The 288,358-nt window shown below is 39.6% G+C and overlaps 1 protein-coding gene and 1 long non-coding RNA gene across 2 annotated transcripts; one reads left to right on the top strand and one right to left on the bottom strand.

Annotated features, from left to right (window-relative positions):
- Positions 1-47,095: 47,095 nt before the first annotated feature.
- Positions 47,096-90,445, bottom strand: Gypc (glycophorin C (Gerbich blood group)). The gene is made up of 3 exons (XM_026388775.2): positions 89,986-90,445; positions 49,404-49,454; positions 47,096-47,803 (listed from the first exon to the last, which is right to left on the bottom strand). The coding sequence occupies exons 1-3, from the start codon at positions 90,023-90,025 to the stop codon at positions 47,607-47,609; spliced, it is 288 nt and encodes a 95-aa protein (XP_026244560.1). The 5' UTR covers positions 90,026-90,445; the 3' UTR covers positions 47,096-47,606.
- LOC113182751 (uncharacterized) lies at positions 89,413-266,334 on the top strand. The gene is made up of 5 exons (XR_003300790.2): positions 89,413-89,989; positions 97,680-97,794; positions 257,797-257,947; positions 262,535-262,783; positions 266,199-266,334. It is a non-coding gene; the product is annotated as an uncharacterized LOC113182751 (long non-coding RNA).
- The last annotated feature ends 22,024 nt before the right edge of the window (positions 266,335-288,358 follow it).

Below are 288,358 nucleotides of genomic sequence, written 5' to 3'. Positions count from 1 at the left end.
CCCACATCCCTCCCAGACTCCCCAGCTCTGAGCCCTGGTTCTGGGTGGTCTTGACATGCTGCGGGTCTTCTCTCTATTCTGAATCCCTCCATATGAGGCTTATATTGCAGGCCGTCCCTCCCTACAGTGTTTCCCACTATATGTGCCCATTACTAAGAGAGGAAGTCGTGAGGGGGCTTTGCTCTGGCAGGTGACGTGGCTTCCAGGCCTTATCAGGAGGTTCCTGCTTTGGGCCTCTGGTCTTCCCAGCCACCAGTATAATTCAGCCCGGAGTTGTACAGTTTCATGGAAGTTTCTGTACTTGCTGGAAACATTTATACCTGTGCAGAACTCTTGAAATGTTGGTAGTAGGACTGAGCCACAGTGAAATCTAGTAGGATGTCCGTAGCTATCTGAGGCTGGTGACGACTCTGTTGGACAATGCAGACCCAGACTTATACCCTATTAGCTATGGTGGTAGACCTGGAGTGCTGGTGCAGTAGGAGGTTTGCAGCTCCAGTTCTCACCCCTGCCAAGGGCTCCCCACCCAGTGAGGGTCAAATTATTGGAACACACAAACACACATATCCCTCTATAATAAGCACTAATCCTCAGAGAGGTTTCAGTAGAGGCCCCTAAGATGGAAGGCTGCCACCGCCACATGAAGCCACAACTCAGCATTCATCTACTGATTCTCTCTGCTGCCCTTACTGAGTCCTACTGCAAAATGGGAATATGTCTTCTTAATGATGAGGTAGCTCTTAATGAATGAGCCCACAGATGCTTAGAGGCATAGCTTTGGTTGCATTTCAGAATGTAATGGTGGGCTGGTTAGTGTCACAGAGTAGCATAGTTTGGAGGTAGGACAAAGAAGATTGATAAGAGCCAGAGAGAACCAATCCAGGAACAGAACTCCAAATGCAAGTCTCACTGGTTTTGCACAGGTTTGACTGCCTGAGGTTGAGGTGTTCTATGAAGAGAGACCTGAGCAGTTGCATGAGGGGCAGGGTTGCCCAATAGTGAGCAGCACAAGCTCAAGCACAAGCCTGGAAGGGATGAGACACCAGCTGTAATGAACACCCTGTGCTCAGACCTTGGGTTCTAAATTCTATGTCAACTGGATGAAACCAAGGCTGCTGGGGGAAATGTGGTCTGGATCTTTTGTGCAGAATAGAGAGTGCTCCCAGAGTTTTAAGAATCAAGGAAAGAGAAGGAGATGCCAGTTGGCCATACCTGGGATGATTTAAGTATCAAAACAAATAATAGTGCTGGGTTGCAGTGGTGCACGCCTGTAATTCCAGCAGCTTGGGAGGCTGAGACAGGAGGATCTTGAGTTCAAAGCCAGCCTCAGCAAAAGTAAGGCACTAAGCAACTCAGTGATACCCTGTCTCTAAATAAAATACAAAAAGGGGATGGGGATGTGGCTCAGTGGTCGAATGCCCCTGAATTCAATCCCCAGTAACAAAATAAATAAATAATAGTGATAGATGATAACAGATGAAAAAATTAAGGATCCATGGGCCCTACTGATAGTAAATAAGGAGGAAGAGAACACCCACTAATAAACACAGAAGTAATGACAGAGCTGGAAGCTACTTGTACCCCGCTGGGGCACCGCTAGATTCAGGTCAGAAGCATCAAGGGATGCTAAGGCTGTGGTTGAAAGTTTGATGACAACAGATGATTTACATCCTTTCAAAGTATCTCTCCACAGATTTGTTAATTACAGAGGGAGGAAAAGTAACTGTATTGTGGAGAAAACAGAGCCATGTGATCAAAGTTTATATCAGTAGAAATGGAACAAATTAACATCATGAGCCTCCTGAAATAATGTTTGGAGAACATATCACTTCTGGGTATTCCAATCCAAAAGGCACAATCTAAATCTAGTTATGAGAAAACATCAAAGAAATTGAGAAATTCTGAAAAAAATAAAAAGACAAAGCTCTGCACTCTTAAAATTTCAATGCAATAAAAAAAGGCCAAAAAACTAACCCATATTAAAGGAGGCACAAAACATTTTTTTAAAGAGAGAGAGAGAAAGAAAGAGAGAATATGAATGAATCTTTTTTGTAGATGGACGAAACACAATGCCTTTATTTTTATGTGGTGCTGAGAATCAAACCCGGGTCCCATCTGTCCTAGGCGAGTACTCTACAGCTGAGCCACAATTCTAGCCCCACAAAACATTTTGCATCCCAAAAAATAGTAGCTAAGAAAAACATCATTAAGAAAGAGGTAAATAATATTATTCTATCAAGGTTAAATTTCCTGATTCATGTAATTGCAATTTGGATGTGGAAATAAATGTAATTTTTCTTAGGATTTCCATGCTGCACCATTTGGAGGTAAAAGGACATGTGAGTAACATTTTCAAATATTCAAATAGCTGTCAGAGATGGAGAATGATAATCAAAAATTGGTAAAATGTTAATTATTTTATAGAGGTCCTTGGCAACAATGTTTTCAGCTTTTCTATAAACTTGACATTATTAAAAATAATCTTAGCTTTAAGTGCAGACTGCCTGGAATGGAATTCAATACTGCCACTTAGTAGCTGTGTGTCTGTGGATAAATACTTAATCTCTCTAGTCAAGGGAGGCCTTAGCTTCTCCATCTGTAACGTGACAATAAAGTATCTTCTCAGAGTTACAATGAGATCAAAGTGTTAATACCCACAGACTCTCAAGAGTGGCAAGCATACTAGATGGTCGCTGATGGCATTTGGGTCTAAGAAGCAAAATCATGGCCACCAGGCAAATGAGCACAGGGTTTCTCCTGGAGAAACTCAGAGAGAGGTCACCATGTGAGAACATAAGCGATGCTCTGGAGGGCACATGACCCTGGCACAACTCTAAGCTGGTTGTGGTGTGTGAGAGTGGAGGAGATCAGGGTCCCACTTCCTGTTTTTCTGATGGGGACTTGTGTGTATTTTAGAAGTCCAAGAAGGAGGGTGGCCTGGCTGGTGGAACCTTGTGCTAGGAGGCTCCTTCTCTGCCCCAGCTGCAGCATGCTGTGTGTGTGCCCTGGGTTGGTTTCTTGGCCGTGCCTAAGCAGCAGCTGATGTGATTGACAGTGAAGATGAGGCTGCTTGTTGCCTTTGGTTCTGTCTCTAGCAAGTTGGTGACTTTCAGCTCATTAATTGACTTTTCTAAGCTTCAAATGCACCATTAGGATAATAATATTCACCTCCAGCTATCCACTGTAGCAAAAAACACACAGGGAAGATTTATGGGGTAGGTTTAAGGTGGCAGGTAGTTTTCAGGGATTCTGACTTATCATGACACAGGTTGTGAGGCAGGTACTATCATGCTCTCTCTTCTAGATGTGGAACATCGAGGCTTGGAGAATTTAGATTGCCCAAGGTCACACAGTGAGTAAGTGGTGAACAGCTTTGTCCCAGCCTGTGGGGGTGACAACTCTGCTCTGATTACTGATGGCAGCCCTTTTCTTGGTCCTGGGTATTTTTAAAGTCATAGAATGTGTAAGTTTCCCACTAGCTGTGTCTCAGTCTTGGGTCTACTTGGACAATCCTGCAGGGGCCAGGAAGGTGTGTCCTCTGACTTGGCCCGCATGTGGGCTGGACACTATTTTCTCCATTGCCTATTCCTATGCAGCTTGACACTTGCAAGGCAGGCAACAGGTTGAGGCAGATAACCTGGAGGTCTTCAGAAAAGCCTGAAACCACCACTTTCTGCAGAGAAATCCTTTCTGCCTAGCATGACACCTTCCCGGTGTCCAGGTGAAAGGTAGGGCTAATACCTTCAGGGTTTACTCATTCACCTGAAAGGCATTAGCGAGCCTGATTCTTTGCTCCCCAATCCAGGGCAAGTGGCTTCATCAGAATTTAACAGATCCTCCATCCTCCAGAACAGGGAAGGATGCTGACTCCATGCTGTGGGACCCTTATCCTTCTTTCTCTAGTCTGCAGCCAGTGCGATTGCTCCAAAATGTGAGACTGTCAATAAGTCTCCCTGGTATAACATATTGGCATGACTTTCCATCATTCTTAAAATAAAGTCTCTTAACTTGACTCTAAAACTTGCGTGGTCTGCACCCTTCTGCCCAGTCTCACTTTCCCCCATGTTCCTCATTCCTCTGCACTGGTCTGCAAGACAACTGGATCTGGTGCTGTCCTACCTACCAGAGGGCCTTGGCACGTGCTTCAACCCTCATCTCCAGATTATCCTCTTCCCCCTGCGCTGCTTCCTTTTCTCAGAGTTAAGTTCTACTCAACTGTTTGCTCAAGCACTGCTTCCCAAGGAAGTCTTTCTTGATGCCCCCTCCCATCCCACTCCATACTGAAGAGTGCTCAAGTCCTATTATAATTGCACACTGTTTATATGGCTATTCCTTTACCCAGTGTCTGCGTTCTGCCAGGTGGTGAGCTCTCTGAGAGCAGGTGCCATGTCTGCTTTGTGCACCATCTATTTCCAGCACCAGGAAAGTCTGGTTGCCCCCAAACATAACTACTGAATAAATGATCTGGTTGTTATGGTTTCAATACCAGGTGCCCTGCAAAAAACTCAGGTGTGAGACAATGTAAGAAAGTTCAGAGTTGAAATAGATTATGAGAGGTATAACCTAATCAGTGGATTAATCCACTTGAATGAATTAACTGTGTGGTGACTGCAGTAGGTAGGATGTGGCTGCAGGAAGTAGGTCACTGGAGTCCTGCCTTGTGGGTTTATATTTTGTTCCTGGGGAGCAGAGTTTTCTCTCTGCTCCTTGGCTATCATGTCCTGAGCTGCTTTCCTCTGCCACAGTATTCTGCTTCATCTTGGGCCCAGAGCAATAGAGTGGGCCATCACAGACCGAGGCCTCTGAACCTGTGAGCCAAAACATACTTTTCCTCCTCTAAGTTGTTCTTTCCAGGTATTGTGGCAGTAGCAATGCAAAATCTGTAGATCCTCAAGGAGGACTGGCCTGCCCTTGCTCACTAGGTACCTAAGACCTACTTCCAGCTTTAAGTGGAAGGTTGTCCAGGATCCAATAGGTGGCTTCCTTTTGTGATGGATGAAGGGTCCTGCACCTGGGCGCGTCCTCCTTTGGAAACAACTCCCATCTCTCCTGCAAGGTCAGGATTTGTGACCTGCAGAAGCAGGGTTCCAGACAGGAGGGGAGGGCTCCTATCAGGAGCTAGGTCATGCCTCTTCAGACTGCACAGCTTTAAGTGGCTGTGGGTGCCCATGAAAGAGGTATTAACTGAACTCAGCCAGGCTTCCCTCTTGCCCTGACGACCTTCCGTATTTGTGCAATCCTGCATACATTTGTTTCATGATCCTCATTTCAATCCATCTTGAGCATCAATTAGATGATCAGGAGGGAAGGGGCATGACCTTTGAGACAACTGCTCTATTCACCCAAACAATAGTTTACCCTTTCGGAAGATGATTCAATATTCAGCTGTAAAGTGAAACCAAAAAATCTTGCTAAATTAGGTCTTGCTTCTGCTTATGAATTGACACCTGACATCTGGTGGGCGGAATTGTGATCTCACTAGGTACCCAAGACCTAAGGCTGACCCTGGCATTCCTGTTCTAATGCAGCTAAATATTTCATGTGTGTCTAGTTCACATAATCTCCTCAGCCCTAAGTTAGTTTATCTCCTATCAATATCTAATACCAACCTTCATTTATCAAAGGAACTTTCTCCAGAGCAGAATAATTGGGGGGATTAAGTAATACGGAACAGTGCTTCTCCACCCTGTCAGAACCAATACCCTTTGTATAAAATATTTTATAACATTTTCTTTACTACATTGAAAAGACACTTAGGGGTAGCATCACTTATTTATACACATGATTTTTTATAAAGACAATGAGGCTTTGGTCATAATACAGTGAAAAGGGAGAAACAAAAGGAAAGTAATCTAAAGTAAAATGCTATTTGTCATAACATGCAAATGTTCATTCAGGTCTGACTTTATTAAAAAAACATAATGAAGTAATCAGATGTTTGCATCCACTTAAAATGAATAAGTGTGGATGGAGAGAAAGAAGGCAGTAATTTTGTTGAAGACTTTTCTTTGATATTTTGAAGTAAGAGTGCAGAGCTATACTTACACATGCAGAAGTTATTTATTCAGGGGAGTCACGTGGAAATCACAGGTGCAGATGTGCCCGGGGGGTTTGGGCTGAAGATGATTCACACCCGTGGAAGGGCACTGGTGTTGAAATGGGATTTTCCCAGAAGAGCAATGCTTGGTAAAGAAGCCAATCTTCCTCTGAGTCTCACAATTATTGCAGTTTGAATTGTATAAGAAACTGGGGAAATACACTTTGTGTTTATGTGACATGATGTTTAAATCATAAACAGGTCTATCACCAATGTGAGTGAATGTCTGGTAGCATATTCAAAGTAGAGTTGGAAGCCTTCTGTGTATTGCAGAAGTGTCCCCCATCATGCTGATAATAACCCCCAATGTCTCACAAAGTTCCAAAGCTCCTCCTGTGGGTCAAGCATCTGCTGAACCATTGATGGAGAGCCAGGGAGATCAGCATGGCCCAGAGGAAGAGATACTGAGTGAGGATTCTGCAAGACCACACAGGTAATAGCAGAGATGAGATTCTGAGTACTCACACACCATCTGCTGGCCACTCTGGCAGCCACTCCACCTATATGACTAACTCTCAGGTTGGAGTTAATGATTCCATTTTAAAGATGGAGACACTGAGACCCTTATGTTGAATAGCTTGCTTTACTTGTTAATTCTTTACCTTTCTAGTTGATTCAAAGAGGAAAATAAGCTTTATGTACTTTTAATAGAGGAAGAAAAGACATTGCAATGGGAAATCTCTGTGTAGATTAATCTATCTAAGCACAAAATAATTATAGAATAATTCCTCATTGTGTGCAGCCAGAGGAGACATTCAGCTCAACAGAAAAGCAAACATTTTTATTGTAAGTTAGACTGTCCTTACTGTCTGCTGCCTCTAACCTCAGTGTACAGTGCTTTCAGGAGAGGACTGAGTGAGGAGAGAAGAAAGCAGGAGTTCTAAAATGAGGCTACAGGTGAACCCTACATCCATCAGGTGCATTTGGGCAGGGAGCCCCTGGGGCTGAGGATATCCTGAATGAAAGAATGTCCCTTCACAGCCTCAGGAGCTACCTCTGTGATCTGAGCGAATGTGCAATCCAGACTATACTGGCAGCAGCAAAGTTCTGCATCTGTTTGCATTCAAGAAGACTTGGGGAAGCCCTAGGACATCAGGATGAGCCTCCAGGTTCTGGCTCCAGGGTTGAAGTATGAAAACGCTTAGGCTTTGACTTTTGTATGAGAATGAGCATTTTTGGACCTCAATGGAGACTTCTGGAGGTGGTGGCCATGGAGAAGATGTCCGTTTTCTAAATGAGCTACTTCCTAAATGCCAGGAAAGCCATATGGTGTGGAGTGACATTCACAGAGCCTGATTGGAAAACCAGGATAAAGCAATTGCATAGGGTAAATTCTGCATAATTTTCATGTTATGTACAGGCTTAATAATTCACAGTTCTCATTGTTATCCTAATAAAATGTTAAAGTAAAGAGCCCTTGCAGGGGTTGTTATAGACTCATAATCTGGGCTGCGGGGACCCTATATTTATCTTTGAATTAAACCTCAGAGCCCCAACAGATGTCTTCATATGCCTGAGCTGGTCTAGGGGCCTGTGCTGTAAGTATCATTCATCCTTAGTCAGTGCTTAAAAGTCGACAGTGAGAGGAAGAGATCGCCAGAGTCCCTCTTGCATCCCTGCAAAAGCCCTTGATGAAATTCTCATTGACTTGAAGGGCACTCTTCATTTCTGCTCTTAGGGGAGATAGCCCCAAATCTCCAGTTGGGAAGCCAATTCCTTTTTGAGAGAAGTCAGAGGGGAAAAGCTTCTCAGACCTAGGTAGTTCATGATAGGGCAATGAGGCATGCAAACAAAATAAATGGCAGATAAGAAGAAGTAAAGGATGAGTTTAGCAAATATGTAGGATACAAGAACAAAACTGAATTGCACGGCTATCGGCTGGCAATGAACAGTCAAAACTGAAATAAAATATCTTTGAATTATAGGAAATCAAGTGCTTTGAGACAAATATGATAAGAAATGCTAGACCTGTACCCTGACAACTATAAGACATTGCTAAGGGAAACTGAAAATCTAAATATGTGCAGAGATGTATATTGTATATGGGTGAGAACATTCAAAAGTACCATAGTAGTTCTCTTCAAGCTGCTCCATAAATTCAGTGCAATCCGTATCAAAATTCCAGCAAGCCTACTAGTTTTATTTGCTTCAGTTATTTACATTAGTATTTTATAGAACTGGATACACTATTGTCTAGGGCTCACTGGGGTTAAATTACTAAGCTAGGATTCATAATGACAGACAGGAAGAATCACAGGGCTTTTGAACAGGAGGGACTTTCAGAAGGAACCAATTTAACTTTCACAGAGTGGAAATGAGAGAAGTAAGGTCAGGAGAGAGGAAGCGGCTCTCTGCAGGGTCTCTCTGCAGTTAACATAGCCCTCCACTCTTAGGTATACATTGTATTCATTCCAAAGCAGAGGCAGACAGGCTGAGAAGCCTCTGAATAACCAGTCATTTTTACTTCTCTGAAGAAAAAGATTTATGCCTAAAAATGAATGTTGCTTACTATGGTTTGAGCATGTAGCTCAATAGTTAATGTGCTGGAAGCCTGTTCCCTAGTGTGGCAATGTCAAGGTGGTGAAACATGTAAGAAGTGGAACCTAGTTGATATGGTTCTAGTGAGACACTGTTTAGTTCCTGAAAGAGCAAATTGATATAAAAAAAATTGTATGGCCTCTGAATCTCTCTGACTTTCTGTCTCAGCATGTGCTATATCTCCCTCTTGTGCCTTATGCCATCATGATGTGATATGGCCAATGGGGCCCTCACCAGAGGCCAAATTAATGGGGCCACCTGATCTTGGACTTTCAGCCTCACAAACTGTGTGTTAAACAAATCTTTTTTTTTTCTTTATAAAATACCAAGCCTCAGGTATTTTGTATAACAATGGAAAACAAACTAATATTCCCTTGGTACTTTATTTTTCCCTAGGTGAGAAATTGGTACAATGTAAGAAAATTGTATTCTTCCTTTATGTCTCCCAGTTCAAATGTGAATATGGTGTGAGTTGTCACTCTGGCTGAGATGAACAGTATTAAGCTGTAATATTGAACTCTATTAAAATACTTGGATCTGAAAAAAATAAATAAATCTTGAGCCCAGGCTAATCCTCAAGCATAGGAAAAAGTATTAAATCAGGTAACTTGAGAAAAATTGTGGCCACATCAAATATAATAGTATAATAGGTGGTGAGTCATAGGAGGCTTCTTACAGTTCCTGGAGACCCTATTAGTAATGAGATCCACTTGGTTTTCAAGGCAGGAGAGATGGTAACCAGGTCATCTCTCTTCAGTTTCTCAACAGCATCTAGGGTGGGGGTCATTAAAGATGGGAAGAGGGATTTTTTTTAAATGTAATTTTTAATTTTAAGATAATTATAGATTCACATGCAACTTAAGAAACAATATATAGAGAATATTGACTCTTTACCCAATTTAAAGTAACATCTTTAACCAGGACATTGATATGATATAACCTACAGGTCTTATTTGTATTTTCCATTTTACTTCTACTTGTGCATGTTTGTGTGTGTATATGCATGTAGGTGTGTGTATGTGTGCGTGTGTGTGTGTGTGAACATGTGCATGTAGGTGTGTGTGTATGTGTGTGTGTGTGTATGTGTGTACATGTTGTATACAATGTTAGCTCAAGTATAAGTCCAGGTATCCAACACCATACTCAAGACACCAAACAATTATATCAGCATAAGAATCTTTTGTGTTGACCTTTAAAAATGATTTATTGAGGTGAAATTCACATAAAATAAAATGAAATCATTTGAAAATGATATTTTGACAGGTCCTCATTATTGTGGGTTTTTTTGGGGGGGTGCATTTTCATACTTTCTAGCCCTATAATTTTTTTTTTTTTTTTTTTTTTTTTTTTTTTAGGCATCATAGGATGTTTCTGTCCCTGTCCTAGACTCTGCCTGTTGTTTTTAGAAGTCCTACTGTCTCTTATTGGAGAATGGTGTCAGAAACCAAGATCTGGGTAGGACCAAGATCTGTGTTCATTGCTCCTGGGGATCATAGCTCCTCATACCTCTAGATAGACAGAACAGGGAAACACGTGTATACTAAGCTGTGTATATGCACATACCTAGACATATTCCTGTATGTAACATGTGTATCTATATTAAGCTAAACAAAAATCCATATTGATTCTTTAGCTCTAATCCATTATCTCATGATCATCTTAGCCTCCTTCCCTGGCACATCTGTAAACTCTCACTCCAACAGTGAGAAACCTGACTCCCTGCATTCCCCATCCTTTTACTTTGATCAGTTTCAATGTATATGTACAGCAATAACAGAATTATTAACCTGCACCTCCTGGGGGAAAAACTTTATTAGTCAGTATTTTTATACATTTCTTTTGCCTTTAGATTCTACTGATTTCCAAAATTGCTTAGATCAGCATTTTTATCCTACCCTTTTTAGCAAAGTTGTTTTATGTGTTTAAAAGATAGTGAAGTGTTGAGAGTCACAGCGGCCCCAGCAACATCTAACTGATTGGCTCCTCTGCGGTGATGCTCATTGGGCTGTTTCTCTGCCCTTTCAGACTGCCAGCTGATGATTGGCTCACAGCAGCCCCAGCAACATCTAGCTGATTGGCTCCTCTGCGGTGATGCTCATTGGGCTGTTTCCCTGCCCTTTCAGACCACAGAGCTGCTCATTGGGGGACTATTTTGGCTCCGCCCACACGTCCCAGCCAATCGGCCTCAAGAGCAGGAGGATTGGGAGGTGGAGAGGCTTGTGGTTGGGAGAGAGGCTTGTGGGAAGCCCGTGGTGGCAGTTGGGCTCTGAAGGTTTTCCTGAGGAGCTGTTTTGTTTGGTGTGTGTGGTTCTAAAAATAAAGTTAGTTTCTTTTGACAAGTGGCACAATAGATAGTAAAGTGTCTTTTGTCATGGTCTGCATTTGTATCCTGAGACCCCTTAACCTCTTAAATCATTATTTTTTAAAAAATGTGCATACATTAAGATTTCACTCTTCAAGTGTGAAGTCCTTTGGGTTTTGACAACTGCTTAATGTTATGAATCTACCATTTCAGTTATCATATAACATATTCCTGTTACAGTCTGGATATGGATTGTCCTCCACAATCCTCGTGTGTTGAAAGCATTGTCCCCAATGCAGCAAGGTTTGGGGGTGGGACTTTGGGGCAATGATTGGATCATAAGGGCTCTGGCTTTATCAGTGGATTAATCCATTGATAGCTAAATGGACTATTGGAAGGAGGGATCTGGTGGAGGAAGTATGTTATGGGGGGAGCATCCTGGAAGGGTTCATCATGTCCCTGACCCTTTCCTCTCAATCTCTCTTCCTCTCTTTCTCTCCTTCCCAAACAGAGCATCTGTCCTCCACCATACCTGTCCACCATCATGTTCTTCCTTACCTCAGGCTTGCAGAAATACGGAGCTGGCTGACCATGGACTCAATCTTCTGAAAACATGAGCCAAAGTATATTGTTTCTCCTTTTTTTTGTAAGGGATTCGGTCTCAGGAATGAAAAATGGAGTAACATATTTCACGACTCTGAGTAAATACATCCTCTCTCCTCCCAAATTCTTGGAAAACAACTTTTTTTGTTATTACTATAAATTTTTCCTTTTCATAATGTCATGTTAGAATGATTTAGTGTGAAATTTTTTCAGAACTGGCTTCTTACATTTATCAATATGTACATAAGAGTCAATCGTGTCTTTCATGGCTTAATATTTAATTTCTTTTGCTATTTTTGACTAATCTTCTGTTGCATAGATATAACGTACTTTATCCATGAACTTATTAAAGAATATCTTGGTTATTTTTAGTTTCCAGTCATAATGAATAAAGCTGTTATGAAATTCTTGTACAGATTTTTATGTTGTCATAAGTTTTCAATTCAGTTGGTAAATACCTGTAAGTATAATTTCTAGATTGTGTGGTAAAACTCTGCTGAACTTTCTGAAAAACTGTCCAATTGTTTTCCAAAGCAATTCTACTATTCTGCTTTCTCACAGCAATGAATAAGAATTGTTAGGTTTTTTGAATTTTAGCTATTCTAAGTGGTGTTTAGTGATATCTCATTGTGTTAAATTGCATTTCCCAGTGAAAAAATTAAATTGACCATCTCTTTCATAGGCTTGTTTATCATCCATGTATGTTCTTCAATGAGATAGGTGTTCGGATTTTTTTGTCTATTTTTTTGCACTTTTAAAATTGTGTTGTATTTTAGGCATTCTTTGTATGTTTCGGGTATGAGTCTTTTATACAATATGTGATTTGCAAATATTCTCTCACAATCTTTTGATTCTCTTAATAATGTTATTTGTTAAATAAAAGTTTTTCTATTTAATAAAGTCAAAATTTTCACTCTTTTATTTCATTGTGTTTTGGGTATGTATTTAAAAATTCATCATCAAACCCAAAGTCATCTGGATTTTGCTATGCAAAAAATTAAAGTTTTAGTTCTTGTTTGTTTTCACATGGTCCTTATTTGACTTTTAAGTGGCATTTTTGACAAAGTGGGTTAGATAATATATTTTCTGTACTTGGAGACCACACTTTGTTTCCTTTATTCCTCTTACAGTATTAGCCACCCTGTCTCAGTCTTCTGGTTGACTTTTTCTTGATTCTTTCATCAATTAATATAGAAGTGCTCCAGAGTTCACTCTTATAACCACTTTAATTTTCTATGTGTTCACACTCTTAGTGACTCTCCAGTCCTGTGTCTCCAAGCACCATCCATGTAACATTGAATCACAAAAGTTTATATATTTTAGGACCTCTTATTTTTGTTTTGCATTACAATTTTTAATACACCTTTATAGCACAATTTATCGTATCTCTGTTTGTCTATAAAGTATGTTGACACCAAATTCACATCTTCATGTATTTTGTATTATGATGACCATGTCCTTCCACCATCCTTGCTATTCCCTTTCTCCCTCCCTTTCCCTCCCACCCCTATTCCCTATCTAGAGGTAATCTTCTTCCCATCCTCTCCCTCCCTACCCCACTTTGAGTCACCCCCCTTATATCAGAGAAAACATTCGGCATTTGTTTTTTGGGGATTGGCTAACTTCACTTAGCATAATCTTCTCTAATGCCATCCATTTCCCTGCAAGTGCCATAATCTCATTCTTTTTTAGTGCTGAGTAATATTCCATTGTGTATAAATGCCATGTTTCTTTTTATCCATTCATCCACTGAAGGACATCTAGGTAGCAGTGGGGACAGGCATGGGATGGTAAAGATGGTGGGCATCACATTTGGACTATTTGTATCTAACCTCAGGTCACCGAGATGACAGAGCCAACTATTTTACCCTCACAGGTCTTTATCTAAATTACTACCCAATTTGGAAAACCCAAAGGTACCCCCAATCCCAAGGCTTGGCAATCACCCCAATCCCTTAGGATACTTGCAATGCCTCAGGATGTATTGGTCAAGGAACACACACAATTTTGGAGGCACCTCAATGAGGTGCTGAGCAGATCTACTTCAGACAGATCTGAGTTCCTACATGCCTCCCCAGGCCTGCAAGCTCACCTCCTCTCAAGCATCCTTCCACCACCAGCTTCCAGAGAAGTCAGTCAAGGGGTCAGACTGATCACTCTGCATTGTTCCAGGGCAGCTGACTGGCTAAGTATAAATAGCTCAGCTGGCCCTGGCAACAGTGGCTGCATTGCAAAGCATGCAGAAGCCATTGATAATCTGGCAGCAGAGTCTGAGGCTTGACCATGTCGCTCCAAGAGCCCTAAGAACAGGAAAAAAACCAGGGATATTATGGGAATATCTACTGAGCACTGGAAAGGGGCAAACATTGTGAAAGAGGGAGCTTCATCAAGAAGTCTACGCATAGCTGACTAGATTGAGTCAATGAGAAGTGAGCCGATGAATTCAAATCAATGCTATTCATTCCCAATCTCAACCACTTTATAAATGTAGAAGGGACAGTTCGCTTTCTTCCATTTGACCACTTGTCTCTCCAATGGGACTATGTGTGATACAAGTAAAGCCTAAATCCTCTTCTAGAAAAGATCTTGAGACAAGGAGAGGTATATCACATAGTGGCAAAAGAGGCCATCAGCCCAGGGGTCAAGGACATCTTAGGAGATGTCTCAAGATTTAAAAGCAGAACTGGAGCCTGATAAGGTTGGCTTATTTCTCTTCCTGCTGGTTTGACAAAGTGTGGGGGCCCTGGAGACTCAGGGAGGGAGTTCAGGATATGGAGAATCCACATGGTGGCAAGATGGCAGCAAGCTGGGGATGCAAGAAGAATCCCGTGAAGGGATTCTGGGTTGAAGAGTCAGCATTGCCTGGGTTCATGCTTGCTTAAGGTTGAGTGAGTTGGAAAAGTGGATACATAAACATGTTTGGAAATTTTAGTGCAAAATTCAAGAAGTTTAGATCTGAAAGCAAGTATCCTTTGGATCCTTCTCTCCAGCAACCTAAACCCCACCTGTTACACAGGATCTGTCCATCCTTCCTTAGATATTATACACATGGTACAAAACTAGTATGCAGCTGTTCTCTTCTGCCTTGTGATCTCCCAGATCATGCTCAAGCTTCAAGGGAAGACCCTGTAAAGGGCCTGATCTTAGCATTACTTATGCTTTGGGGTAAACGGACAAGGGGTCTGTTTCATTGTTTCTGGAGCAGAGATAAGGGGAAAGCCAGAAAAGTGGGCAAAAGTGGTCCAAGGACCATAAAGGTGACCGCCAAACAATGATACAGCTCTAAAGAGGGACCAAGGGAAGCCCAGGACTGGTCTGTAGGACACGATGTGGTCTCTGGGTCTTCTTAGCAACATTGGACACTGTCTGGCATGGAGCAGACTTTCAAAACGGATTCTCTCTTGAACCATTAGTTCTTCCTTGTAGCTAAGCACTGTCTATTCAGAACATTCTCTGGGGGCTACTCAAGCCTTCGATTCCCTCAGAGTCCCTTTTCTTCCTGCAATAGGATCAACCCACCTTGTTTTCATCAGTGAACCCCACATTCAGTGGTTGAATTTCCCCAAGCCTAACTATGAAGCTGGATGTGGACTCCTTTACACCCTCATTCCTATAAAAAGACACACCAAGTTTTTCCAAGAACTTCATTGTGAATCCCAAAAGGGTTACAAGATAAATGACCTCTGAGGGGTCACATGGTGGGTGGAATATGTTGGATGCTTCTGGCCCATCCAGCAGTTCCTCCCACCCATGAGCTGGGCACACCCTCTGCCCTGAGGCTGAGAATGATGCAGCCCCTTTAGCTTGTTTGCCTGCAAAGTCCTGTGCAACGTCATTATTCCCCATTTTCATTGCTATAACAAGACAAAAAGGGCTGCCAGCAGCAGTGCCTGCCAGCCTGGACAGAGCAGAGGAAAGGAGCAAGAAATAACTGGGAATGGAAGAGAAGGGTGGAGGCTCCTTATTCCTCTTGCTGGCTCCTCTCCACCCTTCCTTCCTTGCTCCTCTCCTAACTTTATCTTCTCTCCTTTCTCACTTCCTCTCCAGCACTTTTAGTGTCTCACTTCCTCTTATTTGTTTCCTCTCCCTCTGTGACTTCCTCCCTTTTGATGGTTCCATCCTCTCTCTCTCTCACCTCATGGATGCAGCATCCTCAGATGAAAGTCCTGAGATGACCCCCTCCACTGCCTGACCTTAGGCTGCCGCAGCTTCCTCCAATGTTTGAGATTTTATCTTATCACTGAAACCTAACAGCACAATTTCTAGTTAGAAGCTAGGGTTCAGAAACAGTGTGCTCAGCAGGATCTCCATTGGCAGTTTGTCTAAGTTGCCAAGATACATAACAAGCAGAGAGAATGACATCAAAAATATGGGAGAGTAGGAAGCCCTAGATTCTCCTTTCCTCCAAAACATACTTATTCAGCAACAATTCATGGATAAATTTCCTTTGTGAGAAATCAGAAACTAATTGAAACACTCCTGCTCCCTAGGAAAATATGGTTCACCAAAGCCAGTAAGTAAATTTCCTCTCACTGCAGGCCTTGCACCCAGCACAGCATCATATGATCAGAAAGACACCCCCTTAGCTCCAGCTTTGCCCAATATACATAAGAGTTGTTTTGTGCAACCAGTACTCAGAGTACTGACCTGATCCTGGAGCTTGAATGGATTCACCACAGCCTAGCAGCATGGGAAAGAATCGAGATGGCAACTTGGGCTGCTAAACTCTTCCCACCCTAGCTCAGTCCCAAGCATGTGAAAAAGAGCCATAGCTAACTGCTTCTCCTTTGGGAGAGAAATAATTGATAAGGGGTCCAGAATCCGTGGCCACTCTGGTTGATTGGGTTTTTCTATGCAAGACCAGACCAGGAGGCACTGATTAACTAATGCACAAAGATCATGCAGAGAGTCAAGGTAGAGGAAGAACCAGGCAAAAATATTCCAAACAGGGAATAAGAAAAATCTCCAGAAACTGACACTGATGAGGTGATATGATTTATCTGATAGAAATTTTTTAAAAAATTTTCCTAAAGATGCTCACTGACATCAAGGGAACAAGTGAGAATTTCAATGGTTGGAAAGTATTACACAGTATTATAAAGTATTACACAGTACCCAACAGAAAGCATGGAGTTGAAGAACACAATAACTGAACTAAACAATCCATTAGAATAGCTTAACAGAAGACCCAGATGAAGGAGAAAAGAAAATCAACAAAGTCAAAGACAAGTCACTAGAAATGATTTGATCAAAGAAGAAAAAATAAATGAAAAAGGGTAAAGAGAGTTTAAGGGAATTACCCAACTCCTGCAGCCCCATGAGGCATCAGTCTAGTGGAGGATCCCTGCAATGACTTCACCCTGCAGGATTCTTCTGCCTGGTGTCACAGGTTTTGCTTTGAAATCTTGGTGAAAGCTGCCACAACTCTATTGCTCTTGCAGAATCAGCACCACATGGTCACCAAAGTCCACTGCCATGAGCCACACTTGAGAGTACTTGAACTACAACTGTAGTGCCATGAAAGCTTTTACTGGAAAGACAAGAGCAGAATGTCGAGAGAGCCCTGATCAGTGGACCCATTTTCTGAAAGCGTTCTGTCTTTCTTGGTCTCTGTGCCTATGATGGAAGGGTCAGCCTTGAACTGAAATGCCCTCAGGGACCTTTCCATTTGTCCTGGTGCAAATCATCATTGCAAATCTGTTTATATACTTTTTCTTTACTTCATCCCTGTTCAGGCTGAGAATTTTCCAAATCCTTCAGCTCTGTTTTCTTTACTCCAGAATTTCACTCTAAATCTCACTGGAAGACACAGTAGTACTCATTCTGAAGCCTAAATGCTTTGCTGTGTAGAAATTTCCTCCACCAACTATTCGAGGTTGTTCCTCTTAAATTTTTCTATTAAACCCTATGCAATTCTTTCTACTTCTTAAGAAGGACACCCTTCTCTCTAACATCCAATCCCTCATTCCTTTTCCTCAGAGCCCTCACTGTAATGTTCCCATTCCATTACAGAATTTTCCTAGTTGGGTCCTTTAAATTCTTCCAACCTCTGCCCATGATCCAGATGCAAATTTGCTTCCACATTTTCAGAAAGAAATAGCCCCAACTGTCAGGGCCAAGTTTCTGTATTAGTCTTTTCTCTGTGGCTATAACATAACATCAAAGGCTGGGTACTTTATTTTTAAAGAGAATTTATTTAGTTCACAGTTCTCAGTGACCCTATCAATTCAGCCTCTGGCAGGGTCCCCTAACTACATCACAGCATGGTGGATAACATCACAGTAGGAGTACATGTGAAAAGGAGAGGTCACATGGTAACACAGAAGTCCAGAGAGATTCAGAGGTCAGATTTGCTCTTCTTATAACAAACTGTCATCCCATTATCTAATCAAGGTCCTACCAGAACTACATTATCCCTCCCAAGGTTGGTTTCCTCAATGAACTAATCACCTTCTACTAGACCCCATGTCTTAAAGGTCCTCCTTCTCTCAACATCACCTTACTGAGGATCAAGCTTCCAACATAGGAAACTTTGAGAGATAAAACACATTCAAATCATAGTACACACTGTTGGTGAGAATGGGAAATGGTACACCTACTATGTAAAATAATGTGATGGTTCCTTACAAAAAAATTAAAAATAAAATTAGCATATGATCCAACAATCCCATTTTTTTGGTATTTATCTAAAAGTATTGAAGGAGCTATAAAAATATGCACTCTTGGTTCATTTGCCAACATGTGGAAACATTATAAAAGTCCATTAGCAGGTAAGTATAAAGAAAATGTGGACTATAAACATGATAGAATATTGTTCAGCCTTTAAATAGAAGAAAATTCTGCAACATGCAACATTGATAGAACTTGAAGACATGCTAAGTGAAATAAGTCGATCACCAAAAAGACAAAAATGCTGCAAGATTTTACTCATATGGTGCATCTAAAAAATTCAAATTCATAGGATCAAACAGTGGCATGGTAGCCTGAGAAGAGGTGGGAACCAGGAGTTTCTAGTTAATAGATATAAAGTTTCAGTTGTAAGCTCTAGAGCTGAGCATGGTGACAGGTGCCTGTAACCTCAACTGCCTGGGAGGCTCAGGGAAGAGGATTGCACATTCAAAGACAGCCTCAGCAACTTAGCAAGGCCCTAAGAAACTTAGCAACAACCTGTCTTAAGATAGAAAATAAAAAGGGCTGGGGATGTTTCTCAGTGTTAAGCACTCCTTGGTTCAATCTCTGGTGACAAAAACAAAAAAACAAAAAAACAAAAACAACCACCACCCTCCTGCCAAAAAAAAAAAAAAAAAAAAAAAACACCAAAGGTAAACAGGATAGCATGTTACCTATACTGCATGATCATATACTAGCTATTTAAAAATTTGTTAAGAAGATGTAAAGTGTTCTTGCCAGAATAAATAAAAGTAAAGTATTTTACAAAAAGCTACATAAAACACAGCCATCAAAGTAATGGTAAGACAAACCACCTCATGGCAACTTGTCAAAAGGAGTGTCTGAGAACTAATTCCATGAGCCATAAAACTCCTCCCTCACTCTGCCAGAAGGCCAGAGTCAACCCCACCCAGTTCAGCCTCTCTGAGGACCAAGTATTCTGGGAGACACATTCATATGCTCCTTGTCCTGTTTGTCTGCTTGAAGAGCTTCCTCCCACCACTGCTTTCTCACAGTTTAAAATCCTTCCTTTACCAAGGAAGATGCTACTGCAAATGACTCAATGAGGAGTCTGTAGTCACATGCCTTAATGGTGGAACTTGTGTTTGTCTGTTTTCTGTTACTATGAAAAAATGCCTGACATAATCAGTTAAAAGGAGGAAAGGTTTATTTTGGTCCATGATTTAATTGCATGGTCTTTTGCCCACTTTGCTCTGGGTCTATAGCAGTGCAGTCTATCATAATGGGAACACATGGCAGAAAAGGTCTTTTGGCTCACAGAACCCAGGAAGATAAAAAAGAGAAAGAGAAGGAGCTAGGGTTGCAATATCACTTCAAGGCCATGCCTCGAATGATCCATCTTCTTTCCAATAGCTCCATAAGCCGGGGATCACATGAGCCTTTGGAGGAAATTCAAGATCCAAACTACAGTATAACATATCTGAGAACAGAATTTACTCTGCCTTCCCAATGGGGATGGCAGTATTCCATCTATACTCTGAACCTCCTCATGGATATAAACCAAGTCATTTGGGACCCCAGTCCTAGTCAGCACAGAGTCACAGCCATGCAGGTCCTGATGCATTCTGTGAGGCAACATGCACTGTGCTCAGCAAACTCCCTCAAGGTCAGGCCAAGAGAGTTCAGCCCCATGTGCACAGTAGTAAGGGTATGGTTATATCTGCCAAGATCAAATCCAAGCTCTCATGCTTACCAGCTGTGTGACCTTAGATGACTGTTATGGTTCAGATTTTAGATTCCCCCCCCCCAAAGCTCATGTGTTAGATAATGCAAGAACTTTCAGAGGTGAAATGATTGGGTTAGAAGAGCCCCAATTAGTGAATTAATCCCCTGATGAGGATTAACAAAATGGTAACTGAAGGTAGTAGAGTATGGCTGGAGGGGGTGGGTATTGGGGGATGTGCCTTTGGGGTTTATATTTCTTATCTGGCAAATGGAGTCTCTCTCTGCTTTCTGATCATCATGTAAGCCACCTCCCTCCATGGAAGCCACATTCCTTCCATCATGAAGTTCTGCCCCACCTTCAGCCCCAAGAATGGGAGCTGAGTATCTACTGACTAAGACCTCTGAAATAAAAACTGTAAGCACCCAAATAAACTTTTACTCCTCTAAAATTGTCAGGTCTTTTAGTCACAGCAGAGAAAAAGCTGACTAAAACAGTAATGTGCTTGACCTCTCTTGGCCTCAATCTATCCAAGATAAACTGGGCATGATGGTGACATCTAGTTACTCAGATGGCTCTGATCCTAAAGGACATGAAACAAGGCTGACACACAGAAAGGACTCATCAGAGGTAGCTACCCTCCTTTTGCTTCTGTGGTTTTGTTCTAGGAAGTGAACATATTGATGAGTGTAATGTCCCATAAAACTCATACACGCGGGAGCTGAAGGAATGGAGGACAGACCTAGGCAGCACCCAGACTCAGCCAAGACACAGACTGAGAAAGAAGCCAGAGATCCAAACCATTCAGTGGACAGAGGGGTCTCAACTGCCAGGGCCCAGGAGCTCAGATGCCCTAGGAACACTGCAGAGGCTGCAGCTGAGCCAGAGATCAGAGGTAAATAGAGAGACCCAGCCGGGGATGGTGACCAAATTCCCCACCTCTAACCCTGGCCAGCTGGACCAGCCAAATTCAGAGCTGATCAACGTGAGGCCTGAGGCCCAGGTTTCTTGCTATCCCCTGCAGATGTTCTGTTCCCCATAACCTGGGGACAGGAGGGGCTGCAGGCAGAGGTTGAGGTGGGGACCAAGTACGTCCAAACAGACACCATGGGTTGAGAAGAAGCCAGACACAGAGGGCTGGAGATGTTCTTCCCACCTCGCAGGTGCTGGACCCCTCCCGGGAAAATCGGAGGAATGAGAAAGAGACTCCCATAGAAACCATGAGGGAGTGAAAGTCACAGCCTCTTGTCACCTCCCTCCATGGCTCAGCCATAGATGAGGCTAGGCTCAGCCCAGAAGTGGAACCTCAGAAGTGAGGCAGAAGCAAGATAGAATTGTCCATTTGCTCAGTCACCTCACAGACACTTCCTAAGCACTTCTGTGAAGAGGTCCACCAGACAGTCAGTATGGAGGGAGGACAAGGGGCCCCCACCAACCGTAGCCCTGGAGAGAGCTGAAATCCACATGGTGGGATTATCCACACCCAGATATCAGCAAATGCTGCAGATCAGGGCTGCTCTCTAGGAATGCCACAGCTCAGCACTGACCAGTGCACTCCCAATTTTAACATGCTGTGATCAGTGCTGCAGACAGGGAAGAGGAAAAGTGGACCCAGACCAGGGATCAGTATGGGCTGCACAGGGGAACAATTATAGAAGGACCCAGAACACTGTGTGCGGGCTAGTGGAGAAAAGTATGTAATACGGACAATGTCCCAGAGGCAAGAATCTCCCCCATTCAGCTCCAATATGGGATCCCTGGACTCTAATTGAAGAGCAGAGGTCAGAGGCCCTTAGTAGACAGACACTTGACTGGTTGAGCCAGGAACCAGTCTCCCCTTGACTTTTCGGGGAAGTTGGCCTGGGATTGGGGCCAGCTGGACCCAGCACTGAGATAGACCAGATCTAGAAATGGATTCCACACTATGTCCAGCACACTAGCTGATCAACTGGCTTTCCCAAGCCTTTTTGAGGGCTTGGAATGAGACATTTACAGTAGCTCGAGTGACAGTAGTCAGATGTCTACAGTTTCTCTACAGCACTCACCAAATATCACAGGGAATATTTGACGTTATTTCTACAGTAAGAAGGGCATGTGGGAGACCAAGAGAGAGTCCCAGGCAAGATGGTACACAACTTTGGAAAGCAGTATGAAGATTCCTCAAAAGCTTAGGAATGGAACCACCAAATGATCCAGCTGTCCCACTCCTTGATATTTATACAAAAAAACTAAATTCAGCACACTATAGTAATACATGCTTACCAATGTTTATGACAGCACAATTCACAATAGCCAAGTTACAGAACCAACCTAAGAGCCCATCAATGAATGGATAAAAAAATGTAGTATATGTACACAATGGAGTTCCACTCAAACATAAAGAAGAAAGAAATTATGTCATTTGCTATTAAATGGATGAAACTGGAGACCATCATGCTAAGTGAACTAAGCAAGACTTAGAAAGTCAAGGGTTGCATTTTTTCTTTCATATACAAAAGCTAAGGAGAAAAAAAAATGAATGAAATAGAGAGACCTCAGGAAAAAAAAGAAGGGAGATCAGCATAGTAGAAGTGGGTGACCAACAGGGAAGGAGGAATGGAGGGAAAGGGGAAAGACTAGGGAATGAAATTGACCAAATTATACTAGGCATATATGTATGAATGCACCACAGTATGTTCCAATTTTATATAAAACTATAATGTACCCATTAAAAGATAAACAAACAAATAAATGGGAGACCAACAGAGTGAAGGAAAGAGATCAGGGGGATGTAGGAAGGAAGGGAGGTGGTAATACAGGGAAAGCTATGTTATGTGCATGTATGGATATGTCAAAATGATTCTAATGTGAGGCCACAGATTTGCACGAATCACAACATCCCTTAAGGATTCTTGTCAAATTAAATCTCATCCACACAACACTCCATCTATTGATTTTCAAAAGGCATATGGAATAGAACAAGTTGAATAATACCACAAAGATGAAATCAGCCAGAACTAGCATGTAAACAAATAACTAGTACAGAACAACTAGCCCAGTTTTTCAATAATGTCAGGGGAAATGGAAATGTTTTGAGGAAAAACCAGAACTGGAGAGACATGACCAAGTAAGCTGTATGCGGCCTCATTTAGATCCCAATCCAAACAAAAGATCCTAAAACGTCATTTTGAAATCAGGCCCGGTGGTACAGGCCTGTAATCCCAGCGGCTCTGGAGGCTGAGGCAGGAGGATGGTGGATTCAAAGCCAACCTCAGCAATGGTGAGGCACTGTCTCTAAATAAAACACAAAATAGGGGTGGCATGTGGCTCAGTGGTTGAGTGCCCCTGAATTCAATCCCTGGTACTCACCCCCCCAAAAAAAAGTCATTTTGAGAAAATTGGTGTAATTTGAATATAGATTTGGTATTCAATGTTATTCAGTAATAGTTATTAATTTGGCTGCTATCCTTGGATATATATAAAACTATCACAAAACTAAATGGTTAAAATAATAATTGTTTATTCTTTAATCTGAGCTGTTCACAATCAGACCAACTGGATGGTTCTTCTGTTGAATGAGGTACTGCCTGAGGTCATTCATGAAGAGCCCAAATTGGCTGGAACATTCTAAGACTCCTTTCACCTGTCTGGTGCCTTTGCAGTAGTGGTCGAAGCCCTTGCAGCTGTCTGGACCTCTCTTTCCATAAAGTCTCAGCACCTCTACTCTAGCCTAAAATTCCCTACATGGCAATTAGGTCCTAGGAGAAAAAAAAATCAGATGCTCCATTAAAACCTGGATTTGGTTGGCAGGACCAAGTGAGGCTAGAGAAGGTGACCTTTGCCCTGTAGCTGGAATAGAACAGGAGGGATGAACAGAACACATCTCGCTGACTTGAGAGCCACCTGGGTGGACCACATCTGTGTCCAGCCCTGGATCTCCCTGTGACCTCATACTGCTAGAGTAAATTACCTCCCCTCTGTAAGGGGGAGAGAAAGCAGAGGGTTACTAGGGATAGCATAAAGCCTATAGGAAGTGTTCGTCATCAGTTCACCAGATCTAGAAGCATCACTGTTGATTTTTTAAGTGAACATTTGTTATAGTTCAGATGTGAGGTGTCCCCCAAAAGCTCACATGTCAGATAATGCAAGAAGGTTCAGAAGAGAAGTGACTGGGTTGTGAGAGTCTTAACCCAATCAGTGAATTAATCCCCTGATGGGGATTAACTGAGTGGTCACTTGAAGTGGTGGGGTGTGGCTGGAGGAAGTTGTTCATTGGAGGTATGGCTATGGGGGATATATTTTTGTATATGGAGTTGGGAGTCTCTCTTCCTCGGCTTCCTGGTCATTATATAAGCTGTGTCCCTCTGCCACATGACCACCATGATGTTCGGCCTCACCTTGAGCCCTGAGGAATAGAGCCCATCTTTTGTGGACTAAGACCTCTGAAACTGTGAGCCCTCAAATAAACTTTTCCTCCTCGACAGTTGTTTGGGACAAGTCATTTAGTTGTAGCAGCGAAAATGCTGACTACAACAGCATTCCTCTGGGGATGGCATGCTGGGTTCAAGGGCCTTAAAAATGAGCAGTCCGGGGACTGGGGAATGCAGCTCAGTGGTGGAGCATTTGCTAGCATGCATGACATCCAGGTTCTATTCCAAGAACCACAAACAAAACAAAAACTTGAGCATTCCATCCCACCCTATCAGGTATCCCAAGACAGCCATAGAAGCTACCACGTAGATAACCAGGAAGGCTTCATCAAATGTATTGCCAGAAAAGCTGCAGCTCAGTCTGCTTTGTCATGGCTGAGGCACCTGGACTCCTCCTGCATCCCCACACACAGTCCAGGCCTGTGGGTTGACTGTTCCATGGCTGATGGGATTCAAATATTCTTTCACCGGAAGGGCTATGGAGACCTAATAAGAGCAGGTGCCATCCACTGGGTGCCCTCTATGTGCCAGGCTAAGAACTTTGGATGCAAAATGGAGTCAATCCTTGCTTCAAAGAGCTCCTGGTCTTGCCATTGAGACTCACAAGTGAAGCAGACATCTCAATATGGTCTTTGTCAAGCTCAATACAACTCAGGACACATGCTCAACCATGTGGCAAGACAGGATCTAGGGCATAGATCGTCGCAATTGTCAAAATTGCAGACAACAAGCTCCACATGCAGGAGAGAGGAGAGGCCTCTGCTCAGGCTGCAGGAAACAAGGTCATACTCACCCTGAGGGAGTAGAGCCCTCTTCAGCACACAGCAGGGACATTCTCAGAGAAAAGTCAGGGGGAGACCGGGGTAGCAGTGGAAAGAGGAATAAAGGACAAAAGGAAGCCCAGCAAGCTTCTGACAGGCCCAGTCCAGCACCTCGGGCACTGGAGCCCTTCCAGGGCTGTACTAGGAGCTTGGAAACCTGATGACTCTGGGCCCTGAGGCCTCTGCCTTCCACCTGCACCACCACCAAGGGACAGACTCTTCCCTTCACACTTACCCTCCCAACACAACCATGGCTGTCCTGGATCAGCTCAGCCCTCTCCTGCTTACAGGAGAAGCTAGGGCAGCTCTGCCCTTTGCTCTGTGTTTGTGTAGCAGGCACCATAAGAGTGCAGAATAGGGCTGCGGTTTGGGTGCCGGGCATCTGGGGAGATATGGCCAGTGAAGGGTAGTAGCAACCTGTAGTGGCTCAGCCTGAGTCAGGCTTCTGAATGTCCAGTAGGTCATGTGACAGACATGTGAATGGCAGAAATTGAAGACCCTGGAGTTCAAAAAATGATGGAACAATTTGCCCAAAGTGCTACAAAATAAAATAAAATAAAAACTCATTCTGTGTGACTCCACAGATATTCTCATTTTTATCAAACCATGTTCACCAGGACAGCCAGGGCTCAAGCAGATGGGATAGGAGTGGGGATTTCTTTCCACAAGAGGATCCTGTTTCCAGAAAGAAGGGAGGAAGAAAGGATCATCAGTCAGATATGTGCCAACGTGTGGGATTCTAAGAGAGAGTGAGACAGAATGTTCTCTCAGTGAGGTCAGAGGAGCTCTGGGAGGAAAAAGTGTGGACCAGGGCCTAGGGGTGGGGTGAGGACATTGCTCCTCAAGATGGCGAGCAGGTTCTTCAATATGGTGAGGTTTATGGTGCCAGAGGAAAACAGAAACCCAAGTCAAGCAGGACACCAAGTGGTTGGTCTGTACAAAGCAGTCATCTGGGAGTGTGAGGAGGCAGCTGGAGGTTCTCGAAGCAGAGAGAGAGATCCCCCAAGAGGAAGCAGGTGTAATGACACAGGCAGACAGACTTGGGCTGCCCCACACAGGAGTTCCTGAAGTCGGGAGGGCAGCAGGGCAGATGCCTGGCATATGGAGGTGACAGAACGGCCAGTGGACTTGGTGAAAGGGACTGGGGGAGGTAAACACGCAAATCAGAACTTAGAGCAGAGTCCCGCTTGCCGGCTGTGAACACAGTGTATTAGTCAGATTTTCATCACTGCGATCAAATACCTGACAAGAACGACTTAGAGGAAGAAAAGTTTCTTTGGGACTCATGGTTTCAGTTTTCAGTCCATAGTTAAATGGCTCCATTGTTCAAGGCCTGAGATGAAACAGAACATGCCATCAGAAGGATGTGATGAAGGAAAGAAAGCTGCTCAGCGCATGGCAACCAGGAAGGAGCAAGAGAGAGAGAGAGAGAGAGAGAGAGAGAGAGAGAGAGAGAGAGAGAGAGAGGGAGAGAGAACGTGCACATGAGTGCAAGAAGGTCCAGAGGAAAATATAATTTTTCCCAAGGGCACGTCCCTAGTGACCTGCTTCCTCCAGCCCTCTAACCTGCCTACAGTTACCACCAAGTGGTCCATTCAAAGGAACAATCCATCAAATGGATTAATCCACTGATGAGATAACAGCTGTCTGTCAAATCTTTTCCCCTCTGAACATTGCTGTTTTGCCTAACACGTGAATTTTTGTGGAGACATTCCAGGTCTAAACCATAGCACGCAAGAAGGAGCAGGCAGGTCGCAGCCTATTGCAAAGGGCAAGAGGAGCACTGGGAAAGCAGTGGATGGAAACCCAAAGTTCCCCTAAAATCCCTTTGGTTCATCCATTCTCTCACACTTCCTGTATGCCAGGGTGTGTGATGGGCTGTGGCTACAGAAATGAGTAGGACACTACCATCCCTGGTGAAGATGCATTGACCACTCATCCAGTACAAGAGTCTTGAAAAAAATCACTGTGGAGCTGATCCTGGCCTCATCAGTCAGTCCTCTTATAGTTTATCAGGAGGAAGAAACAGCTCTACCCTCAGGAGCCCAGAGTCCAGGAGGGCAGATGCAGGGCTTCAGGGAGTCTGTCACAGGGACAGGCTTTATGGGGTAGCCTTGATAAGCTGTGTTAGGAAGTCTTTTCAACCAACCTTCCGAGGAAAGGGTTATAACTTTCCTTCATAAGTCAAGAAAACTGAGATTCATTGTGACATTAATTTTATGTCCATTTAGTTGGAACATAATGTCCAGATATGTGAGCAAACATTATTCTGGATATTTCTGTGAAGGTGAGTTTTGGAAGAGATTGACATTTAAATTGGTGGACTCCAAGTAAAGCAGATTGCTCTCCATCATGTGGGTGAACCTCATCTAGTTGAAGATCTTAATAGAACAAAGGTTTATTTTCCTCTTGCCACTCCCCTCACAACCATCAGCAAGATGGAATTCTGTCAGCAGATGTCAAAACTGTCAAATTGCAAATCTTCCTTGGGTCTGTAGCCTGCCAGATTTTGGATTTGTCAAGTCTCCACCCTGACTTGACCCAGTTCCTTAAAATTCTCTCATTCCCCACCTCCTCCAGACACACACACTTTGATTTATTTTATTATTATGTATTTATGTGTATGTATATGAATGTATTTATTCAGTTAGTCCTCTGTATCTGTGAATTCTGCATCCATAGATTCAACCAACTATGAACTGAAAATACTTTAAAAAATTGTGTCTACAATGAATGTGTACAGACTTTTTTCTTGTCATAACTTCCTAAACATTTCTTGTCATTATTCCCTAAACAACACAGTATGACAAGTATTCACATAACATTTACATTGCATTGGGTATTAAAAGTCATCTGGAGATAAAGTACACAGGAGGATGCACGTAAGCTCCAGGTGAATACTATGTCATTTAATATAAGGGACTTGAGCATCCACTGATTTTGGTATCTTCTAGGATCCTGCAACCAATCCCCTATGGATAACAAGGGACAACTATCTAAACCCACCCTGTTGGTTCTATTTTTTTTAGAGAGTCCTGCATAACACACTCAAACAAGTTAAGTCATGTGGCCAGAGGCAGATCAATTCAAGGAGAACATGCTCAGGTCCTAGTCATGACAGAGGCAGGATTTAGTTGCAGACCCTTCTAGCTCCAAAGCCCTCTGATGTTATTTCCAATACTTCATGCAGCCTGTACATGCCAGGATGATCTTGAAGCTGGCAAAATCTCCCCAGAGACCACTGGAGGATTCAGCGCTTTGCCACAATTCTAGTTAAAGCATAGTTCATTCAGAGAAATTGGCTTGTTTCACTGCAAAAGTAAACAGGTAAATAAATGAAATTTGTTTTGGAAGACTGTTTGGCAGTGTCTACTGAAGCTTAATATACTCAATTCATTCCATAATATTTTCTCAACAGAAATATGTAAATCCATGAACCAAATGATGTATTCAAATGTGTCCATTCCAGGTGATCTTTAGTACCTCCAAATTTTGCATCAGTTTTCTCACAATGAAGTTATCTTTTGCTGCATAACAAATCATGCCAAAATTTAGTGGCTGAATAATAAAACTACTTCCTTTGTGCAGAATTCTATGGGTCATCCATCTGGGTTCAAGTGGGAGGTCTTCTGCTGGTCTTGTCTCAGTCATATATATGGCAGAAGTCACCAGGTGATTCATTTAGGGACAGATGGTCAAGGGTGCCTTCAAGTATTTGACTGTCAGTTGGCTCTGATTATGATTGGCTGATTTAGGGTCACCTCTGTTCCATGTGGTGTCTCATTCTCTAAGAAACTAGACCATATTTTTCACATGGTAGTCCCAGAGAAGAATTTCAAAAGAATCAGAGCAGAAGCTATAAAACCTCTTGAAACCCAGGCTCAGAAGTGACATACCTTCACTTCTTCCATATGCTTAGTGAAAGTAAGTCACATGGCCAGCTTGGAGGCAGTGTAGTAAGGGACTACTCAAGTAGCCTTATTCAAGTGAAGAATGGCAACCATGTGGCAAATAATCTACCACTGACAGCACCTACAGGAGGTTTTTCTTGCTTGCCCCATACAACAGTCCCTGGGCTGTTTCCATGAAATGGGTACCATCTTTGATTCTTACTACCCAAGAAAAGATTAACCCTTTGGCAATTGCCAATCACTGAAATGAGACTAGAGGAGGTACAAGCTTGAGCATGGAAATGAGGAATTTGGATTAAGGCCCATTAAGTTCCAGGTGCAATCAACATGAAGATTTGATCAGGCACAGATGAATGTGTAATAAGAGAGCTCATGTATAATGGAATAATTTGGCGTGAACATACTTTATATAGAGAGTTATGAAAAATTGTGCTGTGAATGGATAATTATGAACATAATGCACTCCACTATTTTCATGTATGTAAGAAATAAATTAAAAGAAAGAAAAAAAATGAAATAATGCAAAGGCAAAAAAAAAAAGAAAAGAAAGGAAAAGAATTAATGTGCTGAAGCCCCTTGGTCTCCATGATCCAGTGTCTTCTCATTTACTAAAGGGTAAAACAATACATACCTGCCACTGTTATCATTAGAATTAGATTAGATAATGTGCATTTTTAGCCCATGCCAGTATATGTAACACATATTTTGCACACTCTAAACACTAAATGAAAGATTTTTTATTGCACTTTGCTGACTTTTGGAAGCCTTCCTTTCTCTGCCCCCTTCACCTACTCCTGGCAGTTAATGGAATGTGTTAGGCTGGATGAGATGGGAAATATGGAATGCTTTTATGAAGTGGTTGACTGGGAATGGAAAAGCACAGGATGGCAATTGAAAATTGAGTTACTAAATTCCATTTCTTATTAGAAATTGTGAGAAGTCATGTTGATGCAGGCAGAGTAATACTGCTAGATAAATATGAGCTTTTATTCATGTCCTACCAGATCCTACTAATGAAAATGTACTTCGGGGGCATTCACTAACTCCTTTCCTGAAAGATTATGGCTCTGTTTTTTTTTTTTTTAAGATTTAAAAAATTTTCTTATCCTAAGAAGGGGGAGTAGGACATTCCTGGCCACAAACATTCAAAGGACAAAAAGCAGAATCTTTGCTTTTCATAACAAAGCCTCATGTTTGAATTTTCCAATTGTTTCGACTATGGTTTACATGCTGGTGACTCCCCAAAAATTCATGTTGAAACTTCATCCCCAATGCAATGGTATCATAATTTGGGATTTTAAAAAGGTAAAACCCTTATGAATGGGAAGAGTCCCTTAAAATTAGGTAGAGGGAACTAGATGCACCTTCTTTTGCCCTTCTATCTTTTCTGCCATGTGAGGACATGGTGTTTGTTTCTTCCTGAGGACACAGTTAAGGTGCCACCTTAGAAGCAGGGACCAGGTCCTCTGCAGAGCCAAACTTGGCAATGCCTTGATCTGGGAGTCCCTAGCCTCCACAACTGTGGTAAATGAATCGCTGTTCCTAATTAATTGCCATATCTCAGGGATTGTGTTATAGCAGCAGAAATGAACTAAGTAGAATATAGATCCCAGAGTGTGCCTTCTATAAATAGCATAGAATCTTGCTCTTTGGGTACCAATTTTTACCTTGAATACTACTCAGAATGATCAATATTCTATATGAATTTTGCACAATCAACACCCAAAAGGGCCAGCCCAGTACCACATTGAGTGAATGAGGCAGTGTGTTAAGAGCTGAGAATCATTTGTTCCTTAATACAACCTCAGCTTTTTTGTTTTTTTAGATTTTACTTACTTGTGCAGAATCATTCCTTTCTACCACAAAACAGCACACTTTCTCCCAAACTTCTTCTTTTCTTTTCTTTTTATTTTTTTCTTTCTTTCTTTCTCTTTCTTTCTTTCTTTCTTTTTTTTTTTTTTTGGTACTGAGGATTAAACTCAAGGGTGCTTAACCACTGAGTCACATCTCCAACCCTTTTTTATATTTTAATTTGAGAAAGGGTCTCACTGAGTTACTTAGGGCCTTGCTAAGTTGCAGAGGCTGGCTTTGAACTCATGATCTTCCTGAGCTGCTGGGATTACAAACTTCTCCCAAACTACTGAAAATACATGGTCTTCCTGCAGTCAGGTGCTTCCCCCCTGGACCAACTATGTGCTTAGGGTGAATTTCTGTGAACATGGAGGTTCTTGTGAAAACTGCAGAGGAGGTGTGAGGGATGGCATGCCCTTGAAGAAGGGAAGGTCGCTAGGCAGGCAAGGCTGGAGATATTCTTTATAAGATAGTTAGAAATAGAAGACTCCTTTTTTTGTTCATCTTCCATAAAGAAGTAGTGCAAAGAAAGTGATAAATGGTAAATGACCTGTGGTTTCAGGTATGCAAGGGAAGGGGTTGCTGTGGTCAATCAGGAGAATGTGCTCAGCTTAAAGCAAGCAGTCATTAGGTGCTAACAGCATATCATTTCCGGCAGGGACAATAGCTCAATGTTTCTAGCTTCTCCAACTTTTCAGAGAATCTAAAAATTTACCATAAAAGAGATCTCTCCTAATTTTTAAATGTAGGAAAATAATTCAATATTTAAGAAACCCTGTGCCAAACAGCAGGACTCTTGTGGAATGCAGAATTCTGTTCTAGAGAATCAGAGCTAAAGGCTGCACTTCTGTTTCCTGAGCTCCTCTAGAACAGAGCATGTGTCACCTACATCCTTGAGCCAGTCTTCCCTGGTCCTTCATGGAATTTAATTTACAAAATTGTTACTTTTCCCACTCAGCCCATGGTAGATGACAGCTCTGTTCAAAGCTGTGTTCCAGGTCTCTGCAGTCACCTAGGACTGGCCATCTGATTAGGAGGACTGAGACATTTTTTTTCCTGGATTTAGTTTTAAAATCCCACAGGATGCCTCCAAGTTAACCCAACTTGAGTCAAATACACTCTTCTGGATGGGTCAACAACAAAGTGGAGGTGGGGATTGAAGTACTGTGACTGGCTCAGCTTGGGTCAGGTGCTTCCTCCTGGACCAACTATGTGCATAGGGTGAATTTCTGTGAGCATGGAGGGTCCTGTGAAAACTACAGAGGAGGTGTGAGGGATGGCATGCCCTTGAAGAAGGGAAGGTCGCTAGGCAGGCAAGGTTGGAGATATCCTTTATAATATGGACAGTTAGAAATAGAGGACTCCTTTTGTTGTGGACTGAATGTTTTTGTTTTCCCACCTCAGATTTGTAGGTCAAGTCTTAACCTTCAATGTGAAGGTATTAGGAGATGAGGTCCTTGGGAGGTGGATTAGGCATAAACGAGACCATGAGGTCATGAGGGTGGAACCCTCACAATAGAATTCATATCCTTATAAAAAGTGACACCAGAGTGTTCTCTCTCTTTACTTCTCTCTTTTTCTCTTCTTCATCCTTCACATGTGAGGACACAGCAGGATAGCAGCTATCTGCAGGCCAGGAAGAGAGCCTTCACCAGAGGCTAAGGTCTTGGATTTCTAGCCCCCAGAGCTGTAAGAAATAAAGGTGTGTTGTTGAAGACACCCCGTATGTAGTATTTGTTATTGCAGGTAGAGCTGACACATACATTACACACACTGCCACAAGCAAACGAGACTTGTTAGCAAAACCAGTTCTACCATTACCTTGAACATGAACTCATTGCAGAAAACACAGTTGTCACCTGGGGCAAGGTTTCTGTTGGTTTGTTGTTTTTATGTATTTTTAAAGGAATGCTCTCAATTTGTTATCATTATATGTGATGTTTGTATTATTATCGAATGCTTTTTCTGCATGATTTTTCCCTCCATCTGTGAATGTGTGAATTTCATTTATTGATTTTTAGTAAATTTGAAATCAATCTTACATTCCTAGGAAGGCTACATGGTCACAATACAGAAGCTTTCTTAAAAAATTGGTGCATTCAGTTTACCACTACATTTTATGGACTAGATTCATGCTAGACAGATTGCCTGTTCTTTTATTTTCTTATTCTGTTGTGGTGAGATTTGGTATCCAGGTTAAGCCAGCCTCATAAAATGAGCTCATTTTCTGATTTTTGGAGGAGTCGAAGTAAAATTAGAATTGTGTATCTCTTGGATATTTGATATAGCTCTCTATGGAATTTCATGGTCCTGATGGTTTCTCTCAAACTACTGCTCTAGGTTTTCTTAATGGTTATAGGACAATTCCAAATTTCTAGTTTTTATTTTTCTTAAGCATTGGTAAGTTACATTTTTTAATGAATTTACACATTTCATCTAAGTTTTCAAGTTTATTGGTATAGTGTGGCTCATAATGTCCTTGTATTGCTTTTTAATATCTGTAGCATTTAAAGTTACGTTTTCTGTTTTATTTCTAAATTTTTTTATTCATGCCTCTTTCATATTTTTCTTGATTACTTCTTTCTGAAGTTTTAAAATTGGCCATTTTTTTTCAAAGAAGCAATCTTTGATATTTATTTTCTCTTTATCGAGTATTCTTGTTTTTTTTTTTTAAATTGACTTTTGCTTTGGTTTTCAATGTCTTCTTTCCATTTTCACTAGGTGTATTCTATTATTCTTCTTAACTCAGGTGCTTATCTCATTAAATTGTAGCCTTTATTCTTCCTTATATTAACTTTTAAGACTATAAATTCCATCTATGTATCAAATTATCATTCCATTTAATTTTTATATGCAGTCTTTTATTATCTTTCAATTTTAAATATTTTTCTAATTTCTATGATGATGTCTTCTTTGACACATTATTCCAAAGTATTTTGTTGAATTTATGTATGTGCATCAATTATCTGTTTTTAACTTTTTAAAAAATTGTCTTACATACATGACAATAGTGGAATGCATTACAATAATAATTAAATTATCTCTATGTTATTGATTCATAGTTTAATTATAATGGGGTCAAAGAATAGAGTCTGTAAGATACCAAGATCCCAATCCATTGAAAGTAGTTGAATTTTTTTTTTTTAATTTTCCTTTTGGTTCTATTCAATGAGCAATGTTTATAAATACTCCACTTATATTTGAAGACAATGTGTGCTCTTTTACTGTTGGGCACTGCAAATCAATGTGTTAGTTAACTTTTTGTCATTGTGATCAAAGTATCAGACATGAATAGCTGAAAGGAGGAAACGCTGATGTTGAGCTCACAGTTTCATAGTTTCAGTTCAAGGTCAGCTGAGTCTTGCTTTGAGCCCAAGGTAAGGTGGAGGAGCATCATGGCAGAGGGTGTGGAAGAGGAGACCTACTCCATTCCTGGCAGTCAGGAAGCAAAGGGATGGAAGTGGGAGGAGAGCACAGGAAGATGCACCCTTTTAGGGCATGCATCCACCATCCACACCCCACCTGCCAACAGTTCTCACCTAGTTAGTCCATTTAAACTAGCATGGCCTGATTAGGTTACAGCTCTCATATTTCAATCATTTCATCTTGAATATTCCTACATAAATATGGGAGCTTTTGAGTGACACCTCAAATCCAAACGTAACAATTATCCATCTATTATCATTGTCTAGCTCTCTGTCTCTATCTACCTGATCTCCATCATATTGATTGGTGTGATTTTCAAATTGTTTGTCTGTTTCTTCTTTTTCTCTCTCCCTTTATTGGTTAGCTTGTTTAGTCTATTCATAAGACAGCTGGGTCAGTATCTCCTAAAATAATGGTGAGTTTGCCTATTTCTCCTGCTGATTCCATCAATTTTTGCTTTATATATTTCAAGACCATATTTTTAGATCCACACAAGTTTATAATTGAAATATTAGCTTTGGGAGAAGATTTCACATCATATATTTTTCTTTTATTGTTTTATTTTCTTCTTCCTGTGTTGATGTTTTAGATCTCAAATGTTTGCTTTTCTATGACAATCTTATCTTTTAATGATATATCTAATAAATTTTTATTTATCTTATTTCTAATATAATTGGATTGGTTTCCAATGACACATGTTGTATTTTTAATCCAAAATTTTATGTCTATTTTTTAAACCTTGTTTGGAATTAAATATTTTTCTCATTTATAGATTTTTCCCTGTTACTTTATTTAACAAGTATGTTTAACTTTTCAAAGTCAAAATTTAATTGTCATTTATAATTGTTATTTTCCCAAACAACACAGAACTCAAACCTGTCTAATTTTAACTCTTCTTTCTAATTATTGGTATTGATACCCAACATTTTAGCTTGACCATAAAATTTCTAATCTCACAAGGAATGATAATTATTATTATTCTTTTATAAAAATGGTATTTGTTTAAATTTGCTCATGATATTTACTTATCATTCATCTTGCATCTTAAACTTTCTATCTGGTCTTACTTTCATCTGCTTAAATTATTTTAGAAATTTCCTTTAATAAGAATTTCTTGTTTTGCTGAAAATGTCCTGTTTTGTCATGTTTCTAAAAGTTTGTTTTGATAAGTATACAATTCTTGTTTGACAGTTTTTTTCTCCTTTCTCCTTAAAAATATTTTTTTTCGGTCTTTATGACTTCCTTTGTTGCTGCTGAGAAGTTTTTTATTGAAATAATTATTGATACTTTAAAATTTAGCCTGTATTTTCTTTCTAGTTACTTCTATTATAGTCTCATTCTCATTGCCGTCTATCAGTTTCAGTATGGTATGCCCAGGTGTGGGTTCTTTGTGTTTATCTGGCTTGGGAAATCTTAGGGTTTTTGTATTCTGAAGACTTGTGTCTTTAATTAATTCTAGAAAGTTCCCAGCTACCTGTGGCTACTCTCCATTTCTCTCTTCCCCATCTAGAATTCTGATTATATTTATAGATCTCTTTACTCAATCCTTCACATATCTTTTATCTCACGACTTTGCCCACCATCTTTTTTTGTTCCTATTTGGTACTTGCTATTTAATTTTTGCTCAGCATTTTGTAGGTAATCTGTTGACATGGTTTTTGCTGTAAAGACATTACCCATCAGCCCAAATGCCACTCCTTTTCTCCTCTCTTCTGTGGCTTCACTGGGATGTGTCGAGGTGTGAACGTACTTTTAGTCATCATTCTCCATTTTCTGTGAGTCTGGCTTCCTGAGCCCTGTCTCCCTTTCCAGGTGAACATTTTTACTACCTACGATCCAACCAGATCTGTTTCTACTTCAGCAAGTTGGTGCTCTTTGCATCTTTGTTCTTTTTTCTGATTCCACAGAAATGTTCTCTTTGTTTTTGAGATAATCTCTTTTCTATGCTTTATCTCTTATAACCATATACTTAGAACAGATGCTTCTAAAGAGGGAATTTACTCTTGCTATCTTGACTGGAGCCATTACTTCTAACAGAATAAAAAATGATAGAAAAATAAATCAAATGACCTTTCCTATGCAGCATGTTTTTGGGGACCTACTTTTGCTTTGCCACTAAATCTAAGAAACTCCTCACATGCTGTAGGTGTTTATGTGTTGGTGAATGCTAATGTAGTGAGTTTTGAGAAATTACCCAGAGACACAAGAGGAGATGCCCAGGGAACATATTTGCATTCTGCTCACTTCTGTTCCAAAGAGAATATATTTCTCTAGACTAAGGATTTTAAAAAATAGTGAGAGTTTTTATCCCTTTGGCCTGCAGTGGGTGAAGATACCATCTAACCCATGTCTCGTGACACTAAAGTGATATTTCTAAATCATGCCACTCTCTGCTTAGAATCCTCCAGGGGATACCATGGATGACAAAGCCAAAGAGTCACGGATGCATTCTGAGAAAGCCCTGTTAGAGGATTTTGCTATTGTGCAGACATTCTAAAGTGCAGCTCTCACATGATCCTAGACGGTGCAGATTTGTCGCTCGAAGTGGTTTCTTGATAAAGTCAAGAAGACAATTCGGTAAACAAGATGTATGAGCCTGCTGCCTGCATCACTCAGCAGGCTGTTTTACATTAAGTTTTTTTTTTTCTTATAAGTTGAAAGAGTACACTCTAAAATAGCAATAAAAGTATAGTCAACACATAAACCAGTATCACAGTCATTCATTACCAAGTCGTAGGTACTGTATGTACGTAATTGCATGTGCTAAACTTTTATGTGGCTGACAGCTCAGGTTTGTTTACACGGGTATCACTGCACACACCAGAGGAAGGCATTGTGTTTTAGCATGATACCTGGGCTTCACTAGGCAATGGGAACTTTTCAGCTCCATTATGATCTTGTGGCACCACTGTCTAACCTGTGATCTGCTGTTGACCAAAATGTCATTATGTGGCACATGACTATAGAAACCTTATAACTGGAACCTCAAGGATATCAGTGGGCATCTTTCTCTGCTTCTCTAGGCTAGCCCCTGTCACCTTCCCTGCTCCTCATACATCCATCAAATACTCAAACTTTGGACATGCCACATCCATTTTTGCCTGGTCACCCTCCACTTCCCCCAATCCCCCATTCACCAACTCAAATAATTGATGACTCAGATCATCCATTCCTACTTATTCATTCAGATCAACAGAGTTCTTCCTTAAGAAGGTTTGCTTGGCCAACTTCTCTCCTCCCCTACCCCCTATCATCTTCTGGGTTGTATATGGAAGCACCTTGTGGTTCTTTCTTTTTCTTCTCTTAGAAAACCATATTGACATTTTTGGGTGACTGTTATTGCTGCTGTCTCTGTGACCTCCTTGAGGGGAGACATTCCCCTCTGTAGACACAGTGCAGAGACAGGGCCAAGCACATAAGAGGTATTCCCTGCAATCTTGATGACTTGGAATGAAACTGTATTCTCCTACCTTGGTGCACCGTGGTATTCTGTGTTCTGTGCACTCAGGATCCTACAAGTTCTTCTCCGCCTTCAACAATGTACAGTTTTGAGCAGTTTCCTAGCTCAAATTCATCCCTCAGGCTTTCCCATCCCTACTCTAGGGATTGTGTCTACATCCAGGTAGAACATTTCTGGAAGGATGTACCTTTGTGTTACCCATCTTAGGCTACATCCCTGGTGAGGTGGGGAAATCCTGAAAAACAAATACCTTGTTGGAAATCTCTGAGATTTTCTTTGCCCTGACTTCTGGGGGTTTGTTTGGGAAAGCATTTTCATTAGCTGGAAGTAAGATCAGCTCTGTACACAGGGAAACTGGCTGGGTATGTTCAGGACTGTGGATGAATTCATTTACCTCACATCCTGCAGGTATGTGTCTGGGCCCTCTTGAGGTCATTCTCCTGCAGTCCTTTAAGTTGAATAGACCCAAAGCTCCCAGAAAGTCAATATAGCTCTTATTTCAGAACCAGAAGGTTCTAAAAAAATATGAAGTGGTTAAGTATACTAGCTGGAGGTTGGGTTCAGATCCTGGCCCTGCCACACTGGGCTCTGCAATCTGGATTAACTTCTTAATGTCTCTTTTTCTCAGCTTTCTCATCTGTAAAATAGGGTGAAAAATAGTAACACTGTGTTACTCCAAGTTCTCCAAGCAAACGGAACCAATAGAATATGGGTTTATTAGATTGGCCCTCATGATTGCAGGGTCTGAAAAGTTCCACCATGGTCATCACAAATTGATAGCATGGCTCAGTCCAAGAAGTCAGAAACCTGGAAACCAAGGAGGTCGATGATGCAGCTGCCAGAATGAGGCTGAAGACCTGTGAATCTTCAGAAGGCTGCTGGTACAAGTTCCAGAGCCTATGGGCTGGAGAATCTGAAGTCTGATAGGCAAGGGTAGCAGCAGCAGGAAATGTGCTCACTCTAGGAAGAATGGGCAGGGGGATGATTCATTTTCTTCTACTTTCCTGTTCAATCCAGGCCCCCAACCATTGAATAGTGTTTCCCAAATTGAGAGCAGAATTTCCCACTCAGTTGGATGGCCCACATGCCAATCTTCTCTGGAAACACCTCCCCCAAAACTCCGGAAGTATGTTCTACCAATTCTTTAGGCATCTTTTAATCTGGTAAAGTTAACAACTAAGCACCTACTTCAAAACACTGCTTTAAGTATTAAGTTAATGAGTAGGTCATACCTGGTGCATAGTAAGTGCTCAGTCCACTTAGGAAAGCTCTTCATAGTTCACTTCTAATGTACCGTATAGACTCAGACAAGACTTGATCCATCCTTTCCAATCTCTTTACCTGTTCAGGGAGAAAGCTGGGCTATATAATATCTGTGTTTCCAGTACCTGGGGTCTCACTTATCTCACTTATCTGGTCCCTCTTATCTGACCAACCACTTTGTTTATATTCTAAACATGATGGATTTTTAATCAAGCACTGTGGCTGGGAAGAGATCAGAAATCACTCTTTGAATATCCTTGATTATAGTTTTTGGTAATCATGATAATCCTTTCTTTCTTTCTTTGGCTCTAAAGACACCCTTGAGGGTGGACTGGAAAACACATTGCATTTTCTAACTGCCAATTCTTGGTGAGGTCATCTGATTTTTTTTCTGATTATATATTTTCAAAAGAAGATTTTGGAAAAAATGTGAGGAGGAAAATATCAGGCAACAGTGACTTATAGCAAGTTACTGTGTGCTAAAAAACCTCTGCTTCAGGAACTAAGGCTCTCTGCAGAATAATGGATCAAAGATGGTCTGGTTTGCAGAATCTCAAGAGACTGTGGGTTACATAATGCTATGGGACCCCTGTGACAGAAGATAGATAGCAGAGTGAGGGAACTCATTAAGGAGTCTAATATTTGAGTGCAAAGAGAAGAGGTAACACTGAGGCTCCAGCCTCAGCAACCAAAGAAGATAGAATCTCAGAAAAGCTTCTTCAATTCCCATGGAAACATCTCCTAACAGTCTTAGCACCCTGAGTAGTTACTATTAATATATAGGTGGACTTTCCCAATTTCTGTTCCTTTCAGATACTTGAGTTTATACTGAATCCATAGTATCTTTTAATATATTTTCATGTTAAAAATCATATTACAAATATTTCCCCCAACTTATTAAGAATTCTTTATGCCTTGTTTTCTTGCTGCAGGATATTTGTGAGTCTTCATCATACTTCTTTTAACTCCCCCTAAATGATGAACACTAGAACAGTTCTCTATTCTTCCCACTGTAAACAGAGCTGTGACACTCCTTCTGAAGCTGAAATCTTGGCCTGTATTTCAGAATATTTTCTCAGGATAGACTTTTAGAAGTAGAATTTCTGCGTCAAGAAATGTGAACACTTACAAGATTCTCGGCTCACTGTCAAATACATTGCCAGGGAAATTCTTTCCAAGACTCTCTTCATGAGCCAGGGTAAATCCATTGGACCTTTGGTGGCTTTGGGGAGCATCTTTTAAATAAGATCTGCTTTCATTAATATTAAAATGTGATACAAAATGCACACATACACCCATGTCAATATGTGTATACATGTATTTATACATACAAACACATATATTTGTATTTCTTTGATTAGTTGTACAGCTGCACATATTTTCTTGTTAGAACACTTTTTCAATGGCAAGTGATTAATAGCAGTTGAAATAAACAAGTTCAAGAACTTCCTTCTCCCTCCCTAAGGGGTAGCTGCAGTTAGTTGTCAAGAATTCAAAATCAGCTTGGCTGTTTCAAATCTCCAGCCTTTTAAATTTTTTTTTCTAAAGCAAGCACCTCTGGGAGGAGGAAAAACCTGCATATAAACAGTCAAAAATATCTTTCTGATGACACATTTCAACAGGGTATTGAAAGGAATGGAAAAATACTCGTGGTAGAGATTTCATCACTTCTAAGCATCTTCGTATCTCACAGTAGTGGCTTATCCCAATAGTTTTCTAAAGAAAGGAGGAGCAGGATTTATTGTTCCCTTTCTACTAATGAAGGATTCTAATCTGTAAAAGAGGCACTTGACTGTTCTCCACGTCATCTTTCAGGAACCAGTTTGCCTTCAACTAGTAACGACCAACCGTAAGACCTCAAAAGGTCACATCAAATGTCTGCTTCATAGCTAGTGCCCAGTATTGTGTAGGTACCCGTTCTCTCCAGGAGCCCGTTCTAGCACAGATGCCAGCACAGCAGAGATGCTGGTATCACACAGGGGCCTGCTCACTCTGGGGTCTCCAGGTTCCCATTCTTTTCTCTTGCAGGAAAATTAGGTTATGCATAAATCCCATAATTTGGTCTGTGTGACCTTGTCTAAAAGAGTCTTGGGTATTTTGCCTGATTTCAGCACAGCCTTCTTGTGTGTCCTGTTACACACGGGCCAGGCTGTGATTCTGACATGAGAAAACATCAGTTGAGCCTTGGCAAGCAGTAAGTTTAGAACCATCTGTGTTCTTTGCCCTTCTGTGTTACCCTCTCTGCACCACTCAAATGTGCCTCAGTGACTCCCTCTGTTCTCCCAGTTCCAGGGTCTTGTACCAGAAATTTCTCTGGATAGAGAAAGGAGGTATGACTTTTACTAGCCCTGGCTTCTTCTCTGCCTTTGAAGAATGTGTGTAGTGGAGAGCTTTACAATACTTATTATCTACCTTCCTTTGAGTTCTATAATAATTCTAGTATTTCTGGCTTATGTGAGGTTTACCATTGGGTACAATAGCTTTCCCTTGGCATCTCAGGTATCACATAGAGCAGGCTTGATGAGGTGGACCTTCTGAATCCTTTGTTTTTATTTTTGCTCTGGGATTCCAGCCAAGAACCAACCCCGAGATGCTACAAATGTATCTAAGTGATACTAAAGAACTGGGTTCATTCCATGAACATTTTGGTTACAAAGTCCAATAAGCAGCCTTCAACTACAAGTCCAACCAAGTCCATTTTGATCTTTTTGTTCTAGGACGTGTTCCCCACGTCCAATACGGGGTCAGGTGTATTCAGAATCACAACCTGGTTCTTTGCAGTCTCTAGGTCCAGCCTCCTTCTTGGTCACTTCAATCATGACTCATGCTCCAGGAACAACATTGCATTTGCAGCTCCCAATTTCTATTTTTTTGCATTTGACCTTCCCTCACCTGGATGACTCCTTCAGAACCTGGTTCCTCTAAGAATACTACTTTGACCTTCTTCTTAGTCTGTTAGGTCCTTTTCAACAAGCCCTTGGCAATAAGAGCCATGGTTACATATTTCCTCTTGCAAGTGTTCTCCAGAATGGGGACAAGGCTCTGCTCAGTCTTATGTCTCTGGAATTGTACCTGATGCATGGTTACAGTCAGAGAACATTTTTGGAATGCATGAAGGAATGAATGAAGATGTTTTCACTGCCTGTGCTGAGGTCCGGTGCTCACCATCCTTTGATCTTAACATTTCAACTGTGAACTTAAGGAGACAGTGCCTGACATGCAATAGCTGGGAGCTAGAGGGTTCTTCTAGAGTAGATGCCTGATCTTGGGCATCTCAGCAGGCTCAAAGGGTGCCTGATCTTGAGAAGGCTAAATATAGACCTCTTTTTGACTTGGAGAGAAAAAGAATTTCAGCTATTTGAAAAATAAAAGTCAGCCAATAGCCAATGTATTGGGTTCAAAGACTGGGAGTTCTGAATATGTTAATTATCTACCTTCCTTTGAGTTCTATAATATTGGCAAGAGAGATCTCTTGATCACAAGATAATCCTAGCAGTAGTGGTGGGCAGATTCTACCCAACTTCACTGCTAGGCTCTGGATTTATGAATCCACCCAGGAACTGGACATTCCCAAATCTGTATGTCTCTGTGTGTTCCCAAGATAGCAAGCTGATAAAAACAACCAAACTTGCAGCTATACCTCCCAAATACTAGCAAAATTATGGAGAAAAACCTTGTTCTTTAAACTCCCCAATGAAGTTTAAAAAGCAATTGTTTTTTAATTTTCTAGGGAAAAGTCTGGGATACTTTGAAAGGCCATAAACCCAGTTATTTAGTGGATTGCTTGGCTTAATGTGTATGCTCATTTGTTCAACCAGCATTTCCTAAGCATGCACGGGCTATTGGGTGCTATGTTTGGCAGTGACTACTTTGTTGGTAGATGATTCTTCATGGGTTTCATATTTCACATAATAATGAGTGAGGCAGGATCTGCTCTTTGTTCTGAGCTTTCATATCAAACATTTTCATATTTGAGTATAAAACAGTCTTGGAAGACAAAGATAGTGCCTTCTTCCAGAGCAAAGGGCAGGTAATATTTGTGGTGCATTATAATAGAATCTAGTTTTCTTAGCTCATGGTTTCTCTTTGGGAACTCAACACCTCACTGTGTTGGCAAGCATTCTCTGGGACCATCCACATCACCCATGTGGGACTTAGGAGATCTGATGATGAGAGTATGCTAAAGTTCATGCTGTTTTCTGAGATGTTAGTCATAAAGATTTTTGTCTCTGACCAAGGAGTCTTCTGTGTTCTGTCAGTAGCCACAAAACTATGTGGACTACTAATGTAACTTACCTTAAAGCAGGGTCCAATTCAGACCCTTTACAATTCTTGGCAAGCTTATATCCTTATTTAAACAAATATTCAGACAAATATTTAAAAATGTTTAAAATCCCGTATTTAAACAAATAATATATCCTTATTTAAACAAATATACCTTAAAATTCCAACATTTGACCTTCATATTGATGGGAAGACTGAGATATTGGAGAAGTGCAGTAATTCTTCTGATGTCACAAGGCTAATAAGTGCTGGGTTGAAATTCTTGTGCAGTTTTGACTGATCCTAGAGCTACTACTCTCTTTCAGTCACATCATGTTGATGTGTCAAACATTAAAATCTGTGTATCGCTCTATTCCTGGCACTGGGCCAGTTAAAATCCTGTTGACGCTCACTCATCCCTGTTGCCATGAGGATGAAAATACTCAGGCAAGGAATGGAAAGCAATGGAGCAGTAAAAACAAGACAAAATCACCAGGAGTTCTTTCCACTTAAAAAAAAAAAGAAGAAGAAGAAAAATTCTTCTCTAATGTTTACATAGTACTTGGCTCAGAGCCCTGACCTACTGCCCTTTCTTCTGGCTAACAGATGAGACCCGTTTCTCACCAGGCAGGATGAGTTGAGTCATGTGAAATCCAGACTAAACAATGGGAAGCAGGAGAGGTGGGTGAGCTCCTGGGTGGGGAGGTCTCCTGTTCCCAGAGCAGGGTCCAAGGCTGCATCAGCCATGAGAAGGTCCCTTGTAAATTTCTACAGTGCCTTTTCCTTTGTGCTGTTTAATTTGATCATTGCTTTATCCTTATGATAGAAACTGACCTGTTCTTTCCTTATTGCCCACAGTACAAAGGCCTCATTTCTTCATTTGGTGCCCAAGACCCTCCATGGCTCAGTCCTTACGCACGGCTCACCTGATCCAAAGCTCCTCCTGGGTCTATCCCATTCCCCAGGTAATACTGATCCCTTCCTCTTTCGTTTTCAAATTTATCTGCACCAATTCATTTTCAGAATCTATAACACTTCAGGATTGTGCACATCTGCTTGTTTATCTTCTCTACTGAGTCTCAGAGGCCTTAAGGCGGAAACTATTATCTTCAGTTATGTAATCCACTTGCTAATAAATGTTTGTGGTTGCTGTTTCATTCTTCCTCCACCCCCCCCCTTTTCTCTCTCTCATATTCTCTCTCTCTCACACACACTCACATTATTGATCTGTCTCCAGGTCTGAAATTTCATCATTGAATATGGTCTCTGATTTCCAGGGTTTGACTCAGGAGTTTTTTGCCATTACTCTAGCGTGAAAGCTTACCCAATCAAATATTCTCTGTTTTTGCTTTCACTATAATATTCGATAAACTGTGTGATTTATTCAACATTTTATTATAAAATAAGCTTTATGTCAGATGACTCTGCCCAACAGTAATGGGTGAAATGTTCAGAGTTCTGAGAACATTTAAGATAGGATAGACTAAGCAATGCTGGTAAGTTAGGTGTACTGAGTGCACTTTGACTTAGTGGTATTTCAATTTATGGTAGATTCATTGGGACACATTTTCATCTTCAGGAGCATCTTTACTCTTACTTTGGGGATGAGTACTTTCTAGAGGCATGAATCATCCAAGAAGAGTTGGTACAGATGCTTTGATATGATGTCTCTTAGTGGATCATTTTCCTTTTGACAAGAGTCCCTTGTTAAAAGTCCTCAGCTAGCTACCTGAGGACTTCAGGGGTGGACAAAGAGTGACCAACCTGGCACACTTGTCCTCCTAACCATCCTGCCAAGGCCAGAAAGGCCTACTATCCTTGTGGTCTCCTCTTGCCACACAGTGATCTTGCATCCCAGGCCAGCTCTCAGCAGGAACGGGAACAGAGGCTCAGGAGAACAGGCTATCATGGGCCAGGGCCATCAGATAGCAGAGACCTGGCCTGGCCAATCTGACCCCAGCATTGGTGAGTCTTCCAGCATCCCCAGTTCCTGGAGCTGCTGCTGTGTTCCCTGAGGGGTTCTTGCTGAACCACCATTTACTGTGTGTGCCTCTGTATCCGCTGGTCCTATGTCCATGTACTCTCAAACACTGGAAGTGATGTCACAGCAGAAAGGGATGTTAGAAGTCATTTAGTTTAGTGTTTCCTAAACATGTTCCAAGGAACACTGGGTCCTGGCACTTGGTGTTTGTCCTAGGTCTTCTGTGAGGAAATGGGAATCTCTGGCCAAGGACATCTGGGACATGCTGCACTGACTGTTCTGTTCCTCTCCCTCAAGAGCCACAGTCGATGCTAGACCAGGAAAGATGCTGAGGCTTGGGCTGGTTTAATTTCATTTAATCATGTCATTTTCTAAACTGACTTGCACATGGACCGACACCCCTATTTGTCTCTATTATTTTATAATTATTTTGCCAGGCTGGTGTTCTGTAGATCACTCTGGGAAGTAGGAATACACAATAATCCTGCAGTTGGTTTCACTTTCTGCAGTTTCAGTTACCCCTGGTCAACTAGGGTCTGGGAATATCAAATGGAAGATTCCAGAAGTAAACAGTTCATAATTTTCAGTAGTTTTATTATATCGTTGTACTATTTCACTATTAGTTATCCTTGTTAACATTTTACCGTGTCTATAAATTAAGCTATTATAGGCATGTGTATATATAAGAAAAAAAAGAGTATATACAGGGTTCAGGACTATTTTTGGTTTCAGGCACCCACTCGGAATTTTGGAACATATCCTTCTCAAACAAAGGGTGGCTATGGGAGTCAAACCTACTACCTGAGAAAGCAGAGGGCCATGGAGCTGGGGACGCCCAGGGAAAGGTTTTGCATCTGACCAGGCTCCTGCCACCAACAGTTTCTCTGTGCTTCTCTCTCCTATGTCATTGCCAGGGCTACCAGCTCTGGGAATGGCTGATGGCCATTCCCAGCTGAGCTTGGATCCCCATCATCCTTCAAGGGAGATGAGGAGAACTGTTCTGCTGACTCAGGTGGAGATGATGTAGCCTCAATAAACGGAAGGGACTCCTGGCAGACCCTGGCACCCCAGGGTGCAGTCTTTAATCTTGGAGCTGCTGTTGTCTTAGTGATTTGAGTTGTTGGGAATCTTACAAAAGGGATGATTAATGAGTTCATTTTTCTCAGTTACTCTTTTTAAACAATATTTCCTCCTCAGGAGGAGTTTAGAAGTGATGCAATAAGGAATTTTCATTAATAAACATATGCACACTATCCACTATAATAGTGATAATGGAACACAGTGAATGCCAAGTACTTGACACATCTGTTGCTGCCCTCAATGCTGTGAATCGGGTCACAGAGGTGCATTATTAGCAATATTTCCATTTGAAGTGGACCAAGGTCTCAAAAGCAGTAAAGGGGAGCTGGGACTTACACTCAGGGTGTGGACCTCTGCAGTCTATAATCCAACCACTGAGTGCCATCTTCAGTGTGATTATGGGGAGGATGGGGTTCACTCACAACTGTTGGAACAGGTCTATATTGCCTCCATACTGTGCATCAGAAAACCTACACTTCAGCCCGTGCCCTGACCACTTGTAACAATCTATCTCCAGAGGGATATTTAGCCCTTACGTTTGTTTCATGCAGTTGGTGCTGGTGTGGGAGAAAGATGCAAATCACTCTTCCTCCCACCTCTCTTGCCAGACTGGATAGTCCCAGCATCCCATGCACACAGTCTCTGTCAGAGAACACAAAATCACATCAGGAAAAAGCAAGCACTGGGTGTTTGTCATTCCCCAGACAATTTCCGTAGTGCTGTTTGACTCTGAATGCTTGATTACATTTCAAATTTATTTCCAATTGTTTTGAGCTGGATCAATGGGAGACAAAGGTGCCTTTTAGCTCTGGCACCTGCTGTTCCCCCCAACCCAAATGTCAAGGACTGACATTTGATGCCATTATCTCCAGTCGGTGTATTGATGTCTCACTTCCTTGGGTCCCCAGCTCCCAGGCCCATCTACCACACTCACACCCTGAAGGACTTTCACATTGATAAGATGACATCCTGAATGTCCCAGGGAGACCTGTGTGTCCAGATTTGCTCTCTTCCTGCCAGAGCAAAAGCTGGCCTACTAGGTTGGCTGCTATGTCCCTGCGTCCCTGGGAGAGGTCTCTCTCAGCCTGCGTCCTCCCCCTTTCCTCCCTGGGGAGCCGCCACATGTTCGTAGGTATGAATCCTGGGAGGAGCCAGGTGCCCTGTGGAACAGTGATGGTGGTAAGTGGTAGATGCATTTGTTCTCCTGAAGTTGGAGGAGACATTCAGGGAGATGAGGTCTGATGTCCTTCAGATAAAGTACTCTTTCCTGCTGTTGTCATTGGCATCTTGGAGGGCGGGGTCGCTCTGCAGGGCTGCATCTGCGCTCTCAGCAAACTCTGTGCCCTTGGCCTCATTGGTGTGGTAGGTGCCCTTGTGCCGGTACAGGTAGCGAAGCATGACGAGGAGGAGGCAGACCAGGACTAAGGCCACAGCAGTGATCACAGCTGCAGGAGGGAGGAAATTCAGGGGTCAATGTGGAGCAGGTGCTCTAGGACCTGGAACAGAAGGTTAGGACGCACAGGGGTTGTGCCAGCAGGACAAACATGTTGCTCAACCAGCCACAACCCTGAGCTGGTGACTTCCATCCTGTGCTTCTTCCTGCCTGGAATAAGTCTTTCAGAATCCCCTCTCCCTTCTCCCCACCCTTGGGGTCCCCTCTACTGTGTTCCTTAGCTACAGAAGTATCCCAGAATTGATTCCCGCTGGGACATGCTCATTGCCTACTGAGGAGACTGGTCTATAGGAGAATTATTACAAAACAAGCCATTTGCATAGTGCAAGTATGTGGGTTCGCTGAAGTGGAGGGGTTCGTGTGATGCAGAATTTTTATCTCTTTAGACAACCCCAACCGAGGTGTTTCCTGGAGAATGGGACTTTCTGTGATACAATCAGGAAAACCCTGTAAAACTGGAAAGAGTTGGCTGCTCTCTGCACATTTGACAGGGAGAAAAACAATACAAGGGCTATTAACTGTGCCTAGGGATAGAGAGGTGGTAGGAGGTATGTTCTCACCCCAGCCCATGCCATTAACTCTTGGGAGTAAGGACATGCTGAATCTGGCAAGAGGAACTGGATTTGGCCATGTAGATGATGCCATGCCATAGTCAATGCCCAGGATTCGTGGGACTTGGGGATGCAGGGAAATAAGGCATGAGGTAGGTCAAGAGGGGTCAAATCACTCTGGGCCTGGGGAGTGATGGGGTGAGGGGTTAAGAGGTGAATCTGAGAAGCGGCTGAATGGCAGCATTCTCGTGGGGGCTATTTCAAATTGGGCATTTGATTGGAAGCTACAGAAAAGCCTTTACTTTAGAATGCAGGTTTATCTGGAAGGTCTTGGGGAGGGGCTGTTGCGGGCTATGAGGCAGCTAAAACTTCCCAAGTCCCATCTTTATGGAAGAATTTACAAAACTTCCTACTGTCTTCAGGGGGACACTTGTGTCTATTCTTAATAATGTTGTCTAGGAAAAAGAACGGCTCAGGGCACAATAAATGGGAGAATTGTATGTTAAGTAAAATTGAACAGGTGTCTTTGATGGCTTCCTCCTGCTTCTTTTTCTTTTAATCGTAGCTATTAATAAGTGTGAGCAGCGTGGGTCTTAAGGAAGAGAACAGAACACGTGCCACCTTCCAAATCTGGTTGTTCCTGAAGTGCAGTTTGGGGTGACAGGTGTGACCAGTGAGGAGCCAGCTGCCCAGGGTTCAACCCGAGGTGAGGTAAGGGTCAGACCCAGAATCAGGGATATGGAGTGAGGTAGAGTCAGCCCCTATCAGTCCACAAGCCCCAACCCTATTCTGCCCAAGATGCTTCCTCTTTAGCCCAAGTCTCTCTGGGTCAATAGCCTGGACAGGAGGTTCATCTTGACAGGTGTGCCCAGCACCACCCCCCACCAACCTTGCCTACTGCACCAGGCACCATGCTAGGCATTTCTTATACACACTGAAGGAGGGAAAGCACTGACCATCCCTCCCCCTTCTCAAATCCTCAGTCCAGTTCTCCCCTGGATCTTTCCTGGTTTCCAAAAGGGTCCCTGGCAAGTTACTAACCTGCAATGATGGCAATGTCCATTGTGGCATAGGACGTCCCTGGATCAAGCTCTGTGGACGAAAGATAAGAACTGAGGTGAGAGAGGAAGAAGTCTCTTTGTACACAGCAGCACCTCAGCCCCAGGCTGTACCCTCTACACCGCTGTGAGCAGCTCTGTGAATGGACCTGGCATGGCATGCTGGGTGCACAGACCTCTGTCCAGGGTGTAGAGACCTAGACCCAGGCTCGGGTTGTTCATTAATCAGGCTGGAAAACACTTGTGTACCTGGTAGAAGCTCAGTTGCCATCTGTGGTGTGTATATGGTGTGCAAGACTGTGTTGAACACTGGCCATTGGTGGTGCATCCATACAGACCAGATGTTGGCTTAGCTGCCACCATCTACTCTCTCCTGTGGTCTTCATGCAATCCTGTTAACTCCATGGTGTTAATCAGCACACTTTGCATGTAGAACACTGAGGCTCAGAGATGTGATGAGCCTGTGGTCCTGCAGATCACCCAGTGACTGACCCAGAGTTCATTGTTCCTCTTGTCTTTGAGGTCTACTTTCTCTTTCTTTCTTTAACAAGCCTCTCACTGAGACCTCTCCCTAGGTTTCTGCATCAGCTCTCCTGGGGGAAGGGCTGCCCTGTGGCACTAAGTTACTGACTGTTTTTCTGTAATTCACTGATCTAGTCAGAGGGTGAGGATCCCAGGGTGAGAGGGAACTTCGCAGAACCTCGAGATACTGCATAGCATGCTTCCTCTCCTCTGGGAGATGAGTGAGAAGAAGGATTTATTAGACCACAGAAATACCAGTGTTAACACGGAAATCCCATGTTCCCATTACAACAGCTATGCATATTAAAACAGGGAAGGATGCTTTCTAATAGCCATTTCCACTCAGATAATCACTTCAATTATAGAGCTATGAGGTCATTCTCCCCAGGGCAAGTGCCAGATGCTTGTTTCTGATAAGAAACTGACTGGTGGTATCAGGGGGGACAGTGGGTGAGGGAGAAACTGTTTCCTAGCTGAAGGCCCAGAGCAAGAGGAAGGAGAGCCAGGCGAAGGGGTCTGGTGCCAGCACAGAGCTCAGAGGTGGGAAGGACAATAAAACCATGTATCAAGGTGATACAGAGACACAGTGGACACCCACCTGGAGGCTGGGCAGACTGGACCAGGCAGGGAAGATAGCTCAGTTTTCAAGACTTAAGAAGTAGCAAGTTCACCATGATGCTAGATTCTGGAATCCAACTGGGACAAGTACAGCCTGAGATTCAGTACCTAGCTCATAGTAGGTACTCAATAAATATTCACTGAGGGCATAGATAAAGGGATGTCCACATGAGTGAATGGGGGTGCAGAGGCTGGCATCCTAGACCTTTATCAATCACCCAGCGCCTCACTGGCAGTAAGAAAGAACAACACCTCGCTTATGGTACGTGCATAGATCATCCGTATGAATATTTATGGAAGCTCAAATACCCAGAATTGTCCTGAGGAATTTTCCTGGTGAAGACCAGCCTTCTTATATCACTCAGTATAATGCTGCCAGGGTTAGAAGGGACTTTTTATTCTTTTTAAAGAAAAATTAACAACTGCTTACCATGTGCAAGCATTTAACATATTTTAACTCCATCCCACAACAGTCCTATTTGGTAGGAGTTATTATCATTCCCATTTTACAGATTAGGAAACTGAGTCCCAGAAAGGGGTTATGTTTTCTCTGGATCATTTGTCATTACCATGAGAGTCAGGAGGCAGTCAGTCCACGCCCAGGCGGTGTGGAGTCAGGGTATAACCCTGCAGGGCACCGCCCAGGGCAGAGCCTTGGCAAGCTGGTTTCCAGAGGAGGCATTTGACCTAATTCAGGTGGGGTTCATTTTGTGGCTTGTGTTTAAGACCTGTACCCAAATTTATCTGCTTAGACACTAGTGCACTTTCAGCACACCTATCCCATGATTCTCAGTTGTGAGAGGGCCAATTTTTTTTAAGACCCCAAGTATTCTGCATTTTTCATCCATGGCTCTCCTCAAGGTTGCAACATTTCCACCAGACAGTAAGCTCCACAAGTCCAGACATCATATTTGTCCTTCCCAGAGTTATATGTCCAGCATCAGGCTGGGTGCCTGGCACTGAACCATAATTGGTGAATATTTGAAAGTGTGATTCCTCACTTTATACATTGTTGGTGTAAATGCAAATTAGTACAACTGCTATGGAAATCAATATGGTAATTCCTTAAAAGAGTAGGAATGGAAACACTATATGACCTGGATATACCATTCCTCACTATTAATGCAAAAGAATTAGAATCAGCATACTATAGTATTACATGCATACCCCTAGTTACAGCAGCACACCAGCCTAGGTGCCCTTAAATAGATGAATGGATAAAAAAAAGAGGTATGTATACACAATGGGAATTTACTCAACCATTAAAAAAGAATAAAATTATGTTCTTCGCTGTTAGATGAATGGAACTGGAGAATATCATGCTATGTGAAATAAGCCAGACTCAGAAAGTTAAGGGTTGCATGTTTTCTTTCATATGTGGAAACTAGAGAGAAAAATGAATAAAAAGGGGATCTCATAAAAATGAAGAGGAGAGGAAGTGACTCAGCAGAGTAGAGGAAGTGGATCAGGAGAAGTGGGGAGGAAGGGAAAGCTGGTACTGGGGAATGAAGTCTACCAAATTACGTTCTATGCATGCACAACTATGTCACCGTGAACCACATTTCTGTGTATAACTACAATGCACCAATTAAGAAACAAAGCTAAATTTCTTCCAAGGAACCAGAATCAACTAAACTGCACCCTTTACTCTCCACATCTTTGTGAAGCTGAGAATGGTCATTTTTCTCCCCCATGGAATCTGCCATTGGCTGCCGCCAAATTCCTGCTGATCCCACACATCCTCAACAGGATCAGCTGCACCTGGTCTGGTTAAAGGTATCCCTCCATGGGAGGCAGCAGGGCACACACATGCAATGCAGGAGGTGTTCTCTAATTTAGTTGGCAGCTAACGAAGTACAGGACTCAAGTCGCAGCTGGATCCCTGGGGGCCAGTGGTGTTTCTCAGATGTTGATGGAGAGCAGGGTCTGACACTGGCCCTGGGAAGGAAAGTCATGCTCATCTGATGCTACCATGAACCTTCCTTCTCTTCTGCTTTCAGATGATGCGATGCTGGTGTTTGAGTCTGTTTTCATTCCTATAACTGAATATGATAGTTTGTGTAATTTATGAAAAATAAGAGACTTATTTAGCTCAGGGTTCTAGAGGCTGGAAAGTCCAACAGCATGGTGCTGGCACATGGTGAAGGCCTTCTTGCTGATCATAACATGGCAGAGGACACCACAGGGTGAGACAGAGCAAGGGTTCTGGTGAGGGCTCAGTTTTGTAACAATGCCAGTCCCTCATTGATCCACCAATCAGTTAATCAATGAATGGATCACTGTACTAATGAGGACAGGCCTTTATGACCTTTTCACCTTCCAAATGTTCCACCTCCAAATACCATTAACCGGTCTGACCCTGTCGGCTCTGGGGATTAACTTTCCAACACATGGAATTTGGGGAACAAACATTTAAACATGGCATCTAGGAAACTCTTCTTGCAAAGGGTTGTTTCTATATTGCCACCAGAGGGAAGAGGCAGGTTGGTGAGAGAGGGACTTGGATGGAAGGGCTGTGTGTGGTGGAGTGACAGGTGGGGCTTCTGGGTGGAGGAGGATGGTCTTCTTCAATAGGGATCCGACTGCTGTGATGACTGGTCACCGTGTCAGAGGCCGGGCTCCAAGCAGCCTTATTTTAAACACTAAGCCCAATCTATCTTAGTTGAGTTATAAGATGTAAGTAGGAGGAAGAATGCTTCAGCCAGAAAATAAAAATGGAATCACCCTCTCCTTAGTCCAGGACGGTGATACCAAGGGAAATCAGCAAGAAACCTTATAAAGTGCTAACTGAGCAAAATGAAGTCCTCACTGTTCACATGGGGGTCCTCCTCTGGGGGTGGGAGGTAACCTGTCAACTTTGGATTGGGTGGATTTTGTGGTTTATTAAGGAGGTAGCAAATATCCTCTCTTTTGGCAGAAGAGTGAAGGAAAGGGGAAACATTGTCCACCCCATCTGTGGCAAACACACCCTGCCTAGGATTTCTAGGAAAATCAAATTTAAAACAGGAAGAGAGGGAGGAGATTCCAGCCAGGCTTCCTCCTCTGGCTCACGGGAGGATCCCCAGTGAGTGGGAAGCTGCCTGGGGCTTAGTCAACATCCTGCTGCTTGGGATGGGGGAGGGGGTGGTAGATAGCAACCTGCAACTGAAGGAGCTCAGATTCTTCTCTTTGAAGGAAGAGAAAAATCTACCCTTAAAATGGTTGACAGTTGATGTGGCTTCAGCACAAGGGGCCAGGAGATTCAGTTATTTAACTTCAAATTTGCATTTGTCTTTTTATCAAGCTGACTAATCATCACAGGGAAAAGAGAAGAAAGCCATTCAGAGGGAACTGAGCCTGAGGGCACTGGAGAAGCAGGGGACCAGGTCACCAGAAAGTGAGACAGCTTTCAGGTCCAGGCTCTGGGGGAGTCACACCTCCTGGATACAATCACTCAGAGACCCTGTGGGTTGGTCTTACATCCTCTATAGAGAATTCATGTCTCCAAACACTCACTCCTCTTCCCTCTATGTTCTCCTTGAACTTGCTTCAGCACCTCTCCAAGAGGACAGAACCTTAACATGAGCTGTTTTGTTACTGGTCTGGGTCTTTTTGTCTCCATGCATGTGAAGTAGGATAGAAGAAATAAAGGTAGGTAGAAAGGGAACGAAAGGAAAGGAAAAAAAGAGACTCTAGTTGTAAATGTAAAACCCTCATGATCTCCTCTTTTATCCTCCAGGTCTGACATCCTCAAATTTCTGAGAAATCTGCAGATCTTAGAATTAGTGAAAATTCACTCCTCTATAAAAATGGCCTTACTTTGATTAAAGCTTAAGTGCACTGTTATCCTACACAATGCAATTTCATGTGAGATGAAACAAAGGGAGATGTATTTTAAGAAACCTGCAATATAGGCTAACTATATTAGGTATCTTCACCTTTGACTTTTGAATAAAGCTCTTCCTCTTTGCTAAAACCTGACACCTCATTAAATTCTTCTCTGCAACATGTCAAGAGCCTGGAAGGTCTGAGCAGAGGTGTCCTCTGCCTCTGTAGATATGTCCTGGATCCCCTCACGGTGATAGATGGAGGTGATGGGAGTCATCCATTCTTGCAGGACATGGACTCTCATCTGGAGAACTGTGGACTAGGTCTGACCTCCGATCTTCAGGATAAAGAAATGCCCAACCCTCTGGGTGGACATGCATGTCATGCCTTCCACACATCTCATGTTCAATACATGTGAGTCTTCAAGGGAGAGAAAACACACCACATTTCTTTTGCAAAGGTCAATAGGAGATTGAGCAAATGGCAGCACTCAGTGAAAATTGGTGCAAAGGCCCTAAGAAGAGAAGGAATAAAATGCTCTTATGAGTCAGTCTCCTTGAATGGCACCTTATCCTACTTCTCTCATCAAGAAGTAGGATTTTTTACCTATGGGGTCAGTAACATCTTGGGTAGGTTATCTCACTTTCTGGAGTCTCCTCTTCTCATCCATGAAACAGATAGCATAACCCTGGCCTAATAAGGTTATTGTGGGGCTGAGGAGCTAAGGCACTGGGCCTCAAATCTGAGCACATCAGAATCATCTGGAGGACTTATTAGGTTCCAGATCATGGCCCCTTGCCCCACCAAGATTCTGAGTAATCTGTAGGTCTGGGGTAGGCCTGAGAACTTGTCTGAGTGCCTTGCATTGAGAACTACTGAGCTCATATCTATGAAAATACACTGACCCCCTGACACAGTTCAAATGCACAGTTTATTACATCCCACCCCTTTGTGAGATGGTGATATCAGCCTTCAGTAAACAGAATTGGGGGGCTGATACCTTCTTACCCATGCAAATAAAGAGTCACAGTCACAGCCACCTCAGCCACAGCACTGAGCTAGTTTCTCCTTTTTTCCCAGGACCAGCTGATATAGCTGGAGACCTGAGAAGTAAATACTCTGAGAATCGGTCACCTCTGCCTGTTTCCCTACCTGCAGCCAGGATGGGTGATGGACGTGGGGAGATGGGACTCTTGTGTCAGGCTCTGGTAGATGCACACAGTTTTCTAAACAATGGCTCATGAGACTGAAGTTGAAGAACAGGCTTGTTCTTTGGCAATGAAGCAAATTCTTGAGACCAATGGCAGTAAAAATTACTATTGCTGATTAATTTAAGGATAGATGGGCTCTGATGACACAGTGGGGAAATGTTTCATGGAAGCACAGGTGGCTGGAGTGAAGGGAGCCCTGGGAATACTGTTTGCATTCAGAAACCTTCTTGAGGAGAAGGAAGATATACGGAAAGGCACAGGATCCTCCCACAGCTTCCACCTGTCACGCAGGAGCTGGTGGCCTAGCCTGTACACCTGGGAGGTTAGCACAATTGCCAGGCACAGAGCAGATAAGCAGCAAGGGTTGGCTCAGCTTATACCTGGCACCTGGTCCATCTTGGAAAGTGATTTTGGCCTTCTAGTATTTGTCACTTCACCCATAAAATATGGTGGCACTGTGGTAAAGGCGTGTTGAGTTGGTATGTGGTAAGTAGTATGATGCCTGACATAATTTGGACTATTTGGATATTTATTATTATCACTGCCAATTAGGTTGGTATGACCTTGGTTAAAGGGAGGTTCTCAAAATTGGGCACTTTCAATGTTCTGGTACCCTGTGTGGCAAATGTATCACCCTGAGAATCAAAAAATCCACTTCTAGTAATCTTAGAGAAATAATCCAGAACAGAAACAAAAACCCACGCTCAGAAAAGTGTTTTGCAATGTGGCTTAAAATGGAAAACAGAACAATCTAAATGTCCTACATTCGGGAATTGGTTATGTAAAATATGATACACTTCCCCGTTAGAATATGATGATGTAGTCACTGAAATGAAATGTGAATTCTTAGTGACAGGAAGAAAAACTTGTGATATGATGTTAAGTGAAAGGAATCGGGCCCTGTGAGCAACAATGATGCTAAATATTCCCCCCAAAATCTCAGAGAAAGGAATAAAAGGAAACACACTTAAAATGTTAGGTGTTGGCTTTTGGTTGGTGGACAGGGGTCATGAGCAGTTTTGTTTTCTTCTGATATGTAATTTTCTGTACTTTCAAAGCCATCGATGACACCATGTGCTACTTTTATAGTCAAGAAATGGGAATGGATCTTCTGAACTTGCTATTGTCTTACAGAATCTTGTAGGTCTCAGACTAGGTCTGTGAAAGTAACTTTCCCCTGCTGGTCTTGCCCGACACACTCCATGCCCCCACTTCAATCCTTCATCTCATCCTGGTAATGCCAGCCCCATGTATGGTGGCAGGAAAATGTGGCTGGTTTCAAATGGGGAATACGTCAGGATGGACATACCTCTCCTGTGGGTGCTGATGGCACAAGGAGGTCATATCTGAGAGCAGTGACTGGGTCAAGGAGAAGGAGCGGGTGTGTGTGCTGTTTAGAAGGAAGGCATTGAGAGAGGAAGGACGATGCCTTCTCTGCCAGAAAAGAGGAGCAGTTATCTTGAGTGGGCAATAGCATCCTCGTGGGCAGCCAGGTGCTCACAGCCAGGAGGAGGGGAAAGTGTGCTACAAAGTCTGAGATCAGGAGAGGTGAGCCACCACTCAGTGAGACAAGGGCAGAGCTGAGTGGTAACGAGGAGTGGTCAGTGGGGCATGTGTGTCCAGGAGTCACACAGGGGGTCCTCCTGCTGTGCTCTGTTCCCTTCAGCTCTTCTTCCTCCACATCATCACACAGCCCTGAGCTGGGCCCTCTGGTTGCACAAGGGGTAAAGTCACTGGATCAAGGGAGGGCAGAAGGAGCCTGAGAAGCTGTTTTCCATCCGTGTCCCTCCACCTTCTTGTTGGGTGATCAACCACGCCCAGCTGGAAGGTTATGTGCTGCTGAAGGCCAAGTTCAAGTTCCACTGCTGGACCTTTCAAAATCTCTGGGTTCTCACAGTCCTTATTTCAGGTTCAATTCTCAAAATTTGCCTTTTGTCTTTGTTTCTCATGTGTGTGGACTGTGGGGTGGAAGGAAACCCCTTGAGAGGCAGAGGCTCTGACCCCTGCCACAGAGACTTTGAGTTTCTGCAAATTCATGCTCATCCTCTAAATTCAGATCAAGGTCACTTCCTCTGAGAAGTCTTCCCTGATTTCTGTACCAGGACTGTGTGCTCTTTCCGGTACTGCCACATGGTGCAGCAGCAAGCTTTATTGGAAAGGATCTTGCCGTCAATATTTTCGCCTTTGCAGGCCACAAAATCTCTGCTGTCTATTCTTCTTGGCCTGTTTGTTTGGAAATCTTTAAAAATGTAAAAACCATTCTTAGGTAGTTGACTGTACAAAAACAGATCTCAGGTTGTATTAGGCCTACAGGCTGAAGTTTGCCAACTGACTTGTTCATATCACCATTAAAATGCTTTTCAGTTGTCGGTCTCTGAGCTACAGAGAAAAAGAACTGGATTTCATGCCTTCACATCTGACATATGGCAGGTGGAATGAATAAGTGATGTTGTATAAAATATCCTCTGACATATCCCAACTGATTTTGCTATCATTATTTTATTCCTATACACTTGCTTCTCACATGCTGAATAAATAACCTAAGATTCTTTAAGTCACTAAACAGTCACTCCACAGATGTAAGTTAAGCTTCCAGTGACATTAATGGCTGCCATTTATCTATTAAGTTCCTTGTGTGCAGCAGGCCTTTGTAGATTCCTAGGGAACCAGAGGTGAGACTGGAATCCTCTGCACATGTGCACATGAGCCTGTGTGAGCTCAGACATGTGGTTCAAGTTCAGACCACCAGGCCCCTGTGCCAGCCAGAGTCACCACTGACCTGCCCTCTGAGGTCCCTTCTCTCCAGCTGGATCATGCACACTAATCTTTGCCACTTCTCTGGAGGGCTTAATTCACTTAAAAAAAAAATCATATAATTGCATTTTCAGCATAATTAGGTACCTAATTACATGACTAAATGTCCTCGATCAGGCTGCATGTGTAAATAATGATGATTTAGTTAGCCACGCTTTGTTATTGGGTTTCCAGGGAAGCTCATCAGTCTGCACATAGGACAAGAAAAGTGATTTTCTCCTTCCTTCACAGAGTTTGACAGGCAGGAGTAGCAGAGCCCATGTCCGGAGTGGGGGTGGCGGGGAGTGGAAGGGACTTCTGCTGTCTACAATCTCACCTCCAGGTTGAGAGGTTTGGTGTCCATATTATATTACAAGAGCAGTGGGGCTTTACTAGAAGGAATGCTTAGAAAGGGGATGCCAAAGTATTCCAGAGAGAGCAAATCCACCATGTGTGGATCAGAAGGGTGTACATGCAATGTGAAGAATCCCGGGATAAAAGGAAGGCTGGGAACAAGAATCAGGAAGTCGTTTGTGCTCCTTCCCTAAAATGCATCTTTTTCTCCTGCTCCAGAGAATTTCTCAGAGCTACAGGAAAGGCCACTGTTTATGTGGGGATAAAAACCTAAGGCTGAGGCTGGTGGTCAGGCTCACATGAGACGATGCTGATGAAAGCCATCTGGGAATGTACACACAGGATGTGTCAGCTATTATCATTCATGTCACTGAAATTGGTTAAGGCCTGGACACAACTCTGACATAAAATCCTTAAATAACAAAGTGCTAAGCTGCGTTCAGGAAAAGCCTCCAAATCCACTCAAGGATGGTTTGGATCCAGCTTTTCAAGGACAGACATACTCTGAAGAAATAATCCAGTCAATGACCTTCAGATGCTAAAAGGTCAACCCTGCAGAACATAGTAACTCTTGAAAAGAAACTTGCCACCTACACGTGCACAAAGAACTGTGTTCCTCACCCTTTCTCACCATCCAATCAATGAGAGCTTCTCCCTTCTCCCTTCTTAAAAATGCCCTCCTTACTAACTGCTTGGGGAGGATTTAGCTACTGACCTTCTGCTACTGGAGGGCAAAAAAAAGTGTATTCTTTTTGCAAAAACCTGGTGCCACAGTATTGTCTCACATCAGGCTGTAAGCCCTCGATTAATAACAATATCATTGAGATTTGCCGTTTATGCTGAACTGGTGTTTGAAAAGGGTGCTGGGAAGGCAGGATGCATTTGGGTCTAAATATTAGGAGGATACTCCCAAGGGTAGTGGTGAAGACAAGGACAGACACACATCAAAAGATGCTCCTTCCAAAAAGCTTAGAAGTTTCTCAGGACTATCCTGATGGGAGTGTGGGTTTTAGTGACAGACAGATTTAGTAGGAGTCCTGGCTCCCTCCTTGTCCCATCTGCACACACCCTTCTTTGACTCTCAGCTCTCTCCTCTGTAGAGAGGACTTTGGTAGCAACATACACAAAGCATCTGAATGACTCCCAGGGGGACGGTGCCCAATGTATGAAAGCTCTTATTATTGTTCTCTTATATTTAAAATGGTTGCTTCATGTGCACACATAATCATGTGGACATGCAATCACGTGCACACTCACAGAAGCCAAGACTTGGGCTATGTGAGGGTGGGGGGTGGCAGGAGACTCAGGAGGCCAGTCCCTGTAAGTGGGAATGACAGAACATGCTTTTTTTTAATCTTCTTTAACACTTGGATTTCCTGAGTTCTTCCACTGTGTTGTTAGCCCTCCTTTGTCCTCGAAACCCTGTCTTCTGGGTATCAGGGCAGGGAGGGGACTTCAGGAAGTCACTAATTCATTTCCCCATTTCGCATCTGTGACAGAGCCAGGAAGTTGCCTGCCCCCACTTGGAGAGCCTGTGCTTTTTTTTTTTCTGTGTCTGGGAAGGAAAAGCTATTTCTTTCTACTATTCCTGCCCTATCACCCCTTTCCCCCATTCTCCCACTGTTTTTCTAGCTACTTCATTATATATTTCAATCCATCACCCTGGCAAGCTCCTGCTCCATCTTATCAGCACCCCCACCCCTATCCATGCCTTGTAATTTACATTTGCCCAACATTAATCTTTTAAAAGCAAAGAAGCCATAAACATATACATAATTCTGCCTCTTGTCAGCTGAAATTCCATGACACAAATCAACTGCCATCTAAATTAAATGTTTCTTTCATAGAAAGTGATAAATGCCCTAGAGACTCATCAAAGAAAAGCCAACAAACTTAGACCTTGTTTCACTTCGGGAATTTGTAGGTGGCGTGACTGAAGTCCAACAACCAGTTAATGTCTCAAGACCAGTAGAAATCAGACAATCGCACAGTCCTCTTATTTCAATGTTGCCAGTATGGACAGGATGCTTTCTTCATCACTTCTCACCAGGGGTTTTAGCACTTTAAAAGCAAGGCTTGAAACTTATCATCTAATCTTTTGGAAAGAAGGATAATCACAGCAGGATCTACTCTTCTGTCACTAAGGTGTGCTGATTTATTTAATAAAGGCAAGCCAAATAACAGGATGAAAACAGTTACCCAAAAAGCCATCAGGCAGCCATAGGATTAGATCTATTTGAACAATCAGGATTATGGGCTCCCTGATAGGCCAGATAGTCTAAAACAGTATAGATTTCAAATGCTTGTATCCTTTATAAGTATTCATGATTTCATACTAAAATAAATGAAATTTTTATTTCAAATAACAACTTTTGAATTTTTTTTTGAAATAAAAAAGCAGAAGAAAAAGGAAAGAATATGAATGCTAAACCCAACACATATCAAGAACTTATTTTACTACCTTCCTTTTCCTTGTCTTATTACTTCTTCCACTATCACTACCGTGCCAGATATTATTAATGAATTTTATTGTTTAGCTGCATGGGGTGAGTAATGGGCAATGAAAGGTCTTGATGACCACATTCAGGAAGCTGGGTCTTCTTGAATAGTGGGTGAACAGAAACTGCAGGTGTTAGATTATAGAACAAGAGATTCTTCAGAAATGTTGAAGTAGGATAAGGATGAGGAGAAGGAATAGCCTTAGTTTAGAAGAGCACTTGAAAATTACTGAGGAGAGTTCAGGATGACACCATGAAGGGCCAAGAGGGATGAGAGGAGAGGACAGTTATGAAGGGTTAGGGTTTGAGGTTGGGACTGCAGGAAGGCAAGTCTGATAAGATAAGAGGCCAGGGACCTGAGAATTTGAGGTTTGGGCAGGATTGGGATTAGAAGTCAATAAGGCAGTAAGGTTATAAATCATATCCAGCTACTGAATGAATCATTTTGCAACCATATCATTTCAAATATTAAAAATAAATATGTACCTCAGAGTTTTAAATTTATTTAAAAATAGGTTTCTAGAGTTGGGAGTATAGCTCAGGGGTGGAGTGCCTGCCTAACTTGTGTGAGGTCCTGGGTTCCATTCCAGGAAAAAAAAAATAGGTTTCTAACCATTAGGAGTGGCATTGACAAGACTGATGGAAAGGATGTGTGAGAAGGGAATCTGAAAAGCTGCTCAAAAGATGTGTTTTAAAAACTTGGAATGCTTCCTCCACCTGTAAAGCTTTGCAGTTGGGAACTTGGCCTGGGGTTGCTATTGGGTGGGCTCCCTCACAGGAGGAGTCTCTTGTTCCTGATTCTCAACTATGGCTGCACATGGAACCCCCTAGAGTCCTTTCAAAAACACCCTTATTGGGCTGAGGATGTAGCTCCATGTTAAAGTACATGCTTAGCATGTGCAAAGCCTGGGTTCTATCCCCAGCACCACCAAAACTAAAAGAAAAAGAACACCTATATATAGGTTATTCTACTAGGGTTGCTGGATAACTGTAGGACACCAGTTCAGATAAATTATAAAAAATGGTTTAGGACAATTACACCTCAAATACTTCATGCCAGCTCCACAGATAGTCTGGTCCTTTTAAATCACCAGATATGCTCAGAGTTTCACAATCTTAGATACTTAGAAGCTAAACTGAACTTCTGAAGGTGCAGCTGTCAAACAGGGTATGTATTTGGGGGTAGGAGTGAGGAACCTCCAGGCAGTACTTCCAGAATGAATAGAAAGCTTTTGGCATCAGAAAATCTGGCTTCCAACAGGAACACACCAAATTGGGTAAGAATTCCACACCTGGGTCTCAGGTCTTAGCTGTAAAATGGGAACAGGTGCAGCTATTTTTAGTAGGCTCAAACTGCACACATGATCCCCTGATCCTATGGAAAGTACTGATTCTAGGTTCAATGTTGGGGCCCCGGGGACCCTCTGATGCCATTCTTCACCAGCCCTCATGGCCACACCTGTATTCTCATGTGTTCCCAATCAGACCCTTTGGTCTGCGGTGCTCAGACCACAGATCTGCTTTGGTGTATAATAAAGCAAAGAAGTTTCCTGGGTCTCATTGCTCTTATTTCCAAGTTGAAGGGCCCTGGGGATGGGTTCCAGAAAGCAGCTGGTGAGCGGCTGGTTCAGGTTTACTTTATCAGCTCCAGCTGCCCAGTGCAGGGGCCCCAGGTCCCCTTGCAGCTGCCTGATAAGAAGCTCAGCTACAGGGGAACCTTATCAGAGGCGGGCCTGGGGTGGAGGTAGGGGGAAAGCCATTCCCATCAGCTAGAATAAGAGGGAGAAAGGCAAAAGGCTCTCAGAGGAATTATGAAGTCCATACACACTCACACATATCAAGGAAGTTGCGGTGAGGTCAAGCTCTGTGTCCTGCTGGTGCAGCAGGGAGGCAGTGTCTTGACTCCCACGCAAAGACAGGGTCCCTAAGACCCTGCTTAGGACAAGGCATCACATGTCCACACAGCATGGAGTCTGTAGCACAGTAGAGACCTCTTGGATTTAAACTGCAGGTGGTACCATTTAGATCTCCTCCACACTGTGTATGTGTGTGCATGTGCATGCAAGCAGGGGTGTGTGCAGTAGGGAGGGACAAGAAGTGCTTACTGCAAAGTCATCTGTCCCCTTAAAACCATGGTGCCTAAAGCAAAAGTGTGATCACAAAGAGAAGGGTGACACAGTCTGCTTGCCAGTGTGCCTGTGCGGTACAGACGCTGTAGAAAACACTTGAATTTCCCTTCCTGGCTCTGCCATCTGCTACTGCTGTGGCCTTTAGACAGTTACTTTGCACCTGGCCAAGCCCCCTGTATTCAGGGACAGCCAGGAGACCAAGTTGTATCAGGACCTGTGTTAGCTTTCTATCAGTACAATATATAAATACCCAATATATAAAAAATAATCAGCTTATAAAGAGCAAAGATTTATTTTTGCCTGCAGTTTGGGAGGTTTTGGTCCATGATCAATTTGCCCCACTGCTTTGGGCTGAGGGACACGCAGCTCATCATGGTGGGAGCCCACGGTGGAAGCTGCTCACCTCATGGCCCATAAGTGAAAGAGAGAAAGGAAGGGACCAAGATTTCAATATCCCCCTCAAGGGCAGGCCCCCAATAACCTAAAGACCTCCCAGTTGGTCCTGCCTCTTAAAGGGTCCACCTCCTCCCAGTAACATTATTCAGGGGACAGAGCCTTTAACATATGGGCCTTTGCAGGGGAGGGGGGTGTCACACAAGATCCAAATTATAGCAGGATTTGAGAATCATATATTAAAAAGTATATAATATCACTCCCCTCCTCAAGAGCATATGGACAGGCCATCGCTTCGTGGAGCAAGGTCACTTTTCCATCACCTCTGCCCTCCATTATCCCAGGCTGTAGTGAGGATAGAGGAGATAAGAAATATGAGTGCACTTTGGTACCCACGAGAGACATATGCTCAAGTGGCCAGACTGCCAAGGCCATCGGGCAGAAGAGAAGCTCATGAGTCAGAAGCCTGCAATTTTAATATCCACTGTCTATTTATCCTGGGTTCACATAATTGGAAGAGGGAGGCCCATAGGATAAGCCCAGGGGTTTGCATTTAAGGGGTTTTGCTCATTATCTTCCCATCATCAGAGTAAGCAAGATGGCCCTGGTGGATGAATATTATCTCCCAACGCATTCTGGTCTTAGGATCCTGACCGCTAATGGGACTTGCTTCCTGGATGGCTACATGAATCTGTACCTCTGACATGGCTGGTGCAAGTCCTGAGAAGGTAGAATCCTGTGTTGGAAGCTGAGTTGTGTGAACTTGAGCTGCTCTCTTCACCTCTTTGATTTTGGGGAGGAGAAGGAGGCTGTGTTTCTGAGCTAGGCTTTCAACGTGTCAGGGGAGAGTGATGTAGGCCTTCTTTCTCCAGGAATGTGTCAGCTTGGACCCAGAAGCATTGGGCAGAGACCACTCCTGTCCATACTCTTTCACATTTTTCTTCTCTGTCCACTGCAGGTCCAGAACCTCCACCCCGAGGGGTAACGGTCACTGATCCATGCTCTTTGCTTGGCTCATGCCCCTAGGGTTCACATCAAGCCTGAATCTGCAGGGGAGAGGCCTGTGCACACCCACCCATCCTGCATAAGGCTTGCTTCCAACTCTCAGTCATGTACCTGGCTGCTCCCTGAGATCCTAGAGCTACATAACCCCCTGAGCTGCAGAAAAGCTTTACCCAGAAGACCCAAGCAGCAATTTCAAGCAGGCTCTGAAAGCTGTTCTGTGTGTGTGTGTATGTGTGTATGCACACACAGGTACACAAGTGCAAAATGGGCACTTGGAGAAGTCCCTCCTGGCTCTCCTTCTGCTCAGGACTCCAGAGAGACTCTAGGATTCTCTTCTTCCTTCCCAACTCCCATCACATGGCAGACCTTTGATGCCCAAGTTCTTAATCTCAGCTTCTTGCTGGACCATTAACTTTGACACTGAAGGCCCACTCTCAGATTGATGAGACTTTTAGCTAGGGCTTGAAGGCTCCCAGACTTGGGGACAGTAGAGTTGGAAACACGACAGATGTGGGGAGAAGGTCCCATTCATTGGCCCTCTGCCATCTCACTTGCCTGTCTTTCTCTCCTGGTTACCTATTCCCACCTCCTCCCTCAGCTACACTAGCTCCCTGGATGTTCCTTGACCAGGCCAAGCCTGCTCTTACTCCAGAGCATTTGCATCTGTTGGGCCCTCTGTGTGCTTCTCTGAGATACCCCGTGTTTGGATTCCTGGTTTCCTTCAGATCTCTCTCAAACATCACCTCCCCCACCCTGTGAAGCCTTCTCTGGCTACACTCTGAAATAACACCCTCTCTCTCCCCTACCTTCCCTACCTCCCTAGTGCCATCCGATGGACTATGCATTCCACCCGTGTGTCTCTTTGGGGATTATTGCTCGTTTATTGGCCGTCATATCATCAGGGATGACACACAGTTGAGGTGTTCAGTCCTCATTTGTGGAGCAGGACACTTGGGCCACAAGCTTGACAGTGCAGGCAGAAGAGACAGAGAGTGTAACAAGGGGAAATCTGAATACACCACCTGCTCTTGGTTCCCAGGTAAACCCTCTAGGCTTCACCACTTACGTGCTTTACGACCCGTTATTTGCTTTTCTAGACTTAAACCACATCTCTTGCTCTTAGTTTCATGATTTCTCAGTTTCTTTAGTGGATTTAAAAAATCACCAGTGTTAGAAGTAGAGATAACACCTCTGACCTGTGGGTCAGGATGATGACAGTTGATGAAGCGATTCCACATGCACAGACCACCAATTACTTCCTAAGCTTCAACCACCTTCCCCACCTCAGTCCATCAATATCCCCTATTCCTACCCTAGAAGACAGATTGAGGCTGGTTATCCTGTCTCCACATGTGGCCACCTAGAGAATAAACTCTCTTTTGTAACACTTGTCATTCTGTGAGTGACATGCCGAGTAATGGGTGTAATGAGGCAAATTGGGCCAAAGCGGAGGTGGTGGTACACTCCTATAATCCCAGCTACTTTGAGGCCAAAACAGAAGGATCTCAAGTTCAAGGTTAACCTAGGCAAGACCCTGTCTCAAAAGTTTAAAAAGGATGTAGCTCAGTGGTAGAGCAATTCTTGGTTTAATCCCTAGTATGGCAAAAAAAGAAAACGAACAAAAATAAAACAAAACAAAAAACTGAACACAAAAAAACACCCACCAAAAAAACTAAAACAACAAGCAAACAAAGCAAAAACCAGAAAAAACGGGATTCGGTAATAGGAGCACAGGTGAAAGGCCATGGTTGAGCATGGTAGCCAACGTTTTATAATTGACGAGACGTGGACTTCTTCCCTGAGTCTCCACCTCCATCTCTGGTAACAGTCTCTTAGGCTGGGCATGGTTTCAATAAGAAAATATGCAATGCACCAGGCCTGACCCTGCCACATGGAAAGGTTGCTCCCTCTTGCCCAGAGATGGTGAGAAGTGCCATTTTCTGAAGGACTGAGATGACTGACTCCAGCTGCATGCTGTGCACCTGCTCTGGCTTTTCTTCCTGTACCTGCCAGGATGATGTGAGGATTTTCGGGGGTGCAGGAGAAAGGAAAGACTACAAGAGGCACTGGGCAGTGGCAGATCAGGTAAGGGGAAACAAAGTGCTTCTTGTGTCCCCAGCTGGACCCGGCCTGACCAAGCCTCTGTCTGCTGCCTGCTCCCTGTCCCCACCTACACATCTTCCTTCCAAGGCTTTTCATGCATTCATGAGTCTGTGGTGTCCCTACAAAGGGGAGCAATGAAACCAGGTTGGGTCTTGGCCTAGAAATTGCACCATTAAAGATTCTCCTATTGAAATCATGAGTGGGCAAACTTTCTCCACAAAGGGCCTGATAGTGGTTTAGACTTTGTGGGCCTATGGCAAATGCTCAACTCTGCCATCGTGGCATGAAAGCAACCACAGACACTCTGTAAGAGAAGTGGCATAGCTGCTTTAAAACTGTATTTGTAAAAGCAGATGCTTGCTGGATTTGGCCCACGGGCCATTGTTTGCAGACCTCTGGCTTGTCTGTGTCTCTGAGTCTCTTGCCTGTCAGGTTAGCACACACTTTGTGTATGTCTGCTGCTAGGGCTGAACCTTCACCTACAACTTCTCATTGAAGGTGCCTGTAGAGACCGAGTGGCTGAGCTGTAACTTTAACCCACATCTGTCTCAGCAAAGCCGGTGGCCTTACCAGAACACAGGCACATGTCCCACTGACTCGGCCCTACCAGGCCTCATGTCGTCCTTGAGAACCTCTGAGGTTGTATGAATGCAGGCATCAGCTGGGAAGCAGAGGCCAAAAGGAGGGGGAACAGCACCCCCAAGGCCATGCTCACTCAGTGGTGGGGCTGAATCCACAGCTGCTGGGACTCATGCAGGTGGCTCTGACTGGCACAGTGCACTGGTTGGCTAGGCCCTGTCACAGATGGACGCTGAAGGGAATCCTGAGCCCTGGGGTGTTATTTGAAGAGACTCCCCCAAATAGTCTATTCAAATAGCCATAGCCTGGTTAAACTTCGGGTTTGGTCTAGAAAGGATGCAGCCCAAGGTTCCAGGTGGAAGTTGCTGCCTTAGAAGCCACAGGAACTGGGGCAGTGAACTCATTTGTCCTTGGGGAGGGCTTTAAAAGTGGAGAGTTCAAAGGAGAGCCATCATCAGGGCCTTGTGGGGCAGGAGGCAGGGGAAGAGGAGGCCAGCCTTTCACGTCCCCTAGAAAGTTACTCCACTGTTTCCACAGTTTTGGGGACAAGGAGCGTGACATGTGGCCGGGAACTTAGATAATTATGCCTCCAATATAGTACAACCTCAGAGATGGCTTTTATCAAAACCCCCACCCTGGAAACAAAACAGCCCAAAAGCCTTCCGGGAAATAAGAAGAAGGCTCAGAAGAGCTCATGAGTGGGAAGCACTGTCTTCTCAGGGCATCTCCTCTTGAAGGAACACAAGGCATTTCATCCGCCTTTAACTACCATGTCCTCAGAGATGAAGTTTGACTTCCTCCAACATTGTTTGTTTTCTGAGCGAATGACAAACATGGTTTCACTCAAATGAACTTTTAAAAATAGCACGTTCCAAAAGGGGGTTTCAGAGATTCCAGGATTCTGAAATAGGAAATGACCCAGGGGTAATTACCAAAGTCGGATATAAATAAATGTACTTAGCCTATTTGAACACACTTTCTTTCACTCCCCTGTGAATGAAAACTTTGTTCTCCTTTGAAATTCCTCATTTCCTGCACACAGGAGAGCCAGTAGTTTTGGAAGGGGGACTCAGAGATGGCCCAGGAGTTGGGCCCACTGGGTTCAAATCAGAGCCCTGCCACTCACAGTGGTGTCCAGCCCCCTGAAGATGGGAGTATCCCTTACAGCACTCAGCTCACAGCACAGCATGGTGGCCAACAATGGGTGTGACTAGACATTTATCTCCCACTTAAAAAGGCCAGGCCACTTGTGCACAGGGAGGGCTCTGTACATTGGCACTAATTTTTCTATTTTACATTCTTGCAACTTGTCTTCATTTAAGTCATTCTCCAGATCTGGAATATTCTCAAAAATCAACATTGATCACTAATGACTTGTTTCTGCAAGCACAAGATTTTAATTAAACAAGCTAAAACTACCAAGTAGAAATTCGCTGTCTATATATGTCTATATGAGGGGAATTATATGGCTTGAAGTTATTCTTTAAGTATCTAGATGTCTACAAATTGATGTCAACATACTTTATATACAACCAGAGATATGAAAAATTGGGCTGTATACATGTAATAAGAATTGTAATGCAAAAAAAAAAAAGGTATTGTGTTCACTTACAACTAAAAAAATATTTTAAAAAATGTAAGGTCAAAATCTTTAAAAAAAAATCTAGCTGTCTATTTAGCTAAGTCAGAGACAATTCAGTCTGAAAGGTGAATTCATGTGATAAGCTATTTCTCACCAGGAGAAGTGGATTCTTTTTATTTCTCTCATGGTGTGTACCTCAGGATCCCAAGAAGCCCAGCAATGCTTTCAGGGCAGGGGTGGTATCTTGCACTATCTTCATCTCCTCTCAATTCCAAGGACCATGGCAGGATGGACCCACTATAATATAAAGTGTTCCCAGGGATAAAACAAGGTATATAGTAGTTATTAAACATTTACGAATGGATTGCTTTCATAAGAGAATTTTTTTTTTTTTTTTTTTTTTATTGGTCGTTCATAACACTACATGGTTCTTAATACATCATATTACACGGTTTGATTCAAGTGGATTATGAACTCCCGCTTTTACCCCATATACAGATTGCTGTATCACACCAGTTTCCCTTCCATTAATTGACATATTGCCTTTCTAGTGTCTGATGTATTCTGCTGTCTGTCCTATTCTCTACTGTCCCCCCTCCCCTCCCCTCCCCTCCCCTCCCCTTTTCTCTCTCTACCCCTTCTACTGTACATCCTTTCTTCCATTTGTATTATCTTGTCTTACCCCTCCTTTCCTCTTATATGACATTTTGTATAACCCTGAGGATCGCCTTCCATTTCCATGCTATTTCCCTTCTCACTCCCTTTCCCTCCCACCTCTTATCCCTGTTTAATGTAAATCTTCTTCTCAAGCTCTTCGTCCCTACCCTGTCCTTGTTTACTCCCCTTATATCAAAGGAGTCATTTGGTATTTGTTTTTTAAAGATTGACTAGCTTCACTTAGCATAATCTGCTCTAATGCCATCCATTTCCCTCCAAACTCTATGATTTTGTCATTTTTTAATGCAGAATAATACTCCATAGTATATAAATGCCACATTTTTTTTATCCATTCATCTATTGAAGGGCATCTAGGCTGGTTCCACAGTCTTGCTATCGTGAATTGAGCTGCTATGAACATCGATGTAGCAGTGTCCCTGTAGCATGCTCTTGTTAGGGCTTTAGGGAATAGACCGAGAAGGGGAATAGCTGGGTCGAATGGCGGTTCCATTCCCAGCTTTCCGAGAAATCTCCATACTGCTTTCCAAATTGGCTGCACCAATTTGCAGTCCCACCAGCAATGAACAAGAGTGCCCTTTTCCCCGCATCCTCTCCAGCACTTACTGTTGTTTGACTTCCTAATGGCTGCCAGTCTTACTGGAGTGAGATGGTATCTTAGGGTAGTTTTGATTTGCATTTCTCTGACTGCTAGTGATGGTGAGCATTTTTTCATGTACTTGTTGATTGATTGTATGTCCTCCTCTGAGAAGTGTCTGTTCAGGTCCTTGGCCCATTTATTGATTGGGTTATTTGTTATCTTATTGTCTAATTTTTTGAGTTCTTTGTATATTCTGGTAATTAGGGCTCTATCTGAAGTGTGTGGAGTAAAGATTTGTTCCCAGGATGTAGGCTCCCTGTTTATCTCTCTTATTGTTTCTTTTGCTGAGAAAAAACTTTTTAGTTTGAGTAAGTCCCATTTGTTGATTCTGTTTGTTAACTCTAGCGCTATGGGTGTCCTATTGAGGAATTTGGAGCCCGATCCCACAGCGTGCAGATCATAACCAACTTTTTCTTCTATCAGATGCCATGTCTCTGGTTTAATATCAAGCTCCTTGATCCATTTTGAGTTAACTTTTGTGCATGGCGAGAGATAGGGATTCAGATTCATTTTGGTGCAAATGGATTTCCAGTTTTCCCAGCACCATTTGTTGAAGATGCTATCCTTCCTCCATTGCATGCTTTTAGCCCCTTTATCAAAAATAAGATAGTTGTAGTTTTGTGGATTGGTTACTGTGTCCTCTATTCTGTACCATTGGTCCACCCGCCTGTTTTGGTACCAGTACCATGCTGTTTTAGTTACTATTGCTCTGTAGTATAGTTTGAAGTCTGGTATCGCTATACCGCCTGATTCACACTTCCTGCTTAGTATTGTTTTTGCTATTCTGGGTCTTTTATTATTCCATATGAATTTCCTGATTCTTTTATCGATTTCTACAAGATATGCTGTTGGGATTTTGATTGGCATTGCATTGAACTTATATAGGACTTTTGGTAATATCGCCATTTTGATGATGTTGGTTCTGCCTATCCATGAGCAGGGTATATTTTTCCATCTTCTAAGGTCTTCTTCTATGTCTTTCTTTAGGGTTCTGTAATTTTCATTGTATAAATCTTTCACCTCTTTTGTTAGGCTGATTCCCAAGTATTTTATTTTTTGGGGGGATATTGTGAATGGAGTAGTTGTCCTCATTTCCGTTTCAGAGGATTTGTCGCTGATATACAGGAATGCCTTTGATTTATGCGTGTTGATCTTATATCCTGCCACTTTGCTGAATTCATTTATTAGCTCTAATAGCTTCTTTGTAGACCCTTTTGGGTCTGCTAGGTATAGGATCATATCATCTGCAAATAGTGATAATTTAAGTTCTTCTTTTCCTATTTTTATGCCTTTAATTTCTTTCGTCTGCCTAATTGCTCTGGCCAGTGTCTCGAGGACTATGTTGAACAGAAGTGGTGAGAGAGGGCATCCCTGTCTTGTACCAGATCTTAGAGGGAATGCCTTCAATTTTTCTCCATTCAGAATGATGCTGGCCTGTGGCTTATCATAGATTGCTTTTACAATGTTGAGGTATGATCCAGTTATCCCTAATTTTTCCAGAGTTTTGAACATAAAGGGATGCTGTACTTTGTCGAATGCTTTTTCTGCATCTATCGAGATGATCATATGGTTCTTAATTTTAAGTCTATTGATGTGGTGGATAACATTTATTGATTTCCGTATATTGAACCAACCTTGCATACCAGGGATGAATCCTACTTGATCATGGTGTATAATTTTTTTGATATGTATTTGAATCCGATTCGCCAGAATTTTATTGAGGATTTTTGCATCAAGGTTCATTAGAGATATTGGTCTGTAGTTTTCTTTCTTTGAAGTATCTTTGTCTGGTTTCGGAATCAGGGTGATGTTGGCCTCGTAGAATGAATTTGGAAGTTCTCCCTCTTTTTCTATTTCCTGAAATAGCTTGAAAAGTATTGGTGTTAGTTCCTCTTTAAAGGTTTTGTAAAACTCTGCTGTATACCCATCCGGTCCTGGGCTTTTCTTAGTTGGTAGTCTTTTGATGGTTTCTTCTATTTCCTCTATTGTTATTGGTCTGTTTAGGTTGTCTATATCCTCCTGGCTCAATCTGGGCAGATCATAAGACTCAAGGAATTTATCTATGCCTTCACTATCTTCTATTTTATTGGAGTATAAGGATTCAAAGTAATTTCTGATTATCTTCTGTATTTCTGAAGTGTCTGTTGTGATATTGCCTTTTTCATCCCGTATGCTAGTAATTTGGGTTCTCTCTCTTCTTCTCTTCGTTAGTATGGCTAAGGGTCTGTCAATTTTATTTATTTTTTCAAAGAACCAGCTTTTAGTTTTGTCAATTTTTTCAATAGTTTCTTTTGTTTCAATTTCATTAATTTCAGCTCTGATTTTAATTATTTCTTGCCTTCTACTTCTTTTGCTGTTGTTTTGCTCTTCTTTTTCTAGGATTTTGAGATGAAGTATGAGATCATTTATTTGTTGGTTTTTTCTTTTTTTGAGGAATGAACTCCAAGCAATGAATTTTCCTCTTAGAACTGCTTTCAATGTGTCCCATAGATTCCGATATGTTGTGTCTGTGTTTTCATTTAACTCTAGGAATTTTTTAATTTCCTCCTTGATGTCTTCTAATACCCATTGATCACTCAGCAACCTGTTGTTCATTCTCCAGGTGATGCTTGATTTTTCCTTTATTCTTTTATCATTGATTTTCAGTTTCATTCCATTATGATCAGATAAGATGCATGGTATTATCTCTACCCCTTTGTATTGTCTAAGAGTTGCCCTGTGACATAGTATATGGTCTATTTTTGAGAAGGTTCCATGTGCTGCTGAGAAAAAAGTGTAGCTACTTGAAGTTGGGTGGTATAGTCTATATATGTCAATTAAGTCTAGGTTGTTAATTGTGTTATTGAGTTCTATAGTTTCCTTATTTAACTTTTGTTTGGAAGATCTATCCAGTGGTGAGAGAGGTGTGTTGAAGTCTCCCATGATTATTGTATGGTGGTCTATTAGACTCTTGAACTTGAGAAGAGTTTGCTTGATGAACACGGCTGCACCATTATTTGGGGCATATATATTTATGATTGTTATGTCTTGTTGGTGTATGGTTCCCTTGAGCAGTATGAAGTGTCCTTCTTTATCCCTTTTGATTGTCTTTGGCTTGAAATCTATTTTATTAGATATGAGTATGGACACTCCTGCTTGTTTCCGCGGTCCATATGAGTGATATGCCTTTTCCCAACCTTTCACCTTCAGTCTATGTATATCTTTTCCTATCAAATGCGTCTCCTGTAGACAGCATATTGTTGGGTCTTGTTTTGTGATCCATTCTACTAGCCTGTGTCTCTTAATTGGTGAGTTTAAGCCATTAACATTTAGGGTTATTATTGAGATGTGGTTTGTTCTTCTATCCATATTTGTTTATTGATGTTACTAAACCTGATTTGTTATCCTCTTTGACTACTTTCCCCCCTTTACTGTCCTACCTCCCATTGTTGGTTATCAATGTTATTTTCCATTTCCTCTTCCTGTAATGTTTTGCCGAGGATTTTTTGAAGATATGGTTTTCTAGCTGCGAATTCTTTTAACTTTTGTTTATCGTGGAAGGTTTTAATTTCATCTTCTAACCTGAAGCTTAATTTCGCCGGATACACGATTCTTGGTTGGAGCCCATTGTCTTTCAGTGTTTGAAATATGTTATTCCAGGATCTTCTAGCTTTCAGAGTCTGTGTTGAGAGATCAGCTGTTATCCTGATTGGTTTACCCCTAAATGTAATCTGCTTTCTTTCTCTTGCAGCTTTTAAAATTCTCTCCTTATTCTGTATGTTGGACATCTTCATTATAATGTGTCTAGGTGTGGATCTCTTATGATTTTGCACATTTGGCGTCCTGTAGGCTTCTAGGATTTGGGATTCTGTCTCAATCTTCAATTCTGGGAAGTTTTCTCGTATTATTTCACTGAATAGACTGTTTATTCCTTTGGCATGGAGCTCTGTGCCTTCCTGTATCCCAATGACTCTTAAATTTGGTCTTTTGATATTGTCCCATAATTCTTGGATGTTCTGCTCATGGTTTCTTAGCAGACTTGCTGAGCTGTCTATGTTCTTTTCCAGCTGAAATACTTTGTCTTCATTGTCTGATGTTCTCTCTTCTAAGTGATCTACTCTGCTGGTAGTATTCTCAATTGAGTTTTTAAGTTGGTTTATTGTTTCCTGCATTTCTAGAATTTCTATTTGTTTGTTTTTTATTACTTCTATCTCCCTGTGAAATTGATCTTTTACTTCCTGGATTTGTTTGTCAATGTGATCTTTCATTGTCTGATTTTGCTGTCTCATGTCTTCCTTGAGACTCCAGATCATCTGAAGCATATATATCCTGAACTCTTTATCTGATATTCCATCTGTTGCAGCTATTACCTCTTCTAAAGTTGAGTTGACCTGCATTGCTTGTGGTCCTTTCTTTCCTTGTCTTTTCATACTGCTCGCGTTTCTTTCTGCTTGGTGCAACTGTTGTGTTTTTGAAATTTACCCCCTATTTATTTATGTTGCTCTTGTATAGTTGGAAAGTCTCCCTTGCAGGGTGGGTAGTGGCTGTGCTCCTCCTCTAATTATGGTGGTCTGTCTATCACGCTGATCGGTCACAGGTCTGCCCCCCCTGCGTGCACAGGAGGCGGCTTTGCTCTGCCCCCACTCCAATTGTGGTAACGTAACTACCACGCCCTGGGGTCGTAGGTCCTGATCTGGATGTGGGTGGCGGCTCTGCTGGGTCCCCACTCCAATTGGTGTGACGAGTCTACCACGCTGGCATACCTCTAGGCCGGTGGGTCACAGTTCTGCACAGCCCCCACTCCCAATGGGAGTACCTGACTACCTCTCCAACGGGTCGCTGGGCCCCCTCCGGACCCGGGCGGCGACCCTGCTCCGCCCCCACTCCAACCAGTGTGACGCAACTGCCTCGGTGTTACGTGTCCACCACTCTGGCAAGCTACCTGGCCTGTCTTGCCAGTGGGCCGCAGGTCTGCCTGCCCGCTCTGCACAGCCCCTACTCCAAATGAGGTTACTTGGCTACCGCTTCGCGGGGTCGCTGGTCCTATTCTAGGCGTGGGCGGCTACTCTCTTCAGACCCAGCTGCGTTTGGGGTGTCATGCTACCACGCCGGCGGGTCACTTGGCCTGCTCTGGGTGCAGGTGGAAGCTCCACTCTGCCCCCACAGCACCCAACAGGACCCTGACTGAGAAGCAGACACCGCTGGTTCCCTAGCCTTGGGTCAAAGCAGCTTCGGTAGCCAGAACCCCGCCTCTCCTATCTCGATACACTCTCCGCTGGGAGCTGGCTCCAGCGAGCGACCCCCACGGGTTCCCTAGCCCCAGGCCAAAACTGTTCCGGGAGTCAGAACCCAGTCGCCCCTAGCTCAGCGCACGCTCCACTTGGAGCTGGCCTCCACCGGCAGTCTCCGCAGTTTCCTCAGACCTGGGCCAGGTTAGCCCCGGGAACCAGAATCCAGCTGCTCAGTGCCTGGTACACGCCTTGCCAGGCATGAGCCTCTAGGAGTATTCTCCACAAGATCCCCAGTCCCGAGCCTGAGCAAGAAATCTGTCTGCTAGACGCAGGCAACTACCAGCCTGAAATCACCTGTTCCGTCGCTGGATGAGCTGAGATCAATAGAACATGGGGATGATTACATCATCTCTCCGAAATGGCGGCTGCTGTCCTCCTCTGTGGTCCGACCGGTGTCTGGAACCCAACTGGACCGCTTCTCTCCTCTGTCTCAAAGCTGGAACTCAGCACTAAGCGCTGCCAAAGTCCTAGCGCCAAACCGCTAGAGGCAGTTCACAGACTCAGGCCTGCGGAGCCTGGTCTGGCCGCCTCCGAGCCGGCTGGGGGTGGGGTGGGGTGGTAGGAATGTGGATCCTATCGCTGGACCGCCAGAGGCCATTCACAGACTCAAGCCTGTGGGGCCCAGTCTGGCCGCCGCCCGTGGCCGGCCGGCGGGGTTGTGTCCCTGGTCCGCTTTGCTCCGAACTGGCTGGGGGTGGGGTGGGGTGTTAGGAGTGTGGATCCTAGCACCAAGCCGCTGGAGTCAGTTCACAGACTTAGGCCTGCGGGGCCCAGTAGGTTCCTATGTTCGCTGCAGTTCAGCGGCGGCCGGCGGGATTGTGTCCCTGATCTGCGATGCACCGAGCCGGCTAGGGGTGGGGTGGTAGGAATGTGGATCCTATCGCTGGACCGCCAGAGGCCGTTCACAGACTCAAGCCTGCGGGGCCCAGTCTGGCCGCCGCCCGTGGCCGGCCGGCGGGGTTGTGTCCCTGGTCCGCTTTGCTCCGAACTGGCTGGGGGTGGGGTGGGGTGTTAGGAGTGTGGATCCTAGCACCAAGCCGCTGGAGTCAGTTCACAGACTTAGGCCTGCGGGGCCCAGTAGGTTCCTATGTTCGCTGCAGTTCAGCGGCGGCCGGCGGGATTGTGTCCCTGATCTGCGATGCACCCAGCCGGCTGGGGGTGGGGTGGTAGGAATGTGGATCCTATCGCTGGACCGCCAGAGGCCGTTCACAGACTCAAGCCTGCGGGGCCCAGTCTGGCCGCCGCCCGTGGCCGGCCGGCGGGGTTGTGTCCCTGGTCCGCTTTGCTCCGAACTGGCTGGGGGTGGGGTGGGGTGTTAGGAGTGTGGATCCTAGCACCAAGCCGCTGGAGTCAGTTCACAGACTTAGGCCTGCGGGGCCCAGTAGGTTCCTATGTTCGCTGCAGTTCAGCGGTGGCCGGCGGGATTGTGTCCCTGATCTGCGATGCACCGAGCCGGCTGGGGGTGGGGTGGTAGGAATGTGGATCCTATCGCTGGACCGCCAGAGGCCGTTCACAGACTCAAGCCTGCGGGGCCCAGTCTGGCCGCCGCCCGTGGCCGGCCGGCGGGGTTGTGTCCCTGGTCCGCTTTGCTCCGAACTGGCTGGGGGTGGGGTGGGGTGTTAGGAGTGTGGATCCTAGCACCAAGCCGCTAGAGTCAGTTCACAGACTCAGGCCTGCGGGGCCCAGTAGGTTCCTATGTTCGCTGCAGTTCAGCGGTGGCCGGCGGGATTGTGTCCCTGATCTGCAATGCACCGAGCCGGCTGGGGGTGGGGTGGTAGGAATGTGGATCCTATCGCTGGACAGCCAGAGGCCGTTCACAGACTCAAGCCTGCGGGGCCCAGTCTGGCCGCCGCCCGTGGCCGGCCGGCGGGGTTGTGTCCCTGGTCCGCTTTGCTCCGAACTGGCTGGGGGTGGGGTGGGGTGTTAGGAGTGTGGATCCTAGCACCAAGCCGCTGGAGTCAGTTCACAGACTTAGGCCTGCGGGGCCCAGTAGGTTCCTATGTTCGCTGCAGTTCAGCGGCGGCCGGCGGGATTGTGTCCCTGATCTGCGATGCACCGAGCCGGCTGGGGGTGGGGTGGTAGGAATGTGGATCCTATCGCTGGACCGCCAGAGGCCGTTCACAGACTCAAGCCTGCGGGGCCCAGTCTGGCCGCCGCCCGTGGCCGGCCGGCGGGGTTGTGTCCCTGGTCCGCTTTGCTCCGAACTGGCTGGGGGTGGGGTGGGGTGTTAGGAGTGTGGATCCTAGCACCGAGCCGCTGGAGTCAGTTCACAGACTTAGGCCTGCGGGGCCCAGTAGGTTCCTATGTTCGCTGCAGTTCAGCGGTGGCCGGCGGGATTGTGTCCCTGATCTGCGATGCACCCAGCCGGCTGGGGGTGGGGTGGTAGGAATGTGGATCCTATCGCTGGACCGCCAGAGGCCGTTCACAGACTCAAGCCTGCGGGGCCCAGTCTGGCCGCCGCCCGTGGCCGGCCGGCGGGGTTGTGTCCCTGGTCCGCTTTGCTCCGAACTGGCTGGGGGTGGGGTGGGGTGTTAGGAGTGTGGATCCTAGCACCAAGCCGCTGGAGTCAGTTCACAGACTTAGGCCTGCGGGGCCCAGTAGGTTCCTATGTTCGCTGCAGTTCAGCGGCGGCCGGCGGGATTGTGTCCCTGATCTGCAATGCACCGAGCCGGCTGGGGGTGGGGTGGTAGGAATGTGGAACCTATCGCTGGACCGCCAGAGGCCGTTCACAGACTCAAGCCTGCGGGGCCCAGTCTGGCCGCCGCCCGTGGCCGGCCGGCGGGGTTGTGTCCCTGGTCCGCTTTGCTCCGAACTGGCTGGGGGTGGGGTGGGGTGTTAGGAGTGTGGATCCTAGCACCGAGCCGCTGGAGTCAGTTCACAGACTTAGGCCTGCGGGGCCCAGTAGGTTCCTATGTTCGCTGCAGTTCAGCGGCGGCCGGGGGGATTGTGTCCCTGATCTGCGATGCACCGAGCCGGCTGGGGGTGGGGTGGTAGGAATGTGGATCCTATCGCTGGACCGCCAGAGGCCGTTCACAGACTCAAGCGGTGGCCGGCGGGATTGTGTCCCTGGTCCGCGTTGCGGAGATTCACTCACCTGGGACCAACTGACCCCTCCCACAGACTTACTAGTTATCGGCAGGTCTCCTTTCAGTGGAAAGTTGTTAGAAGTTCCTCAGCATGCCCCATGCAAGTGTATTTATGTGTCTCTCTGATCCCGTTACTGCGGAGGTATAGAAAATGCTGCCTGCTCGCCGGCCGCCATGTTGGATCCATAAGAGAATTTTACTTCCAGTTTCTTTTCTAACTTTTGAGATTTTTCTGGAGAAAATGGAGTCTGAGCATAGGGCTTCTCAAGTCTGATAACTTGTCTCATAGAATGAATTAGACAAGTGATAAATGGCTGTGTATGTGTTATTGTCTGGCTATAGGCAAACATTTAACCACAGTGAAAGCATTTTGCAACTTTGATAGAAATGGCTAATCTGGAAGGATATTTTAAGACCCAAGCCCACAGCATTATTCCTGACATGAATTAGGAACTGTGTACTAATTAACTCTTCTTGCTCTGGGAGGCACCCAGCAGGAGTTTACATACTTGTCTCAGGATAGAGCTATATCACAAGGGCCCTTGGGATAAGGTCACCAGACGTCTCATTCCCTACTCAATTGGATCACATTGGCTTTTGTTTCTTGTATTTCTGGACTTCAACTAAGAACTAATTTTTAATATTATCACCACTACTAAAAAATTATAAAAGATAAAAAATAATAGCAATGATGACTTGCAGTTGTGACATCATTGTTATGTGTGTGCCTTTTGAGGTGGGTCAGTCCTCAGGTGGGAAGCTACACCTTTTGAAGGTTCAGGGATATGTGGTTTTCATTCCAGAGGAGACCAGCTCTGTCACACGTGCCGGAACCAGATGTGGTGAGTGTCCTATGGGTCAGACTGCTTCTGAATGACATTTAAACTTGTTTCATGTTCTGATATTCTTGGGTCTTGTTCCCTAAATAAAATAAGGCCTTTTGACAACATCTGTGTCCCCTCTGTCTTCTCTGCAGGACTTTGCACACAGAAGGGACTTACTGGGTTAAAGTCCGTGTGTATTGGATCCACTGCTGTGCTATGGCCTGAATTCACTATAGGTGGGTAGAAAGCCAAAAAGGGTCATGGCTCATTGTTACCTGATGCCCAAGACTTACAAAATACCTCCAGATTTTGTCAGAGGTCTAGAATAAAGAAACATATACATAGAAGTCATATCTGGAAACCGATCCAAGAATTTAACTACTGGGGAATGGTTTCAGGGGGTCACAGGCAATCTTCCAAAGGAAAGGCTACCTCTCTTGTCTTTATTGATTAACTTGGGGTGAGTTCAATGGTGAATGGCATAGGAAAGACCAGGTTGAACCAAACCCCAAATAACCAAAACAACCTTGCTAAGGTCTCCAAATTTGTATGATCGTATCTGTGTAACAGGGCCTCATCACCACGATGAACTTGGGTGAGATAAGACAGAAGAAGCTCTGAGGGGTGGAGCACTTTGCAATAGCCAGGTATACTGCGCATATCCCACATGCAGGTAAAGAAATGGGCACAGCACCCCCAAAAACACTGGAGTAGAAAAGTTTCAAAAGCATTGGGTACCTGCTGCTCAAGACTAAAGATGTTCTGGTCAGAATTTATTTTTCCAGTTACTTCTGGGAGGTCAATAGGATCCATGAATCAAATGCTTATTTGCCCTGTCCCAGGATGAACCAGATGCTCAAGATAAACTTGTCTCCTCTCAGTCTTCAGGCTGACACCTGTCTGTTGCAGAGGAATGCAAGGAGCTTGTGCGTGGGAAGAAACAACTGTGCATGAGTGCGCATTTGCATACATGTCAGAGTGGGAGAAAGAAGGAATGGAAAAATATTAGGCCAGCATCACAATTTCTTCCTTTTTGTGACCCATCTATCCTCAGCTCCTCCCACTTAGAAATCCTATGAAAGAATTTCTGGAGCACAAAGAGGTCACTCACAGAGGAGACAGAAACCCATATTCTTATCCCTGTCCATCTATGACAACCTGGTTTTGTAAATTCTGCCAAACCACTTAACTTCCCTGAGCTTTGCTCTGTTCATCTGGGAGGGCAGAAGAGCAGTGCCTCTTGAATTGAAGAGAGGTGATGGATTTGGAAGTACCTGGCAAGGTGTAACACAAAATGCAGCCATGTGGCGGCGAGGGTCCTAGGGCTTGTTGCATTTTAACACAAGATAGAGCTGCCAGCTCAGGGGGTGGTTCTGGGGTGGAGGCATTCCAGGAATTGGTGGGGGCAGGGCATTATTTCCTCCGGTGTCCTTGCAGTCACCCTGAGAGGCAGCTGCCTACTGCATCTCTGGGGACAGTGGGTTGGCCTGGGGTGGCAGGACTCACACACAGTCACCAGTCAGCCTTTGGAAGGCTGCATTAGCAGCTGCTGGGCTACCAGATGGGTGACAGCCAAGGAGGGTGGAAGAGCACATATGGCCCTGAATAGGGTGGACAAAGAAAGGTCTTTCCTCCAGAGGCTGGGACTGTGACCTCAGGGCTCTGTGGAGCCAAACAAAAGGGCCAGGGGTCAGGGCAGCCTTGACCAAGCATGTCAGGCAACAGAGTCCCAGAGGTGGAGGAGACGCGAAGAGCTTCAAGGCTGTATAGTGTTGGTGGTGTTCAGGGAAGCCCCGAGGAGGTGACCTCTTTGAACCTCAGCTGCCACACTGCTCACTTGGAATTAACAATATCCACATGGGTAACATCTTCAGGGTTCAAGAACCATGTATACATAGCCTCCCTGAGAGGAAAAGAGTGGGCCCTTGCCAAGTGTGGACTGTTGACTGCAGGTCCACGTGAGCCTGCGTGGAGGCCCTGGTTTTAGGCTTAGCTCCACATTTGCCTCTGCCCTAGTTTCAGGGATCAGTGCCAGCCCTACAGGCTCTCCACAGCTCCCCACTGGGCCCATTCTGTTCAAATCTCCCCTGAACGGCTCTCCACTTGTTCCATGTCCATCCCATAAGTAAGTCCAAGTCATCTTCTTCTCAAAGAACCTTCCTTACCTCCTGGCTCCTGGTCGGGTACTTACGATTCTACAATGAACAAGGATTGCTTTTGAAATAATGAAACAGGCAATGAAAGCTTATTTTTAAACCTTTGAAATCTAATTTTGGTAACTTAAAAAGGCCAAAAGAGTAAGAGAAAGGAATAGAAAATGAGAGAAAGGGACAAAGGTGTGTGGGGACAGCAGCCCCTAGTCCTTTGGCATCAGGTGGCTGCTACCAGGGCCACTGTGTGATTTCCATGAGCCAATATGGGAAATCATAGTTTATGGTTCCATGGATATAAAGACAGATGTACTCTTTGACCTTAAAGGATGTTTTTTTTTTTTTCCTTTTTAATTTAAAAGAAACAAACATATGTTTGTGGGATTTTAAAAGCACTGTGGACCCTGAGTACTGTGTCTGAGGGTGAGTATGCCTGGCTGAGATGCTTCTATATACCCCCTGGAACGATAAGTAAAGAGAAGGGGACCAGGAGGGTCTGGCAGGGGCTCTCTGTAAAGTCCTGTCTCATCTACTCTTGGTTTCAGTATCATCATATGCAAAAGGGAGATAAAAATACCTCCCCACGGCCGCTCAAGGGTGAAATGAGATAACTTATGTCAAGTGCCGCCTGTCTCAGCTTTGGGTCTGGGATACAGTCACTGTAAGAAGAGGAGAGGTCAAGAGAGTTTACAGAGTTGGTGAAAAAGGAAAGGAGATTATGAAATTAAAAAAAATATGATTATTAGTCATAGCTAAGACTAATTTCACTCCAGTAAGCAGTTTTGCAGAAGTCGAGGGAAGAAGGATTCAAATGACACATGAGTCTCAGGCACGATCCAAGGAAGCAGGGACTGGTTCCCCTCACCGGGACCTCACAGGAGCCTGGGGTGGGCTAGAACAGGCCGAGAAGGAGCCCTTTCTGAGAGAGGGGAGCCATGGTTTTCAAGAACACTCCAGAGAATCCCAGTTGTGAACCCATTCAAAGGAGAGCATAAAGGACCAGAGAAATGACTGACACAGCAAAACACTGAAAGGGACCCCATGGGGCCAGGAAGTGGGAGGGGCCTCCCCTGCACACAGGCTAGGGTGCCTGGGCAGCACTGAAAGGAGGGGGAGGGCAGAGCCAAGAGGAACTCAGAGTCTACTTTGGGCCACCAAGGTCAGGGGCCTTACACAGGTTGGGAGAAGGTTCAGTAATATTGGACTGATGGCATGCTTTAGAGCACGCTTGCTGGACCTTCACATGGGGACATCCATCCATCCATCCGACAGGGTACTTTTATTTTTTTTTTTTAAATATTTTTTAGTTGTTGATGGGCCTTTATTTTATTTATTTGTATGTGGTGCTGAGAATCGAACCCAGTGCCTCATGCATGCTAGGCAAGCGCATTACCACTGAGCCACAACCCCAGTCCCCCGACAGGGTACTTTTAAAGGGCCCATTCTTCCCCATGGAGAACACAGCTGAGACTCCTGCTGCCCAGTGAGGCAGTGGGCAGAGATAACACCCATGCCCAGTACCATGTATAGAAATGAATCTGCAAAAGATGAGGTTTGCCCCAATGGCACAGCTAGTGTGTGAGGTCCACAGCTGGGTTGCACAAGTGTTTCCCAGGTTAGGAACACCTATATGGCCCTTTGGCAAATTTCACTCTTTTTTCTCTCTTGACTGTTTTGACTAAATAGGAGGGAGACCAGTAGGATCTAGGAAAGGGAATCATGAGGGAGGGAGGGAGCTACCGGGGAATGAAACTGACCAAATTATTCCTTGTCCATGTATGAATAGATCACAATGAAGGCCCCTGCAAAATTTTAGTGTACTAATTAAAAAAAAAATAGTAGGAAAACCAGTAGAGTGGAGGAAGGGGATTATAGAGAGAGAAAATAAGAGAGGAAGAAGAAACACTAGGCAGTGAGATTGGTCAAATTATGTTATGCACATGTTTGAACAAATGCATCACAATGAATCCCACTATTATATATAATTATAATGCATCAGTAAAAACCATTAAAAGAAAAACCCTTAAAGAAGCAGTGTGAGGAGGCAGCTCTCAAGGCTCAGAAGGAGGAGATGGCCCTGCTGAGTATAGGGCCTTGCCCTGGGCTCTCTGGGACCCAGGAAGCCTGTCCTTGTTTGGAGGTATAATTTGTAATGGCAAATAGTCAAACAGAGGCAAGGCTGGGGAGTATGGAGGGAGCAGAACACACTCGACACTCAATGAGCAGCGGTCCTTGAGCATGACCATGAATATAGACCAGGTACCATACTAGGAACTTTATCTATGAGCAGACATTTAATGCACAAAGCAAACTCATATGGTAGAACTATTATGGGATCAAGACTTATAGAATATGGGGGCCCAATGCAAGATGAAAATGTGAGCACACTACTGAAAGATAAAGGTAAATAAATAAAGATATAAAGGAGCCCAGCAAATGATCCAAGATCATAGCTCCTAGTGGTCTAGATTCCAAATCAAATCCTTGGAGTCCAAATACCATTCACTAGCTGGTATTACTCACTTTTGACACAAGCACATTGACAAAGTGTATTTGGGCTAAATGGTTTTCAAAAAGTAGTGAAGGGGAACCTGAACTTGATGCCTCTAGTATTGCTAAGATATACATGAAGGTTTTAGCAAGGCTCTCAGGTGAGAAAGGATAGTAAAGCCAGTAGACTCTGCTGCTTGGTGAACAGAGAAGCCAGCAACTGGGGCCCAACACAAAAGGCAGGCAGGTACGATTGTTCTATAGGTTTTGATCTGGCAAAACCACGTTTCCTTCCTGTTAGATTCTGCTGGGAGTATGGGTATTCATCAGTGGCTGATAAAATATGAAGATTTTCCATTACAGAGTTCATGGGGAAAAAATGGCAGCATTTGGGTTTGCAGTCAGCTGGAAGCCCTCTACCTGGCCCGTTTTTAGCATGCAAAATGCAAAATGCATGCAGGAGAAGGGAGTGCAAGGGGTCCTAGTGGTAGCTCTCTGTGACATGCCTCAGTTAGTATCATCCCGTGCAAAGCAGAGTTATAGAGCTGTGCCAGGGTGTATCAATGCCATGAGATAACTGAAGCCACCTTGCCTAGGGTTTGACACACACAAATGACCCCAAATGGGAGCTTGCTTTTACCCCAGCCCTTGGAAATAGGTGGGTAAGGTGCCTGTTGAACCCCAAATTGTGTGTAACTCTTTAGTATTATAAGAGATGGGATGTGTGGATTTAACATGGAAGGAAGGAGTTTGCCAGCTAAGCAGAAACAAGAGAACTATAACAAAGGGTCATGAATGAGAGATGATGAAGAGGAGGGTGTGGAGATGATAGGGCAGGAGAAAGAAGAGGGTTCTCAGAACCTGGGGCTCGCTCGGCAGCAGACAGCCTTCTCTGAGCACAGACAGGAGTTTCCCTGTGAAATTCCAGTGTGCACAGGCTTGCCAGAAGCCAGGAGAGTGTGCCAAGGAGTCCTCCAAGAGCCCTGTCCAACCCTCGCCTTGCCCAAGATGGAATCCAGAGCCGGTGGGCTGGGCTCTGCAAAGCACCAGGGGACAGGGGACCTTGTCAGTTTTTGCCATGGGCTAAGACTCTGTACAGCAACATTGTTTGGGAAGAATGTACAAAAATTAAAATTTATAATAACTAAGAGTAGAGGCCAGCATTTCCTCAAAAGGTTAGATTGTATAATGATCTAAAGAAATTTCTGGGCCAGAATGAGTGGGAGGTAGGGGAGATTAAGGGTGGGTGAAGAGAGGGGGATTGGACAAGAAACATGACTCAGTGGAAGGGGATTTCTGGGTCTGCCTTGCTGTGGTCTTAGGATGTGTTTAGATTTGAATTTCTGCTTCAATTGACTATTTACTGGCCTCCCGGTACATGCCAAGTTCTGACCTAGGAGTGACTGAATGTATGATTTTTAAAAGGTACTTCTGGCCTTTGGAATGGGCTTTTGGCTTTGGAATGGCACTGGCCCTGAGAGTGTTGGCCTTAGGGTCATCTGTGCAATCATTTGTTTGTACCCAAGTGGCTTGTCCAACACCTCTGTGTGTCAGGTCCCTAGTGTGTGTGTGTGTGTGTGTGTGTGTGTGTGGGTGGGTGGGTGGGTGGGGGGGAGGATTATGGAGCCCTTCAGGAGGTCAGAATTCTGGGAAGGGGACATGCACAGGAAACTGTCAGGGCTGCAAAATGCCCCCAGGCCTGTAGTAGTTGGTTTTTTGGGCTGGGAAAAATTTCTATGAGATGGGAAGACATATTCTGGGCCTTGATAGACAAACAGGTATGTGTGGAGTGGGGTGGGGGGCATTTATCCAGAAAACCTGAGGGCCCGATGCAGGCATTTGTGAAAGGTGAAGCAGGAGAGGCAGACAGGCATGGGGTGGGTGCATCAGAAGCCAGCCATCAGGGAACGCCCAAGGCAGGGCGGGCCTGACCACAGGAAAGAGAGTGATAATGGGCAGTTATGGGTTGGAGTTGGACTATGGGCTTGGCTGAGGAGTGGGGAGCTGGTGGGGGAGGGGGAGCGGCTGGCAGGTTCCCAATGCCAATGCCACATGCAGTCCCTCTGTGTGACCTGCTCAGAGGTGATCTTCCAGAACTTCCGTAGTGGGCAGTATGCATGCCAGTTACAGACCTCCATATGCCCTAATCCCCTGCCTGGGTGGGCCTTAGCTGGTTGTGGGATCTGGCAGCCTTTGTCTGCAGCCTCCTAGTACCTGAGAGCCTCATGGCAGTCAATGTCCCCTGAGCCTCAGTTGTTCCCCTTGTCAAACTGGTAAGAAAATATTCATCACTCCAGGCATGGAAAGGTAACCCAGGCAATTACCTTAGCAGGATCTGGCCTAGAAGCATTAATGTTGCTATCTTATTAAAAGTAAGAGCAACAGCCAGCCACCTGCAAAGGAGAATCCTGAAATTACCGGCATCCACAGGCCAGGCTTACTTTGATTAATTTTGTAAGCAACTACCACCTCTATACTATTGCTGGGAACAATGCCAGGTGTTTATACTCTTGTCTATCACGTGAGTCCTGTGAAGTTGTTCCTATTATTTCCACCAACAGATGAGAAAACTGAGGCTCTGATATTTTGTATTTCACCTACAGTCAGTAAACGCCCAGGCCTGACTACACAAGCAGGTGGGGCTCTGCTAGGTACTTCCCCCAAAAGTGAAACAAGGTTTTACGGAGGCAAGAAAACACTCTTGGCCTCACTTATAATTAAAGAGGCACACTCCAAAGTGACAACATTTTCTACCCATCAACCTAATGAAGATGAAAACTGCACATGTAAATAAGGATGTGGGGAAGAAGCTTTACTCATAAGTTACCCTTGAGCATTAGAAAATGGTGTGACCTTTAGGAGGGGTTTCTGAGTATCTACTAACATTTTAAACACAGAGTTTTTTTTTTGTTGTTGTTGTTCTATAAATTAAATTTTGGGATGGGAGGACTTTTCCTAAAAGTCCACAATCACATGCAAACAAAACTCAACAGGGTTGCCATGGCAGCACTGCATCTGGTTGAACAAAAATTAAATAAAGTCTGTACATATCCTAAATGCCAATTAGCAGACAAATTGGTTAAATAAATAAGTAAAAACAAATTTTTCATAGATTCATACTCTGCAGTACCCCCCCCCCAAATTAGTCTATACATGGTGGTAAGGTGCGATCTTTAAGATGTTCTTACAGAAAAATGCAAGATGAAGTAGAATATATAAAATGGGTTCCATTGTGTAAAATAAGAAGAAATTGCACAAGCGTATAATGCTTCCAGAAGAATTCTCAACAATCAATGAAGTCATTGCCCTTGGGGTAGGAAGAAATTGTTTTTGTCTTCCCTGTTATTAACTCTTTATTGATCTCATTCCAATTTGTTTGGTTTGGGTTTTAACTTGTGCTTGTGGGGACATTGTGTTGGCTTAGTCACCGAAAGGTGTTAGGGTTAAGGTTTTAGAAAAAAAAGTATATATATATATATACATATATATATATGTACTTTTTCTGATATATATGTATATATGTATAATATACATATTACATTACATATATATATATATAAATATATATATATATATATATATATATGTGCCATTCCCACACTTACATAGATAGATAGATATAGATATCATTCAAAGAGTCAAACCAACTTGGCTTGTCCAACCTCTCACTTATCCGCTTCCACAACAAATAACAAAATGCCTTTTACCCCACATCCTTCTGCTTCCCAGAGTGCTTTGCAAGTCCCCAGAAATACTTGCTTAGCCAAAGGCACCCTGGGAAAGATCCAGTGGCTGATGGTGCCAGCCCCATGTGACTCCCAGCACCACCAATATCTGGAGGGATTGAGCAATGACTGTGATGGAATTTCATTTGGCACTTAATACAGTCCTCACCGCTTCTGCCAGAGGCAGCGGGATTCTATATAAAGCTGCCAAACCTGGCTGTCTCCTCACTGAGCGCTGACCCCTTCCAGCCAAGGGCAAGGCAAAAGGACTGCTGTGCATGACTCACTCGCAGTGACATTCAGGCCTAGGAAAGCAGGCTAAACCCAGCTGGGCAGGGCAAGCCTGGCTGACAGAAGTGGGTCCTCTCCATTCTAACCTCTGGTTCTGAGGAGCAGTTACAGCTATGTAAACTGACACAGGATATAGACACATCCTGTCTGAGTTAGCGGCAAGAAATAGGGCCCCAGGGTTCTCCCACAGCAGGGATCCTGCCATAAATCAACTTCAGAGGGTAATCTGGAATGGTATGCAAGTAAGGGCTGCATCTCTATCAATCCCAGAAGGGAGGTGTTTGCAGTCATTGGTCAAGATCTGAAACTGGAATCCTGGAGAACTAACTGGAGGGCGGGGCAGGGGTGGGCCATCCTCTTTAGGGGTGGGAATGGCTGCAGTCTGAACTTTGGCAGTGCCTGAACTGAAACATTACTGTGGTTTCTGTCTTCCTTTCCCTTAATCTAGGCCCCGGAGTATGTACGTATGTAAACACACACTATTATACACGAACTCATGGACTGTAGTTTTATGTAAAGTTAATATAAAGACATTCATTGAACACTTGGTATGTGTTGGTCTGTGCCATTTATATGCACTTAATTCTTAAAAATCCAACTAAGAATAGCCTATTATTATTTCCATTTTACAGAAGACAAAACTGGTGCCAAGAGAGTTTACTTTTTAATAAGTGGCATAGCTTATTCTGATACTGACAGCAAAGCCCAGAAACCCAGCTTTCCTTACAGGAACAGTGTCTGCTACCTGAACTGACCCAAGCATGCTACAGGGCATAATAAGCAGGATCCTGGGCACTTACAGGCATGGAAACACATACCTGCAGATCTAAGCTTTCTCATCCACGCCCTGGCTTGGGCTGCGCAGGTCTCACCAACAACTGCATTTCAAAGACTTTAACTAGAGTGCTTGTCTCCAATACTCACATCATTATCATATTAAAAAATCTAACTTGATCACATTATAGATTCAAACTATCTCTTCTGACAAACTTTTAATATTTGGCCAGGATGGAGATAAAAGGATAAACAAAGAAGGAGGAGGAGGAAGGAGGAGGAGGAGGAGGAGGTGGAGGAGGAGGAGGAGGAGGAGGAGGAGGAGGAGGAGGAGGAGGAGGAGGAGGAGGAGGAGGAGAAAACAGTTTTTGTCTCAAAAGCTCCAAGGCAGAGGACCAGGGCAAGGAGAGGCCCAGCAAAGTTTCTGAGAATCCAAAACAACAACAACAACAACAACAAAACCCTCACCGTGTATGAGTTCCTGTTAAGAAGACAACGTGTGCTATCTGTGAACCCCCAAAGAGTGAAGTCCAGGGGATCCCTCCAACATCTGGGTTCTCTAGACACCGTGGAGGGAGCAAGCAAGTCCCGCCGAAGGGCTGGAGTTAGCTGCAGTTTGCTCCAGTCCTGCCCCCTGTTCCTCAGAGCCACAGCGGCCCAGAAAGCAACTTGGACTCTGGTTGACTCAGGGCTGCTTCGCGTTCAGCCTCTCCTTACTTGCAGGCGTTTGTCTCCTAACGGGACAAGTTCTGGCCCCAGACACTTCTCTCGCCCCACACAAAGAAACAGAAAGCGAGCGGACTCGCCCGCAGCTGGCCGGCTGGCGGCCTCGCCACGCTCCGGGCGCACAGAGCCCGCGCGTGTGATCGGGGACGCGGGACGGGGACCCATCCCAGCCAGAGGCGCAGTGGGTCTGGGGCCCACAACAGCTTAGGAGGCTGCACAGCAGGACCCGCGGGTGTCAGCGACCGCGGCCCGTCCCGTGCGCTCCTGTCCGGCCGCGGCGTGCGGAGGGCCAAGGAGCCCTTCCCGGGGCGGGTACTCACGATGGTAAGGGGGCAGCGACGTGCTGTTGAGGTTGCTCATCTCCGATGGGTCCTGGGCGGTGGCCCCGGCTGAGGCCGAGACGCCTAGGGGACAAAACGCGGCGGCAGCGAGGGTCGCGCTCTCGGGCTCCTGACCCTGATCGGAGGGAGGAAGCGGCACCTGGGTCACCCTCCTCCCGCGCAGCCCAGCCAAGGGGAGGGGCTCCGGCCCGGAGATAGGCACACTTCAGTTATTTTTTTCAACTTGGCTGGTGGGGTTTCCACCCTTTTTTTTTTTTTTTAAACCACAACACCCGCCCACTTCAGAACTCTTCTGCGCTCCAGCTGTCCAGCGCAAGTCTCACATTTTTTCTGTTATTCTGTTTCCATCTGCATCTGCCAGATACAGAGGTTGTGGTTGAGAATGTCCCCTCGGTGCACGGAAAACCTCCCAGAGGCGAAGCTGGGGTGGTCTGGTTGGTCACTGTCTGGGATGGCGACCAAATAGGGCAGACGCACTTTGAAACTTAGCTGGCTACTTTGCCTCTTAACGGTTGTGTAGCCTGAGTCAGCTCAGGGTGTTTTCAGTTTTGTTTTCCGTTTAATTAACATGTAATAATTGTAAATATTTATGATATTTCTGGAGTACTGTCTCAAACTTTGAAACATGTATTGATCAAACCAGGGCAATTCACATTTGCATCTCTTCATCATTTCTTTATGTTCAATGGTTTCAAACTCCTCTCTTCTAGTTTTTCATAAAATGTATAAAAGCTTTTTGTCAACTATAGTCACCCTACTGGGCTGTAGAACTCTAGAAATCATATTGTCCTGTATTTGGTACCCCGTGTCCAAACTCCTTCTGTCGTCTTTCTCCTCCCCTTCTTAATTACTCTTCTACTATTTCCTACTTTGAGATAGACTTTTTTTTTTTAAATTTTTTCTTAGTGTTGAGGTTTGAAAGGGAACATACAGTATTAGCTTTCTATGGTTGGCTCAGTTCACCTTACAAAATGTTCACTTCTAGCCATTTGGCTGCAAATGACAAGATTTCATTCATTTTATGGCCAAATAATATTCCATGATGCACATATACCATATTTTTTCTTATCCACTTATCTATTGATGTACACTTTTTTTGTTACAATGAAAATTGGGGTGAGGGGATCTCTCTGATATGTTGATTTGATTTCATTCTCTTTGGCTACATATCCAGAAGTGGGACAGCTAGATGGTACTGTCATTGTATTTCTAGATTTTAAGGAGCCTCTATAGTGTTCTCCATTTACATGTCCCCCAAAGGATGTATAAGAGTTCCCTTTTCTCTGCATCCTTGCCTGCATTTGTCCGTTCATTCGATCTTTCTTTCTTTCTTTCTTTCTTTCTTTCTTTCTTTCTTTCTTTCTTTCTTTCTTTCTTTCTTTCTTTCTTTCTTTCTTTCTTTCTTATAATCATTCAGACTGAGATGATATGGCATCTCTCCACTCCATTATTTCCTTGCTGTGCAGAAGCTTCTTGGTTTGGTAATCTCATTTGTCTATATTTCTGCTTTTCTTGTCTATGATTTTGGAGTCTTATAAAAAATCATTGTCTATACCAATGTCTGCATTTTCTTCTAGTAGATTTGTAGTTTCAGGTCTTAGATTTACGTCTTTGATCTAAATTGATTTTTGTTGATTGTAAGAGAGAAGGATCGAATTTCATCCTTCTGCATATGGATATCCAATACATTTATTGAAGAGGGTGTGCTTTTCCCAATGGGCATTATTAGTGCCTTTGTTGAGAATCAATTGACTTTAAATGTGTGGATTTATTTCTGAGATCTCCGTTCTGCTTCAGGGGTCCATTTGTAAATTTTTATGTTGATATCATCCAGAATTGGTTTCCCCAGCCCCATATTATGTCTTGAGATGAATATTGTTATGTGTTCAGACTTCTTCTTTTTGTTCAAGATTGCTTTGGCTATTCAGGGTCTTTTGTGCTTTCATATGAACTTTAGGATTCCTACATCCCTCATTTCTGTGAAGAATGTCATTGGTATTTTGATGGCGATTGCATTGAATGTGTAAATTGCTTTTTGTAATATAGTTGTTTTAACAATATTAATTCTTTCTATCCATGAACATGAGAGGTCTTTCCAATCTTTTTTGTGTGTGTGTCTCTTCAATTTCTTTTATCATTTCCATTACAGAGGTTATTCTCTTCCTTAGCCAAAGTATCACTAAATATTTTTGTTTTTATGTTTTGATCATAAATGGGAATATTTTCTTGATTTCTTTCTCAGAAAGTTCTTTATTGTTGTATTAAATGCTACTGATTTTTGTATGTTTATTTTGTATCCTGCAACTCTACTAATAGTTCTAATTGTTTTTTGGTTGAGTCTTTCATTTTTTTTTCCCTTGTGGACAAAGACAATTTGACTTCCTTTCTTTTGATTTATATGCCTTTAATATGTATTTTTTCCCTCTTACTCTGGCTAGCACTTCCAGAACTATGTTGAATAAGAGTGGTGAAAGTGGATAGCCTTGTCTTTGTCTGTATCTTAGAGTAAATATCTTTCTTACAGAGTAGAAGGGAATGAGTTCTGAAGGAAAATAACTGCCAGCCAAGAATACAATACCCTGCAAAGCTATCCTTCAGAAACAAAGAAGAAATAAAGGATTTCTAAAATAAGCAAAACCTGTGGGACTTTATCACCACCAGATCAGCCTTACAATAAGGTTTAAAGGAGTCTATACCTAGAAGCAAAAGAAAAATAACTACCATTATGAAAACATATAAAAATATAAAACCCACCAGAATAGCATATACTCAAAATAATAAAAAAAGAAAACCATGAAGATAAATAGTAACAGAAGAATAGAACAAAGAATGTTCAAATTCCAGAAGAAAATTAACAAAATATCAGGAATAAATTTTTACATATCAATAACTTTCACATAAAAGCATTAAATTCCTCAATTAAAAGATACAGACTGGCTGAATCACTAAAAAGCAAGACTCAACAATAAGCTGCATATGAGGAACTCACTTCACTGTGAAGACACATACATGTGAAAATAAAGGGATGGAAAAATATATTCCACACAAATGGAAACCAAAAATGATCAGGAATAGCTATACTTATATAAGATAAAATAGACTTTAAGTCAAAAGTTATGAAGAGAGAAAACGAAGGTGACTCTGTAATGATCAAGGGATCAATTCAACAAGAAGATATAACACTTGTAAATCTATATGGAACTCATGCTGGAGCACAAAGTTTTATAAAGCACACATTTTTAAATATAAAGGGAGAGACAGGCCCCAACGCAATAACATTTGTTTTTCAACACCTCACTTTCCTATTGGAAATACCAATCAGAAAAAAAAAAAAAAAAAAAAAAAAACAAAGAAATACTGGAATTAAATCATAGCATATATCAAGTGGACTTTACATTTGTAGAACATTTCATTTAACAGCTGCATAAATTACTTTCTTGTCATCAGCACATGGAACATTCCTCAGGATAGGCCATATATTAGCCCACAACATATATCTCAACAAATAGAATACAAAACCATATTACATGTCATTTCTGATCACGATGAAATAAAACTAGAAACCAACAACATAAGGAACTTTAGAAACTGTACAAATTCATTGAAATTAGATAATGTGCGATTGAATGAACAATAGGTCATCAAATAAATCAAAATAGAAATTAAAAATTTCTTGAAACAAGTGAAAACAGGAAACCCACATACCAAAATTTATGGAAAATAGCAAAAGCAATACTGAGAGGGATGTTTATAGCAATAAATATCTACATCAAGGAAATACAAATATTTCAAATAAACAGCCTATTGGTGCATCTCACGGAACTAGAAAAGCAAGAACAATACAAATTTTTTTGAAATGGTGGAAGGAAAAAAATAGCACATGTTAGAACAGTAATAAATGACTTGAAGAATTAAAAATACAAAAGAGCAACTAAACAGAGATTTTTTTTTGAAAAGATAAAGTTGATAAACCTTTACCTAGACTTACCAATTAAAAAGGAGACAATACCTAACTAAACAAAATTAAAGATGAAAAGGGAGACATTACAACTTATACCACAGAAATACAAAGGATTATTAGGGACTATTTTGAACAACCATACACCAACAAATTGGGAAAACTAGAAGATGCAGATAAATTTTTGAACACCTATAGCCAACCCAAACTGAACCGTGAAAATATAGGAAACCTGAACTGAACGAAAGTAACACAATTCAATCCACAATAAAGTCTCCAGCAAAGAAAATCACAAGAGCAAATTACTTTGCTGTACCAATTCAATAATGTTTATTTTTTTGTGCTAAGGATTGAACCCAGGGCTTTGTTCATGGTATCACTGAGGTAGTTTTAAAGAAGAACTAAAAGTTTTAAAGAAGAACTAAAATAAATTCTTCTTAAATTGTTCTACCAAAATTGAAATAGAGGAAACTCTTCAAAACTCATTTTACAAGGTCAGCATTACCCTGATACCAAAACATGACATAGGTATGATAAAAACAGAAAAGTATAGTCCAATATCCCTGATGGGCATATCTGTGAAAATTACCAATAAAACACTTCCAATTCTAATGTTAAAGCACATCAAAAAGATCACACACAATGATTAATTGGGATTTATCCCAGGAATGCAAGGAAGGTTCAACATACTCAGACCAGTAATTGTAATACAGTTTTGCCTACCTCTCTCTGTGCTTTGAAAACTCTAGGCATTGTTATTTGGATCATCTTTTTATGCAGTGGGAAAGCGTTCACAATGCACTTGACTTGGTTAATGGAAATCTGTACTGCTTATCAGTTTTTGGTCAAGCTGGCCATATTCTACACATACATGTTGTCTTGAAGTGAAGTTTTCACTGAATACCTTTGGCCAGATGTGTAAACTTTTGAGTCCGAGTCTTGGTTTCCTCATCTACAAAATGGAGACTAGAACATCTGTGTTCCAGAGTTGAATAGAAAAAAAATGTTTATCAAATAAAAGAAGTGGGAGCAATAAAGGTGTTTAATAGAAATTAGCAATATATACTGTAAGAGTTTAACATTTTGCTTTGTAATGCTTCCATGTCCATATTGGACAATATTTCCCTTTGTGTACAGAGTTCATAAATAAAATTACTTCAATTATCTAAAACGTATTGGTAGAGCTGGAAGGGAGAGGAAATTTACACCTAGTAACCAAAGAACAGGTAACAGGTGATTGCACCAACTTACAGGATGATGTCTTAGAGACTTCCAGCCACACTCTACTTGCCTACAGTTAATGACTTTAGACATTACGTTTGCTTATCTTTTCTGGGTAGGATAGGGTTAAAAAGCACCAAAAAGTAAAAAGAGTTTCTTAAAGAAAGGTAGCCAGAAAATGAACTAACTAAACAATACAGGTAAAGTGCACCATAAACTATAAAGGTAATAACTATTATGCTACATAGAGCATCTCAGTTCCAGCTATACAACCAGAGGCTGTGACTGTCCTGCATGCTGTCAAGGAACCCATGCATTGGGACTGGGTTACTCTTTACTAGCATGGTGGCCTTTAACATTTTACTTCGTTTCTCTGAAACTCAATCCTCACTCATGAAATTGAAGCAATTTGCAAAGTTAGGTTGTTGGAACACATACTAAATAGTTAATAATTAATCAACTAATAGAATCATGTCTTGACATGTTTTAGTCATTTTTTGTTTGTTTAATATTTATTTATTTTAGTTTTAGATGAACACAATACTTTTATTTTATTTATTCATTTTTTATTGTTTTAATTAGTTACACATGACAGTACAATGATCTTGACATATCATACATTTGAATCAGATGGGATATAATTTCTCAATTTTCTGAGTGTACAGGTTGCAGAATTACATTGGTCAAGTCATATTTTCTATCCTGTAAAAAGAAGATCTGACAAGAACAACACAAAGGAGGAAAAGTTTATTTTGGCTCATAGTTTCAGAGGTCTCAGTACAGAGATGGCTGACTGCATTGCTCTAGGCCCTGGGTGAGGGAGAACATCATGGTAAAAGGGTGCAGTGGAGGAAAGCAACTCAGGACATGGCAACCAGGAAGCAAGAGAGAGAGAGGTTCTTCACCAGAGACAAAATATAAACCCCCAAAACCACGCACCCCCCCCCCACTGACTTACTTCTTCCAGCCACACCCTACCTGCCTGCAGTTATCACCCAGTTAATCCAGATTAGTGGATTAATTTACTGATTAAGTTACAGCTCTCATAACCCAATCATGTCACCTCTGAACTTTCTTGCATTGTCTTACACATGAGTTTTGAGGGGATGCCTCATAGCTAAACTATAATAACATGTAGGAGTTTCTTAAAGATATTGGTCTCGTTTCCTTCCAGACCACACTGTTGATAGCAAGGTGTAGAATAGAATCGCCCCAGACATACAAGGTGTAGCATAGAATGGCCCCAGACCATTCAGAAAAGTAGGTAAATGGTGTTTAATAGTGAGTATAGTTTAGCTAGCAGGGAAACATGAGATGAAGTTTAGAAAATCTAATTAGGGAAGTGTCTAATTTTAAAGAAATGAGTGTTATTTTAAGAAGGTAAAATATTTACATTGAATAATAAGATGATATAGTAAGAATATGACATTAAGTCCCCAAAAATGTATCATTGATGTCTGGGCATGATCAAGGGACCATTTTAAAGGTAAGAATATAGAGACTCAGAATAGTGACAAGAACTTGTCCAAAGCAGTGCAGCCAGGATGAGTCTCAGCACAGGTGAGATGTCTCCAATGAGCAGAGTGAATGGATGGTAATAGCTACTGAGCCCTTCAAAGGCTGAGAGGATATAAGTGAGTGCTGGAGGAACATTTTCCCTTCCCTCCCAGCAGGACATGGGCAGGAGCTGTCCATGAGAAGGGTAATCTGCCTGTCATCTCCCCATCCCAAACTACCACTTACCCAGTGCTGGTCTTGGGAGGAGGCTTGGAGGTCTGTTGTTGCAATTGCTGTCTCCAGGGTGTGAGTTAACCCAGGGGTGGGTAGGTGTTACTGGGACCCTTTAAAATTTTTAATGAGAAGATTTGCTCTTCATCAAAGTAATAGATAGTTTTCTTTGTAAAAACCATATTTCACTGGAATAAAAAAGCCCCAAATTTTAACAATTGCTCGTAATCTCTAACACATTAATGTTACTTACTCTTAGTCTTATTTATGCTGCTAGGGCTATTGCCTTGATGTCACTGAGATTTTTTCTGAATATGTGATTTCAAGCCCCATGCTTTCACGACCTAACATTATGTCACAGCCGTTTTCCCGTCTAACAGTAGAGGAGCTCTTTAATTCATTTTAATTACAAGGTTGTTTGATTTTCTAAATCATGCTGTGTTAAACCCTGTGAACATGAATATCAGCATCTCATACTTTTTCCTTAGTTTGCATTCCCACAATTGGAATTGCTGGATCAAGGGTTAAAGTGAGTTGAAAGCTTTTGGATATTTCATAAGTTGTAACTGTAGAAATTGAAGTTTCTGAGTCAAGATGAACACTGCTCACTTCAGAGCCTCTTGCCAGAATTAAACATTACATTTTAAATCAATGTCAGTTTGGTAGAAGAGAAACGTGGTTATTTGAGTGTGCATTTTCTTGATTACTGGTAAGGCTGGATATAAGGTCACATGCTTCTGTTTTAGTCTTTTTTTTTCCCCCCGAGGCTGTGACCAAAGGATCTGACCAGAATTCCTGCAAGAAGGAAATGTTTATTTGAGGGCTCATGATTTCAGAGGTCTTAGTCCATAGGAGGCTGGCTCCATTCCTTGGGGCTCCAGGTGAGGCTGAACACCATGGCGGGAGTGTGTGGCAAAAGGAAGCAGCTCACATCAGGAAGCAGAGTGAGAAACTCCACTCTCCAGATATAAATATATACTCAAAGTCACACCCCAATTCCCACCCTCTCCAGCCACACCTTACCATTGCAGTTAACTCCATTAGGGATTAACTCGATGATTAGGCTAATGTTATAATCCAATCATTTCTCCTCCAAAGTTTTTTGCATTGTCTCACATGTGAGCTTTCCAGGGACAACTCACATCCAAACCTTAACAGCTTCTCTTTTTTTTTGAATTTTATTTCAATTATTGATATAAAATTGCATATATATTTATATATCATTTATAGTATATATCCACAAAACCCCATATATACAAAATATATAATCACATGACTCAATTTATTCTCCATCGTGTCAGAGCACATATATTTATATTTGTGTTCATACATATTTTCACACATACATTCTTTTGAATATATATATTTCCCAATGTACATATTCATTCTTTAACCCATACTGGACCCCTAAGTAAAATATAATATTAATCCTTAGCTTACCTTTATATCTAAACCAAATTTCTCCTAAATCCATGTACAACAGTATAAATTTTAAAGTTTATTCTAGTTTCTATTTTCAATTATCTTTGTCAAATTTGCATATACATTACAATAGTTCATTTAGAGGATATGTCCTTGCATCCCCATATTTACAAAATATGTAATCCCATGACTCAAACTTCCCTGTTCCCTTTTTCAGAACATGTATGTGTATACAAATTTTTACTCGAGCATTCTTATGAAGATTCATGTTTACCCATATACATTTTAAAAGCTTTAAACATAACTCTAACTCAATCTGAAATTTTACATAAACCTTCCCTTACCTCAATAATTTAACCAAAGGTTACTTCAAAGCATGGAATCTTCTTTACAAATCCTATGCTTTTTTTTTGGTGAATGTTTTGTTTGTGATTCTTTTTCTTTAGGAGGAATGGTTAATGGGTTTTTTTAAATGATTTATATGGTCTCTATGTGCACAAAAGACAACATCCGTCTTCATGTGTGTTGCAATGTTTTCTCTTTTGGTCATTAGCACAGAAGCATTGTTTGACTTTTCTGATTGGCAAGCTGGTGGCTTTTAAGAAATCCAAGTGTGGCTATGCATATTTTAAGAAAGATGGGGAGAGAAGAGACAGGAGTCCAAGTTTGTTCATGTTGCAAGCTCCTTGCAATGAAGAACTCAAAGTAGGGAGTGGGGAAGGTTGTACCTAAGAGGGAGTCTTTACCTGGTCAAAAGCACCTTAAACTCTCTGCTTTCCCAGCAGAACATTCACTCTTGGAATCCCTTGCTTGGGGAGGTTTGAAGGCTCAACCCCATACTTGAGGCAAGGGGGAGCCCTTAGTTTGTCTGCCGGGACTGAACTGTTAGTCATCTTTATTTCAAATATTGCCCAAGTCTAGTTCTCACCATGGAAGGCAAAGAAGAGGGCACAGAAGCATCAGGTAATTTTGGGGGGTAGCTACAGTCTATGATCCTACCTACAGCTGCACCCCATCCAAGGTGCGTCTTTAGGTACCCAGAATGGCCCACTTCTGGAAGCTTCCACACAGTATCATTAAGAGATATGGAACAGCACAGACACCCAGTGGGAGCACCAGGTGAGCTAAGCTGGGCAGAAAAGGCACACAGGCAGGATTCATTTGTGTATCTAACCTGTGTGGGTCAGTGTTGAGAAAATCAGGTAAGCTTCACACTAGAGAAGGAAAAGTCCAGAAAAATGTCTGGAGAACCTGAGTCTCTAGCAGAAGGTAAATGTAAAAGAGAAGAAAGTGTCTAGGTCAGCCTAAAGGTTCACACAGTCCAGAAAGGGCTAAATTATCCATAAAAAATGTTTCTAGCAGGCAGAGTGATATACAAATAGGAAGAATTTCCTGAGCTTCTAGAATGTGCTGGGCTAGACTTTCCCACAAATGGCCATTGTCAGTTGTCACATTGTTGATTGATACCAAGTAGGTAGTAGCTTTGTTTGGGTTTCTTTAACCTTTTTTCCTCTTTCACAATTTATACAAAAGGAAACTGAGGACCAGAAGGTAAAATAACCTCTCATGCTCACACGGTTACTCCAAACTGAGCTGGAATCTCACACCAGGTGTGCCATTTCTAAAGCTCTCCATGGGGAGGGCCCTGGCTCACTCTCTCTGGTGTTCCATCCATTCTGCATACCCAAGAGTCCCCAGGGGCCTTTGTGTGTCAGTGGCTTGGTGAGGCCACTCACCCTGGATGAATGCCCTGAGGCACACAGACTGGACAGGGAGCTGATGAACTAGCTTTATGTGGTTCCCATCAGAACACTCAAATGAAAATCTTCCAGTGGTCAGGAAGTAAATTACTGATTTGCAGGAACCTTGTGTGGATCATCACTGTTGTGGTTTGGATATGAGGTGTCCCCCGAAAGCTCATGTGTGGGACAATGCAAGGAGGTGAAATGATTGGGTTCTGAGAGCCTTAATCTAATCAGTTTATTAATCCATTAATAAGAATTAACTGTGTGGTAACCATAGACAGATGGGGTGTGGCTGGAGGAGGTGAGTCACTGGGGCATCTCTTTGGGATATATGTTTCGTCCTTGGTGAGAGGAGAAGTCTCTCTCTCTGCTTCTCTGTATCTCTCTTTCTCTCCCTCTCTCTCTCTCCCCCTCTCTCTCTCTCTCTCTCTCTCTCTCTCTCTCTCTCTCTCTCTTTTTCTCTCTCTCTTTCTCTCTCTCCTCTTTCCTGGTTGTATGTACTGAGCTGTTTTCCTCCTCTGAACCCTTCTGCCATGATTTCCTGCCTTATCTTAGACCCAAAGCAATAGAGTTGGCCATCTATGGATTGAGATTGCTGAAACTGTGAGCCCCAAATAAACTTTTCCTCCTCTATGTTGTTCTTGTCAGGTCTTTTGGTCATTGCAACAAAAATCCTGACTAGAACAAAAAAATCACCCTTTGCATTTGGGTCTAGGTTGTTGTGAAACTGAACTAGAAAGCTTTATCTCCATGTGCTGCCCACTGAGTTCTTGAGCTTGCTGAGGGAAAGCAGCAGATTCTCCTTGGACCTTTTGTTGTGGTTATTATTATTTGACAAAGAGGAAGGGGTATTTGGGGCATGTGGCCATGATGAAGAAGGAACAGGATGGTAATCATATTTGCCAAAAGTTTATAATAAGCTTTATGTGTTTTATCTCATTTAATTCCCAGAGAGATCTTGCAAGCAAGGATGATGCAGAATTTGGGATATGGCCCTTGGGGCCTCTCATTCCTGATTCACCACTTGCCACTATGCTAAATGAGTTTGCCTTCGAGTTGGTCCCCTAAATCTCCTAAATCTGACATGCTCTAAAGAGTTGATTTGGGATCCCTGGGATCTTTACACATTCACTAATAATGGTAAGACAAAGCCTTCGTGGCATTGCAGAAAAGACTAAAAGCTACCATATGAAATGAATATGAAATGAATGCTTGGGCATTGATGTGTCGCGATCACAACCAGGTACAAGGAAGTCCACCTAGATATAGGTGTGATCATGCCAGGGCCACAGGGACCTGAGTGACTTTTCTTTCCTATTTCTCTCATTTATACTTTCATTCAAGTTTCTGGCTCAAGACAATAGATTTAGCATGTTTTTCACTTTCTCGTTTTTGAGAAGCCATTATAATTACATGAAGGGAACAAAAAGAAAATAATCTTACAAAGGGATATATCATCATGTAAGGGGTTCTTTCAACCACTTGAGAGATTCCTAGAATTCCTGGATGGTGGATGGGATCTGGATGCATCCTGGAGAAACACTGGAGAGCTGAGACTGCAGCCAGGGGACACCCAGGAAGAGGGTGTGTATGTGTGGTAGGGGACCATGCCTCTGGAGCCACTGGGATCTGGGCTTAGAGCTCATGGGATGGGAGGGGGGAGTTGAAAGTGGGTAAGAAGACAGGGAGATTGGTTGAAGGTTTGTTTGGGGTGGGGCAGATTCTCCCTACTCCCCCACTTTTGTGTACAACATGCCAGGCATTTTACAGAAAATTCCTCCAAGGGACAAAAAACTGTGGATGTCTCCAAAAAATTAAGAAACCATGTAGGAGAGCCAAGACTGCTAGTGTGGGAAGGAAAGCATCCTCTTCTTGGGATGTCGGGGACCCCTAACATGTCAGGCAGTTCCCCCATCTTCCCCTAAAGTAGAGACCATGTGGTCCAGAAACAGAAATCTCAGGCAGAGGTCTTACTCACCAGAGACAGTGATTAAACCCCCTTCACAATAATCACTCTGGGCTTTCAGTTTAAAGTTTGATGGACAACTATACATGAGAACTGAGCCATAGAGATGGAAGAAAAAAGCCAAGTTGACCAAAAAGAAAAATGAAGAGAAACAGAGACAAGAAGAGAATGTTAAGAAAACAAACAAAGTAAAACCACAATAAACTCAGGGGTGTGAGAAAATGGTAAAATCAAAAGAGTACTGGATTTTTTAAAAAGACAAAGCAAGTGATAAGAAAAGGATGTTTGGAAGTTAATAATGTAACAATTGAAGTGAAAAGAGTTGAAAAAGCTGCAGAAAAATTTCCAGACTGTGGGCAAGAATGAGAAAATAAGAGCAAAAAGATGAGAAATAATACAGGAAATCCACTAATAGGAATTTCTCAAAAAGAAAACAAAAGAGATGAAAAGGAAAAGACTACATATAAACACAGTCATCCCTTGATGTCTGTGGACTGTGGATTTCAGGACTCCTCTAACACCCTCTGTGGATATCAAATCTGTAATGCTCAAGTCACTTATATAAAATGGCATAGTAGTTGCATGGAACCTAGGCACAGTGTCTTGTATGCTCTAAATGGTCTCTAGTTTAATTATCATATTTATTGCAGTGTGAACGTTGTGTAAATAGGTGTTACATTGTATTGTTGAGTGGATAGTAACAACAACAACAACAACAACAAAAGGTCTGTACATGTTCAGTTGAGGTGTAGTATTTTCCATTATTTTTAATCGGAGGTTGGTTGAATCCATGATGTAGAACCCACAGATACAGAAGGTTGAAGAAGAAGACAAAGAAGAGAGAAGAAAGGAAATAGAGCTAATAAAGGGCAGGGGTCTTCAGATTTAAATGGCTGAATTTAAAAATTACATATATCTCTCTATATATTATGTGATTCCAGAACAACAATGATATGAGAAGATTTTTTTTAAAAGCTTTCAAAAACAAGCAGGTTGGGAGGGGATCCTTTCACAGAAGAATAAAATCAACCGGGCATTAGGATTCATCAATAAATGGGATGCTGGAACACAAAGAACAATGTTTCCAATGTTTGCAAGGAGTTGGAGATGGTTTTAAACCTTCCATCTTAAATCCAGCTGAGAGATCAATTGCCTATGAGAAAGAATAAAGACATCTTTGGAGAAGTAAAGACTGAAAAAGTTTACTTCTCACACAAGAGAGAACGTGTGGGGAATCAAATCCATCAAAGCAAGAAAGAAGGTCAAGGGAGAAAAGTCCCAGGATGCAGGCAAGGGGTCAAGGTCAGGAGGTTCCAGGTTTCTTTCAAGTCTCAGAGGGATTCAAGGACAGGTAAAGCTGCAGAAAAAAGTAAGGAGGGAATTATTCAGATGAGCAGGATGATGGAGAAACTGAACACACCTGAAAATGTGGTCAGAACATAGTCACTTCTTTTTCCCTAAAGAGAAATTAAACAGCTAAAACCACAACAATGAGCCAACAGAAAAAAATGTATGAATAAGTCAAGCCCAAGTCTGAAGCTAACTAAGAATACCATAATTTGGGACTACTGTGAGCATGGAGAATCATCCATGGAACCCAAAGGCTGGGAGCATTTTCTATTGGGAAACTCAGTGGCCAAGAAGTCAGATCCCAAGCGTAGGAGATGGAAGCCTCTCATGGCACTTGGGTCTGTAGTGGGGGGAGTTCCACAGCTTACGAGGAGCCACTGTTGATTGGTACTCAGGTTTTGAATGAGACATGGAGAAACCAAGAGTAAGAAAAAAAAAAAAGCCCAAACAAACAAACAAAACACATACCCAGAAATTCAATTGGGGGTCTTTTAAATAGAAAGTGATTTTTGGCAACAGTGACATAAAAGCCCAAGTGACAGAGGTGGAACGAGATGGAGGCAGAATGAGAAGGGAGAGGTGAGGATGATGATAGTCTCATTTTCCACAGTGGGGATTGATGGTGGGTGACACAGAGACAGAAGACAGTCAACCAAGATACGTGCCAAATAGGGGGGAGAAAGAGTGGGGCAGGAAGTTCTTGCTGCACAGGAGCACAGTGTTGCACCCCACAGGGGGCAGGTGGGAGCAGGGTGGGCCACCCTCCTCCTGGCGGGTGCTGGGGTCATCTTTGGCCTCTCCTACCTGGATGCTCAGCTGATAAAGCCCTGACAGTCAGTCTCCCCTTCTTTGGCACAGAGTATGTGGAGAATAGATCTGGGGAGGGGATACCTGGAGCACAACCATCCAGAAGAGTCAACAGACATTGTCTGAAGTTGGTGAGTCAAAAACTAGGATAATGAGGATTTTATCTAGAAAAATACAGTAGCCAAGTGGAGACCTACAATGAGTGGTGGTGAAAGAGGCCTTTGTAGAGCAGGTTGTGGGTGGATGAGGTGGGAGAGGGTTGCTTTTAAAACAAAAGCCCTCTGTACTATTTTTTTTAAGTTTTGAAAAAAAAAGAACCCTTACAAACTACAGGGAAAGCATACAATATAAAAAAAAAATCTCATCTGGCTGAGAAAATGGGTTTGATTTAGCAAGATTAAATTCAACAGCAATTAATTTAAGTCCCTGACCTTGTTTAAAAAAGTACCAAGGAGACAAAACTCAGCTCAATCCTCATGTCTCAAGTCTGCTCACAGTGGGATTAAAGGGTGTGTGTGTCCTGAGCTTTGTGATCTCTTGAAGGACTGATTCTGACTCTGCAACCAATTCTAGCTGGGGTTTTAAGTAGAAATGATAATCCATCTTCTCTCGATATGCCATCCAGATTAATACCTTTAATTAAAAGAAAAAGATTGACACAGGGGACAAAGGAAATAGCATTTATTTGGGGGAAAAAAAAGAATTGCAATTTGGGTACATTCAATCAAGAGAGAATAAGGCAAATGTTAGAGAGATTTTTTTTTAAAGGGGATTTCTGCTGTTGTTTTTAAAGGCAATACTTTGGCTGGGAAGAAATCCTAAATTGTGGACCTGTTCTGATGGATGAGTTAATTAGGATATTTCCAGCTTGGAGATATGGAAGGCAGGTGTATACCTAGACTTCAGTTGCTCCTTCTGTGGCTTGACCTTTGCAGGTATGAGTGTGATCCATTTGCAATCTCCTGACTCCACTTTAGAAGGTCTTGGATTAATTGATTCATTTCTTTTCATGGCAACATTGGATATCCCTGTTGACTTGAGTTACTACCCACTTTTCCAAGCCTCCCAATGTAAGAGACCCTTCATGGAAGTCCATCCTCCATTGCCTCTGATTCTTCAAGCCTTTCCACTGGGTGTTCTGATTTGCACTGTTTTGCTGCAAATTTTCTTGTATTCTGTAACTTTTTATTAAGTGTTACTTTCATGTTCACGCTCCTTTAGGAACCTGGCTTTTCCTTTCCCCAAAGACATTTCTTCCTCTTTAGTCCACTCAAGTAGGAACTATTTTATTATTTCTTTATTTAACCCTTGTTTGTTTTTCCTACCTGAAGTACCACTAGAACCAAGAGAGGAGCAGGTCCTTTTCTTCTTATTTCTTTTGTTGTGATCATTTCCCACCCCTCCTCTTATAAAAGCCCCAGATATTGGAAATTCTCTCCAGTAGATTACAATTCCTGGTTCTCTCCCTTCAAGTTATTCCTCTTTGTGTTCTGAAGGTAGTATATAGCTTAGTGTTTTTCTCTGTAGCACTACTTTTGCAATAACCTTGATGATTTCAATGGTCACATCAACAATAGTCTGATTTTTGATCTCTTGGCCTGTTCACTACCAACACTGTTTCTTCCATCTCCTCAGGCCTCCGCTGCAGTAGTCATACCACAGATGTTACTATTTCTGACCATCTACATCAGTACCTTTCTCTCTCTCTTGAACCAATTCTAGCATCCTAAAGCTGGATGGAATCGTCAACCATTGACCTTCCCACTATTTGGTGGCCTATCCCACCACTCAGGTGCACAGTTCTTTTCTTACCAGATGAGACTCTGGATCCGTCGTTGTACCTACCTCCTTCTCTTAGCAACTTGCTTTTCTCTCCTTATGTTGCATGATACTGATAAAGCAGAATCCCGATGAAACACAACTTACCACTTACCCTCTGCTTTCACTCTAGCAGCTCAATGAGAGATGACTGATCTCACATTAAATATATAAGAATGAAACTTACACAAAAGCCCAGGTCTTCCAGATGCTCTACTTGATTTGCTAGTCAGTTTGATACCTCCCTCTCTTTTTCTGTCTCAGATATTTCATATCTTTTCTTTTTGTTTTTATACCCTCCGTGCCCTTCCTCTTTCTCATTTTCAGCTGATAATACATCTTACTACGCTCAAAAAGAGAACCAACTAGAATAGACCCACTTCCTCTTCCCACCACCAACACTGTGATTCTGCAAACTGGAAGGACATTCCAGCATCTACCTTTTCACAGGTACTTTGGGTATCATCTGATCTTCCTTTTTTAGGATTTTGATCCTCACCCAAATGGATCACTTGAATCAGTACACAAATACTCACTATTTTGCACTCAAGAGATTCCTTCCCAGCCACCCGTCATTAGTTCTCTGGTACAGGGAAACTTCTTTTAAAAAGTTGTTCAGAACTTCTGTGTCCATCTCTTTACCTCCCATTCTTTCTCTTTGACTGTTTTTTGAAATGTGAAGTATCATGTGCTTACAAAAAAACATGCACAATATAAAAATGTACAGCTCAATGAATTATCAGTGTGAACACCAGTGTAAGTCCCAGCTCATAAAACAGAAGCTTCCCTGTGTTCCTCCCAGTTCTACCTTCCCAGTTGATTGGCAGGCTAACTTTGTATCCATTTTTTCTTAGTTTTTCACTTCAGCAAGAATATAGTTTTGCTTTCTTTTTGGACATTACATAAATGGAATAATATAGTATATACTTACTGGAACATGAATTTTTTACTTGACTCTGAGATTAATCTGTCTTCTTCTTATCTGTAGCTGTAATTCATTCATTTTTGCATAGTTCCAAGAATATGAAGACATTTGAATTAATTTCATCCATTCTATCACCAACAGATACTTGGATTATTTTCCAGTTTGTGGAATTATAAGTAATGTGGCTATGGAAAAATCTTGTGCATGCACATGTACCCCATGTGCAGAGGTATGCGTTTCTGTTAAAGGTACAGTCATGTACTTAATGACATTTTGGCTAATGATAGACCACCTATAAAAAGGTGGTCCCATAAGATTATAATAAAGCTGGACAATTCCATTGCTTCATGAAGTTACAGTTATCATAATAATGTGGCATGGTACATTACTTATATGCTTGTGATGATACTTGTGTAAACAAACCTATTGTGCTGTCAGTTGTATAAAAGTGAAGTACACACAATTAGATACAGTGTATAATTCTTGATGATAATAGTATACAATTATGATGTCAATGTATTTACTGTATTATACTTTTGAGTGTACTCCTTTTACTCATAAAAATGTTCACTGCAAGATATTATACCATGTGGATCCAGCAATCACCTCATTAAGTCTCATGTTTACAACCTCTCTTGATGACGTCATTTTCCCTTGTGCTTGATTTGATCTTGTGTTGTTTGGTCTGCCATGTTTTAAGAGCAATAGGCTATTACACCCTCTAGGTTTCTGTAAGAACACTAATGGTGTCACCACAATAAAATTACCTAAGGACACATTTCTAAGAACACACATACATCATGCTGTACGTGGAAGAAATGGACTTGTTGGATTATAGAATATGCATTTGACTTTATTAGAAAATATGTTTTCCAAAGTGCCAATATTCATTGTCACCAGCAGGTGCGGTGTTCTCAATAGTCTACATCTTCCAAATACTTGCTATTTTGAGTCTTTGAAATTTATTCTGTGTGGTGTGTGGGAGTATTTCATTGTGTTCTCAATTGGCACAGGTGGAGAGCTAAATTTATCTAAGATGACCAAGAAGGTTGAGGTACACAAAGAAAATGCAATGAGCTCATGGGTGATTCAACAGGCTGGGAAAACTGGGCTTGACATCTGTCTTGGGTGTGGACTCAGTAACATTGGACTAGTTACTTTCTGTTTTTGATATGTAGCCTTCTCTTTTGTAATGTGAGTATAACAACACTTAATTTACAGCTTTGTGGTGGGGACTATATAGAATTTATATAAGTGGCAGGCATATAATAGTTCTCAATAGATGGTGAAATTTTTTACTTAGCATTTTTCACTCATTGATGGTGATATCACCAAAGTAGAGACAGTAGACAGAGCCCTGGGGAACTGGGAGGAAACAGTGGAGGTTAACCTCTGAGTGAATCCCTGTGGCAGTTTGTATTATCATCCACACTCTCTACTCTTTCTTTTACCCGGCATGAGCTCAGTATACTGCCTTCCCTAAATCCTTGAGATTCTTTTGGGTTCATGGAATGTGGGTAGACATGACCTTAGTTACCTCCCAACAGAGACAGGGAATGTCCTTGCATGGCCTGGCTTGGCCTCCTGTCCTCCAGTCTTCCACCATGGGAAGAACATACCCACACAGTCCCTGCTTCTGCAGCCTAAGCTGCACCCCTGAAAACTTGGATGGCTCTTACTAGGCTATCTTGGTACTTTGAAGGTACTCAGCTCTGTACAGCTGTGTCTAAAATTGCTGGAAATGATGACAATCTGAGACATATCAGAATTTTATTGTGTATGGCAATAATAAAAAATAATAAACATGAGACAGATTTTCTTTTCAGATAAGGATAAATATGACAGTGGACAGATACTCTCATATTCATCCCTGAAGCTGTTAGTGTTTGTCTTCTCAGAAACATGAAGCAATAAGTACAAAATTTCTTTCTGCTTTGAAAAGGAAAAATGCACTTAAAGGAAATGGAGCCATTTAAAATCTTAGTTTTCTCTGCACTGGTGCAGCTTGAAGGGTAGAAAAAAAATATAAAACTCCACAAAACTGGAACCTTAAAGGATCGAAATAAGTTGGACTTAAATATTGAAATATTTGCAGAACAGTAATCTTTTAAACACCATCTAGTGAAAAATCTCTCATGTACATATACTAAGAAAAGGTCACTCCTTAATCATATTAAGCATTTCTTCATTTTGGATCCACCACCCACTCACTTATTCATCCATCTGCCCATCTACAGATCCAACCATTCATTTATTCAACAGCCAGTCACTTACCCCAGTTGCTAAGTGTGGAGGACACAGAAATGAATCAGATATAGAATTGCCTTCAAGAGGAGCGGTTTTAGGCAGTGGAGAGAATCATTTTACAGAAAATCCCACACAGTGCTTTTGATGCTGCCTGGATGCCTGGGCGGGACTCCTTTGGGAGGCTGGAGCAGAGCACGCAGTGTTCCCACAATAATGTGTAGACCCCTAAAGCAAAGTCTTGTACTCCCTCCCGAAACTTACATCAGATGTCACAATGACTATATAGAATATAGTCACCTGCAAGAGGTGGCAGGTGATTGACCTGTGGAGTAGAGAAACCTTCCATGGCTCTCAGACTTTAGGGACAAGGCCAACTCAGGCCTCTGACTTTCTCCACCTGATTTCAAGTCACAGTCCCTTGATTTGCCTGGGCAACATTTTCGGGTCTATTTTCACCCTCAAAAACCATGCTAGGTCTCCTACATACAAATATTTTTAGTAAATAAGTATGTACATGCATACATAAAATAAAATTCCTCTACTAATAACTAGTGTTTGAAATAACAGGAAATTATTCTGTGATTATAATAATACAGTCTATTCCTATTCCAGCTTTAGTTTCCTACCTTAACTACATTCAGACTAGGATACATCTATTGTGCTTATGTAATTGTGAGAATTACATGAGTCAGTTCATGCAAAGCACTAAGTACAGTGTCTGGCAAGCAGTGGGCTATTAACACATTTTTATTTGCTAGTAAAGCTTATTTTACTTTTATGAAAATTCCCGAATGACAGTCCTAAAAATAGAATTGCTAGCCAAAGGTAGACCAATTTGGATTACAGAGAGTTGTCTTTTAATTGGTAATCTTTACTCCTACTTCCATAGAATATAGAAATCCTGGTTTTATTGCCATAGACTAATATGTATTTATTTGTGAAATTTTAAAAATCCAAAGTATGAGAAACAGCACATTATAACTATATTAATTTGTGTTTTCTTGATAAAATGTCAGCCTTTATGCCAATTAGATCTATTTATCTATAGTGATCCTTTGTTCATTTCTCTTTAGTGTCAATTATCTATTCTTATTGATTTATTAGAACACTTTACATATTGTAAATATTTAACTGTTGCAATATAAATATATACAAATGTGTATATGTATATATGTATATATATATATATATATATATATATATATATATATATTGCTTTTTGACTATATTTCACTGACTTTCTCACTACTTATGCTGTGGCTAATTCATTTTATAATAGTACAGGATACCAACTCTCCAGTCAAGCACAATTTTAAAACTTAGACACATTATTAAGAAAATTAATTTGAAGTTATAGAAGTTTTAAGGCAGGAGGACTTGAAGAACTCAGATTCTATAGACAGAAGAAGGACAGATAGAAGAAGCATTTGCTCATACACAAGGGGTGGTTGAGAAAGATGAAAGGAATTGAAAATTTTCTAAGGCTGAAGAAAAAATAGAGTTGAGGGCCCAGGGATGAGGGACTCTGTTTAAAACCCCAGCATTTAGGTGGGCTTTCTGACACATTCTATTATGGATGAATGGACCACAGTTTGTTTATCCACTTGTATACTGGAGTACATCTTGGCTGTTTTCAGTAGTGTTTTTAATTTCAAATTCCAATTTTTTTCCTGATATGCTGGGAAACAATTAAGTATTTTATGTTAACCATGTATACTACAAAGAGGATAATATGCACTTATTAGTTCCGGAAGTGGGGCAGGAAATGTCCATTCTGTGGGATTTTCTATTAAAAAAACCTCCATGTTATTTGCATATTTCTTTCTATTATATCTTACTGTCCAGTCTGTATACCTTCTTTCCCTTTCTACTGTCCTATTGAATTAGCAAGACTTCAAGTACAATGCTGAGTAGGAGTCCTGATCTTAAGAGCAAAGTATCTATTTTCACACCATTAAATATGATGTTACCTGTAGTTGTTATTGTTGTTGTTGTTGTTGTTGTTGTTGTTATTGTTTTTGGCCAAACTTTTCTTCATCAGGTTTAGAAGGTTCTCCTTTATCTTAGTTCACCAAGAGTTAATATGAATGGATATTAGATTTTGGCTCAAATATTTTTTTTCTGCACCTATTGATATGACCTTATGGTTTTGTCTTAGCCTATTGATGTTATGAATTATGAATTATTATTAAGTTTCAAAACGCTAGAATAAACCCTATTTGGTTATAGTGTGTAATTTTGTTTATATATTATATTCCGACTTGATAATATTTTTGTTGAGGGCTCTTCCATCTATGTTCATAAAAATTGCTCGTCTGTAGTTTTCCTTTCTCATAATGTTTATCTGCTTTGGATATTAGAGTAAGGCTGATTAACATAATAAAGTAGAAAGTGTTCCCTCTGCTTGTAATTTCTGGAAGAGAATATGGAGAATTGGTTTCATTTCTTCTTTAAGTGTTGGATAGAATTCAATTGTGAAACCACCCAGACCCAGAGCTTTGTGTTTTGGGAAGTTATTGTTCATTAATTTCCTTGATATGGGCCTATTCAGATTGTCTATTTCTTCCTGAAATAAGAAATTAAAGAATGAAGTTTTTGTTTAAAAAATATTTACTGGTTCTTCACATTTGTAAGATAGTTTCACTGGAGTCAGGATAATTTCACTGAATTCTTTGGATTGAGAATTCTGGGTTCCCATTTGTTTGCTTGCTTGTCATTTGTTTCAATTCCTTAAAGATTTTACACCACTTCCTCCTTGCCTGTCTGATTTCTGAAGAGAAACCCAGTGTAATTATTATTCTTGTTCCTGTATAGGCAAGGTGTTTTCTCTTCTTCCCTAAAGGTGGTTTTGTTCTCTGACTGCTTTGTTTTCTGTAGTTTGAATGTTATAGACTTGAGTGTGCTTGTATAATGTTTTATACACACACACACACATAAAAACATTATATGTGAACAAATACACATTATATTACATGTGTGTATATTTACATGCATGCACATATAAACACGTATACATATACATGTATAATATATGTGTATGTATGTGTGTATAAGTATATGCATATAAGAATATATATGTATACATGTTTTAGTCAGTGTTTTGTCTCTGTGACCAGAAGACCTGCCAAGAAAAATTCAGAGTAGGAAAAGGGTTTTTTTGGCTCACAATTTCATACTTCTCAGTCCTTAGACAGCTAACTCAATTGCTCTGGGCTCTAGGTGATGCAGGATATCATGCCAGAAAGGCATGGTGAAGGAAACAGCTCAGGACACAGCAACAAAGAAGCAGAGAGAGAGAGAGAGCTCTGCTCATCAGGGACAAAATATCAATCTCAAAGGCAGGACCCCAGTGACCTGCTTCCTCTTGTCACACACTACCTGTCTACAGTTACTGCATTTCTTTTGTTCACACATTTCTTTTGTTCCTTCCTCAGGGAAGTTATATCTTTTAGGACTGTTTTGTAAGTTTTTGGTGAGAAGGTCTTAAATTATCTTTCTTGAACTTTATTCCTAAGCATTTAATGATTCTTTGATGAAATTTTTAAAATTCTCTATTCTAATTAATTAATGCTAATTACAGAAATTCAGATGTTTATTATTACCCTGTACCCTGAAGCTTTGCTCAATTATTTATTAGATATGTGAATTCATTACAGTTTTTGTTTTATGGTTTTGCTGGTGTTTTCTACATAAACAAGCATGTTTGCAAATATCTGGAAACTTAGTTACATCAAGCATATTCCAAATCATTTCATGTTAGAACAAGTAATTATGCCAATTCATGAATCACAGGACCTCAAGGGCCTTTTGATGCTTCTCTAAGTTATCCCAAAGTATTTGGCATTGTAACAGTGGTCTTTATATCAGAAGTAGAAAAATCTGCAACCCAAGCCATCTTGTGACCATTGTGCTATCCAAAGAGCAGGTGCATAATCTTCCCAAGGCAGCAGTGAGTCTAATCAAGGAGTAGGTCCTGAAGTTTGCAGTGGTTGGAAATTTTGGCAGCCTCTGCCATTTTGTCCATCAAGTTGTACTGTAAGGTGGTTCCTCTTGATGCAAATGTGGACACAGTAGTTCCAGAACATGCAGGTAGGATACTCAACACCCAACATTGCCTCTTTTACCATTTTCCATGATGCCTGAAATGCCTTATGTAGCTTTCATTCCTTTGGTTAAGGCACAGTTCCTTTCTAACATGCAAATCAATAGTAGTAAGTTCTCATATTGATTAATTAGATGAAAGTGTATCAGACAAGTATGCTGATATTAAGCCATTCTCAGTAATAATAACCTCAGGGTGAATTATTTTCTTTAAATGACCAAAAAGGTTTAGAGTTCAGTGATTTAATGCCAACACGACAGTTTGATAACAGAGCTGTGGAATCTGTGGTTTTCAATTTTAATTGTTGTGTCTGTATATGTGTTATTTGTTCACTCTGTTTTCCTAAAGATGTCTGCATAGCTGGAAGAGGTATAAAACAGGCCCCATGCATACATTTTATGTTGGATACAGGACATTCACTATGGCTAAAATGGGGACTTCTTAAAGTTTTCCATAGAGCTGTGAGGTCAGACAGATCTCCATTTGAATCTTTCCCCCTTGATTGTTGATCTCTGGGCAGTGATTCAGTGCATCTGAGTCTCAGTTTTCTCAATAATGAGAATAGTAATAGCTTATTGAAATCCAGGGTTTCGTAATCTTGACATTGAGATTTTGGACTGAATAATTCTTTGTTGTGGAGGGGATAAGATATTTAAGAGCATTTACCTACTCAATGATATCTTTTTTTCCCCTAATTGTGACAATCAAAAATATCTCCAGGACTGGAATTGTGGCTCAGTGGTAGAGCGCTTGCCTGGCATGTATATGGCCCTGGGTTTGATCCTGAGCACCATATAAAAATAAATAAACAAACAAATAAACAAACAAATAAATAAACATGTTATGTCTGTCTGCAGCTAAAAATATATATATTTAAAAAAAATATCTCCAGGCGGTGCCATTGTCCCAGGGAGTTAAAATCACCCAGGTTGAGGACTCCTGTTGTAAACATGGACTAATCTATGTTCAGCCTTCATATAGCTTAATTGCATCTCCGATCATTCTCTTACCATGAGAAAAATCTCCAATTATGATCCTTGGAGAGAGGTGCTGGGCTGGGAGCCATCAAGAGATCAGGTTATTCATTTTAGTCACCCAAATGGGTTGAAATTGGGGAGTAACCCTTTACATTTTCAGTGGATTAATTTCCAAATTACAGGCTCAGGTAAAAAAAAAATAATAACATGCATTAGGCTTGATAGCCATGATTCTATTCGTGGGGATGGTGCAGAATTTTCTGTTTAACCAGGAAACAAATTCATGTTTAAAATGTGGTTGGGGGTGTAACCAACAGATTTGGGATCTATTGAGGAGAAAACCAAGCCAGTACTAGGCCACAGATGGCTGGGCATGTAGCAAAGAGACTCAGTATGAAAGGATTTCAGAAGTCCTGATTAAATTGCAGTTTGTGGGGTCGGGCTCCAAATTCCTTAATAGGACGCCCATAGCCCAAGAGTTAACAACAAGAATCAACAAATGGGACTTTCTTAAACTGAAAAGTTTTTTCTCAGTAAGAGAAACAATAAGAGAGGTAAATAGGGAGCCTACATCCTGGGAACAAATTTTTACTCCTCACACTTCAGATAGAGCCCTAATATCCAGAGTATACAAAGAAGTCAAAAAAATTAAACAATAAGATAACAAATAACTCAATCAACAAATGGGCCAAGGACCTGAACAGACACTTCTCAGAGGAGGACATACAGTCAATCAACAAGTACATGAAAAAATGCTCACCATCGCTAGCAGTCAGAGAAATGCAAATCAAAACCACCCTAAGATACCATCTCACTCCAGTAAGATTGGCAGCCATTAGGAAGTCAAACAACAATAAGTGCTGGAGAGGATGCGGGGAAAAGGGTACACTTGTACACTGCTGGTGGGACTGCAAAATGGTGAGGCCAATTTGGAAAGCAGTATGGAGAGTCCTGGGAAAGCTGGGAATGGAACCACCATTTGACCCAGCTATTGCCCTTCTCGGACTATTCCCTGAAGACCTTAAAAGAGTGCACTACAGGGATACTGCCACGTCGATGTTCATAGCAGCACAATTCACAATTGCTAGACTGTGGAATCAACCCAGATGCCCTTCAATAGATAAATGGATAAAAAAAAAAAATGTGGCATTTATACACCATGGAGTATTACACAGCACTAAAAAATGACAAAATCACGGAATTTGCAGGGAAATGGATGGCACTAGAGCAGATTATGCTTAGTGAAGCTAACCAATCCCTAAAAAACAAATACCAAATGTCTTCTTTGATATAATGAGAGCAACTAAGAACAGAGCAGGGAGGAAGAGCAGGAAGAAAAGATTAACATTAAACAGAGACATGAGGTGGGAGGGAAAGGGAGAAAAAAAAGGGAAATTGCATGGAAATGGAGGGAGACCCTCATTGTTATACAAAATTACATATCAGAGGTTGTGAGGGGAATGGGATAACAAACATGGAGGGAAATGAATTACAGTAGATGGGGTAGAGAGAGAAGATGGGAGGGGAGAGGAGGGGGGATAGTAGAGGATAGGAAAGGTAGCAGAATACAACAGTCACTAATATGGCAGTATGTAAAAATGTGGATGTGTAACCGAGGTGATTCTGCAATCTGTATTTGGGGTAAAAATGGGAGTTCATAACCCACATGATTCTAATGTATGAAATATAATATCTCAAGAGCTTTGTAATGTTGTGAACAACCAATAAAAAAAAAAGAAGTGGGGAAAATAAATGCTAATATCTGTCTACTAGCATTGGCCCTGGTTTTCATCAGAGGTAGTAGAAGACTCAGACTTAGGAAGTAATTGGGGAGTTATTGAACTGAAGGAAACCTGACAGGTAAGGAGTCTATGGTGGTCAGAACTGCTGTGGTTTCCAGGGAGACTCTCAGTCCTTGGGAGAGCCAAGCCGACCTGACAGAAAATAAGTTCTGGGCCTGGGTTAGATTTCCAGGTATGGTCATCAAGGCAGTTGTTTGGGGGTTCACTCATCATATTCTCCCCAGGCATGGGAAGATCTGGGGTGTGATGTAGAAATCATGGTTGTGATGTAAAAACTAGAAGTTATTTTGGACAATAAGCTCTCTTGGTGGCTCCCATGGGTGCTCTTTTTAATAAGTTCCATGTGCACCTCAGAAGCATCATTAACTTGGAGGTCTGTATGTTGAGCAGCTGTTGAGCTACTGGTGTTGTATCCAACTAGCAGACATTTTTGATAAAAAGGCATCATCATGCTTTAAGTGCACAATTCAACCTTAAAATTCATAGATATTTTTGTCCGATCATATGTCATATAACTACAAGAATACATTCTGAGAAATGAATCATGATTTCATCTTTGGGAGAACAATTTTACAAAGGCTACAATACTAGGTGTGGTAGGAATTGTTTAGCTACATTATAATCATATGGGACCACCATCTTAATGTGGTCCTTCATGAATGAAATGTACTTAGGTAGCACTTGATTGTACTCATTATAGACAACAAAGCTGCATGTCAAAGAGGCCAGTGGTGATGATCTGTCAATAGTTGATTGAAGCACAAATCTTACTTGACTCCGAATCTGTTATTTTTTTTTTTTTTTTGCTTTCCACTGAGAGAATCTGTGATTGTGTCTGATTAGGTAAGGAAGCTCAGCTCTAACTAGATTTCAGGTATGGAACAGTCTGTTCCCCAGGAGATCCCAGAAATCTACCTGGAAGTTTCTGACCCAGTGGTGTGGGCACAGTATGCCTATAGACAATGGTATTTGTAGAAGGTTCTTGGATGGTTCAGATACCCTATCAGCTCCACTCACCCCTATCAATCTTTCTGGAACACCCTTTCCTAATCCCTTTCCAGCTCACCCCTTCTCATCCTCAGGCCAGTTTACTCCTCTACCTGACCCACCAGGTTGAGCTCAGTCCTTGTACCACCCCTACTGTGCTTCCTCATGGTCCCACCTTGAAACCTACATTCCAGCTCAGCAAGTGATGAACTGGCACATGAAAATCATCTGCTGTTGTGTGATGAGTCTTTGTTATTCTCTGGAACTATGGTTTTCCACTGGGAGTGATTCTGCCTCTCCTCCTTGGGGAACATGTGACAATGTTTAGAGACATTTTGGGCTGTTGCAACTGGGAAGGGGGTGCTATTGGTATCCAGTGAATGGAGACCAATGATTCTGGAAAACATCCAATAATACACAGGAAAGTCCCCCAATAAAGAATGACCTGGCCCCAGATGTCAATAATGCTGTGGTGGAGAACCCCTGCTGGAAGATCACATCCCTCCCTGCTGTTTGCTGGCTGTGTGCTGTCAAGCAGATTTCCCTGTGGCTCTCATTCTCATCTGCATCTGCCTCAAACCTGTCATGGGGACTCCGTCTGTGCAGTGCCTTAAGCAGTGCTCAGCAGGGAGGCAGGGTTTGATGACTGTTGGCTAGACTACAATCCCATTCCTGGAGCAGAGCTTTGGGCCATTAAGAGCCCATCATCTTTCTGGTCACTCCAACCGCATTCTAGGAAGTGGCCTCTGTGCCAAACTGCAGGCACCCACCTGGTTAGGACTCTGCTCCAACCTGTGAAAAGGCAGTTCACTCTTCCCTGGGTCCCACATTTACATTTCAAATGTACCTAGAAAGCCCCAGCTGGGTTTAATCCTGATCCATTGGTTAATTGACCTCCAGAAAACCTGCCTGATACAAGCAAAGCAGGTAGGCATGTAGAAATGGCAGAACTTTAGTGAGACAGGGCCATTTACAGGATAAGAAAAATTGGGGGTTTCTCTTCCAGATTCCTCCTTCCCACTCCCTATCCTACTTGGAGTTAATTTTTCCATGTCCCCCAGGGCTTGTTAGTGCCACCAGTCCCCTTCAAGTGTGTCTTGAGGACTTCCTGGTGCAGCATTTTGCTATAACCTGAAGATAGAAGACAAGAAAGATATTCCTAACATTTGCCCCCAAGGAGCTCACAGACCAGCAGAACAAACTGCTTGTTAGGGTTTAAAACAGGAGGCCCTTTCAGCCAATTATGCTTCTAGAATCTGGGCATCAAATTGTGGAACTGAAGAGAGCTGCTTGGATAAAAGGGTATAGTCTGATATTCACTGCTACTGTGTTAGGGACGCTGCTGACTTTCCCCATAAATATTATACAACAATCCCAAGGAAGTCATTGTCCCCACCACTTGGCCTTGGGGAAACTAAGGATCAGGTAGGTTAAGTAATTTTCCCAATAGGATTTAATCTAGCAGTTGTCTCCTGTTTCACATGTGACAATAAATGACACCCCACTCACCCATGCCTTATACGTTTAAGATTTTGTGCTTAGACAACACAGAGGCCCTTCTAGAGAGGAAGTGGTCCATGGTTTCTTCCTTGGACTTGTGGCCAGATCCCACCTGTTTATTTCTGTGCCCAGGTGATAAGCTATGAGTGGGTCCCTGAGTCTTTGGTGGGTGTACTATCAGCCCCCACCCCACACAGGCTCGACCACAGCTTGCCTGATTGTTTGGCTTGGAAGGCAGTCTGGCCCTCTTCTCCAGAGGTAAAATTGATCCCCTACCTGTGCTGTTCATCTGGCTGGTTTATACACTGCTCCCAACCTTGCAAATCATTGCCCAGGAGCATCGTCCTTGGTATTGTCAAACTTGCTTATCTGAGTAGGCAGGCTGGAGGAGCCAGGTCATAAAATTAAATGAAATTACTGCAGGAACTAGGATGTTAGTGACAATGAGCTGGAATTATAACTTGGAGAATGGCAAGGGAGGTTTATGATGTCCAATGTCTATCTGCAAAGTCATTATTCAAAAGGCTCTCACTTTCCCTCATGTCTGGGCTGAATATCACCCTTTGCTGTCTTTAGGAGTGCTGGCAGAACTCTTTGCATGGTTCTCCTCAGGTTAAAAGAACTGAGGCATTGAAAAGGGTGTTGGAGTCCAGATAGTTCAACCCTTTCATTTTATGGATGGAGAAGTCGAGGTTCGGAGATGTGTGAGCACCTCCTCACTGTCAGAATGTGCTGTGATGATACATTTAAACTCAGATTCCTTGGCTCAGTCTATGGGTCCCTCTCCTAGTCTATAATTTTATAATAGTTTTAAAATTATTTAAAATGGATCCACGTATCACCATGAATTAGCATTTAAGTAAGCAAAGTCTGACAACAGGAGATATGAGTGGCAAAGAGGAGTCCCACTAAACAGTTCTGACAATTTTTTACTGCATCCCATTTTTGGAGGCAGAAATCACTCTTCATGAAACTCCCAGCCTCAGTCAGACCCTGAGGTCATGTGTTCACCATCCGTATCCTACACCAATGAGCACATTCTTCTTCTGGTCTTAACTATTGGTTGGCTCTCAGGAAGTTGGAGGAGACCTGTCATTATGTCTGCCTCAAAGAGCTCAAATTTTGTTGGGGAAATAGGCAGATAAGCAAATTGTCTCCAACACAGGTAATGTGTATAAGGACAGAAGTGAGCATAGAATCCCAGGGAGGAGGCATCAGAAATGCTCAGAAGAAAGACTGGTTTATATTTGGGGCAATGGGGAGTTGACTTCTTGGAGGATATGTTGCCTGGCCAGGAGCGTGTTCTAGCCTGTGTAATGCAGACTGCTCATTAAACTACTGCTTCTCTTTCCTAGTGCAAAGTCAATGGACTCTCTGCTTGGCTGATTGACAGTTCCTTGAAGAAGATAGAATAAGATCTTTCCTTATACATTTTTAGCTTTCCATCAATACCCAAGTCAGGTCTCTCTCTCTCTCTCTCTCTCTCTCTCTCTCTCTCTCACACACACACACACACACACACACACACACACACACACACATACACGATTGACAAAATGGACAGTTCCATTGGACTTGGTCATGTACAAGGATCGTGAACTTCGAGTTTCAATCTCATAATAAGCTAAATGGTGGGCATCTTGCTTACTTTGAAGGGCCACAGGGTCTCTAAACTATACAAAGCCCCTAGAACAGTTCTTAGTGTATGGATATTCTTTTAAGAGCCCATTTTGGGCCACGTACTTTTGCAGAAATTGCATCATTCAATGGTTATAGACATTGTTAGTGCTGTGCTCTAACTAACCCCTTCTTCCCTGAAAATCTTTCTGAAGCAGTATTTTAATTTTCTTTCCAGAAGTAGCAGGTCACCCTACCCGCCTCTCTGAGCTCTGCTGATCTAGTGAGAATAGCACTAGCTTGTTTGCATACCAGCAGGGACTTGGCACAGTGAAGATGAAAGAGGAGCCTCTGTCTTAGCATGGTCCTATTTGTGGGTCGGGGATGACACTAATCCCCATTCTGTTTGAGGGGAATCTAAGGTTAGACTTTGGTGAACCCAGGAATTTAGCTGAAATTTTCAGACAGTGCTACATAGGAGAGTGAATTTATTATGGTTCTGAATACCTCTGACCACATCAATGTCTGTGGAAGGAGAATTTGTGGGAAAAGTATGGGACTGAATCATATAGGACTGAGTCAAATCCTAACCCTACTGCTTGTATATAGAGATCTTGGGAAGTTTCTTACCTTGGGCCTCAGGCCCTTTATATGTAGAATTAGAATATAAACACTGACTACAAAATCATTGTGATAACTCTATGAGATTATGTGTATGTAGCCTTCCTTGGTATCCAGGAGAGAATGGATTCCAAGATCCCAGAATCCAAGTTCTAGGATATCAAAATCTGAGGATGCTCAAGTCCCTTCAGGTAAATTGTGTAGTATCTGTATATTACCTAGGCACATCCTTTTGTGTTCTCTAAATCATCTCTAGATTATTGATAATACTTAAAACAATGTAAATGCTATGTAAACAAGTTGTTATACAATATTGTTTGGGGAATAATAATGAGAAAAAAAGTCCACACATATTTAGTACAGATGAAATTTAAAAGATATCAGAATCCATGGTTGGTTGAATCTGAATGCAGGACCCACTGATATGGAGCAATGGCTATATTTGGCTCATAAGTACTGATGGCTACTTCCCCTGTTCTCACATGAACATCTTCAGGGCAAGTCTGTGCCGACTGAGCTACCTTTTCATAAAGCTTGTCATTTCCTTGCACCATTGACCATCACCAGCAATCATTTCATCCTTGCGGTGCTGAGTCTTGAGCCCGTCAGAGGTCTCAGGAGTGTTCTGCCCCAGAGCTGTGGGTGTGGGCATGGGGCATGGCTCTGATGGCCTGGCTTTGAAGAGCCTGTCAGTCTCCTGACACGGAGGGACTGAACTCTACGTCTGCCTCTGGCTGCTTCGGCATATGTCAAACTCCAGCTCCTACATGCCTGTCTCATTTCTTTCTATGGAAAAGGAACTGAGTTAACGATGGGGATATTTTGAAGCAATGTAGTTAGTTTTTAAAATAGTTCAGGCATCCCCTTTCAAGAAATAAAAACATATACAACCCCCCCCCAAAAAAAAATCAAACAAATCCTGCCTCCTTACTCATTCTCAGGGCAGCTTTTCCTTTGGGAACCACAGGTTCTCATGGCTTCGCCCACCTTTCCTCCATATTCAAGAGAGCCCTTTAGTGATTACATTAGTTTTTCCTCTCCTGGGACTCTTCTAATAATTCTGTGAGTCTGCTTCCTAGGGAGATACACAAGTAGGCCACCAGCAGAGACAGGTGAAGATACAGGGTGGGGTGACCTCAGAATTTCCTTCTCTGATGGTGCTTGAGGGGTGGGTTTGGCACCATGAAACAGCTAGAGGACAACTTAGTCATTCATCTTGGGCCTTGAAGATGACTTTATGCAGCATTACAACCCTGGAACATGTATTGTAAACAAACTAATAGTCCCCCAAACAAACCCTGTGCCTCGAAATAATGCTGCTCATATTCCACAAATGCCACCTAGCATGGTTGTCCCGGACTCACAGAACTTGGCTTTCATAGATTTCAGGAGAGCCCTAAAATCATCAGGCTTTCATTGCTGCAGTTATGACTGAATAACCTGAAAAATTTTTATGAGAGGGAGGTAGGAAGGAAGGGAGGGGGAGAGAGAGAGAGAGAGAGAGAGAGAGAGAGAGAGAGAGAGAGAGAGAGAAAATCATAGCTAGCAGTAGACTTCTTAAGGATGATTGTTTGCTGGAGTAGGAGTAATTCATATTTGAGAATGAATTATGTGAATTCCTGACCTGTTCTGCCTCCTACTACCTGGGAACAACTGGACATTTCTGGACTCTAGATTTCATGAACAGAAATGAGGATATTTTTCATTTGGCTATATATCATAGACATTTTCCTATGTCAATACATTATCTACCTTACTCATTTTAATAGCTTTGGAATACATTCTCAAATATGGATGTATAATTTATTTACTGATTCTCATATTGAAAATTGCTTCTCACTTTATTTTTTCATTCAAAACAATGGTTACAATGAACTAGATTCCCTATAAATCTATGTAAAGTTAAGAGAGCATTTTATGGAATATATTTAAGTAATTGAATTGCTGAGTAGATGACAAGAACATTTATATTTTTGTAGTTACTATGAATTGTCTACCAAAGTGTTATACCTTATTTATACTTCCTATGCCAATATAGTTCAATTCCCTTCAGCATTGCAAGTTATACATTATCGGTTCCATTTTAAAGATGAGGAACTGTAGACAGATTTAGTAAGCATTTCAATGTCAGAGAGGTATTATATGGTCCATTGAAGACTGGCTCAAGGTTAGCTTGTTTTTGCTCACTCTTTGACTTATAGCTTCTCCTAAGTGTTCATTGGTTTTCATGGTTTGTGGAAGTAAGGCTTCATTCACGGTGGGGTACAAGACAGCCAGGAACTTGTAGAACAAAACATTAGGATAGTCTACAAACAAAACATTATGGCCAAATTGTGCAAGTGAATTCCCAACTAGACAAGTCACTTTCAAAATTAATTGTATCAACTTTTGCTTAGTTACAAAATGATATTTTAAAATATATATAATATAAAATAATAATGCGATATAATAATGTATTCTCCTACCATTTAAGAAAGACATTATTGTCATGATCTTTGAAGCCCAGGGAGTAGTTCTTGTTTTCATATTCTCCTCTTCCCCAGAGAAAAATAGTACATTGAATTTTTTGTTCATCATTTCCTTTCATTTCTTCATTGTTTTAACACTTGTGACTGAATCCATAACTGGGTCACTATGTAATGCTTTGGATAATAAGTGGTGTACAATTCCAGGGGTTATCTGCTGACAGTATAATACAGGACCAGCATGGCTCTCCTTTGTAGCTATGAAAAAAGAAAATAGTGAATAGTTTTGCAAATTTCAAACTTTATTTAAATGATCCTACCATGTGTATTTATCTGTAACTTGCTTTATTCTGTTTAACTTACCCTCCTGAGAAGGAGTCATCAAATGTTCATGACTGTAGTTCATTTGTTTTCACTGCTATATAGTATTGCATGGATTGAATGTATCAGAATCTTTATGCATTCTCCTGTCATTGGGTGTTTGGCTTTATTTCTGAAGCTTGGCTATTATGAAAAGTAATGCTATGAACATTTTGTAGCTATTCCCTTGAGCATATCATGTCATCATATGCACAAGTGTTCCATGCATTCCTCAGAAAGGAATTCCTGCCTCTTTGGAGTGTACATCTTCATTTTTACTAGCAAATACCAGATTGTTACCCTGCAGCAGTAGATGAGGTTTTTCTCACGTCCTTGCCAAAATTTGATATTGTCAGACTTGGGAAATTGTGCTAATCTGGTGGGTGTGAAGTGGTATGTTATATAGTTTTAATTTTCCTTTTTCTGACAAATAATGAGCATCATTTCACATTTTTGTTAGCCACTGACTTTCTTTGAAAATGGTTCCACCAAGTATTCTATACATTTTTCTTTTGAACAATTTTTCCCATTACTTTTGTTAGTAGTTCTTTAAGTATTCTTATGTATGTTGCAGACATATTTTTTCAATTTGTGACTTATGGTAATTTTAAAAGTGGTTCCTTTGAGAAACAGAAGCACTTAGTTATGTTTACATTTAATTTTCTTTATGTCTTGCCTTTCTTTTTAAATATTAGGAAATGCATTTCTATTCTGGAGTCAAAAAGATATTCTTCCACATGGTATTCTGAAGTGTTTATAGTTTTAGCTTATGTGTTTAAAACTTAAATGGCCAGAACTTAATTTTTCTGAATTTTATGAGAGGTAGTGCTATAATTCCTTTCTTTTTTTTCTCTTCATATGGATAACTGATTTTCTCACTACAGATTGTGGAAAACTCATGTTTCTTCCATTGTTACATACATCACGTGTTCAGGTGTATATATACAGAGTCTCTAATCTGCTCATTCAATCTAATGCATCCTTGCACAGATGCCACATATTATTAATTAGCATGCCTTTTTAATTAAGTCTGGTGAAGTAGGACTCCTCTCATTTTCTTCAGGAGTGTCTTGGTGATTCTTACTGATAAGTCTTTTGCATACATTTTAGAAACTGTTAAATACAACAAAATAGCTTTAAGGATTTGGGTGGGATTTGTACCAAATTCTATATCTATTTGGATATTATTAAACTCTTTAAGCTGTTAAGTCTTCTTATCCACAAAATTTATATATCCCTTAATTTATTTGGATCTGTCTTAGTGCCTTTATAAACAGTTTTATGAGTTTTTTTATAAAAATTAAAATCTTGAGCTAGATTTATCTTTAGATATTTAGCATCTTTCATTTAATTAGAGTTTTAAAATGCTTTCTGTTAATTACATAAATGATTTTTAAATTGGACAAACCGATTAAATACACTTAATAATTGTAATACTTTAACAATCACATTATTTATGTTTTGTTTTCTTTTACAATGATCTTGACATATACATTTGATTTTCCCCTTTTTTCCTTCCTTCTTCCCTTCCTTCCTCTTCTTTCCCTATTTCTTTATTACCCTTTATACTTTTCATTTCTTTTTGGTACTGGGGATTGGACCCAGGGCACTTAAACATTGAGGCTCATCCCCATTCATTTCTTGAGACAGGGTCTCCCTAAGTTGCTTAGGGCCTCACTATGATGCTTAAGCTGTCTTTAAACTTAGGATCCTCCTGCCTCAGCCTCTCAAGCTGCTGGGATTACAGACACGCACCACTGCAACTGACTCTTTTTTTTTTCTTATTGCATAATCACTAGTAATGTTGAGTAGATATGGTTATAACAGGCACCCTTGAATTCCTGTTTACAAAGGTAAAACTTTTGACATTTTCCCATTCAGAATCACATTGTTTTGTCTGTAGATAGATTTTACCAGTTTAAGGAAATTCATTTCTACTTTTAGTTTGCTAAGTTTAATTTATAAACATGAAAGAAATTTTTTTCATCAAATAAAATTTCTGCAACTGGCTTGGCGGCACATGACTGTAATCCCAGTGGCTAGGGAGGCTGAGAAGGATGGAGAGATCAAAGCCAGCCTCATTAACAGCTGAGTTGCTAAGTAACTCAGTGAGACCCTGTGTCTAAATAAAATAGGGTTGGGGATGTGACTCAGTGGTCGAGTGCCCCTAAGTTCAATCCCTGGTATCTTAAAAAAAAATCTACAACAGTTTTCTTTTTTTAAAAAAACCTGGAATTTATATGAACTTCTAATGTTAAATTAACCCTGTATTTTATTGGCATGGAGTCTTATCTTCACATAGTTTGGATTCAGTTTGCTAACATTATTTAATTTTTTTTGCATTCAAGTCCATGTCTTAGAGTTATAATTTTGTTTTATCACAAAATAAATTGTAGGCATTTCCATATTTTTAGCCTTTAGGTTATTTTTGTAAGATTATTTTTCCTTGATTGAACTAGAGAGAAATCCATCTGAAATTTATATTTTCTTTATAGAAAGAATTAATTACTGATTTAATTTATTGAATAATCATAGGATTATTTATATTTTCTATGTTTTCTGTGTTGATTTTTACTTTATACATTAAGTAATGTGTTCATTTGTGTGTTTTTATATTTATTAGCATAAAGTTATTAATTCAATCCTTTTATGTTTTAACTTGGTGCATAGGACTCTTGGTCATATATTTTTATTCTTTTTAATATAGTTATATATTTATTTTTAATTTTATTTATAGCTGATACAACAAAATAAAAATATTGTCCATATTAATGGTATATTATGTTATGTTTTGATACATGCATGTGTTATGTAATGTTTAAATCAGATTAAAATAATATATCTCATCTGCTATTTATCATTGCTTTATGGTAAAAGCTTTCCAATTCTTTTTTTCTAGCTTTTCAAGATGTACAGTACTCATGTACTAATGTACATTGTTATCCATACTCACCCTACCGGATAATACCCACATGAGAAGTTCTTGCTCATTCTTTGTTCTTTCCCATTCCTCCCCTTCCCTATTCTCACCAGCCTCTGGTTACTATCATTATCCTCTCATCTTCAACAATTTAAGATTCCAGATATGAGTGAGATCATGTGGCACTTGTTTTATTGTACTTGGCTTATTTCACTTAGTTTAAGGATCTCCATTCTGCCTTAGCTAATTCCACAATTTTGTTATAGTGTAGCTTCATCATTACTTATTGTAAGTATCTGTATCATAATTATAACTTTTTTGATTCAAAAATCATTTAAGAGATAATTTTAAGAAATAATATTTATTTATATTTTTGTTGTTGGTTTCTCATTCATGCAAATATAAAACTACATGAGAAATTCTAATTTCTATGAGTATCAAGTATTTAAAAATGTATCCATTATTAATATCTAATTTAATTACATTAATTCTTTGGTGTTTGAATTTTGGCCTACTTGATCAATTTTCATGTGTTACATTTATGTCTTAGAAAAATTTGTATTCTGTACTCATTGAGTTAATGTACTAGCTTTGTGTATGTAAGTTTGCTAGTTGTGTTTCTCTAATTTTATTTATGCATACTATCTTAGTCTGTTTTGTGTTACTATAGCAGAATACCACAAATTTCATAAAGGACATTTATTTATTAGAGTTCTAGAGACTTGGAAGTCCAAGATGGTGGTTCTGTCATCTCTTGTGGACCTTCCTGCTGCATCCTCACATGGCAGAAGACAGAGGCCCAAGGCAGACCTGTCCCCATGGCTTTGCCAGACATTCACTGTGTTTTATCTCACACATTGAAATCACGTCTGTGACTCTCCCAGGCTGGCAGTAGCAGTGGTGGTTCTACCATTCTGGATTCTTGGTGGCTGCTCTGTTTACAGGCTCCACTGGGTATTGCCATAGAGATGACCGTCTGTCATGGTCCTGACTCCACAGTTCTGCTAAGTGTTGCTCTTGTGAGGGTTCTTGTGGCATCCTTTGAAAGTCAGGTGGCGGCAGACAGGCCTCCAGAGCTCTTGCCTCCTGCATGCCTGCAGAATTAGCACCACGTGCATTTCACCAACGCTCTTCACTTGTGTCTCTGGAGTGTAGTTTGAGCCACATCATGGCCCACTTGAGAACAGAGATCTCAGGCAACCCTGAGTAGTAAGCTACAAGGTCCCAGGTCCCTCATTTTGAACTACTCTGTCCCCAAAGTTCTAGCACTCTGAGCTTGAGATGAGCATAGCAGCCTTTTAAAACTCTGAAGTGACTTTGGGGTCATTCTCCTGTTGTTTTGATGATTGACACCTGGCTTCCTTCTATCTATCCTAATTGATAAAAATGTCACTTGACCACAGTCTTGATTTTCTCTCTTAAATACATTTTTATCCTTTATGTGGCCAAAAGAAGAATTCTCCAAATCTTTATCTTCTTCCCTTTTGACCAGCTGTTTATCTCTTCTTACAGTAAAATGTAAGCAAATAAGAGAAGGCACACAACACTCTGAATGCTTTGAAGCTTAGAGATTTTCCTACCAACTATCCTAGTTCATTGCTCTTAAGTCATGAGGTTTCAGGACATGGATACCATTTAGAACAATTCTTTGCCACTTTATAAAAGCATGACTGTGTTAGTCAGTATCTCCTGCAGAGACAAAATGCCTGAGAAAAACAACTTAGAGGAGGAAAGATATATTTTTGTCATGGTTTGAAAGTTTTCAGTCTGTGGTCAATGGCTCCATTTAGTCCTATAGCCAGGCAGAAACATCATGGTGGGAGAGCCTGGCAAAGGAAGGCTTCTCATCTGAAGGCAGTCAGGAAGCAGAGAGTAAGCAAGGAAGGGACTGGGGACTTCATAATTCCTTCCAGAGCACACCCATAGTCACCTGCTTCCTCCAACTATGCCCCACCTCCTGCAGTTTCCACCACTTCCCAATAATACCACTGACTGTGATTCCTTCAGTGACTTAATCCATTGATGAGGTCAGAGCCTTCATGATCCAATCTCTTCCTCAACTCCCCACCTCTCAACATTGCTGCATTGAGAGCAGGTGGGTGAACCTTTGAGAGACACGTCACATCCAAACCTGTAACAATGACCTTTACTTGCTTTTTAGTACCTGTTCTTCCTTTCCAGCTAGGCCTCCAAGAGAATGGCGTTTGCCATCTATATTTCTACAGACATTCTGAGTATGATGACTTAAATGATTTCTAGGAAGATTCAGAATTTCCCTACAGTTCTTTTCTTCTGAGTCCTCACCAGAATCACACATAATGTCCTGTTTAGGAGCAAAACGGCATTTTCTAAAATGCACTTTAAAATTATTCCAACCTCTACCCATTACCCAGTTCAAATATCACTTCCACATTGTTACATATTTGTTACATCCACACCCCAGTTCTCTGGCCCAGTTTCTTAAGGTGTTGAGTGCTGTTGGAACATAATACTTGAGACTAGGGGATTTATAAAGAGCAGAAATTCTGTTTTTCATAGTTTTGGAGGCTGGGAAATCTAAGATCAAGGTGGCAGCCTCTGATGAGAGCTTTCTTGTTGCATTCTCAGGGAGAGTGACCCCCCCACACACACCACACCCTTTTTATAACTGTGATAATCCATTCATGAGGGCTCTGCTCCCAGAACCTGCAGACCACAGAAGACCCACTTCCCAATAATGCTGCACTGGGGATTAAGTTTCTGACCCATGAATTTTGGAGAGACATATGCAGATCATAAAATGTATCATTTCCCCAGATATATCTATCATTTGCTGTGGAAAGTGTGTTAAAAATCTCCCACTATGATATTGTCGTTCCTCTTGTTGATATGATTTTTCCTTATAGTTCTTTCAATTTCTGCTTATTACATTTTAAACCATGCTTTTATATACATGCAATTTACAATTATTATATTTTCCTTGAGAATTTTACCTTTATTGTTTAATTGTGGATCCTCTGTTCATGCTTTAAGCCTTACAGTCCATTTTGTTTGTTATTAATTCATTTATGTGTTTGTTTTGGTTACTACATGCCTGGGATAATCTTACTCTTTCTAATGTTCCTAATTCAGAAAGGTAATGAAAGCCTAGCTTTTGTTTCTTTGTCTAGTCTATCATCATTTAATTCTTGAACTTCATTCTTTACCTTTATTTTTATTATCATTATAGTTGCATTATTTAGGTTATCTTATTTTGTGCTTTTTTAGGGCATGCTATTATTCCTATGTTTTTCCCCCCTTTTTGATTGTTTAAGTATATTTTCTCATTGCACCTTTTCTCTCTACTAATTTGGAACTGATTGATTATATATTTTTTTGTTCCATTGGTAATTGCCTTGGAAAATTTAATATGATTGCTCTCTTTACCTTTCTCTCAAGCAAAATAAGGACAGATAACAAATTAACTGCAATGTCATTTCCACCTTCTGATATATTATTGTGGATAAGTGTTTTAGATCTATTTTGTTTTTTCTCCAAGTATCGATAAACAATATTACTGTCTTATATGGTCAGTTTTGAATAGATTTACCTTCATATTTATCTCCATTCCCTTTTATGTTTATTTTTTCTTCCGTCTGAATTCTTCCGTCTGATTGCTTTCATTTTGCCTATAGGATAGCCTTCAGGATATCATTTATGAAGGTATTCTGGGCATGGTGCTCAATTTTAGGTTAACACTTTTGTTCTTCTTGTTTCTACTTCATCAGCTTTTGGACAGAAATTTTCACTGGTAAACATTTTCTCTCAATACCTAAAAGATGATCCCATTGCCATGTGACTTCCATTTTTTATCATTCTTTTATTAATTATCTGTCCTCATTGAAGGTTTTGAACTCATTTTGTCCTATTGCTGCAGATGTCGAGCACCTGTAAAAATATAATATTATAATTGTCCAATAATAGTACTATGATTATATTATATTATGAGAATACTTATTAATATACATTATATATACACACATATCTATGTAATATGTGCATACATATGCATATATATATGTATAGGCTCTAAACTATGATTTCCAACCTGTTTTAATGAACCTGTCAATTTTGCTGAAATAGTCAATGAATTTAAAACTTGGGACTTAATGGATAAAGACATTCTCTATCCCCCTAGAATGTTGAACAGCTTCAAGATGACATTTCTAAGAAGGGGTTTTATTTTATTTTTTATTCTGCTTCAAATGCACTTGCTTTTCTAATATATGTATTGGCATTGGTTATCAGTCTAGAATTTCTCAGTAATTATTTCTCATATCATTTTTCCTCTCACTTCAATTTTCCAAGGTTTCAACTTTGACAAATATGAGACGTCGTCATTGTATCCTTTGTGTCTTCTGACCCTTTACTATTTCCTGAGTTGCTATATTTCTATATCACATTAGAGATTATGCATTTAAATGTAGTTTGCATTTTTCATTAAATATCTCTTCAGTTGGGGAACTTTTCTATGAAATCATTTTATTTCAATTATTATTATATGTTTTAAAATTTTTTGATGTACTGCTTTTTTGTTTTTGTTTTTTCCAAATGGTTTTGTTCATCTCGTTAGTAGCCTTTAAGCTTCTTTCATCTCATTAACTACACATTTTCTGTTTCTGCTAGTGATTTTGAATATGAGGTTGGTGAGACTGTGTTGCCTCCTGCTGTTATTGCTAATTCTCACTTGAGAAGCCTATTTTCTTTGAGTATATGTTCATTTTTTTTGTGTGGAGTTGGGGCCTCAGGCATGCTAAGAATACACTCTACCACTGGGCTATACCCCTAGTTGATTTTTGTGTGTGTGTGTGGGGGCAGGCTATGAAATTAGAATTATTGGGAAGTGCATTTCTGGGTATTCTTTGAAGTCTGTGGGGTTGATATTTTAAATTGAGACTTTACTTTGAGTTTTTTTTTAAGACCCTCCACATAGAAGGAATTCATGCTGAAATCTGAGTAAGGACAGGTTTTTCCTAATCTCAGGTCAGATTATTTTATCTTTCACCCAGTGTGACAATTCACACAGGGACATTTCATTGCCTGATCCTTTTCCTCTAGTGGATACTAGTGTGTGTCAAGGGTCTATTCCTTGCTGATTTTACACCAAAGTCACTGAACTTTCTGGCTTCAACGTCCTAGAATTATACTTCTTACTTTCACAGGTCCCAGGTTTTACATCTTGATCCATAGGTCCCGTTCCATTACAAGGGGATGCTCAGTGTCCCAAAGAGAAAGCTTACTTCTATGTTTGGTTTATTTCTCTAGATTCCAGATTTCATTTGCCCTTTGGCATTTAAACATTCCTACTTTTGTGCCAGATAACCAACATGTTAAAAAAATAAACTTTCAATACTTTGTCCAGCATTATCAGCATCTATTTCTGCTCCTCATTTGAAGAGGTAATCAGTGCTTCTAGATTGTCATAATATCTGAAATGCAAGTCTTCTAATGACTTAAGTTGAGCCCTTGCTGTGTGCCAATCATTATAAAAGTCATGAGTGAACCCAAAGAAGAGGTGATACCTGACCTCAGGAAATTTATAGTTCAGTTGATGAGCAATGGAAAATATATCTGAATTGTATGATTGTAGTATCAGCAAGGCCGAAATTCTGAAGTATGCTGAAATGAAAATGGTGTTTGGAGGAGAGGCAGGAATCTCCCCCAGAAACTCACTTGAAAGAAATGAGTTTGAAATATTGGGATATCTACATAGAATGTCAAAAAGAGAGAGAATGTCCCTTAAAGTCTCATGTCTTAAAGGGTTGGTCCCTAGAGTGGCAGTATTGGGGGTGGTAGAACCTTTAAGAGGTGGAGCCAAGTGGGAGGAAGTTAGGTCATCAGAGACTTGCTCTTAGAAATGATATTGAGATTTTCCTCTCTCTTTTAAGTATGGGCCATGAGGAGAATGGCTTACTCTACCACATGATCCCTCTACCTTGCCAAAGACCCCAAAGCAATGGTGACAACCTTCTTTAAGTTGACTATCTCAGTTTTTTTTAATACAGGAATGAAAAATTGACTAACCATATTCTTTGCTTGGGTGATAATATACTGAAGGCATTTTGTGGGAAAATTCATGAAAGCCTGGATATAGTAATACGAGTTGAGTGTCTCTAATCCAGAACTCTGGAGTGACCCAGAATGTGAAAAGTTTGGAGTGCTGACATAAAGCCACAAGTGGGAAATTCCACTTACATAATAGGCCCTTGTATGATAGGTCACAGTAAAAACACAGGTACTCAAAAAATATTATAATAAAATTACATTCAGGGCTGGGGTTGTGGCTCAGTGGTAGAGTGCTTGCCTAGCATGTGTGAGGCACTGGGTTTGATCCTCAGCACCACATAAAAATAAATAAATAAAATAAAGATCTATCCACAACTAAATTTTTTTTTAAAAAATATTACATTCAGGCTATGTGTATAAAATACATAAATGAATTTTGTGTCTAGACAAGGTCCCATCCCCAAGATAGCTCATTATGTATATGAAAATATTCTGAAATTGGAAAAAAATTCCAAATATGAATCACATCTAGTCCCACACATTTTGAATAAGGGCTCCTCAATCTGAAGCTTGTTTAGCAATAGTTGTTGAAATTGACAACTGGATGGAAGTCTGAGTATAAATGCCAAAGTGGGATTGTGGACATTAATCCTCATCCTGTTGGATAGCAGACATCAGGGCTAAAGAGTCCTGCATCTCTCTTGCTGTCTGCAGTGAGGAGATTGAAGTGGACAAAACAAGCCAAGTGAAGGACAGACAGAGCCAAGAGCACACTCTGGTGGCCCAGTGATCAAATTGAGCCAGGAATGGCCTTACAAGTTTTGGTCCATAGACTGCTTAAAACATATTTGAACATTTGACCATCCACAAATTTCATATTAAAATTTCAAATGCTAACTTCCCTTAAATACTTAAACCCAAGGCTTGCATTTCTGTGGGCAGCACCTGGCTGGCTAGACAAGTTCCTGCTTCTTTGATGGGTCAGGTACCAGCACCCATAGGCTCTATCTTATTAATTATCAGGCAAGTGTTAGCTTTTTGAGATGTCCAGGGCCCTTTGCTTATAATAAATTTGAAACTGTAAAATAATTTTGACTTGCCTGTCTCTATTCAGTATGAAAATGAAATGCAGCTTGAGAGGGCAAAGTATTTCAAGAGAACACATATCCTCATCAAAGTGAAAACTATTGTTATTCATTTGATACTCCAAAATATTCATCTGGGTCAGATGATTATATCTTAAAATGTGGTTTCAGAATCAGTTTGCATAACTTGTTTATTGGGCCCACTTGCATTAGCCACTCCTGAATCAGACAACGGGAAGTGGAAACAGTGAGGCTGAAAGGGTTGAGTCCACTCTCAGGTGTGGCCTGTCGGGCTCATGTAAGAATCACGCCTATCCTTGAAGGCAAGGCAAAAGCTCAGGTGGCCACTAAGTACAAATGGCCATGCCTCAGTGATAAGGGTGTCTGTATCCCTCACAATCACAAATGTTTGTATCCCTCCCAATCACATAATAAAAATTGTAACCCCCAAAATGACAAAGTGTAGAGGCGGGGCCTTTGGAGGTGATTGGTTTGTGAGGGTAGAGCTCTCATGGGGGGAATTAGTGCCCTTATAAGAATGATTCCAGAGTGTTGCTTACCCCTTCAACCATGTAGGATAGAGCAGGCTGAGGTGAGGCAGAACATCATGGTGGAAGGGCATGGCAGAGGTAACGGCTCAGCTCATGGCAACCAGAGGGAGGGGAGAGAGACAGAGAGAGGGAGAAGGAGAGAGACAGGGGATAGATATGGCCCCCAAGGCCATTTCCCCAGTGACTTCCTTCCTCTAGCCAGGCCACACCTATCCATCATTTTTATCATCTAAAATTATTAATCCGCCAAATGGATTAATCCACTAAGGAGCTCAGAGCCCCAATGATCCAATCATTTCACCTCTGAACATTGCTGCCTTGCTAACACATAAGCTTTTGGGGGACATTCCAGGTTCAAACGGTAACATGAGATATGGACTCATCTGAGGAGGGAGGGTTGGGGTGATGTCTGTCCTCTGTTTTGCAAACTCCTTGTGAAGAGTTTGAAATTAAACATTCATGAAGAGGTTTCCCTTAGTCCCAGTGAAGAATGACAAGAGGCATTGTGCCTGTTATATGGGCCACATCTCTCTGCCAGATTATAGGATCTCTAAGGGGAAGGGAGGGAGGGACCATTTGCTCCCCGAGTGTCCCATGCTCCATTTGATATGAACCACAGTGTTGGGGTGCAATCACACTGCTGGCCCCACTGGGCAAACCAGGGATCTGAGTACAGGACAAAGAGAGGCATGTGACCAAAATGGAACCTTTGTATCCCAAGCAGATCTTTCCATTTCATTACCATGCAGACCAAACTTAGCTTTGGAAAGATTGTTGACACTTTGTCTTTCTTATGAGAAGACATGTTTGAGTCAATTTTCAAAGAAAAAAATGTGGATGAAACTCTAAAGAAGTGTTCTTTCCTCTGTTTTCTAGATGCATTTTTTTTCCTGAGCTTTGTGGGTATACACTGAAATATGGATGTTTGTTTACCTTTTAGATCATCGTCCTTGGAGAACAGGGAAGGAGACAGAAAAGCGTGACTGAAAATAAACTATATTTTATAGAGAACTAATCGCTTTAATTGGCTCTTTTTATTTGGAGACTCTTCTGATTTATGAATGTGTTATTCAAGAGCTCAGAAAAGCCTTCAGACTAGGCCCCTGCAAGCTTATGGGACAGCTTTCAGAAAGAACAAATGTCTTTAATTGCAATGTGAACATTAAGAGATTTGCAATTAGCTGTTTGCAGTAGTCACGGTCTCTTAATATTTGCTGACAGGCTCAGGCAATCCCAGGAAGTGAGATCTCCACCTCCATATTTCCTGTTTTATTTATTTCGTGGAATGAGAAAGTGAATCCCAAAAGAAGATTTCTTTCTTTTTCCCAGAGACTCAGAAGCCTAGTGAAACTAAAATATCTCTTGTTTATTTGTTTTTAGTTTCTAATATCCAACTTGTTCTGTATTCCATATTTTCATATCAAATTGAAAAATAACAGTACTTCCATTTGGCCATGAGGGCAGGTTGTTGTACATTCACAAGGAGGCAGGCAGGTAAGGAGCAGAATCAAGAAGGAAGTGTGTCTTTACTGAACACCCACTGACTATAAATTATTGCCCAGAGCACTGCATAAAGTTGATCTTTTAATCTTCACAATACACTTATGAATAGAAATGAGAGAGGGAGCTCGGTTGGGTTGGGCTCATATCACTTTTGCTAACATCTCATCTTCCAAAGCAAATCATATGGCTGAACCTAGAGTCAAAGAAACGAAGGGCTAGGGCCAAAAGTGTAGGTAAAGGGAGGAGTAAAGTCATGTTTGGATAAAAACCCTCTGCTGAATATATGAATTGTGAATATCTTCTAATTTGTAGCTTGATTTTTTTTACTCTTTCATTCTGACTTTTGATGAACAAAAGTTTTTATCTAAATGAAATCATCTGTTAATTTTCTAACCACCCATTAATTTGCCTTTATGTGCTGTGGTTTTTGTTGTTTTTCTAGCTTGAGAAATCTTTGCCTAAACCGAGTTGAGAAAGATGCTCTTTTATGTTTTCTTCTAGCAGCTTTACTGTTCTATCCTTTACAGATCGTTTATATTTAGGTCTGTGTTGTAGCTTAGACAGAGATTCCTGTTATGTCTGGTTTCATGTTGCATGACTTCAGGTACCCTCAGGCAACCACAGTCCAAAACTATTAAGTGGAAAATTATAGGAAATAAACCCAATTTATAAGTTTTAAACTACATGTTATTTTGAGGAGTGAGACAAAATCTCCATCCCACCCAAGATGCAATCACCCTCTTGTCCTGTGCCTCCACACTGTGTATACTACCTGTCATTAGTCCGTTTGCAACCATCTCGGTTACCAGAGTGTCATGTAACTCAGTTTTTGTGTTCAAGTAATCCTTATTTTACTTAATAATGACCCCAAAGTCCAAGAGTAGTGATGCTGGCAATTCAAATATGACAAAGAGAAATCATAAAGGGCTTCCTTCAAGTGAAAATAGAAAAGTTTCCAAGTTAATACAACAAACAATATGCTGACATTGCTAAGATCTTCAATAAAATGAAATATATATGTGGTTCAGTACTTTCTCTGCTTTCAGGCATTCAATGAGGGGACCTTAGATATATCCCCCATGGATAGGGAAAAATATATTACAGTATGAGGTAGAAGTCAGGGTAATTTTTTTTCTCATATGAATATCCACATGGTTTTGCACCATTTATTGAGATCATTCTTTTCCCACTTAAGTTCAGCCAATTCTTTTTCATAAATAAGGTGATTGTCTTTTACAGAAGTCTATTTTCAGGGTGTTGTTTGTTCCCTAAGTCACAATTTTGTTCTCATGTTTCAAGATTGGATCAATACCTGTAGTGAATTTTTCTGTTCAGTTACCATATTTTTCAAAATATCGGGCTCTTTTTTTAAATGATGCATCTTGTTTTGTGCACAGATCATTTTCTTGATTTCTTCTGTCCTCTGTTCATGTTTTCTCTTTCGTTTTGAGCCTATTTAAGGTAATTATTTTCAAATCTTTGCCTCGTAATTCCAATTCTTCCTCAGGAATGGTGTTTACCAATTACTTCTGTTCTTTTTATAGTTCATATTTTTTCCTGTTTCTTTGTCGTCTTGTTTTTGTTGAAAATTGGGTATTTGAAAAAACAGCTGACTCTCCCAGTCTCTACTCTTTGGGTCTGTGTAGGTGTGTGCAGTCCTTAACTGGTTAGCGGGGCTTTCTCTGATCCTGGGGACCCATCCAAAATGAATATGCTGAGGAGCATGCATCTTGACTGGGTCTTAATGTGGCCTTCCTGATTCCCTTTTATCCACAGATACTTTTTTTAATTAAAAAGATTATTTTAGTTGTAGATGGACACAATATTTTTATGTGGTGCTGAGGATCAAATCTAGTGCCTCAGACGTTTGGGGCAGGTGCTCTACCACTGAGCTACAGCCCCAGCCTTCACAGATACTTTTGAATGTCTTAATTTCCCACAACATCTTATTCCAGTTTCTCCTTGACATTTGAGATCATTTGTTTTAGATCTCTAGGAATTTCTTTCCCCAGGCATCTGCAGATGGAAGTCTATCCATTGCTCTCCTGGAATATGCTTACTGCTTTCTCCTGCCTGAGATCTGAGTTAAGCAAGTCAGATATATATGTCCCTTAGGTAAAACCCCAGAAACAGAATATTACAAATTCCTTGTGTTCTGCTCCCTCCAGTAAGGGAGGGAACTGGAAAGTAGGCTACTTCTTCCTCCAGACTAAGAACATCCTGACACCTGGGGAGTGGGGCAAGAGCCAGTAGATTTTCTACCATTTTGAAGGTGGCTTTTACTGGACTTTACTTGATTGCTGCACACCTTTGACTGTTTTGCAAATCCTATCATCATGGTTCAGTCTCTGGTTATTTCTGGAGGTTTCTGTGTGGGAAATAAGGACTTGACTCTTCTTTGTCCAGATTTAAAACTTTTAAACACTGATAAATTAAAAATAAATTAGAATTTGAAAGAAGCCAATTTACATTAAAAGGCAAATCAATGATCCTATTTTTTTCTTGTAAATTTTTAAGTCACATCCTATAATAAGAAAAAATGTTATTTTTGATTCAAGTATAAAATTAAAAAATAGAGCTTGTGAAGAAAATAGAGCTTGGATAAAGTTAAAAATGTTAGACACATCCTTGCAAAATCAGAAACACTAATATAAATTATTCTTTGCATTTACTCACAATATATTCAACCAAGAATTATATAAAGTGAAAAATACCACTTTAGAAGTTTATGTACTTTATGATTCTATTTACATTATTTTTCAAATAACAATAATATTTATAAAATAAGAAAATCTTAGAAATAAAGAATATATTAGTGGTTGGTAGGGATTCAGGAGGTGGGGGGTTCGAAATAGCTATAAAAACGTAGCATGTTTTTTTGTGTGTCGAGAGTTTGTTCCTCTGTTGATAAAAGCATTCCCTTGTATAAGTGCAACTTAAATTGCTTATTGATTCACCTGTTGACAGACATTTATATAATTTCTAGTTTGGGACAATCATAAATAGAGCTGCAATCATAGTTTGGTACAAGTCTTTATATAGCCATATGTTTTCATCTTTCCATGGTTATATATTCAGAGATAGTGTACATTTGTGCAACAATGTTTGAGTCGATCATGGACCACATATATGGATGGCCTATATGGCAGTATAAGAATTTAATGGAACTGAAAATTTCCTATTGCCTAGTGACATCATAGCCATTATAGCATCATGCTTGTGGTGATGTGGGTATAAACAAACCTACTGTATTTCTAGTCATATAAAAGTATAGGACATACAATTTCATGTGGTACATAATACTTGATAATAAATAACTGTTACTGTTTTAGTATTTTCAATACTGTAGTTTTTATCATTATTTTGGAGTATGCTCCTTGTACTTATTTAAAAAAAAAGATGTTGACCATAAAATAGCCTCTGGCAGGTCCTTCAGACAGAGATTTCAGAAGGCATTATTCACATAGAAGGTGCCAGTCCCATTCATGCTATTACCTCTGATCACCTCCAGTGGGACAAGCTGTGGAGGTGGAAGATAGTGATATTGATATTCCTGACTTTGTGCAGGCCTAGGCAAATATGTGTGCTGGCGTCTTAATTGTTAACAAAAAGATTAAAAAGCTTAAAAAAATAATTAGAAATAGAAAAAGCTTAAGGGTATAAATAACTTTGTACAGAAGTACACTGTGCTTCTATTTTAAGCTGAGCATTAATGTAGACAAGTCAAAAAGTCATGTATAGTCATTTTGGGGCCTTCTCATTCACTCACCATTTGCTCATCCACCATCCAGAGCATCTTCCACTCGTGCAAGCTTTGCTCATAGAACTGTCTATAGGTGTACCACATTTTTTAAATCATTGACATCATGTTTTTACTATAACGTTTTGATGTTTAAAAACATTTAGGCAAATATACACAAATACTTACCGTTGTGTTCCAGTTGCCTAGAGTATTTGATATGGTAACATGCTGCCCAGGATTTTAACCTAGCAGCATCATTTAGGTAGGTATCAACCAGGCTCTCCTATCTGGGTGTGTGGAATTATGATGTTTGCATAATGATTAACTCTCCTAATTATGCTTTCTCAGATTTTATCCCCAAATAAGGTTCTTAAGTGATGCATAACTGTATTTATTTATTTTTTTAAGTGCTAGAGATTAAACCCAGGGCCTCACACATGCTAGGCAAATGCTCTAATCATGAGCTAAACCTCAAGCCCCATATTTATCTTTATAAAATACTGCTAAACTGTTTTCAAAGTAGTTGTGTAATATTAAAATTTGTCCCAGGAATAGTTAAGTGTATTGATTTCTTCACAATTTCACAAACATTTAGTGTTGTCAAACTAATTTTTACTATTTTGCTTGGTATCTTTGTAGTTTCAATTTACATTTCCCTGATGACTAACAACATGTGCTTATTGGTTGTTAATGTATTTTATTTCCTGAAGCGTCTGTTTAAATCTTATGCTCATTTTTATAAGGTTGTTTCTCAGTATTGAATAAGAGGCTTTATATATTTTACATACAAGCTCCTTGTCAGTTATGTGTTTTCCAAATACTTTCTCTCACTCTCTGACTTACATTCTCATTTTCTTAACTGTCTTTTATGTTTTTATTGGTGCATTATAGTTATACACAGTAGTGGGGTTCATCTTGACATATTCATAAGGGCACAGAATATAATTATTCACTCTAGTCCCTAGGACTTCCTCCTTCCCTCTCCCCCTCCCCCAGCTACAACTCCTTTCCTCTACTGATTTTCCTTCTATTTATTTATTGTTTTATTTTTAAATTGGTGCTTTCTAGATATGCATAGAGATAGAATTCACTGTGCTATATTCACATATACATAGCATAATTTGGTCAATTGAACTGAGAAATGAAACTGTCTCTCTTGAAGAACAAAATTTTGAGTTTTGATGAAATCCAATATTTCTGGGTGGGTTTTTGGGTCATTTTAAATTTGTGTTTTGTGTCTTTTCTAAGAAACTCTGTTTACTTCAAGGTCTGAAAATATCCTCTTATGTTTCCTTTCAGATGCTTCATATTTTTAACATTCAAATTTAAGTCTATGATCTTTTTCTGAATAAATTTCTGTGTGTATTGTGAGGTAAAAGTTCAGATTAATGTTCTTTGATAATGATATAGTTGTTTCAGTACCTCGGCACCCTTATTGAAAGTTGATCCTATGGGTTTGATTTTATATTTGGAGCCTTTCTTCTACTACATTGATGGTGTTGGCTACCCTTATATCAATAACACACTGTCCTATCATTATAACTGTATAAGATGTTTTGAATTCAATGAGTGTAAGTTTCTCAACTTCGTCCCTTTTTCAAGATTGCTTTTCTCTTCTAAGTATTTTATCTTTCCATACAAACATCAGAGTCAACTTGTTAATGTCTGCAGAACGGTCTATAAAATTTTGATTGAAATTGCAGTAAATCTATATAAATGTGTAGAGAATTGAAACCTTAACAATATTCAGTCTTGTAATTCATAGACGTGTCATGCTGCTCTGTTTATTTAGGTCTTCTTTAATATACTTCCCCAATGTGGTATATTTTTCTGTCTAGAGCTCTCATACTTCTTAAAATAATAAGAAATTGAAAAGAGAGAGTTGTAAATAAATACACTCACTATGCTGTAAAAAATAAATTTCTAAGTATTCTGTACTTTTTTAAGCAATCATAAATAATGTAGTTTGAAATTTCATTTTTCCAGCATGTAACAGGGTTCAATCAGAGAAGCAGAAATTCTAAATAGAAAGTAATGTCAAATTATAGTTATTAGATTTTGTACATAATTGTAATGCATTCTGCTGTCATATATAACAAATTAGAATAAAAATTAAAAAAATATAAGAAAGACTTTATGCAATTACTGGAGTTCATTAAATAATCCATAAGACTGCTCTGTGTCTGCTGTAGAGCCACACACAAGCAGGGATATGGGTTGGAAAAGATGAAGTGGGAGAAACCAAGGACAAGCCAGAACCTGTAGTGACAAAATGGAACTGTGTCTGTCTCTCAGCACATCTGTAAATGACTGAACTATGTCTCCCCATATTCATGTATTGAAGCCTTAGCCCCCAATGTAATTGTATTTGTAGATAGAGCTTTTAGGAGGCAAATAAGCTTAAATAAGGTTAAATAAATTCCTATCCTTAGGTAAGGGTGAATATAGAAGGAAACAAAGAGGAAGAAAAAGGGAAAGAAGAAGGAGGAGGAGGAAGAGGGGAAAGAGAAAATAGGAGCCAGCAGGTGAAGGGAAGAGGGAGGGAGAGAAGGATATCATTTTCCCTGCTAAATGAAGGCACATAAAGAAGACAACTATTTTTAAGTCATGAAGAGAGGCATCACCAGAAACTGACTATGCTGACACTCTGGTCTTGGACCATCAGCCTCCAGAATCTTGAGAAATAAAATTCTGTTTTTTAAAGGGCCTGTCTGTGGTGTTTTGTTATCACAGCTGGAGCAGACTAAGATCGCTGGTAGACTTTATGAAGCAAGTACTCATGGGGTACAGGTGATACTCTTGAATGAAGATAAAGGTGGGTGAGCAGCTCTTGAACCTGAATGAAGACAGCAGAAGTGGAGAAGCTTCCTGTCTAGCCCCTCCTCCCTCCAGTGATTTGGGCCAGCAGATACCCAGAGAGTGAGATCCAATAGCCTCAGCTGATTCTGGGTATAAAGGCATAAGCTTCCACTCCTATCTTTGAAATATTATAGAAAGTTCTCTTGCGTCCAGCCACATCAGCTGAGCTAATTTGACGTGGTACAAAGTGAAGTCAACACACGTGGCTTGATGATAGTAGATAAAAATACAAATCTTGGTTTTTATATGGTCCCTTTTATCTGTGTTTTGTTTGTTTTTGTTTTGTAAATTATTTTAGTTCTGGTGATTCTTTTGATCTTTTATTTACACAATCATCTTGTCTGCTAATAAAGAAAGTTTATCCGTAAGAGTTTGTTCTTCTGAAATTGACTAAGCCTATGTTACGTGTGCCATGATCTGCTTTAACTTGGTAAATATTTCCTGTGCACTTGAAAATACTGGCTAGTCTGCAGTTTCTAAATGTTAAAGTACAGTCAAGGTCAATGTTAATGGTCAAGTTGGCTGGCATGTTGTTTCAGTCTTCTGTAGCCTTATTGATTTTCTGTATACTAGTTCAATCAATTTTTTGAAAGGAAAGTGTTCAAATCTCCAATTTATAATTGTGGATATATCTGTTTCTCCTTTTGTCTGTCAATTTTTCACCTTATTTATTTTGAAGTCCTATAATTAAATATAAACTGGTTAACTATTTTTAAACTTCTATGTGGATTACTATTAGTCAAGAAGCCAAGTAACTGTCTTCTCTCATTCCTCTTTTAAGAATTGTCTGATCTATTCAAGGGTCATATGTTTTCTCTCATAGGCAGAAGCTAGTAAGAAAAAAGGAAAAGAAAGATGGGGGCGGATTTCATGGAAATCAAAAGGGGGATGAGTAGGGACCAAGGGGTGGGAGAGGAAAGTGCCAGGGAGTGATATTGGCCAGGTTATATTGTTACATTGTGTGCATGTTCGAATATGTTACAACAAATCCCATCATTATACAGCTACAATGTACTGATAAAAATGTGGGAGAAAAAATATTTATCTGACCTTTGCATTACTGGAGGCAAAATTGAAAATGCTAAGGGAATCTAATGTACTTTTTTTTCTCTTTAAAAAAACTAGTCTTAACATAAGCATTTTCTGAAATAATATGGACATGACAGCTTTCTCTTTTTATTTTTTTAAAGAGATAGAGAGAATTGTTTTAATGTTTATTTTTTAGTTTTTAGTGGACACACATCTTTGTTTGTATGTGGTGTTGAGAATTGAACCAGGGCCTCACGCATGTCAGGCAGGCATGCTACCGCTTGAGCCACATCCCCAGCCAGACATGACAGCTTTCTAATGCTTATATTTTGCATAACACATCTTTCTATTGTTTAATGTCCACCTATATTTTATATTTAAAGTTTATTTCCTGTGTAGCGTATATAGGTTCATCTTGCTTTTATAGATGGTCTGTCAGGCTCTGTCTTTTTTAGTTATAGATGGATACAGTACATTTATTTTATTTTGTTTTATTTTTATGTGTTGCCAGGGATCAAACCCAGTGCCTCATGCATGCTAGGCAAGCACTCTACCACAGAGCTACAACCCAAGCCCAGGCCCTGTCTCTTAACTGTATTGTTTAGTCCATATGTATTTTACATGATTATTTAAATTTTTGGATTTAAGTTCACTTGGTATCTCTTTATTTTTTACATATGATTTTTATGTATTCTGTTGAGTTATATGTTTTCTCTAATATTCAATTACTTTTTATATATTCAAAATTCCCATATTAATTTCAGTTAATAGTTGGGTTTCATTTTATACTAATAATGGCTTTTCAGTTAAAACTTTTTGTATTTTTAGATGAATATTCTAGAAATTATAGCATATACCATGATTAAAGAATTTAGATTTAATACCTTGCTTTTCCTTAAATGTTAAGAAATTTATTACTTTTTCATCTCATTTATTTCTATTGTATCTTTCATTTAATTGTATTTATTTAATTTGGATTATTTATTTAAAGTGGGTTTTTCATTTTAAATTGGACTGGGGATATGGCTCAAGTAGTAGCGCGCTCGCCTGGCATGTGTGCGGCTCATGTTCGATCCTCAGCACCACATACAAACAAAGATGTTGTGTCTGCCAAAAAAATAAATAAATAAATAAATCTTAAAAAATTCTCTCTCTCTCTCTCTCTCTCTCTCTCTCTCTCTTAAAAAAAAAAACTCCATTGCTTATGTATTTGTCATTTCTGGCTTTCTTTATTTTCATCATAGATCTGACATACTATAGTCATTTCAGTCTAATAAGCTGAAAAAAAAATCATTTTTGGTTATACTGATGTTTTAGTCAGCTTTTTGCTGCTGTTGACTAAAAGCTCTGACCAGAACAATTTTAAAGGAGGAGACATTTATTTGAAGGCTCGAGGTTCCACAGAAGTCCATCTGAGGTAAAGTAGAACATCATGATGAAAGAGTATAGCAGAGGGAAACAGCTCACGTGGTGATCAGAAAGCACAGAGACAGATTCCACTGGCCAGATACAGATGTATGACCCAAAGCCACGCCCTAATTTCTACCTCTTCCATCTACACCCTACAATTTCAGCTGCCACCCAGTGAATTCCTATCAGGGGATTAATTCACTGATTGGATTAAGACTCTTAAACCCAATCATTTCTCCTCTGAACCTTCTTGCATTTTCCTGTACTCAAGATGAGCTTTTGGAGGATACCACATTTAAACCATAACAACTGATGATCAGCTGGTTTTAAATTCTATCAGCTAGTCTTCAAGTGAAAATATCTATATTTTTCCTAGATTGGGATTAAAGAACATTTGGCTAGATACAGAATTCTTGACAAACATTTTTTTTTCAGTTTGCATTTTAAAAAAGTTGTCATTCTATATGGTTTCCATGTTTCTTCCCAAAGAAACAGTCATCCATATTTTTGTTGTTCTCCTATATGTAATATTTTCCTTATTCTTGACTTGTTTTTAAGATTTGCCATTTATTTTTAATTTTCAGAATTTTGACTCTATTCTTTCCTACATGTGAATTCATTTATAATCATAATGCTTGGCATTTATTGTAAAATGAGATCTGTTGGTTTACTCAAGACTGATTGAGATTGATCATTTCATCAGTAAATTTTCTCTTTCCAGAACCCCAATGGTAAGTGTGTTGGACTACTTATGTTTCTCATAGTCCTAAAGGTTTATTTCATTTTTATTCAATCTTTGCTTCTTTTTAAAAATGTTATATAATTTACATCAATTTGTTCTTCCATTTATATTTCTCTTCTTTAATTCTAATGTGGTACTAAGCCCAATCAATATATTTTTCCTTCCAGACATTATTAATTTTAGCTCTGAAATTTGCATTTAATTTTATATTTTAGTTTCCCCTCTTAAGATTCCATATCTATTCACTGTTTTTTTTCCAATTACTACTTTATTTCTCTGAACAAGTTTATATTAGTTGACTTAAATACTTATCTACTAATTCCATTACCTTTGTCATCTCATTCTGTTTTTACCAACTACATTTCTTCCCTTGACTTTGGATCATATTTTCCTGTTATTTACACATGAAGTTGTTCATAAAATTGTAGAGAGTAAATAATGCACCATGTGGAGTTGTCATTGTTAATCTGGATTGTCAGTTAGCTCAGATTAAGAGATGCCTCAAAAATGCCTAGGATTAATAGACTTCTGGATGTGTCTATGAGGGTGTTCCCAGAAGTGCTTGTCATATGAGATGGAAAACTGATGCCCACCCTGAATGTAATCTTTTATTGTAAAGATATAAGTGAAATTGTGGGTGGTATCGTCCAATAGAATGGGGCCTGGGTGGAACAAAGATGGAAGCAGGCAGAACCCACAGCAGATACAAGCTCCATACAACATGAGCAGTTGTGTCTATTGTGTCTGTTGTTGCTGCCATGGCTTGAGGACATCAGAGCCCAGCTCCTTCACTCTTCCAATATCAACTCTCATCACTGATTTTCCAGGGAGTTCCCAGGCCTGAAGTCTAAGTCTAGGTCTCCATCATTGGTTCCTCTTCTTCTGAGGCTCCAACTTCTTGGACTCAGCAGTTACTGGTTCTTCTGATTCTCCAGCCTGCTCGTGGCCATTGTGCAACCACTCAACTTCTGATTGTATAAATCTCCTTTTATAATTATACATATACATATCCTGTTGATTCCACTCCTCTAGAGGACCCTGACTAATATAGGAATGTAGATTATAATGGTATCATCCAATGGTTTTTCTTAATGAATATTTACACCAAATAAGATTAACTTTTTTTTATAGTGGGAGTTGAACCCTGGGGTACTGTCCACTATGCTACTCCCCAGCCCTTTGTTTTTTATTTTAAGTCAGGATATCACTAATTGCCCAGGCTAGCACTGAATTTTGATCCTCCTGCCTCAGCCTCCCAAATTATCACTGCACCCAGTTTAACCTTTTCTTTTAAGTGTATAACCCTATGAGGTTTGGCAAAGGCCTGCAAATACATAATGATCTTGATGATCAAGACAGAGAACATTTCCTACTTCCTCCATTTTTCCTGTGCCTCTCTATAAACAACCCAGGCCTGTGGAAATTACTGATTTATTTTCTTTTCTAAAGTTTTACTATAAAGATATAAGTGAAATTGTCTTGTCTGTTGCTTTTTGGATCTGAATTTGCTCACTTAACATAATGCACCTGAGATTCATCCACATTATTGTATCAATAGTTCCATTTTGTGGCTGAGGAATAGTGTATTATTTGGATGAAGCACACATTAATAGTTTGCTAATTAGGAGAAATTTGGGGTTTAACACTTTTGGGAGATATCAATAATCTCAATATGCAAAATGTACAGATTTTTGTATAAACATAAATTTCCATTTCACTAAGATAAAATCAAGGAACAGTACGTGCTAGGTTATATGGTAAATCTGTGTTCAATTTTATAAGATACTGAAGGATTTCCAAAAATGTCTACCATATCCCACCAACAATGTGTAAGTGTTACACTTATTCTATATCACTAGAAGAATTTGGTAGTGTCAGTTTTTTTTAAACTGTCCATTTTAATGAATATTCAATGGTATCTCAATTTGCTTTAATCTAATAATTTATAACAATTAATATCTTTTCATGTAACTATTTTGTCATCCGTATTCTTTCTTTAGTGAAGTGTCTATTAATTTCTTTTGCTTGTTTAAAACATTAGGTTATTTGTTTGCATATTTTTGAGTTTTGAATTTTTTTTTGTATTCTATATAAAAGTCCTTTTTCAGATATGTGATTTGCAAATATTTTCTCACACTCTGTGGCTTTTATTTTTTATTTCACAAAATAGAGATGAAATCCAATTAATTAGTTTATTTATGATTTGAAAAAGTATTAATGTTTATTACTGCATATGGGTACTTGTTCTAGTACCATTTGTGTAAAAGATTATCATTCTTTCTGGAAATGTCATCGCACTATTACAAAAATTCAATTGATCATATGTAGGGGTATAATTCTGAACTTTTTATTCTGTTCAATTGGTCTATGAGTCCACTTTTTTTTCCTGTGTCTTATCTTCATTAGTGTAGTTTTATATTAATTCTTGCATCAGGTATTAATAGTCATTCAAATTGGTTTTATTTTTATAAATTGTGTTAGTATTTCTCTCTTTTTTTTTTTTTTTGCTTTTCCATATACATGTTTTCTATATCTAAAATCTTCTATTGGAATTGGGTTGTGTATATAGTTTAGCTTGAAAAAAAGTAACCATTTATTAGAATAACTTTGGCTTATTTTATCAATATTTTGTATTTTCTACCTGAAGGTCTTGCATAATTTTGTTAGATTTATATCCAAGTATTTCATATTTTTAGCAATATTACAAAGCCTATCAATTTTTTTGCTGATACATAGAAATACAATTAATTTTTTGCATATTAGACCTTTTGTCCAGCAACCTCTATTATAAACAAATTATTGTCTCATGTAGACAATAATTTGTTTATAATAGAGGATGAGACAATAATTTGTTTATAATAGAGGTAGTTTTAATTCTTTAAAATTTATCCCACTTGGGGCTGGGGATGTGGCTCAAGTGGTAGTGCGCTCGCCTGGCATGTGTGCGGCCCGGGTTCTATCCTTATCCCCACATACAAACAAAGATGTTGTGTCCGCCGAAAACTAAAAAATAAATATTAAAAAATTCTCTCTCTCTCTCTCTCAAAAAAAAAATAAAATAAATAAAATAAAATTTATCCCACTTACTTGTTTTTCTTGATTTATTATACTGGATAAGGCATTAATTATGATATTTGGTAGCAATGACAAGCAGATATTGTTGCTTTGTTTATACTATTAGTGGGAAAGTATTCATTCCATCATGTTTTATCACCAAAAAACAGAGGATACTCCATCAAGTTCAGGGCTACAATATTGAGGAACATAATCACACACATCCTATCATCTTTGGCATAGTCTATTGATTACAAGGAAGTCATAGGTTTAAAGCTCACTCAAGAGGAAATGATTCCATAGTCACGAGCTCTAGGAAGAGTGGTCCTTGGCACCTTGTTAGAAGTTCACTACAGCAAGGTGGTTTGACGGTGATAGCATCTTATACTTATCACTTTATACCTACATGTAATATTATACCACCTCATGTGTAATATAAAAAATTTGGAGCAGTGTTTACATACTTCTGTGCTCTCCTCCTGACTTTTGTGTTGTTGTCAAGCATTTTATTTCTGTATATTTTATAAATCCCACAATACATTGTTATTATTTATGTTTTAAATATCTGATTATGTTTTAAAGACACTTAAAATGATAAAAATATCAGAAAAATTTCTTTTAACCCACATATTCATGATTTCTGGAGCTTTTCATTATTGTACCTTAATTAAGTTTTCTGTTTGGGATCATTTTTCTTCTGCCCTAAAAACTTCTCATAACATTCTTTTGTAGTAGAGGCAAGCTAATGATCATGCCCTTTAGCATTTGTAAGTATATTCATTTCACTTTTGTTTTTGAAATATATTTTTGCTGAGTTTTATGTTCTAGAGAATATTGACTTTTCTTTTAGTATTTTAAAAATACTAAAATACTACACTGTCAATTTGTATACATTGTTTGTAATGAGGAAACTTGTTATTCTTACCTTTGTATACAGTAAGACTTTTTTTCTTCAAAAAAAGGTTTCCTCTCTATTACTGGTTTTATTACTGGTACGTTAGCGTAAATTTCTTCTTGTTTCTTATGCTTGTAGTTCCTTGAGCTTTTCAAATCTATGGGCTCATTTTTTTGCACCCAATTTGGATATTTTAAGTAATTATTTTTTCAAATGTACATTTTTCTGTGTCTGTTCTCTCCTATCTTTTTTTAGGTATTTCCATTACATGTAAATAAGGCTGCTTGAAGCTGTGCCATCACTTGGTGATGCCCTTTTGCTGAATCTTTCTTTGTCCTCACTTTTTTTTTTTGATAATTGTTCCCTCTTTTTTTTAAAAAAAAATAATATAGTTTTTTTCAAGGTCATTAACTTTTTTTTCTTTTTAAATCTGTAGTGTGTAGTCTTCTTTTAATCCTATCCTGTGTATGCATAAATGTGTGTGATTGCCAACTTTGTTTTTTTGAATCTTGAGATTTGATTTGGGTTTTTATATATGTTCTGTATCTCTGTTTAACATGCTCACACTTTCTTTTCCTTATCAAACCTATGGAACCTAGTATAATAAGGGATTTAATATTCTCAAAGATAAATTACACTGTCACTTCTGTGTCTATCCTATTGACAGGCTTTCTCCTCCCATCAACATCAAGCATGTGATGGTGTTATTTCTTTCTAACAGCTGTTCCCCACTGCGTTGTTGTAGGACAATTATATCGTAACATTGTCAGTACTCTAATAGAGCAGTGGGAATACAAGGAAAGTGAAGATGATCCACCTGAGGATCAAGGAAGATTTCCCACAGGGGTTGAATCATAAGTTGAGTCACCAACTAAGAGTAAGGAGAAGAGAAAGCAAAGGAAATTCCCAGTGCAGAGAAGCACATAGATAAAGGCCCAGAGACAAAAGAAGGACCCATTAAAGGGATATCAGGGACTATGGGTAAGAAATAGAGAGGGAGGACACTGGACTACACATGGGGCCAGACTATGATGGGCATGATGTGTTTGGCTCAAGAACTTAGACTTTCTTGCTCATTGAAAGACTTTGGAAGATTTTTTTCTTTATTATAGTAGAGCATACATTGTGTAAAATATACAATTTTAAACCGCTTTACATGCACAAGTCAATAATTACGTACATTCAGTTGTTGCACAATCATCAATACCATCCGTCTTCAGAACTGTTTCATCTTCTCAACTTGAACTCTGTGTTCATTAAAAAAAATATCTCTCCTTTCCCCCTCTCTTCAACCCCTGATAACCAGTATTCTACTTTGAATCTCAACCACTAATGTACTTTCAAACTCTATGATGTTGACTACTTGAAGAAACTCATAAAAGTTGAATCATAAGGATTTGTCCTTTTGTGACTGACTTATTTCACTAACATGATGTCTTCACCACGTGTTATCACGTGTCAGAGTTTCTTTCCTTTGTAAGAATGAATAATGCTGTGGTTTAGATACACAGTGTCCTCATGTGTGAGACAATGCAAGAACATTCAAAGGAGAAATGATTGGGTTGTGAAAGCCTTAGCCCAATCAGTGAATTAATGTCATCAGAGGGATTAACTGAGTGGTAACTAAAGGCAAGTAGGGTGTGGTTGGAGGAGGTGGGTCAATGCGGGAGTTACTTTGGAGCATATATTTTGTGTTTGGTGAATACAGTCTCTCTTTGCTTCCTGGTGGGATACCCTGAATCATTTTCCTCTACCTCACTCTTCCTCCATGATGTTCTGTTTTACTTCAGGCCCTGAGGAATGGAGTCAGGCAGCTATGAGCAGAGACCTCTGAATCCATGAGTGCCTAATAGCTTTTTTCTTCTTAAAATTGTTCTTGTCAGGTCTGTTGGTCACAGCAGTTAAAAATCTGACAAAACAATATTTCATTGCATTTATATACTGCATTTTGTTTATTCATTCATCCATTGATGGACACCTGGGATGCTGTCAACTTTTAGCTATTGTGAATAATGATCATGGATATACAAATATTTGTTTGATATTTTTCTGTTAATTTTTTTGAGTATGTACTCAGGAGTATAATTGCTGTGCTATAGCATTATTGTATATTTAAATTTTGGGGGTACTGACATGCCATTTTTCACAGTGGCTATGCCATTTTACCTTTCTACTCACAGTGACAAGAGTTCTAATTTTGACACATTCTCATCAACATTTGTTATTTTCTTTGTTGTCTTGGTTTTAATAACTGTTCTAATGGATGTTATTTATTATATTATGTAGTGTTGGTTTGTTTTCCTCTAATGGTTAGTAATGCTCAGCATATTGTTATATGCTTATGGATTATTTGTGTACTATCTGGAAAAAAATGTCTATGTATTTTTTTTTTGCCCATTTTAACCAGAATTTAATTTTTGTTGTTGAGTTGTAAGAGTTCTACATGTGTTTGAGATATTAATCCAGATAAATGATTTATAAATTTTTCTCTGATTCAATGGGGTGCACTTTTTTCCTGTCCATAGTGTCCTTTGATAGAAAAAGTTTAAATTTTGATGAAGTCCAACATATCTAATTTCTAGTGTTGTTGCCTATGCTTTTGATGTCATATCCAAGAAATCATTGCTCTCAATGCTATGTTTAATGTGAAGGGTTTTATAGCTTTGGCTCTTATGGTTAGATCTAATTCACTTGGGGTTAATTTTTGAATATGTATTTGTAATGTAATAAGGGCCCAAGTTCATTTTTTTGTGTGTGTGCAGAAGTCTAATTTTTCCATCACCATTTCTTGAAAAGATTGTTCATTCACTAATTGAATGATCTTAGAAAGCTTGTCAAAAATCATTTGACCATATATACATGAGGGTTTATTTCTGGTCTTTCTATTTTGTTCTGTTGATTTATACGTCTGTTTTTCATGCCCGTGTAACACCATTTTAATTACTGTAGCTTTATTGCAAGTTTCAGAAATTGAGAGTTCTCCAACATTATTTATTTTTTTACATCATTTCAGCTATTTGGAGTCTGTAGAGATTACATATGAATTTTTTAAAAAAATCTTTTTTTGCAAAAAGAATCCTTGAGATTTTGATAGGGGCTACACTGAATCTTTAAGTTGCTTTTAGTATTGACATCATAATAATCTTAAATCTTCCAATTCATGAACCTTAGATGTATTTTTATTTATTTGTGTCCTTAATTTATTTTAACAACATTTTGTATTTTTCATTATACAAATGTTTCCCATCCTTGTTTAAATTTATCCCTAAGTATTAGGATACTTTTTGATATTGGTATAAAGGAATTGTTCTCTTAATTTTCAGACTGTATGTAGAAATTCAAATGATTTTTGTTTTGTTTTTATATCCTAGAACTTTGCTGAATTTATTAATGATTCTAACAGATGTTTTGTGAGACCTTTTTTTTGTACATACAAGATCATGTCATCTGGGAACAGAGATAATTTTACCTTTTCCTTTCAAATTAGGATGCCTTTTGTTCATTTTTGTTTTCTCTGGCAAGAACTTCCAGTACTGCATTGATTGGGTGGTGAAAATGGTCGTTTCTGTCTTATTCCAACTTATTTCATCTTTGGAAGGTATTCAGCAGATGGTGAACAGGATTAGATCCAAATTTTCTGATTATTCTGGCTAGGAGCTGAGGACGTATGGAAGGGGACAAGACTGAAAGCCAGAACACCAAGGGGGTTTTGCATTAGTTCACATAAGGGTGCTCAACTTCCTTAGAAGGGGTAAAGATGTGACAGTGACACCCAGCATCTACTGCCTTGAACAGATGTGAGAGAATGTAATGGCCAATGAGCCACCCGCTGCTAAAGCCAGAGGATGAGTTAGATCATGCTGGATTCCTCTCAACACAGTTATTTCTGAGAATGCAAATTAAAAAGTGAGACCAAGGACATTCAGCATGAAGGGTTCTCTGAAGCCACGTGTTCTAGCCCTGTGGGTCTCTTCACAAGCAGGGTGCACAACATAGCAAAATGGAGGGCAGCAAAGACAGATGACCACTCCATCTAGACCACCATCTGGTCTTTCTCACGCTTTTGACGCCAACACCTTTTATGAAAATAAATCTCAGAGAAGCCTTTTGATCTCATAGTTGCAGGAGTTATTCAATGTTTTCTTCATCAACATTGTTTTTCAGAGCAGTTTTAGATTCATAGCAAAACTGAGCAATAAGTATAGAGTTCCGTATATTAACCTCCTACACCATGGTGTACATCTGTTACTGATAAACATACACTGAAATATTATTGTCATCCCAAGTCCACTTTACATTAGAGTTATTGGTGTTGAACATTCAGTGAGTTTTGACAAATAAACAATGATATGGACCCACCATTGCATTATCATTCCTGAATATACTTTTGATGCCCGAACATCCTCTGTACTCTGCCAGTACCTCCTTTCTTTCCCCATTAGCCTCTGGCAACCACTGGATTCATATTTTACCTGTTCTAGAATGTCTTATGCTTGAAATAATATAGTATGTAACCTTCTCAGATTGGCTTCTTTCAGGTACTGATACAAAGTAATGTTCCTCCATGTCTTTTCATGACTTGATAGATCATTTATTTAGTGCTGAATAGTATTCCATTTTCTCAAGGTAACACTGTTTATTTATCCAGTCATCTACTACTGGACATTTTGGCTATTTCTGAATTTTGACAAGTGTCAATAAAGACACTATAAAAACACGTGTGTGCAGGTTTTTGGATGAACATGCTTACAATTCATTTGGGCAAATATCAAGGAGCTCAATTGCTGGATTTTATGGTAAAATTTTGTTGTATTATAGGTACATGCAATGAAGGCTTGTTCCCCAATGTAGCTGTGTTTGTCAGTGGGGAAGTGATTTGATCATGAGGAATCCATCAATGGATTAGTTCATTGAAGGATTCATAGATAAATAGATTAATCAGAGGTTTTGGAAATGGCAGGAGATAGAACCTAGTTGGAGAGTGTTGGTCCTTGGGGAAATGCCCTTGGGGGACTATGTCTTGTCCCCAATTCCCTTCTCTCTCTCTGCTGTCTGTTTACCATGAGTTCAGCTGCTCTGCCCCACCACAGCCCCTCCACCATGATATCTGCCTCACTACAGGGCCATAATAATGGAGTCAGTTGATCAAGGACTGAGACCTCTGAAATCAAGAACTAAAATAAGTCTTTCCTTCAAGTTGGTTTTTTTTAATAGCTTTATTTTTATGCAATGCTGAGGATTGAACCCAATGCCTCACACATGCTAGGCAAGCAAAAGCTCTAGTAATTTGTCATAGTGTTACAAAGCTGAGAACATATTTAGTTTTGTAAGAAAATGTCAAACTATCAATACTGAGTTGACTGTTCTGGGTCTTTTGCTTTTTCTATATACACTTCAGAATAATTTTGTTGATTTCCAGAAAGTAATTTCTTAGAATTTTGACTAGAATTGTCTTGAATTTGTAGATTAAATTGGGAAGAACTGACATTTCCCCCCCTCAACACTGATTATTATACTTTACTCTTCCTGCTTGTAAGGTTTATTTTTTCTTCTTTTTAAATATTTATATTTTAGTTATAGGTGAACACAATATCTTTATGTTTCATTTTATGTGGTGCTGAGGATGGAACCCAGTGCCTCACATATGCTAAGCAAGCTCTCTATCTCTGAGCCACAACCCCGTCCCCCAAGTTTTATTTGACTTTATTCCTTTTATTTACTTATTTATATGTGGAGCTGAGAATTGAACCCAGAGCCTCACACATAGTAGACAGTCATCTACTACTGAGCCACAACCCAAACCCAATGCTTGCACAGTTTCTGAAAAGAAATTGGATGCAGTTCTTATTTTGCTCCTCTTCTGGTTTCTTTCGTGATTTGTTCTTTACCTTTTTCTGTAGTTTGAAACGTTTATGCCCAAGTATAAGTTCTCCTCCTTCTCCTTCTCCTTTTCCACATTTATCCTACTTACTGTTTTCTTAGCTTTCTGGATCTATTGTTTGCCATCTGACATTAAATTTGGAAAGAGTCCCTATTATTTATTCATTCAAATATTTCTTCTGTTCCTCGATTTTTATTCCTCTTATGGTATTTCCATTGTGTATGCCACATCTTTTGTAGTTGTCCCAGTTCTTTGATACTCTGTTCATTTTTTTCCACACTTTTCTTCCTCTTTGTTTTTCAGTTTTGGAAAATTCTAGTGACATATCTTCAAGCTCAGCAATTCTTTCCTCAGTAATGTCCGATACTGAAGAGCTCAACAAAGGCAATTTTTTTTTCATTTATTGTAGTGTTTTTGATCTATAGCATTTATTTTTGATTCTTACAATTTTTTTCTCTCTCTCTGCTTGTATTACCCATCTATTCTCATGTGCTGTGTACTTTATCCATTAGAGACTTTAATATATAAAACTTAAAATCTTTGGTTGGAAGGTGGACATCATGTACCAGATAAAAGGAATGGTGGCAAATAGGAGCTCAGGAATGATTTTGTAAGAAGTGAGGAAGGAGAAGTCATATACAATCCTGTGATTATGTCTCTTTTTAATGAGTTTGTGCTCCTGTACTTTGAACTTCACTAGCACTTTATGATCACCACCCCATCAGGTGGGACAGGGGGCTGATATGGGGCATTTCCCTGGCCCAGAATAGTTAGACTCTAGTGAAACCTAGCATAGTTTAGGCTATGATAAAATAATGTCTCTCAAGGCAGACCTTGTTTGGTGGAACAGAGTGCTCTGTCATATTTTGAAATGATTGCCTGTCTCTTCCCTCACCTGGAAAGACCAGGGTATCTGTCTCTGGTATTTACTGTCAGAACCTGGTAGAGCTCCTGAAGGTAAAATTCACAGCAGTGCAGGGGCCTCCCTGTGACTAGGGACTCCTGGAGCTGTCATGGGTCAGGCTCATTCTCACTGAGCCTCCATCAAACCACAGTGAGTGTTGAGGTTCTCCTATTCCATCACTGGTTCCCATGGATGTTTCTGCTCACAGGTTTGCCTGTGCTCCAGCACATTCTGACTCTCTGTGTCTGCCCATGTCTTCAGTTTTAGGACAGCATTGGGCCCGGGATTTCATTTCTCTGGTAGATATAAGTGTGGTTCATTTTTTGTTTGCTCAGGTTTCACTTTTTGTTAGGATGGAGCCGCAACATTTAAGTTCCTTACATGCTGGTCCTGAAGTTGGAAGCCAGCTTGACCAATATTCCTTTTTAGGAATAAGTTATACCCACCAGCATATTTGGAAAATGTTTGCCACTGTTGGTATACTTCAGGAGTCACTTCATTTTGTCTGAGGGTACTATAGGCAGTTGATTCCTTTTACTCTGAGTGCAATATGTCTTCTGGCCAGTTTCTTCTTCTTCCCCCATGATGTGGGCATGGAGAGTTCAGATTCTTCTCCGCTGGCTTGGAGGATAATCTTCCCCACTGGGTCCAAAGTGAATATTGGAGAGTAATATGGATATCATGCCGTCTCTGCCATAGTGTCAAACATGGATCCCAACTGGTATGGTGAAAAGTTCAATGTCTTTTTCTTATTTTGGTCCCATTACACAGAGAGCTGTACAAATGTGGGCATCACAAGGGTATTTTGAAATTCAATGCATCTCGGGAGTAGCAGAATTGGAAGAGGACTGAAATAGTTCCTTCAGAAGGAAACAATCAGGAAAACACAAACATTGACCAAAATAGATTCTTGAGGTGGTGGTAGGGGGGACTAAATATTCTTGCTGTATGATAATTCTCAGAGCTTTGCTAGCTAATAATAAAACTCAGAAGAGGTGGCATGAACCCTACAGGTAAAAAGAGATAAAGAGAGGCAATTTCCAGAAAGGAGGTTTTTAGGGTCACTGTGACTTTTGAAACTACTAACAATAGTGGAGTATGTATATATAAACAATGTGCTTCCAGGAATACCCTTTCTGTGAGCTCAGTTGATGATAGATACTGGTTTTTAAAACTTACATAGATAAAAGAAATTCTCTTCCTAGGTAAATATATACATGCCCTTGATATGCTTCTTTTAAATGAATTTTTCTTTAACAAAACTTTTTTGAATTTTTTTTTGGAAGAGGAAAAATGGAAATGACAAATGGCCTTTAAAGACCACTAGACACCTTCTGAGCTTCGGAGATACTGATTCTGGTTTATCCAGAAATTATCAGGATTCATCAGAGCTGGGACTGAAGTTTCAAGTTAAAAAGAAACTGGGCCCATGATGAAGATTTGGGCCTACTTTTCTGTCTAGTGTGAGATAACTGTATTTATGTGAGTTTGTTTCTGTGTCTTCTATTTTATACTATTGGTCTACATGTCTATTTTGGTGTCAACACCATGCTGTTTTGTTACTGTTGTTCTGTAGTATAGTTTAAGGTCTGGTACTGTGATGCCTCCTGCTTCATTCTTCTTGCTGAGGATTGCTTTGGCTATTCTGGCCCTCTTATTTTTTCTCAATGAATTTCATTCTTGCTTTTTCTAGTTCATTGAAGAATGTCATTGGGATTTTAATAGGAATTGCATGAAATCTGTATAACAGTTTTGGAAGTATGTCCATTTTGACTATATTAATTGTTCCTATGCAAGAGCATGGGAGATCTTTTCATCTTCTAAAATCTTCTTAATTTCTTTCTTTAGTGTTTTGTAGTTTTCATTGTAGAGGTCTTTCATCTCTTTTGTTAGGTTGATTCCCAAGTATTTTATTTTTGTTTTGAGGCTATTGTAAATGGGATAGTTTTCCTAATTTCTCTTTCAGAGAATTCATAACTGATGCATAGAAATACATTTGATTTATGGGTGTTGATTGTATATCCTGCTACTTTGCTGAATTTATTTATTAGTTCTAGAAATTTTCTGGTGGAATTTTTTGGATCTTCTAAATGTAGACTCATGTCATCAGGAAATAGTGATTGTTGAGTTCACCTTTTTCTATGCATACCCTTTAATTTCTTTCATCTGTCTGATTGCTCTAGCTAAAGTTTCAAGGATATATAAATGGAAACAATCAATACATGATGAGAGAACCTACAGAATGGGAAAAAATGTTTACCACATGCACTTCAGATAGAGCACTAGGTTATATAAAGAACTCAAAAAACTTAACAACCAAAAAACAAATAACCCAATCAATAAATGGGCTAAGGAACTGAATAGACCCTTCACAGAAGAAGAAATATAATCAATCAACAAACATATGAAAGAAATGCTCATCATCTCTAGCAATTAGAGAAATGCAAATCAAAACTTTTCTAAGATTTCATCTCATTTCAGTCATAATGGCAGCTATCAAGAAACAAACAATAATAAGCATTGGTGAGGATATGGGGAAAAAGGTACACTCATACATTGCTGGTGGTACTGCAAATTGGTGCAACCACTTTGGAAAGAAGTGTGGCGATTCCTCAGAGAAGTTGGAATAAAACCACCATTTGACCAGTTATCCAACTCCTTGGTCTATACCCAAAGGACTTAAAATCAGCATACCATAGTAATGCAGCCACATTAATGTTTATAGCAGCTCAATTCACAATAGCTAAACTATGGCACCAACCAAACTATGTTACCATCAACAGATGAATGAATAAAGAATATGTGGTACATATACCCAAGAGAGTATTACTTATTTTTTCGAAGGATGAAATTATAGCATTTTCAGGTAAATTGATGGAAGTAGAGAATATCATGCTAAGTGAAATAAACCAATCCCCCAAAACCAAAAGCTGAATGTTTTTTCTGATAAGCAGATGATGATGCATAGTGGGGCAGGGGGATAAGAAAGAATGAAGGAACTTTGATTTGTGTAGAGGGATGTGAGGGGAGGGGTGAGGCCGTGGAAATGGGATGGACAATAAAATGAGACAGATATTATTACCCTATATACATGTATGATTGATTACACTAGTGGAGTGACTCTGCACCCTGTACAGCCAGAGGAATGAGAAGATGTGCTCCATTTGTGTACAGTTTGTCAAAATACGTTCTACTGTCATGTATAACTAATTAGAACAAATAAAAAAGAAAGAAAGAAAGAAAGAAAGAAAGAAAGAAAGAAAGAAAGAAAGAAAGAAAGAAACTGGGCCCATAATCCCAGAAAGATGAGACAAGAGAACAACAGAATTTAGGTGGGGAAAAAGGAGCCACAAACTCAGATTAGGAGCCTAGAAAATAGATTACAGATAGAGGTAGTTATGGATAGGTAAGAAAAAAATTTACTTTCTAGGATGGTGTTGTCCTTGGCCACACAGTTGATTAGCTGGGGAGGGCCCTATACTTCATCACCTCCTAGATATTTTTTTTGTAGGTTATTCAAGTAGAACTTCTATTTTCATACTCCAGTGGAAACCTTCTTGCCAAGATCAGTGATGATCTACATATTACCAAATTTAAGAATATATTTTGTCTTTCACTTACTTAAATTTCCAGTCAATCTTTTTTCTCTAAATAAACTCTTTTCTTGGTTTCCATAATGCCATTCTTGCTTTTAAACAATATATTAACAGCAGCTTATTTTTGGCATTTATTGCTAGCTTCTTCCCTTGTGTACTTTAAAGTGCTTTTATATTCCAGGATCACATCTCTGATTTCTTTCCTGTCTTTTTCTCATCTCTCTCTTCCTGACCTCCCCTCATAACCTCTTCCCTCCCCCTTCCCTTCCCTTCCCTTTTATTCTCTTCTCATGTCTTAGGTGATCCTGGCTTTAAATAACATTTGTATTGTTAGACGCAAATCTGTTAGAAAAGTCTTGGTTGTGCAACATTATCAACAGTTTCAAATTTTGCTAGCTTAATAGAACTAAATTTATTTGTTGCACGTCCAAATAAAACATCATCAGAATTTGCCCTTATTGTAGTCAGTCAGGTTGGAGAACTGACCTTGCTTGATCAAAGCTCCTACTTTCATGGCAGCTATGAATGGCAATCTAAATTTGTACATTGACTTTTCCCAAAGGTTCTGCTCTAAAAGCGAGATGGATACTATTATGATTCTATTCTGCAGATTTGAAAATGAGGCCTCAAGAGGCTAAATGTAAGTGGTAGAACTGTGCTACAATCCAGAATTGTCTTACTATCACTAGTTTATCAATGAGAGAACTAATGCTCAGTGAGGTGCTTGCCTAAGGCTACATTGTACCCAAGATAAGATAATGCTTGTGTAGAATGCTGGTCTACCTGACATCAAAACCTGCATCTCCATTCCCATTCTGCCTTAAGTCCCTGGGAATCCTGTTCCTGCATGTAAAAGGATCATTACCATCTCCATCAATGTCAAGTTTACTGGAGGAAGTAACTTAATATTAGCTGACTTGCACTTAGTGTCTGACATGGATGAGCTTCATCCATGTGAAATATGGAGTAGATGTTATTACTCTTATTTTAGAGTGAGGAATTGAGAACTAGAGAATTGAGGGTTTGCCTAAGGTCATATAACAAGTGGAGGTGGAGCCTGGGGTTTGGTCAGGCAGATGACCTCTGATGACTTTATCACATGTAATTCAATCATGTGTGATTTCCCAACCTGGTACACATTAGGGGTTGAAACCCATCTCTTAACATTATGTATTTTAGGTTTGGAGGGTAAGGTAAACTTTCTTGTAGCCTTGGCAGGCACAGTGATAAAGGCACAATGGTGATAAAACCATTGGGCTGAAGTCTCTTCATGGTCAATTTTGATAGCCAGAGGCCTGCCCCAAGCCAGCAGGAGTTTGGTAGGCACAAGATAGGAAGTTGTATTGTGACAGATGATAACGGAGGCCACTCACATACTTTGACTTCCTAAGAAGATGACTGCTTGGGCTACAGCCATTATGTGGCCAGAAACTGGAGGAGAAGGACCTCATGGGCTCCCCCTGCCTTCATGAAGAACCTACTGAGCAGATCAGAAGGATTCTGCCGCCTTCAGCAAACTCATTCCCAACAAGATGCCTGATGCTTTATGACACTGAAACCTTCTGGAAACTCTCCATCTTTCTATTTGAATCTTCAGTCACTGCTGTAGTGTCTGATTTTTTATTTTCCCAAAGTGGAATTCTCTTTCAACCTTTCACCACCTCCATTGTCCTATTTCTTTCCCAGTATGTGGTTTCCTGTATGGAATCCTCCATGGCAGGAACAGAGCACAGTCTGACATATTTGGGTTGGAATCTGGCTTTGTCACTTACCTATTGAGTGACCTTGCATATGACACCTAAATTTTTCAGCCTTAGTTTCCATATCTGTATAATAAGGTAGTCACATCTAGCTCACAGTATGATTGCCTATGAAAGGCAACAGAGTTCCTGGTATCTGTGATAGGTTCACAAATGGAGGAATCGTGTTCATCTAGTCCACTTTTTTGTGTGTACGTTCTTTATTTTTAAAAATGTTTTTTCTTAGTGCATCACAGTTATAAATAATATTGAGGTTCATTTTGATATTTTCATAAATACATATAATATAGTTTTCTCTATTTCAATATCCAGTACTTCTCCTTTCCCTTCCATTTCCCTCTCCCTGATCCCTTTCCTCTCTACTCTACTGGTCTTTCTTCTATTTATTTAGTTTTTGACTGTTGGATTATAGTTATATATAAAATTGGAATGTATGGTGATATATCCATGCATGCACATGGCATAATTTGGTCAACTTCTTTCCCTGAGGGAAGAAATGGGGAATGAAATAATCCACTATTAACCAACTGCCATGTAGAAAATATGCATTTTATATACACATGAGTGGGCACATAAGATATTATGCATTGGGTAAGGTTGTATAGTCACATGAGCCTCTGCCTGCATGAGCAAAGCAACCATCTCTTCTTTATGTACAATCTAGATGTTTCCCATGAACTCCCTCCTGACCTGCTATTGGGAAAACTTAAATTTGTCGATTAAAAGAAAAACAAAACTAAAATTCGTCTCGTTTAATTAGTGTCATTTCGGTTCCAAATTTTTTTCTTTAGGTTAAAGGTAAGACTTTCAGTACTCTTTCCTTTTTCCGTCGTATTCCAGGGTTCTGTGTGGAGATTCAGCCTAGTGTGTCCTCACAGTAGTTGGGGGAAGGTGTATTTCCTTAGGGTTCTGATGCCATACTTTTTGTGGTAACTGTTCCTTGCCCATTGGCTACTACCCTTATTGCGGGCATTAGCTATGGCTTGGCAGGTGAGTTTGTGCACTCAACACCAGCATTGCTTGGGTGGTAAGGTCATTACATTTTTCATACAGGGATGCTCAAGGTAGGTGATTGCCTGTGTCTGACCCACCCTAGGACACCCCTGAGTACCATAACTTCAATAAGCCAAACAATATCATCGTCATCTACCTACTACATGCCTATACCAGAGGCAAAATGTTTTGGCTACTTACCACCCTATGAGGTAATTCTGGTGTAACAAGAGAAAAGCGTATAGAAAATAGGCAGCTTTCTTAGGAAATTGTGTTTCAGGATAGGCATGGGTTAAAAGAGTTTGGGAACTTGACATTTTTTTTTTTAAAGTTTATTGAAAGAATCCAGCAAAACTCCCTTCCAACCAAAGAGATTCTAAAAATAATAAAGACCTTTTTCTCCAATGGGGTCATGTAAATTTTTTATTCCTTTTGGAATAAAGCAAGCATGTGCATTCCTAACACCTTTTAATCTGTCACTCACATATCATGTGTGGAGGAGCTGGTGCTGAAAAGTGAATTATATAATGAGTGAGTGGAATACATTTTTCTTGCCATAAGTATGCCTTAAATTACATATTGTTCATCTGGTTTTTAAAATATGAAGTTCTGCTTTTTTGTGGTTGTCAAATATGTCTGATAAAGCCTGTAATTTCTCAGTAAGGATCAGAGGAGCTTTGCTGCCTAATAAGATGGAAGTTACTCTTTCATTCTCAAAGTACTACTATTTGGGGATCAGTGAGATTTATTTGTATTTCATTAATCATTATGGCTTGGGGGTGAGTAATAATAATAATGATGGTGATAATAATATGTTATGTCATTCTGATTTCTTTGCTTAAGTGGTGTTAAGAGGTTCATGGACATTGCATACCGAAATATTACATTTGGATACACTGTATCCCTGCATGAAAGCCATGGAATCTAAATGTGATTTCAGAGGCCCTTGAAGACAAATTGTGCTTACACAACAGTGATAATTAAGGTCTGCAATTTCTTTCATAGAAACATGCTGAGAAAGAAATAAGAAAAAGTAGTCTCCCTGGCATGTGCAATGCAGATGATCATTCGGGAATTCTGTGTGGTAGACCCTATGCTGCTTCATCCCTGTTCCAATGTCAGACTCTGGAGCAGATGAGGATCTCATTACAGTGAGTGGAGATGAGATTCAAGACAGGTGAATTCACAGACCAGAGACAAAGCTGTCTTTGAAACCCTCTCCTGGTTTTAAAAGCTGGGCTCTGAACTTTTATAGCAGCATTTAAGCATTTCTGTTCCACTGTTCCATTTTCACTGTGAGAAGTTGTACAGTTTCTCCAAGTTTATTTTGAAGATTTTTTTTTTATTTCCTGATGTATCTTATAAAGAGTTGAAGCATCTCCTAGTTAGTAAGTGACAGGGCTTGGATTTCACCTTGGCTGATGCCATGTAAAGCAAGCTTTGTCTTCAAGGCTGTGTCATCAATGTGTACATCATGGATAAAAGCAGCACGGGCATATTCTCACTTTATAATTTTTTCTTACAACTTTTATAAGAAAATGTTTAATTAATTTAATTGTAATTAATGAGAACAATTAGGGCCTTTTGACAATCACAGGCATTTGAAATCAATATGTTTTTGTTTAAAGTGATTATTACTTTTATATTAGCTTTAGCATCCAATTTACTTTTCAGTTTTATATTATTTTAAATATATCAAATTTTATAATATAAACAACTAGAAATGCTAAATTCTTTTTCATCTCACATAATTGAAATTCATCTTGCAGTTTTGACGTTTGGAGTAAAAAAGGAAATCTTGTGTCAAAGTTGATGTCCTAATGATATTTTCTTCTAGTGTAGTGCATGCTTATAATGATTTATTTCAAGTAATCTAATTCTTTCTTATGTGATAGGAAATATAAGCTCAATGGTATAGTTGTAGGGAATGTCTGATTCTTTACCACTTCACTCTCAAACAATATCTCAAAATATTTTTGTTCTGTGTCCCATGTGGATTAAAAACTTTAATTTTCAAGTCCATTGGTCACTTTATTTGTTTCTCTAAGCATATTTCCACGGTCACTGTGCATTTCCAGCTGACAGCATTGCCACTTTTTACTGCTATTGCATGCATGGCTACCACACCCAGCATTTAGCTGGTCATGGTACATGTGTGCTGAGAAGCAACTTCACCTGTAGAGATCATGCAAGCAGGTGCACAGTTCTGACTTCAAATCAATGTAGAATGAATTATTTCCTGGTTTTTGACAAAATAAAAAAAAAAAATTCCAAGAAGTTCAAGTACATACTTAGGGATGGTAAAAGAGGAACTTTAACCTGAGATTAACCTAGCTGCCCAGGGAAACATGTTATAGACTCCCTTGGTAAACATACTACATAACTTATTAGAATGTACATGTTTTATTGTGGCTTAATTACAAAAATATGAATCAGGAGGATTTAGAATCACATACAGTACAAAGCATCAAGACATCAGGTTTTGAGGAATGAAGAAAAGTTTTAGGAGGGAGGAGAAATGGGAGCTCATGTGCCCTGTCCCTTGCATATCTGGCTTCCTGGGCAGTTGGCTGTCCTGATAGATGCAGTATGATGCTGTATGCCTTGAACAAAGTATCAGGACTGAGGCATGATTTTATGTATCTTTTGCTAATTCACGGCTGACCGTCTTCAGAATTTAAGGACTTGATGATTTTTTAAAACTGCTTTCTGATCTTAGGAGTCAGAGGAATAACTAGGAAGTGACTTATGTGTTCAGTCTCAAGTTCTGTGGGGAAGAAAAGGTCGAACTCAGTAAACTGAGAGATCTCTGTTCTTTCCCAAGCAGGGGACGCCTAGCCATGAAACAACTGTCCAAAGGGCGCTGAGAGTTGACCAGTTCTTCACCCACATGTAAGGAGAAGAATCCAAACCCCCACGCACTAGAGAGAGATCCTCTGGCTCAAGAGCCTTCATACCAGGCCTGGGACTGGCTGATATTAGAATCACCCAGGGAGACAGGGATGTTTGAAAAGAAAAATGTCATTCCCACAACTTCATCCACAAAAACATAATCAGGATATCTTGATTCCTAGAACATTTGGATAAAATTGATGAATTTCCAAAAAAAAAAATTTATCTAGACAGTTGTGTACCTGGGAAAGGAACCAGTGGTACAATGTCCCTTCCTCTGTGGTCTTACTCTTTCCCATACTGTGCTCCCCAGAAGCAATTGTATATTTTTCTTTTCCATCCAGTTTTAAAAATAAAATGTTATAGTTTACCTGAAAACTCTCATTTTGCCTCCTCCATCTCTATTGTCCTCTCTGTAACTTGGAGGGAACTACTCTCTTTAGGTTAGTTTCCGACTTCTCTTATTTGCTCTTAAATGGCTCTAGGTGCCTGTGTCCACCAAGGAGCAAACTATGTTGATTTCATTATATCACTGAGTTTCCAGGTTCTTATGCAACATTAGTAGGTGGAGTGCATTTTATTTTTGTGACCATTTTCTTCCGAGAGCCCAGCGTACCATAGTCTATCATAGATCTGCTGAACAGCCAGAGTCCTCTAATTTCTTTTTATTGACCTTTGGATTAGGCTCATTATTATTTTATCCTGTTTCCTTGATTATGAATTTCATTCTACACTTTGTTAGAGAGAAATTTCTGAGTTGATCCATGTCAGAAAATACCTTCATTTTTTCTTTTTGTTGGTCAATCAACTTAAGGATTAAAATGATTTTCCTTAAAATCTGATCTTATTATGACATCGTTATATAAGTGTTGCTGAAGAGAAATATACTAGTCTGATTCCTAAAGATTTTTTAAAATGTATTTTTTCTTTGTCTAAAAGCTTTTTAATCTTTCATTATTCTTGATATTCTGGAGTTTTATAAAAATGTATTGAGGCGGGAGTTATTTTTCATTTATTCTACTCAGTTTATGATGCACTCTTTCAATTTGATGACCGACATTTCTCTCTAGCTCTGGGTAGTTATTCTTTCATTATTTCTTATATAATTATGTCACCTTTATTTTATGTTCTCTTTTTCTGAAGCACCTGCATTGAAACTTGATGTCTCTTTTCTGTCATCTCTTGTAATTCCATCATCAGGAAAAGAAAATTTTATCCGTTTTGTTTTCTAAGTATTCTAGTTAGGCATTTTTGGCATTTTTCTTCTTTTCCTAATAGCTTGTTCTGATTCTCTCTTCTCTGTCATTTTTGAAATTATATTAAAAATCTAATATATATATATATATATATATATTTAATGGGTTTTTTTGGATAAAACTTAGAATTTTCAAATTCTTTTCTGTGCCTGATGGCAGCAAGTTCTATTTCCTGGAGAGAGAGGCAGACTGTATATCACTTTATATGCTAGTGGCAGGGTTAGGGTCAAGGTAAATGGGACATGGCCACTCATTGCCTTCTCCCCTTCATCCAAGCCCCTACCCCACTGCTGGAATCAGGTGGGCTTTACCTGTGGCTACACTAGAAACTTCAACCCCTTTTATTTCAAGTGCATTCGTTTGCTTTTCCCTGGAATTAAATGTGATGCTCAATATTTCCTTCCCTCCTTCTTTTTGTTACCCTGGTTTGGATCTCATTTCTACTTTACAACCTGCTTACCCAAAGCCTTTTTTTTCTCAGCATTCTGAGTGATAGCTTCCATCATTCAGAAAAAAAAAAATATTAATGAGCTGCAAATCATCTTCTTTTATCTTCCAGAAATTTGTTGCATATCTTCTGACCACTGATGACTGCCTTTGGCATAAATGTATTCCCATGCATGCTTCTTTTGTCAGGCTATGGTCTTAGGAGAGCACACCAGGCCAATGTGCGAAGTCAACCAGCTTGAACACAAGGTCTCATCAAGAAGCAAATTGCTCTATGTGTTTTAAAAGTGTAAAGGAGATGGAGATCAATGATGGCAGATGGAAAGGAGAAGGTTTAAAAGTGGGCTGAAGGCTGAACTTGGAAGACTCACTGGAACTATGAAGGTCAATGACAGGTTCAAATAGGGGTAGACTGGAGGACTCCCAGGGGCACTCTGGAGAACAGTGGACACCAGCGCAGGGTAGTGCAGGGGTTGCAGGGAACAGTAGCAACGATCTTGTTCCCCACATGTGGTTCCCTGTCCCAGGTAGAGTTGGGCCTCACAGCATCCTTGTGGAAGTGGTTCTCGGATCCCTGAGGCTTCCAAATTCTTCAGAGCCTTAAGTCACTTATATAGCATGTGTAGTTTTTACCATATAATCTATGTACATCCATATGCTTTAAATCATCTCTAGAATACTTATAATGCCTAACACAGTGTAAATGTGATGTAAATAGATGTTATATCGTATTGCTTGGGGAATAATGGCATAAACAAAAGTCTGCCTATGTTTAGTACAGGTGTGATTTTTTCCAGGTGTTTTCAACTCATGAGTTGGTTGATTCCATAGATGTGGCGACCATGGATAAGGAGGGATGACTGCACATTCTGTGATTGTGACTCAGTTTCTCTCTGAAGGAAAGTCTTTGTTTCTCTCTGAGGGTAGGCAAAGCCCCAGGTCATGGATCTGAATCCCAGATGGCTAAGTTCCTGTGCTATTTGCTGCTTCTATCTCCCCTTAAATTTCAGCTCCTCCACCCTGCAAATTTCCTGGCAGCAGAAGTGATTAAAGCATTCTCTAAAAAAGGTGAGGAAATCCAACGATAATTTGTGACAACACATCTGGTGCCATCAGTAGCGCTCTACCTGCAATGGCAACACAGTGGGAGGCTGTTTGCAAATATTATGAGTCTTGTCAAAGGATGCCTGGTACAGAAGAAACAAAGATTAGCTTCTCTGCAAGTGCTGCTGTTGTGATAACAATGGTTATTGATTACCTAAAACTTTCAGATACTTGGCATGTAATTATCACAATGCTGTGGTGGGTATTGTTAATACCATTTTATATATTAGATTCCTGAGTTGAAAAACGTTGAACTAAAGCACAAGATCAAGTGCCTATATGGGAAGAGACAGGATTTGGACCATGTCTGCCTCTTCACTAATCTGCCTTGATGCTCTGCACCACCACCTAAAACCAATGCTTCTATGCTTGCCTGTACACAGAGGTTCTGATAGTGGAAGTATCAGAGGAAAGCTGCTAGCAGAAGCCCTAACTAGTTCTTCTTGCAAGCAAATCCAGAGGAGGCTAAGTCAGAAAACAGGGTCCTTTAATGTGCCCCAGAGGGACCTCAGTAGAATGCCTCTTGGGAACTTGCTTTTAGTAAATTCTCATGAACCCCAGTGTGGCCTCATTCCTGATATTTTTTGCACAGAGAAGGGAGGTGCTGAGCAGGCTGGCATGTGAAAGAGAATGGGAAAGATCCATATAAAAATAATGAGGAAGACACAGAACACTACCCTTCTCATAGCCAATAAAATTAAGTCTTACTTCTTACTAGAAAAAAATACACTATGTATATAGCTCTATAATACATGGCAGATAATCCATTAGTTTAGCTAATGCTTCAAAACACTAAGGATATGCAGGGACCCAAATAAACAAAAATTCTTACCTTTGTGGAAACTACATCTGGTTGCCCAGTTAGATGAGAATATCAACTGCCATAACGATGGATGTAACTGATTATAAAAAACATTAAAAATAGTTTGTGTAAAGGGATAACATGAGCAAAGGCAAATATTAAATGAGTAAACACAGATTGTAATACATATTTAAAAAATTATGTGTGAAATAACCCTTTTGTCAGCTTATTTCATGCCTAGTGGGGGTGACAGCCAGAGTCTCATTGGAGCGGTCTTCTTCCTGCCCAGGAGGATATAAGCCACCCTAAAATTTAAAGTCTCAAATAATTTGTGAATAACAAAACACAAATAGTTGGAAATATATTTATAAAAGCGAAGCCCCTGATAGATCTAGTCCACTTGGGTGCTGGAACTAGACAAAGAAAAGATGGCCCTGGTGATTTATTTAAGGGGGTACATCAAAGGCAGGGATAAGGTTTCGAGGGCAGAGTCTTGCTTCGAGATGTCTTGCAGTCAGCAGGTTGATTGACATCTTGGCAGGTTACATCCATCTCAGGTGGTATGAGGGATCTCTGGCAGACCTTGAGGGGGAAGTTCACCTGCATCAGGCAATCAGTCCCTGTGGGGGTGCCAGCGAGGTTCCCAATGCCAGACTTATCCCATCACTAGGCTAAAATGCGCAACATAGTCCACACACAGCCCATGGACAGCTCATGACATATGCCAAAACACAAAGAGTGGATAATGTGAGTTCAGCATCTTGTGAGGTGAGGTAAATGGAAGGGCCTATGTGATGATCAGCAAGCCTGGGATAATAATGTCCACCCCCAGGATGCCCAAGGACTGAAAAAAGACTCATGTTTCTGCATGCTTCTAGTCTAATAGTGGCCCATATTTATTACATACAATTTGGCAAGTACTGTGTACTATACCAAAAGCTCTTATGAGTTGAAAAACTGATGTACCATTTAATGGAATAGTGGGAACAATGACAAATAATTGATTTACAGAATTTACAGAGAAAACACCAGGACTCAGAAATGGCATGAAAGCATGCCAAACCACACTCATAATTAAAGTCTAATAGAAGCATTTCTTTTATTGTTCCTTTTGCCAAGGAATATCACCTACGGCTGGCAATATCTGAAGAATGGGCACTCTTAGATCTTGCTAGTGGAAATGTGAGTTTAATATTTCTTGAAAACAATCTGGTATAATGCATTAGAATTAAAAATATGCCTATCATGTACAAGAATAGTCATTACAACCTACTCTGTACTTGGAAAAGGCAGGAAAGAATCTAGGTCCCCATTAATCAAGGACCAGTAAAATAAATAAAGATACCCCTTGTATTGGAATGCTGTGCCTATGTAAAAAATTCCATCCCCTTTTTACTGGAGTTGAAGAAGTGTCCTGGCATAATATCAGTGGAAGAAACACAGCGAGGATCCCAAGCAACCTACACATGCATGAAGGAGTTTTGTTTTATTTTGTTTTGTTTTCACTTCTGAGCCTCAGGAGGATCCTGAAAAGCTGAAGGAGATGACACATCAGTGTCCCTCATCACACCAAGCCCTCTGAGAGGGTAGGACTTACTCTTGTGAATGGCTGTGGAGTGGCTGGACTCACCCTCAGGGAGAATGGAGGTTCTAAACCAGTGCAAATTGTGCCTTGGGAAACTGGCTTTGAACTAGAAGTTCAGCATAGTCACATGAACATCTGCTGTGTGCAGACAGAAAATTATAAGCCTGTTTTCCAAACCATCCAAGGAAGCAGGGAGGAGAGCCTGCCCCTGACGCCATGTGGGTTAGACCTTTTACCACTGAAAAGAAGAGCAACTGGTGCAGAGCAGAGCGGCTCATCAGAAACACATGAGTCTACTCCAGCACAATTAGATGCTGGCAGGATATGGCCTGTGATGGGTATGAGTTTCCTTTCTATTTGTTTCTTGGCTTTAAAATTCAATTAACAGATAATTTTATGTTTATGTCTTTAAACATAAAGTACATAATTTTTATGTTATCACAAACTCTTCATCAATAAAATAGGCTATTGCTTAGGGCTTACATTACTCACGTTATTTTTCTTTACAACCAATAAAGCTATAATGAATACATTTGAATAGAAAAATTATTTTTTTATTTGTTAGAATTTCCTTAGAATAAAGTATAAGAGACAGAATTAAGCAATGCAGGGGAGACTTTTCTTAAGTCTCTTAGTCTACCTGTATTTGACTAATACATTATGCCAGTGATAGGAAGCCATGCTCAGAAGCAGCCCTGGGCGTGTTTTGCAAGAATAACCACAACTTGAGTAGTTTCTGCAGTCTAATCTGAAGACAGTGTACTGGGGGCAGAGGCATAGAAAAAGGGTGTCAAGGTAAGTCATGGAGAGGGGCATGGCTGCAGAGGCTGCTCAATTCCTCACTGACCTTGTAAGAATCCAAGGTGAGGAGGAAGAGTTGAAGGGTAAGTAGAGAGGGAGAGCTGTTGAGGGCAGCTGAGACTGGAGGGGTGAAAGATGTCTGGACGTGATACAGGTCAGCAGAAAGGAAACACAACGAGAAAGAAGAAAAAGGGTGGTGACAGAGAGACTGAGGACCTAGGCACACATTTTCAAGTGCTCACAAGGTTCTGGGATGCCATAAGTTTATGGCTGACATAATTGAGGGGACTTTTGGGCCTGTGCTGTTCTGGGATTAGAGAGAGATTCTCTCCACTTCTGCGAATCACATAGAGGGATGTGTGTGATTTGTCAATCAACAGTAATAGGCATACAGTAGAAATCTTTACGTCCTCAACTCTATAAATTAAGCAAGCCATGAATGAGCATAGCACAAGTATACTCTCCCTCCTGGGGCCTGCCAGAATGACCCTTCTCTGGCTGGAATTTTCACTGATCCTTTATGCCCTAACCCTTCCCAAATGCCTGCCATAGACCCATCATGTGGAAGCATGGCTGGACCCTGGCCTCAAGGATCCTGCAATCTAGAAAGCGAGAAAAAAACTCAGAACAGAGGGTCAGTGGTCTGCTCAGCAAGGTTCCTCTGAAGAATCTGCAATCTTCAGATTTTTCGTCTAGCAAGAATCAGTGATCCTAAAGCCCAGAGTCTGAGAGTCATTGTCCTCAGCAGGAGCTCCGTGGAACCTCTGGTTTATGACAGGCCCTGTCAAAGAGTAAAAAGAGTATATGAAGGAAGAAGAGAGTCCTTTCAAATGGCATTCCTGTTTTCAGGAAGTTCACAGTCAGGAAGGGAACAAAGATAAATAGTGTGAGACTTGCCATGTTAAGAGAGATTCACCAATATGATTCTGCAACATGTACATTCAGAAAAATGAAATTATGTCCCATGTATGTATGATGTATCAAAGTGTATAAATGCATTCTCCTGTCATATATAACTAATTGAAACAAATTTTAAAAAGAGAGAGAGATTCACAATCCTGGATCTTATTTTACTGACTGACCTGGGGTGGTAAGATAAGGAGGACAGAGACTCATTCTCAAAGAAAAAAGTGACCAACTGAGTTGTGTCCCTGACACATGAAGAATAAGCAGATGAGGCAGCTCCTGGTGGAAGATAGGTCCAGAGACAGGGCAGAGAGCAAAGAGCCTGTGTTGGGAAGCGAGGTTAGAGTCAGTGTTAAACATGAGCTCACGTGTTTATTTACACTTCTATTTACAAAGAAGAACGAGGGAGATGTTGGTCTGCTTTCTTTTGCTCTAGCTTGGAATGATCAGACTATTTGGAATCCACCACTTTTTTCCAAGCAAGTTTCTAATCCTCCAGGTAAGTAAGTGCTCACACTGAAAGTCCACAAATTTTCACCACCGTGAAGGAAGTCTATTGATTTAAGACTTTTCCTGATGGCATACTTTATTATTTTAAGCCATCCATGCCCTGTACATTCATTTCCCACAAAAAGAGAATTTGACATTCTTTTAAATGACATATTTGACAGTCACAAAGCCCTTTGCCCATAAATTATCTTCTTTGATCCTGACCTCTGAACTTTTTTCTTCCTGAGGGAAAATACAAAGATAGGAAAAGTGTCAGAAAAAAAAAAAATCTGCCGATTAATAACTGGACCGTCAATTTGGTAGCTATTTAAAATACTTCTTTCATCTTTCTTTTTGGTCAACCAACATCAAACAAGAATTTCTGACCCAGAAATGATCAATATTCTAAAGTCACCATTGTGATATACTTAAAAACCACAGGCATGGGTTGCAAAGGAAATGGATTCCTGAAATTTTCTGGGAGACGGCTAAGGTCTTTGGATGACCAGGAGTCATGTCCAGAAGGAGAGAGATATAAAGACCCAGATTCTAGACCCAACTATCTGGTCAGTAAAGCATCTCAGTTCTTCTGGGGCTCCGTCTATAAAATGAGCACTTTGGCAGTAGTTTGAATCTGGAATATTCCTCTCCCCAAAAGCTCATATGTTGAAGATTTGTTCCCCAACACAGCAATGTCCAGATGTGAAATTTTATTTGAAATGATTTAATCGTGAGGGCTGTAACCATTAATCCACTTGTTGGATTAATGATTCCAATGGACTATTGGGTGGTAATTGTAGGCAGGTAGGGCATGGTTCAAAGAAGAGGTCACTGGGGGTGTACCCTTGGGGACTGTATCTTAAACCTGGCCCCTGTCTCTCTTCTTCCCATCTGCCATGGGCTGACCTCCATCATGTCTTTCCTCCTTCATCTCTTAGATCCAGTTTATTATGCACTAAAACCTCTGAAACCATGAACCAAAATAAATATTTCCTTCCCCAAGTTGTTCTTTCTTGTCGGGTATTTTGGTCTCAGTGATGAGAAACTGACAGGAGAAACACAGACAGGGATTCCCCAAACTTGTTACATGTTTGTAAAGCAGTTAAAAACGGTTCATATTGCTTTCATACACTTGAGTTTTATCTTTCACAGTGGTCTTGTAAAATAGCTAGACCATTTGTAATAACAAGAAAAAGGCACAAGAAGCCCACAGAATATCAGAGGCTGGTGCAGAGTCTCAGGGCTAGAGAAAAGGCTCCTGGCATCCAGGATCCTACATCCACATCCACACCCACCCATTGAGATCTGGAGCTCTTGGGTTGCCCGGTGGCTTCCAAAGGGGTCCCCACAAGGAAGCAGGTGTCTGACCAGCTTCCTGTTTGGCAGTTCCACAAGCTGTGCAGTGCAGGCTGTCTGCAGATTGTATCAGAAAGATATTAGGGTAGTGTTGGGAGGGAAAGGCAAAAAGTGAGAATTTTAATAAAATGATATGAAATTTTAACTTAAGAATAATGTTTACTTTCTCTAATACTCCAACTACTGAAATTTGCAACCCTGAGATGCAAATAGTTGCTATTGGGGAGGCAGGGACTTTCTCTGTCAAAATCAAGTGAAATTTTAAGAAAGTAAATATAATTTAGTCAACAACTATGACTTTTCTACACTGTTTGCTGTCAGTGTAGCAGAATTAATAAGATATGATTCATGTACTATTAATTGACCCATGGTTTTTAGTATAGTCATGAAGTTATATAACCCTCACCATAATCAAACTTAGGACATTTTCATTACTCCAAAATATATAACTATAGTCATTATCAATTACCTCACATTTCTCCTCCAACCACCTCCCACCAGTAGTAGGTAATTACCAATCCAATTCTGTCTCTGTAGATTTGCATATCCTTGACATTTCATATAAATGAAATTGTGTAATTTGTGAGCATTCGTATCTGAATTCATTCACATCACATTATATTTTCAAGGTTCTTCCATGCTGTAGTATTAATCAATACTGCATCGTACTGCACTGCTTTTAGTTGCTAAACAGTATTATACTGGCTATTCATATTTTATTTATCCATTCATCAATGGTGTTCATATTTTAGATATTGTGAACAGTGCTTCTATGAACAAGTTTTGTGTAAGTTTTTTTAATTTTTAAAAAGAAATTTTTAAAATTTATTTTAATTAGTTATACATGACAGTAGAATGCATTTATGTACTTTGATATATCATACATAGATGGGATATAATTTCTCATTTTTCTGAGTGTACATGTTGCAGAATCATATTGGTCAGATAGTCACATATATACATATGGTAATAATGTCTGTTTCATTCTATTATCTTTTTTATCCCCACATCCCATTCCCTCCCTACCCATCACTTCCCTCTACCTAATCTAAGGTAACACTATTCTTCCCTAGTTCCCCCTGCCTTATTGTGAATTAGCATCTGCATATTAGAGAAAACATTCGGCCTTTGGTTTTGTGAATTGGCTTATTTTGCTTAACATGATATTCTCCAACTCCAAGCATTTACTGGCAAATTCCATAATTTTATTCTTCTTTAAGGATAACTAATATTACATTATATATATAATTATATATATAATGTAATATTAGTTATTAGGTATATATATTACATATATATATATACTTTTTAAAATTCTTCTTTAAGGATAACTAATATTACATTATATAATGTAATATTAGTTATTATATATATATATATATATATATATATATATATACACACCACTCATCTATTGAGGGACATGTAGGTTGGTTGCATAAACTTAACACCAAAAAAACCAAATAACCTAATTAATAAATGGGCTAAGGAACTGAACAGACACTTCACAGAAGAAGAAATACAACTGATCAACAAATATATAAAAAAGTATTCAACATCTCTAGCAATTAGAGAAATGCAAATCAAAACTACTCTAAGATTTCATCTCACTCCAGTCAGAATGACAGCTATTATGTATACAAACAACAATAAGTGTTGATGAGGATGTGGTGAAAAAGGTACACTCATACATTGCTGATGGGACTGCAAATTGGTGCAAGCATTCTGGAAAGCAGTATCGAGATTCCTCAGAAAACTGGGAATGGAACCACCATTTGACCCAGTTATCCCACTCCTTGGTTTGTGTAAGTTTTTGTATGGAGATATGTTTTCATTATTCTTTGGAGTGTGTGTGTGTGTGTGTGTGTGTGTGTGTGTGTGTGTGTAGAATTGTGAAATCAAATAATGAGTGTACGTTTAACTTTTTAAGGAGCTGCTAAAATGTTTTCCAGAGCAGTCGCTTAATTTTACATCCCATCAGCAGTGTCTAAGGGTTTTGAGTTTTCCACATCCTTACCAACACATCTCATTTTCCTTTGTTTTTTGATTTGTCTTTGCTTTTTATTATAGTCATCCTATTGGCTGTGAAGTAGAACTAATTTTGCTTCCAACTTGTACTTCCTGGATGGCTAATTTATTGAGTGACATTTCATGTATTTACTGAATATTTCTTCGTAGAAATGTCTATTCAGATCATTTGCCCACTTTTAAAATGGGTTATTTGTCTTATTAGTATTTTCTAACTTCTAGATAAAAGTTCCTTATTATGTGTAATATTTACAAATGTTTGCTCTTATTCTTAAATCTTTTCAGTTTCTTGATGGTATATATTATACATAGATGGGATATAATTTCTCATTTTTCTCAGTTTTTAAATTTTTACAACTTCATCTATTTTTTGGTCATAAATTTATGGTGTCATAATCTAAGAAGGATTTGCCCAAGCCCAGGTCTCAAAGATACTGTTTTGAAAACAAACAAAAAATGGAGGAATATGTTTTAGAATGTATTTTATAGTTCAAACTCTAACTTCTCAATAATTTCATAGAATTTTAAATTTTTTGATACAATTATTCAATTGGTAATATTCTAATCCTTTGTGTCAAATTATATAACAGGATGACTTTTAAGCTTGAGTAGCCTTGTTGTGGTTGATGTAATTCTGTGATGAAACAAAACATGCTGAAAAGATAAAACATTCAGGTGTATAAATCATTTTTTCTAGTAATTCCTCTGAACCTGGGTATATAATATTGTTTTCATTAAGATATCTCACTACTTGTTTAAAACTGTTTCTCTGGGAAAAATAAGGTTGAATCAAATTTTTCAAAAATATTTCTTAAAACTAAGCTGTGAACATCTGAATATTAAATACATAAAAATTCTATTTCAAGGAATATTTGTATTCAGTGCCTTAGTATTCTCACAACATTTTAAAGGGTCTAACTTGCTCATAATGGTCATAGATACATAAATTTTCATTTTTGTACTTGAATATTCTAAATAAAACTGATACTTTTGAAAAAAAAATTAAAAATATCCTGTTTTGTGGCTTTAGCTCCTACATTTAGATCCATGGTCCATTTTAAGTCAATTTTGTATATTGTGAGAGAAAAGGGTTCAACTTCATTCTTTTGCCTATGGATACCTGATTCTATCAGCATATTTTTGTTGAAAAGACTATTCTTTTCCCATTGAATTGGTTTTGCCCTCTTGTTGAAAATCAGTTGTAAATAAAAATAAAGGTTTAATCTTGGACTCTCAATTGTATTCTATTTATCTTATCTATTTTCATGAGAATACCATCGTATCTTGAGCACTGTAGTGTTATAGTTCATCTTATTTTATTTTTCACAACAGAGTGATATATAATTTTTTCTTTCTTTATTTTTTTTTTTTTGCCAGAACTTGGAACTGAACTCAGGGACACTCAACCACTGAGCTAGATCCCTGTTGGGGTTTAAGTGTGCAGAGTTTAGCTCCCTCAGCCTGATACTTTGCAAGAAGCTGTGGCTGTGATTTAGGTCAGCTGAGGCATGCCTCACTAGGAGGAGGAAAAGTTCTCTTCCCCTTATCACAAGACACAAGCTTCTGCATGGTTTGGCCTAGAGGAAGAAGCTTCCTGCATACTGGACCTGGGAACAGTACATTCGGGGATTAGATAATGTCTACAAAGAACTTTGGGAGGGTACTTATCAAATGAACAGGAACAATCTGAATTTAGCTCTGTGTACCCGCTGAGACATGATATTTGGGCTATGTGGGTGAAGTGTTACTGAAGAATTGCTTGCTTTGTTAGAAGAAGAATATAAAAGGAACATGCAAATAAACCTCAGCATGCAGTTGCAATTGCTGCCTTGGCTCTGCATCCCCTGTGTCCCGGTGATTTCGTGACCCTTACCCAGGGACCCGAACGCACTAGACGTTCACAGATCCCCAGCCCTTTTTAATTTTTCTCTTTGTTCGAATTACTTATACATAACAGCAGAATGCATTTTGATTCATTGTGCACAAATGGAGCATGACTTTTCATTTCTCTGGTTGTACATGATGTAGAATTGCACCACATGTGCAGTCATACATGTACCTAGGATAATAATGTACATCTCATTCCACCATCTTCCTCCCTCTATGCCCCCTCCCCTTCCCTCTCTCCCCTTTGTTCAATCAAAGTTCCTCCATTTTCCCCATGCCCCCCCCCCATTATGGATCAGCATCCACTTATCAAAGAGAACAATCAACCTTTGTTTCCTTGGGATTGGCTTACCATGATATTCTCCAGCTCCATCCATTTACCTGCAAATGCCAAAATTTTATTTTTTTTAATGCTGAGTAATATTCAATTGTGTACCTCAGTTTCTTTATCCATTCATCTATTGAAGGGCATCTAGGTTGGTTCCACAGTTTAACTATTGTGAATTGAGCTATTATGAACATTGATGTGACTGTGTCACTGTAGTATGCTGATTTTAAGTCCTTTGGGTAGTTTATTTTAAAATTGGAAATACTAAACCCTAGCTCCTTCTGTTGACTGTTTTGGCTATATTGAGTCCTCTGAATTTCCACATACATTTTGGAATAAATTCATCTCTTTCTACAAAAATACAGCTGAGATCTTGATAGAGACTACATTGAATCTGTAGAGGAATTTGAAGGGTATTATCTTTTTTTCTGTCTGTGTGTGGATTGAACCCAAGGGTGCTCTACTACTGACCTACATCCCAATCCCTTTTTCTTCTTTTCTTTTTCTTTTTTTTTTAAAGACATGATCTCATTTAATTGCTGAGGCTGATCTTGAACTTAGCCTCCTGACTCAGTCTCCTGAGTAGCTGAAATTACAGGCATGCTTAAAAAGTATTGTTATTTTTAAAATTCACAGACATAAAGTGTCTTTTCATGTTTTTAGATTTCTAACTTCTTTCAACAATTTTGTAGTTTTAAGTACAGTTTGGGGGCACTTCTTTTGTTATGTTTATTCCAATTTTATTATTTAAAGGTGTTATATGTAATTTATCTTACTTAATTTATAAATTGTTTATTGCTGGTGTATAGAAATAAACTTGATTTGTGCATAATGATTTTGTACCCTGCAATCATACTAAACTTGTTTAACTTGTTTAATAATTCTAATGGGTATGTAGTGCATTCCTTAAAATTTTCTAAAGATGAAATCCTGCAATCTACAAAGATACAGTTCTATTTCCTATTTTCCAATATAAATTCTTTTAAAATATTTATATGTTCTTGCTTAATTGCTTTGACAGAACTTTAAGAAGAATGTTGAATAGGAATAGTAAAAGCAAACATTATAGTCTTGCTCCTGGATCATTGGTTGAATACATTTTTTTTTTACAATTAAGTATAATGTTATTTGTAGATTTTTCATACATGCCCTTTATCAATTTGATGAAAACTGATTCTTTCTAGTTTGCTGAGTGTGTTTATCATAAAAGCGTATTGGAGTTTGTCAGCCATTTTTTCTGCATCTATGGAGATGATTACATGGTTTTTGTCCTTTCTTCTATTGATGGAGAATTACATTAATTGATTTTTGGATGTTAAAACAATCTTGCATTCCTGAAGCAAATCCAAATTGATTATAGTAAATAATCCCTTTTATTTGTTACTGGATTTAGTTGGCTAGTATCTTGGGGAGAATAGTTATATCTATACTGGTAGAGATACTGGTTAGTAAATTTTGTTTCTTGTGATGTCTTTTTCTGATTTCATATTATGATAATACTAGTCTCCAACAATGAGCTGAGACTTATTTTTTGAAAAGTTTTGATAGCATTGATATTTAAATTTTAATTGAATTCATCAGTTAATCATTCTAGACTTGGTTTTCTTTGTGGGAAATTTTATGTTGCTAATTGTATCTGTTTCATAGCTGAATCTATTTATATTTTCTGTCTTCTTGTCAATTTCAGTTGCTTGCAGTTCTCTAAGTATTTGCTCAATTTTTTCTAAGTTACCTAATTTGTTGGTACTTCTTTGTCTTCCAATTTTCCAGATAATAAGTACTTTATCTGATTAAACACTTAACTTTTAAGTGTAATGACTTCAGCATGCTTCAGATAAGAGCATACATTCTCTGCAGTGTGACTTAGATGCAAGGTCCACCTCTGATCCTCACTGGCTCTCAGGAGTAAACTTTAAATTCTAGGGACCTCATTTTTTAGTGCTGCGTAATACTCCATGGTGTATAAATGCCACATTTTTTTTTTATCCATTCATCTATTGAAGGGCATCTGGGTTGGTTCCACAGTCTAGCTACTGTGAATTGTGCTGCTATGAACATCCATGTGGCAGTATCCCTGTAGTACACTCTTTTAAGGTCTTTAGGGAATAGTCCGAGAAGGGCAATAGCTGGGTCAAATGGTGGTTCCATTCCCAGCTTTCCCAGGAATCTCCATACTGCTTTCCAAATTGGCCGCACCAATTTGCAGTCCCACCAGCAGTGTACAAGAGTACCCTTTTCCCCACATCCTCGCCAGCACTTGTTGTTGTTTGATTTCATAATGGCTGCCAATCTTACTGGAGTGAGATGGTATCTTAGGGTGGTTTTGATTTGCATTTCTCTGACTGCTAGAGATGGTGGCACTAGAGCAGATTATGCTTAGTGAAGCTAGCCAATCCCTAAAAAACAAATACCAAATGTCTTCTTTGATATAATGAGAGCAACTAAGAACACAGCAGGGAGGAAGAGCAGGAAGAAAAGATTAACATTAAACAGAGACATGAGGTGGAAGGGAAAGGGAGAGAAAAGGGAAATTGCATGGAAATGGAGGGAGACCCTCATTGTTATACAAAATTACACATAAGAGGTTGTGAGGGGAATGGGAAAATAAACAAGGAGAGAAATGAATTACAGTAGATGGGGTAGAGAGAGAAGATGGGAGGGGAGGGGGGATAGTAGAGGATAGGAAAGGTAGCAGAATACAACAGTTACTAATAGGGCATTATGTAAAAATGTGGATGTGTAACCAATATGATTCTGCAATCTGTATTTGGGGTAAAAATGGGAGTTCATAACCCACTTGAATCTAATGTATGAAATATGATATGTCAAGAGCTTTGTAATGTTTTGAACAACCAATAACAAAAAAATTCTAGGGACCTCATATGGTCACTGAGCCTTAGTATGTGTCAAGGGTGAAAGAAAACCGGCTTAGGACTGATCACACAGGCACACTCCAAGGATAGAGACATAAGCAGATTTATTGTCAGGCCCCTGACAGGCTGCTCAGTGGAGAAAGAGAGAGAGAGAGAGAGAGAGAGAGAGAGAGAGAGAGAGAGAGAGAGCAGGCTCTTCTAAATCTCAGAACTATGTCCATGGACCTAGGGAGAACAGCAGGAGAGGGAGAGAAGCTGCAACTCCCCCTTGAACATTACCTTTTATAGGCCCCCATCAGGGCCACCCACTAGGGGCGGGTTTAGTCCTTGCAACTTGCATAGTAAGCATCACCTGATTTTGAGGAAGACAAGTAACTGGTTCTTGAGAATAGAGAAGAGCAACTTTTTCTCTCTCCAGGAGACAACAGAGATCAGCAAGTTTCTAGACCTTGAAAATAAGAAGAGTATTTATAAAGTGAGGGTGGGGAAAGGAAGATGGCTGTAGTTACGCCAACGAAGGGCTGTGCTAAGTTCTTCCCCACATCATCCGATTTCAAGGAGAAGGTCTTCATTTAAGATAGGAAATGAAAGCTCCAAGGGTTGACGTGGTGCAGGTAGCACAGGCCGTAAGCGATGGAATAAAGGTATGATCTCAGGTCTGTGAATTTCAAACCAACGTTTTTCACCATGACGTTTTGTCACCTCCACATCTCCATTTGTGGGTTTACTCTAGCAGCTGGATATGTATTAGATAGGATATTGATTCTGAATCATCTTACTTATTATTATTTTGCATATATTGGGAGGTTCCCAAGGCCAGTTTCATGTGGTTTCTTTGAAAGCATCTCTTGTTCTGACTTAGTACAACTTAAATAAGCCTACAGTTTAGTGGATTTGCCATAAAAATATGTGAAAGTTAGACCTAATCGTTTCCACTTTACTGATAAACTGAGGCTCAGAATAATGCTCTTTCTCTAGGTCACACAGCTTCATGAGTCCTGTAGATGCTTCTCAGAGCTCTCTGGCTCCTTCTCACCTTAGCACCTCTCCCTTTGAGTTTTCAGAAGTTTTCTTCTGAGAGCCTCTTGGTTTACCATCTTATAGCTGCCCCCTCTCAGTGCTTCACAGGCTTGATGAAAAAGCAAGATTGATCAATTTACTCTTCTTTTATCCATCTTTCAGTGGTTCCTGGGTTTTCAGGGTATCATTCGAAACCACACTCAGACCTTAAGTCCCTCAGTGACCCAACGTGGCTGACCCCTGTCTTCCTCTCATCCCTGAAAGTACACTCTGCTTATGCCTTATGGAACCCTGGACAGTTTCCCCCAATAGCATGCCGTTTAGGACTCTATAACTTTACGGGGACTTTTGCCTCTGCCTGAAATTTTACTTCTCATTTAATCCTTGATGATTGCTTGAAGTTTTTCCCTTCCTTCTATGCTCATCTGAAGTTCAAACTTCTCAGACTCATCTGAGTGGTCCTACCGGGTGCCCCTCAAGTCCCTGCCTTATGTCTCTGTCCTAACTTTGATCATTCTGTTACTGCTGCTGACTTGTATGCCTTCTCCACTGGATTCATAGCTCTTCTAAGTCTCAGAACTGTGTCCAGGGACCTAGCATATATACATTTCAATACGGAGACTTCGTAAGTGTTTTTACCTGATGTGGCCTGGACACTCAACATACACCTGGAATTTTTTTCCCCCTAGTCTGGGATTTATATCAGGAGGATCTCTACAAATTGCTTTTATGCTTTACAGTCTTATTCATAGACTTGGCTGCAATCCATTAGATACTTCTCATCCATTAAATATCATTATATGCTTTGTTGGAATAGCCAGATGTTAAGCATAGTGAAAAGCAGATGTCATTTCATCCAACGGAAAGGTTATAAACCTATTTATATTGGCAATCAAGTACAAGTCTTTAAATGATGAGTGAAGCAGATAGGCTTTTCTGCTGGTGAATCCAGGAATAACAACTCCTCCAGAGAGAAGGACATTGGGTAACTGGGGCTGGGGTGGAGTCCCAGACTTCTGAGTCTAGGAGGGCTGAGGGTTGACTAGGTGAGTTGGTGAATTATATAATCTGCTTGAGATTCCTTTGGTTATTTATGAGTGTTGTTATCACAGGAAATCTCACCCATATTCCAATTCTTTCAGGGATTCTAGAAGAATTTGTTTTGCATAAGATTCCTTCCCATCTCAGGTGGTAGCGCCAGCATCCACACTGGCACCTGGGCTGGACCCCTGAAGGTCAACACTGAGTAATTCCTTCTACTTCCTGCTTCAACCAGTTATCTAGTCATGCCTATTTTACCTCCCAAATATTTCTTATGTATTCTCCTTATTTTCAGCCCTTCCCCATATAGCTTCTATACCTTTTGACTAGACTCTGTCCAAAGCTTCCTAATCTTTACATGTATGTGCATGCCCTCCCACCCACATTCCCATAAACATCTAGCATGATCTGCCATATGTAACCTTTATCTGAACATGCTCTCTTTAGTTAGAGCCTTCTGATGGTTCCCTATGACCTACTAAATCAAGTCAAGTCCTGTAGCATGACATTTACATCCCTGTTCCCTGTCTGTCCCTCTAGTCTCTTGAATCTCCAATTATGGCCCAGAAATGTCAGACTCTCTTCTACTGAATTACTTGCAACTTCCTGCTCTCATCCTCCTTTATATAAACTTTATAACATCATTATTCACATTATTTACATGATCTGGAACTTCCTCTACCCTTTTCTACCAGAATGCTTCAATTTACTTAAAATATATATATATTTTAAATTGAGATGAAGGCTGAGGTTGTAGCTCAATGGTAGAGCGTTTGCCTCCCATGTGTGAGGCACTGGGTTTGATTAAAAAGAAAAAAAGGTACACTGATAATTAAAAAAATTAAAAATAGAGGTGAAACTCACATAATGAAATTAGCTATTTTAAAGCAAACAATTTGGTTGTCTACATGTTGAAACATTCTTCTAGGATATACAAAATGTAGTTGTATAAATTCTTTCATATTCTCATTTTTAAATTCTATTTTCTGTGTAATTTCTCATCAATTGACTGAATTTTTCTCTTCAGTAGGGGTTATATTTTCTTGCTTCTTTGTATGCCTGGTATTTTGCTTGGATGAAAGACATTGCAAATTTTGCTTCACTGGGTATTAGATATTGTGGATTCACAGAGCTATCATTGTGAGTTTTTTTTTTTGAGATGTTGCTAAATAAGTTGGAAGGAAGTTGATCCTTTCAAAGATCATTTTGACCTTTGTCAGACACAATTGGGGGTGGGGAGCATGTATGGAGGCATCACTGCCAACTAATAGGGAAATCTGAAAGAAACTTACGTACAACAGTACTTGGATGCATTTAGACACAAGCTTGGAACTCATGGGTGGGTGAGAGAATTGTTAACAAAAGTGCTTCTGTCCACCCTCTGCCATTTAACTTTAGGAAAATCTCACACACTAAATTTGCTTGTCTGTAAAATAGGAATAATAATTTCTACTTCTTGGGGTTTTCATAGGAAGAAGGCATGAGGTAATATATGTAAAGTGTCTTGTAATCTGTATAGAGCTTGAGAGATGCCTAATAAATTATAGGCATTTAACTAAAAATTCTAAATTTTCATCAGATTTGTTATAATCCCTCTTAAGTACAAATGCCATAGATTATTGTCCCTGTCAATAATGGTGGCAACAAGTAAGATTTGTTTTTCTATAGGAATATTATTGTGTTTTATTAAGAAAAATCATTTTTGTAACCTTGGGTTTTATTTTCTGTCCCACCCTAGTATTTTTATAAGCCCAGTGTTTATGTAAATATATTCTCCAAACACAAACATAGGAGGCAACTCAGAAAGATGTTTTCATGATCAGTGAGGGTGGACAATGCAGTATGCTATATACAACATCTTTCCTTGCCTCATTCTTCTGAAGATATATAGGGTATGTGAACATATGAAAGATGAGTCTTTGCTTAGCTCAAAGTTTTAAAATCACCTTGGCTTTAAAAATAAATTCCATCCATGACACATCTAGTAATATTCCAAGAAAGTACTGTTTCACAGATCACATTTTGGTCAATGCCTCATTAAGCAAAGTTAGTGTTTTCTGCACACTAAATGGCATCGTGAGAGCAAAAAGCAAGTCGTGTTATTGGGCAGTGACTACCACAAGTCAATATTTTCAGCTCTGCAGGAGACCTGGCCACTCTTGATCTATACCTGCTTTGATATCTTGTTTTTCAAGATGACTGATGCATAAAATGACTCCACATTACCCTGTATTAGCAAGGATTTTCTCTGACATTCTACTTAGGAGTCAATCAGAAATCCAATGTGAGGTTAAGTCAATAAACTCCTGGTTCCCCTTGTACTTTTTATTTATTAATAGAATTGATAGGATCCAAAGGTCTTTCTTGTTCATTTCAAATCCTGCCAACATGGAATTTGATTTTGCTTGTTTTCAGGTGTAGCGAGTTACATTTAATACTTTAATTATATGAGAGTATCTAATTTAACAGACAAAGAAATGAAGGCTAAGAGAGTTTAAAAAGTCTGTTTATGGCTGAATAACAAATGGGTCCAGATTTCCAATAGGTGTATTTCTGATTTAACCACAGTGTACTGTGTTCCACTCTAGCTGTATCTGTTTAGAAAGTCTTACCTGCCCATCATCACTGGTTTGCTACACATTTATTATGCAACAAGCTACTCCTGAATTAAATTGTTTAAAGCCAACATTTATCCTCATGGATTTGTGGATTGGCTATGGCTTGGTTAGTATGGGTGGAGATCTGTTTTATAAATCTATTTTCCCATTTGGAGGCTAGTGAAGGCAAGTTCTTTTCATGATGATGACAGAGGACCAAGAGCAAAATAGTCACCATCGAGCCTTTGACCAGGGCATGGCCACTGATTGCATTGTTGCAAGTAAGTCATATGGCCCAAACCAAAGCTGACAGATGGATTTATACTTTGCTTCTATAGTTAAGAGAATTTAAAAGTCACATGCCATTTCTTATAGAATTTACTCACAAGTTTGGAGGATTATAATGTGGACTCCATTAGGAGTCATTATTCTGCCATGGTATTTGTTATTTGGAGTTGGCATTCTAATGGCTTTTTAGTGGATTTTCATTGTGGTTTTAATTTGCATTTCCCTAATGATTAATTAGGTTGACCAAGTTTGTATGTGTAACTTGTTCTACTTGCAATCTGTATATTTGGTAAAGTTTTTACTATGCTAGCTTTGTATAATCAGTAGTATGAGTCCACTAACTTTGTTCTTTTCCTGAATAGCTTCTGGCTAGTCTAGCTCGTTTTATTTTCTATATGAATTCTAGATTCAGCTTGTCAATCATATTTAGAATCACCCATATAATACTGGTATATTGACATTGTGGCTGGGACTTTGGTAGACTTAGTAATTTTGTAAAGATTCTCAGGAAATGTCTACACAGACAATATTGTTCTGCATGTATAGAAACAACTGTATTTCTTCTTCCATGAATCTGTTGTTCTTCATTTCTTCCTCTTGTTGCTCAGATCAAGAACTTTAGTTTAAAAAAATGGTGAACTAAAATGTCAAAAACAGATACCCTTGGGTTATTCCAACTTTGCAACAAATGTATTCAATCCTTCATCAATGTGTATGACATTAAGTGTAGATTATTTTGTAGATGCCCATTAGTAAACTGAAGAAGTTTCTTTCTGTATCCTATTTGCTGAGAGCTTTTGTCCTAAATTAATGTTGAGTGTTGTGAGAGGCTTCCTACATGTCTATTGAGTATCTCATATGGTTATATTTCTCATTTTTATTAAAATGATGAATTAGATTAATAGAATTTTGCATTTTGAACCAGCTTCAATTTCCTAAGATAAACCACACTGGATTGTTGAAAGTGATTGGCTAATGTGTTGCTGAGGACTTTCACATTCATGTTCATGCGGGATTTTACTGTTTGACTTTTTTTTTTCTTGTAATATCATTTTCTCATTTGTTATCACAGTAACATTGAGCTAATTAAATAAATTGAGAAGTGATCCACACTTCCTATATTCTGAAAATATTTGCATTGAATTGGTGTACTTTTCTGTCTTAAATGTTTGGTAACATTTGATAATGAAACCATCTGGGCCTCAATTTTCTTTGTGAAACATCTTTACCACAAATTTAATTTTTTAAATAAATATTTTACTATCAGGTTTCATGTAAATTTATGGACTGAGAGCTTTTAGTGTTGCCTTATTATTTTAAATATCTATAGGATGGATAGTGATGTTTTCTTTCATTTCTGATAGTTGAAATTTAATCTCTTTCTTCTTTTTATTCTTTCACTCTTTCTTCTTCCTCTCTCCCTCCCCTTTCTTTCTTTCTTCTACTTTTCTCTTCCTTCTATCTTTTTTATGGTGTGGGGGGTGTCAGTCTCTTTAATATCTTTCAAAGATTTAAGTTTTGGTTTCATTGATTATTTCTGTGTTATGGAGTGAGAGTTCTCAATTTCACTGATCTACTGACATTATTGTTTTTTTGCTCTCTTCTTATTTTGTTTTTAACTTGATTATTTAGTTTACTAAGGTATGTAATAATTGATTTGAGGCTTTTCACATTTTCCAGTGTACATAATCAATGTTACAAATATTCCTCTAAATATTTCTTTAGCTGCATTTAATACAGCACAGATTTTGATGTTATTCTTCATTTATTTAAAAGTATTTTCATGGTTTCTTCTTTGATTCATTGGCTATAAATGTGTAATTTAATTTACAAATATTTGAGAATCTTCCAGATACCTTGATTTCTTCTTTAGTTTTATTATTCTCTGTGAACATACTTTGTGCAACTTAAAATTTTTAAAATTTGGTAAGGTTTGCTTTTTCTTGCCTAAATTATGATGTGACTTGGTGAATGTTCTCTATATACTTGTAAAGAATGTGTATTCTATGTTTGGGGGCTAAGGTATTCTTTGAATGTCATTTTTTTTTAGTTGATTTATAGTGCTATTCAGGTTATCTATGCTCCTACTGATTTTCCATTTACTTGTTTTATTAACTTCCGAGAGATAAGTACCAGAGTTTCCATGCATATTTATAGGATTATTTCTCTATTCAGATCTGTTCTTGCTTAATCTATACTGAAATTCTTTTTTTAGGTCTAGACATTTACAATTTATGTGTCTTCTTTGACAATTGACTTCTCTATCATTATATAACATCCTTCTTTTTCCTTGCTGATATCCCTTTGTCTAAAATGTACTTTAAATATTAATATAGTTTCTCTGGATTTCTTTTACTTACTATTTACATGCTGTATTTTTTAATTCTTCATCTATATTTGTATTTATGCTTACTATGTTTATAGCAGACAGTTTTACTGGTTAATTCTCAGTTTCATTTAATGGCATACTTAAGCCATTTCTACTCCATAAAATTATTGATAAAATTGTATTAAGATTTATCTTGTTATATCTTCATAAGATATCTAAGCTTATCTTGTTAGCTTTTTCCCATTTTTTCATTACCTTTTCCTTCTCCATTTTATGCTTACATTTAGATTGTGTTTGTGTGTGTATGTGTGTGTGTGTGTGTGTGTGTGTGTGTGTGATTGTTTTTCTCTTTGTTGGTTCAATTTTTCTATCATTTCAAGATAATTTTAGTGATTTTCCTAGGATTTAATTTTTAATCAGTTTACCATCAAATAATATTATTATGGTGTAGATAGGAGGTTCATGTGTGTTCAGAGGGGAAATCATAAGACAATGAGAATTTTAACCTAATGAATGTATTAATACACATTATGGATTCACTGGGTGGTAACCATTGGCAGGTAGGGTGTGGATGGAGGAAGTAGGAAATTGGGAGTGCCCTTTAGGGATTTATATTTGTCTTTGGTGGGCGGTGGTCTCTCTGTTTCCTTGTTTGCCATGTTCTCATCTGCTCTCCTCTGCTATGTCCTTCCACCATGATGTCCTGCTTCACCTTGGGCCCAGAGCTATGGAGTTGGCCAACCAAGAACTGAATCTCTGAAAATGTAACCCAAGAGAACTTTTAAACTTTCCTGCTCTAAGTTGTTCTTGTCAGGTCTTTTGGTCACAGGGATCCAAAAGGTTGACTACAACAAATATCATACCTGCCTTCTTGCTGTGTTATACATCTTATAATAATGTATTCCCAATTTATTAATCTCATCCTTTATGTTATCTTTTGTCATAAATTTTGCTTTTAATGATATTGTAATCCTACAATATTTCATTAGTATTTTGACTTTAGCTTGTTACTTTTAAGAGATTCTAGAAATAAAAAAATAAATTTATTATTTTCTTTACCCTTGTTTGTTTATGTAGAGTAGTATGCATTACTAAATGTAGCTCTAAATTTTCTAAAGTTTTCTACTGATTGACTGAAATCCTTCCTTGCATATTTCTTGTACTACAGGTCTAAGAGTAATGAATTTTTTCACAATTGTTTTACTTAAAAAGCTATTTTCCCCTCTTCTTTAAAAAAATATATATGTTTGCTGAATACAGAATTCTGCAGTAACCATTCTCTCCCCAACCAACAGTTTAAAGATGTTACTCCATTTTCTTTTGGCATGCATAGTTTCTGAGGAGAAGTCTTCTGTATTTCTCTTCTTTGTTCTTCTGTAGTTATTGTTCTTGTTGTTGTTTTTATTTTTTTGTTTGTTTATGTGCTTTTGGCTATTTTGTAGATTTTATCCATACTGGTTTTTCAGCAGTTCATATATGACATACCTAGGTGTTTTCTGTTTTTGTTTGTTGGATTTTGTCTTGTTCTGTATTTTCTTGGTGTTTTGTGAGAATTTTTGATCTATGGTTCAGTCATAATTTTGGAAATTGTTAATGGCTTTTTCCCCCAATATTCTTCTCCCCAGTTTTACATTCCAGGAATTCCAGCTACACATGTATTATCCTACTTGATTTATGTTCACACTTTTAGAAGTTTGTTCTTATATTTTTCCCTTTTTTTGCTTTTTATTTATATTTGTGTAATTTCTATTGATTGATCTTCAATTTGGAGATTCTTTTCTCACCTCAAAGTATCCTGATGAGACTTTAAAATACATTCTCCATATCTTACAGTGTTTTGTGCTTCTAGCATTTCCTTTTGGTTTGACTTTAGAGTTTTTATCTCTGCATACATTACCCATCTGTTCTTGGTTGAATACTTTTTCCATCAGAGCTCAACATATTAATCACAGTTATTTTAAGTTCTGTTTTTAATATTTCCAACATCTGTGTCATATCTGACTCTGATTGTGCTATTTGCTTAATTTTCTGACATAAAATATTTTCCTGTTATTATGCCTCATATTTTTTTTTGTTGAAAGTTAGATATCTTATATAGTTCAATAGAGATGGAGATAAATTATTTTCATATCTGAAAATTGGCCTATTATCTTTACTTATGCTGAACATTTAGGGTCAGAGTCTAATTTATAGCCCTGATTGAGCTAGATTGAGATTCATTGTTGTTGTAGGTATTTTTACTACATTGTAGCCTAGAAACTTCTTTAGTATTCTCTTATGTAGAAGGCTCTGGGCAGAAGGTTTTCTCCTAAATCTGCTCCATCTCAATTTTCAACATTTCTTTTGTGTTATGTCTCAGAAGGACATTCTCTTCATCCTCTTTACTCTGTGACAGTAATAGACCAGTATTTTTTGTTACATAGTATCTGACAGCTCTATGTGGAGGTCGAGTGGGGACATAATTAATTGTTCTAATGTTTTCAGCATTAAAAATACACTGTCTTGCCAGGCATGGTGGTGCATGCCTGTAATCCCAGCAACTCAGGAGGCTGAGGCAGGAGGATTGCAAGTTCAAAAGCAAACTTCAACAGCTTAGCGAGGCCCTAAGCAACTTAGTGAGACTATGTTTCAAAATAAAAGGGTTGTGGATGTGGCTCAATGGTTAGTCACCCCTGGATTCGACCCCTAGTTTATAAAAGAAAATGCACTGCCTCCCTGATTCTTGAGTCTATACCATCTCAGTGATTTTCCTTTCTTCCAGATTTGTGTCTGGGCCCAGCATTTATTTTTATATCCCTTACAGGGGGGAGGATTTTTTTTTACTATATTATCATACCTGCAATAGATTTTATTCTATTGCTAAGGTCAAAAGTTTTATTTTTTGCCCTTCCATGTGGCTTAATCTTTATACCATAAGAGGGATGAGAAAGAAGGATATAGGCAAGTCTTCTGAACTTTCTCACAAGAAGTGTCATAGAGCATTTTTAAAATTTATATTTAATTGACAAAATATAATTATTTATATTTATGTAACAAAACTTGATGTTTTTATGTATGCATACATTTCAGAATGATAAAATTAAGGTAATTAATACACTTATCACCTCTTCTACTTATTATTTTGTGATAAAATTTACTCTCCTAGCAAGTTTCAAATTCACAATAATCACTTTGAGTCACACACTGTGCCAAATTACACATATTATCTAATTTCGTCATCATATAATCCTGTGAGGCAGGAACCATTATTATTATGTTTGCCATGCCTGCCTATTGTCTCTACCATTTTGTATAAAGCGTTGTCTTTTCCTTCAGTCATCATTCCTTCAGTTCTCTGAGGAAAGGAATCACTGTTATCTTGGTGCTGCTGTGTGGTCAGCACATATGTTTATGTCCCACATAGTGTACGCTTAATGAATTCTGAAGGAATCGATGCAAACATAGTACAAACATGTACAATAATCATTATATCATCTTCTCTTTCTTTGTCATCATCACTGAGTGACTGGGATAGAATAGGATCCATGTGTTCACAAATGCAATCAATTGTTTATCAGGTGTGAGAGGGAGGTGGGAAGGTAATCGTAGAGGGTGGGATTTAGGCAAGTGCCATGACTCTACCATGCTGATGTCTCAATTTTAGTGAGTCTGTTTCTCCCCTTGAGATATGGCCATGGCATCTTCTCTAAACTGTTTGATGTCTTCACAGCCATGTTTGTTGAGCTGTATGCACCTGCTGCTTCTCTATGCCCCCTGCTTCCAATGTAGATGGGTATATTTCAGAATGATCAAAGCAAGCTAATTAACATATCAACCAGCTTACAAACTTATTGCTTATTTTATGCTGATAACCTGTGAAATTTACTCTCCTAGCCATCTTTAAATTTACAGTATATTTTAATAACTATTGTTCACATGCTGTGCTATAGATCTGAAAAACTTTCTCCTCCTGTGTAATTGAGCCTCTGTGTCCTTTGACCGGCGTTTCCATGTCTCCCTTTCTGCTTTGGGTGTTTCCTCTCTTATGTGTTCAAATTTCCCCTTTCTCTTCACCTCTCTCTTCCATTTCTGCCTACCCCATTCCACCACCCACACACATATCACATCGGTTCTTGCTTTTCCTTACCATCTCTATTTCGCTTTTCACAGGTATCCCGAAACCAATCCTGATTCCTGCACCTGCTCAGGAAATTAAAATGTCTAATCTTTTTGGCTGCTACAGTACTGGAAGGCCAAGCTGACAATCTGCTAACTACAGCCCCAAAGCTAAATAACAGAATGTTTTGCAATCAGGGCTAGAATCACAGGTGGCGGATTCTTTTTTAGCTTTCCAATGCCAACAAAGCAAAAGAAAATATTCCACACCTCCCTGCTTCCTTTCTACTCCCCACCTGCCTTTTCTATTACTTCGTCCTGGGGAGAGCTTTCCTAGGAAGCACAATTGATGCCTTTGTCCTCTCTTCAGAAATGGGAAGGGGGCATAGCTGTGAATCTCTTTGTCCCCTTTCCTACCCTCTCTCCATCTCACACTTGCTTCTTGTAAAAAAATCTTACTCCCTCCTGAGTGTGTCATCTGTTTTGGAAGGTACCTGAGCAAGTGCAATCATCAGACATGTGGGAGTGCCAGGGATGGGGCTGCATGCCACAGCTGGTCACTGGACTTAGAGACACATCATTTCTCTGACAGAAGTCCCGTCCCTCTGAAGGAGCAAACACTTTTCTTACAAACGGTTCCTTTTCAGATAAAGAATACAAATTAGGAGTCTACTTCTCAAGAGAGGATGAGGATCCAGCTTCAGGACTAAGGATGGAAAGTCCAGGGATATCAATGTGACAGAAAAGGAAGAGAAGGGACAACACCCAATTGTCACCGCAGCTCCTGGAACTTGCCAAGTGCACTCCATCCCAGGATCTTTGAGCTTGCTTCTCTCTTTGTCTAAAAAAAAATTCTTCCTTCAGATCTGTGCAGGGTATGTTCATTCACCTCCTTCAGATGTGTACTGAATAGTACTTGGTGGATCACCTGTATAAAAATGCTTATATAACTTTACATTTTCATAACACTAAATGCTCATTACTCCTAATCTGTGGTTTCATTGTGGTCTTAGTTATCATAGTCAGTTGTGCCCCCCACCTTTACAATAGGCAACTGAGTCCATGATGTTGATGACATCCATCAGGTTTTCCCCAGAGGTTTGGATCTCTGCCTGCCTGACCCAGCCTTGCTTTTTCTACCATGATGTTCTGGCTTCAGAATACTGGCTCTCCAATTCTCCTTGCCCATCCTCCACCTGTGTTGGAAAAGACTTTCAGGTGGGAACTTCCAACACCGTCTAGCATAGCTGTGTGGTTGCCATGACCCTCTTTCTGGTTGTCTCCAGTATGATGCTTCTCACATTAGTTGTTCTGGGTTGGCTCCCCACTTTTCTCAGCATCTCTCCTTGTTATACTTTCTCAGTTTTCACCGATGACTTAATAATGCATTAAAACAATCTTCACTTAAGGATTTACACCACTCCTACAAAGGAATAAGAATTCAGAGCTCTTCCATCATCAATACTTGTTTTCTTCTTTGGCAGAGGTGCAACTTTTTAGATAGTGTACAAATAATACAAGTAGCTACAGAGAAGGTCAAGAAATTTCTCTATCTCATGGTATCCTTTTGGGTGAATCAGTATTAAGTGGGCACAGGGACCCCATCCTGAATCTCCGAGTCCCCATAATAGGAGCAATGTCTTTCTTCTGGACATTGTCCTTCTATGCTGTCTTTGTTTGGCACTGGACCCAGGATGCTGCCCTGGAGATCTGCCCTACACAATTTCTTTAGGCTGAGAGTCTGCTGTATCCTAAATGCTGGTCACCACTTCCTGTGGCAGGCCCATCCCTGCTGATGACTCACAGTCTCAATCCTGAACCACTTTCCTGTTTCATTGCTTACTCCACCTTCTTCCCTGCTCTCAGCTCACTAGGTTTCCAGCCTATGCCCTGTTAACCCTATTCCATTCCTTGGCTTGACCTTCAGACTTGAGGCAGTGCACTGACTTTGTGGCGATTTGTGACTCTTCCCACCAACCACATTGCCTTGAGCAACCTAGGACAGTGGGACTTGGTCTAGGACTCAATTCTTTGGTTCTATACTGCAGCAGAAAGCTGTTCCTCTGAATTACCCCAGACTGTGAATTAGAACAAGACCTGTTTCTTAGAAGTTCCAAAATAAATTTTTAACAAACCTTTGTGGGATTTGATTCTAGGTTTTCAGGACCTCTTAGAGCAATGCAAGGGAAACAGGAGTCTCTTAAGTCAAAATATTTATCTTGAGAAAGTTTGTGATCCATTTCATGCATTTATGCAACAAATACTTATCAATAAATTGATATGTATAGGAAACTATATTTGTTTGTTTATTTATTTATTTTGTGGTGCTGGGGATTGAACTCAGGGCTTTGTGCATGTGAAGCATGAACTCTACCAACTGAGCAATATTCCCAGCCCCAAAGCTATGTTTATTTCTGTAAATAAATGAGACTTTCATTCAGGAAGCTTACAGCTATAATGTGAGTCACAGAAGATAGCAGTAAAGTTAAGCAACATTATATTCACACCATACTACTTGACTGTAAGTTCCATTTAAATATCATTTGGATAATGTTTGAGTTGACACCAGCTGTGATCACATCACCAGTTACAGAAATTTGAGGTCTGTATCATCGTGAAGATTTCCTCTGTATTTGTTATGAATATTTGTATGTGTTTTATATGAATATGTATGTGTGAAATATTTTAATTTTCACCATGTAACTTATTCAACTTTACATCATAATATTTGAGTATTGATAATTTTAAATCATAGTATTTAAATAGTGGATATCAAGAAGAGTAAACATCAGCCAAGGACTTTGCCTCCTCTTTTGAAGAAAGAGTGTGCTTCCAATTGCACACAGGATAGTTGCACATTTTAGGCTGAATTATTGTTATTATTTTGGGGTGATTATATATGGTTTAAGAGTGTGTGGGTGTCAAGCTGACAGAAATGGACTTGTGATGGTTAATTTTATGGTTCAACCTGTCTGGACTGCAGGGGGTATGGACATTATTTTGGGTGTGTCTGTTAGGATGTTTCTGGATTAAGATTAACATTCAAATTTGTAGAATAAGTAGAGCAAAGTGCTCTTTGTGAGCCTCATATTTGTGGGCCTCACTAAATCCACAAAAAAGGGGTCCCACAGAAAAGAGGGGTCTACTCCTGCATGACTGTGGTGCATCCCTCTTTTCCTGCCTGTGGACTTGGGCTAAAATGTTGACTCTTCTCAGGTCTTGAACATGGATGGTTTTTAGGTTGGAACTAACATGATGAGCTGTCCTGGAAATCCAGTTTATTAATTATAGTTCTTGGGATTTCTGTTCATATAACCATGTGAGACAATTCTGTGTAATCGATTTCTTTACAAACACACACACACACAAACACACCATGCACACACACACATACACACACACACACAGAAACATACACTTTGAGATTTGCTGACAGGTGATATGCTCTGCCTTAGTTTCAGGTGAAGCTGTTTTTGAGGGAATCATAGGGAGAGATGTGGATGCCTGACCCAACCAGGCTATTTTAAAAAGAAGAGAGCTGGATTTGAAGGTAAAGACCATGACCACAGAGGAATGGAAAAGGCATACCCCAAACCATTCGTGTGGTCTGGGTTGACTCTGAACTTCTATTCCTGGCTGGATTTGGATTTGGGGTTCTTTCTCACTTAGCTTTTCCTTACAAATATAAAGTGTCAGTATACACACACACACACACACACACACACACACGCACACCCCATGTGCACACATCTCCATAGTTTTATCTAACCTGTCCATAATACCTCTGTCTACCATGGTAAAGATGAAAATACCCCTCTGCCTGTGTCTCTGTCAGTCTGATGTGCTTCAACAAGGGAGCTATTCTCCAGAGAAGCCAATTTGCTCCTCCTGGAATCTACATAAAGTTCTCTTTGGGGGCATTCATTCTCATTCTCAAATTCCTTCCTCCCTACTTTGTGTATATGTGGGGAGAATTACAGGTGAAAAAACCTTGTCCAATCAAAGAAAGCTTCACCATCTGACTTCGGAACAAAATACATACAGGAACAAACTCCAGGGAGTCCTGTTGCAAGCCATGTGGGGACTGTGAGTGGACTGTCGCACATTGCAGCCTAACTGAATAGACCAAATCTGGTGTCTGGGAACTTCCAGTGGACATTTCCTCTGGCTGACTGCCCAGAGACATTGTGAGCCCTATCCAAGCTCTGTCATGTCCCACGTACCACCAGAGATGGGGTGACCTGCTGCAGCTGCACAGCATCTCTGAGATGGGTGTGACAGGCCAAGATGCCTATCAACCTGCTGACTGCAAGAAGTCAGGAAGCAAGACTCCACCCTTGAAATCTACCCTTGACTTGGATGTACTCCTTAAATAAACCAAAGGATCCATTTTCTAATTGTGTAGCTCCAGGTCCTGAGTGCCTGGACCTATCAGGACTCCTTCTTTAAAACTATCCTTTCTGACTATTTTTTGTTCTTCACTAATTATTGGAGACTTTAATTTCTCAGGAGGCTTATCCCTCTGAGTAGGTAGGAATTCCCTGGTGAGGTACTGGACACTCTGTGATAGAGGCCCAGCGTCTGAGGAGCCCCTTCCTGTTGGGAATAAATTCATGTGGTCTCCTTTAGTCCTCCCCCATGAGGAAAAGAGATACAGAGAAGTTTCAAAAACACGGCACTTTGCCCAGTGATGCAGGTGATTCACAGTCTCATAACCAAACTTTCTCTTCCATTTCCTTCTCCTTCCACATGCTGAGATTTTCTTTTGACAGCATTATCCTCTGACTATACCATTTTTTATTACATCCTAAACAAACAAAACCCCCAAATTAACAACCAAATACCACCACAAAGAAAAAAATCAAAGTTAAAAAAATAGCATAAACCAAACCAAAGCAAACGGAATCACCAAATACTACCACCAACTACTACTGGCTTCCCAATAAAGGTATCCAGTGTGAGTCCAAAGTTTACCTTTATCAGGAATAATTTCAAATTTATCTCAATTCAAACAAAATTGAATTCTATTTAAAAGGCAAGATGATTTAGACATAGCAGAGAAAGGGTTAGTTAAAATATGTTCATTTTGGTCCTTTAGTACAGTGGTGTGTCATCTGGCAGACTCTTTGTCTTTGATTTTCTTATGAATTAAAGGAATAAATTTATTCATTCATCAAATTATGGGCTGAGTACTACTGTCAATGCCAGAAATATAGTTATAGACAAGATCTATTGAACTTGCTGTTTGGGAGCTTTGTTCTATAGTGAAAGATAAATACCTGTGAATCAAAGTGTGATCAAGAGAAATTCCTTTGTGGACAATTCCTATGAAAAAAGTAAGAAGATGTAGTGAAGGCACCTGGGGTGGGGAGCTAAGCTGGATGGGGTTAGGGAAGACCCTATGGAAGATATTTGAGGTCTCCTGTACGAAGGGAAACCCAGATTACCAGAAGGTATGAGGTCACCCTTCCAAGGACAGGAGTCAAAACCCAGAAGTTAGCAGTGATTTCAGTTTGTTAGGTAAAATGATATATATATATCATTTATATATATATAATGATATATATATATCATATATATATATATAATGATATATATATCATATATATATATATATGATATATATATATCATATATATATATATCATATATATATATATATATATCATATATATATATATCATATATATATATATATATATATATAGAGAGAGAGAGAGAGAGAGAGAGAGAGGCACATGGTAGATGGTTTGTTTATTTCCGTCATTTATTCTATGGGTCCTCCAATTATAATGTATAATTTAATCTTCATCCACACTTTATAGCTATTATGCTTATTTTATAGATGCAAAGCTGACACTCAGACTCAGTGGTCTACTAGGGCTGATACAGCTAGCCAAGAGCAGAGGAAGGATGGACCTCAGGCTCCTTGATTGTCAGAAGAGTGTGAGTGTCAGGCCCCTTGCAGTTAGATGGAAGCAGTTCTGACTTTTGATATCAGTTGCAAGTTTGAGGGATTTTTCAAACCATGTTTAGGTTTAATCATCACTAAAAGCACTGCCTGAAGTCATTGAAAGCTGTTATTCTTGTGGTTTATTATAGGAAAAAAGACACAGATAAAAAAAAAGAGGGGAGATGAATATAGGACAGAGTCTGCTGTGAAATGCCAAGCTTCTTTCTGTCCTCCCTGTATGGAGTCAGGACAGTGTTTCTCTCCTGGCATCAGTATGGGACAACATGCTGAGTGCTGCCAATCAGGGAAGCCACCCTCGTGTTCAGAATTTCTATTAGAGCTCCATCATGAAGATGTAATTGTTTGATTGCTTACATGATTTCTCTCCATCTCCAGTCCCTCCAGAAGTTGATTGATATTGCAGGAACTAAACCTCTTACCCATATCACATTATTGCTATCTGGTACGGCCAGGCCCCACTCTAAGTTGTGTTGTTGGCTATCCTCTTTTTAGTCAAGGCTAAATAATTCACCCTATACACTGAGCTACTGTGTATGTGTCCCTATTTTCTACTGGTCATTGTTTAAGTGGTACCCAGGCTTCCAGCCACCCATTATTTATCCTTTTAATATTGAGGTCCTTTTAAATAGGGGTCAATATTATAGTTTGGATCTGAAATGTCCCCCAAAATATCATGTGTTTGGAGGTGGGGCTTTAGAGAAGTGATTGGATAATAAGGGTTCTGACCTCATCCATGTATTAATCCATTGATGGCTGAACGGACTACTGGGAGGTGGGACCCAGTTGAGAAAACAGGTCACTGGAAGCTTGCCCTGGAAGGGTTAATCCTCTCTTCAGCCTCTCTCTCTCTCTCTCTCTCTCTCTCTCTCTCTCTCTCTGTCTCTGTGTCTCTCTCTGAGTCCCAGTTGCCATGTGCTAAACAGTCTTTCTCTGTCATGCCCTTCCATCATGATAGACCTCACTTAAGGACCAAAGCAATGGAGATGGCTAGCCATGGACTGAATCCTCTGAAACCATGAGTCAAAATAAATCTTTCCTCCTTTAAGTTGCTCTTTTCCAGCAATGAAAAGCCATCAGTGTGGGTGGGGTGCCTAAGCTCTAGTGGGGTGGTGCTGCCCTGCACCTGTGGGGAACCCTGTGCAGAAGACTTGCCAGATTTTCAGACTCCACGGCACACATGACTGGGAATCTGTTGAGGCGTGATGGGAAGCGCTCTCCACAGGTTGCCCTCACACAGAAAGGGCAGAGTAAAGGTGGAGGCAGCAGGCCTGCGTTCTCAGATCATTGCCATGGCAACTCTTCCCATCCAACACTCTGTGCACTTGTGTGGAATCTCTTCCTGAACCTTTGTCTGAGGTCAGCGGCATTGTTGGTGAACCCCCTCTGGGCCGTGACAACCCATAACTGCCGTTTCCCAGGGTGATGGCAACTGGCAAAGAACAAAACAGGTGTGGGGACAGAAGTGCCTCAGGAGCCCCCTCTGTGAGGTCCCACTTTCTTCTGCAGCCTGGGACACTGTGTCAGAGAGCTGTCAGTCACCCATCTACCTGGCTTCAACATGGGCTATGCTGTGGCTTGGACAAGTATTTTCCAAAGCCTCTATGCTATAGGTTTGGTCACCTGCCTGTGGGCTCTTGGGAAGTGGTGGGACCTTTAAGGGGTGGGGCAGAGAGGGAAAAAATAAGGTCACATGGGGGTGTGCCCTGGAAGGGGATATTGAGACCCTAACTCTTTCCTTCCTCTTTTGCTTCCTGCTGTTAGGAGGTGGGTAGCTTCCTCTGCCACACATTCTCCTCATGATGAAGTGCCTCACTCTAGGCCCCAGAGCCACAGGCCAAGTGACCCTAGACTGAAAACCCAGAAACGGTGAACCAAAATAGAAACTTCTCTCCTTGTCGGTTGGTTTATCTCAGGTATTTGTTAAAGTAATGAAAAGCTGACTCACACAGGATAATGTATTCCAAATGGCCCTTCTCTCTCACTTCTGCTCTCTCCTCCCAGATCTGGCCAAGTCTGACTTAATCTGGAGTATCCTTCCAAGTTTCCTTATAGAGAGACAGTTTGTGATAGTAATATCTTACTATAGCCAAACCCTGTTCTAAGCACATTTCATTAATCACCTTGTTAAATCCCCATAAACAGACGTTTGAGAGTAGGCCTGTTGCTAGCACCATTAAACACATGTGGAAAATGAGCCCAGGGAGATTACAAAGTTATCAAATTCTCATGGTTGGTAAAAGGAACAGTCAGAGTTGTGTTCTCCACCACGGTATGGTACTATGCTGAATCTCTAGATCCACTGGACTCCGGAGGGGTCACATCTGTTCTCATCAGTCATCCCCAAGTGTCAGAGACTCTGACTACCACCTAGGTTTCTTTTCCCTTTTAGCCATGTAAACTCTCCATTTCATAGTGTCCTCTAATGAGGAATATATCTGGTCTTTGTCTACTGTTCCTGGGAAAGAGGTTGGAAAACACTTGAAATTTCTTGAGTGACTGAAGTATTTGTTTTGCTAATGAGGTGACTCATGATAGGTTGCTAGTTAGTTTCAGGATGTGGGCTGATCATGAAAAAGACCAAGCATGTGAATAGAGCATTAGAACTTTCAGACATATGACCTTAGGAAGGCAAGTGTAGGGGGGTAGAGGTCAAGTTTAATCATGTGACCAATGATTTAATCAATCATGCCTATATAATGAAACCCCAGTAAAAACTGTGGGCACATTTATGTGCTAAGAGTGTTACACATAGTGATTTCATTGAGAACATCTGGAAGCAACTTTCAAACTTGCAGATGCCTTGTCTGTCTGCCTTCCTTCCTTCCTATTTTCCTTCCTTTCTCTCTTTCTTCCTCCACCCTCTTTCTTGGCTAATCTTGATCTAAATCCATGATAACACGATTATAATTTAAGTGTACTGCTTGCAGCAAATTCTGCGAGTCATTGTAGTGAGTTATAAAAACTATGAACGTTGTGGGAACCCTTGACATTATAGCTGGTCAGTCAGAAGTTTGGGTAGCCCTTAAGACCTACAGCTAGCATCTGAGCGGAAGTCAGTCTTGATAAGGACCCAGCCTCTGTGGGATCTGCTATATCAGTGTGGTTGGTATCAGAAATGAAGTAGTCTTCTTGGGTTGGGTAGAAAGAGAGTATTTTGGAATTTGTAGCTGGATTGGGCCCAAGTAGGTGGTGATTGAAATGTTAATTCCTCTAGAGCCCTTCCTCCACCTTTATCAAGAACCTGCCCATGCTCCAACCTGTTGCCAAGGTAACCTGGCCCAGGAGTTGCCCCTCCCTACAGGGAGCTATAAGGTTGTTACTGTGTCCTTGGGTACTCCATCCTGCTCTGCCCTCTTTAGCCCACCTGGTTCCCACCTTTGGCCCTCCCACCAAGCATTCCTGGGCCTAGTCACCTATGCAGGAAGGAGAAAGATAAGGGAGAAAAGACAGCAGAACAAAGGAAGCCTAGGACATATAAAATGGGCAGAACACCTCGCTTCTTGGGATAACAGGATACCAGCTATGGCCCCCTTCTCAGTCAAGTCTATGTTACCCCTTTTTTAAATAAACCCTGCTTTATATGCCTGCCTCAGCATGCTTCTCTAATGTTCAGACTTCAACATGTGGGGAAGCAGGACTCATCACCGATAACCGGAGGTATCACAGTTGATGGCGGAGAATTGTGGTTGGAGGATCATGGGAATCCAAGAGGATCTTCATGCTTCACTGCTTTTCAAAGCATCTGCATCCACTCTGCCGTGGCAAACTCATTTTAAAGGAAGCATTAATGATTAATGAGACTTAAATTGTAAACACTGCCACTACTACAGAAAAATTTGGCCTTTGAAATCCATGTTTTTTTTGTGTGTGGTATGTCAGACCTCAGCCTGTCAACAGTTGTTATTTGGAGAAGGAAGCCTTTGCCAGGGCCAATAAATTCAGACTATGTAGACATCAAGAAAAGAGGCTTTGGAATTGGAACACCTGAGCCAGTGCTCTGAATTTTCCACTTAGTGCTATGCATTAGCACTTAACTTTTCTGGGCTTCTGTTTCTCGTGATACACTGAGAATAGCAAAAATTATAATAAACTCCCTAATATAATTAGTTTCAGGGAATGTGGCCAGCTTTGCATATCTACCCACTCCTTTCCAAGAACTCCTGGTTTCATCCAATATATAGATCAGGTACCCTTATCCACAAATGCACATTGAAACATTGAATTAACTGAATATTAATTCAGGCAGGGCTCAATGGTCCCAGAAATCTCCCCTTTCTCTTTGGGTTGAGAGACAAAATGGGGTCTCCCTATGGGTTTCTTAAACTTTTCTGTTCTCAGAAAGGAATGCTTGCTCACGAACTCAGTGCTCATTGGCACCAAACACCATTTGCTTTTTGAGGGAATTAAAGTTTATTTCTGTTCACATATATTGAATCCATTGCTTCCTCTCCACACCACTGCTGGTCTTTGCTTCCCTGCACAGCCAGAGTGCCCATTCATGGAACTTTGCACTTAAACCTGTAAGTCCTTTCCCAAGGCACCTTATAAAACTCACGTCTATGAGATTTCTGTTTCTTTTTATTTTATTTTCATATAGACAGCAAAAATAAGACACTGATATTTATTTTGGAGAGCTTTTACAGATAGAATAAGGCAGCTTACTGTTGGAATTTGATGAGTATTAATTTGTGTTCTCCCTCCACCCACACAGAAGCAGGTGTCTATGTCCCTGAGGCACAGGTAGTAACTTAGCTTAGATAACTAAGTCTAACAGCTGCAAACCTCCCGTCTGGGCTGTGTGTGTGCCTCCCACCCAGTTATATCTCAGAAGGTTTACTGAATCTTTTCCCTCTGAAAGTGACTTGAGATTTTCAGTTCTGATCTCTGTCAGGTGCATTTATTTGAGGGATGTTTTTTGCTCTGGTAGCTTGAATTCTGGGTTGATTCCCACTGTTTCAAAACAGTCCCTTTCTTTCTGAATTCAAGAAAGAGAGCAGAAGGGGCTACCTCAGTTAGGAGTCTGCGCCCAGAAAAATCACTTCATTTCACAAAATTTGGGGACATCTGTACTGCATTCTCTACTAGTTGATGACCAAGGAAGGAGGCATCTGAGAGGTATCTGTTTCAACTCCCCAATTGGTAGGAAAATAATTTTTATATTTATCCTATAATCCTTCAACATGTGGGGAAGCAGGACTCATCACCGATAACTGGCGGTATCACAGTTGATAGCAGAGAATGTAGGATAAATTGTGATTTATCCTATAATCCTACTTGGTGATGATGCACATTCAGAAACTCTCATAATTTTGAATCTCATACCTTTGGGTCAGTTGCTCAACTATCCTCCTTAGTGCCTCTGCAAGGGGAGAACTTAGGGTCTTTGCTGAGCTAAAACTTCAGGAAGTGGCAGAGTTTGGATCAGAGGCCAAATGTCTAGTAAGGAGCACAAAGTATTGGAGCTGCATGAGATCTTAGACTAGGGGGCTAAACTGCCTTATTTTGCAGAAAATTTAACTGAGTACAGAAGGTCAATAAGCCTTGCCCAGGTTAGAGAGGAAGTTTGGAATGTGTTTCCCATCTGCTCAACTGGACTTTGTATAAGACCTAAAAGGCCATTCCTGACATTTAAGGGACAATGCACAGGAAGGGAGTTAGCCATCTGGACAGACCATACCCAAGACCTTCAACCTTGTCACCCCTAGTATTTCCTATTGTGCTTCCCGAAGGATTATAAATGCAAATATTACCCCAAAGCCGTGTGATTCTTCTATATTTTCGAGCAATGGAACTATAGCATTCAACCACCTGGCACCTCCACTTGCACACACATGGGAAAGTGAAGAGAAATATTTGAAGTTTAAGTTTAAGGAGCTGAGCTTAGGTCCCAGCTGAATAGATCTTAGGTATATTAATGAACTCTTGTTGTTTCTCTGGAGCTCAAATATAAACTGGAAATCCTCTATATTATCTGGTAGCTCCCATTATAGGCAGGCTGGAAAATGGGAGGCAATAGAAATCCTTTTATCCCTTACCAGGGTCTGTCCCTATTCTTTGCGGGGCTTTCAAACCTGAGGGATCCTGAGACATCGTGATGGCTTACTCTATTTTCTGTTCCTAATAACACAATACCATAAATTGAGTATGTTATAAAGAAAAGAAGTAATTTTAGATCATGATTCAAGTCAAAGGGCCACATCTGATGATGGTCTTCTTGCTGGGTAAAGCCCAGAGGGTGCAGGGGTCACATGACAGAGATAGGGAGAAAGTGAAAGATCTAGCCCGGCTGGGTTTTATGGCAAACTCATTGTCCAGATAATTCATGAATCCATTAAGCTGTCTATGAATCACTTCAGAGAGACAGATCCCTAATCACCTCTTAAAGATCCTATCTGGTCCTATCACTTAGGATGTCATAATGGGGGTTAAATTTGAGGAGACAAGTCATAATCAACTCATAGTACATGAATATCTAGAGTATCATGGATTCATATGGATCAGGATTCTGCGGCGGCAACTTGAGGGAACTGACCATCTTACACAGTCCTAGGATCCAGTCATGGGCTGCATTTTGTTGATTTGTCTGGATGGATGGCACTTTCTCACTTTCCAAGCAGAAGAACCTGGTTGGTTTGGGTTGTTTTGCTTTAAACTGGGGGACAAGTTGGGCAAGACTCATACAATCCTCTTCTCAAGTTTTCTTCTACAACCCGAACTACTTTCATTTCTGGTCCAGCCAGTCATAGCCAGAGAGAAAAACCATGATGATCTATCCATGGAAAGCTTAACCCATGGATGCATTCCTCAGAAGGAACTGACAGTTGGTACTCTAGGGCTATGATGAAAATCATAGAACAGAGAGTCTCTGTTCTAGATACCCAGATCTAGTGAAAATGAAAATAAATAATTTTAAATATATAGATTCCTATGAATACATGGTATTTGTTATTATTTGGATCTGGATTGTACCTCAAAGTCTCATGCACTTGAAGGCTTGGTCCCTTCTGTAGCAGTGTTCAGAGGTGGAGGATTTGGGCAAGTGATTGGACCATGAGGGCTCTGACCTTATCAGTGGATAAATCCACTTATAGCTAAATCAACCACTGGGAGGTGGGACCTATTTAGAGGAAATAGGTTTTGGGGGGAATGGCCTGGAAGGGTTTTTCTCCCCAGTCCCTTCCCATCTCTTGGTTTCTTGGCTGCCATGAGCTGAACCACTTTATTCTGCCATTTCATTCCACCATGATATTTTGCCTCTCATCAGGCCCAAAGCAACGGAGACAGCTGGCTATGGAAGGAACCCTGAGAACTATGAGCCAAAATAATTCTTTCTTCCTTTAAATTGTTTTTTATTCAGGTATTTGTCACAGTGATGAGAAGGTGATTAACAGTGTTGTTGTGTAGTTCTTAACTATAGAACCTATAGCAATTGATTTCAGATGCCAGGATACTTGTGGGAGATAGGTCAGATTACCTGTTGAGATTTATATATGGATTTATTTATGGAGAACTTCCTGCTGGCTCTACATTTATGTGAAGTTGGTCTAACTACAGGCTATCATTTTTTTCTCTGTTCAGGTGTATGAATTTTATTAAGTGTCTATATCACAGTAACAAACTGAGAGTGTGCAGGTCAGTTTTAGTTCATAAATGACAATATGTTTTCAAAATCTAGAGAATTTACCTTAAAACCTTGTTGCATTTTTTTAAAAAACATACATCATATCTTGCAATCAGATTTAGTAATTTTGATGTTACGTTTCCTCAATATCTCAATCAGCCAGAGTCAAGCAGAGGATGCCTCAATAGACAGTTCATGATTACTGTAGTGACCTCAGTCTCTACTACTCATTGTCTCACACTCAATCTATTTCACTCCTTTGCATCAATGGGTCTTTTCCTATCTTGAGATTATTCCCCACACTATCCAAAGAAAAAGTTGATGGCAGAATGAACTGAGGTAGCTTCATTCCTTTTTTTCTGAGATTTTTCAGGGTGATCCATTTATACATTTATTCAACACACTGACACTGAGTGCCTGTGTGTGTAGAACTGTCCTAGATTTATGTTGGATGTACACATGGGTAATAAATATGCTTCATCTTGGCCCCTGAGGAAGGCCACAGTGTACTCATAAGATGGACAAGCTGATGCCACAATATGACATGATACCTAATAAAATGCTATGGGAATTCAGGGAAGAGCTGATCCCATAAGAGTGGGTAGAATAGGCAAGGCAGCCTACTGGCCTTCCAGAGGAGTGATCTAATGCTTGGTCTGAAGGACCATGAGGACTGAGCCTTGGAGAAAAAAGAGGGTGCTGTAAAGTTGGGGAACAGTCTGTGAAAAGCAAAAGGAACTATTGAATTTGCACAAAATGGGCCAGTATAGTCAGAATAGGATGTACAAGGAGATATACAGGGGCTCTGACAGCATTGGCCACACATGATGGACCAAGAGGAGGGGAGTATAGAATCCATGGGGCCACCTGGGTAGTACCAAGTAGGGGGAAGCTCTGAATGGAGGGGATGTTGGCATTGATGGAAAGAACTTGAGGGTAGATAAGCAGAGATCTGAGAAGATGATGCACACTATCCTGAGAATCCAGCCTAAAGCAGAGACCTCCAGTGGGTGGCGCTGGGTGAGACAGAAAGACACCTGGCTTCTCTTTTTTATCTCCAGCAGTGACACAAGATGACTTCTAACAGATCTCCATTGGTTGGCCTTCAACAGAGAAAGGAGAGCAAAAGTGAAAGAGCAGCCAAGTCCCCTTCCCATTCTGCACTCCAGGAACCAGATGCCTACTCAAGAGAGGAGCAAGGGGGCTTGTCATTCAATACAAGAGGAAAGGTTCAAATTGCTTTCCAAGACCAAAAATGACTGAGACCCATAAGATCTTCACCGAGTTTCATTAAAGATTAAGAAGACAGTTTGATGGTGTGGTAGAAAGTGGAAAAATGGCAAATAGAAAAAAAATACATAAAAAATGATTCCGTGTTTGGATTTTATTGGCTACAGATGTTTTAATAAACTGGATACAGAGAGTTGAGCCAAGATTCAGCTCAGTCTGAAGGACTTGTGTCTGATCCTGGACTCCAAAGCCAGATGAAGATGATTTGAGGATTGAGAGAGGTCAGAATAAACCATGGGAGGCCGAGAATGTGTTGTCCCAGCAAGTGACAGCAGTGCAGTAACATCTGTTGATCAGCAGGTCATCCGCAGGTGAGCTCAGACTCCAAGCTAGAGACAGGCCAGGTGTCTTATCCTGGTTGGACTTCTGGAGGCTTGGATACATGACAAAGGACATCACAGAAAATTGGCACAAGTCAGGCAAGTCTTGGGGTTGTGGAGCCAGGCACACTGATTCTTCCCACCTGTTGGTGGGAAGGTACAGGTGAGAGGAGCCTCCATGGGTGCATGTCCTTCTAAATGTAGACAGGCTCCCTTCTTATGTTCACTGTGACCTCAGATACATTGGGGTCCATGTGTTCATTATACTTCCTCTTATTTTCAATTACTGTAAATGAATTTCTGCAGAATCGCCAAGAACCGGGAAGATTTACAGCAGATTAACTTTCATTTAGTTTAACGAAATTGTCTCAATGCATAAATCCAAGGCTGCCTCACACTCATGAATTTTTATAGCTGCTGCTTGGTAGACAACCCTTTTTCTCTTTTCATTCTTCCCCCGCCCCTGTCACTTCCTCTTCTGCTGGGTGCTCCCTGAGTCTGCCTGGGTGCGGTACCACTCTACCACTGTCAGACTCCTTCCAGCCAGGAGATGAAAGCTTCCAGAGAGCTGTGTAAAATGTATTTATGGCATCTCTGAAAATACTCCTGTTTAGTCATAAATACATATAAATGAAGCATGACAAGCAATTTGCTGCATGGGAGCTGATATTAATGACTTGACATATTCATACCTACTTAATGTGATCACATTTTTTTTTCTTGGCCAGTGACATATTCTGGTCCAAAATATCTCATATTAGGAATATCTTCTTTTCTTATATTAAGAGGAAAGCATCTTTCCAAGTTTTCATATTTCGCTCATGTATACCTAGGGGCTCATTTCTTTGTGGCTACTGCAAACCTTACTGTGAGAAGCACAGGACTATGAGAGGAATCTTCAGTGATTCAATTCAATAAAATTTCATGATCTGCCTGTTTCTGTTAGATGCTGGAGTTGGATAGAACATGACTCAGAAGACTCCACGCTGAATTCTCAGTCTCATGAGGGGCTGGCTGTAGCACAGCCATATCCAGGGTTAAGTCTGAGATATGAACCTCAACTTTCTAATGCTACTTTCCTGCAAAATTATTGTAGATGCTTTCAGAACACCTCTGGGAACTATAGCTGCTATAATGAAAATACACTGGGTTAAGAGAGAGAAATAATGGGGGAAATAGGATATTGATGCTCTTATGTTAGTCAACTTTTTCAACACTATGACCAAAAGACTTCACAGAACAATTTTAGAGCAGGAAAAGTTTATTTGGGGCTCTTCGTTGCCGCATCCGGCCTCAGGAACCGAGTCCGGCGAGGGACGTTGAGGTTAAAGAAAAAAAAAAATCACAGGACACCAAGGTTCTTCATCCAGGAGGAGGCATGTGCGCGCTTTATTGCCAAATTTGCTCCCCTTAAATATCTTTTGTAACAGCTGGGGAAATGACTCAAAAGCGAGGAGGGAGGAGTAATAACTGCGTCCTTGGGTTACCGTCATCGTCCCCTATCAGGAGGCTCCGAACAGGTCAAGATGTTCCCAAAAAGGCACATATGTCTGAGGCAGATAAACATGAAACTGCAAGCCTGCGTCACGACCCTGTGAGCTGGCCACTTTGACATGCAGAACAAGAAATTCGGGGCTGAGCCCCAGGGGCCAGGGAAGGCCTGCTACCAGCACTTCGTTTCAAAGATCTCCATCCATAATCAGCCAACTCCCTTGCTCTGGGCCTCAGGTGAGGCAGAACATCAAGGTACAAGGGTGTGTTGGAAGAAAGCAGCTTGGGACAGGGTCATCGGGAAACAGAGAGGACTGCTCATCAGGAACAAAAATATAGCCAAAGGCTCACTAGCTACGCCCTAACTGCCTATAATTACCATCCAATTAATCCACTGAAGTGGATTGATACACTGATTGGATTAAGGCTCTCCTAACTCAATCACTTTCACCTTTAAACTTTCTTGCATTATCTCACACATGAGCTCTCACAGAATACCTCATATCCAAACCAGAACAGCTCTCTTCCTTGATTTCTTTTCATTTTCTCAGAAGGGCCCTGTCTAAAGCAATGACTTCATAAAGAATCCAAAGCTCTGAGGTTACTATCTGAGGAGGTAAGTGCCAAGATGATAAGGGAGGCTTTGAATAAAATTTATGACACATGCACTTTTGACATAAGGTATGATCAGGTTATCAGGATATGACCTCATTGTAAATTGAGGAGCATCTGTACTGCAAATTAAATGATGCAGCAGCAGTCAGGTATAGGGATGATTGAGGTATCTGAGATTGGAGATAGGGAACCATGGCTGTGAATGCCATTCATTCATGAGGTGACATGGCTGAAATGGAATAAAGTATACAGAGGGGAAGTGACTCAACCTGAAGAATTGTAGGGCAATGTGTCCAAGAAAAGACAGAGGGAAGGCACAGATGTGATACCAGCATTGCACCTGGTTGCTCAGTGATGCAAATTTCCATTTGATTCCGTCTCTCATTCCATCCTCAGGATACAGTTTTCTCTTCTATAATTTATTGGCTATTTTACCTGAAACACAGATGACTTAGAGATTTAAAGTTAGTAAGAATATTTGGACTTTACTTTCTATAATTCTGTGGGGGAAAAAAAAGACCTAGAAGAACAAACACCAAATTGTTAACTTTGCCCCTGAGACTCTGAGGATTTCATAAGAATTTGAGAAAAGAATCCCATGAATTATTTCTTCCTCTGGACTAAGCCAATGTGTCCAGCCAAGACATTTTTTGAACACACTAGGAATAAAACAAAGCTTCTCTTGAGATAGTCATAAATAAATTTCATTTTTATTCTCAGGATGAGAAAGCACAATGGAAATTTTTCTCACGGGGTCCAGAGACACCTCTGCTTCTCCAGCTGTTTATATGAAGTTGATTTATCTCAGTGAACATGCATTCTCCATGTGCCTGGTGTTGGGTGCTTTGATCTTCTTGCAGTGAGTTTCAGGTGGGAGAAAAGCCTTCCTGCTTAAGCAAGGAACAGGCCTGGATGGGTGATTTTGGTTGAAATCTGGAATATAATGGGTATTAGAAGGTGGGGAAGAGAAGGGGCCTCTGTAGCACAACATGTGACATGAAAAAAAGGAAAACCAGAGCTGTTGCATTCTGGCAGGATTATATTTTTAACTTTGATGCTGACAAGATAAATTAAGCATACTCTCTCTACCAGCAGAATTCCCAGTGGCTGATCCTTACCATGAAAAACAATCTGTAGCCCTATGGCCAATCACAATTCCTTGACATACAGCATATGCTCTTGCTTTGCTTCTTTTACAGTATGAACTTTGTAGATTATTGTTGTTGTTATCTAGAATTAAGGGTTTTATTTATTAAAAATATAGTTCTGTTTTATAAATAGTTGTGTTAAGGTTGTATTCCTATTAGATTATAAACTGCTAGAGGGCCATGACTTACTCATCTCCTCTCATACCTGTGCATCCATAGCATTTGACAGTATTATATACAGCCCAGGATTTAATGGTATGGCTCAGATGTGAAAGAAGCATGATCTAGGGTTAAGACATTAGCAACAATAACTAAAAACACGTTAACCATAAAGTCACAATTTACTAAATAGTAGACATTCAAATATCATTATAAATGAGATGACATAGTTTGAAGGTAGTAAACTAGGCAGGAAATAAGGGTTTGATAGGCACCTATAGTCCTGTCCTCTCTGGTTGTGTGACCTTGTGTAGCTGCCAGGACCTTTCTGAAACTTGGTTTCCTTATCTAGAAGTGAGGACACTCAACAGCTACAACAGGGCATTATTGGTAAGATGTAATTTTTTTTAAATTTTTTTTTATTGGTTGTTCAAAACATTACAAAGCTCTTGACATATCATATTTCATACATTAGATTCAAGTTGGTTATGAACTCCCAATTTGACCCCATATACAGATTGCAAAATCACATCGGTTACACATCCACATTTTTACATAATGCCCTATTAGTAACTGTTGTATTCTGCTACCTTTCCTATCCTCTACTATCCCCCCTCCCCTCCCCTCCCATCTTCTCTCTCTACCCCATCTACTGTAATTCATTTCTCTCCTTGTTTATTTTCCCGTTCCCCTCACAACCTCTTATGTGTAATTTTGTATAACAGTGAGGGTCTCCCTCCATTACCATGGAATTTCCCTTTTCTCTCCCCAATTGCATGACAAGAAGGGAATAAGTTAATACAGAATTCCCCCGACCATGGAGGATATATTCTAAGACCTCAGTGGATGACTTAAACTGGATAGTACTGAACCTAATAGGAAGTCTGTTTTTTTCTCTGCATACATACTTATGAGAAAAATTAATTTAGAAATTAGGCACAGTAAGACATTAGCAACAATAATTAAAATTGAAATAGAGCAAAGATTGGTATAATTATATATTATATATAATTATATATTAGATATATGTAATTATAACAAAAGTTATACAAATGTGGTCTCTCTCAAAGTATCTTACTGTACTTTCACCTTTTCATTTAAATAAAGTGCCTTTTGGTTTCTCTTTGGCATATCTGAATTACCAGCATTGGTTCTCCTGCACTTTGGCACTATTATTAAATACAATAAGGGTCACATGAACACAAGCCTGTGGTATAATAATACCAATCTAATAACTGAGAAGGTTACTGTGTAGTGACTAATGGCCAGGAGCATATGCAGAGTTATTTCCTGGGTGGGACAGAATAAGACAGTGCAATATTTCTTCTTCATGCTTCTCAGAGTGGTGCATAATTTAAAACCAATGAATTGTGTATTTCTGAAATTTTCTATCTAATATTTTCAGACTGTGGATGACTAATGGTAACAAATTCTGAGAGCAAAACCACATGTAAGAGGGACTACTATATTTGAAATTTAACAATGGATCTGAGGCAGAAAAACATGTTAACCGTAAAGTCACAATTTACTAAATGGTAGACATTAAAATATCATTATAAATGAGGTGACATAGTTTGAAGGTAGTAAACTAGGCAGGAAATAAGGGTTTGATGGGCACCCAGGCATATGTCCTACTTTGAATTTGTCACTTTCTACTTGTAACTTAATTAGAATCCTGTTTTCTCTGCTTGTCTACCACAATATTATGTACTCAATAAATGGTAGCATTAAAAATTTTTCATTAAAAAGAGATCACAAAGGCCAATTGCCTACTGTGGTTCCATAGGCTTTCTTTACTTTTACTTCCTGCTACAATTTGCAGAGATCTAGGCATGCCTTTTATTTCAATGTTAGTATCAATCACATTGATACCATCAGTGTAAGATTGTATCATATATTAGAATCTGAGCTCCTTGAAGGTAGCAATTTTTGCCTGATTGACGTAAATCTATGTCTAGGATCTAGAATATATATGGCTTATTTTGTATGCTCAAAAACTATTGAATGAATGCATGGAAGGATGAATGAATGAATGAGTGGGCACCCCTACATTCTTCAGCCAATTGCAGCAGCTCCTCGGGAGGCTAAAGCAGCTTGGGTTAGGTGTTGGTGGTTGTTGATGAGATGAATGAAGCTTGGCTGTCCTCCGATGTGACTGTCTCTTGCAGTTGAGTTAATTCAATACCTGAGGCATCTTCTGGCGATTATGTCAAAATAGCTAGTTTCCCAGGAAGACAGGCAGGACTCATAAATCTGCTCAATGCATTCTCTCTGTCTTTAACAACAACAAAAAATTCATTTGGAGGTAAAATGTCCTGAAGGTGCCTTCAGTAATATGCATCACAGGAAGAGAGAGGGCCAAACAGTCACCTCCACACCGGGAACCATATTTCATTGCTAGTTAGTGTCAAACATTATCTCATTTGTCAACAATGCACTGGGGAAAAATACTATAAGGCAGACACTGTGGAACAGGCTGTTTTAACTAGAGGAGCTTGTGTTTTCAGAAAGAAGAGGCTGGATAGCAGCGGGTATGTTCATCACTTCCTGCCAAATGGGAATTCAATAGGACCTGTGCTCAGAATCAGCCTCAGATAAGGGGAGGCTGGCAACTCATTGGTCTGCTCTTTCCAATGATAGCAAACAGTTGCACTTAAGCTACTCTTAAATAAAGACCAGGGTAGGCTCAGAAAACATGGGCTTTCAAAGGAATTGTACATCCTTGGGTCAGATATAACTGAAAACCACAACAAAACAAAATTGAACTGTGCTGGGAAATCGGTAATGGACCTCATTATACAAAGGGTTTAAGTAAGGTCAGTAAGGATAAATTCAGCACTCATAGGATGAAGGCTTATTTTTAAAGAGGACACAGGTAGAGGGCATGAGTATTCTTTTGACTATCAGGAAGGGCAAGCTGGTGTGCCTTTTTTCACCTTCATTAAAATTTTCTATGCCAATCTCAATCATGCTCCACTGTATGGGAATTTAAGCAGTAGATTGTCAAATTCCATAAAAAATCTGATTGAGTTTTTTTAATATATCTCTTATTTATTTGTTTATTTTTTATTTTTTTATGTGATGCTAAGGATCAAACCCAGTGCCTCACCCATGTGAGGCAAGTAATCTATCGCTGAACCACAGCCTCAGCCCCCTGATTGAGTTTTTGATTAATCTTGAATTTAATTACAGGTTAATTTGAATGCTTCCATTGTCATATTTATTCTTCTAGAATTTTACAAGTTTTAATTATAAAGATTTTGATCCTGCAGAAGTAATTTTGTTACAAACACTGACCTAGCGATCCATCAGACTATACTTTCCAGAGGGTTAGCCATTTATTCAAACACCATGTTTTGATCAGTCAGTCTTTTTCTAACTTGTTTGGCTTAGCATCATACCTTACATGAAATTTTAACTTATTTTTGGACTTTCTTTTCCATTTTGTGGATGTGTTTCTTCAAATCATGCACAAACATTATGCATATAATCATTACACCTTACAATGTTTAATATCATCTCTTTAGAATTATTCTGAGTATACTTTCATATTTACTTTTCTGTATAAACTTTCAAATTATCTGTTTCTGCTACCTCCCCATGTTCTAAAATATCAATGTAACTAATACAAATTTGTAGACTTGTAGAAAGGATTTTGAGTTTTATATGGATTTTATTTATAGGTTTAAAGAGTTTTGACAGCTTTATAATGTTGACTTTTCACCTCAAAAATACAATTTATCTTTCTAGTCATTAAAACATGTATATTTTTTATAATTTTCCCCTAGCATTTACAAATTTTCTTCACAGAGCACTAGCACATTTCTTTTTAATAGTAATATTTTCATTCTTTGTTACTATTATAATTACAGTCTTTTTCTCATTATGTTTTCTAAGTGGTTGATCTTTTTAAAGTGAAAGGCTGCTGAATTTTATGTGTTCATTTTGTAATCACCCACTTTGCTGGGTTCTTCTTGGTTCTTAATTGTGTTCAGCTAATTCTCTTGGGTTTTCTAGCAATGCTGTATTCTCTTTGTCAAATGACAGGAATTTTGAATCCTTTCCAATTTTATGCTTCATATTTATTTCTCTTATCTACATGTACTGGCTACAATCTCCAGAATGAAGATAAAAATGGAGGGGAAAAAATTAACCTTGTTTTACTCCTGATTTTAATAATGCTGCTTTTAGTGTTTAATCATCAAGCATGTTTTTGGTTTAATCTCTTTCGACTTTATTAAAATTTTTATTTTCAAGTTACAATTAGGAATGGGTATTGAATTTTGTTAAAAGCATCTGTCTAATGGCCACAGAGAGTCTCTAGATTCCTGTTAATGTCCTTCAAAATTCCTTGTTAATACATTATTTAGGACATCTACAGCACTTGTTAATGAATTTTGTCTGTGTCTTATATCATTGTGCTATTTTTGTTATATTTTTATGTTCACAGTATGATTATTTTATAAATATAATTTGGTAACTATTTGGTCTTTGTGTTCTGGAAAACTTTTGAAAGCACTTAAGAGATGTACTAGCCGAAGGTTGACGGGCAGAGTTCATCTGGTACCTGGTAAGGTCTGGTATCATCTATCATGTTTCTCTGTACATTATGATTCCTGTAAATTTATAGCTAAATATAAAGACTTCATCAAATTTACTTTTAATTTAATTTTTTCAGACTACTTCTTAAGAGTTGTAAGTTCTTAAGATTTTTCTTTTAAGATATTAGTAGTTATTGTTTACATCTATTAATTTATTAGGGATTGTAAATTGTCAATATGTCTTCCATCATTTGTTCCTTGGTTATTTCATGGAAGACTTTTATTAAAAGAAACTTTCTTTTATTAATATTTGATTATTTTGAGATATGATTCTATAGGAAAGGCAGGATAAATGTTTAATTCTTGATTCCTCTTTCTGAAAATAATAAGTTGTTTCCTTAGCATCCTTCAAAGTATAGCAATGAGAGAATTCAATTTTTTAATTGTTGTTTTGTTTTTGAATCTTTATGGACTCCAGACTAAAGATGTGCTTCAATTCTTTACAGTTATTAACCTAATTAGCATTCATATTTTCTCATCTGTGGGGAGTAGGAATTGTTGAGCTTGGTTCATGAGTCCTTTTCTCATGGACTTTGTAGTAATTGATCTTTCCTGTTTTCTGATGGGAAAAATGTTATAAATTGTTAGTGTTAATGGACCAGACCAAAGGCAAACTTGTTGGATCAGCTCAACACGGCTTTAATTTGGAACAGAGTGATGCCTCTGATGGACCAATTTTCCTGGAGGAAAATGAACCATCTGCCAAAAGTGGGGGTAGGAGGAAGTTAGGCTTACATAGGTTACACTGAGAGGTGACACAAATGAGCTTGTCAGCTTGGGCTATCTTTACTGGACCAGATGGAGGGTGTAGGGTCAGTGGGTGTGGGGTCAGTGGTCAGTACCTGAGATTTATCTTTACTGGGCCGGATGGAGGGTATGGGGTCAGTATCTGGGAAATAATTCATTTAGGGTGTGATCAATGCTTTGGATGCTTCCCAGAAACTATCATTTCAGACTTGATGGGTATCTCCTCCTTGTGGCCTGTTTTGTCATGGGAAAAGACCAAGTGACTCCCTCATTCCTTCTCCCTGGGCCATATTATTTTGGGATTTGTCTTTTTCCGTATCCAACAATAACTTCAAATATATATATATATATATATATATATATTTGCTTCAGATATGGAATATAAAACCACTTTTTCAAAGATTCCGGATTTACCTTAGCATACTCTGCTCTGGGCATCGGCGTATTTACTCACTTAATTCATTAGATTTTAGGCCTTTTCAGTGGATAGAGTTATTTTCCTTTGCTTCTACTGAAGGGTAAGTCTATTTTGAACATTTTGAGAAACCATCTGTCTTTCAAGTATTTGCACCATTTTAGATTCCAACAGGCAGTGTGGAACGGGGCCAGTTTCTTCACATCCCCACCAATGCACGGCATTGCTTATGAACTACTTTGTGGGCTTATACTAACATTTGAAAATATAATAATTAAGCATCATTATTATTGATTGTGTTTATTTCACACCATTATATACATAACAATATAATAATTACACTAATAGCAAAGAGGTTTAAGTGTGGGTGGATATGTGGCAATTATTTCTACCCTTAGGGTATATCCCACAGAGAATTAAGATTCAAAAGTTGAATTTTTAAAGTCACTCAGAATAATATCTTTATAGTGCAGTGGCACACATCTGTAATTCTGGAGACTTGGGATACTGAGGCAGGAGGATTGCAAATTCAAGTCCAGTCTTAGCAATTTAGTGAGACCCTGTTGGGAGCCAGCGACCGCACCCTGAATATGGCGCTGGTCTCTGCTTCTGCTTCGTTAGCGGTTAGAGTTGTTAGAAGTAAACAACTCCTTGTAAGGCTGTGGGGCTGGGCTCTGGCCTGCTTCCGCTGCGCTGTACCTATTAGACTTTCCCGCGTGGTACTAATTCATTGGCGGGGCTGGGTACTTAAGCTAGGGCAGACCGACCGCTCGCTCTCTTGTTCCTGTTTTCTCATCATGCTTCAAGGGTCCTGAATAAACTGCTGAAAGAAGAATCCTGTGTCGTGTTTCCCTTGCTGGTGAGGGGTCGTGACAAGACCCTGTCACAAAATAAAAAATAAAACTGTCTGGGGATGCAGCTCAGTGGTAGAACACTCCTGGGTTTAATACCCCCCACTGCAAACAGCAACAACAGAAACCTAAAGCCCAGAATCTATCTTTCTCAATAGTTAGGCTATTAAATGTCTATTCAGATTGGAGTCATTTCTTTAATTTATGTTTTATTTGTAGGGATGGCTTTTAAATTTAACCATGTTAAAAGGAATCAATTACTTTTACTTTTGATAATAAAGTCACATGTAAAAATGGTTATATTAGAAGACAAGTAGTTTTCCTTCACACTATGAGTATTAGTTTCTTTTTTTTAAAATGTTTTATTGTCACTATTTTAACAGCTAAAATATGTCTTGTACCTTTTTTTTTCCTAATGGTTATCTTTATATATGTATATAAAGTTATAGTGCACTAACTTTTGGGTTCTGGGCATCTGGAGCAGTGAGAAAATCACTTTGGGTTTTTTTTTAAGTATGGAGCTAGTGATAGTTTGTTAGATTAGCCACAAGAGACTGATGGATGGCTGTTTTTCTTTGTAGCCATGATGTATATTGCCATGGATGTGCCTGTGTAAGACCTGGTGCTAACAGATGTTTTCATTTTTCTTTGCCTATACCTGAAAGTAAGACTATATTGAACATTTGAGGAACCATCTGTCTTTCAAGTATCTGTAGCACTTTCCATTCCAACTGGCAACGTATGATGCATCCACTTGCTTCACAGCCCCGTCAACACGTGCCATCATTTTTCCTGTTCGATTTTAGCCTCCTTGGTGGATATATTTCATGGTGACATTGATTTGCATTTTCTTAATCACTAATGATATTGAGCATATTTTTGTGTGTCTACTGCTGATTTGTATTATTTTCTTTTGAATATTATCAATTGAAATAATTTGTTCAGATTTTAATTGGGTTATTTTTGTTTTGGAGTTGTAAAGTTTCATTAAAGATTATAAACATTCTCTCTCTCTCTCTCTCTCTCTCTCTCTCTATATATATATATATATATATATATATATATATATATAGTGTATATACATATTTCTCCCATTCTGTGGGTTGTCTTTTCACTTTCTTGATAGAGTCTTAGGAAATACAAAGTTATTTAGCTTGGGTAAAATCCAGTTTATCTATTAATTCTTTAGTTGCTTATGCTTTTGGTGAAACCTTTTAAGAAATCATCACTTAAATTACCATAATGAGAATCCTACATTTATTGAAAAAACTACATTTCCCAATTTAATTGTATTGAGTATAAATAGGAGGCTTTGTTTTCTTCTCTCGGTGCTATTCCATCATCTGCATGTCTATCCTTATGCATTCTGTGCTATCTGGACTATCGCTTGGTAGTCAGCTTTGAAATTGTACAATGTGATTTTTATTTTTTTTATTTTTCTTTTTTTTTATTGGTCATTCATAACATTACATAGTTCTTAATACATCATATTACATGGTTTGATTCAAGTGGATTATGAACTCCCGCTTTTACCCCGTATACAAATTGCTGTATCACATCAGTTACCCTTCCATTGATTGACATATTGCCTTTCTAGTGTCTGATGTATTCTGCTGTCTGTCCTATTCTCTACTATCCCCCCTCCCCTCCCCTCCCCTCCCCTCCCCTTTTCTCTCTCTACCCCTTCTACTGTAAATCATGTCTTCCATTTGTATTCTCTTGACTTACCCCTCCTTACCTCTTATATGACATTTTGTATAACCCTGAGGATCGCCTTCCATTTCCATGCAATTTCCCTTCTCACTCCCTTTCCCTCCCACCTCTCATCCCTGTTTACTGTAAATATTCTTCTCAAGCTCTTCGTCCCTACCCTGTCCTTGTTTACACCCCTTATATCAAAGGAGTCATTTGGTATTTGTTTTTTAAAGATTGACTAGCTTCACTTAGCATAATCTGCTCTAATGCCATCCATTTCCCTCCAAATTCTATAATTTTGTCATTTTTTAATGCAGAGTAATACTCCATAGTGTATAAATGCCACATTTTTTTTATCCATTCATCTATTGAAGGGCATCTAGGCTGGTTCCACAGTCTTGCTATCGTGAATTGAGCTGCTATGAACATCGATGTAGCAGTGTCCCTGTAGCATGCTCTTGTTAGGGCTTTAGGGAATAGACCGAGAAGGGGAATAGCTGGGTCAAATGGTGGTTCCATTCCCAGCTTTCCGAGAAATCTCCATACTGCTTTCCAAATTGGCTGCACCAATTTGCAGTCCCACCAGCAATGAACAAGAGTGCCCTTTTCCCCGCATCCTCTCCAGCACTTACTGTTGTTTGACTTCCTAATGGCTGCCAGTCTTACTGGAGTGAGATGGTATCTTAGGGTGGTTTTGATTTGCATTTCTCTGACTGCTAGCGATGGTGAGCATTTTTTCATGTACTTGTTGATTGATTGTATGTCCTCCTCTGAGAAGTGTCTGTTCAGGTCCTTGGACCATTTATTGATTGGGTTATTTGTTATCTTATTGTCTAATTTTTTGAGTTCTTTGTATATTCTGGTTATTAGGGCTCTATCTGAAGTGTGTGGAGTAAAGATTTGTTCCCAGGATGTAGGCTCCCTATTTATCTCTCTTATTGTTTCTTTTGCTGAGAAAAAACTTTTTAGTTTGAGTAAGTCCCATTTGTTGATTCTATTTGTTAACTCTAGCGCTATGGGTGTCCTATTGAGGAATTTGGAGCCCGATCCCACAGCGTGTAGATCATAACCAACTTTTTCTTCTATCAGATGCCGTGTCTCTGATTTAATATCAAGCTCCTTGATCCATTTTGAGTTAACTTTTGTGCACGGCGAGAGATAGGGATTCAGATTCATTTTGGTGCAAATGGATTTCCAGTTTTCCCAGCACCATTTGTTGAAGATGCTATCCTTCCTCCATTGCATGCTTTTAGCCCCTTTATCAAAAATAAGATAGTTGTAGTTTTGTGGATTGGTTACTGTGTCCTCTATTCTGTACCATTGGTCCACCCGCCTGTTTTGGTACCAGTACCATGCTGTTTTTGTTACTATTGCTCTGTAGTATAGTTTGAAGTCTGGTATTGCTATACCGCCTGATTCACACTTCCTGCTTAGTATTGTTTTTGCTATTCTGGGTCTTTTATTATTCCATATGAATTTCATGATTCTTTTATCTATTTCTACAAGATATGCTGTTGGGATTTTGATTGGCATTGCATTGAACTTATAGAGAACTTTTGGTAATATCGCCATTTTGATGATGTTAGTTCTGCCTATCCATGAGCAGGGTATGTTTTTCCATCTTCTAAGGTCTTCTTCTATGTCTTTCTTTAGGGTTCTGTAATTTTCATTGTATAAATCTTTCACCTCTTTTGTTAGGTTGATTCCCAAGTATTTTATTTTTTGGGGGGATATTGTGAATGGAGTAGTTGTCCTCATTTCCGTTTCAGAGGATTTGTCGCTGATATACAGGAATGCCTTTGATTTATGCGTGTTGATCTTATATCCTGCCACTTTGCTGAATTCATTTATTAGCTCTAATAGCTTCTTTGTAGACCCTTTTGGGTCTGCTAGGTATAGAATCATATCATCTGCAAATAGTGATAATTTAAGTTCTTCTTTTCCTATTTTTATGCCTTTAATTTCTTTTGACTGTCTAATTGCTCTGGCCAGTGTTTCGAGGACTATGTTGAACAGAAGTGGTGAGAGAGGGCATCCCTGTCTTGTACCAGATCTTAGAGGGAATGCCTTCAATTTTTCTCCATTCAGAATGATGCTGGCCTGTGGCTTATCATAGATTGCTTTTACAATGTTGAGGTATGATCCTGTTATCCCTAATTTTTCTAGCGTTTTGAACATAAAGGGATGCTGTACTTTGTCGAATGCTTTTTCTGCATCTATTGAGATGATCATATGGTTCTTATTTTTAAGTCTATTGATGTGGTGAATAACATTTATTGATTTCCGTATATTAAACCAGCCTTGCATCCCAGGGATGAATCCTACTTGATCATGATGTATAATTTTTTTGATATGTATTTGAATCCGATTCGCCAGAATTTTATTGAGGATTTTTGCATCAAGGTTCATTAGAGATATTGGTCTGTAGTTTTCTTTCTTTGAAGTGTCTTTGTCTGGTTTCAGAATCAGGGTGATGTTGGCCTCATAGAATGAATTTGGAAGTTCTCCCTCTTTTTCTATTTCCTGAAATAGCTTGAAAAGTATTGGTGTTAGTTCCTCTTTAAAGGTTTTGTAAAACTCTGCTGTATACCCATCCGGTCCTGGGCTTTTCTTAGTTGGTAGTCTTTTGATGGTTTCTTCTATTTCCTCTATTGTTATTGGTCTGTTTAGGTTGTCTATATCCTCCTGGCTCAATCTGGGCAGATCATAGGACTCAAGGAATTTATCTATGCCTTCACTATCTTCTATTTTATTGGAGTATAAGGATTCAAAGTAATTTCTGATTATCTTCTGTATTTCTGAAGTGTCTGTTGTGATATTGCCTTTTTCATCCCGTATGCTAGTAATTTGGGTTCTCTCTCTTCTTCTCTTCGTTAGCATGGCTAAGGGTCTGTCAATTTTATTTATTTTTTCAAAGAACCAGCTTTTAGTTTTGTCAATTTTTTCAATTGTTTCTTTTGTTTCAATTTCATTAATTTCAGCTCTGATTTTAATTATTTCTTGCCTTCTACTTCTTTTGCTGTTGTTTTGCTCTTCTTTTTCTAGGATTTTGAGATGAAGTATGAGATCATTTATTTGTTGGTTTTTTCTTTTTTTGAGGAATGAACTCCAAGCAATGAATTTTCCTCTTAGAACTGCTTTCAATGTGTCCCATAGATTCCGATATGTTGTGTCTGTGTTTTCATTTAACTCTAGGAATTTTTTAATTTCCTCCTTGATGTCTTCTAAAACCCATTGATCACTCAGCAACCTATTGTTCATTCTCCAGGTGATGCTTGCTTTTTCCTTTCTTCTTTTATCATTGATTTTCAGTTTCATTCCATTATGATCAGATAAGATGCATGGTATTATCTCTACCCCTTTGTATTGTCTAAGAGTTGCCCTGTGACATAGTATATGGTCTATTTTTGAGAAGGTTCCATGTGCTGCTGAGAAAAAAGTGTAGCTACTTGATGTTGGGTGGTATAGTCTATATATGTCAATTAAGTCTAGGTTGTTAATTGTGTTATTGAGTTCTATAGTTTCCTTATTTAACTTTTGTTTGGAAGATCTGTCCAGTGGTGAGAGAGGTGTGTTGAAGTCTCCCATGATTATTGTATGTTGGTCTATTAGACTCTTGAACTTGAGAAGAGTTTGCTTGATGAATACAGCTGCACCATTATTTGGGGCATATATATTTATGATTGTTATGTCTTGTTGGTGTATGGTTCCCTTGAGCAGTATGAAGTGTCCTTCTATATCCCTTTTGATTAGCTTTGGCTTGAAATCTATTTTATTAGATATGAGTATGGACACTCCTGCTTGTTTCCGCGGTCCATATGAGTGATATGATTTTTCCCAACCTTTCACCTTCAGTCTATGTATATCTTTTCCTATCAAATGCGTCTCCTGTAGACAGCATATTGTTGGGTCTTGTTTTTTGATCCATTCTACTAGCCTGTGTCTCTTAATTGGTGAGTTTAAGCCATTAACATTTAGGGTTATTATTGAGATATGGTTTGTTCTTCTATCCATATTTGTTTAATGATGTTACTAAACCTGATTTGTTATCCTCTTTGACTACTTTCCCCCCTTTACTGTCCTACCTCCCATTGTTGGTTTTCAATGTTGTTTTCCATTTCCTCTTCCTGTAATGTTTTGCCAAGGATTTTTTGAAGAGATGGTTTTCTAGCTGCGAATTCTTTTAACTTTTGTTTATTGTGGAAGGTTTTAATTTCATCTTCTAACCTGAAGCTTAATTTCGCCGGATACACGATTCTTGGTTGGAGCCCATTGTCTTTCAGTGTTTGAAATATGTTATTCCAGGATCTTCTAGCTTTCAGAGTCTGTGTTGAGAGATCAGCTGTTATCCTGATTGGTTTACCCCTAAATGTAATCTGCTTTCTTTCTCTTGCAGCTTTTAAAATTCTCTCCTTATTCTGTATGTTGGACATCTTCATTATAATGTGTCTAGGTGTGGATCTCTTATGATTTTGCACATTCGGCGTCCTGTAGGCTTCTAGGATTTGGGATTCTGTCTCAATCTTCAATTCTGGGAAGTTTTCTCGTATTATTTCACTGAATAGACTGTTTATTCCTTTGGAATGGAGCTCTGTGCCTTCCTGTATCCCAATGACTCTTAAATTTGGTCTTTTGATATTGTCCCATAATTCTTGGATGTTCTGCTCATGGTTTCTTAGCAGACTTGCTGAGCTGTCTGTGTTCTTTTCCAGTTGAAATACTTTGTCTTCATTGTCTGATGTTCTCTCTTCTAAGTGATCTACTCTGCTGGTAGTATTCTCAATTGAGTTTTTAAGTTGGTTTATTGTTTCCTGCATTTCTAGAATTTCAATTTGTTTGTTTTTTATTACCTCTATCTCCCTGTGAAATTGATCTTTTACTTCCTGGATTTGTTTGTCAATGTGATCTTTCATTGTCTGATTTTGCTGTCTCATTTCTTCCTTGAGACTCCAGATCATCTGAAGCATATATATCCTGAACTCTTTATCTGATATTCCATCTGTTGCAGCTATTACCTCTTCTAAAGTTGAGTTGACCTGCATTGCTTGTGGTCCTTTCTTTCCTTGTCTTTTCATACTGCTCGCGTTTCTTTCTGCTTGGTGCAACTGTTGTGTTTTGAAATTTACCCCCTATTTATTTATGTTGCTCTTGTATACTTGAAAAGTCTCCCTTGCAGGTGCGGGCGGCGGCTGTGCCCCTACTCCAATTGGGGTGACCTGTCTACCACACTGGCGGCTCTCTGCCCTGTTCCGGGAGTGGAAGGCGGCTCTGCTCTGTCCCTATTCCAATTGGGGTGTTGTGACTACAATGCTGGCAGGTCGCTGGGCCTGTTCCGGGCGTGGGCGGTGGGCTTGGCTGGCAGGATTCCACCTAATGGCAGTCCCTAACCTCCCTGCTTGCTAATTAATGGCTTCTCTGAGGCGCCACGCCTTCTGTAGCTGCGGGGCAGGCCGCGCGAATCAGTTGGCCTGGATCTCCGGCGTCCTGCTGCTGGCTGTTTTGATGTTGCAAGCTGTTGGAGAGTGGTGGTGTATTCTTCAGCTTTCCCGGATGGTGGCCGCTGACTGCCTGGATGGAGTGTCCGCTGTTTTGATGTTGCACTCTGAAGGAGAGTGGCGGTGTATCCTTCAGCTTTCCCGGATGGTGGCCGCTGACTGCCTCGGTGGAGTGTCCGCTGTGGGGGATGGGACTGTACCGCTTCCTTCCCCTTCTGAGATCCCGTGCTCGGCCCAAGGGTCCGTGTGGGCTTGGCTGGTGGGATTCCACCTAATGGCCTTCCCTAACCTCCCTGCTTGCCAATTAATGGCTTCACTGAGGCGCCACGCCTTCTGTAGCCGCAGGGCAGGCCACACGAATCAGTTGGCCTGGATCTCCGGGGCCCTGCTGCAGGCTGCTGCGATCCCTGGCACTCTATCACTTTGATTTTGTCTGCTTGCCCCTCCCCCAGCGCTGGCTAGCCAGGTTTCCTTTTGGCTGCTACTGGGAGGAGGGGTTGGAGGTCAGGTGTCTCTGGTTTCCCCCTAGTCTGTATGGAGGCTCAGCTTGATACTCCCTCTCCCGGCAAGCCTAGGAGAGATTTTATGCGAATTCCCGCTGTCTGGGGTGTGAGCTGAATGACACCGACCTGTTTTGATGTCGCACTCTGAAGGAGAGTGGCGGTGTATCCTTCAGCTTTCCCGGATGGTGGCCGCTGACTGCCTCGGCGGAGTGTCCGCTGTGGGGGATGGGACTGTACCGCTTCCTTCCCCTTCTGAGAACCCGTGCTCGGCCCAAGGGTCCGTGTGGGCTTGGCTGGTGGGATTCCACCTAATGGCCTTCCCTAACCTCCCTGCTTGCCAATTAATGGCTTCACTGAGGCGCCACGCCTTCTGTAGCCGCAGGGCAGGCCACGCGAATCAGTTGGCCTGGATCTCCGGGGCCCTGCTCTACAATGTGATTTTTAAAGATTTGTTTTTCTTTTTTGAGATTTGCCTTTTTTAAAAATCTATCTGAGTCCTCTTTCTTGACCTATATTCAAGTTCACTTATTCTTTCTCATGCTTTCACATATCTGTCAGGACCCCCTTACTCATTTTTTTCATTTTAGTTATTATACTTTTCAACTCCATAATTTTTATTGGTTCTTTTTTTCCAACTCCCCTCTCATTATCAACATTGAGATATTCTACTCAATACCATTATTGATATCTTCTAATGAACAAGATGTAGTTATATTTTCTTCTATTCTTTATTCAAAATTTATTTTAGTTATTTGTTATATTGGCAATAGCTGACTGGAAGTCTTTTGCTACTAACTCCATTATCAGGTCTGTCTCGGGGATATTTCTGTAAGGTCAGGCAGCGACAACCAAAAGGAGGCAGATTTAAAATGCTGCTGAAGGGGCTTTATTGAGACTTCTCTCCCAGCTGAGACCCTCCAGACCAACAGAGTGGTCTGGGGAGAAGCGTGGTGCTCACCTGGACTGGAATTTTAATTGAGATTAGAGTAGGAAGGGAGGGGTTGGGACAGGAAAAGGATTTTTTTAAGAGTCCCTTGTCCTACTGGGTTGTTGGTGGTGGGGAGATTGCTAAGATCCGATTGGTCAGGAGACCCCACTGATTGACAGGCGGTTCTTTCTGCACCTGATTGGTGGTTCAATCCCCAGTACTATGGAAAAAAATAAAAATAGAAACACAAAATAAAAAGAACCAGGGACCTCTGGGAGGTGATTAGGATTAAAAAGCATCATTAGGGTGGAGCTCGTCTAACTGAATCTTAGTATTGATATGAGATCTCAGATTTAAAAGTATAAAACAACAGAATGAAATAAAGAATGAATTCTAAAAATATAATTATTAATGTTTCCGTATCATATGGAGAGAGATACCAGATAAGACATACACATATACACGCATGCTCCGGTGTCTCGCTTGTGATGCCATCTCAGGACTCTGCCAGGAAGCAGGTCACCACCAGATGAGGCCCTTAAACTCGAAATCTCAAGGAGTGTGAGCTAAAACAAATTCCTTTTCTTTTTAAAGTTACCCAGTCTCAGGCATTTAGCTATAGTAACAAAAATAGATTAGTACAGGTATAGAGAAAGGGTAAGATACTGAATTGTTTGGAAAATGATAACAGTAAGAGGAGACTAGAGTTATAAATTACAGAAACACAGGAAGTTGAGTGACACTTGCTTGCCCATAAAATGTTAATTGGATCTAAAGTTATGATTCTCTTGTTTACTGAATGGATTCCTTTTGGTATTATAAAGTCCTGGATAAAGCAGTGGTGTATTATTTAGCTTGCACTTCTCTAGAGTTGACAAAAATGCAGCAACTACAGAACATTTTATCAATTTTCTCTCCATAATTTCATGTAAATGGTGATTCCCCTCCCAATTATCTTATCTGTTACCTTCTTCACTAGCACCACCTTATTTATCTTTCCTTGAATATCAAACAAGGTTAAAGGTGATCCCTTTAGATTGTTGGACAACCTAATGTTTTTGGTTTCATTCAAATAAACTATATATGTTCTATTCCTTGGGTATTTGAGCCTATTTTGTAGATGTCTGATACTTGCATACACCTGAAAATATCAATATCTTCTTCTGGCAACCTGAAACTTCCTGAACCAAGAGTTAAGTATTTGGCATGTTTTCTGTTCTATTCTTTTCTTTTTATTTTATTTTGGGGTTACTGGGGATTGAACTCAGGGACACTTGATCACTGAGCCACATCCTCAGCCCTGTTAGGTATTTTATTTAGAGACAGGGTCTAACTGAGTTGCTTAGTGCCTCACTGTTGCTGAAGCTGGTTTTGAACTCAAGATCTCCTGCCTCAGCCTCCTAAGCCACTGGGATTACAGGTGAGTGCCATCACACACCCTGCTCTCATATATTTTATTTTATGAATATAAACATTTCTTATTTTTATTGTTGTTATCTTTAATTGGTGTTTTTCCGTCTTCCAAGTTTATTTCTAAGACAATAACTTTACTTTCCACCTTGAACCTGGTTTATCAGAATGTGTTCCACTGATAATTTTGTGCCATTAATACTATGACCAGCTTTATTCATGTGTCAGAATCTTTGTGACAGTTTTCTTGTAGTGGCTTTCACTGCTATGGAAAGAGCTAGATATATTTAAGAGCTTTATGACCTTCCTATGAAAACTTTTGGTTTTCCTTTCTATTCTTACAAATAAATCTAATGCATTTTTTTTCTCTTTTATTACTAGGGAATATTTGTCCTGTAGCTTCCCATAACATTTTTAATTAATCCAATCCATAGTTATTGATTCCTTATAGTGTGCAAAGCACTAGTCTAAGCAGTTGACTGATCCACGGATCTTCATTCTAGTGAGGAATGAAGACAATTCAAATAAGCCTGTATGACTTCCAAAGCTTTCCATGAAAGAGATTTCTTACCCTGCTTACCTGTAACAAGCTTACAAAGTTTGCTATGTTCTCCTTGAACTTTAGTCTTGTGATGGTGTGATTTGGTAGAATACTAGTTTTCCTGATGAATTATAGCTTATTATGAATGCTGAACATACTATAATGTTGATTTCAGAAACAGATTGTGTTGAGACTTTTAGGTAAATAACCAAATCTTAGCTTGAATCAGAATACAGAATTAAAAGTCTACCGAATACAAGAATATAAGGTCTTTCTTCTTCCTTCCTTCCTTCCTTCCTTCCTTCCTTCCTTCCTTCCTTCCTTCCTTTCTTTCCTTCCTTCTTTTTTTCTTTCTTTCTTTTTTCTTTTCTTTTTTTTTAAAGAATCACTTAAAGAAAATGATGCAGAAATTACTGAAAGAAATAATGTGTAGTACGGGCCACTTGGCATTTAGTGCAAAAGGGCATTTTATAAACTAGTTAAATGTAAATCTTATATCTAGAGAAATAATGCTTCCTAAATCAAACATGCATCAATATGTCCACAGATTTCCACCAGAAAGTTTGCAATGAATTTCACTTTCTTTTTGTTCAAATGCTTGCACAGAATCAATGAAAGTCAGTTGTTCTTTGTCAGAATTACAAGACATCAAATAACTGAGAGTTATAGGCATCTTACCTGTGAATTGTAGGTATTTTGGTTACTTTTTAATTTAAAATTTTCTCTGAAGGGAAATCTTGCTCTGTATTTTTCTCCAGCGGTGTGCCCTAACCTCATGAATTCCAGAGTAAATCAAGCCGTTTATAATTAGTGCTCTTTTGAGCCCAGAAATCATTAGAGATAGCGAGATGGAAACTTGCACCAGTCTATCCTGAACTTCTATCTGTTCAGTCCACAAGCTCTGTGTGCCTGTTTTTATAATAGGCTCATTATCAAAGCTGGTAAATAGACATTTAGCTTCAATTAATCCCTGTTGTCTTCTCTACTATGTTTATCTTGTAAACTCCAGAGCTGAGCTGATTAAAAATTAGCTTAGGTGGGCACAACATGATTTCTTTACCAACTTTCTTTCCTTCCTTGACCAAAATTTCCCCTGACCTTGGATGTTATTGGCCTACAGTTGAAGATGACATTATAACAAGGGACACCACACCAGTGTAGGGACCAGGAAATGAAGAGTTCATAGAGTGTAGCAAGATGGGGAGTGGCACATAAAAGGCTTTTGGGGTGTGATCACAAAAGATAAATCTGTGCAGAAGGGAGAAACCAGAATCAGGCAAAAGGAAAGGCTAACATGGATGTAAAGTTTCAAATAAGGCCTCCATCAGTATATGGGACACTTGAGCTGGAACAGCTCTTCACAGGGGCCAGGACTTTGTTTCTCTGAATCGGGTCTCTTAGTGATTATGGAATCCTGGACATAAGCTTTCCTATTGCTGATGGCAATGATCATAATAGATACAGCCATGAACTGTCAGCATTCAGTAGTTACAGGAACTGGATATGTGTGTATGACTTTGTGGAGGAGATTCAGTTGGAGCTCCGGAGACTCCCTTAGAGACACTGCCTTAGGGTTAGAAAGTAAGGTTGTGGTCTTTATGTTACTAGAAGCAGGATGATTGAACAGCACTGCTAAACTTTTAGAGTCATGAAGAAAGACTTATAGGTGTAATAACATTCATATTTCTTTAAAACCAGTGGCTATTTTTCGCTCAAACCCCAAATAGGCAATTAATCTTCCCTTACAAAGTATAACTTAGAACCCTCCACGTCATAATGGACTGAAGATAACAGAAGGTAGAGGAAATGGGCAGGGAAACAAATAAAATGGGAGAAGGGGGAGAGACAGACAGACACAGAAAGATAGATAAACACAAGTTTTTCTCATTCCTAGATAGTTTAAAAAAAAAAAAAAGAAGAGGAAGCCATCTGGATTTGCACAGAGCATTTCCAGGGAATCCAACTACTATCAGAATATTGAACATAAAAATCTAGAAACTTTTTTAAAAATTCCATTATACATGTACTTTTTTACATTATAATTATCAATATACATATATACCACAATTTTTCATATCTCTGTATATAAGGTAAGTTGACACCCAATTTAAGTCTTCATACATGTACTTTGTATAATGATAACCATCACATTCCACCATCCTAGCTAACCCCCTGCCTCCTCCATTTCCCTCCCACCCCTCATCCCTATCTAGAATTAATCTAATCCTCCCATGCTGTCTCTCCCTACCCCAATATGAGTCATCCCCCTTATATCAGAGTAAACGCTCGGCATTTGATTTTTTGGGATTGGCTAACTTCACTTGGCATTATCTTCTCTAGTGCCATCCATTTTACCTGAAAATTGCAATGAAAATCTACAATCTTTAAGTGACCTTTTCATTTTCCATCTCCAGAAAGGCAGAATGCTTGTTATAGGCCAATGCTTTCACCAAGAACAAGTGCAGGATGGAAACGAAATACAAAACCAAATTCATGGGACGGTTGGATATAGAAGACCAGGGTCTGAGAGTCAAGGAAAGCATACTGAGATGGGTCCAATATTCCATGGGGAATTTCCCACTGAAGTATTTGACAGTTAATAGGTGATATGGCCTTGGAAGTTCAGAGGCCAAACAAAAAGCAGTGGCTGAAGGTTGGGAAACCAGGATGGGCCACATGCTGCCTCACAGAGCTGGGAAATCTTGGATCCTGAACTCCAAAATGGTCAGGTGAGGGTAGACCAATATGCAGAGAGAAGGGAAATGCATTGCCATCAGCAAAACCATATTTGTACCCTCCTCCTTAAGGTATTTGTTAATCCTTTGGCAAAGAGGTTGAGAAGGCAAGAGGGAGGCTTCAGAAGAGAATAGAAGACAGTAGAACTTTTCGCACTCTCATTTGGTTAAGAAAACAGATGGAAATTCTGAGCTCACCAAAGAGAAGGGACCTTGATAAACAATGCAGATTCCATTAGAATGAACTTGAACTCCAACAATATGAGTAAAGATAAGCCAACTCTCCAGAAACCCTAACACTCCCTTCTAACCAACTTAAATCAGGCTGGACTGAGTCTCTCTACTCAAAATCAATTCTTTCTGGGAAGAATTTTAATATAAACTATGTGGCATTCAGTTACAATTACTAAGTATACCAGGAGTCTGGTCTACGTTTTTTAAAAAGGAGGGATTGGGGAGGGCCTTAAAAATGGTTCTCACGGAAGCTCAGTTATCAAGGTTATCAGGAACTGACTTTAAAATAATGATAGCTAGTATTTTAAAAAAACATGTGACATGTAGGGCAATTTCTACAGAGCCTTGGAATTTATAAAATATAAATAGAAATTACAGAGATGAAAACTCTATGAAATGAAAAGCCAATTATGTGAATTTAAGAACAAATTGGAAAAAAAAACTAAGAAAATTTTTTTTTTTATTGTTGGTCGTTCAAAACATTACATAGTTCTTAATACATCATATTTCACAGTTTGATTCAAGTGGGTTATGAACTCCCAGTTTTACCCCGTATACAGATTGCTGTGTCACATCAGTTACCCTTCCATTGATTGACAAATTGCCTTTCTAGTGTCTGATGCATTCTGCTGTCTGTCCTATTCTCTACTATCCCCCCTCCCCTCCCCTCCCCTCCCCTTTTCTCTCTCTACCCCTTCTACTGTAAATCATTTCTTCAATTTGTATTATCTTGTCTTACCCCTCCTTTCCTCTTATATGTCATTTTGTATAACCCTGAGGATCGCCTTCCATTTCCATGCGGTTTCCCTTCTCACTCCCTTTCCCTCCCACCTCTCATCCCTGTTTAATGTAAATCTTCTTCTCAAACTTTCGTCCCTACCCTGTCCTTGTTTACTCCCACTAAGAAAATTATAAAAGTCAGTATAATGTATCCAGATTGAAGCGTAAAGAGAAAGAAATACAGAAAAGAACATAGCTAACACATGGAAAACCAGAAAAAATGACTAAAATATGTTTACTGACATACCAGATGAAGAGGAGAATGAAGATGTAGAAGAATGATATCTCAGGAAATACTGGAAAATAATTTGCCCAAATTAAAGACATCAAATCACAGGTTGAAGAAGGTTTTCAAACCTCAAGTACAATAAATATAAAAGAATATATAACTAGGCACATCAGAGTAAGACATTTAAAAATAAGTCAGCAAAAGTATTTTAAATGATGCAAAGAAAATAAAACATTAATTTCAATAAAACACATTAATTTCAAAGAGAAGGAAGACTTACAACTCTCTTTTCAATAGAAATTATTGAAGCTTGAGACACAGAACATACTCTTAAACCATGAAATTAATGCCAATGAATACTTTTTATATTAAGAAAAAATATCTTTCAAAAATAAATAGAATGATGCATTTTTAAATAAGCAAAACTGGAAAAATTCATAACTGGGGATTCATCCTTAAGAGAAATTCTAAAGGGAATTATTTTGGCAGAAGTAAAATATAATATTAGATGAAAGTATGAAAACAAAGAAATGAATAAATATTGGCATTGTTTTTTTCTGGATTGGCTTACTTTGATTTGCATGATGTTCTCCAACTCTATCCATTTACTTGCAAATGTCATAATTGTATTCTCTTTTAATGCTGAATAATATTTCATTGTGTATATATACCACATTTTCTTTGTCCATTCATCTAATGAAGGGCATCTAGGTTGGATCTACAATTTAGCTATTGTGATTTGTGTTGCTATAAACATTGATGTGGCTGTGTCCCTGTAGTATGTTGTTTTTAAGTCCTTTGGGTATAAACCAAGGAGTGGGATAGCTAGGTCAAATGGTGGTTCCATTCCCAGTTTCCCAAGAAATCTTCATACTGTTTCCAGATTGGTTGCACCAATTTGTAGTCCAACCAGCAATGTATGAGTGTGACCTTTTCCCCACATCCTCGCCAACACTTATTGTTGTTTGTATTCTTAATATCTGCTATTCTGACTGGAGTGAGATGAAATCTTAAGAGTGAAACCATTTGCATTTCTCTAATTGCTAAGGATGTTGAACATTTTTTTCTTATATTTGTTGATTGATTGTATATCATCTTCTGAGAAATGCCTGTTTAATTCCTTGACCCATTTGTTGATTGGGTTATTTGTTTGTTTGGTGTTAAGATTTTTGAGTTCTTTATATATCCCAGATATTAGTGCTCCATCTGATGTGTGTGTGGTAAAGATTTGCTCCCAAGATGTAGGCTCTCTCTTCACCTCAATGATTGTAACTTTTTGCTGAGAAGAAGCTTTTTAATTTGAATCTATCTCATTTATTGATTCTTGATCATAATTCTTGTGCTATAGGAGTCTTATTAAGGAAGTCAGGGCCTAATCTGACATGATGGACTTCTTCTATTAAGTGATGGATCTCTGATTTAATTACTAGGTCCTTGATCCACATTGAGTTGAGTTTTGTGCATGGTGAGAGATAGGGGTTTAATTTCATTTTGTTGCATATGGATTTACAGTTTTCCCAGCACCATTAGTTGAAAAGGCTTATCTTTTCTCCAATATATGTTTTTGGCACCATTGTCTAATATAAGATGACTGTATTTATGTGGGTTTGTCTTTGTGTCCTCTATTATGTACCATTTGTATTCTGTACCATCTGGTGCCAATACCATGCTGTTTTTGTTACTATAACTCTATAGTATAGTTTAAGGTCTAGTATAGTGATGCTACCTGCTTCACTCTTCTTGCTAAGGATTACTTTAGCTATTCTGGGTCTCTTTTTTTTCCAGATGAATTTCATGTTGGCTTTTTCTATTTTTATGAGTAATGTTATGGGAATTTGATTGGAATTGCATTAAATCTGTATAGTGCTTTTGGTAGTATGGTCATTTTGACAATATTAATTCTGCCTATCTAAGAACAAGGTAGATCTTTCCATCTTCTATGATCTTCTTTATTTCTTTAGAGTGTTGTTTTCATTGTAGTGGTCTTTCACCTCTTTATTAAGTTGATTCCCAAGTATTTTATTTTTTTTTTAGGCTATTGTAAATGGGGTAGTTTTCCTAGTTTCCCTTTCAGAGGATTTGTCACTGATATACAGAAATGCCTTTGATTTATGGGTGTTGATTTTTATATCCTGCTACTTTGCTGAATTCATTTACTAGTTCTAGAAGTTTTCTGGTGGAATTTTTTTGGGTCTTCTGTGAATAGAATCATATCATCAGCAAATAGTGCTAATTTGATTTCTTCTTTTCCTATCTGAATTTCTTTCATCTGTCTAATTGCCCTGGTTAGTGTTTCAAGAACTATGTTAAATAGAAGTGGTGAAAGGGGGCATCCCTGTCTTGTTCCAGGTTTTAGAGGGGATGCTTTCATTTTTTTTCCATTTAGAATGATGCTGGCCTGAGGCTTACCATAAATAGCTTTTTCAATGTTCAGATATGTTCCTGTTATCCCTAGTTTTTCTAGCATTTTGAACATGAAGGAGTGCAATATTTTGTTGAATGCTTTTTTGCATCTATTGAGATGATCATATTATTCTTATCTTTAACTCTATTTATGTGATGAATTACATTTTTTGATTTCCATATATTAAACCAACCTTGCATCCCTGGGATGAATCTCACTGCATCATGGTGCATTTTTTATATGTTTTTGTATTCTATTTGCCAGAATTTTATTGAGAATTTTTGCATCTATGTTCATTAGAGATATTGGTCCGAAGTTTTTTTTTTCTTTGTTGTGTCTTTGCCTGGTTTTGGAATCAGGGTGATATTGGCCTCATAGAATGAGTTTGGAAGTGCTTCCTCTTTTTTATTTCATGAAATAATTTGAGGAGTATTTGTAGTAGTTCTTCTTTAAAGGTCTTGTAGAACTCAGCTGTATATCTGATCCTGAGCTTTTCTTGGTTGGTAGGCTTCTGATGGCATCTTCTATTCCATTGCTTGAAATTGATCTGTTTAAATGGTGTATAATCCTGGTTCAGTTTTGGCAAATCATGTGACTTTAGAAATTTGTTGATGCCTTCAGTATTTTCTATTTTATTGGTGTACAAGTTTTCAAAATAATTTCTAATCATTTTCTGCATTTCTGTATATCACAACAGATATTTCCTTTTTCATCATGGATGTTAGTAATTTGAGTTTTATCTCTCTATCTCTTTGTTTAGCATGGCTAAAGGTTTCTCAAATTTATTTATTTTTTCAAAGAACAAACTTTTTGTTTTGTCAATTTTTTCAGTTGTTTCTTGTGTTTTAATTTCATTGATTTCAGCTCTAGTTTCAATTATTTCTCATCTTCTACTGCTTCTGGTATTGATTTGTTCTTCTTTTTCTAGAGCTTCGAGATGTAATGTTAGATTATTTATTTGTTGACTTCTTATTATTTTAAGAAATGAACTCCATGCAATGAACTTTCCTCTTAGTAATGCCTTCATAGTGTCCCAGAGATTTTTTTTTCATTTAGTATTTAAAAATTTTTTTTTTGGTAGTTGTAGATGCACAGCATGCCTTTATTTTATTTCTGTATTTTTAAATTTTTTATTTGTTCTAATTAGTTATACATGAAAGTAGAATACATTTATGGACTTTGATATATCATACATGGATGTGAAATAATTTCTTATTTTTCTGAGTGTACATGTTGCAGAATAATATTGGTCATGTAGTCACATATATACATACAGTAATACTGTCTGTTTCATTCTACTATCTTTCCTATCCCCACATCCCCTCCCCTTCACTCCCATCATTTTCCTCTACCTAATCTGTGGTAATGCTACTCTTCCCTAGTTCCCCACTGCCTTATTGTGAATTAGCATCACATATTAGAGAAAACATTCAGCCTTTGGTTTTGTGGGATTGGCTAATTTCACTTAGCATGATATTCTCCAACTCCAACCATTTACTGGCAATTGCTATAATTTTTCTCTTCTTTAAAGCTGAGTAATATTCCATTGTGTATATATACCACATTTTCTTTATCCATTCATGTATTGAGGGACACCTAGGTGACTCCTATAGCACAAGAAGTAAAGTCAAGAATCAATAAATGAGATGGGATCAAATTAAGAAGCTTCTTCTCAGCAAAGGAAACAATTAATAATGTGTGGAGAGAGCATACATATTGGGAGAAAATCTTTACCATATGCACCTCCGACAAAGCATTAATCTCTAGGATATGTAAAGAACTCAAAAAACTTAACACCAAAAAAACAAATAACCCAATCAATAAAGGGGCTGTACTGAATAAACACTTCACAGAAGATATATAATTGATCAATAAATATATGAAAAACTGTCCAACATCTCTAGCAATTAGAAAAATGCAAATCAAAACTAAGATTTCATTTCACTTCCGTTGAAATGGCAATCATCAAGAATACAGACAACAATACATGTTGGCAATGATGTGGTGTAAAAGGTACACTCATACATTGCTGGTGGGACTACAAATATTAGTGCAACCACTATGGAGAGCAGTATGGAGAGTCCTCAGAAAACTGGGAATAGAACCACCATTTGACCCAGTTATCCCACTCTTTGGTTTATACTCAGAAGACTTAAAATCAGCATAATCTAGTGACACAGCCATATCAATGTTTATAGCATCTCAATTTACAATAGCTAGAATATGGTTCCAGAGATTTTGATAAGTTATCAAAAGAAGTTATCAGTGTTCTCATTTACCTCTTAAGAATTTTTTAATCTGTTCTCAATGTCTTTTGCAACCCATTGTTCATTCAGTAGCATATTATTTGGTCTTCAGGTGTTAGAGTATCTTTTATTTTTTATTTTATCATTAATTTCTAATTTCATTCCATTATGATCTGATAGAATGCAGGGTAGTATCTCTGCTTTTTTGTATTTGCTAAGAGTTGCTTTGTTGCAAAATATATGTTCTATTTTAGAGAAGGATTCATGTGTTGCTGAGAAGAAAGTGTATTTACTCATTGATAGATGATATATTCTATATATGTTAACTAAGTCTAAGTTATTGATTGTTTTATTGATTTCTACAGTTTCTTTGTTCAGCTTTTGTTTGGAAGACCTATGTAGTGGTGAAAGAGGTGTGTTAAAGTCACCTAGATTATCATGTTGTGGTCTGTTTGACTCTTGAACTTGGCAAGAGTTTTTTTTTATGAATGTAGATGCTCCATTGTTTGGGGCATATATATTTATGATTGCTATGTCTTGTTGATATTTGGTTCCCTTAAGTGGTATGAAATGTCCTTCTTTATCTTTGATTAACTTTGGCTTGAAGTCTACTCTATATGATATGAGGATGGAAACCCTTGCTTGTTTCTATAGTCCATGTGAGTGGTATGCTTTTTCCCAACCTTTCACCTTCAGTCTGATATCTTTTCCTATGAGATTAGTCTTTTGGAGGCAGCACATTTTGGGGTCTTCTTTTAAATCCAATCTACCAGGCTATGTATTTTGATTGGGGAGTTTAGGCCATTAACATTTAGGGTTATTATTGAAACATGATTTGTATTTCCAGCCATTCTTGTGTATTTTTAGTATTTAACTGACTTGGTTTCTACTTTGATTAGTTTTTCCTTTACTGTAATACCTCCCTCTGCTGATTTTCATTATTGTTTTTCATTTCCTCTTCATGGAATATTTTGCCAAAGATGTTCTGTGGTGTGCCTTTCTAGCTATAAATTCTTTAACTTTTATTTATAATGGAAGGTTTTTATTTCATCAAATCTAAAGCTTAATTTTGCTGGATATAAGATTCTTGGTTGCTGCTATTTTCTTTCAGAGCTTGGCAAATGTTTTTCCAGGATCTTCTAGCTTTCAGGATTGGGTTGAAAAATCTGCAGATATTACAATTGCTTTCCCCTGTATGTAATCTGATTCCTTTCTCTCATGGCTTTTACAATTCTCTCCTTAGTCTGTATGTTAGGCATTTTCATTATTATGTGCATTGGTGTGGATCTGCTGTGATTTTTTACATTTGGCATCCTGTAAGCCTCTTGTATTTGTTTTTCCAATTCATTCTTCATGTTTGAAAATTTTTCTCTTGTTATTTCATTGAATAGATTGTTCATTCCTTTGGTTTGAAACTCTTATGCCTTCCTCTATCTCAATAGCTCTTAAATTTGGTCTTTTTATGTTATTCCATATTTCTTGAATATTCTGCTCATGGTTCTTACCATCTTAACTGTGTGGCCTACATTCTTTTTGAGATTATGTATTTTATCTTCATTGTCTGAGGTCCTATCTTCCAAGAAATCTAATCTGTTGGTGATGCTTTCTATTGAGCTTTCAATTTGGTTTATTGTTTCTTTCATTTCAAGGATTTCTGTTTGGTTTTTTTTTTGTTCAGAACTTTCATCTCCTTATTGAAATAATCTTTTGCTTCCTGTATTTGTTTTTGTAGCTCTTTATCAAAATGAACTTTTCTGCCTGTATTTGCTCTCTTATATCATCCTTTAATTCACAAGAATATTTTAATTATGTACATCCTGAACTCCTTCTGTCTTTTCTTTTTTTAAAAAATTTTTCTTTTGTTTTAATTAGTTATACATGACAGTAGAATATATTTATCTGCACTTTGACATATCATACATAGATGGGATATAATATTAACCTCTGTCTTTTCTTCTGTTGTGCTGGCCATGGATTCTAATAATGTGGTATCTTGATTTTTTTGGGGCACTTTTTTCTCTTGTTGTTTTATGTTGTTCATGGGTCTTTCTTTCTAGCACTATGGGTTCTGGGTATTATTGTTTTTTATGCTTTAGGCTCATAGTGCCCCTGCAGGGTTCTAATACCTCTCCTTTGAGGGGAAAACAACATTAGCAGATCCTAATACAACTAATATGCAACCTTAAACCAAATGGTTGCTATTAAGGCATTTACAGTTTTGTTACAATATACAGAAATGATGAGTTAATTTAATTTCTACAAAATAACAGGTGGATTTGCAGAAGGGTTTACAGTTTCTGATGATGGATAAAGAACTGGGGGTGAGGTGTAGGATGAGATGTTGAGGGGGTAAGAAGTGAGGATATAGAGTTATTAGATCTTAGAAAGCATGAAAAAGGAATCTAAAGAACATGGTTATTCGAGGGGAAGAGAAGGGATATGATTTTGGGGAGACAAGTTGAAAAACAAAAGAGTATATAAAATAAACAAACATAAATATTAAGAAAAAATATAAGTATAAAAATAGGAAATAAAAGACTATACAACATATGTGTAATGTACTATTCAGACACCCCAGTCCTCAGTATTGTAATTCATGCAAAGTACTTGGTTTCACAAATGTTGGGGATGTGAGGGTGGGAGACTAGAGAGAGAGAAAAATTAAAATTGAAGGAAGAAACAAGGATTCTTTTTGTTGGAGATCAGTATCTTTCCTGCTTCCCTTTTCATCCAATATTTGAGGTCACCTATTGTTAGCTGGTTTCTCCACCCTCAGGATGTTGAAGGTTACCAGGGTGGGAGGGTTGGTCTTGGGTGCAGGGTACCTGGAAGTGGGGTATGGTACCATCTAATCCACTGTAAAAGACTATATTCCAAGGATCTCCTTTGGGGCCCACTCATGTGATGTGGGTGCCTGGTCTTATCTCCTTATGTGCCTATAGACCTCACAGTTCCTGATCTCTAATTTAGCCTCTAAACTGTATCTCACTCACCCCTCCCTTTCTACTTCCTAGTGGGGCCCTTTCTCTGACGAGTTCTTATGAGTTGCTCTCTAGGGGCTGCAAACCTTTCGGGGAGAGCTGTTTTATATTGTCCAGTAATTGTGTGGGGTAAGTGGCTGCCAGGGAGATGGGGGAGCAGGGGACTATGTATACCTGGCCAATCAGTGTTCCAAGATGGGAGTTGCCACACTATAGATGGTGACAAGGGTGTTCCAAGATGGAGGTGACTGCTTTCAGCAATGGAGTGTCAGGGCAGGTGGGAGAGATCCTGGGCGTTGGGGTTGGGCATTGTGTTCAAAGATGCAGCTCCAGTGTGGGCTCCCTGGTCGTTGGCAGGCTCTCCTGGGCCCACCTGGGTTCCGTGCTGGGTGAGCGGGGCTCGTTCTTTCTCATTTGTAGAATTTATTATTTTTACTTTGTTAGTTTTTTCGCACATACTTGTTTTATGCTCTGTTTTGATAACTCTATTATCTGAAATTCGGGGCAGCTGTTTCTGCTGCTGCAGAGTCATGATGACTTGTTTGCACACACCCGCATACACGCACAGTGACAAATTCCAGATTACATATATGTCTGTCAGAAATTCAACAAAAATTGGCTTCTCCCTGGGGGAAAACGATGCTGCTTCTGCTGCTACTAAGCAAGGCCTGCTTGAAATTAAGTTAATTTCATTCATAGGGGCATTGCATCAATCATGCAGAAATATGAAATTATACTTTTTACTCCAAGTCTGTGATTTATAAAGCAAAGAAGAGATTTTTCTTTTCCACTTTCATCCAGTTTGAGATAAATTAGTTTTTTTTTTGTTTGTTTGTTTCCATTTTCAGGGGATGGACTTTCTGTAGTCCACCCTTCATTGAGAGAATGCACTTACATCCATTTGAAGGACATGTGTAGAGGCTGGAGTCCCAGTCCCCAAACTCCATCTTGGACCACCCTCAAAGCCACCACTGTGTGGCCTTTCAAACCCAATCTCCATAACCCAGAGAATGCATTAGCTGAGGGAAGACTTTGATGGTCTCCTATCTCCCAGCTTGTGTTTTTTAGCTTCAGTATTTTCTTTTCACTTTTGCAAGATTATGTGACATTTTAACTATTTGAAAGATTATATTTGAGATTTTTACATGCTTTATAATGGTCAAGCTCTTCTGTCGGATATGGAGTTCTCAATCAGTATTTCTTTCATTAGTGATTGCATTCTATCCAATCCTTTCCGTTCTTCTTTTAGATGGACTTTGAAATTTCTGTTTATTTTCATTTCTGTTATGCTTCTTTATATGCTTTTCTTATTTCCACATTTGTGTTATGTTCAGAGAGCATTTCCCAGGCATCCGGCTTATTTGCTCTCAGCTGTGTTTATTCTGCTCTCTATCCCAGTTATTATTTTTGTTTAGTAAACAATAATTTAAATTTTAATGATCTCTCTAGTAGACTTTTCCGTTATGATTATTTTTCTTATGGTTCTGGGGATATTGTCCCATTCCATTTTCTCATCTTTGTTTATGTGGATTAAAAATTCTTTTGTTGGTTGAGTTTGCTTGCATTTATCCAAACTTTTGACTCTCCACGATACCAGACAATTTCTGCTTTAGGACTCACCTCCAGGTCATTCCCACAGACTATCTTCTCCATCTGCACAACTTGCACAGGGCAGTGGGTGGGATGTGATGGTAGGATTGATTGCTATTAAAAGTAGGGGTAGCTCAGGATGAGCTATTGAGAGGTGAATTGTTTTCAATGTCTTGAGCACTCAAGTTTTCCTGGTTTTTACCATAACTCTTACCTGGCCATAGAAACCCCCATCACTGGTGTCTGGCCTTTGGTGTGGCTAATCTAGACATTACATGCATCTTAATGCATTCGAATTTAAAAATTGTTGGTTTTGTTATGGTTTGGATATGAAGTGACCCCTGAAAATTTCATGTGTTAGGCAAGGCAGGAATGTTCAGAGGGAAATGATTGGATTATGAGAGCTGTGACCTCATTAGGAGTTTAACCCGTTTGATGGATTAATCATTTGAATGGACTAGCGGGTGGTAACTGGAAGCAGCAGGTAGGCACGATTAGAGGAGGTAGAATCACCTTGGATTCTATCTTGCTCTCTCTGCTTCCTGTCTGCCATGAGGTGAGCCGCTTTCCTTTGCCATGCCCTTCTGCAGGATGTTCTGCCTCACCTCAGCCCCAGAACAATGGTCATTGCCCATAGACTGAGACCTCTGAATATATGAGCCCAAATAGACTTTTTCTCCTGGAAGTTATTCTTGTCAGGAGTTTTGCTCACAGCAATGAAAAGCTGACCAATACAGGTTTTCTTTTTCTTTTTCTCTTTCTTTTTCTTTTTTTGTACCAGGGATTGAACCCAGGGGTCCTTATAACCACTGAGCTAGACCCCCAGACCCTTTTGCTTTTTTATATTAAGACAAGGTCTTGCTAAGTTGTTGAGGTTGGCCTTGAACTTGCAATCTTCCTGCCTTAGCCTCCAGAGTCCCTGTTTCCCATGTCTGCCACCATGCCCAGCTAACCAACAGTTTTTACCACATTTTTTTTTCTTTTCCTATACTGGTGATTGAAACCTGGGACACTTTACCATTGAGCTATCTCTCTAACCTTTTTAGTTCTTATTTTTTTAAAAAAAATATTAATTTTTTTAGCTGTAGCTGGACACAATATCTTTATTTTATTCATTTATTTTTATGTGGTGCTGAGGATCGAACCCAGGGCCTCACACATGCTAGGCGAGTGCTGTACCTCTGAGCCACCATCCTAGCCCCTAGTTCTTATTTTGAGACAGGGTCTCACTGTTATACAGGTTGGCCTCAAGATTGTGATTTTTCTCCCTCAGTTTCTCAAGTAGCTAGGATTTCAGGTGTGCACCACCATGCCCAACACAACCATTTTTTTGGTAATGCAACAATCATAGAAAAATTTGACTCCATTCACCCTCCCCTACCCTACATGATCCCCTTAAGTCTATTCTAATAGTTATTTAGTTTTATCGACTTATTAACTTATTTTTCATCCTTCCTGAATATTTCAACTTTAAAAAGGCATTATTTTCATTTGGTCAGAAGAACTTCATGAAGTATTTCCTTGAGTACATGTCTACCCATGATAGATTGGATTTTTGATATTTGATAAAAAATGTCTTTATTTTTCTTCATTTTTTTTCCAGGACCTTTTATTTGCTATAGAATATTTGGCAGTTCTTCCTTCCCTCCAGTAACTTTAAACCTATAATTTTCTTGTTCCATTGTCTTTTGGCTTTATACTTTCTGTAAGGAAATTAGCTCTTAGTTTTATTACTACTCTTTGAAGGTCATTTGTCTTATTTCAAATACCATAGACTGTGTAGCTTAAATAACAAATTTATTTCTCATAGTTTTAGAAACTGGGAAAGTCCAAGATCCAGGTGACCACACATTTGAGCCCTGATGAGGGCTCTCTTCCTGACTTATTGATAGTCATCTTCTCACTGCATCTTCACGTGTTTGAGAGAGGTAGCTCTGGTATCTTTCCTTAGGAGGCCACCAATTCCATTAGAGGGGGTTCCACCCTCCTGGTGGCATGTAAACCTAACCACCTCCCAGATTTCCCACCTCTGACTAATTCATAATGGAGTTACAGCACAAAGTTGGGAAGGACAAGAAATGTTAGTCCACAATATATTTATCAACCTGAAGTTTGATGCATTTTATTAGTGTTCTAATATCTTCAAGCATTCCGCCCTTAACCTTTCAAAACACTGGATTTATTGTGTTCCTATATCTGTCATCTTTTGTTTTCAGTTAAGTCTTGTATTCTTCTAAAAAATAATGATTTTTGTTTTGCCTGGACCTTGTGTCTGAAAATATTTAAAGATAACTTGATGCTTTTAATAGCATTCTTCTTATTTATATGTTTGCCTGGCAAGTAGCTGGCGAGGATACAATCTGATTAGGAACTAAGATGATTGAAAGTTTGGGTTTAAGTCAGTTCTTTCTTATTCCAAAAGAGTAGTTCCTAGAACTCCTAATGCAAAGCCTGTGCGATTACCAGACATCCTGTCCTTGGCAGGCCCTGATCTCCCATTTAGGTTCCCTCTGCTCCATGGCACGGATCCGCCCCCACTTAGTCCCTCATTGACTGTACTGTGCAGCTGTTTTTGAAACTGGCAATTGCTCAAGGAGAAAAGTGGTGACAAACATTGAGCTTGCATATCCTTCTTCCAATTCTTGGCTATAATAATTTTCTCTTTGTAGCTATCTGACATATTCTTGTAGGTCTTTAAAAAATATACACATGCACACACACATGATCCAGCCTTTCTCTTTATTTTCTTTGTACAAGTTAGTTTTGTAAAGCTAGTTTACCTCTGTGGGAAATGTAACCCCAGGAGACCTATGTTTCTTTCTTAATACTGTCACTAACCTGCTCGGTGTTTTGACCTTCTGAGTTTTATTTTCTTTATTCTTCCAGTGGGAACCATTATCTGCCATGTTTACCTCATGGGGCCTTGATAAGATCTTATAATATAATAGGTGTGTAAAGTATGTTCAAACTTGCAACTACATTCAGTACACAGGCATTGTGCGCCCCCAAGTAAGAGCAAATTGTGTCAGCATTGTGGAACTCTGACTGCATGTTAGGCAGTGTTCTTTGTACTTTGTGAGTATGTTGTTAACATCACAGAACTAGTAAGTAAATAGAAGTACTGGAGTTCAACCTAGGTGGTATGGAACTTGATTGCTACTTCTTAAAATGGAAAAAGGCAATTTATGATTGAGCTTACAAAAGTCATATTTGTTCAGCCAAATTTGGAAAGCTAACAAAATTATACAGCCCATTGGTAGAGTTTAATGACGTGAATATTTTCATTCACTGTAAGTGTGCTCATTGATTTCCCCTGCTTTCAGAACTGTAAGAAAACATTTTTTTCTTTATAAAGTACCTAGTCTAGTACTTTGTTACAGAAACAAACGGAGGCAGATTTTTACAGAATTTGTAAATATTTTTGAAGTCTTTTTTGTCTTCATTAATGTGATCCTCAGATTCTTCTCATACTATCAAAAGTTGAGAGTATATATATATATATATATATACATATAATAGATAGATATAACTGACTGTGCACCCATTTTGAGGGGGGATCCCAATCTTAATTCCTGATAATGTGCGATTTTATTCTATCACTGAAGAGAGTGTTACATTCTTTCTATAGGAGACTTTAAAAGGAACACTGAGAAAAACCTGGGGAAATGTAACATTCAAATATTTTAGTTGAACTGACAATTTTGTTTTTCTTCCATTTTTTAGATTGCTAAGCTCTTCTGGTAAATATAAGAAAGAAGCCTAGCTCTTTCACATTCCCATTGAACAGTGAGCTTTGAGTATTGTTAATCATTTATTAGAAAATGCTTTTTTCCTCAGATGTGTGTCTATAAAAAAGTTGTATGCACAAATGTGGTCCTCAGACCAAAAGTCTTCCCCAAAGAACACATCTCTGAGTTTGTGGTCAGAATTTTCAGAGAATAAGTAAAAAAGAAAAAATATATATATATACAAAAATAGAGTATCATACACAGATCATTTTCCTATACAATTATCTAGTTGATAAAAATGGAGTACTTCTCTCTAGGATATACTCTTACCCATGATATAAGGGGAAATTCTCCATTTGAGAATTTCCCCTTATATCATGGGTAAGAGTTTGTGTACCCCTCGAAACAAGGGTGACATTAATACTAGTGGGCATTAGATGTCCCTATAATTCCATTTAAACCTGTATTCTAGCAAGTAGTTTGGCTGGTGGTTACAGACAATATTCTTAAAGGAATCAGAAAATCAACTCTAGTAACCACAAAACGGAAAAAAAAAATTTTTCCCCCAAGAGTTTTCTTCCAACATCCCAGAAAAGCACTTTGTGACTCTGTATCTGTGTGCTAGTGTTCTTTGCCCATATCAGGTGGAAACATCAGGTCCTGTGAAAGAACTGCCAGGCATATACCAGGGATCATCTCCCACGTGCCAGCCCTGGTGACAGCTTCACCTGCAGCATTTAAAATATGTGTATCCGAGTGTTTGGTTGTAAAATAGGCAGAGGATATTTATTATAGTACTCTGGACCATCCCTAACTGGAAGGATGAGGATAAATGACAGGCAGGTCCCACCTGCCAAGGGCTCACAGAATGTTTTTGCCTCTTGTAATCATACAGAAACCCTGGCAGATATCCAGGACCCCAAATTTCCAAGTAGCAGTGTCCAGACAAGAATCTTGGTTCTGTTTCTCTTGCCACGTTGGCCTTCCGAGACGTTAATAGCCAAATTGTCATGAAAATACATCAATGTCGTGGGCTAGATGTGTAGCTCAGTGGTAGTGAGCTTGCTTAGCATGCCTGAGGCCCTCAGTTCAATCTCCAGAGCTGCAAATACTGTATATATGGATTAGTGTATATATACCAATGTGTCATACTTATAATCTTAATGTACTATAGTCTATCTCAATAATGCTCATTTAAAAAGATTATCTTATAGTTTGTAGTTTATATATTCACAAGCCATTTTCAATTTTTGATTAGCAAACTGAGATAAGAACAGAAGAAAAACATCCAAAAATAACTAAATTAAGAACTACTGATGTTTTTATCACCCTACCTTCTCATTACGATAATTTTATGACTTTGTACTTTGATCTGCTCATTTGAAAGAATGAAAATGCCAAATTATTGGGTCCTTGGAACATTTCTCCAACTCCTTTTTCTAGGGCACCTGTCTGTTCCTCATTCTTCCATAAAACAGATTTCCTCCCTCACAGCTGCCTGTGAGTGACCAATTTGGCTTTCTGACTTCTGGATCCTGTATTTGAGGACGGCATCCAGAAGTCTGTCCTGTTGCTCAATTAAAGACTCCTTGCTGCTGCTTCAGACTTATACTTACATCCTGCACTCTCACCTCCATTGGGAGGATTGGATAGTGGAAATTGCATTTGAGAGGAGCAGCTTCGGGTGCATCAAAAGAACACTAACATGTGATTCCCTAAAAATAGGATGGTGTTAATACCAGCAGTAGAGTGGAACTTAAGAAAATATCGACTGTCAAAAGACAAAGAAAGGTGAAAAAGCAAATAGCAAGTTTTTGGTACACATAGCTTATTATAGCACAGGCAAGTGTTTTCCTAGAGAAATTGTTCAGAGAGAGTCTCCGCAAACAATAGAAACCTATAATAGTGTCGTTGCTGAAGACAGAAGAAAGTTAATGTAGAAAGAGTCGGGAGAGTTGGTATGATTATTCTGTGGAGCCAGAGAAGCAGGCCTGGTGTGGTTGGATGAGTTCGGCATCTGGAGTCTCAGAGACCTGGTTTTTGGCATCTGCTTTAGTCACTAATCAGAGGACTCTGAATAAGTCCCTGAGGTGCCACAAATAATGGAAGAAAAAATTATTTCAAATTGAGAAAGGTTTAAGTGAGATGGTGTTAAGAGTGCTGAGTCGGTGCAGAGGAATCTAATAATCTCCCTTTACCAAATGGCAATTCCCCAGAATCCCTTTCCTTTGCTGGGGTATTTGGACCAGAGACTATCTTGGGCACAGACAGGAAATGGGGCACCATAATCACTGATAGTAGGTCTACAGTGGGTCTCTACAGGCAAGCTTCTAGTGGCTGGAACATTCTGCTTTGGACACTAACACTATGTTCTTTGAAATCTTAACAATTTTATTACACAGCATAGAGCAGACAGGAATTTGTGGAAACTTAGTCCTGGACTAGGTAGGTATGAGGTACACAGAAGCTCAGACAGCACCAGGTTGGACTTGAGTACACCTGTGAGATTTTCAGATCTTGTACTTCTGAACCATTTTCTGGACATTTCAGTCCCCATGCCCTGCAGCGTCCAAAAATGATTATAACAAAGGTAATTTTTTAGCCCTGGGCAGGAATATAAGACACAGACTCTTTTCTGTAAGGGCAGGTGTGTGAATGATAGAAGTGTTTTAGAAATTAAGAAACAGGTGGGGAAAGTAATTCTATTTTAAATGGATCAATCTATTCCTTTCTTTCTTTCTTTCTTTCTTTTTTTCTTTCTTTCTTTCTTTCTCAGGATAGCTCTGACTTACCTACAGTAATTGGAAGGCACTGTAGTAATATTACTGAGCGGGCCATTAGAGGGGGAGAAATACTGATTTCTATAGCATAAGTTGATTCTTGAAAAATTAAGTATTTGCACAGGATTTGAGAGAGGGGAGGATTTTCCCAGGATTTTCCCAGATAGATAGAAAGAATAAGGGAACCGAGCATCCAGAGTCTTAAAAATACAATATACTAGAGCTTAGATATTGTCTGGGGCTTTGCAGGTGGCAAAGTCAACTGGTGTGAGTACACAGAGAATGACATGCAATAAGGTATAAGTAAGAAACAAAAAGCGTACCATAAATTATTCCCAACTTCTTAACTATACTAAACTATTGAATCTGAGAGCGAGAGGATAGAGTTCATCTTTTTGAAGGAATTTTTAAAGAGATATAGTCTGGAGATGGACCAGAGGAACTCAGCCTGGAGGCAGACAACCAGGTGAGGGACCATTTGAAGATGCTGAGTCTGACATGAAGCAAGATCTCTGGCCAGGAGAACACTAGTGTAACTGCTGCTTGGGAGACAGAATTGTTACAACTCAGTGACCAATTTTATGTGCTGGTGAATAAAACAGAAGAGCTCAGGCAAGCTCTCAGATTTCCGACTTACTACATGGTGGTACCATGTTCTCACCTGGGAGAACCTCCACTGGGAGAGGAAAGCAGGAGTTGATGGAGATGATGATTTCAAGCCTGGGAGGTGAGTGTGAGATTTCCAGTAGCAAGAGATGAAAAGAGTGTTCTGGGATGGGTGTCAACTTGAGAATGTAGGTCACTGAGGTGGCTAAACAAGGGGGGCTGTGTAATTATCCAGAAGGATTGTGAGAGAAGAGGAGAGACAAGCTTGGAGAGCATCAAAGCAGGCTGCTACACAGCACTGCAGACAACCAAGATGGGTCCTGTGCAGGTAGAAAGAGACAGAGACATGACACTATGGGCCATGGGCTCAGATGGCACTTCCATAAGAGGCAGTTGACAGCTCTCATAGCTTCAGAGGGAAGGACAATGCGAAATTTTGTTTAAAGATTTCTTTCTTAAGAGCTATAAGCTATGGCACTCTGGTTATGTAAAGCATCCATCCATCTCCCTGTCTGTATGTCCACCAACACCTCCATCATTCATTGGTCACCCAATGTGTGTGGTGGATTTGGTGCTAAGCACCAGAGACAGAGCCATGACTAAGGTGAGTTTCTACCTTCAAGGAGCTCAGTATGCCCAGCCAGCTGGAGAGGCCTGTATTTCTGCTAAGAAAAGGACATGGATCCCTCTGGAACCTATGTCTCTAGGAGGGTAGAGAAGACTAAGGTATACTATTTACCTTATTATGTCATTCTAGGGTTCTGTGCTGCTATGGGATAAAGTCTACATGGGGCTTTTATCTGAGCCCATCCTTTATCAGTTAGCAACTCTAAACAGAGCACAGTACTTCAACCAGGAGTCTTTTGTAGACTTCACACTTCCTATTTGTAATTTCTGAGCCATATCTCCAGCCCAATTTTTTATTTTATTTAGAGACAGGGTCTCACTGGGTTGCTTAGTGCCTTGCATTTGCTGAGGCCAGCTTTGAACTAGCAATCCTCCTGCCTCAGCCTCCTGAGCCTGAACACATAGGCATGCACCACCGTGCCCAGTGCCTATTTATGATTTCTTATTTTGTATGTCTGGGAAACTCCTATTCATTTTTTTTTTAAAAAACACTGCTAAGGCATCACCTATTTTGTAAAGATTTTGCTGGTCAGGGAGGCAGAGGTGACCTCTGAATGTGACTCTGTTGACCTCACCTTGTATTAAACCCCAATGTGGCTCCTCATAGGAAATTGTGACCTTGAGCTCAGTCACTGAAATTCTGTGAGTCTGAGTTTCCACTTTTTAAAACCAATGTTTGGATACTCATTTTGTTAGATGATTAGAAATAAATTTTGATGATATGTAATACATAAATATTTTATGTTTCTATAAGTAGTCTATATAATAAGAAATTGTGGAATGTCTGTTGTCTAAGGAATAGATTATTTGGCCTGTCTTGTCCACTATTGTTTCCAGTGCCTCATAGCTTTTCCTTTGTTGTGAATCAGTGCTCCACCATTGCTGTGGTAGCTAGTCTCCATGGTCCCCCTATGAATAGCCTTCCTGAATTCACATCTTTACAGACTGTACCCTTTGAATCTGGCTGGCCTGGATTCACTCATAACCAGGAGAATATGGCATAAGTACCGCTGGTGACTTCTGAGGTTAGACATGTCTTTGAATATAATATTCATTATTGCATTGTAATGAGCTGTCTCAGTACAGATACCCTGTACTGTATCAGTGGTTTCTAGGAACACTGGTTCTGGAAACAACTGGATACATGTAGACATCCAACTCCATGAGCCTACTGAAGGAAGACATGCCAGCCATGTGGACTGGTCACATAAAAGGTGGAGATGCCGGGCCAGCCCTATCTGTTCTGGATGTGCCACCCAAGGGATCAGAGATATGAGCAAGGAAGCTGTCTCAGTTTCAGCCTCATGGGGATCTCGGATATCTCTGGCTCTGTCCAAAGTCCAGCATCAATTGTCAGAGAGATTCCAAGAAGAGGATGGCCCCCACCAAGTCTACAGAAGATACAGAACTGTGAGACGTGATGCAACATGGCTATTTTAAGTGGTCAATTTTCAGAGGGTGGTTACCCTATCACAGAAAACTACAACACTGATTTTTCTCCAGAGAGCTCAGTCCCAGGTTATGTGCAATAACCCTGCTTGGAGAGCAGAAGAAGGGTCACAACAGCAGGCCTCTTTGTTCCTGCTTATCTGTCATCCTCCCACTTGCCTGTATGTGATAGGGGAGCTAAGAGCACGCCTGTCTTGTCCACTTTTGTAGAGTGTGCTGAGACATGTCTTTGCATATATTATTCATATTGCATTGTAATGAACTGTCTCTTGCTCACTTACAGGTTCCTATTTAAAGCAGGGACCAGTAAAATAGGATGAGAAATCATACCTACCCCAGAAGTTTGTCAAACAAAATGAGATGATGCATATACTCTGTAGACCTGGCCTATAGTCAGCACTCAATAAAGATGAGGTGGCATATTAAACCTGCAGTTTTGGACATTGGGCTGGACTTGTAATAGATGTTCATTAAATATTTGTTGGAATTAGTAACATAGAATAGATCAGAACTGAGAGAAGACCAGAACAAACTAACCCTGGGGGACCTTGGGTTCATTTGCCTTCTAGGCTGGTTATAGAAACTGTCTAAATACAAGACTCTGGACACTTCATACGAGATTATGGATACCTTTCCTTTCACCCATTCGACATTAACAGATTGAGCAGGGAGTTTCTGAACTGAGAAACACCATGGACAACAACAATTAGAACACGAGGGACAATTTTCTTTCTTTTCCTCACAGTAGTGGCCAACATCATGGATGAAAGGTTAGAGAGAATGTTTCCTTCTTCTGTATTTATTGTCATCCTCAAAGCTCCAACCATGTTTATCATTTTACCATTATTTATCTGAAAATTCAAATTAAATTGTGCATCCTGTATTTCATTGGCTTTGCTAAGCAAAATAGATTTGAACCCAGGATATCTGTTTCCTGAGCCAGGCTTCTCATATCCCCACCTGAATCCTGCTGCAATTGCTGTGATGGTGTGGATCTGGCTGGATGTGTCTCCCATGGACTCATGTTGGAAGCCTGATCCCTAGTGTCATGGTGTTGAGAGGTGGTGGGATATTTAAGAAGTGGAGTCCCTTGGAGGGCATTTAGGTCATGGGGTCACAGGCCTAGGAAGGGCTGAAGATGGCTCCTAAGAAACCCCGGTTAGTTGTCAGTGAGGGTTGCTATAACAGAGCAAGTTTGGCCTTCCCCAATTTTCCTCCTGTTTCACCTAGTGATATTTTCTTCAAATAGGTGCTCCCACCATGATGCCACCTGCCATGATATAGTGAAAGAACCCCTTATCAGAGCTGATCAGATATTAGCACCATGCTCTTGCACCTCCAAAACTTTGAGCTGAATAAACCTCATTTTTTAATAAAGTACTCAGCTTCAGGTATTTTGTGTTATAGCAATGAAAAGTGGACTTTCACCTGTGTCTTGTCAGATTTGAAGTTTTAATTCTTCCTCAGGGAACTGTCAAAGTACTTTATCCTGACCAAAGCAAACCTCAGTTTCTTGGCCATTCTACACCATCATGCGTTCTCACTCTCTTGTCACACACTGTGGCTCAGTTGTTGGCAGTTCTTTCACTAATACTAAAGCTGTCTCTTGTATTTCCTGAATGAACATTGTAGAGAAAATGCAGGGGAAATACTGTCTCTACCTTTTTCTGATTTGAGGCTTTGTTTCTGCAGAGAGATAGGAAAATGGAACTCACAAATAAAGAGAATGGAGAAAAAATTGCTCTCATCTGAGCAGCTCGGTTTCAAGCCCTTAGAACAGAAAGGCAAGCATTTCTTCACTGAAGAAAGATGAGTTAGTGACATTTTCTCATTTTGCTGCATGTGATATTCACGCTGATTCCAATTATGTGCAATACAGGTTCCTAGAGTTCAGCTTTGAAGGGCCACAGGTTTCCTTCTCAATTGGATGGTAGCATTTTAAATCATTCCCACCTCGTGCCAGCCACAGTCATTGCTTCCTTTATAGCCAACTTTCTTCTTTCTTTTCCGAAGCACAGCACAAAAGGTGGGAGGTTACTTTAAAGAAAGGCATTTATTTTTAACAATAAACCAAGATCTGTGGAGAAAGTAGAATTAGCTAGTTAGCTCCTACAAAATGGAAAAAGAAAAAAGACATTAGAGTAAAAAAAAAAGTGTACTGAAAAATATAAGGAGTTGTGGATTTAAGATACACAAAATCTACAAAATAAAGCACAATATTTTATTTTTCTGAAGTCACTTCCCATTTCTAGGCTTTTAGCATTTTCTTCAATAACAAGATCATGCATGTCTCAGCAAGAAATATAACCTGTAATTTGATGAATGCAGGTGATTTTCTCTGCCTTTTTATAATACGTGTGCCATTCTTGTTTCCTGAAGACTTTGGGGCTGTTATTGAATAAGGTAATATAGAGCTTGCAAGGACTTACAGATGACCCATAGCAATTTGCAGTTGTTGGGCTAACATTTTGAGTGAAGCATTTCATGAAGTTAATAACCTAAGAAGAAATCAAAGAAAAGGGTCTAAGTAGGAAAGAATGTGTGTGTGTGTGTGTGTGTGTGTGTGTATGTGCGCGCGTGCACATGTGAGCACACGTGCTTGCACATGTGGGAGGTGGGGTAAGAGGGGAACTCTACTGGGACAGAATTCCTCTATTTCACATAAGGATACACATTTTCCCTGGAAGTGTGCAATTTGTACATGGGAGAACTAAAAACTAGAATAGAAAATGGATTAATCCTAATGAGCACATGGTGGGTACTCTGAGTTTGCTACAGGCTTTATTTCATTAGTCTAGAGCCATTTGAACAGGTTTCTTGATTATTAGGGGTTGTAGGGGTCAACTAACTGCTTTTGAAAGGTACCTATGCCCTCATCGCTGAGACTTGTAACTACTTATCTCGTGGAGTAAAAGGAACTTTACAAATGTGATCAAAGAATTTCGGATGCAGAAATTGTCCTAGATTACTCAGGTGGGGTTCATGTAATCACAGGGATTCTTAAAACAAGGAGGTGTGAAGGTCAGAATGAGAGAAGGAGGTGTGATTGATAGAAGCAGAGGTCAGAGTCAGAGGGAGACTTAACTGCAGTATTGCTGACTTTAAGAAGGAGGAAGGGACCACAAGCCAAGGAATGTGAGCAGTATCTAGAAGCTGAAGAACTCAAGAAAACATCCCCTAGAGACTCCAGAAAGAACACAGCTCACCAGCACCTTGACTTGAGCCCACTTGGACCCTTTTTGCACTTCTGCCTTCCAGAAACATCAGAGAATACATTGGTGTTGTTTTAAGTCCCTGTGTTTGTGATAATTAGTTCCATCAACCATAGGAAACCAATATAGAGGTATTTCAATTCCTGATCTAGGGCAGCATGCATTAGGAAATCTCCAAATGTTCCAAAGTGACATGGACAGAGCTGATCGATTATGCATTTATTGGGCTCAAACCACCTCCTTTAGGGTCGCCCAGGGAGAAGCCACCAAGATTTAGAACTGAATACTCATTCAGGACCCTCTGAAGCAGATTCATGTCTCCTAGGACCAGCTGCTCAGGGGACCTTCCCCAGAAGCAGCATCTGGGCATAGCCCATGACAAAGCACCTGAGAGACTGGGAGATGGTGCTGGTGACTGTTGAGCACAAGCCTCAGGCTGGCATGCCCTTCCTCTCTTCATTCCCCCCCTTAACCCCTTCCTTCTCTCCCTACTTTAGTTTTCTCATGTCTAATTAGTGATCCTTGTGGTCCCAGCATGACATCCCAAGTGCATGGAAGATAGCCAATGCCATTTTAATATCACAGGTCCACATGCATTTCTGTTGATAATAGACACACTTCTGTCTACGAGCATATGTATATTATCACACAGAGAATATTCACATGCCACGCCACATATGTCATTCCTATAAGATAGGCACTTCAAAGAATCTGTGCTGATGGTCACCCACTCAGAGATGAGCATTATCTAAATCCTCACATGGTTGCTCCCTCTTCTTCCAGTTCTAGACTGGGTCCTTCAGTACACAAAATTGCTCTTGTAGTCCGAGGAATAAATCATTTAATGTGCATGACAAGAAAACATGAGAGCAGGAAATATCTGCATGCTGAAAACCAAAATTCTTCCATGCTCTCTAGAAACAGCAGGGGAAATGGTAAGTTCCTCCAGGAGAACGCCCCTGCGTCCTGCAGAGACCTATGGGACTCCTTCCCTTTCTGAACGGATTTCCAGTCTCTGGGAGATCCATCTGGGTGGGCGGGGGCTGGATTAGGTCTCCCTGTGTGGACTGGATCCCCGAGTGATTTGTCAAGTCTGATGGCGGGAATCCCATGTTGTGTTGGCAGGAACAGAATGTGAGTTAAGACAGAGGAGTGAGTTGTAAGGAAAAAGAGAGAGAGAGAAAGTACAAGCAGAATTTGTGGAATAAGGAACATATGGAGAGACATCTGACTCTCAGATGCAACTTATGCCACTGGGGCACATCTGAGCCCAGACGCAGAGCTGTGAGAAATAATCACAACAATAAGGATGATCATGGCTATCTGTCACTGAGCACTTTCATGTCTCAGAACTTTTTTAAGTGCTGACTCTTTAAGTTCCCCAGCCACCTCAATAGGTACAATTCATAGGCATCATCAATTAGTTAAAGACTGGGAAAATGAGGCCACAAAGAGCTAGATTAAGTGGCTCAAGGCCACATAGCAGATAATGGAGCCTGTCTTCAAACCCAGGCAACTTGACTCCAAAGCTGCTGCTGCTAATGCTGACTCTTCCCACTGTTTTTCAGGATGATCCTCTCCTCTTCATCCCTAAAACCTACTCAGACTTCAGTTTCCCTTTTGCCAAATCCTGACACCGTCATCTGCTCTCCTGGGCTAAGAGTCCTGTGTGAGGTCCCTGGTCATTGAAGCTCTGCTGTCCCTGGTGGATGCTACTATCTGTGTCCTCGAGTTCTTTGGATCTCATGTTTTCATGGATAAGGTGGACCATACTCTGGCACCAGCTTGGTGGAAATTGTTCCTGACTTCTCCACTGGTCAGAATTGCCTTGATCCCTGATCTAGGTGCTGGCAAAAAAAAAAAAAAAAAGATTTAGCAGAGATGTCATGAATGGATCCTGGAGGTAGATCTAGAAAAGGGATCCAGAGCAGAGAGAAGGAGAGGTGATAGATTTGTGGTTCCAGAGGCAGGTGCTGAGCAGGACTGACAGACCAAGGCTTCAGATGCTTTCCAGAGCACAGGTTTCAGTGTGGAGTGGAGAGACAGAAAACCACTGAGCATTTCATCTCTGTGAGAAGGCCACACAGAGGGACCAGGAAAGGATCCACAAGGCAGGTGCACAGGGCGCTTTCTTCCCAGAAGCAACATAAATGAAATGAGAGTTTTTCTTCTTCAGCTAAATAAGTCAGTAACTTGGAGATTTGACACCTTTGTTAACCATTACTCTGTGTTACCCACTGCTTTGTGTAAGATCTAACCAGTTTAATTTACTTCTTTCCTGTTTGCACAGTTCTCAGTTAATTCAGTTATTTTCAGAATAAAACAGATTGACTTTCTAATGCCACTGAATTTTAGGATGGCTTATTATGTAGCAATGTATAAGAGAACAATGCTGCCAAGGAATGGATGTCAAGTATATCTAAAAGGTAATGGCTTAAGGCAGGAGTGGATCAAGGGGAAGAAACAGTATCATTAAGACTTTTTCTCAGCCAGGCTTGGTGGTGCATGCTTGTGATCTCAGCCACTTGGGAGGCTAAGGGAGGAGGATTGTGAGTTCAAGGCCAGCCTCCCTTAAAGCAAGGCCCTAAGAAACTCATTGAGACCCTGTGTCTAAATAAATTACAAAAATAAGGCTGCGGATATGGCTCAGTGGTCAAGCGCTCCTGAGTTTAATCCCTGGTACACACCCCCCTCCAAAAAAATAATTTTTTCCTTAAGAATTTTGTTTATACAAAGTTTCTGTAAATGAAAACAAGAATGTTCTCCTGTACTTCAGTTTTGTATTGTATAAAGTTAGAAGCCTTTACAGAAAGAGAATTTTTTTTTCCAGTAGTTGGGTAATGTGCCCAATCCTGACCAATCACTGTGCCCTGGAGAGGCAACTCCTGTTCTCATTCCCTCTCTGCTGTCTGGGAGAAAGTTTAACCACATCCAAGAACAGGAAAAGGCTGATTCTGTCCAATAAAATTGAGGTCTGTTTTCAGGAAAACAGACAACAGATGTTGGGCAAGCAAGTGAGCACATGCTTGCTTCAGTCATCATTACCCAGGGTCAGGCTCTGGTTTGGGTTTGGGCCAAAATAAAATCACACAGAGTCTTTGGCATCAAAGGATGCACTGTTGCATGGAGGAGAGTCACAGGAAAACAAATTGGTGTGATATGAGGGCAACAGTATATGACTACAAAGAAGGAGGAGGGACAGTGTCACCTGGGGGCATCTCCCCACATTCACACTCTAATTTATGGTTGGAAAACCAAGGACGCTGCACACGGTTCACAGTTTGGCTAGTATCTGTTCAGTCTGGGTCCCGGATGAGACTTTGCATGGTGTAACTTTTGCAGAAATGAGAGTCACTCAATGTGGCAAGTAGTGAGAAGGATGGCAGACTGTGAGAATCACCTAAGAGCCAGGGGAGAATGAATAGTCCTTTTACAAACTTCCCTAATAATAAAATAAATCAGCTGGATTGTTCAGTGATGAACTGTTCTGCTCTCTGGCCAGGGGGGCTCCAAAAGTTATTACTGGCTAACAATAGCTTGTTAAAGTGCCTGGGCACAGGAAAATCAAACTGTGCAGGTCCTCAGAGAATCTGGTCATATGAAAGAGGGAATCCATTCCGAGTGTGAACTATTAGTTCTGCTCTGAATATCGCCGTTATTAACCAGAGGGCTTTATTGAAATCTCCAAACTGCAGGCATCTCAATCCTCATCAACTGCCCAGGAAAACGACTGTGACAGGTGCTAATTGGTGATTATAGGAAAGAATACCTTTGGACTGGAAGAAGTGCTCCAGGTACCAACTCGTCGTAATGACAGCTCTCCCCTGGGAGGGAGATGCTCTTTGGGTGAGTGATATACTCTTCTTCTCTAGCAAATGGCCCTGCTCTCTTCTTTCTGATTGGTCTCTCTCTTTCTCTTTCTTTTTCTCAATTCTGAATTCAATTGGTATTTGATCTGACCTCAGAGACCGATTTCCATGAAAACACAAATATAAAATGTCAGTACAGCCCTAGGAACGTACAGGTATTCTACCAATTCTAGTTCCCACTTACCACTTTTCTTTCCTTCCCTGAGGTTCATATTGTCCTTCTTGGCTGGATTATGAATTTCAAAGTGTAACACAAAGACAAGGCATCATTATTATATTATTTCCCTCATTGTGTAGCATAACATTGGGGTCATTGCCAATGCTCATTAAAAAATTTTGAATGAGTGTGGTGGATGTGCATTTCAATAATATTAGTCCTTCAAGTCCTGCTCATTTTCTCCTCCAGGAAGCCCTCACAGATCACTGTGCTCTGAAGATGTCTATTCTTTCCTTGGTGCATCTCGTGTGGAATATGTAGCCACTAAATTATTTCTGTGGGCATTGCTGCATGTGCATGAATGTCTGTTTTCCCAGGCTGCCCTGAAGAGCTCACTCCCTATCCCTTCTTGGTTGCTATCTACCTACTGAGGTATTTGCTCTATACCCCCTATGAATTCTCTTATATTTGAAGACTCATGCACTTGAACACTGCTTCTTGATGAGGTTGTTGGTGATTGGAGAAGGAGGTTATTGGTTTGCAAGGGGAATAGTTGGAAGTTGCCAAAGATCAATGGAGAAGGATATGGAGATACTTCCAGGGGATAGCAATATGTTGAAGAAAAGTGAGAAGGGGGTTCACAGGAGGACAGAACAGAAACCTGAGACCACTTTAGCCTTCAGAGAGCTGAGTCAGGGATCATTGGAATTATATGATACAATGTCAAAGGACGTTCTTAATATAAGTATGCAATTGCTCATTCAAATTGGAAGACTATATCTGAATGTAGAGATTTTTTTCCTTTCTAAAGAAAGAATTTTTTTTCCATGTTAGGGAATTTAACAGTAATTAAAATCACAACCACACACTTGGTGATGATATAATTTTCTGGTGCCTAACTATTTGAATGTGTCAGTTTTATTTCTCTTAGATCATTCAATTTTCAAAGCAAAACTAAGAGGTGGTTGGTGATAGTTATCACCGTGAACAGATGAGAAAATTGAGGTTTATGAAATAATAATAATTTTAATTTTTATAAAAACCATGGTTTTTAGCAGAGCCTATGGCAAATGTTATCTCATTAACATTCAATAAGCCCATGAGGTATACGTGATGAATCTTATTTTTAATTTATGAAAATAAAGATCATAAAGAGCTAATTAATTATTGTCTAAAATTACACAAGTTGTGGAGGTTATCTCAGGAAATTAAGGAGGTAAATTCAAAACTATATCAATCAGTTTTTGCAATAAAAAAATTGCTTCAAAATGTAGTATTTTAAATTTACCTCAAAGTTCTGTAGATTTACTGAGCTGTTTTGGTCTAAAGTAAAGCCTGATTATTTGAGAAGATTTCTACTCTGGCTCCTAGCTTTTACTTCTTATAAATCCTTTCTTTACTATAAAAAGTAGCCTCTATCAAAGCCGAGTAACTTTCTAAGTCCAATTTCTGCTTGTACAAAATTAAAAAACAATTTTACTTTTTTCCATTTTTTTTTCCTCGCTTAATTGTTCTGACTAGGACTTCTAGTACTATGATTAATAGAAGTAGTGAGAGCAGGTAATCCTTGTTCTTGATCTTAAAGAAAAAGCTTTTAGTTTCACATTATTAAGTATAATGTTAGCTATGTACTTGTCCTATAAGGATTTTATTATATGGAGGTACATTTTTTCTATGTTTAATTTTATCAAATGGCTTTTCTGTGTCTATTTAGATGATTGCACGATTTTCTTTATGTAATTTTTATTCTTTATTCTGTCAGTATTGTATATCATATTCATTAATTTGCTTATCTTGAAACATCCTTGCTTCCTGGGCTAAATAACCATTTGATCTGATGTGTGATTCTTTCAGTGAACTGTTGAAATTGGTTTTCTAGTGCTTTGTCGAAGTTTTTCACATGTATGTTCATCAGGGATACTGACCTATGATTTTCTTTTCTTGTAATATCCTTGCCTGACTTTGATATCAGGGTATGGTTGGCCTTATGGATGAGTTTATAAGTATTCCCTTCTCTTCAATATTTTGAAAAAGTTTGACAGAATTGGTTTTAGTTCTTTAAATGTTTGGTTGAATTTATCAGTGAAGCCACCTGATCCTGAGTTTTTCTTTGTTGGGAAATCCTTAGTCACTGCTTCAATGTCCTTATCTAGTAAGCTTTTTTTTTTTTCTTGGTAGATTGCATGTGTCTAGAGATTAATTTATTTATTCTAGATTGTATAATTTATTGACATAAAATTATTCATAATAGTATTTTAAAATTACTTGAATTTCTGTGATTGTAGTTATAAAATCTCCTCTTTCATTTATAATTTTATTTTCCTTTTCTTAGTTTTTTATTAGTCTAGATAAAGGTTAGTCAATTTTGTTTATCTTTAAAAAAAACTCAATTTCATTGATCTTCTTAAAATTGTTTTTCTAGTCTCCATTTCATTTATTTCTGCTCTTTTATTGTTTTTTACTTTTGCCTGGGATAAATCTAGCCACTCTTGTTTTCTTTGATTGCCAGTTGCATGGAATATCTTTTTAGGTTCCTTTAATTTCATCCCATATGTGTCTTGTTTATGGATTGCATTATATCATATGTAGAAAACCCTAAAATCTCCACCAAAAAATGTTAGAACTAATGAACACACTTAGTAAAGTGGCATGATACAAAATTAACATTAAAAACTAATTTATGTCAATGTACCAACAGTGAAATATCCAAAAAAAGAAGAAATTAGGAAATGTATTCCATTTACAGTAACATCACAAATGAATAAAAACTTACAAAGTAAATTTAACCTAGGAATTGAAAGATTTGTACACTGAATACTGTAAAATATTGATAAAAGGATTTATAGAAGACATAAATTAAAAGGCATCCATGTTTATGAATTGGAAAAAATATCATTCAATTGTCCACATTATGCAGAGTGATTTACTATTGTAATCCCTATCAAAATTTCAGTGGCAATTTTTACAGAAATTTAAAAAATCCTACAATTTCCATGAAATCACAAAAACATCCCAAATAACCAAAGCATTCTTAAAAGAAAAAACACAGAGCTGGAGGTATCATATTTCATGATTTCAAAATATATTACAAATATGCAGTGACTTTAATAGTACATAGTAGCATAAAGCCATATAGACCAATGGAACAAAGTAAAAAGCTCAGAAATAATTCATACATTTATGGTTGACTGACCTTCAACAATGTGCCAAGAGCACATGGAGAGGATAAATAGTGCTGAGAAAATTGGACATCCGAGTGCAGAAGAATGACATCAAATTCTTATACCATATACAAAGATATCCTTTAATGGATTAAAGACTTAAACATAAGACTTGAAACTCTAAAACTATTGAAAAAAAACAGAGAAAATCTTTCTTATTTTGGTTTGGGTAATATTTTTAGGGGGTCTGATCCTAGAAACACAGGAAGCAGAAGCAAAAGTAGACAATTAGATCAAATTCACGAGCTTCTATACAACAAAGAAAATAGCAGAGGCAAGAGTGAAAAGAAAACCTTTGAACATGATTGATGGGGAAAAAAAGAAAAGATTCTTTAGATTAAAAATAATGTGAGGGTCAGGAATCCTTTAGCATTTTGAGCAATTTCAATTTTTTTTCTGAGTTTGTGGACCTTTTGCTATTACAAATCCCTTAAAAATTGTATGGATTTTCTATTCATCAGATGGTATTCCAATTTACTTGATGAAAACTACATGCCAATTGTTTGAGACATGCTTCCCTTTGTAATCTTAAAATTATTTTGGGATTTGGTTTCTATGACAACATGCATTTAAGAATTTTAGGAGTCTTTTAAAAAAATTTTTTTTAGCTGAAAGGATCTTCTAAGTACTACCTTAAATCTTCCATAACTTTGCAAGTAATGTGAATCCCTCTACATATCCTCCAACTTCAGTCTGCAGACTGAATATTTCTTTTCTTAGCTTCCCTCTCTTGAAATACTTTCCACACAGAGCTGTACCCAAATGAATCTAGAACTTTCTGTTTGGAGATGATTTTATCAGAATCATCTGATTCTGATCAAAAAGTTATAAGGTGCATATTGTGTTCCTCAAATTATTCCACTCAACAGCTTTGCAAACACCTCTCCCTCTATCTGCTGCAGCCCTTCCTTTAGAGTTTGATAACTGTCAAAGATGCAGACCCTTTAGCTCTCTCTCCACTGCTTTTCCAGATGCCATCATTACCCAGTCATAAATCAGTGTCATGCCTGAGGGTTTGATCCAGTGTCACCCACTTCCAGATAAATGCTTCTGTATCAAGTCTCTTTTGCTGTACTACAAATCACTCCAAACATCAATGGATTGAAACAATAACCATTTATTTAACTCATGCATTCTGCTGTTTACTTGGGCAGTTTTTTGTTTATTTGTTTTTTGTTTTTCTCAGGTATTTGTGGTCAGCTGGTGGATTGATCAGTGACTGGCTAGTCTGGGATGGCCTCGAGGTCTAGCAGTTGTCTGGAACAATGGGTCACAGGGCAACACATCTATCAAGTTACAGCAGATTTCCTTAGGCTTCTTTACATGGCGGTGGCTAAGGAGGACAAACAGCACTGGGAAATTATCCTTCAAGTCCCTGCTTTTATCATAATGACTGATGCTCCATTGGCTCATGTGGCCAACCTATATTCAAAAGGTAGAGAATTGCAGCCCACTTCTTGATGGGAGGAGATGAAATATGGCCAGTTTTATAGTCAACAACAAAAGTCCATCAAGTCAAAAGCCCAGCATTTAATCACCGTTCTATTTGGCCTCAAGTTAAACACTGTACTAAGATCCATATAAGCAATGAATATTTTGGAGGAAAAACCAATATATTAAATTTCAAATACTAAATATTTATAGCTAATTAAAGTAATATGTAACTGTGTGTTAGCTCATTATAATTGCATAATGATGAGGGCAGTGAGATGTTTTGGGACAGTAGGAGAAGAAAGTTCACTCATTATCAGAGGATTAACCTTCCGTTCTCTTCTCTAAAGCATATGTCAACTAGGAAGGAGGAAAAATGAGATGCTGAGTATCAGTTTGAAGGGTAAAAAATGTCATACTGCATGTATGGTTTATCTCAAGGCATACTCACATGGGTGTTAACGTCTTCTGAAGAAGCCAGAAGGCTCAGAAATTCAGAAAAGAAGTATCAAGATGTCTTGTTTCATTCCATCCAATTTTATAAGAATAGCACTTCACACTTTATTCACACTTGGCAGTTTACATAGCTCTTTGCTTTCATTATCTCACTTAACTTTCACAGTGCCCGGAGGTAGTCTGACATGTGCTGTTATCTTCATTTCAGACATTACTGAGACTTGCCTGGCTATTCAGAAAATCAGTGTCAGGCAGGGAAAAAAGAGAGAAGGACCTTGGAGATAGGGGTGGAGGAGGGAAAGCATAATGAAGTAGAACATTATTTGAGGAATAGGTTATTCCACAAAGCAAAAGCTTCTTTCTTTGAGAGATGTGAGTGTCAGAAAGCCTACAATTATGAGTATGAGAAATGTGCTCATGATCTGGGAGTTACTCATTGCTGTTTTGTAAGCAGTTTACTTGGGGGCACCATATTGGAAAGAGCAGGTCTTGGGGGAGAGAGCAATGTACACACACATTTACCAGAAAATATGGAATCTACTGTGAAACACATTTCACAAGGAACAATAAATGGAGACATGCGCTTAGGGTGTAGATATCCAAGGTTTAAACTCGTAAATTATAGGGTATTTAAGCCACAGTTTCCATTTATAGATAGCTGAAGGAAAAAGAATGATTCTATCATCTAATGGACATAAGAAGTGTTTTATGCTGTACCCTTCCTTGAAATTCAAAATACATATGAATATATTAAACTCTCACCTTGGCCCCTAGTTCTTTGAACTACCATCAATTCAAACTTCCTCTGTACTTGGGCGCTGGGTGTACCTTTTTTTTTTTAACCGTTGCCCCCAAAGCCCACCCTCCCTGTCCTCTGCTGCAGTATCCTCCCCAACTGCTTCCTTGATTTCCATCCTGTCAGGTTGTGAGTGCTGTGGGAAGTCACTTGAAATCTTGGAAAGAGGCAGAGATTGCATAATAAATGCCCTTTATTGTTTTTAACTTTTTTTTTTTTTTTGGCCTACAGTAGACCTGTCTTAGGGAATAGTCTTTGAAGGCCCTGTTGAGTGGATTCAGACTTAAAAAAAAAAGAATCAGGAGATAAACACATCCAATTACTTTTCTGTTTCACTTGCCTAACTCCCTCACAAAGCAGGGGCAAGGGCTTCTGGATCCGAGCCTTTGTTTAATAAAAGCCACGCATCATTGCTTTGGGGATGGATCATAAAGCCATACCCTTTGGACTGCAGTGTTATGGAAATGAGAATTGTTTAATTTACAGTCTTTCCTACACTGGTCTTGTAGATCTGAAAACTTAATTAACCAAATGTCATATTTTACTCCCCAAGAAAGTGGGTAGAGAAAGGAAGGCAAACTAAGATGAAAGCCAGGCACCCTTTCTACATAGAAGGGTCTAGAAGCCCAGACAGGACATAGCACACTGCCTGGCAACTTCTCAGCTGCCTACCCACCCTGTCCTCTCTCTGGTGCTAAAGCGTGGGGTGACATATGATGTTTGGAGTTGAGCAGTTTGGCTGCTTTGGCATCTGTCCTTACCCAATAGCCTGTCATAGACAAGGCTCACACCTCTTGGAGGCTAAAGCTGCTTATGTGTAATAAAAATGGATATTACCATGTACTTCAGAAAGTTGGTGTTAAAATTAAATGAGGAAGTTTATTTAAAAGCTTCCAGCCAGAGGGAGATCCCAGTGGGTTTTCAGCAACCCTGGTCCATTCCCCTCCCTTCATGTTTGTGTTGTCCTGGGCCCACTGTGGATCCCATGGGCCCTCACTTAATACACTCCCAGCTCCTCTCAGTGGCTCTATCCCTCTACTTTTCATGATGTTAGGGACCAGCAGGGACCCAATATGCACACCCCAGCCAACTTCTCACATGTCTTCCCTGAACTATTATAATCTCAGTTGTTTCATTTTTTTTTTTTTTTGCTGAAGGCCTCTGACCTTGGGAAATGACTAGCTCTCTTCTGTGCACAAATATGTGCACAAACATGTATATAAAATGCACATAAACGCTGATGCACATGTGTTCACACACACACACACACAAACACACACAGAAGTCAACTTTTCATTTTGGAACTTGAGAGTTTAGAGGTGACTCTATCCATCCCTTTCATTCGACAGATGGGAAAAGTAAGGTATAGAGAGGAGATGGCAGTTGTCTAGGGACACAAGTAGGGAGTCTGTCCCTGAATTCCTCTCTATTGTTCTCAAAGGATGGCATTTGTATTTAGAAACTTTCGGTTCTTAATGTAGGTCTACCGTTTTATGTGTGATGCATACCAAACTGTTTAGTTTTCCTGAACCTGTTTTCTCGTCTGGCATGACACCCGCTGACTTGGGTACACAATGAGATCACATTCTTTTCAGTGTCAAATAATTCAAAATTGCCTCACTCCAATGTCTTATGGGAATATTGTTCTCTGTTCTTATAATCTTTCCTACTGGGTGCAGACAAGCCATCCAGGGGAGTTTACTCAGGTCTAGAAGTCCCCTCTGGTTGTATCACCTCTGTGGAGGGAAATGCAGTTTGCTGGCCATGTACAACATGACACTAATGTTACGGGTGGTCTGGTTGTTCATGTCATCATGCTGGAACACAACTTAATTCTGGTGCCTCAAGAGTCTGGTGCCATCCCAGTTCCCTCCAGATAGGGCCTGAAGATTTTAAGATTGCTGCTGAATCTGGGGATTGGGCCAGAAGGAGGACTGCTCTCATTTCCACAGTGTTAAGTATTTGGTGGGTGATATTCTTCCTAGATCTTGGTTCCCAAAGTCTCAGCTCTGTAGTAATCCACTGTTTCTATTTTTTTTGCTGCTGGTAAAACTCTTTTCCTAAGACATGGGCACAGTATCAGAGTGGCTGGATCAGCCATGTATGTCTCCTGACCTCTTGGCCCCAGGTGCTAAAGATGTGCCAAACTCACTTCTCTTTGTTACAGGAAAAAACACATACCTTGTCTTGGAGAAACTGTACGGGCTGAGAGATTCAAGGAAACTGAAGGACGCAAGGACTCTTCTTTTAACTCTGCATCCCAAATAAAAAAGGCTTAAATAAGAGGTTTTATTTAGAAGAAGTATGAAGAGCATAAAGAAAAACGAAAAATACCAAATTAAATTTGTAACTTAAAGAAAATCAACAGAGAGGGGCATGGGCTAGAAGGAGAAAGTGACATTTTTTCTGAATATAACTTTTGTAGCATTTTGACTTTTTAAAAGCTATAAATAGACTACATATTCAAAAAATAAAATGAAACCAATAAGCATGAAAACTAAATGTAAAAATTGAAAAATAAAAACAGAAACAAGTAAACGTAATTATATTTTAGTGAATACCTTAACAGTTTGAAGAAAAAAAAAGAAGAAATTTAAGAAACAAATCCCTTGTCCAAGTAACTAAAGGTCACAAGATTTGACTATATACTAGTCAAATTTTGGCATGGTGATGGTGTGTGTGTGCAGTGTATAAACATTCTGAACTTTTGAGTAGATTTGTTTAATTTAATAAAAATTTTAAAAATGAAGGACTATTTTAGATGTAATATAGGACTGAGCAAATAGGATGTGTCAATCCTATTGGGAGCCAGGGTTCTCCACAGTAGATAAGACACAACAATATGGAATGGAGATGGATTGGAATTGAGGGTCTTGATGTGAACTCAAGATTCCTAAAATATGTGAAGTTTAGGTGCACATGCATATACACACATGCATGCATACTTGCATGTGTGTGCATATATGTGTGTAAAAACATGCAGCTCCTTTCTTCCTGTCATCTCTGTTGAAAGAACTAAGAAGTAAAGGCATCCTAGTAGCAATGAGCACACCCAGGGCTCAGACCTTGGTCTCTAATACGATTTCCTTTTGAATGAAATGGGTGCAGTGGAGAATTGATTCAGTGGCTCAGCAAAATGGGGACAAAATGAACTTGGACTCTCTTGTATGCCAGAAAGTAAGAAGTGTTGGAAAAATAATGGTGGATATGTGAACTAACTTGAAGGGGATACTATAGGCCCCAAACGGGACAATTTGAGCACTATAAGCTATTTAAAAATATGAATTTAATAGCCAATATAGATAGAGATAAATGATAGATAGTGAAGAAGAGTTCCATAAACTGCAGAGGGCCACCCATTTAAGTTTTTTCTGAAAAAAAGTCATATTGCAACCAGCATTGGATACCAAATTTTGATGAGGGCAGGATATGCTCATGGTCTCACAGTGTCTCCCTGTGGACTGCTTAATGGATATGCAAGAAGGAAAAAAGGGAGAAAGAAAAACCAATGATTGTGCTCTGGAAAAAAATGGGAAACTTCTTGACTGGTTGATTAAAAATGAACATCCCTTATGAGAGACAGATGGGCATACTGGAGAGGAACATATATCATCTATGTAGCACTTTCAGAATGCACGACTTTAATATAATCATGAAGAAACATCAGACATACAGAATGAGAGAGATTGATTGTATTGAACAAAAAAGGATATTGTGTTCCTTAAAAATGACAATGTCATAAAAATCAAAGAAAGACTATGAGAGTGTTATGGATAAAGGGAGGCTAAGAGATGTGACAGCTAAATCCAGTACCTGACTCCAGCCTGGATCCTCAACTGGAGAGGGACAAAGCTATAAAGACATTATTGGGTCAACTGGTAAAATTAAAACAAACAGCAATTTAGATGAATGTCCTTTATCAGTGTCAAATTTACTGAAGTTGATAATTGCGGTGTGATTGCATAAGTGGATATTGTTATTACTAGGGAACACACTAGAGGAGTTTATGTAGGCAACTTACCCTCAAATTAGGTAGATAATAGATGATAGATAAAGCAAGTGATAAAAGGGGTAAAATATTAACACCAGGTGCATCTGGGTAAATGGTAGGTGGGTATTCTTCATGCTGTTTTATTTGTATTTTATTTTTTTTTCCTGTAACTCTGAAATTCTTTTCAGGTGAAACTAAAAACAGTGTTTTGGATTTGAGCTGAGAGAGGTGTATAATGAGAAGCCAAATAAAGATGCCGGCTTTTGTGAAGAGCTCATGGTGAAGTGGGATGAAGCCGACAAGAACTCCCCAGGGAAAGAGAAAAAGAGGGCAAGCTTTCAGTTTGTCACCTCTGCCCCAGGTGATGCCTTTCTCATATATAAACATCATGCAAAGTAATGAGCACATATTTTTCAGCTCTGGACTCTTTTGGAGTCACACAATCAATGTCAGAAATAATTCTATGCTCAATAAATTAAATCTATTCTAGCACGTAATTATTTTCTTTTGTTCTCACAAATCACTATTCTTAGAAATTCTTGGGGGGAAAGAAGAACCATAAAAGCAATTAGCCATTTTCTCTCTATTGAAGTGTGCTGTCATCCCAAGTAGAGCCTTCACTAGTTGGGAAGGGTCTGACATTGGAGGACGGGAGGTGGGGTGACAAAGGCCATAATCCTCAGCATGCACTCCCACCACAGCCTGGGTCTTCACTTTGCTAAGGTCCTTTGCACTGATAGAAGTTTCTACATCTCCATGGGCTGTCAGTTATGTATTACATTCAAATCATGAAAAGCAAACTCTATGGACTATATCGCTTGGAATATTTTCAAAGTTCTAAAGTATTTCTGATATCTCAAATTACATATTTTGAGGGTAATGTAGAAGAGCAGGTGGGTTTGGAAATATTTTAAACTATTTTGAATAGATTTAGAACCTAAAGAGATGTCTCTATACAAGGCTCTGATTTTTTTTGTCTCTCTTTACACACACACACACACACACACACACACTCTACATAACAATACATATGTACATGCATGTATGCACAGATGCATATATGTATAAGGCTGATATTTTTATAGAAATGAACAAGGTCAGCATTTAATCCTTAGAAGATGGATTAGGTGAAGGGGGACTTACAGAACTCTCATGGGGGAGAACTTGATATAAACTGGATTGAAAATGGACCCGAGCTTGTGCAAACACAGACAATGTTCCTCCTCCCCACTCCCACATTCTACCAACACATCTTGGGAAGAGGTTAGGGGGATTAAACTTACAGTTGGTCACTTTTTGTTCAATAATTCAAGGTGAAATTCTCAGCACCATGTGTTTTCAGCAGTGATAGGAAGAGCCTTCTGCCATCCAAAGTTCCCTCCTTTCTGAGGGGTAATCCCTAGAGCTCTTCATCGATCCAAAAGCTAAGCTTCTTTTACTTCACAATTTGAATGAGGCAAAGCGTTGGCTGTGGCAGATTCAACATATACTTAAAAGAAACCATTTTTTTTTGCTCCTTCTCTTTAAGCCTGGCATGTACATTTTAGTTAAACCATGAGATGGGGGAGGAACCTAGGGCTTCATTCCAAAACAATCAGCTTTTCAAAATCCCAACCAATCAGACTCCTGAGAGCAAGGATGAGTTTTGGCTTTACAAGTAAATCCTATTTTTATCAGAGTTAGAGTTTTTAAGTCCTAATGTAAAGCCAAACATTTTCGCCTTAACATGATTATATTGTTGGAAGTTATTTAAGTTCCCGTCTGTGCTTGCCTGTACTCAATAGGGCTCGAGTTGGCCATGCATTCACCCAGTAATCACTAGATATGTGCCCAGAATGTCTCCTGTCTCATGTGTGTGCTCACCAAGGACAGGTAAGAAAGTCTTTATTTATAGGGCTCCTATTGTGGTGGTAGAAACAAACAGGTCGATAGATAAATGATATACAATCTAGTAAATCAAACAGAGTGGGGATGAGAGGAAAGAACATGTACATGTGACAAAGGGATCAGAAAATGTGAGCAGGTTTTCTAAAGGTTCCAGATGAGTCCACTGGGTGAGGAGGGTGAGGAAAAGAATTTCTAACACTTGGAACCCCTACTGGAAAAACTGGAAGAGCAGAGGAGCAGGAAGGACTTGGGAGGTGGGTGGTCAGTGGAAGACAGGGCTGTAGTCGGAGGAACTGGAGATGAGACTGGGAAAGAAGTGCAGAGGCTAAGTGTGAATGGCTTCGGATCCTAACAGAAGAATGTGGATTGTGTCTTTATTAATCACCATTTTTATTTTCGGTATTTTATGATGCATTGACATCTTGAGCTTTGTGGACAGTGTTCCTCCCAAGGTTAGCAAAGTCCTTGGGATAGTAAGCATCTTGCTTGGGAGCATGCCTTTGATTTGCAAAATAACAATTCTGAGTCCATATCCCCACCCATATCCCTTTACCAGATAACTGGGGACAGATAACTGGGGATGTTATGAGTAACCCATAGGATGTGGAAAGTATTCAAACTATTCAATCCTAATCCTTCTGACCCTGCCACACCTATTCCAAAGCAGATGCTCCTGACCATATTTCCCCCTTGTTGCTTCGACCAACCCTGGTCCATCCCCATATTGTGTGGCCTCATCATCTTGGCAACTATGAGTAACAAACAATGTTTGCAATGAAACTGTTTCCTCATCTGTTGTCTCTACCATTATCTGAATAAAAGCAAAATACCAGGTACATTTTAAAATGGTGTCTTGAAGGCAGAAGTAGTGTGATGGAGCCATTAAAGTAAGCATGGCCTCTGATTGCTTTTAAGAAGGTAAGTCTAACCATGCTGCAGAAATCTATTCCAGTGAAAGAAGATCTAGGCAGGAAAAGCACAGGAAGGAGTTGGAACCACCAAAGAGAATATGATGTGGCTCAAGGGAGTGGCAGGGTGGCTGGAGGGGCTTCTGGATATAATCACTGTCATGGCTATGAATTTTGCCTTCTTGCATATCTTATTTTTATAGTGGTTCTGTCTTCCTTCTCTGCCAGCTGTCTTTCCTTGCTGTAACAGGGAAAGCTTTTAAGAGGATTGCTACTTTTTCTTATTTTTCAAACTTTTAGTTGGGCAAGAGATGGAATGGCAGATACTCAAGTTTACTGAAAGGGATTTAAAAAATAAAAGAGTAAGAAAGCCCGAAAAGCTCTCACAAATAGAATATATGAGCTAAAGGGAATGGATGCTTTAGGCCCTGTTATGGTTTGGATATGAGGTGTATTCCTAAAGCTCACAAGTGAGACAATGCAAGAAGATTCAGAGGAGAAACCACTGGATGGTGAGAGTTTTAACCCAATCAGTGAATTGTTCCCAGATGGGATTAACTGGGTGTTAACAAGAGGCAGGTGGGGTGTGGCTGGAGGAAGTGGTTCACTGGGAGTGTGGCTATGGGGTATATATTTTGTATCTTGAGCTGGAGTCACTCTGCTTCTAGATCACCATGATGTGAGCTACTTCCCTCCATCACACTCTTCCGCCATGATGTTCAGCCTCACCTCAAGTCCAGAGGAATGGAGTCGGCCTTTTCTGGACTAAGACCTCTGAAACCATGAGCCCTCAAATAAACTTTTCCTCACTTAACAGTTGTGCCGCTCCAATCCTTTAGTCACAGCCGTGGAAAAGCTGACTAAAACAGGCTCCTTTTAAAATTTTCAGAGATTTATGCTTGAACCACATTTTAAGTCTCAATGTTCTGAATATTTTAGATAGAGGAATGTGCCAAGAATGAGTTTGAAAGGCTGAGAAATGTGGGAAGGTTAGGGATGGTGCACAGAATGGACCAGTCAGGATTTCATTATTCCTGGTCACAGAACAGCTTACCAACTCAAGGTTCAGTTCTTCATCTCCTGTGAGGGCACATGGATTGATCCAGGTGTGGTGAAAGACCTAAATTAAGAAACTTCCAACAGAAAGTCAAGCATCATGCTAAATATCAGCCATGGACAAAACTTTTATCCACCCGAAGAGTCTGAATGCATGGCAACAGTGATTCCCAGGAGAGAACAGAATATCAGCGGTTGTAGAAAAATTACATCTAGGCAGTCGCTGGGAGGTTAGCCGATCTTCTGAAATGCATAGTAGTTGATGCCTTAGGTCATGGATTTCTACTTAGACACTGGCTTCTGCATTTTAATTTCTCTAAGTTTAGAGACGGAAGTAAAATTTCAAAAATTTTATTGTGATGCCAGAGTAACTTACGGGTGATTAGGGACTTGAGGTCTCATTTGCAGTGTTGATTGATTTCAGTGTGAGAACTACTCTCAGAGACATTAAGGGAAGGAGAGTCCCAGGTTTGAGGTGTGTATTGAACCTAATCGGGACCCTCCATGAGGATCCATTTCCATAACAAAGAAGAAAACCATATTTGACATAGCCAATAAAAGGGAAAAATAACCATGTATGAAGAATAAAACAGATTTATAGTGGAAATAAGGATGGTTGTAAAAAAGAAGAGCATTAAGAGATGAATTATATGCCGGCCACAGTAAGTGAGGAGTTAGTTTGTAAACAAAGGGTACATTTATATGTTGATCTTTGAAAAATGGTGAGAAACAATTACCATTTAGTCCTTTTTTTTGGGGGGGGAATGTTTAATATTAGGCCTTTTGTATATATTATGTCTGGTTCTGAAAATAATCATTATCCTCTTTACTGCCAACAGTCTCCCTTCTATACATTTTCAATTCCTGAGATTACCTGTGCACCAGGAGGGGTATGAAAATACCAGTGATGTGCCAGTTAAGGACAGGGATAAGTGCTGAGAAATTAGATGGCAGGACATTTTTGCCTTGTGTGAGCTTCACAGAGTGTACTTACACAAGCTAAGATGGCTACAACATCACTAGTCTTATGGGACCTCTCGTATATGTGGTTCATTGTTGACCAAAATGTCATATGAATCATGAGACAGTTACATGGAAAATTCTGAAAATAAATAATTCATAAATTTGAAACAACTTATTTCAGTATATTTTATAATTGTTCTATTTTATTATCATTTGTGGTTATTAAGATATTATTGTGTGTAATGTGTAAATTCAACCTTTTCATGGATATGTAGAGATATAGATATAGAAAAAATAATATATATAGGGTTTGCTGCTGTCCATGGTTTCAGATATCTGAAAAACATCTTGGAACAGATGAATGGGGGGGAATTCCATACCAAAACACACAGGTGGATTAAATTGCTCAAGGTCATGTAGGAAGGTAAAGGAATGAAGAAATCAAAGCTCCATAACTTTGTATTTGATTTTTGAGAGTTACATGTGCCTGTCTTGCATAGGAGGGAAGGATGTGGCTACTCAAAAATACTACCTTGGTCTGGAATGAAGGAAAGCAATATAAAAATAATCTCCTAGGGCTGGGGTTGTGGCTCAGTGGTAGAGCGCTCGCCTCGCGCATGGAGACCCTGGGCTTGATTCTCAGCACCACATAAAAATAAATAAGCAAAAAGATACTGTGCCCATATATAACATATATATATATATATATATATATATATATATATATATATATATATAGCCTCCTAATACTCTTGGAAGATTGGTTGAGGAATTCACAATTCCTCCTTAAAAAAATATGGCACAGGGGAATTTAGAGTGTAGATCAGAGGTACAGCACTTGCCAAGCATGCATGAGGACTTGAGTTTGATCCACAGCACTGTACACACACACACACACACACACACACACACACAGTTATGGATCAGTAAGACTCATACAGAGTAAAAATATACAAGGGAGTTAGGAAAGAGTATGGTAGAGTTTGAATGGTGTTGGGGTTTGGATCTAAATCAAGTAGAACTTAGATTTTTGGGTTGTAAAGGAAAATGCAATGTGGCTTGATATCTAGTGGTGATCCCAGAGGCAGAAGCCTTGCACAGTAGGAAAGGAAATACTTTTTATCTTCTCCGTGTTATATGGATTCTGCATGCTTTCTAACCATCACTATGATCCCCTCACCTCCCAGATATACCCAGAAGGAGGTGTGTGGGACAATTTGGTCAAATTCCCAGAGCTTGTGTTGAATAGCACTTAAGAGAGCTGTGTGCCTCTGGGTCCTCCCTTCCTCCCATCCTGTTATCTTTTCTACACTGCTGTGGGGAATAATGAACTTGCTGCCATGCTTTGCAGGCTGCAGATTTCTCTACTCTGAACTTCTTTCTTACTTGTGGCTACATAGTGGCAAAGTCCTAATAACAAGTTGAAGCCTAGAACCAGAGAGTTTATTTCACTAACGTTTGATGATTTGGGGGTTGTTTTTTTCAAAATTAGAGATGAAGAGCTGGGTGCACATTCAAGGCAGTCATCACTGATCTTTTTTTTTTTCAATGACTAGATCCTATTTTATTTTTTAAATTTATGTATGACAGCAGAATGCATTACAATTCTTATTACACATATAGAGTACAATTTTTCATATCTCTGGTTGTATACAAAGTATATTCACCCCAATTCGTGTCTTCATACTTATACTTTGGATAATAATGATCATCACATTCCACCATCATTAATAACCCTATGCCCCCTCCTTTCCCCTCTAACCCCTCTGCACTATCTAGAGTTCGTCTATGCTTCTTTTTTTTAATTTTTATTTATTTATTTTTTTTTTAATTTTGGTTGTTCAAAACATTACATAGTTCTTGATATATCATATTTCACATTTTGATTCAAGCAGGTTATGAACTCCCATTTTACCCCTTATACAGCTTGCAGAATCACATCAGTTACACTTCATTGCATTACATATTGATATACTCATGTCTGTTGTATTCTGCTGCCTTTCCTATCCTCTACTATCCCCCCTCCCCTCCCCTCCCCTCCCCTCTTCTCTCTCTACCCCCACTACTGTAATTCATTCCTCCCCCTTGTACTATTTTTCCCTTTCCCCTCACTTCCTCTTGTATGTAATTTTGTATAACCCTGAGGGTCTCCTTTCATTTCCATGCAATTTCCCTTCTCTCTCCCTTTCCCTCCCACCTCTCATCCTTGTTTAATGTTGGTCTTCTTCTCGTGCTCCTCTTCCCTAGTCTGTTCTTAGTTACTCTCCTTATATCAAAGAAGACATTTGGCATTTGTTTTTTAGGGCTTGGCTAGCTTCACTTAGCATAATCTGCTCTAATGCCATCCATTTCCCACCAAATTCTATGATTTTGTCATTTTTTTACTGCAGAGTAATACTCCATTGTGTATAAATGCCACATTTTTTTTTATCCATTCATCTATTGAAGGGCATCTAGGTTGATTCCACAGTCTTGCTATTGTGAATTGTGCTGCTATGAACATCGATGTAGCAGTGTCCCTGTAGCATGCTCTTTTTAGGTCTTTAGGGAATAGACCGAGAAGGGGAATGGCTGGGTCAAATGGTGGTTCCATTCCCAGCTTTCCAAGAAATCTCCACACCGCTTTCCAAATTGGCTGCACCAATTTGCAGTCCCACCAACAATGTACAAGTGTACCCTTTTCCCCACAACCTCGCCAGCACTTATTGTTGTTCGACTTCATAATGGCTGCCAATCTTACTGGAGTGAGATGGTATCTTAGGGTGGTTTTGATTTGCATTTCTCTGACTGCTAGAGATGGTGAGCATTTTTTCATGTACTTATTGATTGATTGTATGTCCTCCTCTGAGAAGTGTCTATTCAAGTCCTTGGCCCATTTGTTGATTGGGTTATTTGTTATCTTATTGTCTAATTTTCTGAGTTCTTTATATATTCTGGATATTAGGGCTCTATCTGAAGTGTGAGGAGTAAAGATTTGTTCCCATGATGTAGGCTCCCTATTTACCTCTCTTATTGTTTCTTTTGCTGAGAAAAAACTTTTTAGTTTGAGTAAGTCCCATTTGTTGATTCTAGATGTTAACTCTTGTGCTATGGGTGTCCTATTGAGGAATTTGGAGCCCGACCCCACAGCATGTAGGTCGTAGCCAACTTTTTCTTCTATCAGATGCCGTGTCTCCGATTTGATATCAAGCTCCTTGATCCATTTTGAGTTAACTTTTGTGCTTGGCGAGAGAAAGAGATTCAGAGTCATTTTGTTGCATATGGATTTCCAGTTTTCCCAGCACCATTTGTTGAAGATGCTATCCTTCCTCCATTGCATGCTTTTAGCCCCTTTATCAAATATAAGAAAGTTGTAGTTTTGTGGGTTGGTTTCTGTGTCCTCTATTCTGTACCATTGGTCCACCCGCCTGTTTTGGTACCAGTACCATGATGTTTTTGTTACTATTGCTCTGTAGTATAGTTTGAGATCTGGAATCGCTATACCACCTGATTCACACTTCCTGCTTAGTATTGTTTTTGCTATTCTGGGTCTTTTATTCTTCCATATGAATTTCATGATTGCTTTCTCTATTTCTACAAGAAATGCCGTTGGGATTTTGATTGGCATTGCATTAAACCTATAGAGAAGGGGGAGTTCATAATCCACGTGAATCAAACTGTGTAATATGATGTATTATGAACTATGTAATGTTATGAACGACCAATAAAAAAAAAATTACAACTAAAAAATGAATTTAAAAAAAAAAAATAAAAATAAACCTATAGAGAACTTTTGGTAATATCGCCATTTTGATGATGTTAGTTCTGCCTATCCATGAACAGGGTATGTTTTTCCATCTTCTAAGGTCTTCTTCAATTTCTCTTTTTAGGGTTCTGTAGTTTTCATTGTATAAGTCTTTCACCTCTTTTGTTAGGTTGATTCCCAAGTATTTTATTCTTTTTGAGGATATTGTGAACGGCGTGGTTGTCCTCGTTTCCATTTCAGAGGATTTGTCACTGATATACAGGAATTCCTTTGATTTATGCATGTTGATTTTATAACCTGCCACTTTGCTGAATTCATTTATTATCTCTAATAGTTTCTTTGTAGACCCTTTTGGGTCTGCTAGGTATAGAATCATGTCATCTGCAAATAGTGATAATTTAAGTTCTTCTTTTCCTATTTTTATGCCTTTAATTTCTTTCGTCTGTGTAATTGCTCTGGCCAGTGTTTCGAGAACTATGTTGAACAGAAGTGGTGAAAGAGGGCATCCCTGTCTTGTTCCAGATCTTAGAGGGAATGCCTTCAATTTTTCTCCATTCAGAATGATGCTAGCCTGAGGCATAGCATAAATTGCTTTTACAATGTTGAGGTATGTTCCTGTTATCCCTAGTTTTTCAAGAGTTTTGAACATAAAGGGATGCTGTACTTTGTTGAATGCTTTTTCCGCATCTATCGAGATGATCATATGGTTCTTATTTTTAAGTCTATTGATGTGGTGAATAACATTTATTGATTTACGTATATTGAACCAACCTTGCATCCCAGGGATGAATCCTACTTGATCATGGTGCACAATTTTTTTGATATGTTTTTGTATCCGATTTGCCAGAATTTTATTGAGGATTTTTGCATCTAGGTTCATTAGAGATATTGGTCTGTAGTTTTCTTTCTTTGAAGTGCCTTTGTCTGGTTTCGGAATCAGGGTGATGTTAGCCTTGTAGAATGAATTTGGTAGTTCTCCCTCTTTTTCTATTTCCTGAAATAGCTTGAAAAGTATTGGTATTAGTTCCTCTTTAAAGGTTTTGTAAAACTCTGCTGTATACCCATCCGGTCCTGGGCTTTTCTTAGATGGTAATCTTTTGATGGTTTTTTCTATTTCCTCAATTGATATTGGTCTGTTTAGGTTGTCTATATCCTCCTGACTCAATCTGGGCAGATTATATGACTTAAGAAATTTATCGATGCCTTCACTATCTTCTATTTTATTGGAGTATAAGGATTCAAAATAATTTCTGATTATCTTCTGTATTTCTGAAGTGTCTGTTGTGATATTGCCTCTTTCATCCCGTATGCTAGTAATTTGGGTTCTCTCTCTTCTTCTCTTCGTTAGCATGGCTAAGGGTCTGTCAATTTTATTTATTTTTTCAAAGAACCAGCTTTTAGTTTTGTCAATTTTTTCAATTGTTTCTTTTGTTTCAATTTCATTAATTTCAGCTCTGATTTTAATTATTTCTTGCCTTCTACTTCTTTTGCTGTTGTTTTGCTCTTCTTTTTCTAGGATTTTGAGATGAAGTATGAGATCATTTATTTGTTGGTTTTTTCTTTTTTTAAGGAATGCACTCCAAGCAATGAATTTTCCTCTTAGAACTGCTTTCAATGTGTCCCATAGATTCCGATATGTTGTGTCTGTGTTTTCATTTAACTCTAAGAATTTTATAATTTCCTCCTTGATGTCTTCTAAAACCCATTGATCATTCAGTAACCTATTGTTCATTCTCCAAGTGATGCATGATTTTTCCTTCCTTCTTTTATCGTTGATTTTCAGTGTCATTCCATTGTGATCAGATAAGATGCATGGTATTATCTCTACTCCTTTATATTGACTAAGAGTTTCCCTGAGACATAATATATGATCTATTTTTGAGAAGGATCCATGTGTTGCTGAGAAAAAAGTGTAGCTGCTTGATGTTGGGTGGTATATTCTATATATGTCAATTAAGTCTAGGTTGTTAATTGTGTTATTGAGTTCTATAGTTTCCTTTTCAACTTTTGTTTGGAAGATCTGTCCAGTGGTGAGAGAGGTGTGTTAAAGTCTCCCATGATTATTGTATGGTGGTCTATTACACTCTTGAACTTGAGAAGAGTTTGCTTGATGAACATAGCAGCCCCGTTGTTTGGGGCATATATATTTATGATTGTTATGTCTTGTTGGTTTATGGTTCCCTTGAGCAGTATGTAGTGTCCCTCTTTATCCCTTTTGATTAACTTTGGCTTGAAATCTATTTTATTTGATATGAGTATGGACACTCCTGCTTGTTTCCGCAGTCCATATGAGTGATTTGATTTTTCCCAACCTTTCACCTTCAGTCTATGTATATCTTTTCCTATCAAATGCGTCTCCTGCAGGCAGCATATTGTTGGGTCTTGTTTTGTGATCCATTCAACTAGCCTGTGTCTCTTAATTGGTGAGTTTAAGCCATTAACATTTAGGGTTATTATTGAGATATGGTTTGTTCTTCCAGCCATAGTTTGTTTATTAATGCTATTAAACCTGATTTGTTTTCCTCTTTGATTATTTTCCCCCCTTTACTGTCCTACCTCGCACTGTTGGTTTTCATTGTTGTTTTCCATTTCCTCTTCCTGTAGTGTTTTGCCAAGGATTTTTTGAAGAGATGCTTTTCTAGCTGCAAATTCTTTTAAATTTTGTTTGTCGTGGAATGTTTTAATTTCATCTTCCATCCTGAAGCTTAATTTCGCGGGATACACGATTCTTGGTTGGAACCCATTTTCTTTTAGCGTTTTAAATATGTTATTCCAGGATCTTCTAGCTTTTATTAGAGTCTGTGTTGAGAGATCAGCTGTTATCCTGATTGGTTTACCCCTAAATGTAATCTGCTTCCTTTCTCTTGTAGCTTTTAAAATTCTCTCCTTATTCTGTATGTTGGACATCTTCATTATAATGTGTCTAGGTGTGGATCTCTTATGATTTTGCACATTCGGCGTCCTGTAGGCTTCTAGGATTTGGGATTCTGTCTCATTCTTCAAGTCTGGGAAGTTTTCTTGTATTATTTCACTGAATAGATTGCTTAATCCTTTGGTTTGGAGCTCTGTGCCTTCCTGTATCCCAATGACTCTTAAGTTTGGTCTTTTGATATTATCCCATAGTTCTTGAATGTTCTGCTCATGGTTTCTTAGTACACTTGCTGAGCTGTCTATGTTCTTTTCAAGTTGAAATACTCTGTCTTCATTGTCTGATGTTCTATCTTCTAAGTGATCCACTCTGCTGGTAGTATTCTCAATTGAGTTTTTAAGTTGGTTTATTGTTTCCTGCATTTCTAGGATTTCTATTTGTTTGTTTTTTATTACCTCTATCTCCCTGTGAAATTGATCTTTTACTTCCTGGATTTGTTTGTCAATGTGATCTTTCATTGTCTGATTTTTCTGTCTCATGTCTTCCTTGAGACTCCAGATCATCTGAAGCATGTATGTCCTGAGCTCTCTATCTGACATTCCATCTGTTGCAGCTATTACCTCTTCTAAAGTTGAGTTGACCTGCATTGCCTGTGGTCCTTTCTTTCCTTGTCGTTTCATACTGCTGGCGTTTCTTTCTGCTTGGTGAAATTGTTGTGTCTTTGATATTTTCCCTCTATTTATTTATATTGCTCTTGTATAGTTGAAAAATCACCCTTGCAGGGCAGGTAGTGGCTGTGATCCTCCTCCAATTAGTGTGATCCGTCTACCATGCTGGCAGCCCCTAGGTCTGCTCTGCTGGTCGGTCAAAGGTCCGCCTACCCAGCAGGCGCCAGGGGCACCTGTGTCACTCCATATGTTGCTGGACCTAACCTCCCGATGGGTCGCAGGTTCCCCTAGCTTGCAGGCACTGAGGGAGGGGCCGGTTCCGTCCCTCAGCAGGCCGCTGGGCCCGATCTGCCGGTGTTCACAGTCCCGCCTACCTTGCAGACACTGGGGGAGGGGACGGGCCTGCCCCTCAGCCGGCCGCCGGACCTGTTCTAGTGGGTCCAGTCCGCGTTCCCCGCAGGCGCGTGTAGCTGCTCTGTCACTTGGCTTGTTGCTGGGCCTGACCAGCCCGCCCGTGGGTTGCAAGTTCCCCTAGCTTGCAGGCACTGGGGGAGGGGCCGGTTCCACCCCTCAGCAGGCCGCTCTTTCCGATCTGCCAGTGGTCACAGTCCCGCCTACCTTGCAGACACTGGGGGAGGGGACGGGCCTGCCCCTCAGCCGGCAGCCGGACCTGTCCTAGTGGGTCCGGTCCGCGTTCCCCGCAGGCGCGTGTAGCTGCTCTGTCACTTGGCTGGTTGCTGGGCCTGACCCGCCCGCCCGTTCATCACTGATCTTCTAAGAGCTGTGTGGATCTACCTTTTTTTTACAGCAGGGACTGGGCCATGTGGATCCCCAGGATTCACTTAGAACAGACCAGGAGCAGGTAGAGAGATATGCATGTAGATATCTCTGTGAGATATGCATGTAGCCGAGTGATTTCCTTCTGAGCATGAGCAGGAGTGTCTTCTTTGGTTTCCCCTTCCTATTTATCATCCACACTGCCTGGATTTTCTCTCAAGTATCCAGCAGGGCAGCTCATTCTCTTTTTTTTTTTTAGAAAGTATAGACTTTTGGCCTGTTCCCAAAGATGGCTGCTTCCCCTTGCTCAAGTATTTATGGGGCTGCTGTAAAGTTAGACTAGCTCATATCTTTCCTATGTAGATCTTGGTTGTGGTGCTTCCCAAACCTTAATAGACCTTCAAATCATCTTTTAAAAACATGCAGAGTCTGATTCAGGAAGTAGGGTAGGGCCTAAGTTTCTGCATCTTCAACAAACTATCAGGGCATGCGGATGCCGATGGTCCATGGACCCCACATTAATTCATTATTCTCAACACTAAACCAGAGCTTCCTATTCAAACAACAAATTTTTTGAATTCATTCCTTCTAAGCTCTTCGCCCTTCGGGTCTACTCCTAACATTGGAGCATGCAGGTTTTCCTTCATGTATGCTTTGAGCTTGTATTTCTTTTATTCCTGCCACCCCAATGGCCTTTCCTTTCTCATTTTCAATTTTTCTTCACAAAATCCAGTATGCTGAGAGAATAAAACTTTCTTGTTTTCACACTTCTGTTTTAAAATTGGTATTAGAAGTACATAATGGCTGGAGGTGAAATAGACCCAGGTGTTAGACACAATTAATTTTGATTACTATATAAAGATTGTGTTTCTAGCCTCTTCTCACCTTGTGGGTTTGATGCACAATACTGTCTTGCCAGCTAAGGCATGCTCTAAGGTGTGTTCTTGCCTTCTCATGAATCATTCGTGTGTGATCTACTTTAATTAAGCTGCATTTTGGCATGTTGGGTTAATTTTCTTGGTTCTTTTCAACCTTGAGGACTTTAGGATATTGAGCCAATCCTCAGAACCTCCTGATATCCTCACTATGATCCCTTAAATATCTTTCCACTTCCCACAATATTAGGGTACAGAAAAGTAGTCATGTGAGCCCTGTCCACGCACTGGTGACTGCCGAGCACCATGCACAACGTACAATGATTAATTCCAAACACTCCTGTTCTGTCTGTTGTTGACCTCCAGGAAGGAGCCTGTTCTCAGAGGGCAGCATCAGAGTTATAGTTGGAAGAAGGTACTGAAGAACAACAGGTCCCTTCTTTGCATAGAGCTACTTTGGACATTTTCTTTCTTGAGGATATCTTGCTCAAGAAAGTGCATACATGGGAATCCTAAGGAAAAAAAAATATCAAAGTTTGAAGGCGAGTGGTATAAAATTAGCAAAGCTCAAGACAGCAAGTCAAGAAAGAATTTTCAAAACTTCTTAGGCTGAACATTCAGCTAGCAGCAAATCCCCTTGAGGAAGGACTTCATCTTCATCTCCAAGCCATATCTAATTGCCTCTTTGTCATCCACTGATTAAAACCAGCAGCAATTGGACTGTCTAGGTGCTCTGTATTTAATGAGGTTTAGATACTGGCTTGGGAGAGCAGTGTGGTTTTCCGAAGGCTAATAAGGTTGAACTTGGCATCGTCTATCACTAATCTGTGGCTTTATTCTTGGCTCCCGTTTCATGTTCTGCCACATTTAATTTACTGCTCTCTTGCTCCAGATGACACTGATGATGGTGAAAGTCAGCGAGGCAGTGGGGGTCGAGGAGGGGAGACTGTGCTTAATAAATGTAGTTCTTGTAGTCTGGTGTATTTCTGACCTTTATCTTTCAAATAACCTGTGTAAATTCAGACCAGTCAATAAATCCAGACAGATAGCTATGTTAGGGGAGACAATGAAATTAGGTGAGCAAATTCCAACAAAAGGTAAAATAAATGTGGTGGCCCAGTCTGCACCAACTGGATCTGCAGTGTGTTTCAGTGGCATCCTTGGGTGATGTTGAATGACCAGGACTGGTTGCTAATGGGAATGGATGGCCCATTTTCTGATGGGCATGGATGATGAATACTTGGTCTCAGAATTTATTTTCAGAAGAGAGAAGATAATGTGGAGACTATGGCCATCAAACTAATGTTGCAGGCATCTTCTCTGTAAAATGGGGCAGAAAAATGAATCCCTCACGTCTATGCGTCATGTCTCAGAGGCTCATAACAAAAGTTTAAGGCCCCCAAACATTTCTTTCATTCAAGGGAATTGTTTAATTCACCTGTCTTTCACCTTCACACTGTCTCTTGTCCTTGTCTTTTGTCTCTAGGGCTTCTTCCTCCAAGCCTAAATCTATGCTTTCCACAGAGTTTTTGACTTAGCAATCATCCCAATTTCATCATCTCCTGTGAACTGAATGAGGATTTCAGGTTCTTCCTCAGATTGTAAATAAGCCGTCCCTGGCTGAGTCAGTCCTGCTTCTTAATTGAGATAGACTCAGAACAGCACAAATGGAAGTAGTAAACAGGGTGCCCTTTGGGTCTGTCCGGCTCTCCACCTGTGTTGCCAGGAGCTGCTGTTCTAAGTCTATTAAAACTTGCTTCCAGGTTATTATTTTACACAGTTACAGACTTATTCATTAAGGCAGGATTTGCTACCATGAAAGAGGAGTATCTAAATCTCAGTGACAACACCATCCCTTATTTTTCATTCACATAAAGTATAAAAGGCAATGGCGGAAGAAAGTGGAAACCGCTCACAGTCCTATAGACTCTGCATTTCAACATGTGGCTCCTAAGGCTGTCTAGGGATTTCATAGATGCCAGCAGACAGGAAGAGAAAGAGACTCTCATGCTGTAAGAAAGCCTTACACACAAGCCCGGAAAGACAGATGAAGTTATGTAACTTCAACTGAGGAAAGGGATTCTGCTGAACTGTGTGTCAGGGAAGAATGGGGAGCCTCCCAGTGAGCAGGCAGCCAGGTGTGGACTCATGACCACTCCAGGAAAAGAGCGCTAGTCCAGCAGGTGGTCCTCCTAGTCTGGCTCTGTCACTATAATAACTATCTTTTCCATTTGATTAAACTCACCTTAAGATTGATTTTCATACTAATAATAAACTGCAAAGTCTGAATTCTAAGAAAACTTGTACAAATAAGATAAATATATATACTAACAGTCAAAACAGAAAGAAGCTGGATAAATAAGTACAAAAAGGTTATTCATTTTTTGTTGGTTGTTATTATTATTATTATTCCATATCTTTAAGTTGATCTTGGATGCTACTTCATACCTACTCAAAGCATTTGAATCACCCATTGGATTGTGTATTTCTATATCATTTGAGTCTGTAGAGTTTGAATGTGGTTTTAGCTTATCTTGACTTATTCCTGTTTTTTCTCCCCTCAGTTTAGTTACTCTAGAGAGGCAACATATCCATAAAATTGAGAGTAAGCTTCAGAATTTAAATATTCTCTAATCTGAGAAGAAGAACAAAGGCAACTATTTATTCAAATGATTTGTAATAAGAGAAAAGGGTATATGTTTTTCAAAATGTTATCTATTCCATCATCACATGTATATTATTCTTGTGAAATTTAATTCATAAAATGTATTCACTGCTTCTTCACTTTTAGAGACTCATTAAAACTTGCAATTTTTATAATACACCCATGACTTGACTACAACTGTACTCATTTCTAATCCTTTCCTTAAATTATCTCCTCTATGAAAATGACTCCCCTAATACACACATATTAACCACATCACTCTCATGGACTGCTGGACTGTTAAATATTCAATTGTTTAGTGATTGTTTTCAAGTGGAGAGCTCACAAACACTTCATGTTTAATATCCTAACCAAAAACCTGGATATTAATTGATTTATACAGTAATTAATTCCAAACATCCTCAGTATAATTTTCTGCTTTGGGCTAATAAGTAATAACTAGTATTAGGATTATCCTTCTGCCATAAAAACAACAGATGGAAAACCCCCAAATGACATGACTGTGATCTCAGGTAGAGAGGAAATAAGGAGATTGGCCTAAGAATATTGTAGTTTTACATTTGAAGGCATTTTCTGGACCACTGCTAAGAGCTGCCTCTGTACAGTTAGATCGACACAGAAAAAGGACCAGAAAAGCTAAAGTGGATGACATTTATGGGACACAGTACCTGGGAGGAGAAACATACATAACGGGATGCATAAATTTTCTTGTTGGTGTTTTTAAACATTTGGGTCCGTTTTAGTCTATACATGTACACATAGAAATTCCATGAGGTCAAACAGTTTCTGAGGAGCTACTAAGTATAAAATTCCCAGAAGCACATGGAGTTGGGAGATGCCTTAATTCTCTGCTTAGACAAGATATATGACATGGAACATTCTGAGCAATAAACAGAGGCTCAAATCTTCACTTATTAGTACTAAAGCTAATTAGACCTAAAGACTACTATAGATTTGCCTTAACAACACTTAAAAACAGGTTTAGCATCAATCAACCTGATGCAAAAATCACTTTCTTTCTGGTAAAACAAACTTGATCATTCTTTAAAGTAATACAACCAAACTGAACATTCAACATATCATTCACAGTGTCCAGTGACTAATGCAAATTTATTAAACATGATCAGATGCAACTAATTGTAAACCACAGCTAGGTAAAAATACATTCACTAGAAAGAGAGCCAGAAATGGGGGAGATTATGGGATTAGCAAATGAAAAGCTTAAAAGGTAATAATATAATAATATAAATATTATCTATATGTTTATGGATTTAAAAAATAAACATAATGTGAAAAGAGAGATTACTGAGAAATTAAATGTTTTTTTTTTTAAATTCAAAATACAGGTATGAGGTATACAGGATATTAGATGCTAAAATATAAATGTTACTGAAATAAAAGATACAGATTTTAATTTATTCAAAATAAAATACAGAATGGGAAACCAATAAGAAACTAAAAGGACCTTTACCGGTCTGTGGGATGACATCAAAGAATCTAGAATACATATAAAGTTCAAAAAAAGGATAGGAGGAAGCAAAAAAAAATTCAAAAAATAATGTTTGAAAACTATCAAATTTGATGAAAAAAAATCCCACAAAGGAAAGAAGCTTGACAATAAACATCTAACATAAATATAAAGCAATTCACAACAATGCATGTCATAATCAAATTACCAAAAATTCATTCTAAAGAGAAATTCTTGCCTACATTCAGAGAAAGATCTAACATTACAGAAGAACAAAAGTGATCACAATCTCAGACTTCTCAGAAGTTACACAAACAGGAAGACAATGGGAGAATATCCTAAAATGTTGGGAAAAAAGATCATTTAGCATTTGGTTTGGTAAAGATATTTCTCAAAAAATGAAAGGGAATGAAATATTTTTATATGAAGCAAGAAAATTTTTCAAATTTTTAAGACCTTTTATTTGGAAAGCAATAAAACACATCACTAGTGAAACTACTGAAAGAAGTGTTAAGCATTTTATATGGAAGAAAAATTATAGCAGAAGGAAACTTGCATCTACACACAGATAAGAAAAACATTGGAAGTGGTGCACATGTGGATGAACTTTTTAATTAATTTTGTTTTCTCCATGTTTACTTTTTTGAAAAATAATTGTATGTATTTGTAATAATAGCATTAAGTGGTAGGATTTGTAACATAAATAGTGCTCAATTTTATGTCAGATATAGCACAAAAATGGGGAACTATAAATATACTCTTGTAAGATTCTTATTCTTATACTCAAAAATGTTTAATAATGTTTAAAGGCAGCATTGTCATTGAAGAAAGAAAGATGGAAGCAAAGAAAGAAAGAAAGAAAGAGGGAGGGGAGTGTAAGGATGTGTACAGGGAGACACAAAATTGTAAAGGTAAGGAGGGAGAAAGGAAAAAAAAGATAGCAAGTATAATCAACAAATGGATAGTGGAATTATAGAGAGTTAGAAAAAACTTAAACACTCCAAAGAATATAAGAATAAAGAAAAAAATCAATGCAAAAAACAGATGAAACACAAATTAAAAATAGATTTAAACCCAATCAACTATGATATGTAATATTGTGACACATGTACATGAAATGTTTCTTTATTTGTGGCACACAAACACACACATGTAAAGTTTTGTAGTGTATTTGCATAAAATAAATTATATACAATTTAAATATATTAAATGCAAATGGTCTGTTCACTGCCACTTAAAAATTACTCTAATCACTTGTCAGGCTGAATACAAAAATGCCCAGTTCTGTGCTATGTACACAATATGCATTTTATTTTATTGTATTGTAAATTGACAAATTATAGTAGTATGTGTTTATAGGGCACAATGTGGCATTATTCATGAATACAATGTGGAATCATTAAATCCAACTAATTAAGATATCAATCACCTCAAATACTTACTTTTTATGGCGAGAACACTCAAAACATACTCTTGTAGTAATATTTAAATGTATAATACTCTATTATTTATTATATTCACCACACTATGCAATAGATTTTAAAGGCCCAGCTTATTCTTCCTGTCTCACTGAGGTTTTGTATGCTTTGGCCATATCCTCTCCATCCCCCATCCCCATCTTCTGGTAACAGCCATTCTATTCTCTGCTTCTATGAGTTTAGTTGTTTTAGATTTTACATAGACTAAAGGAAAAGAAAAGAGAGCCCAGCAAATGAACTGAAGAGACAATTCTTGGAAGAAGTACAAATAGCCAATGTTTTAGTCCATTACTCACTGCTGTGACCAAAAGACTTGAGCAATTTTAGAGGAGGAAAAACATTTATTTTACACTCATGGTTTCAGAGGTCTTGGTCCATAGATGACTGCCTCCATTGCTCTGAACCCAAGGTAAGGCAGAACATGATGGCAGAAGGGTGTGGAGGAGGAAAGCAGAGAGAGAACTTAACTCATCAGGGACAAAATATAAATGCCAAAGGCATGGTCCTAGTGATCCACTTCCTCCAGCCACTCCCTTCTTGCTTATATTTACTGTCTATATGAATGCATATCAGTAAATTAATTCACTGATTAAGTTAAAGGTATTATAATCCAATCATTTCACTTCTAAACTTTCTTGCATTGTCTTACTCATGAGCCTTTGGGGGACACCTCATTTCTAAACTATAATAGTGAATAATCATATGGAATTTTTTTTCAACATCTGTGACCATGAAGAAAATACAAATTTATACTGAGGTTCTATCTCATCCTGGAATGTAAATACATACATACATCCAAAATAGTAATGATGCAGGAAAAAAAACTTACATACTATTTAGTGGGCCTATAAGTTAGTACAACCACTATAGGTTCTTCAAAAAATAGAATTAGACTATCATATGATCCAACTGCGTTACTCCTCTGTAAATATCCAAAGGAAATAACATCAGGCATGCCTATGTTTATTGTGACGTAA

This window comes from Urocitellus parryii, chromosome 1, assembly GCF_045843805.1.
Source record: "Urocitellus parryii isolate mUroPar1 chromosome 1, mUroPar1.hap1, whole genome shotgun sequence".
NCBI classification, from domain to species: Eukaryota; Metazoa; Chordata; class Mammalia; order Rodentia; family Sciuridae; genus Urocitellus; species Urocitellus parryii.
The sequence above is the reverse complement of the archived record's forward strand: the minus strand, read 5'-3'. Positions and strand labels throughout refer to the sequence as shown.

What these genes read in the sequence shown, in the direction of transcription:
- Gypc (XM_026388775.2), bottom strand. Translation starts at nt 90,025, where the DNA reads ATGAGCAACCTCAACAGCACGTCGCTGCCCCCTTACCATC. An exon ending in GTCGCTGCCCCCTTACCATC is followed by an intron (nt 49,455 to 89,985) that starts GTGAGTACCCGC and finishes TTTCGTCCACAG; the next exon opens with AGCTTGATCCAGGGACGTCC. An exon ending in GGACATTGCCATCATTGCAG is followed by an intron (nt 47,804 to 49,403) that starts GTTAGTAACTTG and finishes TCCCTCCTGCAG; the next exon opens with CTGTGATCACTGCTGTGGCC.